This window comes from Pithys albifrons, chromosome 22, assembly GCF_047495875.1.
Source record: "Pithys albifrons albifrons isolate INPA30051 chromosome 22, PitAlb_v1, whole genome shotgun sequence".
Taxonomy (NCBI): Eukaryota; Metazoa; Chordata; class Aves; order Passeriformes; family Thamnophilidae; genus Pithys; species Pithys albifrons.
In genome coordinates this window covers 7232628-7513493 of record NC_092479.1, presented here as the reverse complement: position 1 = coordinate 7513493, position 280866 = coordinate 7232628, and the positions used below count along the sequence as shown (strand labels likewise).

Below are 280866 nucleotides of genomic sequence, written 5' to 3'. Positions count from 1 at the left end.
ATTTATGGAGCCAGGTGTTGGATGCACCCTGGAATGGCTCTGGAGATGCCAACTGTGCTGGGCATTGCCCAGATCTCCTCCTACCTCTGCACAAGCTAATCCTGACCTGGGAAAGAGAGAGTGCCTGGGAAATACTTCACCCTAAGTACTTAGGTAATTACCTAATTACCTGAGAGTAGGTTAATTAACCTGGGTGGAAGGCCACACCTGACTGTGCTGGTCCTGGTCCCTCTGTGATGTGTGGATGGACAAGCTCCTGTGGGGCTGGCTGGGATATTTCTATTCAAATGTGCTCTGAGATCCCCTTAATGTAGCAGGACCTCATGAATGCTGAATTAATGAACTTTCACAGTGATTTCATGGCTATTTAATGATCTCTTTGTCATGGGTGCAGAGCTGAGGCACAGAGCAATTAGGGACTCTCAAGGTCACCCAGGAGTTCTCTGGGAGAGCTGGAGGGTGAAGCCTGGCAGAGATTCCTCTGTTGGAGAGCTGGGACAGGAGCATCAGCTTGGAAGCCTCATCCCAAGAGTGACTTCTGCACAGAGTTTTTGGGGGGTGTGTGGGTTGATGAGCTCTCAGGAACTGTGGGTTCATTGAGAGGCTTTTAGATGAGCCCTCACTGTGGCTCTGCAGCTCTGCTCAAGTGCAGGAGTGAGATTAAAGGTGAAGTTTCAGCCCAGAGCTCATCCTCAGGCAGGACAGAAAATAGAACCAAGTGAGGTCTCTGGGTTTTTCCCCAGCCTGGAGATGCTCTGTTGGCCAGAATGTCATTCCTGATTTGGTTTGTGCTGTTCTCTCATCCTCTCTCATTAACCCCTTGTGGCTCCTGCCCAGAGCTCTGCCCTGCAGCCCCTGGGGCTGTTGGCACAATCCTTCTGCCTCTCTGAGCAGGCAGCCCCAATATGTGCATCTCTGCTCTCCTCTCCAGGCTCTCCTCTGGCCTTCCCTGCTCCTTGGGCTTTACATTTTAACTATTTTGTGGCTCTCCTTTCTCACAACACCCAAGTCTGTGCCACCTCTCCCCTGCCTACACCAAATCCTCCTCCTGCCCTCTGTGACTGGGCACTGGGTGGGAAAGGGCTGGAATGTGCTGCTGCCCACACAGGAATTTCTAGGTCCAGGCTTCATGGCAATTAGGGAATAAGCTCTGGAATGCTCCCAAGCTCTGCTGTAGGCCAGTCTTATGTCCACTGAAGCTGCAGGAATTGCATCCCCTGGGAAGGAGGGCAGGAGACCTGCTGGTAGTGGGGTTTGGATAAATGGGAATGTAAAGGGAGGGAGATCCTTCTCTATCCCGTAGTTATTTGTGGTGAGAGGAACAGCATTTTGGAAGGTGTTGCAAACACACCAAGTGGCCCAGGAGGTTTGTGGAGCTCTGCCCCGTGATTACTCCTCCCCAAGATGTCCATAAGGGGCACTGCAGGGCAAGGAATGGGGACACCACCCTGTCCCAGAGCCAGGGTTTGGATTCAGAGCACACCACGGGCTATAAACAGCAACCCCAAATAATCATGAAGTACCCTCTGCACTTCTGGTTTCCATAGCATGGGAGGATCAGGGATGGAACTCACCTGGCTGGGAACGAATTAGATACTAAATGTCTGTCATGTGCCTTGTTTTCTGTTATTCTTGTCTCTCTTAAGACTTCAAAAGTCACATGAGTGTGGGACAAAAATGCACCAATAATTCTGAGGTAAAAGCTGAAAAGCACAAGGCAAAGGAAAGGATGTGTCTGGATGAATGAGAGGTGTGGTGTGTATTTCTCTGAGTGTTAGACCATTTTCTTTGGGAGCCTTGGCTGCAAGGCTTGTCTGAAAGAAAGTTGAAATGATGTCTCTCTTGCAGGACTGGCCTCCAAAGAGTTAATCTGTGCAAAGGAGGAGACCTGAGGGGAGGAAGGGGCTGCTCTGATTTTCTCTTCCCTGGATTCCAGCCATTCTGCAGGGGCTTTGGCTCAGCAAGTCCTCCAGTCCTCCCTCCTTGCCCCTTCCTCCCTCCAGGCCTTTCCTGGCTGTTGAAGTCTCTGTTCCTGGGCTCTCCCCACTGGAAGCCCCACTCTGGAGCAGCAGGAAATCTCTTGGTGCAGCTTGGCCAACTCCACCTTCTCAGGAGGAGGGAGTCAAGCCTGGGTTATCACCTGCTTGTGGTCTCATCTATCACCTTGAATTGTGTTGCAGGGTGAAATTACTCATCCAAACCTAATGTTAAATTTAATCAGGTCTGGAGCAAAGAGGATTAATGGGCTGTGCAGGCACATGCACAAGTCTGGCAGAGGGGCTGGACCCAGGCAAAGTTGGAAAAGCTTCCTGGGAATGATGAAGCCAATCACAAGGGAGGGTGGGGAAGGCTGCAGGAATCCTCTGCAGGGAAACACTGGGCTGTGGGACCAGCTCTTCCTTGGGGAAAGTGGAGATGCCTCCCAGGAACTCATCTGTGCCATGTGAGAGTTTATCCAAAGGGGAGGAGTCTCTGCTGTGCTAAGGGCCTTGTGTGGATGGGTTTGGAAGAGGAAGGCTTTTAGTAAATGAATATATAAGCCATAAAGCCACTTGGTGAAGGCCAACAGCCCCTGTGTTGTGCCTGGACAAACAGTGCAAGGCTGTGTAAGGGCAGAGCCTTGGAGGATGAACTGGGAGGGAATGCTCAGGGATTGCTGAAGTCAGATGTCCAAACCCAGGCCAAAGCAGCTCCTAAAGACTCTCTTTGAGTGCCTGCTGTGGGATGCAGGGCACTTTGCAGGACTGGCACGGGGCTGGGAGCTGGGAATTGTGGCTCCTGTGCCCTGCTGGGCTCCCTGCAGTGTCCTGGGACAGGCTCAGGGGGGTCAGTGCAGCTCCATGTCTTGTGCTGAGCTGGACTGGGACAGTGGGATGGAACAATTGGCAGAAGGCAGGCCCTTGGCAGGGCCATGGGGACAGCTCTGAATTGGTCCTGGTGCTGTGATGGGGACACTGAGGCACAGAGGGACTGTGGGTGCCAGGGCTGTGCCCTCCCATGGGCTCCCTCCCACTCAAACCCTTATTTCCTTATCACCTGACAGTGTTTCTCAAAACCAACAGCCTCATAAAGCTTCTCATCATCTACTGCAGATGCTGAGGAGCCCATTGATTACCTTCATGGGGGGGAAAAAAAACCAAACTGAACCCCCAACCTGCCCCTAACCCACCACATAAAACCTCTCTAATAAATAAAGCAAATGTGTCTGAGGGCGTGGGTAGTTCATCCCCAAAGTAAACAGGGTATTTCTCTCCCTCTCTCGGGTTTGGCTAAAAAAAGCAAATAAACCACAGAGGAAACACGTCATGGTGCAAACCATAACCAGATGGTGAGGGTGAGAGCGTGGGAGGGAGGGGAGGGGAGGGGAGAGGAGGGTTCTCTGAACGGAACGTGTGTGTGGAGGAAGGAAACACCAGAGCCAGGAGGTTCTCACAGAGACCTTTGGCTTGTGTGACCCCTTGGGCTGCCCCAGCCTGGCTGAGAGTCCTCCCTGGGGGAGTAATGGGGAAAGTCTGTGATTGAAATCGAGATTTCTGGGGGCTGTGAGTGGAAAATAAAACAGGGCAGGACTCCCCAGAACCAGCAGCAGCCTGAAAACACCTCACTGAGCTCCTTCCTTCTGTTCCACTGTCCCCTGCTTTTGGCTCCATCACGTGATTCTTTCTCTTCTCTCTCTCTTGTCACCTCTTTGCTGAGGTTCCCAGAGTTCCATTCCTGTCCCTTCTCTCCCTGCACCTTTCCCTCACCTCTCCTTTGCAGTGGGTGAGGAGGACAAGGAATGGTTTCTGCCCCATGGTGGTTTGTCAGGTGGTTTGCAGTGGTGAAACAAGCAGAGCATTCATGCTGGACATTCCTTAGTATGTTAATCCCCTCTTGCAAGGCAGTCAGAGCTCTGGTGAGACTCTCTGGTCTTCATTGCTGGTGCTGAGGCCTGCAAGGAATGGGGAAGCTCCACCATGGCCACAAAGCAGCTGCAGATGTGGTGGAACCCATAGGCATGTTGGGTGAAAGGGCTCCTCTTCCTGCCCCGTTGGTTTGGCTCAGTCTTGTCAATGTGTTGCAGGTGGTTTTTTGGCACAGGGAATCAAGCAAAAACCACAAGTCTGAAAGACACTGTGGATAAGAGGTAAAAAATTAGAAAGCTGTTTCGGCTCTGGTGTCTTGGGCATCCATGTGCTCACATCCTTGAATCTCTGAACTGGGGCCAATCACCATGAGCTACTTGTGGAGCTGATCCTGTGGCTCCTGGCCTGGAATCCCTCAGAAATCCATATCCTTAGTGGGAATTCCTCTCCAAATCCAGACTGTATGGCTTAGGCTAATTGCTGGCCAAGGTTAGCACAAAGCATTGACATGACGTGGTGTCCACAGCAACTTGTTCCATAGTCATTACCTCAAGTGAACTTTCATTTCTTTAATGGATAAGTTGGATTTTCCTTCATTGGAGCATTTGGTATTGTTAGGAAGTGCTTCTTGGTATCCTGGTTCAATATTCCTCCTGCTGAATTTGCCCACCTTTACACTGTCCCTGAAAGGTGTGGGGGGAGTTGGGTGCCGAGTTCAGCCCCGTGTCCTGCCCCATGGGAGGGGTGTTTGTGGCTCAGTGCAGCTGGGACAGCTGCTGGCACTGCAAGGAGCCCAGGGCTAGAGAGCCCATCAGCCCTCCCATCCCTCCCTCTCAGTCAGGGGTGGGGCAGGAGAGGGGCTGGGAATTGTGGAAGGCAGTTCTGATGGAATCCATCTCCCTTTCCTGGCCCTCTGCGTGGAACCAATCCCATCAAAACAGAGCTGCAGATGGTCTCACCCCTGGAGCCAATGCCTATGTCAAGAGCCTCAGAAATGTGAGACCACACCACCAGTGAAGTTCAAACAGCCCTCAATATCTGCTGTCAACACTGAGGAGATTCCCCCACCCTCCTCTTCCTTTTTTTTGTAGTTGGTGATGCCTTTCTTGCTTTGTTTCCTTTTATTTTGTTTCTGTATGATTTGTTGTCTGTCTTTAGGCTTTCTTAGGGGCCTAGAGAAAGACTGATGGAAAAACAATCAGCCCTACTTGGATGGCTTTGCTGAAGGATAGAGATCCTGTTTGGAGATCACAGCTGGAGGGCTGTTTTCTAGGTGTATATATATATATATATGTCTCTTTATCTCTCTGCCCTTCCCTCCTGTGTTCTCTCACCTCCCCCAGCATTAACTCCTCAGAGTTTCAGTGAAGTGTTGGATAATGTGCACAGTGGGACCCCAGCCAAGCCCTGTGGATCTCATCCAACATCTGCCTTGTCCCAACAGATCCATCATTCCCCTCGTGGCCCCTGCCCTGCTCTGCCCTCTGTGCCCAGGCACCCAACCCCTCCTGCCCTCCCCAGGCTCTCCCTCCCCCTGGGCAGCACAATCTCCCTGTTAATGGTCCTCCAGCACCCACCTTGCCCTTCTGGCACTGCCATCTCTGCTGTGGCCTCAGCACAGTGGCTGCACTTGTTCCATTCTGGGAGGAACTGGGGGTGGTCCAGCTCTTGGTGCCTCTTTTGTGAAGGGAAAGCTGGACTGGGTGTTTCCCCAGTGCCCTGGAGTGCCCAGGATGGGCAGTGAGCACACACAGCTGAGTAGACCTCTCACTCTTTTCAGCTCTTTCCTTCTGGTTTCTGAAGTAATAAATGGCAGGGATCAAAATAAATCAGTGTATGTAGGGAAGAATCCAGGGCATTTGGACATGCAACAATTCACTGAATATTCAGAAAGAAAGAGAATTAATCAGATCAGCAAGCAACTATGAATCTAAAGGAAATATAGCCATGATTAAATTCCTGATGCTGCAGCAACATGGAGTTTAATCACTGGAGATTTTGAAAAGCTTGTGTATGTTTTGAGACATTTTTATTCTTTCAGTCATGTCTTTTGAGATAAAAAGTAATGAGCTAATTAAAATGTACCCAAGCATGGCTGTGAGTAATAAGATGAGAGTATGGACATTAAAAAATCCAAACAAACATACATTAAATTCTTTGGTCTAGTTCAGGGTGTGCAGTCATGTTCCAACTTTGTGAACGTTGGTGATGTCAGTGGGAACAGAGGATTCATTAAATGCTTGAACATTCCATTCATTCATAGGTCAGACAGGATTTAGTCACACTGGAAAGGCCTATTTTGCACTTGTGGTGGTCCAAAGCTTGTGTGGCAAGAAGAGGGGAGTCAGTGCTGTAAATGATGAGGAAATGAAGTCCTGCTCTGGCCAGAGCTCCAGAGTCCATGGAGCAGGGACAGTTTCAGAGACAGGTGGCAAGTCCAACAGTCATGGCAGTGAGGATGAACTGTATTATCTGCCCACTTGCAGGGAGGGGCTGCAGACACTTCTTTAGTGGTGCTTTCTGACCTGGGATGGAGAAGGGATGTTGAAGTTATTCTTTAACCTGCTGGGTTTGGGGGACACATGGATGGAGCAGTTACTGATCTTCAGGTGGGGCTTTTAGGCAGTGTCAGTGCAACTGGGCCAGAGGGATGAAACTGGGGCAGATCTGGACCTTTGCTAGAACAGTTGTGGTCTCCTCTACAGCTGCAGGTTCTGGGAATGCACAAGAGCCAAAGGCTACTCAGCACCACTTGCAGCAGCATTAAGAGAATCAGTGGACCTGTTTACAGTCAGGCCAAATGCCCAAGGCAGGAAGAAAGAACTTGCTGTAGCAACACAAGTGCTCTGAGAGGTGGTGTGAGGTGTCCCACCCTCAGTGTGGTGCTGCTGCTGCTGCAGGGTGGGTGCCCCAGGAGCTCCAGCACTCTTACTTTTCTGCCCCCAAAGCCTTGTTTCCATTTCCTGCATGGTGCTGCTCCTCCCTTGCCCTCTCAAACACCCTCTCCCCAGCTAAATCTGCTTTTTGACACAGGATGTGCCCTGGGGAGGATCTGAAAGGCTGAGGGTGCTGAAGGGGTGTCCCCCTTCCCACACACACACCCTGGGGAGCTGCTCCTGCTGCTCTTGAAAAGAAATGCCTGGTGGTTAAAGAGGTGCCAGTAAACACTCAGTGAGAGGTAGATAATTTCCATAATATAGACAGGCCTCAAGTACAGACATCCCTGGGGCTTGGTCTGCAGCACAGGAATCCCCTCTCACAGCATGGAGAGCTGTGCCAGTCCTGGTTCAGGTTTGCTCAGTGTAGTTTTGGCCCTTGCCTGCTCTAAGGCTGCTGAATGTGCTTTAAACCACATATGTCTGAACTCATATTGAACCTGTCAGAGAAAAGGTGTTTTTCCAGTGTGGAATAGGGATGGGGACAAGTGGCCATGCAGGGAGCTGATGTCACCCTTGTGCTCCTCAGTAAAGGAACTGCACCCTTCCATTGCTGGTAACTTCTGTCCCTTGGAAAACTCTGCTCCAGCTCAACATCTGCTTTTCCAAATGTCTCCACAATGCTAATTTTTTTCCAAGTGCTTTTCCAGTTCAGTTGGCTGCCTTGCTCCTGGGGGCCAAGTGACTTTCCCCCACAGGTCAAGCAGCAAGTGAGCACTTTGATCCTTGTCCCAGCAGATGAGCTCAGTCTGAGGCACTTCTGCTGCCAGGGGTGAGATCTGCACTTCAGGCTTTGCAGTCAGGGTGTTTGCAGGATCCCAGATCTCCCTGTGCCAGAGGCTGAAGGGACTGTGGTGAAAAGTTTGGCTGTTTGCTTCAAATCTGACCTGATCTCAGGTCTGAAAGCAGAAAGGCTTATTCTGTACGTGTATTGAAGGTGTGATCTGCTGCCTGTTCCATCACTCCATTCTTCTCCCTCCAGGAAAGTTTAGACTCTGCCTCACTCCAGCCTTGCATTTCAGCTGCCCTGCTGGGCCTCCTGGCTTTGACAGGAGCTGCTGCATGCTCCATTCCTCATGGAATTTGCAACCCTTATCAATAGATGTGTTTCAGCTCAAGCAGCATTTGGAGCAGAACAGCAGGTGGATCCTTTGGAACAGCAAGGACTAGTTCTGCTGGCTGGTTCCTGCTGCAGGATAAGCACAACCACGTGCAGGCTGACAGGGCTGAGTGGGTGTTTGTGCTGTGGGAGTGGGTGGGAAAGGTTGGCTGGCACCACCCAAACTGGTGCCCTCCAGCTGCCCTGGTGTGGAGGGCACTGCTGATATCTCAGAGCCAGGCAGTGCAGGTGTCCTCTGTCTCCTCCTTTCTCTTCCTCCCTGGAAACTTTGCCTCCATTAAGAGGGGTGAGTGAAAAGAAGAAAGTACTGCCTGGCCACCTGCCAAGAACATCTTAATGCCTAAAACCTCCTTCTGCAGGCAGAAAGGCTTGGATGGAGCCTGAAGTGTTCCAGCTATTGCTATTCCTCCTCTTGCAGCCCTTTGCAGCCTCCAGCAAGGGGAGCTGAGAAGCTGCTCCCTTCCCTTCCTCCCTCCCAATGCATCAGGCTGTCCCCCAGGGGAGAGGCAGCAGCTCTGAGCAGCTCACAGGGCTGACTCCACCCTGGCACTCTGCTGGGAGAGCCCTTGGGTGGGATCCTGCACTCCTGATGTGCTCAACAGCTGGGGCAGGGGCACCTTTCACATCCACACTTTGTTCCCAGGCCTCTTCCTCTCTCCCTTGTGCCTCAGGAAGGCCACACTTCCCCCTATTGCTTCCCACTTCTTCCATCTTAGGAGTGTTCCCTCTCAGGAGAATTCCCCCTCAGCCCCAGTTTTCAGAACTCTTATCATTCTCTTATTTTTTTTTCTCCCCATGGATCAATGGGGAGTTCCAGGACTCCTGTTCAACACTAGATTGCCTTTTTCAACAGGCTTTTGGTTCATGTCAGTTTGGGAGCCTGTGGAAGGTCCTGTGGGGAGAATTCTTCTCCTCAGGCTGTGTTTTTCCACACTTAATTCTAGGCTCAAGCCTTGTGTTCCTCTCTCAAGGTTTGCATCGAGGACAGGACCTCTGGCAGGGAAGGAAAGTGGTGGCAGACCCTCTTTCTGGCTCTCTGCAAGGTCTCAAACCCATCTAAGTTGCCTCTGTGGTGCCAAGAAAGGAGGCAGATGCTGATAAACTCCTATCTGAAAGTTTTATTTGTCGTGGCTTCACTGGGGTGAAATAGAGTTTTTCCTCCTTCCTCAGCTGCTCTCAGGGAAAGGAGAGAGATGTTGAAGGTGTGAGATCTGCATAGCAGGTGAATCCTGAGAGTTAAGGGCTGTCTCGAGGACACAAGTAGTAAATAACTTCAAAGATCATGTTAGAAAATAACACAGAAAATTGAAGCTCAAAAGAAACCCTTTAGGAGCAGCACCATCTCCCCTTTGGATCAGGAAGTTAAAGCAGCACTTTTAAATTCCTGTGTTTAGTGTTCCTGGCATTCATCTGGCAAAGGCTCTTGGCCTCTGGTCTTGGCTTTGGCATTCACTTTAATAACTTCCCCTCCTGATTACCCTTGTTATCAATACCTGCCTGCACATGAGAGTTCACATCACCCCTCCTTGCAGGCCACTCCTTGAGATCTGGCCCAAAATCAGTTTCTGTCAGGTCCTTCCTGGCAGTGAGAGGGTGGCAGATTCCCTGTTTGCTCTGGTGGGTGAAGAGTCACCAGGAAACGGAGGAGCAGAGAAGTGAAACCACTCGAGGTTCACACAACAAACCAGTGCCAGCTGGAGAAGCAGCCCAGGGTGCCCAGCTCGCCCTCACCCGCCCCGTGGCACGCAGGAGGTGCCAGGAAGGGGCCCTGGTTTGCAGATCCTACCCATCCTTCTCCTGCAGCCCAGCCACGTTTCCACCACACACAGCACAGCTTGGGAAGAGTGCCAGTCATTCCTGCAAACCCCCTGAGGGCAATGCCCAGACCTGGGGAGAAAAAAAAAACCCAACTTGGGAGATTTGCACGGGTTTTTTTGCTCCTCCCCTTCCTTTCCCTGCCTTCAAGCTTTGGTTGAAAAGAACATTTCCAGAAGGGCTTTTCTGCTCCCCCAGTGCAGAGGCACAGGGGGGTTGGCTCTGGAGCCTGTGCTGGCCAAGGGATGTGCCAGTGGGGCTGGGAGGGCACACGGAGCAGTGGGCAGAGAGGGGGCAGAGCTGCTGCCATGAGGCTTTTTTTTGGCACTTCTTGCCAACATAATCCAAATAACTCACTGACACCTCATAAAATAAAAGGCAGAATCCAAAAGCCTCCAGCAGTTTGTCTGGATCCCATTCCTTGAAGCTGAGCTGAGAATGCAAGAGGGGGTTTTATTTTGGGGGTTTTTGTTAATTTTTCTAGAATGAAGAATACCATCAGTGGGGCAGAAGGGGCAGCTCATTTCTGATAGAGATGCAAGTCAAGTGTTCCTGGAGCTGCTGCCTGATGGGGACCAAAGTTAATCTTTGGGGTCTTCTTTTTCTTGCTTTCTTCCTTTCTCTCACCCTTTTCCTTTCTGTTTAATTTAGTCTTTGCTCACCACAGACAGGTGGGGTTTATCTCCTCCTTCTCTGCCCTAAAAAGATGTGTATCCTTTCCCCATTAGTCCTGATATGCCCTTCCCTTTGCTCTGCTCCCATTTTCTTTGCTGTAAATCTCCAAAGGGCTGGACAAGGAATGTGGGAACCATCAGCAGCTCTTTACAATGTGCCAGGAATGACCAGAGATGATGGATCCAAAGGTGCTGAAAAATAAAGGAAAGCATAAAGGCAAGAAATTCCCCAGGAGGCAGAGGCAATCCAGTGCATTCATCAACTCTTTTGCATCTCCTGCATATGCAAATTTTAACAGTGAAAGGGACTGTTCCTGTGGTCAATTAAAATGTAAAAATTAATGAATTCAGTGGTGGGGATGCAAAGCTGGGCTGGCCCCTTGGAGGCTCCAAGTAACAATGATTGTGAAATGATCAGCTGAAAGTGTTGGTTTGTCTAAAAGAGTTCACAGAAATATCTTGATTTTTGATATAATTTGAAGAAAGGCAGTGAAACAAATACCCTCAGGCCCCTCCACTTGAGGTTTGTCCTTTGGAATTTCCCCCAAATCCCCAGAGCTCCCCAGGCAGCATCCAAGGCCATGGCCAGAGCTGCCCTGAGCACACCCAGGAGCCTGAGAGGGTGGTGGAAATTGGGCTGGAGGATGGATTGAAGCTCCTTCCAACTCTTCCACTAAATCTTCATTGTCATTCCCACAAAAGGAGCACGGGAGAGGCAGGAATATTAATGTGACTCAGCAAGGCCTGTGGACACTGAACTCAGTTCTTGTTCTTCAGCTGCAGAATATCCACTGTATGATTTATATTCATGTTTAATGCTGGGTTTTTTACTGTCATGCATATTTAATCAGCATCTAACAAATGACTAAATCCCAAGGCTTGTGCCACTGCAGCTATGAAAATATGCAATAACCCAATGCCTTTACCTTTGTTTCAGACTTGGCTAATGACAGGGAGAGAAGAATCCTGCCCTTCAAACCCAGGTAAATGGCTGAAGTCTTTGGGTCTGTGCAAATGCTCTTCAAGGCAGAGGTTGTCCAGCTTTGTTAATGGTTAAATTATGTCTTAGAAACTGTTATTTCTGATTCTATCAGGATTTACAGATTAAAAACCCTCATCTTTAAAAAAAAAACAACTAAAATTGATAGACAAAGGTAACAAATAAAAGACAAAGATGTTGTATGATAGGAAGGCAAAGGAATGAGCTCCATCTGCCTTCCTTGCAACCCCCAATTATTTAAAGAGGCAAAGCAAGTGGGAGAATTGAGGGTGCTGATCACTCACAAGATCCACCTCTCTTTGAATCATTACAGTGTGTAACATCCTTGAGTGAAACAGAGTTCTCTCCAAACCTGTAATTTCCAAGTAATCACCGAGTTCTGAGTGTTGTCCTGTCACTCCCAGCAGTGGGGAGGAGGCAGCAGAGAGGCTCAATTAACAGCCAGGCCAGAGTATTTCCATCAATGGCATGTTCAGAAGCTGCAGCCTCAGTGAACCCCCAGGAATCCCTGTCTGTGTCACTGGCAGCAGAGTGAACAGGTAGCAAAGAAGGGGGAAAAGCTGAGCACAAACAATTAGAGCCACCATGCAAGAGGTTTAATACAGTAATTTGCAGGTTGGGCTGGAAAAACATCAATGCTCAATTCTCTGTATTGAGCTATTCTGTGTAAATTATTATTAACAATATAATTGCTCAGCTCAGGTGCTGGTGGCAAGAGATTTCAGATGACAAATATGCCTCCAGCATAACTCAATTCTCTTCACTGGTGTTTGACCAAGGACAAATTCACTTGTTTATATCTGGGAAAGATTTTGGTGGAAACAGCCTGGACACCAAAACATGAATTTCATCCATCTGAGCAGAGCTCTGACTGCTCTGCCTGTATGGGAGGTGGAGGTGGATGTTCCTGCTGTGGGTCCTGCCCCTTTAAGCTCAGTGCTAAATTTCATTGGCAGTGGAAGGAGATCCAACCAAATATTTTCTTTGGGTTTGGTTCTCTTTTCATTAATGTTTTATGTAAAACTGATGTAAGCAAGAAAAGAATTAGGCATTTTATTTAATTAATTATTTCGTAAAATAGGGTTTGAATTATTATGGAATTATGCAGCAGGCATGCTGATTTCTCATAACAAGCTGGGATATCTCAAATGAATGTCTTAAACTTTTTTTTTTAATGCAGTCTTTTATTTCTGCATTCTTTACAGCAGGAGCAGGAGATAATGGGGCTGGAATGTCCTTCGTGATTGTTCATGTTAGTTCTCTGTGTCAAGCAGGATAAAACTCCAACTAATCCTCCCATAAATTTAGATATTCCTAATCCTTCAGTATTCCCACTTTTCTCCAGGCATTACTCATGTAATCAGTCCTGTGCCAAAAAAAGAATATTAAAGAAAAAGTTGGGACTCTAAGCAGCTATTAGAAAAATGAAAAATAAGTACAAGCTGCCCAGTATTGCTCAAGTTCAGATGGTTTTAACAGCTCTTCCCCTAACGTGGCCCTGCAGCCCCTTGGCACAGGGAAATGAGTGTTTGGGAGTGCAGGGACCTATCCTGGGGCTCTCTCTGCCCTCAGTGCCCTCAGGGTAGTTGGTGCTGTGCCCCCTCTCCTTGCAGTGCCCAGTCTGGGTTCCACCTGCTCTTTGTGCCTGGGGGGAATTGGGCAATTCCCCCAGCGATGCCCAGGGAGCTGCCTGGCACTTGGAGTGTGGCTGAGCTGATCCTCTCAGGATCTGACACAAAAGTGGTTCCACTGGCACAAATCTGCTGCAAGCAGGACCATCCTGGGGCTCTCCAGGGGACATTTCCCACTTTCCAGGGTGGACATGTGGACTTACCTCAAGCAGAGGAGCCTCAACAGGCTCCCTCTTTGTCCTTGCTCCTAATTTTTCTTTAATTTGCCCATTATCTAACAGTGAAGTTCAGAATTCTATTCCATAATTCCCTCCATAAATGCAAATGGAGGTGGGCATTAAACCAAGCCATAGTTAAGCATTTTAGAGAGATTTTTCCTCTTGCCACTGACAATCCCTTCTAAATTGGCAATAATATATGGATTTTGCTATCCATAGGCAGGCAGCTTTGCTGGGATCTATCATGATTGAGAATGATAATTTTATTAATTGCTGACTTCATTCAGAACAAATGAGCTCCTACCCAGAGGAACTTTGCAGCAAAGGTGTGTCTGATAAAGAATATTGAATTAGGCTGAGAAGTGAGTCCATAAGCTCCAACTTCCTGTGCTGTTTCCATACAACTTCTCCAGAAACTCCCTCAATAACCAATCATAATGATTACCTAATTAACTGTAAGGCACAGTTGCAATTTTCATGCAGGACCTTAAAAAACTCTTTGGCAGGTGCATTTTGCAGCTGTAGAACTGCAGCACAGGGGGATGAGCAGCTCAGACAAAGTGGGAATTGCAAAGGGGAGCCCAGGGCAGTGTGTGGCAAACAGGGATTCAATCCCTGCTGTTTGCAGAGCTGTGCAGGGCATTCTTTTTGTGGCTGGTTGTGCCACACAGTTCCCACAGTGCCCACCCCCTCCCCACAGTGTGCCCTTGGTCTGCCTGGCTCTTTTCTGTGCCCCACAGCCCTGGGCAGGGTCTTTCAGGCCTATCTTTGAGGCAGGTACTGCCAGAATCTTAGATCTGGCTGCAGGGCCTTCATTTTTTTCTGCTGAGCAAGAGGGTTGAGCTCTCAGCAGCCTCCCAGGACAACCTGACAGCTGAAAATCTGCCAGGTCAGGAAGGGGCTGAGCACGATGTGCAGCTCTGGCAAATGCCCAGCTCACACCCCAGCCATGAATGCAGGCAACGTGTGGGGAATCTCGTGAACCATTTACAAGATTAGGAGGAAATATTTACTGCTGGACTTCTTCTAGACCATTCTGCTTTTTTTTTTTTTTTTTAAAAAGGCATTTGGAAGCAGCTTCTGACAAGACAGATACATTTGCTGTGGGTTTTGCCTCCCCCCCATTGGTTCTGGCAGGAGGATGGAGAGCTGTGGTCAGTGGCACTGCTGAAGGACGTGTGGGCTGAGAGAGCAACTTTGCTGCAGCAAATATTGCAGCATTTCCAGCAGGGCCCAAACCAGTCACATGTTTGCAGTGGCACTGCAGGTCAGGCACCAAGTTTTGCCAATTTGCCCAGTCTGAGCAGGAGCAGAAATCCAGGTGGCAAAGGTGACTGACTGAGTATCTGCCTGCCCAGTTTAATTGAATTGTCTGCTTATGTCTGGGTTTCTGTCCTTGCTGGGTTGCCTTTGCATCCAGTTCTGCCAGGTTGGCCCTTTCCCAAAGACATCACATTCACACAGAAAAACAAAGGCATTTTGCAGTGCTAGAGCTCTTCATTCCCTGGAAAGTCCTAGAACTTCATGAGTAAAAACCAGGGACTCTCCAGGAGACATTAGGACATTAGCAAGGCCATATGTCTCCAAAATAATCTGGGGCAAGAAAGCAGAAAATATAATCAGACTAACCCACAAGAGCAGAAATTTGAGAATCCACTGGGGAAATAAGAGAGATTGGGGCTCTGCTCAGGGAGACATCAGTGAACAACTGAAAACATCCTGCAAGTGTGTGTGTGTCTGGCAACAACAGGGGAAGCAAAAGGCAAATATTTCTGGAGTGCTTTATTAGGTAGAATTCCTTGGGTCATCCATGGAGAAGGGTGGGAAGAGCTGGAGAATTAAAGAATAAATGGACATGGAACCCATTTTACAAGGAAGGAGCACCCTGTAGAGGGACTGTGCAAATGCTCCCAGTTTCTGGGAGAGCCTTAAAGTGAGAGCTTTCTTAGGGGGTTAAATCTCATGGCTGTGTTTGGAGCACCTGTTGGAGCCTCTGTGTGTTGGATGTAAAAAGTTTTTAATGTGCAGCAAACCCAGAAATTCTCCCTCCGTGTGTGCACGAGATACTGTGATTAAAAATACTCCCACAGAGAGAAAAATAAAAACAGCCCAGGAACTCCTTGATGAAAGATATTTATGTCCTAAGTTGTAAAAGTAGCCAAGCTCCCCAAAGAAACAGCAGTAACAGAATTTAGCTGCTGGAACCCAAAGACACATCGTTCTGATTTAATAATTAAAATGGAGTTAATTGAGGCTTTTACTGAAGTGAGACAGGATAAAAGAACCCTGGCAGTGTGGGCACTGTGATTCTCTCAGAGCAAGTTCATTCTGGTCCTCCTCACTCCCTCTGCCCCCTTTCCTTTCCCCAAAAATGAGTGGGGACTGTGGTGGTGCTTCTGCTCTTCTGTCCCCAAACCAGGGGACAGGGAAGGTGCTCCTGGAACCCTCTGGGGATGGGGAATTGGGCAGCCTAAGAGGAGCAGGTCTGTTGGGTGGAGCTTTCCTCCTTCCCTCTCCTGGGCCACTGTTTGACAGGGATTTTCCATATATGCCCTGAGCTGGGAATGGCTGAGCTGTGCAGCAGTTGCAGGGAATGCCTTCAAAAGGCAGAAAACAGAGGGAGGCACAGGGAGAAGCTGCTCTGTGTTATCTTTAAGAAAGTAAATAATGACATGGGTTTATGGCTTACAATTTAGTGCTTTAAAAATTGAGTCACACAGAAAGTACCCAGAACAAAATGGCTTTTAACCCCTTGGAGTGTGTGCAATGTGAATAAACACCACCAAACACCACCCAGGTTTGTTGGGGAAAAGGGCCAAACTTTGGTGTCAGGGTTGTTGGTTCCTACAGAAGGGAATGAGCAGAGAACCCTTCAGATCAGGGCATGGCTGCTGGTGTTTAGATCCTCTGGAAGAAGGGCTGGTGTGGCTTTCATGAATCCTTTCTTGCATTAATCCCAGTTTTGGTGAGGGGAGGGGAAGCAGGGGCACTGCTGGGACTCAGGACTGAACTGCAGTTTGGTTCAATAAACCTTCAGCACACACAGAATCAAATCCCTGCACAAACATCAAAGGAGTTTTCCTTTCTTCCTCACCCCCAGCCTGTTATTCAAGTGGTTCATTAGGGAGGTCCCACAGTGGTGGCCAAAATGACTCCAGCAATGCTGACCCAGAGCTCAGTTCTCCCTCACTTCCCATCTTCAGCTGCCACTTTGTGTTTCCCAGCCAAAGTCTCTGGGATTTGCATCCCTTGCCCTTTCCAGTCTCACTCCTCCCCTCCTCTATCACTTTGCAAAGAAAGGAGTGCCTTGGCCATGCCATGCCATTCCTGTCGAGGAATTGCAGCTGGAAATGGGATTTTATTGGAAATATGGGAGAACCTCTGCCCATTTTCCCATTCAGCCACTGCTCTTCAGCACCTGCCTCTGAGGTGGAAGTTTTAATTTAAGTTTTCCCTTTATTATTTTAGGTGCACTGAACACAGGGAGGGAAAACTCCTGCCTGGAGCACAAGAGAACAGAGCAAAGCTCCTCTGCATTGCTGATGTTCCATGGGATCCCATCATGAGGAAGGTAGGCAGCACTTCCTTCTCACTTGGGAATCTTTGCAAATGGAATGCTGGAACGTTGGGTCTTTTCCTCTCCAAATGAGTGGGGTGACATAAAAGATTGCTGAGCTTGCAGAAGGTGCTTTTTCACCACCTCTAAGCCCTGAAAACCCCCTAGAATGGAACTCCAATGTCTTGTGCTGTCCAGTTGGCTCCAGACCTCCCAGAGTTTCCATGCTGGAGGCTGTTCCAGCCACCTTAAACCTTGACCAACTCTCCTTGTTTCTGAATGTACATTTTACAAAATGAAGTGTATCACAAACCCACTACAAAGCAAGCACTGTGTGCACACCCAGGAATCTGCTGCACTCCCACCCTGTGCTCCACAGGGACTGGCAGCAGTGGGGGATGCTGCCAGGGATGGAGCTGGCACTGGGATCTGCAGGACACAGGGCACACACATTCTGCTCCTGGAATGGGCACTGTGGATAAAACTACACAGCCAGTTAATGTACCATCTGAAAACTACTTCTATACCCTGAAGAGATTAGTGCCTGTCATTTGGGCTTTTACTTTGGAGCCTCATAGCTGGAGATTTAATCCCTTATTCAGAGAAGTAATTATTGCTCATATAAATAGGTCTGGTGGAGTCAGAGAGCTGAGCTCCCCGAGGGGAGGGACAGTCACTTTTCCCAACCCAGCTCTCCCCAGTGTTGGGCAATGAGTGTGGTCTCAGTGCACACAGGAGGGGTGGAGGACATCACACTTTCCCAATGGAAATGTGTGGAACCCTTCAGGTTTGGGTGCTGAGTGGGGACATGGCCATTCCAGGGCTCCAGCTGGATGGGATACATCCCTCTGCATCAGCCCCTGGCCAGGGATGGCAGGACATGGTCCTCCCTGAAATCAGTATTCTTCCCTGGTTTGGAGGCCTGCTTTGGAGTTGGGGTCCCCAAATCCCAAGGTAGTTGTCCCAAAACCACCTGACAGGGTTTTGATGGAGGATGTGGAGCTGCAGCTTTGCCCACCGAGTAGAAACGTGCAATAACACAATTTTTAACTGCTAAAGAAATACATTAGATGTGATTTCTGTGGTCTGAAAGAAGCAAGATCTGCAGGAATTTCTAATGTGTTGTTTCTCCCCCGCCTCTACCAGCTGGAGCTGGGGCTGAGGCTGGGGCTGAGGGGGCTCCTGCAGCTCTCACACCCTTCTCTCCACGAGAATTCCTGGCACTGGTGCTGGGGTTGTCGTGCCAGGCCAGGAATGTGCAGCAACAGAGCTGTGATTTCTTCCTTCCTCCCACCTCCACGTGGGGAAACTCCATCAGCCATCGAGTGAAAACATTGGAGCACACAGCACCTCTCTGGGGGTGGAAAAAGTGGTGCTGGGCACTTGGAGAGAGAGGAAGGACCATGAAGAACAAAATCTGAATGTAATGACAGAATGTAATTCTTCCTGAGGCTCCCAAGAACAGGGAATTCATGTGCCTGCTGCAAGGGAGCTCTTGAGGTACCTCCCTGGGTATTGAAAAGGGATACTTGTTTTCATCTGGGTGCAAGTGCAGGGGGAGTTCAAAGAAAAGAAAGGTGTGTGGGATGAGGATCTGGTTGTGATCATTGTTTCCAAAGAAGCCACTTTAAGGGGAAAAAAAATCCCCCAACAACATGCCCCTGTGGGATGTTATTTATGAGCATCCCATCGTAGCCAGAATCTGTCACAGATCAGAACCACAGTGCCCACACTGAGCTCCTGCTCCTCCAAGCCCCTTCAATCCTTGAGATTGCCTTTTCACTTCTGGTTTTAATGTTGCTTTCTTTTTGTGGATGCTGGTTTGATTTTTTAGTATTGTCACTCCCTCTGGAGTTTTATTGATTCTGCATTTGGGTGAGATTTTGAGCTGCAGTTGGTGGTGCTTTAGTTTTGTTCCCATTTAAGGTAATAGCTGGTCTAATTCTGTCCACACCTTCTGTAGGAATGGAGTTATACCCATACTGGTGGCTTTGAAAACTCATTTGGAAGTGTGTGCCAACCCCTTTTAGAAACACAGAAATGAGGAGAAAAGCTTTGGTCCAGTGATGCAGTTCTGAAACTGTCCATTGTATGACCTCAGGCAGCTCATTTCATTTCTCTGTACCACATTTTATCTTCCAAAGAAAACAGGGATAAGCTACAAAAACCTGTTTATCTCTTGCAATAGGTCAGGAAATGTATAATAAGCTTTTGGTCCTGGTAAAATACACAATTCATGTTTCCTTTTTCATGTTATTGACACTGTTATGGTGCTATTTGGAATTAGTGAAGCAGAGTTTAACAAACTCTTGATCCTGGCACGTGGGAGGTTCTAATGTGGCTCAAATTCAGAGTTTCTCTTCCATTTGCTTAGGCAGATGAATTGAGTCTCGTTGGGCACAAACCCCAGAGAGGTCACCTGTGGCTTTATATGAAAACTGGTCCATAAACCAAATAAATGGCAGCCCCAGCTGGAGTTGGGGCTTTGGAGTCAAAGAGCACTGGCAAATGAGCCCTGCTTAGGGAGATTATTGAAATGAATCCCATTCTCACATCCACACATGTGATCTCTGTGTGCTCACCTGTACCTGCACCTGGCTGGGTGTTAGGGAGGTAGAACTCTAATGGAGTAGCCACATAAAGCTGTAGGAGAAAAATGAACATAAACAACAAGCAAAGTATTTCCCTATCTGATGAGAAAGGGAAAATAAATTTGAAAACAAAAAATAAAGAAAGAAAAAGGACAGAAAAACCACACCCATACATTCTAGGAGCAGAATTCTGTCAGCTGGACTGGAGACACACACAGGGACATTCTGGCCCCCAAGATTTCCTCAGGACTGTGGTTCTGTTCCCCTGGAACATCGGATGGGATGAGGAGAGCAGATCCCAGATGAAGTGTCTCCTCCTGAGGTCCCACAGACCTTAGGGGGGGTCCAGTGGGCACATGAGAGAAACAGCCAGAATTGTGCTGTGCAGAGGGGGAGGATTTAATTCAGGCTTTGAAATACCTAAAAAGGGGATTAATATTTATAATTGGAAAAAAATCTCCTGTCTCCTCGAAAATCCTTTTCCTCCATGTAGGAGAGAGGAGACTGGGACTGAGCAGAGAGGGGGAGGTGAGAGCACACTGTAACCCAGTGAATTAGTCTTAACTATAGCAAAAACAGCACTTGTGTAAATGAGGCCCCCGAGGGCCAATAACTGAGCAGTAAAATGTTACAGGAGGGAAGTAAGTCAGGGCTATAAACCTGGGAAGGCAGGAGTGGGGAGCAGGATCTGAGGCATAAAAGAGGCGAGATTAAAGGATGACAGATGAGGGCTGGGGAGGAGGAAAGAATCCTCCCCAGCCTGAGCATCCTGTGGCCTGAAAACAGCCTGGTGCCCCTGAGTGCTGCCAAGGTACCAGGCAGGGACTGAAACACCCACCCAGGACCTGGGAGGAGAGGAGAAGGGTGAGCGATGGGTGATAAATAAAATAAGGAAATATAATCAAATCAACATTGAGTGTATTTGATTTAGGAGGACACCAATGAATAGAGAAGGGGAGAAAAGCAGCAGGGTGAGAGTTGCTGCAGGATAGGACTGAGGCTTGAGTGAGATATAGTGCAAGCCCTAAATTATCATCATCATTATTTTTTGGCTGGGCTGTGCTGTGACATCAATACCAATTTACACTCTGGGTGAGTAGCACTTACTACCTTCTTGTCTTCATAAATTGTGCATTGTCCTTATTTATTTGCTTCCCTGTCCCCTTCCTCTCTTCCTGCATTGCCTCTCTCCTTCTTTATAAGCACGATGGGGATGGTGCATCCTTGCCATGTCCTTGATGAGCCTGACATTTAACCCCACTGATGGATCCCCAGCTCCACTCTCTTTGGAGCCAGGGCTGGGAATGTTCACCTTGTTTTCTTTCTTGTGAGGAGGATGGGGTGTACAAAAGGTTGGCACTGCTCTTGACAGACCTGTCAGCAATTGGCTCTTCTATCATCCTGCAGGTGGTATTTCATGATACTTCCTGCTCTTCATGTCCAGCCATGTTGGCTGTTCTGAGTCACAGCCTTCTTCTTGATATTGTGCAGTTTGTGGGTAAAGATTGTGGTTTTCATACACCCTTTCTCCCCAAATTTAGAAAACCACCTCATGCTGTGAAGCCCCACAGAAGTGCTGCTGTGGCAACACAAGTTTCTTCCAAACTACAATGCCCAGGGAATTGGGGCTCTTATTCCCTGTCTTACAGAGTAGAGGGTGAGCTTTTTAGGTTCTCCTGATCAGTGGGATAAAGGAGGGTAGAACAGCAACAAGGGAACACAGAATGCACTGGTTTCCACCAATGGTTGATGCTAAACCACTGGATTTACTCTGAAACAGCCAAGTTCTGCATGCTCTACGGCCCTGACTTTGCAACTGGGTCAGTAATGACATGAATTAGACAAAGTGAATGTGTTCCAAGTTCCTTCTCCAGTTCCATTTGAAACTCTGATGGAAATTCAACTGGGAAAAGCCTGGTTTGAAATAAGAATTCTTTTTCAGATGCTTAAAATCCCAGGTCTGTGCTGAGGACACACCACCTCTTTGCTCTGGAGGCCAAAGGGTTCTGCTAATCCCAGGTCCAAGAGCCCAACTTCTCCTCCTGCCCTCACCATGACCCCAGCGTGGTGTGGAGCAGCCACTCCTCCCAAAGGTCAGACATAACTCATGTGGTGTCTTGCTGTGTCATTCACCACGAGTGGCTGAGCTGATCAGATGAATGGGGAAGGGTCAGTCTGAGCCCTCACCCCAGGGACAAACCCGTGGGGCCACCACTGGCACTTTATGCAGGGTCTGTGCAGAGCCCTCCAGGCTTCTGCCTCAAGAATGAACAGCTCATCCCTGAAAAGAACTTAGTCTTTTCCTCAGTTTTTTTTTCCTCCCCCTGACTCCAGGAGAAGGGATGAGAAGCATTTGCAATTGTGCAAAAATTATGAGCACAAAGGATAATCCATCTAATTGATAAGTAGCCTTAAATATTGTTTTGCCAGGGCTTATAATGTGGCACTGAAATTGCTGAAACTTGGCATTCAAAACCCATCTGGAGAGCAACTCTCTTCTTTCCATCTCTCTTTTTCAAAAGATTATTTTCTCCCATCATCTTGGATCTCTTCTGCTCTGCACTATCTCCCCCCTCCCAACCTGCACTCCCAAAGTTGTAATTCCTGGTGGAGTTTCTCAGGGAGCAATTGCTCCTCAGGGCTCTGAGCTCTGCCATTGTTTCCTCCCAGAGGGAGCTGCATCCCAGCATTTTTCTGGAAGTAAAAAAAAGAATAGTTTCTCAGGATTTTCTTGCCTGAAACAAATGCACAAATGGTGCAAAGGCTTGACCAGGGGTTTCTGCAGTGCTGTGTTCTTTGTACCCATGACCTACATGTTACTTAAATCATGTCTGACAAGGACCCACAAAAATGTCTTTAAGACAATTAATTTCCATTTTAGATCAGAAAATAACCCTGTTTACTTAAGGGGTTTACTCACTGTCTATACCAGGGTAATTGAAGCCATATAGCTGCACTAAGCCCTGCCAGAGTAAAGGCTGTGTCATGATGGTGCAGCTGCATCCTGTGAAGGGTTGTACTGATAGGACTGAATTCTTCTCTCCTCTCTCTCCCAAATATGATGTGGGTATGATAAAAAAGCTTTGGAAGGCCACACCTGAGTTAAAGGTGTTGCCACCTAATTCCCACCTCCTGATTTTCAATATTTCTGAGCTGGCACAGCAAGTGCTGGAAAGGAGGAGGGTTGGGCTCCTGGGCTGGGAGCACTCTGGTTACACACCAGAGGGCTGAGCTTTGGGGAATCCTTCCCTGCTGCACTGGGGCCACCTCTGGGGCAGTTGTGGGATGGACTGAGCAGGTGACTTTCACTCTGAGGTGTGAAGTCTGTCACCCCTTCTCAGGCAAAGTGAGATCTGTCCGGGCTCTTGCTGCTTCCTGCCTTCTATGACTAAAATCCTCCACGCTTTATCTCACTGTCATTTCTATTCACCTGTTTTGGCATCCTGTCCCAGGCCAACAGGTTCTTGCACTGGGATGTGCTCAGGTCAAATTCCCTCACACTCTGCTGCAAAGTTTCCCTGCCTTGGGTCTGCAGCATCAATACAAAAGCCCCTTTCTCATGTTTCTATAATGCCAAAACAGCTTAAATTTTAATAATAAAATACTGCAGGTATTCACTGCACAATATGGATTAGGCCCCGGTTAGCTGCTTAGGAGAAGCAAACATAATTTAAATGGCAGATAGTTTTGTCATTTGAAAATTAGCTACTCTGTATCTGAAATAACTCCCTTTTTTGTGGGTGTTGGCATGGAAACAAGTACAGCCTGCAAGTCCTTCTCCAGACACCTCTGTAACTCCAGCAGAAGTCAATGGGAACCTGTGGAAAGGCTCTGCAGCTCAGAAATCAGATGTCAAATAGCTCACTTTTATCCTCAAAAAGTATCTAATTTTGAAAATTAACTTCATTCTGAAGAGAGTCTTTCCTGAAGTGTGACTTGGAACAGTTTGAAATCAGGATGTGTATTGAGAGGTTGAGTATTTTGGGCATAACAGCTCCTTCCACCCCGTGTAATTCCAATGTCTGGCTTAACAACAAGGTCCAACACTGTCCTGCATCAGAGAGGACACAATTCCTTGTCACTTGGGGTCATCTGCCTTTATGCTGAATATTCCTTGGGACATTGTGCTTCTTTTCCCAGTCCTTGTAATATCAAGTAGAAGAGGACTTGGATAACCCTGGTAAGTTTTGTTCCATTTTTGGATCAGTGTTAAGCTGAGTCTAGGCAGGTATTTTGTAGATTTGCTGCTATGTTTAGTTTTTTAGGCAATGCAAATTCAAGATTGGAAAAAAAGTCTTCTCAATATATGACTGGATGAAATGGGGCACAAAACAGCATCATTTTGTGAGGAGAAGTGATGGCATTGCACTGAAATGTCATGGCTTGAGATACAATCTGTCTTTCCCATCCCAAAATGATTTCCAGGAAGGCAAAATTGAAAGTGGAACCATGATGATAAATGAGTGAGATTTTTAACTGTCTTGTTGAAATACAGAAGGGCCTTCCTCTTACATAGGAAATATTTTTAACTGTTTGAAAATGAAGCCAGAAGGAGGGAAACCTGTCAGGTCAGACAAGGTGGTGATTAAAACATGCTCCTGGTCCTAATGGAGTTTTTAACTAACTGGCTTTTGTGGGATTGCATCAGACCTGCTGATCAAGGGAAATGCTGACAGAGGGAAAAAGGAACCTGCACAGGGGAAACAACTTCCATCATCTTCCTTGCTTTCCCAGGAAACAACTGATCTCTGTGTGAGGGAACTGGAGGATAAAATGCTTGCCCCAGTTCCATCTCCTGTGCAGTGGGGGCCCATCTCTCCTGATGGAAGCAGAGACATGGGCAGAGGACACCAGGGCTTTGGGGGATAAACAGGGGGGGAAACTGAATCTGAAACTACCTGCTTGGTGCCCAAACCTGTCTCCTTGAAAGGCTTTGCCAGGTGTGGAGAATCATCTGGCAGATGTGGTTTGAAGGGATCAGATTCCAGTAGTGACTTCATCCTTTTCCCACATCACCAGTGCCTGGAGAGTCTTTGCTGCTCCAAGGGAGCAGAGATTCTCCCAGCACGTCCCTGGAGTATGGCAGCTGATGATTTAGAAGACTTTTCCTAATACCTGTGCCTGTGTGTCCAGGGGTCAAAACAGGAATGTGAAAAGCTCAGGATGGAAGTTTTCATTGCTGAAATATTCAGAAAAGCACCGATACCGATGTGGCAAATGCCAGCAATGGTGCACTGCCCTGTGCTGGCACCGTTTGAGCACCGTACGGGGCACCAACACATCTGATGGCCCAGGGGTGACACTGTCCCGTTGTTGTCTGAGCATCCCCGTGGGCACGGGCGCCCAAAGTCCAGCGCCGTGAGCTCTGCGGGGGTTTGGGTGCCGGCGCTGGGTTTGCAGGGCAACTTCAGGTTTGATTTTGGCTCTCTCTGAGGGTGTTGCACAGCCCGTCCGTGCCGGGCACACACGCTCCGTGGGCCTGGCTCTCCTCCCGGTCCCTGCCGTGCTTTTCCATCCTGGAACGCTGTTCCTCCGCGGGTGGGCTGAGCAGCTGCGGGAACTTTCCCTCGGTGCGCCTTTCCCAGCGAACCCGCCTCTCCGCATCGCAGCGCCGCCTCCGAGGGGCTCCCGGCGGCGCAGCCGGGCTGGGTTTGTTTTTTTTTTTGTCGGCAGGGCCATTCCTTTCCAGGCTATCGCCCTTTTAATCCTCCCCCTCGTCCTCCGCATCGCTGCCATCGCCGCCGCCGAGCCGCGGGGATGCGGGGGCGGCGGGCGGGACGCGCCCCGGGGGCGGCAGCGCTAATTGGGACGTGGCGGCGGCTCTGCCGCGTCTCGGCTGCGCTGCCGGGGCCGCTCCGACCGCGGCGGCGGCTGCAGAGCCCTCGGGGGGGCCGAGCGGCGCCAGCCCGGGCACGGCCCGCGGGGCTCCGACCCTGCCATGCCACGCCGTGCCATCCCCGCCCCGCCCGCATCCCGCCGGGATGGCTCCGGGATGCCGCCGAGAGCCGCCGCTTGTGGTGATGCAGGAGAGCAGCAAAACCCTCCCCTAATTCCCGTCCCCATTGTTGAGTAATTGTGCGCCGTGAAGCCGTTGCCAGAGATGGCGCTGGGATTAGGGGAAAACCTCTCGCCCGTGCTGTTTTGATTTCATAGGAGAGATAATCGGATTACTCGCAAAGGCGCTCAGATGTAGGGCCGTACACGGGCAGTACAATCCAGTATTGTTTTGTTTTGCCTCCATGTGGATTCACACACCGTACCAAATACACACCTGGAAATGTTTTGCATCTATAGCGTGTATTTTTTGGTTATTCCTCCCCCCTTTTGTTTATTTTTTAAAATGATGTGCAGTCACCACAGAGTTAAAAGAGAGCCTTTGCCGGGGGTTCCAGGTCTGCAGGAAGGACATGCATGACATTATTTGGTTGGAAGGTTCAGTTTTCATGCTTTATGGACCTTCTGTGAGGTCAATTAAAAACTGAACTGTGTAAATTTTTATATATATTCATGTGTGTGTGTGTGTGTGCAATAATCCACAACCCAAGAATGTGCATTATTCTTCCTGGTTGTACTGCTGAGAATTTGCACTGTAGGTCCCAAGGAGAAAAATTAAAGAAGTTGTTTCCTGTGAAAAGTTTAGGGAAGGTGGATCAGTGCATTGCTTGGTATCAGCAACTCCTATCTATGGCTCCCCTGGAACTTTTTAGGCATAAATGTGAGGGGTTTGGTGTCAGTAAAGTGTATCTTCCAGAGGAACTGGGAGTATAGTCTGTGCTGGGTTTGAAGACAGGGCTGGCATTAGGTCTGGCTATTAAAGTAAGAGGGAGATGCAGGTTTGGGATGAACGAAATATGAAAGAGGGAGGAGAGTCAGAAGGATGAGCCACTGGATATTTCTATTATTAATGCTCTTTTTTCACCAGAGCTATGGATGCTTATCTTCCCAGTAAAGGAGGTCGTGTCAGGTGCCCAGATTGAAGGACCCAAGTTTGAAAATTTCCACCTTCCTGTTTTCAAGATCCCAACAGCTCATGGGAGATCTGGAAATAGAACCCAGGAGTTCCAACCCCTGAGCCTCCTGCCTCAGGCAGGAGGGAAGGGAACCAGGGAGCCATAATTTAGGGAAAAAGAAGTACCATAATGAAGATGGTGCAGGAGCCAACTTAGATGCCTGGAAGGGAGAAGCACAGAGCTAGAACTGGAAAGATGAAGGACCTCATTGAACCTGAAGTGCCTCATTAGGTGCAGTGCAGCTTGTCCTTGTGCAGTGGTGGGTTTTTCAGGAGGGATGTGCAAAGCTGAGAGTGGGGAGGGTGGCAGAAATGATGGAAAACACTCCCCCTTCCAGAAACACTGAAGTAAAATATAAGGAAGAGAATTGATTTATTTGATGCTTAGTTAGTAGGCAACATTTTTCCACATACAAGTTGAGGGGAATAAGCTGATTTCCCCAAATCTTTGTGCACAGAATTATAAGGCAGGAAATATCCATTGGGTTGAACACTGTGAGGTAAAAACAAAAGCCCAACAGATAGATGAAATTGATTTGGAAATTCAAGCAGGTATTGAAATATTCAAGAATATTGAGTAGCAAAATGTTTTTATGAAGTTCTTGGTACTTTGGAGTACTGGTCCTAAAGCATGAGTTTGTTTGTTTGGGTTTATTTATGTGTTACTGCCATGCCCATCAGAAATCATACGAATATTTGCCTGTGCTTGGTGCTTCCCCACAGTACTACCAGGAAGCTGAGACAGGACTGTTTGCCAAGTGTTTCATGAGCTTCAGGTGATGGTTGGTACTGCTGTGCAAAGAAGCATCATAAATTAAACCCACAGCATCCTGCACACAGGGAAAAAAAGAGAAAGGGATGTGGGGAAGGACATCTGCTGGGAGTGCTGATCTCTCAGGAAGAGAGTGGCTGAGGAACTCCTGCCAGAGCTGCTGCTACAGTGTGGAGATTGCAAGATGTGAAAATAGGAAGTGTAATGTTCCTTTCAAAGGGTCTCAGCCACGTGTGCTGCTTAATTTATCTTCCTGACTGCTCCTACCCCGATAGCATTTGGCCTTGCAGGGCCATTTCTCTGTTATTATTCAGATTAAGCTGGCAAGGCTTGAGCGAGTGATGCAAACCGGATTTCCAGGGGCTTGTTTGAGAGTGGTTTGCAACCAGGATACAAGCAGGAGTTGTCAGCCTGCTTTTAACCTTTAACTACACCGAAGTCCAGGGCCATGTTGGCTGTCAAGTAATTCTTTGAGGTGTCTGTCTGCTGCTTTTAAATCCACGGAAAACGCTGCTGTACAAGTCCCCCTGTACCCTCCCCTCAAGGTCCTGTCATTGCTTCACCAGAAATCTAAAACACTTCTGCAGTTTGGCTTTATCCTTTCTGTTTTCAGCCAAATGTCCCCATGAGGAGTGGGATGAAGGAACTGGGAGGGCATGGAAATGTCACCAGGTTGGGGGGTTCTCCAAGAGGCAGCGTGGAGAGTGTCTGACAAACCCTGCCTGTGGCATGCTGCCAGCTTATTTTACAGAAAGCACGGCCTTGGCAGGTGTTGATGGCAGCCAAACAAATTTGAAATAGGTTGTGATAAAGGGAGTTCTCTTGGGAAGTGGCAAAAGGAGTGATAAATATCTTAAAACTGTTGGATCACAGGAAGAGTGAAGATGTGCTTGTTGGAGCACTCAGGAACTGTCCTCCACTGCACCAAATGCTGTAAGACACCAGGGGCCTGGGTAAAGCCCAAGATTTTAGTAAAGGGGTTTTTTTTAATATTTTTTTCTCTCCAGGGATAGAAATTTGCCTCTACCAAGGACTTGCAATAAATTTCCTGTGATTTTGGGTCCCTGTCCTGAAGGGACAGTCAGCCTTTCTTCTAAATGCAGTGAAATCACCAGTGACATGCCCAGCACGGTGCCATCAATCCCCCTGGCACTGACAACACCCCCTCAGTGTGTGCTATGCCCGCCCAGGACCCTGGTTATAAATCCTCTTGGAATGGAAGACCATGTTCCCTGTAACAGGAGTGCCCTGGGCACATCACATGGTTCTAGTTCAGGAATCTGGGAGGGAATTCTGGGCTTTGGGCTTTGTCTGAGACCAGAGGAGTGACTGGAGTTGAGAGAGCAAGGCAATGTGGATCCAAGCCTGCTGTGAATGGTGCTGCACAGAGAACCTCTCTCAGCTGGTGGGTTCTTCTCCTTCCATGGAGAGAAGGCAAAGCTACTCCTGCACCTCTTCCTTCATGTCTCTGTAGAAGCTCATGGTTTGCACAGCCCTTGACAAGTACATTTGCAGCTGCCAGATGTGCACCCAAATCTGTCAGTGCTTCTTCTGAAATTTAGCAGATGTTGGTGCAAATGTTCCTGGGGCACAACTGGAAGAGACACATTGAATGGAGAAGACCATGAGGCTGACATATGGAAAGGTCCCAGAGTTTTGGTGTGGTTTATGTGCTCACTGCTGCATTTAACAACACAATTAGCATCATTAAAGAGCATTTCAGTGCTGTGTGTCAGGCAAACAAGAAGGGTGTTTTGATGGCTTTTAAATGAGTTTTGATTCTTAATGTATTTCCCTCACTGAACTTCAAATAATTTGGAAATGGGAGTGAAGCATCCGTTGTACAGGGAGCATTGAGGTGTTTTTGTAGAGAAAGGCCAGGCCTTTCCTCAGCCACAGCCAAGACTCAAACTTCTTACTCTGGAGATACAACCATCTTGTGGACACCCCAGTTCTGTGCCAGGACTTCCCTCCCCTCCTTTCAAGGCTGTTATGAATTCCAGTTTCCTTTTATCCTCTCACTGAGATCCACACATGCAATTTGCTTCCAAACAGCCCCGTGACAGGAGCTGGCAGGATGGTGGAGGCCTGTCCCTTCCTTGCTCTGGGTGTTGCCTGTCCCTTCCATGCTCTGGGTGTTGCCTGTCCCTTCCTTGCTCTGGGTGTTGCCTGTCCCTTCCTTGCTCTGGGTGTTGCCTGTCCCTTCCTTGCTCTGGGTGTTGTCTGTCCCTTCCTTGCTCTGGGTGTTGCCTGTCCCTTCCTTGCTCTGGGTGTTGCCTGTCCCTTCCTTGCTCTGGGTGTTGCCTGTCCCTTCCTTGCTCTGGGTGTTGCCTGTCCCTTCCTTGCTCTGGGTGTTGCCAGAGAACAGTGTTCTCACTAGAAACGTCTCTGGCAAGTGTCGGAGGACCTGCCTGTCACCAGCAGTGGCTCCACAGAGCCCCAATACAGGGCCCACCTTGCCCAGGTGGGCAGGAGGGCTGGCAGAGAGGCAGTGCAGGAACAAATAGTGGAATTAAAGATGGAATAGCCATCTCTGCTGCCTCTTGTGCAGCATAAAATAAGGCTGAGAGCGAGGGGCTGGCTCCTGGCGATGGAGCTGTGGCAGCATGAAAAATGAGGAGGAGTGCGATAAGAAACTAATAATTTATGTTCCAAGCACAGCCTCACACCAGTGTGGAGGGAAATTCATGCCAATAACTCCCACTAACTCAGAACGGCACGCAATCTTTTATTGCACAAATTATTAACGACCAGAAAATAAATGACTCTGTAATCAGATTGGTGCTGCTGGCGCTTTTCGTTTCTTCTTTTATTTGTATAAATCCTGAAGCCAGTCCCCCCCTGAAGCTGAGGCAATGGGAACTTGTGCTGGCCCAGTGCCCTGCCTGACAACAAGAACAGATTAAACAAGGATGAAACAGGAACGTCCTGGTATCTCCTTGCCTATCAGAGATGGGTTTACTCAACAAACATTTTCTGGCCCCTTCAGCAGTAACAGCTCTGTAGGTGCACAGGGCTCTCTGATTTGGGACTCCAGTGCATAATGATTGGAATAGTCAAACAGCAGCACAAGTAACAGCACCCCAGCACCTCCTCTTGGTCCTGTCCCTTTTCAGGTTCCTTTTTCCATGTCCTTCCTTTGTCCTTGGGCTGCTGCTCTTCCATTCCACACACTCCTGCTCTGGGTTTTCAGCATTTGTGTTTCATACTCAGAATTGCCAGGCACTTTCAGCAGTTACTGAAGTGAACAGGGATTGTGGGTTCTCAGACCTTCTTAAACCAGGCCAGGGTGAATTGGCCCTTGCACTTGCATGAGGAGCTGCTTTATTTAGAGAGTCCATATGGAAACAAAGCATGGAACATTTTCCCTACCACCAGATGATTGCATCCTGTGATATTTTTTGAATTTAAACCTTTATTGTGATGATGAAGAAACTGATGAAGAATGAAACATCTTTAAGAGGAAAGATGATGACTTTTGAGTTTGCTGCAGGTTCCCTTCTGGTTATGTGGTGCTTTGTGTACTCTGGTGGGTGACAGTGCTCCTGTGCCAGGTGGGAGCAGTGAGGAGCTTTGTTGTGATGCCAAAGCAAGATGAGGAATTGGATTGAGTTAGAACTAGATGATCTTTAAGGTCCCCTCCAACCCAAATCATTCTGTGATTTGGGCTTGAACTGGTAGCTTTGAATCAGGATCTGAGTGTCACTTCAAAGTTGCCACAATAACACCCTGAACCTAATCTTGGTCTGGCTTGGTCTGGGAGATACTTTGGAACCTGAAGTTTGCAGGACTTGCTCCATCCAGCCTGGTGGCCAAACTAGCCCTGTTTTGAAGGAGAAGCCTGGGAAGAGCGTGGCTGTTGGGCCCTGGATGCAAAGGCAGCTGGGAGGCCCATGTGGACCATTTCTGCAGGTTTGCTCTGATTCAGGTGACCTCCACAAGCCAACCTGTCCTGCCTTAAGCTCATTTAAGCCCCGTGTTTAAGGTTTGTAGGGTGATGTTTCTTCAATAAACAGGAACTGAAGGCAAGGGAGTTGCTCTGGACGTGATTAGAAGCTGCTGGTCTGCCTTCAGTCCATGTATTTTTCGTTTGGTGGGGGAGACCCACATGTGAGGCTCAGACTTTTCTCCCCTCCCATTCCCCCTCCCTGTTTTGATTATGTGAACCATATGATAAGGAAGAAAAGTGTTTCTATTGTTAATTCAGCCCATTCGTTATCAGTGGCACCATCTCCCTGATGGCTTCATCTGAATGGGGAGGAGGGGGAGAATTGCTTTGCCTCTCTCTGTGTTTATGGTGAGGGGGTGTTGGCAAAGGCACCACAGCCAGGCTGCAATAATGAATAATGTGCAGATTGTTCCCGGGGACTGCAAGGGTTTTATTAACACAGGTTTTCTTAGACTGAATGCCCAATCACCACAGAACCATGAAACTCAAATTGCCTTACAGCTCTCTCATGAACATAGTTTTAATCTCATTGACCTGTCGTTATACTACAACACATAAATTCAGATTTGGAGATCTTATGTCCAATCATAAATTGGGCTGGCAGACTTCCGATCCACAGAATAAAACTGTCTCCTGTGAGGTGGGTTTTTTATTCATCAGTGCTGCTCCAGCAGACGGGGTGGAGGTACAGTCAGCTCTCCCTAATAAAGTATTCTTTAAAAAAATGGAGGGAAATAAGAAACCCAGCATGAAATCACAGGAGAGACAAGAAAAAAAAAAGTAAGGTGACATTTAAATAACATTAATGTTAGCCATAAACTTAGAGTGTGGAAACCTGTGAATTAAGGGGTGTTGGGTTCTGCCAACTTAATGGAGAAATGATAGAGATGGCAGAGCTTGTGCAGTGCTGTGCAGACAGACAGCCAGCTCTGGCCACAGCTCTGTGTGTGCAGCAGGGGCAGGCACACACCTGACCCCAGCAGAGAATTCCTCTTTCCTTAAGTCCTTTTGTTCTTTCACTTAAATGAACAAACCAGAGGAAATTTGCTTGTTCTCACTGTGTTTTGTTTGGGTTCAGCTGTGAGTGAGGGATGGGAAGTCCCAGTGTGTCAGTGGGAATTTGGGTGGGAGGGGAGGCTTTGCTGCACTGAGAGCAGGTGCAAGTTCTCAGGCAGAAGAGTTTCCAAAGTTTACAACCAGTAACTCCTGCTGAGGATGTTCAGGTGGTGCAGGAGGCCCACCTGGGAGTGCTGGCACTGCACATGGGCAATTCCTGCTGTCCTCAGCAGAGATGGGTCACCCTAAATGCTGGGAACAGAGCAGGGAAGTTTTGTATGCAGAGATGTCCACCCTGTCCTCTGTGTGGCTTCACCTTGGGGACACATTGCTGCTGAAAGCAATCCCAACCTGAAGACAAAGAGCAGCTAAAATTCTGCATTCCTCAAAATGTGGAGATCTTTTCTAGAAGAATCTGTGATGGAAGTGGCTCATTTAATGAGCCTCACAAGGTTTTCAGTGTCTGTGGAGTGTTGGGAGGTGAGAGCAACATGAGCACCTGAAGAGTTACTGCATTAATCCATCAGGCAGCTGCACCTCCCTCGACTTGAGCAGGCAGGCAGTGCCCTCTGCTTAGCCCCTGCCATGGTTCTCTTGCTCTCAGAGAGGCCAAGCAGGACAGCAAACTCTGGTTTTGGGCAAAGGTGCCACTTCTGGCTTTCCTTCAGGTGCAGCCACTGGCTCTGGCTCAGTCCCACTCAGCACTCCCACCTCGTACCTGTAACAATTTAGCCACAGCCATTGGAGGAAATAAAGCACTTTAGACTCTTTCCCCACAGGGTTTTCTGTCCTTACAGTAATTTTTTGAAGGCCTCTGTTTTCACAGCACTGGGATAGATGGACCCCTAAAATGTACAGCCAATTACAGAGCAGAATTTATTGGACTTTATCCTACGTGGTTGGGGGTGGGAGAGAAAGAGCCAGCTCTGGAAGGAAACCCATAGCAACTGGAAACAGGAGCACGAGGATTAGAAGTCCCCATAAATATACCTGACTGTGCCATCTCTTTTAATTAAATGCAAGTCATGAAACTCGGGCAGGGAGTGTGTTGGTGACAGGGAGCAGCAGAGCTCAGAGGCAGCGAGGAAGAGGAAGGGGGGACTGGTTTGCGTGGCCTGGGGCTGAGAGGGGGCAGAGCCAGGAGGGTTAAAGCTACAGGGCTGATTTAGAGCCAGCCCTTCACAGCAAGGCAGAGGCAACTCTACACTCAGTTATTAATGTTTCCTGTTGCATCTCCTCATCTTCGTGGGCCTAATTGTAATTTATCCAGCACTCTGCACTTTTCTGCTGTGCTTCCCTCTCCCAGCCTAGAGAGTGGGAAAAGGGAAAATGCTGATGCTAACAAGGAAAGAGGGGGCAGAGGAAAGGTCTGGCCCCTCTGAGCTTTGCTCAGGGCTGTGCAGCTCTGAATTGTGGTGCTCTCTGGGCCTTTTGCTGTGATTCACTCAGCTTCTGAGGCTTCCTCCCTCCAAATGATGTGCCACAATTTGGCTTCTGTGATCAGCAGTGCTCCGTTTCTCTCCAGATATGTGTGGCCCAGAGGGGCCATGTGTGAGAGCCCAGGATGAGGGACTGTGTTAATTCAGTCCTCCTGTAAACAGGCTCCTCATTTTCTCCCATTTTCCAGGTTGTTTTTCCCTCCCAGCTCTGCTCACCATCAGTGATCTCCCTCCCTGTGCTCCCTCAGTGCTCCTGTGGGGCTCCTGTGGGGCTCCTGGTGCAGGAAATACAGCCCCTGGTTCAGCACTATCCATCTAACATCTTCTGACTGCCTTTAATCATCACATTTGCCATTTAATTGGGAAGGCAGGCACACTTTGCATATTAATACAGCACAGCATTAAAGTCAGGGCTGTTCCACCAGGGCTGGGAACCTGCTGGGTGCCTTTGGCAGCTCTGCCACTGGGTTGGCTTTTGCCTTCCTGGTGGAATTCCATTAACAACAACAACAACAACAACAAATTCCTCCCTCCAAAAGGATGTCTCAGGTGTGGATTGTCTCAGTTTAAAGAACTGCTCTGCTGTTGTGCCTCTGTGTGTTGTGTCTTCATGGAACTGTGACCTGTCCTTTAACAGAATTCCCATTCCCTTTAACAGAATTCCCATTCCCAGTGCCTGCTGCCCCTGGGCTGTGCCAGCACTGGGGCTGCCTCACTGGGCCCACTTGCTTGGAACACTCACACATATGCAGAGCCATGCAAGTCCTTTATTTTTCCTTAAGAGCTTGCCTGAATTCACCTGCCCTTTGCTTCTACTCCAGTCTGCTTTTCAGGATCCTGATGACAAAAAGGTGCTTGTTAGATCACCCCACCAGTTTGCAAGTATTGTTGTCCTGTTTTGGAACCACTTCTGGGATTTCCAGACAGAATTTTGGAAGGAGAACAGTGACTGGTGTTCTAGTTATAAAAATTAGTTGGATTTTTTTTCCATAGCTCTCAAAAAAACAGCTCAAAAAGGACAAAATAGAGCCAGACCTGGCTTTGCTGCAAGTATTTTCCTTCCTGATCTGTCACTGCTCCTGCAGCATGTCAGGAGTCCTCGTCAGTCCTGTTTTTCTGGTCTAGTAAGAGCTATGTCATTGTGTCTCTGCCTTGACCTACAGTTCCCTGTAGACTTCATAATTATGGCCTTCTTCAAAACAGACATCACTTACTGTGCCAGGAATTGTCACAGTGTGGAGAAGTAGATCAAAATCCATTAGGGAACAAGGGGTGGTTAGATTAATTTCCACCTGAAATTTCAATTAAGCTTTTCAGTGCAGAATTAGTGTGTAAGCCAAGCCTAGAGATGATGACTCTGGGGTTTGAATTTTAGAATTAGTCTGGTAGAGAGAAATAGAGTTTTTTCTTGAGTTCCAGAGCCTGTGGCACTGCTGCAGAAGCTGAGCAGGGCTGTGCATGGCCATAAATATCAGATGTGGAAAGCCACAAATATATAGAGGTTCTCCTCATGTTAATGTGTCTGATGTGCTTCAAAGCTGGAGATCCCACTGGAAACAAGTTAAAAAAAAACCCTCCAAATTCATTGTTGCTTCATCAGCTGGAGACCTGGCCCTCTCTGTGCCTGAGTGTGCACTGAGCCAGTCCCCAAGACAATTTTGCTGTCCTTGTGTCTAGTGGGTGTCTGGCTCTGTGAAGCTTCCAAGGGGAGTTGGGTGTGATGGGGCTCAGGGTTTGTGGATGTGCTGGACCCTCCTCAGAATTTCTGCCTGAGAGTTTGAAGAGCCATTTCCTGCAGAGGAGCTGTGGTTTGCTCTGGAGAGGGACCTCTGGCCAGCCTTCAGCATCCCTGCTGTTCCAGACTAAACTGGTGCTGAAGTGTCTGAACCAGCTCTGAAAGGAGAGGCAGAATGTCCCCAACTCCTGGCACCTGCAGGACACATTTCCAAACCTGTCCTTCCCCACTGGCAGTGTGTGGATGGAATTAGCCCCACACACACACTCAGTGTGCACAGAGATCTGTGCAAACTCTGTGTGTGCATCCACTCAGATCCTGGGGAGCCTTGGCAGTCTCCAGAGAACACACTGTCATGGCACTTTTTTGTGCCACCCTTATTTCACACACCCCCCTCTCAGTGGTTCACTTCAGCTCTGGATCTATTTTCTTTTATTATCCTGGCAGGAGACGAGCTTCATTAGGGGAGTGGAGTCTCTAACAAGGATGGGGAATGGCAACAACAGAAGGATGTAGCAATATAAAGTTATGTCAAAAAACCTTTACAAGAAAAACGGCTGACATTAGAACAGGGGGCATTAAAAATTCAACATGGTTGGGAGGGGGGGCAGGACTGAGGAGAGGGAAACAAATAAATACCCAGGCTTTAAACTAATAAATCCTTTTATTTGGGAAATGCATCAAACCCTGCATGCTATTAGAACTGGTTTTATTTCTATTACTGTTAATAACAATGATAAATACATTTTTTCTTGGATCTCAGTGTGGACTATCAGCAATTTAAATACACATTGAACTGGTGAAGAAATCTTTCCCTTGTGCTGTTTCTGCTGCTGATATTCACTGACTGGGAACTCTGTTTCTTCACACCCAAAATGGAACTGGCTGACTCAGCCAGCAGGTCATTTTGGATGGATCTTGACCAGTAGCCCCAGTTTAGTCAGCTCTGTAAAGTTATACCAACCCCCCCGTGTCCTTTGGCTTATCAGACACACTGGCAAGCGAGTTATCCCTGGGGCTTTCTCTTCTGGAGAATCAGTTGACCCAAACACACAAAACCCACCCAATTTCAGACTAATCTGCTGGTGATAAATGAATCAATTTGTGCAAGGAGCTGAGCAGTCCAAATGCACCTGTAAGGAGGAGGCCATGGAAGGGAAGTTGGGTTGCTGGGCTGTTTGAGCACTGGGAAATCGACTCCTCAGTCTGCTCTGAGCATCTCCAGCCCTGAAGATCTCAATCACATATTTATTTCCCTCCTTCTCTGCAAATTGGCAAACACATCTGTATAGAGTAAAAGTGGAACACTAATCGAGGTCTGCAATTAGCAGAATTGGAAATTAGAGCTCCCACTTCTATCTCCTGCCTCATTAGAGAGGAGCAGACCTGTGTGATTGGCAGCAAATGTCCCTGTTCTCATCACCTGAGTGGTGACACCCCAAAGGCAGGACAGTGGTGGGGTAAGTTTGCAGTTTTGCTCCCCTAACTCTGAGACTTGAGGAGAGGCCCAAAGTCCTCCAGCCTGACTAGTCTAGTCCTTCTCACCTACAGGAAATCCACATTAAAATTGTGATTACTCTCACCCAGTGCAGATAAACCTGCAGGTGAAGAACCTCTGGTGTTGCTGCTCAGGGAGTGCTGGAGTGTAACCTTTGGGTTGCAGCCCTGTGTTTGGGTTTCCTGTAGTGGGGGCTTTGGCTTCCCAGCTTCCCCTTTGGGTCAGGTTTCTCCCAGTTTTTACAGGGCTCATTCATACTGTTGCAATTACAGAATTTTACAGACTCCCACCAAGCCAGTTCTACCCACCTCTGGTTTTAAATTAAGTTAAAAAAAGACACAGCAATGCACAGAGGTTACAGGTGGTTCTGGGGAGTGCCAGGGCCTGGCAGGGTGTGGGACAAAGGGATTCCACCTGGCTGGGCACAGTTTGGCTTTGTTACTTTTGTGCAGGCTGCATGAAAAAATGGGGTGAAAAAAGCCCTCCCAAATGAATGAATCAGGTGGTAGAACCATCTGCATAACCTCTCCTAAACTCAGCTTCAGGTTAGACAGCTCCCACAAAACAAAGGAGATAAACTTAGGAACCTCTTTCTCTGACATTTTCAGCTTTATTGAAGTAGAAGCAGAAGCAGCAGAGCCATGTTTAATAAATCCTGGGATTTGAGAAGTAAATCAAACTCTGCATGGCATTAAAACAAGTTAAAATGCCCAGTGCTACTGCCTGTTGTTCTTGTGCCTTTCTGAATAGCTCCAACAATCTGCCTGCTGCTTCAGACTGGCCAGGAAAGGAGGCTCCTCCCTGATCTAAACTCCTTCACCTCCCACTCTGTGCCTTTACCAGTTCATCCTTCCTTCCCTGGTTCTACCCCAGCAGAGAGCCATTTGTGCTTCTTTTATGTATAAGTACATTGGGTTTCCATGAAGAATGGGACATTCTGCTGGACACTGAGGGGGTTTTTCCTGCCTGTTTTCTTGCAACAACTTCTGTGTGTTCCTTGAAGTCATTTTTTCTCACCATTTGTGCTTCCCTTCTCCAGTTCTCTTTCCTCAGCAGCACCAGGTTGGATTATTTAGAGCTATCCAGGTGGCAGATTTTTGAGTTCCTTTTATTAGAACTGCTCAGGAAGGGGAAGTTACAGCAAATCTGCAGTTTCTTGCAGCCTTCACCACACCTTCCTTAAAGAGCCAGGCAGATGAGGATCTCTGCCACTCTCTTCATTGCTGTGTGGAGTATAGGCAGAGTTATTCTGCTGTTTGGAAGCTCCAGGAAAGGCAAAAGGGCAGTTGTGTGTTGGAGTTGGTGTAGTTCCTCCTCCTTGATCTGTTCAGGTGACATAATTCCACCCAAATTCCACCCAAAGCAGAGGGAGAGCTTTGTGTCCAGCCAGACACAGGAGCTGGGGGGCTTTCAACTCCCACTCCAGGGGCAGTTTGTGACCTCTGAGCAGTAAAATCCCTGCCCATGTTTATTCCCTGGCCTTCCCTGTGCAGCAGGGCAGGGATGGAGGGACAGGAGGTGGTGCAAGGAGGTTGGGATCAATGTGTTGACAGTAACAACCAGCTTTTCTATCTGTGTTTGTTCAGCTGTGTGTATATATTTGTGTGCAGGCTCCCTCACACAATTCTCCTCTTAATATTATTCATCCTTATTACGTATCATTATTCTTTATTATGATTTATATGCCATGCCATGGCTTTATTATGATTTATGCCCCTGTCCCCAAAAGAGCTTAGGGAAGGCATCACACAGCAGAGAGACAGCAGCCCTGTGCAGGGGAAGAAACATGGCTTGCTCCCTAAGCAGCAGCTCTAATTTTTCTTCTAAGCTATAAAGAACCTCATTCCTGGGCTTCCATAAAAGAATTTGGTTTTAGTTGTACCAAGTCTACGAGTCCAGCTTTTATCCAAACTCATGGTCCCCAATTCCTTTGCTGCTGAGTGTGAATAATGCCCAGCAGTGTCTATGGGAGTTCCTTGTTGTTGTCCCTTCCTCCTCCTGCTTATTTTTCTAGAGCTTGATTTTCATCTTGCCTATTAAAAGAGATTCATTTAATGATTGCCCTTGAAGGAGGCTGATCTTTGTTCTGTTTGGGGAGGAACTTCCTGGGCTGCTTTACAACCACAGCTTCACTCAGTGTTACTCTTAAAACCAGTCACAACTGAGGGGCATTTCCACAGCTCAAAACATCCCAAGAGGCAGCATTAAATTTGGGTTCACGTGTGTGAGTAACAAGGATCAAGTGAAAATGCTTTCTGAGCTGGCTGTGATGTTTCAGTGTTCACCTGAAGGAACCTTATCCTGTAAGTGACAGGTTTGGAGCAAAAAGATGCTGGTTTGTTGGTTGTGTCACTTTGTTGAAAGACCTGAAGAAGTGAAGTGTCCATGTCTCCAGAACCCTGGAAATTTTCTTTGCTCTTTAGTAAGAGGATAATTCAGCTCCCCAAGCCAAAAAACTGGAAGAAGGAACCTGCTCTGCAGGCTGTTTAGAATCTTCAAAGAAATGTAAAGGAGACTGGAGCTGTCTCAGAATGAGACCTTCAGGACTAAGTATCTGGGGAGCCACAGCAGGTGACAGAGAGAAAAGAGGGGAGATACAGGACCATATGAATAAGGAACTCATGGCCTTTCCTTAAGCAAACGTTGCTGTTTCCTTTGAGGTGACTGTGATTGGCCTTGTTATGCCCCTTGTTTGCTTTCTCTGTTGATTCCTCTCCACTCTGTGATGTCGTGTGGGCTCAGCCCCCCAGAAATCCCCTCCTCTGCCACAGCCACACTCCCTAAACCTCCTGCTCTCTTGCCCCTCACCCATCACTGTGCTTCCAGGGCTTTCCCCTGAATGCACATGGGAGGTGGCAAAGCTGGCAGCAAACAGGGATTTCCCGGAGCTGATGTTGCTCATGGCAAGGAGGGGCAGATTTGGTGTGTTCTGGGAAACCCATGACAACCCTAAAGACAACACTGCCCCACCCTGCCACTCCCTGACTGGCCAGGGTTTAGGGGACGGGGATGGAGACAGCGAGGCATAATCTCTGTTGGGAAAATGAGTCTAAGGCAGAGTCAGGGAAAGCCTGGGAGAGCCATTCTGGGGCTGGGAATCCAGCAGTGAGAGGTGCAAAGTGTGTTTGATGATGTTTCAATAGGCAGCTCCCTTTGCTGCAGGGGCTGTGCATTGTAACGGGGCAGAAACCACCTTTGCTGGGTGTTCAGCTCTGTGTGCAGCCTGGTGAGGTTTGTGGAGCCCCTGTGGTGGAACAGTGCCAGTGAGGAGGCAAGTGAACCAAACCCTTCAAATACAACCACCTCCCCTGTGGCAGAGCAAAGGAAACAAACTCTGGGCTTGGGTTTCTGCGCTGAGTTTGGGTTTTTTGATCTGGCATCCACTTTGGATGCCAGAGGTTTCTGGAGCTGGCCTGGAGTGACTCTGGTGCTATTTGAAACACTGGCAAAGCTCACGTGGAATTCAGTAATGCAGGAAAAGTGCAGAGTCTTGGAGTGCATCAGCAGCTGTTTGGGACAGGGACTGTCTCTTGTCCTTTGTGCAGTGCCTTGTGCAGTCTGGTCCTGGGTCTGGGGTGGAACAGCAACAAAAATGATTAATAACATTTTGTGAGTTGATCTGGGCTTAGACAAGCACACACGTGTGCCCCATGAGCAAGTGTCAGAATTAGGGAGCAGCAAATATTTAATCACAATAAATAGACACATTGTCTCCCCCTTTCCTGAGGAGCTGGTCAAGCATCCGGCTATTTTATTTATTTATTAAATATCACTGGAGATAGTTGAGCAGCAGGGGAGTGCTGCTCTGTCTCCCGAATGATGATTGCCGTCAGGCTGGAGAAATCAGTCATTTCTGGCAAGAAAAAACCCCTGTTTGGTGGGTTAATGATGCAGGGTAAATACTGACAGTGGCCAGTGGTCTGAGCACACAAGACATGACCTGAGGGAATCATGGATTCTGGGGGGGCTGTTGCTGCTGCTTCTCTGTAATGTGATTGCTGCTTTGTAATGGCTTCAACTTCTTCTCCTTTCCCCCCTTTATCATTATTGACCAAGGAGCACCAGTAAGGCTAGAGAATAAATAGTTCCCTGATGGTTAACAACGGGCTCTCCACCAATTGGAATTCAAGCTGTGCTCCCTGTTATATTCTTTATAATCACACTTTATTGCATAGAGCGGAAAATAAAGCATCTATCTCTCCATTCCCCCCCTACTCACCTCACACACACACTTTTCCTCTTCGCTGCCCCTGGGAAATTGGGTGCTGCCTTTTCTTGGAGCAGTTGAGAGGAGGGTGGATCTGCACCAGCGGGGCAGGGTGTCCCCGCGGCCGGGGGAGCTCCGCTCAGCGGGAGGAGCGGGTGCAGGAGCCCCTCCAGTCCGGGACGGCTGCGGGAGTGACACTCACAGTCAGTCGCTACAGAGGTCCCAGGGTACGGGCAGTGACATCCTCCCCAACCCGGGGTAGGGCAGTGACATCGTCCCCATGCCGGGGTAGGGGTTGTGACATCCCTCCATCCTGGGGTATGGGCAGTGACATCCCCCCCATGCCGGGGTAGGGTCAGTGACATCCCCCCCATCCCGGGGTAGGGCAGTGACATCCCCCCCATGCCGGGGTAGGGCAGTGACATCCCCCCCATCCCGGGGTAGGGCAGTGACATCCCCCCCATGCCGGGGTAGGGCAGTGACATCCCCCCCATCCCGGGGTAGGGCAGTGACATCCCCCCCATGCCGGCGTAGGGGCTGTGACATCCCTCCATCCTGGGGTAGGGCAGTGACATCCCCCCCATCCCCGGGCGAGCCCGGCCGCGCGGAGCCACCGCATCCCGACGGCGGAGGAGCCTCGGGATGCTCAATCCGTGTGTGGTGCCGGGGCCCGCGGGCTCCCCCCGCCCTGCCCTGCCCTGCCCTGCCCTCCCTCTCTCCCCTCCATCCCTCCCTCCCCTCCATCCCTCCATCCCCTCCGCTCCGCTGCGCTCCGGCGGCCCCGCCCGGCCCCGCGGCCGCCCCCGCTGCCGCCACCCCCGGCGGCGCGGCTGGGACGGGACAAGACGGGGCGGGCGGCGGGGCCCGCCTGGCTCCTGCCGCCCCCCGCCTGGGGCCGGCCCGGGGCTGGCTCCAAGGCTCCCGGGGGCGGGAGGTGATGATTTTCCAGTGGGTATTTGTCTCAGGTCAGAGTCTGCGCCGCCCGCCGGGCTCCGCGCCGCGCTCCCCGGGTTATTTATTACCTCTCTCTCCCCGGCGGCAGCGCTGCGGCTCCGGGGCCGCTGCCAGCAACCCGCGGCGGCGGCGGCGGCGGAGCGGGGACCCGGCCGGGGGGTTCCCGAGCAGCGACGGGCCGGCCGGCAGCGCTGCGTGTGCCTTGTCCCTGTGCCCCGGCCCTGTGCCCCGATCAGTGCCCGCTCGCTGCCCTCCCGCTGTCCGGCCGGGACTGGAGGCTCCCGGAGCGGGGCAAAGGCTTTGCTGAAGGCTGATGTTATAAAGCACGCTGGAGCTGAGTTAGAGGAAAGGGAGTCTAATGTATCTGTAGTTGTGATGTGATTTGGTGGAGGCGGGAGGCACCAGTACAGCAGAGCACACAGACAGTGAGCATCACTTAGCTCAAACTCCTGGTACCCTAAATGTGCTCGCCCCATCCTTACTGACGAGCTCAGAACTCAAGCACTGGGGAGAATTTGGTTTTACTGACTTCTTGGTGGCTGCAGCTGATGCCTTCCCTGCACTCCATGAGCGCTGCAGCCTCTCAGGCTCTGTAGTTTGGCAGAGCTGCTCTGGAAGGTGGATTGCAAAAGGCTGGGGCTGGAGCTCCCCTCAGCTCTAGGTCATACCTGCAGGTCAGATGGTAGGAATGAGAGTTTGCCTGGGAAAGCCTTTGGAGAGCTCTGGGGTGTGTGCTTGTCCCCTCGTGCTGGAGTAGAGCCCAGCCTGGGCTGGGGAGTGGGGTCAGAGCTGTGGCCTCCTGCCAACCACCCTGGTTCTGATCAGAGTTACTGAAAATCCACAGGACAACACAGTTACAAGATTCACTGTTATTGTATTTTTGTTGAGTCACTGTATATAAAGTTGGGGTTTTAAGATGAAATCGAATGCAGTCCCTGGGCTGCCCTTATCTGTTGTTACGGGCTGTGTTATGTTCCTAGGATACCTTTAATCTACGGATTTCCTAGTGCTTTCCAGACCTTCATTAACATTTCTCCCTTGTTTCAGCCTCTTTGCTTCCTTGCATGCAGATTTCTTGTGTGCCCACTCAGTTTGTTCCCTTTGGTAGTAGCCAGTGTGACCATGGATTGTGCCTCTGGAATAGTGGCATAAACCTGCTCTAAGTGTTGGGACAGGAACAGGCATCAGGGAAAGGCCTGATGGGTTGGTTGACTTGTCAGAAGAAAATGCCCTGATTTGTGGGAATTGCTGTGGCATGTGGGGAAAATGGCCTTGCTCCTGTTTGTGATGGGGATTCCAGGCTAAGCTTTGCCTTCTACCCGTTCTGGACTGGTCTGTCCCTTGGATGGAGGAGAGTTGCTGATTGCTGATCCTCCTGGCAAGAACAGGCACTCAAACCCAATCCACTGAGGCAACTCCAGGGTCCCCCCAAGTGACAGACAAACAACCCACATTTGTTCTGCAAGGACAAACAACTCATCATTCAATCTTGCTCCTGCCAGCTCGATCCCCATGTTTGTTAAGGTGCCTTTGAGACTTCAAACTTCTCTGCTGCTTGCAGGGTATGTTAACCAGGTCAAAAAAAGTGGGAACTAGCAAGCAAATGTTCTCCTCACAGTTGATAACACCTCTCTCATCCTGGTCAGAACTCCTTGGACACAGGGGAAAAACAGAAGCAAAGGAAATACTAGTTATTATTTAGCTGTATTTCCCTCTTAGTGTCCCCCTGCTTATTTGCATGTCTGGGATCCCCAGAGCTCCTGAAATCTTGTTTCTCTCCCCCTCATCCCTACTAAAATCTTCCAGGAAGTGTCAGGGCAACTGTTGGTACAGGCAGGTGAGGAGAGACACACGTGGAGGGGAACTCAGTACTCTGGAGGCAAAGGGGACTGGCTGCACATGCAGGAGGGGAGCCAGGGAAAATGCTAACGAGGGAGAGGTGGTTGGGAGCACTCAGAGCTGCTAATTATCCCACGCTCCAGCTTGTTCTCATGAGAGCTGGGAAACTCTCTCTTTGATCCTCCTGCATTTCATCTTATAATTGGATGGGGGTTCCAGATGTTGCTGCTGAGCATTTTAGGGAGCTGATGGAAAGATGTGTCTTGAGTCAAGGGCCTTGGACAATCCCATTCACCTTCCTGTCCCTGGTGAGTTACTGCTAAGATTTATTTGTCTTGTCTCCCGAATGGCCTGTTCTTTACCATGTACATCCTTAAGGTTTCCTCTCTTTGCTCAAGTTTCATGGAGATCAGAGCTGAATGTTTATTTCCTTCTGCTCTGAGGAGGTTTGAATTGGATTATGTTTGTGTCTCATTGCTGCAGTTCTGTATGACTATTCCAATAAATAGATTTACTGATTTAGTAGCATTTAGTGCCAGCTACTGCAGCAGCAGCAAGTCTGAAGCCCAAAGAACATCAATGGAAAGGGAACTTTGAATCTGCCATTGCAAATACACAAGTTGAAAGCCTGATTCTGGCAGGTGGATCTTTTCACCAGAGTAAATCCAACCTAAGCAATCCAACTTGAGATGTAAAGATGTTATTTTGGCAAGAAGTTGTTTATTAACAGAGCGAGGTATTAGCAGAAATCAGCTGGGGAGGATATTTCCTGGATCTTGTGTGAGGAAACCAATCCAGTCCTGAAACACCTGGTCTCACAGGAGCTCTGGTTGCAAACTCTCACTGCACTGCAGGTTTCCTTAGTATTTCCAGAGGAATTTCCCTGATGGCACAGCACGAGGAGAATGGAGAATGACAGCACTGAGCAAGAAGGTCTGTCTGCTTTAAAATGTAACAAAAGTGCCAGTGTAGTTGCAGTACTGCAGGTCTGCCAGTATGGCCTCTGTTATTACTCCAAATAATGATGCCTTTCCCCAGCTGATAATGCAAATAAGATCAGAAAAGTTGTGCTCTCAGAAAAGCTTCCCAAGTGGGGGTTATAGCTTTACAACCTTGGAGGTAAAGGTTCTCAATTCAGACAAACCCTGCTCCTCTAAAAGTCTGGGGAATGTCACAGCATTGGGCATTAGTGCCAGTAAAGGGCCAGCATGTTTTCCATAATCAGCTATAATCTGAAATAACAGTGCCCATAGCGACACATATCCATGGCATGTGCCAGCTACTCCCTCTGACAGCCTTTTCAGAATCTCCTTAGGAATTAAAACACCCAGTTACACACTTACCCTGAAGGCTGATAGCTCCAGATGGAAGGAAAAGCTGTGTCCCCTTCCAGGACTGCTGACAGAGAGCAGAGTGGGAACCACCACCCCCAGCTCCTCAGGAGATAGAACAAAAGCACAGAAAGGGAGAGAGAGTCTTTGTTCTCTGTAAAAGGTTGTGTTTCCTTCTGAGGTAAAGGTTAAAATGCACAGGAGAATCCTCAGCAAGGGGTACCAAAGCTGATGCCTCTGAAGTGCTGATATCCCCAGGACAACCCTCAGCCCTGAGCCAAGAGTGTGGAATTACAGTTCAGAAGGAGACTGATGGAATCTGAAACTGGTTCCCAGTGCACAGTCTGTGAAAGCACCACAGGCACCACTCCTGGACTCCCTGGACAGGAGCTCTGCCTCACAAAGAGTATGACAGAAAGCAAATATTGAGGAATTTCAAACATGGAAGGCTGAAAGTTAAGCAGACACATTGCTGTGCTAATCTCCATAACCAAGGACAGGTTCTCTGTTGCTTCTGGGACTGAAATTTGGGGCTGGTTCTATGGGGTTTTTTTGGAGGAAGGGAAGAGAAAGAACGGGAGGCTCAGCCCAGAATCATGTGGATATAATATCCCTAAACAAGTCTGTTTTCCTGGGCTTGCACTGCTTCCTGAACCTCTCAAATTTGACACTAATAGGGTCACATTAACTTTATAAAGAGAGAAATAAATGGCTCAATTTGCATGGCTGTATTTCAAGAATCAAATGATAAATCTGATTAAGTATAAAATGCCACAGGTGTCATTGCCAATGTGTATGTTTATGTGTACATGTGTACAAACACACGAAATGCAACATGTTTGTGGTGATCTGAAGGTTAATCCAGACTGGGATTTGTTTTCCATATTCACTCAGCAAGAATTGAGACAATCTTTGGAGTTCTAACAAAAATACTGAATACATTGGAACAATAAGCATCATTCTTGCAGTCAAATACAGCAAATTCCCTGGTGAGTTATGCTGGGTCTGCTCTCTTGGGTATCAGTAGGAGAGAGGGGGAGAATCTTGTACTCAATAATTCATGGGTCCATAAAGATTTTTTTTTAAGCAAGCAATAATTATTTGGAAATCAGGGCTAATTAAAAGCAATACCATCCTTATACATGCATTCAGTTACTTTGTTAGGACAATTTAATGTTTGTTTCCCATGCTGCTCCCATGAGCATCCCAATCAGTGTTTTGCTGTAATTGTGATTAGTGGCCATACCACTCCTTAAAAACTGGGTTGAACTAGACTTGAGGGTCCTCTGGATATTTACAAAGGATTAGACTTTGTTGTTTTGGGGTCAGTGCAGCTTTAAGCCACTGCAGTGGTTTCTGGCTGATGGCAGCACTGCTCCTGGGTGCAGAGCACGTGGGGGGAATGTCTGTGTGCTTGATGCACTTAAAAGGGAAGACAGGAACTTAAAAAAAAATCTCTCTCCTCCACTGCTCATCCTCAGCAATTGGCCCCAACTTCCTTCCAGGTCTTTCCTGGTTAGTCAGAAATGAGCTGTGTGTTGGAACCCGGGTTTTGCCCCTTCAGCTGTTGGCACATCTGTTGGTGTGCTGGGCTGAGCTGGGAGCTCCACATGGCTGCAATGGCAGAGCCTCAAACTGCTCCCATAAAGCCAAACTCTCCAGCAGCATCTCCTGCCCACTGATGTGCACAGAACCTCAGTTGGATATTTTAATTCTTCCCGTCTTTCTCGGGGCACAAACCAAAGAAAAAATAGCTCTCTTGTTTACCCAGATCCTGTTTTCTGAGGGCACAGCTCTGTGTGTGACAATGGCTGACCCTCAGTGCCAGGCTGTCACCACTGCTGTGGCAGTTGCTGCAGGGCTGGAGCTGTTCCCATGGTTTTATCCCCAGCTATGGATAACTCTGGGCTACACACAGCACATGAAAGGAGCAGTGCAGTGCTCAAAATGCCTTTTTGTCCTTTTCTCTTGCTTTAAACTCTGTGACAGAGTGCACAGGAGGTGTCCAGGTGTGTGCTGACAACTCATCCATGTGCATGTGTGTGCCCTGAGTGTGAACAGGGAGGGGAAATTGCTTGTGCTGTGTCTGGATACAGAGTAGTTTTGGATAAGGCAAGGAAGATGTATCACAAACAAAACCCTTCTCTCCTGCTGTGAACAAAATAGTTATTTGTAAGTATTTGTCAAAGAGTTTAGATGAACAATTTTAGGCATCAGGCATTAAAATTACTTGTGAACTGCTTGCTCTGGCATTTCTGCATTTGCCACTTGTGGTGTGTTATGGTTCACAATTACCTGGTTTTGCTCAGTGATTGAGTTATTGAACTTGAGAAAAGCAGAGCTCTGGAAATCTATAGTATGAGATGAAATGACTGAGGAGCACCTGAGGGGTTGTGCTTCCCAGCTCTGTCTTACAGAGATGTTTGCTCTGGTTTGTGAGTGAAGGACCTGAATCTGAAGGCACTTCCATTGCTGCAGTCACAGAGTAAAGCAAAATAGGCAGAAGAAGAAGTGCCTGACTCCACATGTAGAAAAGTTCAAGCCTAGAAATCTGACAAACAAATAAAACTCAGAGGTAAATAGTTGCAGCAGCAGCTTCTCTGTCCACAGGCACATTGCACTGGCTATGAAGGAGCAGAAAAGCTGCTCTTCTCCAAGAAACTCAAATCACCACGAGAAGATAAAACTATGTAAATTACTGTTTACACATTTTTTGAAATTCCCTTTGTTTTGTTTTTGTTGTCTCTTTCTTACCTCTTATCTAAGTTTCTGTTGCAGTGTAGTCATGGCAACAAGTTTACATGAATGAGTCTGTTTTTATAGGAATGGAAGACTTAAAAGAAAACTAAACCAAACCCAAACAAGCCTTGCCTTCATGTGGTCCTGCCCCAGCTGTTCCTCAGAATGATGGAGGCACGAGGGAGGAGCGAGTAGAAAGTTGTTCCTGTTCATGTCCATGAGTTCACTGCTCATGCCTGGACTGTAGGGATGTCCTTGGGAATGTCTGATTCAAATATGATATACATGTAGAAGGGATCATGTAAGAGTTTGGGTCACTGTGATGCTGAAGGTGTGAGGCCTTCCTGGACTGGCACTGACCATGAAATCACTGCTGGGAAAGCACAGCGAGAACAGGGAAAGCAGCAAGAACTTCAGTGAGAATCCCCTGCAGAAACACAGGTCCATGTTGGTGCAGCTCCCATGGGATGAGCAGCAAGAACTTCAGTGAGAATTCCCTGCAGGAACACAGGTCCATGTTGGTGCAGCTCCCATGGAATGAACAGCAAGAACTTCAGTGAGAATCCCCTGCAGAAACACAGGTCCATGTTGGTGCAGCTCCCATGGAATGAACAGCAAGAACTTCAGTGAGAATTCCCTGCAGAAACACAGGTCCATGTTGGTGCAGCTCCCATGGGATGTCTCCTCAGGGCTCGAGTGTATTTACTAACATTGAGCTACAGCAGGTGGACATTGATTGTGTCTGAAACTGCAGTACAGACACAGCCCTGAGTAGGGCCTGTCTATACATAAAGCTTCTCATTGCTATAATAATTGCTAAGGAAAATTCCTGCTGGAATTTGCCCAGCCTCCCAGTGGGGTGCAGGGGTGCCAGTGCAGAGGTGTTGTGTGTTAATCTCAGCATTACCAGGGCATTGTCTACACTAGACCAGTTTCTAGAAAGGAGGAGAATTAGAACAATATGAAACCTCTCTGCAGAGATATCAGTGATTTCAAGACTTTAGAACACATTGGCTCTAACCTGTCTAAACCAGCTCAGGTGGTGTGCACTCCAGCACATCCTAAATTGGTCAAGGCAGGTTCTACCTAGTCTTTAATTTGACCTTCCTAGCCTGTGTTGAGCAGTCACACCTTGATTGCACTCCAGACTCTTGTGACACTTCACTTCCAAGGGTTTGGTTAACAAGGTTCCTCTGTCTCACCTCAGAAAGGTGCTCTGTGGACACATTTGTGTAAACCTGTGAGTTCAGGGAGACACCCACGGCTTACCTTGTTCAGTGGCACTGTTTGATGTTAGGAGGGGACACCTCACGTTATCTGCCTTTCAATGGTCACTAATTTTTCATTGTTGTAACCCAGCAATAGATTCCAGCCACAGATCTATTCTTGGATACTTTCTCAGTGTGTCTGTTTGTTACTATGATTGTAGGAGGAAAGGCAGGCAGGAAGTTGGGGAAGTGGAGTAGGAAGGAGTGTTGGGACCCAGCCAAGCTTTAGATGAATACAATCTGACCATCATTTCAGCATCTCTTCATACAGGGAGTTTTTCTTAGCAGTGGGGCAGAGTAGCACAAAGGCTTTAGGAAAAAGGAGAGCCTGGAGGATGCTTTCTTCTGCATTACAACTCTGATATCTCACTTCTTTCACTACAGTTACAGACTAGCAATAAATAACCTGAGGAGAGATGACCAGACAAGGGAGAAAGATGCATTTTTAATTGCAGTACACCCAAAGAAGTGTAGTTAATGCAGAGAGAAGGACAGGGGAGCTGCCCAGTGACTGGAGCTGCAAAGAAGGCAGCCCTTGCCTTGGCAGTGAAGTGTCAGAGAACAGTTACTTTAACAGCTTTGATACTGAAGGCTTATTCCATTGGTGATTTCTGTGATTTTTTTTTTACATCATGGAGGCATCACTTGAGTGTAACTAAACTTGTTTTCCAAAACGTTTGAAGAGAAGGGCAATCTTGTGCTGTGTTATGGCAGATGAGACACTGAAGATTGGTCAGTAAAAAGCTGCCATTGGTTTTGGAAATAGGTTTGTGGCCTTTTAATTTAAACTACTTCTTGTAGAGAGTGTGTGTAGCAGCATACAAAGGTCTCTGAGCCACAGGCCAGGTGACAGCACAGCTTAACCCCTGCACCAGCTCAGAGAGAACAGTGTGTTCCCTGCATGGGAAGTTATTCATTATTTAGGAGAATGGAGCAGCTACTTTAGAATTGGAGTCCATGTCTCCCAAATAAAACTTCCTTCACTCCTCCCCAAGGGACATTTAGTTCCTCTGTTTTTTGAGTTCTGATCTTAGACTGGTCACACAGCTGTACAGGCAACTGGCAGGGAAGGTGATTTGGAAGAGGCATTTTGTGAAAATGGTTTGATAAGGAGAAGGTTTCCTAAGCCCCCACTGACTGTCCCAGGCCACTCTCCTGGAAGCAGACAAATAAAATGCCTGCATTAGGCAGAGATGCACTTCACAGCTCTGGTTTGTGTGTAAGCCCAAGCTACCATGGCACTGCCTTCTAGAAAAGCAGAAACCCCCTCAGTTCCACGATGCTCTGTTTGCCCTGCAATAAAAGGCAGTGTTTGCCATCAGTGGATTAACGAGGGTACAGCCCAGCAGTTTCCCAGAAAGCATTTTCTCAGAGGCAAAGCCCTTTCCCCAGTGCCCTCCTTCCCAACCCTCCTCCCCTGAACACCCACCTGTGCCCTCCCTGCTGTTGCTCTTGCTGCTGGGCTGTCAAAATCTCTCTCCTAATGAAGCAGTCTGGCCTCAGGCTACTATTACCTCCAATCCCAGTCCTGCTGAGCGTGACTCCGGCAGCAGGGCTGGGGACTGGAGGCAGAGAGCACAGAGCTGGCCTGCACCTGGCAAGGAATAAAAGACAAAGAGCAGTGAATCCTGGCTGTCAGACAGCCCTGATGTCCCCTGAGACTGTGGGAGAGGCTGAGGAAGGTGGGTGTGGATGGCTCAGGAGGGGGTGGTGTGGCTCTTTGGTCTCCTTGCCTGTGTTTTATAGGCACAGTGACTTGGTAGGGAGAGGACTGTTGCTTTTCCTCACTAGTGTGATAGTGCCAGGGAATTCTGTGGAAAAATAGGGAAGTGGGGAGAGGAGCTGTTAACTTGCAGTCTTAAAAGGCTGAACACCCCAACTTCTTTGGGGGGGAAACAACACCATTCACTGGATACTACCCCAATTGTTGAAAGACCTGGTTTATTATCTGAAGTCTTCCAGTGTGCAGGACAGAACTTTGCTTTGGACTGTGAGAAACTCATTCTCCAGACCTGCTGTGACAAGGTCAGCAGGGCCAGAGCTGAAGGTGCAGCTGTGCTGGCAGAATGTTGGACCTTCATTTAGCTTAGTCCAGGCAGAGGCACAGTGATGCCAGAGATGGCACATGTGGCATCTGTGCCTGATTCCTGCAAAGACAGAAGCTCTGGATCAGCTTGTGAACTCAGGCTGGTCTTTCACAGGTACCTGGGTGTCTCCTCCCAGCCACAACCTGTCTTTCCTGTAAAGGGGCAGGGCCTGCATCTGCAATGAGTTTTTAAAACACTTGGCTCAAAGGACCTTTGATCTCAGTTAGAAACTCCGAGGTTTACTGAAACACATATAAATTACAAGTTACATTTAGGAAGTTTTCCCTTCTTTTATGGGTTGAATAGTGGAGGATTATTATAAGTAATTTGCCCATGAAAATGGTGACAGAATAGAGAGGAAAATCTTTCTCTCTTAAGTTTAAGACCTGTGCTTGAAGCATTATCTCAACCTGGAAAACACTTTACAGCACAGGTAACTCTTTGCAGTTATTGACACATTTGACCTGAGAAAAATAAAAGATCCACATTTTGTTTCAACCCAACATGATGTATTCCAGAGGTGGAGAACCAAACGCTGGAAAATGATCACTGGTTACTGTGTTTACTGTGCTGGTGCCTCTGTGAGCAAATTGAGATTCATGTTTTCACTTTGCTGGGTGCTGTGGAAACACACAACAAGAAAACACAGTGATGAAAACCTGCTCCAGTCCCTCAGTGTGGAATCTGCAAAGCATACCTGGCTCTCCCTCCAAGCACCTGTGCATGGATTTGCTTACTGCTCTCTGATCTGCTCTCCAGTGGTGAATCTGTTTACACTAATCCCCAAAACTCTACTATTAAGAGACTGGAGCTGAACAACTTCAGGCTTCTGCTGCTGAACTCACACATCCAGACAGAGCTCTTGCTCTTTATTACAGGGAGGACTAGTTAGGCTTGTGAGAGGCTCATGGGGTCAGTCTGAATCTGTGCCTCATGAACCCCCTCCAAACTTCACAGAGTTCTGCCAGAACCCCTGTGTGTGAGAAGGGTGTTCCTGCAGGATGAAGGGCATCCTTGTCCTGCTCTCCTGTGGCCACTCCTGGAGGGAGCATGGAGACTTGCCTTTGGAGAAGGCTGTGGCCAAGCTCTCTCTACACTTGGAGGTGAAGATGCCATTAGGAATGGAGGTGAAGAACAGTAACTCTTGTGGCTGTAAAAAAAAAAAAAGGAAGGCTTTGAGAAAAAATACCCACTCCCCTGTAAAAAGTGAAAAGAAATCAGGCCCATGAAGCCAAGTTACAAAGAAGATGGAGTCAAGGGAACCCTGAAGTAGATCTCAAGGCTTTGCAGAGTCCAGTACAATTTTAGGTGTGCCAGACTTGAAGGTTTCTGGGCATGTAAGAGTGAGAAGTTCTCATCTGACCTTCATCCAGAATCCTCTTACTTTAACAGAGAATATCTGTGTCTCCCAGAGCCTCTTCCAAGCATTTTCCTTGGTTCATTAGGTGATAATAGAAAGTGATTTTTCCCCTGTAATCTTGAGCAATCAGAAGCATTAAGAATAAGAGCCTAAGCCTGAAAGCCTAAATGAGAGGGTTTGATGGGTATGTGTATCTGCCTCCTTCACTACAGCAAGAAGCAAGGATGGATCCCAGAGTCTGCATTTCTTGAGAATAAATAGGCAAGAAACAAGGATTGGTCAAGTAGTGCCCAGAGAAAACTGAGGTTTGGGGTTTAGATTCCATTCCCAGATCTGTCACAGCCCAGAGAGGCAGTTTCTCTGCCTTCACTGGTAAGAAGCAGTAACTTTGTCCCACAAATGGTCCACTTGTGGACTTTTTGGACAAAGAGTGGCTTACGTGTTATCTGAGAGCTGGAGGGGGCACAGAAAATTACCCAGGTGGTTCTTCTGGTCTGTAAGTGCTTGGAGATCATCTGGGAAATGGTGCCTGAATAGGCAGGGGCAGCTACTGCTCCAGAACTACCCTGCCAACTGTGCCAATGGCTGGTTGGCACAAAGCAAATCCATTTCTCGCTGTCTGGAAGGCAAATTCAACTGGCCACCACCTCCCCCTGTAAGAATGTGTCATGAGACACAGCTTGGGACAAAGCTGAGAACTTCTGTTGTTCTGGGAACTCTGAGGCAGAGCTCACACAGAACTCTGTTTTGCCATCTGGTAAGACTTGCAGGCCATATTTCTTGTCCTGCCTTTAAAGGGATAATTTATTTTCATTTCCCTTCTAGGTAGGATTCTCCCTGTCCAGTCGATCCTACTTAGGTGGGGAGCTCCATCTTGTCACTGTGACAAATCTCCATAACAACCACACAACTTAATTTTGGGCCTCGGCGTCCTCTCGGGGCAGTTTCACATGGACCTTGTGCCACGTCCGCCACAGCTTGTGATGGAAACCAAACTTACACCGTGTCTCCTAAGCCTTTCTCCATCCCTCCATGGGAAAGAGAAGGCTGCAGCCTGGCTTCCCAAGGTACAGCCGGTCCCACCGGGCGGGCGAGCGGCGGTTAGTCCTGCATGGGAGGGCACCCGGGAGTGCGGAGGGACGGGCAGCACCCGGGAGGGTGTCCGTGTCCCCTCCGAGGCCAGGGGAGCCCCGGGTGGCCCCGGGCTGGCGGCAGCCGGCGCTGGTTCTGCCGTCCGTCGCTCACCCCCTTGGCTGCCGCCGGCGCGGCGCTTCCAAGCGCCTCTGCTGTTTAAATGGGCCAAGTTAGAGAAGCGGCGGCGGCGGCGGCGAAGGGAAATCTTGTTTGGTCAGAGTCTCCGAACTGTGCGGTGACTTCTGAGCACAGATCAATACGTGTCTGTCCCGGCTCGGGGAGGGGGGGCCCGCCCCGGCAGCGCAGCCCAGCGCGGCGTTTGGGGCTGGGGGCAGCGACGCGAGGAGCGCAGAGCTGGCGGGGATGGCACTGGAGATGTCTGTGTGGCTGTGCGTGTGTAGATATATATATATATGTGTGTGTGTGTGTGTATATACAGCGAGATACGGAATGTAACCCCGCGTTTCTTAAAATTTCGTGCAGGAGTGGAAATTAAATAACCAACTCGCGGGGCTCATCATAAAAGGCTTCGGTGGGAGCGGGGCGAGTGTGCACCGCGCAGGTGAAGGTGGGCGGCCCCGGGGAAAGTTCGCCGCCGCCGCCCGGGTGTCTGGAGCCCCGCGGGCAGCGCCGGCACCGGCCGGGGCTCCGTCCTCCCGGCGGGCGCCGGCGGGGCGGGGAGGGGTCGCGGAGCGGCGGCGGGGGCGCAGCGTTTAATTTTAATTATTGCATATAAATAAATAAACCAGGTGTCAGTTTAAAGGAAGCGGCGGAGGGGAGGGTGAAAGGGGGGTTGGCTGGGCGGCGGGGAACCCTCCAGCCTGGTGAGAAGGTGGGTCGATCTAGGGGAATCAATAAGCTTTTTTTTTTTTTTTAAACCAAAATAATGTCTACGGCAGCAGAGACCTCTCCGAGATGTCAGGTATTAGTCCGGAGGGGCAGATCTGCGAGCCACACGGCAGCTCCCGGGTCTACGGTACATTAGCCTCTCCGTGGGAGAGGGATCCCAGACAGCTCTGCTGGGGAGCCAGCCCAGGAGATTTGTTAGCGGGCTGCTCCGGGGGATACCAGCCACCTCCGGCACCCGAGCGCCAAAGGTGCTTGTGTTGCTGCTGCTGCTGCTGCTGGCGCATTTCATCCAAACTCCAGCCAGAGCGGGGGCAAGTTGAACCGGAGACATTAGAGCCACTGTGCTTTGGAGAGACGAGGGCGCACGGGGAGCGCGGCAGCACCATGCCTGCTATCAAGAAGGAGCGACTTGACAGGGAAGAGATGGCCCTGGCAGCTTTTAACCAGCCCATGGAAACCTTACCTGACTATCTCGCCCCTCTGGCCGCCGCTGCCATTCCGGTGGTCACCCCGCACCCGCCGGCTTACGACCAGATCTTTGCCCACCGCGCGTACCTGGGTTTCCACGAGACCCACCACCCCCACCCGCACCACCCGCACCACCCCCACCACCTCCCCGAGGACCTGATGCTGGAGAGGTTTTCCTCCATCCCGGATTTCCAGCCCTTCTTTGACAACGGAGAGCCTTGCATCGAGGTGGAGTGCGGGGAGAACAAGGCGCTGCTCTACATCAATAAGTTGTGCCAGGGGAGCAAAGGACCCTCTATCCGGTACCGGGGAGAGTGGCTCACCCCCAACGAGTTCCAGTTTGTCAGCGGCAGGGAGACGGCCAAGGACTGGAAGCGCAGCATCAGGCACAAAGGTAAAGGCACCGCTCGGCGTGTGCGGGGTCCCCGCGCCGCTCCGCTCTTCCTCAGCATCCTCTCGCCCCCGTGGTCGGGGAGCGGGATCCAAGGGCGAGCTTACCGCCTATTAGCGTTGGCACGGTGCGAGCCGAGCCCTGATCCCCTGCGGCCGTGTCCCCCGCCCCCGCGCACCCCCGGCCCCGCTGTGCCCCATCCCCGCGCCCCGGTACCGGCCAAGTTTTCCGAACGATTTGTGAATAGTTGTGTGTTTTTTTAGGGGTGGTGGTGAGGTGGGGAAGGAAGGTTGAGGGTCGAGTTTGGGGGGGCCTCCTGTCTGCTGGAGAGAACTTTCGTTTCGCGCGGGCGGAGGTTTGAACACCAGGCGGATGGCGGGGTGCGGGCTCGGCGGTTCGCCCCGCGGGGGTGGTCGCCCGCCCCTGCGAGCCCCCGGCGGTGACGGCGGCGGTGTCGGGCAGAGCCGGCGCCGCGGGGAGCGGCAGCGCAGCCCGGCCAGGCACCGGCGGGGCGGCGGGCGGGGCGGAGGGGGTGTTCCCCTCGCAGCTGGGTGGTGCGGGACCTCCGCGGCGCCGGCGGCTGCTGACGGGCGCCTGCCCTGCCTCCCTCCCCTCCCCGCCCGCCCGCCCGAGCCGGCGCCGCAGTCCGGGCACCGCGGCGGAGCTGCTGGTGCGGGCGGCAGGTGGAGAGCGGGGCCCCGGCGGAGGAGCGGCGGGCCCGGGGGGGAGCAGCGGGGACGGGTGGGGGCAGCGGAGCCGCTGCGGCACATAATGAGCTGAGAGAGCTGGAGGTGTCAGCCCTGGGGGCTGAGAAGCGATTAGGAGGTGACTGACACCTCGCCTGGGTTATTGATCGCCACAGCGCAGGGGCATCGCTTCGGGGCCGCCGCGCTAATTGCCGGTGCTCTGCGCATCGCTCCCGCTTCTTTTATTACTGGGGCTCCTGCTGCCTTCGGGAAAGCTCAATTCCTCTGGGGTGAGTCAGGAGGAGCGAGGCGCAGTGCACGGAGGAGCAGCGGGGAGGCGCCGCGGGGGCTGCCCCGCTCGCCCGGCCGTGCCCCGGCTGGTGCGGGGGCGTGGGCAGAGCGGAGCCTGCGGGGGTTCGGCTCTGCCGGGGCTTCTCCTGCCGCGGCTCCGCCGGGCTGCGGGGGCTCCTCCTGCCTCGCCTCTCCTGGCTGCGGGAGCGCTGGCACCAAGGCCAGGCAGCGGCTGCGCCGGGGCTTCTCTCCGCGGGTACCTGCGGGGGAGAAAGTTGGCTGAAGGGGCAGGCGGGGGTGGGTGCTGTAGACAGGCAAGGGGAGGGGTGTTTATAGAGAAGGAGACGCGTGCACATCCCCCCCTCCTCCCCCCGGCCATTTCCCCTCTTTCCCTTAATACTTTCCTTTTACAAACGTGCTGATCCTTCTTCTTCTTCTTCTGCTTTTTCTTCTCTCCTCTGCATATAGGGAAAAGTTTGAAGACTCTTATGTCCAAAGGAATCTTACAGGTACATCCTCCAATCTGTGATTGCCCTGGGTGTCGAATTTCGTCTCCAGTGGTAAGATTATTGTTAAACTATGTGCTTTGGTTAAGACATCTTCCCTCTCCTCTGCCTCCTTTCCTTAAAAACAAAAATCCCTTTGCTTCTGTGATCATGTAACCATGATCTCTGAGGGGCATCGAGTCTGCCAGAGCCCGCCTTGCACTGGGAGGGTTCCTGCTGTCTGGGTAGAGGCGAGCAGGAGAGGAGCTTGGAAGCAGAGCAGATGGGAAGAGTAGTGTTCGACCTAAAGGAAGCAGCACACAGTGTGATTTTTTTGGTTTTCAGGGGGAGCTGTTTATATGCAAAGGCAAATCATTCAGGAGCCTCTTCCTTATTCCCACCCCTTCATTTCTGTGCATTGTGCTGAGGTGTAAAAATGGCTAAATAAAGAGAAAGGGAATTGTAATTGCACCCACGTGTTAGAACAGCCACAGTTTACAAACCATCAGTGAATTTGGTTAGATGAGCGTCCCGAGGAACAAGCTCATCTTAAATGCTTACAACTTGAACAACATTCATGCCACAGATCAGTTACAGCTTTTACAGATCTTCTTTCTGTATTTTGCTGTCTTGCCTTTATTCCAAGGCTTTCAAAATCTCTCATCAACATTTTCATGGAAAAGATGTTGATGCTATAAATAAAAAGCTACTGAAATAGTAAAGTAAGGCTTTAAAACAGTTCATCGTGTATAAAATTTACCATGAAGTACAATAACATCCAACTGGGATGACAAAGCTGTTGGTTTGGGGAACTAAAGCAGGTCTGGGTCTGAAAGAACAACCATGACTTTAAACATTGCCAGTAGCACTGTGGAAACAGAAAGCTGGAAATTTATGTACTTTTATGCACTGAAATCAACCTTTTTTTTATTATTGCTTCTTTGGGATCAAGTGGACCATCTGTGTCCACATGCAGTGTCTTTATGATTGAGCACAACAGATAGAATTGTGAGTTTGTATCATTCCTGTGTAGTGTCTGTGTGCATGCTTGGTTATATCCACATTCCCATGGGAAGGGCTCAGAACAATAATCAGAATTACATAAATCAATGTGAAGATGTCTTGCCTCTGTGTTGTGAGCAGCAGTGCATGCCCATCGACTCACGAGTACCAGTTGTGTTGCAGCATTGCTGTGGTGTTTTAAACCAGATAGACTGAAACTTGGCTCTTCCAAGTTCCCCCTGAGTTTATGGGGCAAGGTGTGATGTGATGTGATCCCCTTCTTCCAGGTTTGGGTTCTGCATGTGCTTTAGTTACCAGTTGTGCTGATCAGAGCCAACAATCTGCAGACCAAAGGGATGTGCTACAGTTACGATGGTGTTGAGAAGTGTCTGGCCAGGTGACACCGTCTACTGGTCACTTTTTGAGTACCAAGTTGTATTAATTGGTAGCCCAAAGGACACACCATGTTTTTGTAGCAGCAGCATTTTTAATAGTTGTGGAGGGATATGTGAATTTCCAGATGGGAAGGCAGCTCTGCATGAAACAAGTATCTGGTGGACTTGGAGAGCTGAATTTGAGAGGTTCAGATAGAAGAAAAAAGAGGTTGGTATAGTTTTGGGAAAGGAGAATAAATCTTTCTGGACTTGCCTCCCACTGTTTCCCCAGCTGGAAGGGGGGTTTGATGTCAGAATTTGCACAGGAAGGCCAAACCCCAGTGAGGATGTACATCAGAACTCTTTGTCAGTGTTCACTGCACTTTCTGTGCTGTAATTAGAACACATCTGACTAAAGGACCATTCCACATTGAACCTGAAATCTTTGGTAGTGCCTTGTCGTAGCTATGTGTACTACACACCCAAAACAGTCACACAAGGAGGAGGATTAAAAACCGGGCACAGTTTATCTTTCCCCATTTAGTGATCACCCATTCAAGCACCACCGAGATCAAAGGGCTGATTCTCCTCAGATGTAGAAATTCTTTGTATTTTACTGTGTCGGTCAGTAGAGACTTGCAATGCCTGGTCCTTGTGCTACTGTGTTATCCCCTGGAGATGCGGAGATGGGGAGCTGCTCCTGCCTGCAGCTGGTTCCGCTGATCCGAAATCAGTGCTTGGACAGCGGGAATAGACCAGGAGAACTCAAGCACTGTCTTTGGAAGGGGGGCAAGCCCAGCTGCTTGTAGGCGTCTGCAGCTCTCCCCATCTGCTCACCGCAAAGGAAGCGCCCCAAGCGCTCAGCCCGGCTCTTCCTTTGGGAAAAGTGCCACCCAGCGTATCCTAGAGCATCCCCCGCCACTCGGTCCAGCTGGGCGGGAACGCCGGGGCTTTAATTACAGCATCGATGGCTCAGAGCCCTGGGTCAGTTTGGGGGCCGGGATCCGGAAAGGAAACCGCCTCGTGCCCCAGCGCAGCCGGGCACATCCTCCCGCGGGGGTTGAGCTGCTCACCCGCAGCGCGGGGTCTCCGCAGGGCAGGCGGGCCGGGGTGAACCCCCCCGTGCGGGGCTGGCGCCGCGTCCCCCCCCGACCGCGGGGCGGGCGGTGCCGGCGGTGCCGGGGGAGCGGCGCCCGCCCCCCGCCGCCCCGTCGCAGCTCGTTTGCTGCAGCTGCAGCCAGACAGAGACAGGGGCCGGCGCCGGCCCCGCTCCGCCACCGACCGCCGGTTTCCTGCGAGGCTCGGGCCGCGCGGGGGGAGCGGAGCAGCCGCGTCGCGCCGGCAGCGCTGGCGCCTCCTTCCCCCGGGCCGCGGCCGCCCCCGCCTAGGCATCCATCCATCCATCCATCCATCCATCCATCCATCCATCCATCCATCCATCCGCGGGGAAAAGGCGGGGGGGATGCGGGCAGGGTCGCTTCGGGGCGCGCCGAGTCACGGGGGATGCGGAGGGCACCCCCCTGCGAGCTGGGAGGATGGGCAGGGATGGGGGAAACGGTGTTTGCCCCTGTGGTTTGTGCCCCGGCCTTTAAACAGAGGTTTTTAAGATCTGGAGGGGAGGAATGGCACAGGTCTGGGGCCATTCCTGCAAGCGTTTGCAAAGTAAGTTGTCAGATGTGAACTAGGGGTCTTCCCCCCCAGATTTGAACTTGGCAGTTCTGGGCAGGCACAGTTTGCCTTGTTTGGAGCTCTGGATGGATTCCAGTCTATTCTGGCGAAACCCATTCCCAGAGGGTTCCTTCTGCCCCATCGAAGTTCCCCTCTGTGCTCCAAATACCACTTGTGCATTCTCTCCATCTCTGCTTTCAACCCACAGACAGGGCTGCCCTTGAAAATGGCTTTTATGGCCCCAGCAAGAGGGGAACAGCTCTAAACTTTATTGCTAAATGAAAATAACTTAGATTTGCAAAGTCCAGCATTGCATATCCAGGATAGCAGCAGAAAGGCATTCCTTGTGATACCCTTGATTGTTTCCCCTGTCAGACAGAGCATCACCCTTACTGGGTTTCCATGCTGGTGGTGCTGCCTCTAAAAGTCTGGGTAGGACCAGATATTTGCTGCTCCTCATCCTCTTTTCCCATCTTTTCTTGGACAGGAATTCATTTGAAGAAGCAAATTTGAGAGGTAGCCCATGTTGGGTTTGGGGCACAGGTTAAGGCAAGGGCAGATTCCCCAAAGCTGCTGTGAATGGCCCTACTCAAACCAGTATCAAAAAAGTATCACAGAACATATTTGGGTTTTGCCCCATCTCCTTCATCCCATGCTGAGACCCGTGGTGGTTGTGCATAACTTGATCACTGACAATGGTAATTCATTTGCTTATTGGGGCTGTGTTTTGCTCCTAGTTTGATTTATATGTGATTTCTTGTTATTTGCTTCTTTTTGCTCTTTGTCATCATGGTTGTTGTTTTTGTTTGATGCCCCGAGGTTAAGGCCTTAGTCCAAGACTTTGTCAGGGATGGAAAAAGTAACTGTTTACTTCTAAAACTGAATGCCAATAAACAGCAAATTCTCTCTTATTTAACATTCTCCTGTTCCCTGTTTTGGGGTGCAGGGGTGGAGGACAATTCTGTGTCACCCCCAAAGAGTGGCTTTGTGTCACTTGTGCTGTTGGGCTCTGGCTGCAGCTCCACTCCCTGCCCTTGCCCAGTGGTGCCCTCCTGGCTGCTCCACAGGTTGCCTGGAGGGCCAGGAGCAGAGGAGCAAAGAAGGCACATCCTTGGGCTACTGAGCAGCCCCTGTGCAGTGGGATCCAAATTCAGAGGCTGGCCCAGGAGCAGAATCTGCCACACTGGCTCTGAGTCCTTCAAGAGAACTTTCCTCTGAGCAGAGGACTTTTCCTGCTGGAGAATTGAGTTGGCTGCCCGTAGAGGCAGGATTAACTCTGAAATTTCACTGTTAATGGAATAGATTAGATTTAGGTTCGTATTTGAGCTGCTGTGGGCTTGAAGATTGGAGCTGGAGAACTCTGGGCTTTATATGAACGGGACTGTTTTCATAACTTTGCCTTTGTGTCCCCAGGGGCTGACTTATGACTGTGGAAAAAGCCCCTCTGTAAAGCAGACTTATAAACCTCTTTATCCCCCAAGGTCTTTGGCACAGTCTGTTGATTTTTATTTGTGGTTTCATGCTGATTTGGCTTGTTGCTTTTAATCCAGCACATTTTAGTTTAGGTTAGTGTTTGCTGGAGGTTTTTCAGTTGGTTGGGCTTTTTTTGTTTGTGAGTTTTTTGGTTCTGTTTTGTTTTTTTTAATGGACTTGGCTTGGGTGATTTTTAGTGTGTGTGTGTGTGTTGCACTGAAGTCTTGTAAATTCAGCTTCAATTCTGAACAAAAGTTCCTTCAAAATCTGTCAGAATTCACCATTATGGAGAAACTGGAGATAAGGGATGTCGTGGTATTATATGGGGTGAGGGACTCACACATCCCATCCAGTGCTGGGCAGGGATGCTGAGTTTGAGTCCACAGCCTCAGCTTGCAGGACTTTGTCATCTGAGGACAGAGGGAAATGTGTGTCAGCTTCTTTTTTCACACAAGAGTCCTTAAAATCAGCTGCTTTTGGGTCATAGGGTGCTTCACCAAAAGGGCATTTGCAGGGGAAAACTGACAGCTTGAAAGGGGAATCAGTGTGGCTGTCAAGGGGTTCCCAGAGATGTTCTACATTGGAAATCACTCCTCATGGTCCTGAAACTCTGCCCCTGAACAGGGCAGGCAGCAGTTCTGTGCTGCCCACTCAGGGCTTTGGAGGATATGGGAGGTGCACCAGTAAAAGGACTGGACTGGTTATTGTTTTCCACAGAGGCAAAACAAAGCCAGATCAATGGCACCAAGAGTGCCAGCACAATACTGAAGGATTTCATTTTGTGGGTTATTAAATACCCTCTGGAAAGGAAAATATTAATTGGATTGCAGCCTTGTGAGTGAAGAGCAGAGATGTATAAGCAGCTGTGGCTTAGGAAAATAATTTTATCTTCCAATGGGCTTTAAGGAGTTCCACGTGGGGGAGGTTTGCCCTGGTGCAAGAGCTGTGGTGAAGATTCCTGCTGTCCCAGTGAGCAGTGATGAGACACTGGAGGCAAAAGGTCTTGTGTGATGGGAAGGGCAGAGGAGGGTCCATGTGTGAGCTCAGTGTTTGTGAGTAACAGGCCAATCTAACCCTGCCTGGAAGAGAAAGAATATTCGTGCTGAGGTTGGTGTGTGTGGCAGATTCTGCTTGGAGTGAGCAAATTCCCTCAGGGATTCTGTAAAAGCTGGAGAAGTAGGTTTCCTTACCCCATAGACATTTGCATGGTGTTGATTCCCTGGAAGTTTAATTTCTGGCACTGAGCAGTCCTGTTCTTTGGTTGGCTCTGCTGTAGGAAGGGGCAGTTTCTGAGCCCTCAGCCCTTCCAGGAGTGAGTTTGACACACAAAATCAGCAACCAGAACTCCTGTCCTTGTGATTGGTGCCCCATCAGATCTAGAAAACCTCCTGCTCTGAGGAAAAGAAAGGGAAGCATGGGAAGAAAGATGGACAAATAAATATATGGGAGCAGGGAAAGCAACATCATCTTGTTAGTGCTGTGTCAAGGGCAGTGGAAAGGTGACATAGGATAAGTAATTTTGCTGTCAAAATTATTTAGAGATGTCATTAAACTGCTTAGGGCTGTCTCTGCTGCTTCAGGGCACAGACACCTGGTTTTAATTTGCAGTGCTCTGTGTCCAGACTTGCTGGCCTCACTCAAAGGGAGCAGTCCTGATGTGGAGCCTGGTGGCAAATGCCTTCAGTGAGCAGGGATCTCAGTGGCAAGAGGGACTAAAGATCACAATTAACTCCCTCATAAACTTTGTTAATTTAAAACTATCAACCAGTTTCAGTCTGTAGGGATGAGGAACTTTTCAGATGACTTGCTCTGATTGACTTATGGGAGAATAGAGAAGCAGTTTCCTGTTGGAAACCTGCTGGAGGTGTCCAAGGCCAGGTTGGATGGGGTTTGGAGCCACCTGGGATAGTGGGAGGTGTCCCTGCCCATGGCAGGGGGTGGAACAAGATGTGCTTCAAGGTCCCTTCCATCCCCAACCATTCTGCAATTCTGAGATTGGCCCTCAACTTTGGAAAAAAGATCCACTCTGGTTTTATTTATGTATTGCGTGGCCAAAATACTGTGCTTGCAAAATCACATTGTTTTGTCTATATTTTTTCTTTTTCTATCAATCATGTTTGTTTGTTTTTGTGGGGTTTGTTTGTTTGTTTTTCCTTCCCCCCCTTCCTTCTGCATTGTCTTACCCTGTTTCTCTTATGCCCAGTTTATTTCCATTATCTGGAAAACATGTTGCTACACAGCAGAGTCTTGTTTGGCATCTGTGCCCTCTTCCCTCCCTCCTCTGTTTGGAAATGCATCTTCTTCTCTTGTTCAGCTGAAGAATCACCATTTTCACCATTTCAGGGCTTTTTTTCCTGTTAGGACCTGCTCACCTTCCTCACTTCTTGCAGATGTCACTGAAGAACTCATTATAGGTCCCAAAGTTGTGTTTTCCAGCTGAGGGCAAGGAAAGACTCTCCTGAAGAGTTAGTTAATGTTGCAGGAATCCTGTGCAGGTTTGTAAATAAACCAGACTATCTCCAGCACCTCTGCTTTGCTCTCACACTGCTCCTGAGTGAAGGTAAATCTGCCCACACCACCTGCACTGCTGCACAACTGCATTTCCTCTCTTATTTTTGGCTCTGTTACTTCAGTAAAACCAGTGAGAACAGGGAGGGAATTACACATTCCCTGGGTCATAAATATAATCTGATAAGGGACTTTCTTGTAATGTGTCTGAGGATGAGGAAGGACGGATGGAGGGAATTCTCAGGCACTGAAAGGTTCTTTCTCATTTGTTTTGCCTCAACTCCCTGTGGAAATTGTAGCTTTTACTTTATTTTGCACATGTACACAAAGAAATACCATCAAGCCCAAAGAACTGGTCCTGTTCTTTGATTACCTGTACAAAAATATTCCTGCACATCAAGTCTGTCACTTTAAGATGTTGAGATTGCTTCAATCAGGATGTAAACCAGGCTCTTTAATCTTGTATATCTTCAGCTGGAAAGAAACTTCCAGCAGCACTGACAGCCAGCTGGGTCACTGGAGGCAGAGTCTCCTCAGAGTAACACCTACAGACATCAGCCAAGGCTGTTATCCCCAGGAGAATTCCAGAGAACTGGGAAGCAGGAAAGCTGGAGAGATTTTGGTGATAGAAGAGACACTCAACAGCCTTTTGGTCTAGAAAGTACAGAATCTGAAGTGAGACAGGAACAAAATTTTGTTTGCTTGCAACTGGTTCCCAGTTCAGTGCTGGGGTTGGTTCAGGGAATTCAAAAAGCATCTCTGGGATTTTAAATGACTTCAGTTACCTTGGACCTGTTAATCACCACAGTGTCTTAGTGTGGGAGTTTTGCTTGAGAAAGCAGAGTCTTCTGCCAGTGGAGCTCCCTGTGTGTGAGTCTCTCCCCAGGAGTTTGTGTTTCTCACAGAGCCTCTGGGGCAGAGCCAGGTCAGAGCTGGGAGCAGGTTCCCCCCCACCCAGTGGTGGCTGCTCTTCTGCCTCTCTGTGCCCATCAAACTGCAAAAACTCCCTTGTAACCCCATCCTTCCTTTTTATCCGGAGATGGATGTGATAGGTGGTCCTGGGCTCTGTGGAAGCTGCTTTTGCTGTGTTGCCAGGGCAACCAGAGATGGCCCCTGAAGACAGGAAAGGGCAAGCATTCCTTTCTGCTCCAGTCTGGAGCATCAGTGATTGAATGAGATTAGATAGAATTAGATAATCCTGAAATTCGCAGTGATTTGACGCCAGACCTTTATTAAATAAGTAAAAGTACCAGCCCTTATAGTAAAAATGAATTCTTTTAGATCAATAACTTTTCCCACTGTTCACCACAGCTGTGATTCTTGAGATCTGTTTTTCTGTGACATGGGGTGAGCCACACAGAGCTACTTTTTTCATTTTTTATTTTTCTTTTCCCAGAGGGGACTATGATATCAATTCCTCTTTTATTTCCCCCTTGTGTTTCACCCACTTAACCCTAAAGTAAACTTAGAAAGGAAGGCACTGCAAGGGTCTTCAGTGATGGTTCAATGCACTGGAGTTTACAATAGGAGGGTCACTTAAACATTGTACACCATTAGTCTTAAGTATTATAAGTCAGTTAAAGAACAAAAGTGAGTTGAATGTTATGAATGGCTGGGTAGTTTTCTGTTCCTTATGTATTCCATGCCTAAAACTGCTGGGACCTCATCCATGCCTGGCATGTTCCTGCTTAGCTGCAGTAGAATTGATAACATCATGCTCAGCTCTAAAGTAAATTTGGATTAAAATAAGCATGGCAGTGTGAATGCAGGATGGGCTTTGATCCCAATCAGGCAAGATTTACATCAGTTTAACTCTGTTGACTTCTTTTTCATCTCTAGACTGGCACAGCTTGTGTCAAAATCCAGTTGTGCACCAGCAGAGCATGGAGGGTGGGGGGTGTTCTGTCCCTCAAGCAGTTTTGTTCCTTATCAAGCTACAGAGGATGGGACTGATTTATTTTGTTACAGATATTATTTTTGGTGGTGGTGATGCTGCCCCAAACACCCCTGCTGAGGGATCTGTAGGCATAACGTGGTCTCAAAGCAGACAAGGAGCAGCATGGCTACTCTTCATCAGGATGCCTTTAATTCTGAATTAAAACTTAATAATCTGTTTTTTTAATCCCCAAATTAACAATGTGATTCTGTAAAATATTTTTGGCTTGAAATTCATGAGCTGGTCATCCATGAGCTGTGGATCTGGACTTGTTTGGATCAGCAGTGTGGATGGATCTGGTTTTTTGAAGTCTGGCCTTGCTGTGATGGATTTCTCAGAACTAAGTCCAGTAGGGGTAATTCTGTGAGGCTGGTGAGCATTTCTGGCCCCTGGTGTGTGCAGAGGGCAAAAATCAGCCTTGCTTTGGGGGGATTTAGTTCTCCCTTTGATGTCTTTGCTATTGTCTCTAAATCACTATAGAATCTGGAAAAAAAAGTGTGTTTAAAGGGTATTTGAAATGATGTGCTCTGGAAGTTCCTGTGCTTTTCCTTTAGCAATGTCATGCTGAAAAACTTCATCTTCAGAGTCGTTTTGGTGTTGTGGTGGGACTCCTCTAACACTCTGGACTGCTCTTCATACCAAGCTCTGGAAACAAGAGCAAAAACTAATTTCCTCCCCATATCACAGGGAAATACTGACATGCAGCAAAGTAAGAGAGAGGGAAGGACAGAGGAGGCTGGAAAATGTTGGTGTGTGAGTCCTGTTCTTAAGACCAAGCTCTGAACTGATCTGTAATGTGTGTAACTCCACTCTCACTAGCAGGATAACAGGACATGTTGTTGGCAGAGTCTTTTTAGAGTCATAGAATCATGGAATGGTTTGGGTTGGAAGGGACCTTAAAGCCCATCTCATTCCAATCCCCTGCCATGGGCAGGGACACCTTCCCTGAGAGCCAGTCAGGGGATGTGGGATACACAAGGCCTGAGTTCTCACTTGGCAGTGCTCTCATTTCTCATTCCAGAAGTTGTGTGGTGTAAGATCAAATACCTTGCAGAAATCTGAGCACATGATGCTGGCACAATTGTCTCAGCAAAAAAGATGTATTAGTTTAACATCTTTTCCATTAACAAGCTTTAATTTGCATAAATTATATCACCCTTGGTTAATTTATTATTACTCGTCCAGCTCCTCTATTTCATTATTTCTCCTGGGGGTTATAAAATTACTTGGATTATTCTGGTTATGCTTTTTAAAATACAGTCACAGTGCTGTGTTTTCCTATTTACCTCATATTTCCTCATTGTTCTGAGGCTCATTAAAAAGCTGAGTGAAGACTCTGGAGAACGTCCCAGGATAACTATTCCGAAAGTCTTTGAGAGCAAGTTATCTAAATCTGCTGATTTAAATCTCTATCACTTTAGAAGTTTATGTTTGGAAACCTCCTGATTCACTGCTGGATTGGAAAGTATTTCACATCTGTGTCAGAGCTGGCTTTTTCTCCCAGTGCAGAAAGAAAATACTTACTGAAATTCTTATTTTTTTCCAGCATTTCTGATGGTTCTACCATTCCCATCTAATAATGGGCTGAAACCATCATTATCTCCTGTCCTTAATCAGCCAGTTTACAAACCAGTGTGGAGTTCTGCAGTGAATGAAGGCATTATTAAAATTACACGTGCAATTATTGAAGATTAAAATCCTCTAATGGGTGGGGAAGGACCTTCCCCACATACAAAGGCCCTTCACCACATACTGTGCTGATGAAATACCCAACTGTCTCAAAGGCTGTTACTCCTCAGTATTTGCTTTATGTCTCCAGAGGGATTTCTGCCTTTTTGCCTCCTGCTCAGTGTTGGTTTATCAGCAGCCTGGTGTGAGATCAGCTGGAGGTGCATTAGGGCTGTGTGGAGGGGATGGTGCTTCTCTCCATCCTCTCTGTGTGGGATTTGCTCCTTGCCAGCCTGAGCTTGTGGCTTTGGGTAATGAATAGAATAGATGTGCTGGGCTTCAAACCAGCGACCTCTGTGGCTTCCTGGTGAGGGCCAAGCCTTTCCCCCACCTCAGTGCTGCTCAGTTTGCTCTCCTGTCTCCCTGCCTTGGTTTCCTCTGATCCTTCAGTCAGATCTTCCAGTGTGATGCCAGATCAGGGAGCGAGGTGGGATTTGGGTTACACAAAGGTGTGATCACGTGTGTTCCATCAGAGCTGAGTCTCCTTAAACCATCACATCTCCCTTCCTTCGGTGTGTCCTCCAAATGAGCTTGGAAGGATGTCAGCACAGGGTTGTGTGTGCATGTGATACATCTGGAACTCTCAGCCTCGCTGCCTGCCAGAAGGACTATTAGGAGATACCTCTTGTCCACCTCCCTCTCCACTCCTGTGTTCATGTGCACAGAGACCCTCCCCAGCTCTGGCTGGCACTGAGATGCTGTGCTGTTAGCCCTGCCTGGCACGAAACATCTTGAGATCCTACGAGCTGTGAAACTTGACATATGCTGAGGCAGTAACAGGAAGAGACTCTTCCCTCAAAGCTTCCCTGGAATGTTCTGACAAGATTTAATCTGTCGGGGTCTGCTGTGGCATTCAGACTGATCCCAGTAGGCCAACGGGTTAGAATCAATAATATCCTTGATCAGCAAATAATTCTCCCTTGATCAGAGAGTCCTGGTAATTAGAGCTGAAAAAGATGCGTGGCATCACCCAGGCTGCTCCTCAGAGCACTCACAAACACACTGGCTCTGCAGTGTGTGTTTCTTGGGGCTTTTTTCCCTGCTCTTGCAGTGCAGTGTTGGGTGGGCTGGGCTTTGGAGAAGGGCTGTGTTGGTAATGCCAGAGAGGCACCAACTGTGAGTGCTGCATTATTGTTCCTAAATATGAAATCCCCTGTTTTAAAAATAGATTTTCCCTTCATATGAAATCCCCTCTTTCAAAAATAGAAGAGATGAGGGAGAAGAGCATGAGGAGAGGTAATGACCCCTTGTAATCATCCAAGAGAACTGGAAGTGGAGTTCCCTCTGTGTCACAGTCCCTGAGACTCCATCACCTTTCAGTAGATTATCCTCAGCCCTCTCTTGTGTCAGCCCCAGGAGCACCTTCTCTACTTCCTGGCCAGGAGGGATTCCTGGGGAGCAGAAGGGATTCCTGGGGAGCAGAAGGGATGCTCAGTGTCCACAGATCACTCAGCCTTTGCCTGTGAGCAAGGACTGACCAAAAAGAGAGGCCCTGCAGTGGCAGCTCTTTGGTGTGATTTGTGGGGCTGCTCAGAGGGACTGAGTCAGGATGAACCCACCGGAACAGCTCAGCGGGAAGGAGAAGGTGCAGAAGGAAAAGACTTCCTTTTATTCAGCTTTTGCATGGCAGTTCAGGGCATTTTTTGTTTTGTGGCATAAATTAGAGCATCTTAGGGCTGGCTGAAGGCTGAAATGTGTGGGGAGTGGGCTGGATGGGGAAGGCAAAGCACAGGCTGAGTGTGTTACACACCAGTTGTGTCAGGCGTGGGGAGAAGGACCTGTAGCTGTCACATGCAAAAAGCTCATCAGATCTTTGAAACAGAGGAAATAAAGCTGGGTTTGAGTTTTTTGTGCCTGTGTGAACCCATCAAACACCATGGTGGCTGCTTGCCTACAAACAGATTAGGTTTTTATTGCTTTTGCCACCTCTGTGATGCTGTAAGGCCCAGCTGTACTATATATATAGGCCAATAAATCTGGTTTATATCAGTGTGAACTTTGATACATTTTATTAATATCACACTCGTGGTTTGGGTATTTAAAGATGCATGGCACATACAAAACTATTATTTAGCTTACGCTTATTTAATTGTTTTAGATTTATAGAACACCTGTCATTGGCTTGTAAGGGCAATGAAATTAATTAAAAATACAGTCAGAAATTCAAAACTGCCCTTCTGGCCCATCTCAGTTATCCCTCTCTCTTCAGCTCATGGATTATCCACTCTGTGTGTTAGTCATTCCAGACAGAAAACTGGGTGAGGAAAAACCTCAGGAGCCTCAGCTGAAGACTCTTCAGTGAATCCTTCCTGGGTTAACAGTGCAGAGAATTGCACCAAAGTTTATCTGGGAAGAAGGAGGAGAGGAAAAGGTGAGGGATCAGGGGTTGGAGGTTCAGCAGCTCAAATGGCCCCAAATCTTTGCTCAGAGTTCTCCCTCTTTATGAGCTGTAGTAGTGGGACTTCTTACAGGGAGTTCTGAAGAGACCTTTCCTCCTTCTTGCTGTGTACTAAAAGCCATAAAAGAGAGGGTGTGGGAGTTAATGCTGTGTTAATCCCACTGGGATACCCAGGAGGTTTGGAAGGGAATGTGCATTAGCAGGTCTCAGCTTTCCCTTTTACTGTCAACAAAGAACTGTCAAGAACAGTCCAAGGACCTGCTGGGGACTTGCAGGGCAGGGACAGCTGATGCAGAGTGTGTTGGTGGCTCCTGGTTTCTCCTGCCCTCTCTCTCCTGACCGTGGGTATCACCAGAATTACAGAAACAACATTGTATTGGTTATTAATTTTTGGCACTTCTGACTGACACACCCCCTGGGACTTCGCAGCCCTGAACTTGGGTGGGGATAAGACAGGGAGAAGAGAATCCCCTCCTTTCTTACCCACTCCCTGGGAAATGCAGGGAAGGCACTGGGTTTTACCTGCTCCCTTCCTGTGCCTTCTGGACATGCTGACACAGGTGTGTCTGTAGAAATGTGTGAGGACATGTGTGTGCTGAGGGCACCTAAATACAGCAGTGCTGCCTGTTCATGGAACCTGGCTGTGCCTCCTCCCCCTGCCTGTGTCAAATCAGGGATATCACACACCTCCATGACTAATTCCCTGTGGAGGGCCCCTAAAGAGAGTTAGAAAACAAATCCTCTGTCACTGTGGGGCACAAAACGTGATGTCTTTTTTTTGGTCCAAATTGGGTTAGTGAGAGGAGAAGCTCCTGTGGATGGACTTACCCTGAACTGGAGGCAGGAATTCCTGGAGTGGGAATGGAACAGAGTTGTGGACAGGACTGGAACTGGTGGGTTCTGTGATGGGAACGTGCCCAGGGTGGGATTTCACTGTCACTTTTCAGGACTCCTCAAATGCAGATGCTCTCTGGGAAAACAGCTGCTTAGCAGAGCCCAAGAGGATCACGAGGCTGCGTCTCGTGGAGCTGCAGGGGGGGAATTAGGACTGGCAGAGTGGAATTGGTACAGCTTGGAGTTGGCTGGGATTTTTATCTTAACAGGCCCAGAAAATCACCAAGTAAATAGTAACTCAGGACCTTAAATTTGCTCCCTCTGAGTACCCGAGTGCATCTGTTCAAGAAGGAAGAGTGCCACCTATTGAGTCACACATTGCCCCTCCTGCAGGAGGCCCAGGCAGGTACAGCAGGACCTGTACTCAGCCAGGTGAAGTGCCATCCAGGTACTTTCCAAGCCCAGCTCAGCATCATTCCCTGATGGGAAAGAGCCACAGCCTTGGGTGTTTTACTCATTTTAGTTTACACACTAAAAACTCTGTGGGTTTTAGTTAGATTTTTACAGATATTCAGTGTTTTAATGTTGATTGAAAAAGTTGCCATCAGCAAACAATACAGACCCTTTTCTGGAGCAAGTTCTTTGTTTAAAAAACCTGAAGAAAACCTGCAAAACTGACAGTTGGTTTTGGCAAGTTGTGTCAGTGCAGCTTCATGTACAGTAGATGGGTGATTTGGTGGCATTGGACGAAAGAAACTTCTCCACTTGCTTCAGATCAAGTGTTGGTGAGTGAGCAGGTTTGGTTTGTTGTGTCACTGGCTTGAAGTCTCTGTCCATGGTTTTAGTGTTGCTGGAAGCTGTGTAAGGCCACACTGTCTCTGTCAGCAACTTGGCAGCACTTTCCCACCTTGGGGAAATGCTTCAGTGCCTGAAAGGGGAGATGCCATTCCCAGATAAAATGTTTCACCTTTAAAAACTTCCACCTCATTTTACTCCAGTTAATTTTTGTTCCGGTTTTCATTCCCATGAGAGATAATTTTTTTTCACCTTCTCAGAAAACTCTTCCCTTTGGTATTTATTTTTTTATTTTCCTTCCAGCTTCTTATTTTTCATTCTTTTGATGAATTATTTACCTCTCTTGTATTTTTTTATATTCTCTTTGTGTTTACCTTCAAAACATACAACTCCCAGCACTCCCTACTTCATTCAGTACTCATTGCAAAGCCACTGTTTTTGTTGGTTATTTATTTCCCAGTGTTATTTTTATATACAAATGTATTGTAAATTGTGTGGTATCATCTTGTGTTGCTCCCAGTGTGCTGAACCAGCTGGTTGAATAGTTGGGTGAGTAGTTGTGGCTCATCCTCTGGTTTTGTTAGAACAGCTTAAGGGAGCCCAGTGTGTGCAGAGCACTTGGGGGCTGGGCAGGCAGGGGTTGCTTGGGGTCAGGACAGAGATGCAAACAGCAGTGTCAGATCTGCCCATGGTTGCTCACAGGTAGATCCCAGCTGGATTTCTTTTCCAGGAGTGCACTGGTTATTGAGTGGTGGGAGCCCTGGATTTGGAGACAGGACTGTTCTGTCCCAGTCTCAGATCCTTTATCATTTTACCATGTGATGATGAGAAGGTTGTCCCACCATACTTGCCTTTGGTCTCACTTGTCTAGAGGATGATAGAGAATAGGAATCATAGCAAGGGCCCTGTGCCTCTTCAGGCCTTGGATTGAAAGGTGATGGACAACTGCAAAGTGCTGTTAGTGATACCCCAGAGCTGGACTGAGGTGTTTGCTCACCCTGTCAGTCGAGTGAGAGGAATGGGTTTCACAGTGGGATTGCAGGGACTGCACCTGGTGAAGCTGATAATCAATTCCTCTTTGTTGTCCTTGTCAGAGGAGGGGTGATGCCCACAGCAGCTCATCTGTCTGACACCCCTTTTCTGTATACAAAGAACTTGGAATTTCACTGTCCTGGCTCTGCATCACTGTCCTGGCTCTCAGGGCTCAATCAGCACATGCCATCTGGTTCCTGAGTAGCACTGGGGTGTGAGATGAGAGCAGCTTGGATCTCCTAGCACTGATTTCCCTGTTGAGATGGTTTTCCAAGTGTGTTCTGGTGGGACTGAAGAGCAGTTAACTGTGGAGTCCATCAAATCCCACCACAGAGTGAAACACCTGCACAGTAAATGAACAGGCTGTGGGAGATGCCTCCTCTGCTGGAGTCTGGGTGAGGGTGAGGGTCCCCTCAGGGCTGCCACAGCTCCTCCTGGGGCTCCCAGCTGGGCAGCATCTTGATGGACTGAGGGCATGACAGTCCTTAGCAGTGCCAAGGGGAAGGGAGGGACATCCCCCCTCCTGGAGTCAGGGAATCCAGGCAGGAATTTGGCATGCCTTTAGCCTCATGCCTTTAGCCTCATGCCTGATCCTCTCAGCCTCTCCTGCCCTTTATTAATTCCACTCTGTGCTGCAGCTGAAGAGCACGTATTAAAACTCCAAGGAGGCCTGTCTAGTAGTTTGTTCAAAATCAGTTAATTTTTTATTGGATTCGAAGTCAGACTTCATGGGCCAGACCCACCCCTGAGGACTGGGGATGGGGAATCTCAGGCAGTCAGGACTTATTCCAGGTTATTGACTTTCTCTTCCTTGTCCACCCTCACTCAGAAGCACCTCAGAAGCCTCCCTGTGTCTGCCTTTCCTCAGTGCCAAGGCTGAGGCCTCTGTCCCTCGCAGCTCAGCCATCAAGAGGTATTAAATTAAACATACACACACATCACAGCCCTCGGGCTATTTACCCCCTCCCTGCACACAAATAAGCCTTTGTGGCCTCAGCAGAATAACTTAACTTGGACCCTGCTCTAGCCCAATTCATTTCCACACCTGCGGGAGTGACCTTCAAAACTTGCTCCAGGCTCTGTCTCAAAAGTCATTTTCTCATTAGTGGAAATGAAATGTATTGTGGAGCTGTTGCTGTGGCTCTGCATCCTTGGGGAGGCGAGGGCAGAACAACACTGCACTCCCTGCCCATGAATCACACCAGGCCCCCTCGCTCCCAGCTGCTTTTCTGCAAACCCTTCCCTGATTCCTCCTCCCCTTCCCATCCCAATAACAAAAATAAGATTAAAGAAAGGCCTTGCAGACTGTCCCCAAATTGTGATGAGCAGAAGATGCTGTTTCAAATGCTTTGGGCACCTGGGTGGCTGCAGCCCCCTGCCAGCCCTACCTGAGGCACCAGCTCTGCCCTCTGTGCCCCTCATTTCTTCATCTGCATTTGCTTGGCCTTGGGGCTGATCCCAGGACTGAATATCTTCTAAAAAATACAATTTATTCCCATAGTAAACAGGTTGTAGAATTCATTGGTTTAGCACCAGTGTTTACCTCCAGCTGCCATCTCTGTCTGTAGTAAAGGAGAAAAAAAACCCCAAACCCTCCTGTTGTGCTTTGAGTCCTTGCCATCCATCACCCAGGGGTCACAGTAACTGCAGCTCATATGCTCAGGTCTCAAAACCTGGAGGAAATCAGTCTTTGTTACATGTGAAATAAAGCAGTCTATGGGGAAAATAACCATAAATGTTCATTATTTGTACAGGAAAATCAATTTGTAGGCCAATTGACCAAATAAAGTAATACAATTTGCTGGGAAATCCCCCAGGTGTGGCAGGCAAATGGGGGAGCAGGGCTGGGAGCAGCAGTTTGCATGGGGAATGTGGTGGGCTGAGGGCAGGAGGGATGTGGGAAGGGAGACAAGGCTTAAAAATCCGAATAAAACACAGCAAAGGAGACCTTGAGCTGTGCAGCCCTCAGAGGAAAGGTCCTGGTGGAAGGAGGAGAAGGGGAAATGGTCTCTCTGTTGGTTCTCCATCAGCACAGAGTGTGTCACACCCAGCAGGGGCTGTTGGGAGGTGGCAGCAGGAGCAGAGGGACAGACACAGCTGTTCTTGTGCCCCCTGCTTTTGTCATTACCCAGCAAATGTTGGGCAGGTCGTTTCCACTGTGCTCTGTGTGGGGAGTAAAATCAGATGATCCCCCCAGAGTGACTTCAGGAAGGTGCTGTGAGTGCCCTGTGAGGGGTGAATGCCACCTGAGTCTGGTGACGGGCACTCTGTGCCTGCACAGCCCTTTGTCACCCCTGCACGGGGACACTGCTCAGGTTAAAGAAGTGAGGGATCAATTTGTCAGTCAGACTCTTCCAATTCCCTGAGCCTCGTGCTCTGGACTTGCCTTGTGGGGTGTGCACACAGCTGGGTTTCACTTGAAGGATGAGTTTATGGCTCCAGCACCTGAAGGTGTTGCTCAGGTATTGCAGTCCAGCTCCTGTGATTGTTGAAAAGAGTCCACAGAGCTGCTTTTCCACACTGGATGTAAATAGATTTTCCCTTTGGCTTTGGAAATGCATCAGGCGGCTCCTGGCTCTGCTGGGGCCTCTCTGTGTGACTTTTAGTTCATCATCTTACAAATCTCCACCATGCTGTGAAATGGACCTACTGCTCCTCACCAGCCTTCCAGATGTGTTAAATCCTTTAAATAACAAAAGTTTATAAACACATTGTGCTTTCCAAACAGAAACTATTGTGTAATGGCAGTGCCACTGTAGCAGATGAAAATTGGCTGAGACTCCACTGGTTTTTGGCTCTCTGTGATAGGGAAGGGCTCCAGTGTGGTTGTGGCTTCCCCCCTGTGCATGCACAGCAGGTGTCAGAGGGTTGGATTTGTTAAAAGGGGCCTTCCAAACCTGGAGTGTCACCTTGAACACATTCTGCTCAGCCAAACTCTGCCCATCGTGCCACATCTGTGACTGGCGTGTTTTGCTTTGGTATAAACAGTTTATGAGGTCTCCTTAAACACCAGGGTTTTTTTTTTGCAAAGTCTTAATTAATACTGGTGGTTTTCTTGTTTGCTTTGGATTTTCAGGCTTTGCTGTTGGGAGGGCTGAGTCATTGCAGGGAAGCTTTGTGGGCAGACCTGGCTGGGGCTCACTCATGGAGTGGCAGCTCTTTGCTCAGATTTGTGCTGGGATCACACTTGGGACACCACAGGATGGGGATCTTTCTATATTTTCCCCAACCTGATTGTTCTCTGTGCAGGTGTTAAGGCTGTTGAAGAGGTGTGTCTGCCATGCAGGGAGGATGTGCTGGGTGGTCCTGTCCCCAGGGCAGCTGTGGCTGGTGTTTGGCACCAGCTTCTCTGGGGAATACTGGGCTGGAATGCCAAGCTCTGGTTACTCATCCCCGCTGTGTGGAGCAGCTGCTGTTTCTCTGCTCTTGGCAGTTTGGTTCTTCAGTTTTGAGGGAAACTGAAGGGAAGTGAACTGGTTTGAAGCTGAGAAACATTGCCCTTTGGTTATTTGCCATCTTGTTCTGCCTGTGATGAGAGTGGCCCAGCTGTGGGATGGACAGGAGGTGACCCTGGAGTCGGTCCAACATCAGGATGGTCAGGTGAGCATGGCTGGGTTGGGGCCTGACACTCTGCAAGTTCCACTCATGGCCACTCAGGCTTCAGAGTCATCAGTGATCAATATTTCAGTTCCTTTCAGTATTTGCCCAGCTTTTAGGATGGTGTTGGACCTGATGTTCCAGCAGGACCAGCTGTATCTCTCAATAACTACAGCAAACAGCAACATCTTCTTCCATAAGGACAATTAAAGAAAAGGAGGGACTAATGCAACAAATCCAGGTCCATCTGTCCCATGAGATGAAGATAATAATTAGTGAATTTTCTTTGTCAAACCCACTCAGCTGTTCAGATAAAGCCTACTTGGTTTCTGTTACACCAGCAACATGCATTTTGGGAGAAACTTAACTTTGCTGTTTGATCTGGTGAAAGTTTCTCTTTATGACAGTGAAGACTTACCAAAAAAAAAAAAGAAAAAGAAGCTCATAACAGAATTCAGGGCAGAAACTGCACCCTGCCCACTGAAGAGCTGCAGTGGCTGATCCTCCTTCTTGTGGGACTTGAACAAAGCCTGAGTCCATCTCCTGTTGGCTGAACAGTCTCTGAGCCACTCGTGGAAATCTGAGGGATCCCAAGTGTGTGTCTCCAGAGCAGGGTAGGAGTACAAAGCCCATCAGATTCCTCTTGATGAAGTGCTGCAGACTGGCCGGGAAAGGCTGTGTTCTCTTGGACCTCATGTAGTGAAACCTTGGAATGAAACATTAACACCTGGGGGAATGATGGACCATTATTTTGTTCTCTTGTTTTTCTGCTCTTCGAAAAGTACAGCAGTGAGGTGAGGGCAGAGAAGGGGAAATCTGAAAGCATCTGTGCCCTTTTGCTCCTTGTCTCTTCACCAGACAGGAGGAGCAGGAAAGGAAAGGAAAAAAGAGAAAAATATGTAAGTTTTGCCTTTGTTTAGGAGATGACAACATTGTACCACATCCTCAGCTGGTGTAAGTTGACTTTTGCTCCATTAATACTGACTTACATTGCCTGAGGACCTGCCTTCACATCTCTGCATCCTTCTTTGCAACCTCAGACTGAAAGGGGCAAAGCCATTTGATGTGGAAACACAGAAAACAAAGTCTAGGCCACTTCTCAGCCTTCTTCCAAAGAGTTTTTGAAAACAGGTAGCTCCAAAGGACTGATAGATTTTCTACCTTAAACTTATCTCCCTTTTAAAGACTGGAGATTCCAGTTGGCTTTTCCAGAAAAGCAAAGCTCTCACTCTATTAACAAATTATCCTTTAGGCTTTATAATTCACTGAGAGATAATAAATGGGAAATGTTCCCTTCTGTTCACAGATCTTGTTCATCTGTTTCTTTAGGGCTTCAGAAAATAATGTTGTTAATATTGATGGGGAGAGCTGTGGCTTTGCTTCTGGGGAACTTTTTTTGGTTTAAAACATGCATATTTTCTCCAATTTTAGCATTACCTCCTGCTCTGCTTCTCTGCACAGCCTCAGACTTGATGTGTCATTCACTGCCCCAAAGAGCTTCCAGTATAAACAGGACAAACCACATAAACAGGCCAGAGAAACAGGTACAAGGGAGATGTGCTGGTGATGGCTTTTTATAGCAGAGACTGAGCATGATGAGGTCAAGTGAGTTGTCTGGGATTACACAGGGAAGTTGTGGTTAAGGGTAATTTTCTTCTCTGGTAAACTTGAACTTTCTCTCACAAGATAAAATTCCCTAAAAATCAACCTGGGTTCTCTGTGCTGGAATTGAGAGCTTTTCTACAAACCAGTTGATGACAACTCAAAACCATTAATGAGGAATCGTCACATGTAGCCCTTGAGAGGCTGCTGAGGGACAGTTATCCCCAAAATCTGCCCTGCCCTGATGGCAGCTCTTAGACCTGCCTGGCTTTGCCCAGTTGCCTCCTGAGATTCCTCCTCTGGTCATTGCCAGACCTGGAAACCACTCCATGAGACTCTGATGAAGAGTGTGACACAGTCCCCAAAACTGGGAAGAATGTTTGTGGTCTGTTCTGCCTTTTTTTTCTGCCTGTCCTTTCCTGCTCCCTCTGTACTTTGGCCCATCACAACTTGCAGTGTAACACTGATGGCCCTGGAAGGAGCTGCTAAATAAGAAACCTGTCAGTGGTCAGGTGAAAGGGCTGGATGGGGCTGGCAGGGAGGCAGGAAAATGCTGCAGAAAGCTGCTGGCTGTTGTTTTATTCATCTGTTCATTACTGAACAGCAGAGCAGGAGGTGGGATGAGAGCCTGGACACCTTCTCCTGTCTGTGACCTCTGTTTTGATGGAGCTGCTGGTAAGCTCAGGGCAGCAGAGCTGTGCCTGGGCTGGATTTGCTACCGAAACACTCGGCCCTGGTAGCACATTGGGCTGGAAGAGCTAATGAAGGCCCAGGGGAGAGGGGAGGATTATCTTGGAAGGCAACTTGACCCTTTCTTAGGTGTTTACACTAATCACAGCTGAAGGTAAATGCAAACTCTGTCAGTTATTCTGCAGGGGGATGTGTGGTCTCCGTTGCTGTGTAATTTCCCTAATTAAAGCCATTTGCCTGGGTTTATTATTTGGAAAAGCAAAAGAAAAATATTGCAGGCTCTCTGAACCTCCCCCTTTCCTTTTCCCTATCTTTATTATCAATAAAAAGAGAGAGAAAATGCTGTCTGGACTTGAGGATTTCCTTCACATATGGAAAAGATTTAGAATTCTCCGGCTCCCAGCACTGGCAGCACACAACCCTCCCCTCTTACCTCCTCCCAGCATTCCCTGTCTGCTCCCTGTATTTCCCAGCTTTACGTATGCAGAAGGAATGCATGGGCTGCTTTTTTCTGCAGGTTTTTTTCCCCCCTTTTTATCCAATAATTATTATTTTTGAGAGTTGAATCACAGGCACGTGAATCATCTTGCAAACAGCTTTGATATTTTTATGTGTGTGCAGATTCTTGGTGTATTTGCATTTCTGTGCCTTTTTTTGTTTTTTGTTTGTTTTGTTTTTTTTTTCCTGGTACTGACTTGGATGCTGGAGAAGTGGTGACCTCAGGGACTGCACCTGCTCATCTGCTTGGGGCAATTCCCAATGGGATCAGACATCCAGAGTTTGGCTGGCAGTTAACATGGAATGGCAAAAGCTTTGCTTTCATGTGCATTATTTTTTTTTCCTGTGAAGCTTTTTGCCTTGCAGCTCTCAGAGCAGAGGCCTTTCCATTGCTGGGATCAATTAAATGCTCCCCAGGGACTCTCTCGGGGAGGAATCTTCCCTTCTCTGGCTGACTCTGAATGTCACACCAGGGCGTTCAGCTGTTTTGACCTTGTTGCAGCAGCTCCCAGGGCAGGAAACCTTTGCTAACCCTCCCTTCCTGTCTCTCCCCCAAGTCCCAAACTCTCTGCCCGTCATTCCATCTGCGAGCTCTCCCAGGGCTCTTGTGCAACAGTTTGGATTTTGGTGTTCTTGGCTGGGAGAGGAGGCTCCAGGGGAGCCACCAGGGCCTTGGATGGGTGGGGGCAGAGGGATTTGATGTTGTAACTCTGCTGACCTTGTTGAGCCACACAGAGCGGAATTTCCCCCTGCTCTCTGGGAGGGAGGAAATACCCCACTGGTTTCTTTTCCATCTTCCTGATGGTCCTTTCCTTCCATGCCAGAGCCACTGGGCTTCCAGGCTTCTCCCCTCTGGGTAACCTGCTGCTCTCCCCGGGTTGTTGTTGATTTTTTTTAAACTTCAGTTGAATCTCTGAACTTGGATAGTGGGTAACTTTAAATAGTGTGCTGGTACCCATCTGATTTTTCCTGGGGAAAGGAAATATGCCTGCCTATAATTTTTAAAAACAAAGCAACCCCCCAGCCAGACAATACTTTGAGAGGCAATGAAAGCAATTAATGGTGTCAAAAAGCCCTGGGAGGGTGAGGTGGTGAGTGAGGAGGGCTGGGCTGACGCAGGAGCGAGCGGGTGGGAGCTGAATTGTCTGGGGATGGAGTTATTGACTCCAACTCCAGCTGTGCTTCGTTAGCTGGAATCATAACCCACAAAATTACTCTTGAACAATGTATGAAGGGGAAGGGAGTCCTCATACACGAGGCAGTTCTGGAGTGCTCTCAGTGCTCGCCCTTCCAAAGGCTTTGCAGAACTGCAGGAACGTTTTACTTTCTAGTTACACTAATTAAAGAGGGTAAGGGCTATTCTGTTCTCCACTCTCTATCCAAGAATTGGGGGAAATCCTCGAGTTGTGAAAGGAGGGTGCAAGCCTGGAGATGTTTCCCCTGAGCTGAGTCAGTGTCTGTCCTGAAGGCAAAGACTTTTGGCTCCTTTCAGGCACTGAAGTGGTTGTTGGGGAGGCAGCCTGGGATAGTGGAAGGTGACCCTGCCCATGGCAGGGAACTGGAACTGGATGAGCTTTAAGATTCCTTCCAACTCAAACCACTCCATGGTTCACAGTGAGCATCCCATGACTGTGTGGGGTCAGAGCAATGGCACTGCCACATACACTTGAGCTTTTCTAATGTGAGGTTATGAGGTTTACATCAAGTATCTGTGAATCCTGATGTACCTCCCCATCTCTGGTGATGCCACTGCAGCCTCTGGGTGTGTTCTTGGACACAACACTACTAAGGGCAGACTTTACTACTTCTTATCCCTTACCACTGGTGGTTGATAACCCTGAATTGGAGTAACTGTAGGTATCTCAACACACTGTTCACCTCTGCAGGTACATTCTTGTTCTGTAATCTCTCTGTACAATTGAAAAAGAACTTCAGCAAAAGCCAGTCACAGGAAAGATTCCTCTGTGTGTTCTGGAGTGGTTCTTGTTTGCAGCTTGGACCAGAGCCCTTCCCAGTCAATGGAAAGACAATTGATTGCAGCAGGTTCTGGGCCAGGCTTCTGGCTACCTTTGTGCTTAATTTAAAAGTAATGTGTATCTACTGGTGAATGCCTCTAAACAGATTAAGAAAGTGCAATTGATTCAAAACCGACTATAGATGACTATAAAAGGCAAAATTGATTGGCTCAGTCTATTTTAATTTTCTGGGAACGGGGAAAATACATACATACATACATACATACATACATACATACATACATACAGAAAGAAAGAAAGAAAGAAAGAAAGAAAGAAAGAAAGAAAGCGCCCCAACCCTGATGCAGAACGTGACAAAAATGCATTACTGGGGCTGGGATTCTGGGGTTTACAGGGACACTGGACCCACTGTGGTTCTGGTGCCAGTGCTGTCCTACAAAACAGTGCTGTTCAGCTGTGACCAAATTCTCCTCCTCCATTCACGTTCATTTATTTGTCTTTCAAGGGAAGATGCTCTCTGTGTGTTTGGTTATATCTATGTAGGTACATCTATAATATTTGTATATTGCATATATATGTGTGTGTATATGCAGCAGCTTTAGGTGTGAGGATGCAGTTTAAGGCAAAGGAGGAGCATCCTGAGGAGCAGGGGAAGGAGGGCCCTGTGCTCTGGCCTGGGGCTGTTTCTGGAGGGTTAGTGCCCCCCTGTTTGCTGCACTCTCACTCTGCTTAGGGCTGACGAGTCCCTGGGCAGTCACTGAGACCTGATAACTGCTTGAAGGTGCCATAATGGCCATGAAATGATTTTTAGTGTCTGATCTGTGCCGTTCTCTTTAGCCTGTGAAGTCACAGCAGAGAGTGAATTGCAATTATTTTGCCGTGGCAGTTTGAACACCTTCCTTTCCCCATCTGTTTAATTGTGAGATAAATTGTGGCTTCTGAGAAGTACATGAAGCTTTGGCTGATGAAGCTCATGCTGGTACCGAGTCCCAGCTTTCCAGCCTCACAGAAACCTGGTGCAAATACTGCCCTCCTTGCTTTTCCTTTGCATCCCCTCACTGCTCCCCTTCTCTCCTCTCCTCCCTCTTGTCCCTCTGGCACCGACTCAGCTCATGTTCCTGAGATGACTTTGGGCAGAGGATGAACTTCATGCTCATTCTCTGTGTGCCCTGGAGCAGGAGAGGGACAGGCAGGGGTGGTGATGCACCTTGTACAGGAGAAGTGTGTGAGGGTTGGAGACACACAGTGTGTGCAGTGCATGTCTCTTGCCTTGTGTACAGCTTTTCCCATTTCTGTGTCCTTTTGGCCCCCTGCTCTCCTCTCCTTTGGGTGTCTGCTGTGCACAGACAGCTGCCTGCTTGGCTTGGACAGCACTGGCTCAGGCAATTCTCCCTTTACAGTTAGAAGTGCTCTGGATTATCTGGATCAAGACTTCCCTGAGCTACTGGCAAAGGTTTAATTCAACTTACTCCACTCTTAATGTGCAGCATTTTGTAGGAAATGCTGGAGGGAGATTGGTGCCTTTTTCTGCTGCCATCTCCCTCCTCTTGGCATGGATGAGACACAAGCTAGGAATGAAGAGGTGGGAGAGGCTGGAAGGACATGACTTGATTAGAACTGGAAGAATTAGATATAGATGTGCCTTTGCTGAAAAGTCTGTTGCAAAGTGAGCTGGGCCTTTGCCCACCCACCCTGTCAGAGGGAGCCCTGCAGGGACTAACCCTCAGGGCAGCTGTTTGAGAGGAGCTCCTTGGGTTTGAGCTTCCTAACCAAGTTCTTGTTCTCTTCTCCTCTTGCCCTTTCCCTTTCCAACTGATTGCAGAACCGGGGCCGCCTGGCAGAGAAGAGGACAATCCCTTTACCTCCCACCAGGATCCCGAAGAAAGAGCTGACCTCAATTTTCTCACACAGTGACGACAGCGAAGAGAGCGACAAGAGCAATGGTCAGCACCCTGAAGTAAAGCAGGAGGAGGATCTCCACATCAGTATCATGAAAAGAAGGTACTTTCCTGCCAGGGAGTGCAGAATTGCAGGAGCAAAGGCACAGAAAACTGGGCAGGGGGTGAGCAGCCCTTGTGAGCCAACACTGTCCAGGCTGCCCAATGGAGGCACCTCCAGGGCCTGAAATTAGAGTGTAAATGTCATATTACAGCTCAGAAAGAGTAGTTGGGTCTTTTTTTTCTCTTGACCCACCCGTTTGGGGTGATTTGGGCTCTGTGTGGCCTTGCCACTTGTTTGCCCCAGAGGCATTTGCATTTGCAGACTGTAAGTTGTGTTTCACTCTCTGTTCAGCATTCTGTGTCTTTGTAGCCAAAGAATTGCCTGAGAAAAAAAAGTTGTCTGAAAGTACACAGAGGTGCATGGGTCCAAAATCCTGCCTTTTGATTTCAGTTGTCCCCAAATTTAGATATAATATAAAGTGGAGAATTTAATATTGAGGAACAGAGTTTGGGAAGGAGGTCACAGCAGTGTGTGGTGTTGCCTGTTCTGGAGTACAAGTGTGAAAGAGCATCCTGAGAGCCTCTGTAGTGTGGTGGTAGAAGTGATAGAGCTGCAGGAGGAAAGAGTAACTCAGGTGAGGGCTCACCTCAGTACTTACACATTTTGATCCTGTTTTTCCCAGAATCACACACATTTGTCCTGGAATTGTGCAGCATTAGAGGAGGAGAAGGGATTGTTTTGAGTTACGTTCTGGTAACTGTCACTTGGGCTCTCATGTGTGGTCTCAGTGCCCAGAATATTCAGCTGCAAAATTCTGGGCTCTCTCATCCCCCTGAAAAACCAGGAAGTTTAGAAAAGCTGTAACTACAGGAAAATAGATACCTAAAGGCACTGTGCCTGAGCCTCCCATGCATATCATTGCCACTCATCTTGATTGTCATCTTCCTGTGATGCATAAAATCACTCAGATTCTGAGACAAGCCCTATAAAAACAGAGCAGTGGGAACTTGAAGGCATGTAATTGCTTTTCTTGTGTTTTATGTGATTCTTGCCTTGGAGTAGATAAGCTGTTTCCCCCTGACTTTCCAACAGATGCTGGTACATTCAGCAACTCAAGAGTTTGGAAATAAGGAGACAAACCAGCAACCAGCTCCTCCCATAAAACCCTGCTGTAATTAAAGTCTGGGTTTATCATTGCAGCTGTCCCCCAGCCGTGTTCCAGGGTTATCTCTCAGAAAGGGAAGGGTGTTTGGGGAATGCATCTGTGCTGTGTGTGTGCACAGGAGCCACTGAGGAGAGGAAACCCTCCTCCTAATCAGTTTTGGTAAACTGCCCTTCTTCTCCTGCCCCCTTTAATTATGCTTTTAATGCTGCAAAATTATAGTGCTAGATTGTCTCATTAAAAGGGAGAACAACATGATAACTGTATAATTGATATGCTGGGCCCCCCAAATATAAAGTGCTCTTATCTTAAATCTTTAATTACTGTAATTGCTTTGCCTTGTTTATTAGGAAATGAAGAAAAAATACTTAGTAGTTATTAGGCAGTGGGTCCCCCAGCTTGACATTGTTGTGCTCTCCAGTAGTTCTCAATCAGTTTGTCTGGAGGTCTCTGTTTAAGCTTTGTCTTGTTTCCTTAGAGGAGGACGGGATTCTTACCAGGTAGATTAGACTCTAATTGCTTTTGTACAGTTGTTCTCCTTTTTGTTTTCCTGGGAGCTTTGATACAGTGTGTGTGTGGGAAAAGCTGGAATAGCTGGAGCAAACAGGGCAGGCAGCAACCCTGAGGAGAGCAGAAATAAGAGAAAAAAGAAATTCAGTGCTTGGTGCCCAGGCAGGGAGCATCTAAAGCTCCAATCCCCCAGCATTTCCAAGCATTTTGTGCCTTGGAAATGGGTCCCCCAGCCCTTCTGTCCCCAGGTTGGGGAGGACTGGCCATTTCCAGCTGTTCTAGAGCCATGAATGGGAAGCAGCCTGACCCCACTCCTGCTCAGCCCTGCTGGAGGGAGCAGCCTCTGGCTCTGATCCCAGTGTCACTGGCAGCCAGGGCTGGGCTGGAAGGTGGGATTGGGCTGGCATGGGGCTGGCATGGGGCTGGCTCTGAGACAGCAGCACCAGAAAGGCAAGACAGCTCAGACATGACAGCTGGGCCCGGCAGAGACAGTGCCCCATCTGCTTTCTGCTTTAACTCACCTGTTGTGTCCTCTCTGATGGGGATGGATTGGGCTGAGGGTTTATTGTCCCCCACTGAGAAGAAGATACAGGTTAAACTGTGAGAGGAAAACAAGGTCAGGGCCTGAGCAAACCTGTGTTTTCCTTTTTGGCAGTCCTGGCTGGCCCCCCCTGCACACCTGTGTGCACCTGCCATGATAAACACCTGCATTGCTGCTTTGGACACTGTTGCCTTCTCTGCTTCCTCCTATTCCCAGTTTCATTTGTGTTGACTGTTTCCTTGCACTGCAAGCACAAGGGAATGCTTTCTGTTACTTTGAGGTCTGAAAAAAGGACTCTTTTTTCAGGGGATTAGAGTGGGAGTTGGGAGCTTGGTTTCTTGGCTGGTCCCTCACCTTTGCCTTTGACACCAATTTCCTCTGTGATCTGCCCGTGGTGGGAGCCTCGAGAGGAGATCTGGGGCAGAGGAAACCTGCCTTGTCATGTTCCTGAAATCCTAGAAAGGAGCAGAGAGCTGGAGCTGCCACTGAAGTCAGTGCATTCAGGGGATGCCAAGTGATTCCCAAGCAGGTCCTTGCAGAACTGTGTCACTGTGTGAGCACTCAGCTCTGAGGTTATTGGGACAATGGTGCAGAGGCAAAGCCTTTTTTCTTCCTGTCAGATCTCAGCTTCCTGAAAATCCTGCTCTCTTACAAGGCTGCCTGCATGCAGCAGTTGTGTTGCCTTGACTCCCAGGGTTTGGTTTAGCTGTCCTGACTCTTGGTGAGGGTACTTGTCTGGCTGGGAGCATCATTTTCCTTTGGGGAAAAAGAATGGTATAAATATTGGTAATTTATGTACCAGTGCCACCTGTACAGTTATTTTAGTCAAAATAACACTGGCACAACTTGACTGGTACAAGGACTATGTAGAGCAGAATTCAGATAGAAACTTTGTCTTCATTAAGCCCTTTTGGTTTCTCACAGATAGTTAATTAAGCTGAACTGAAAGTCAGGCCACTCTCTGGGTTACCCCTGTCTGGGTTATCCAAAAAGAAATGCAGAGAAGTGGTAGAGTCACCATCCCTGGAAGTGTTCAAAAAATGTGTGGATGTGGCACTTGGGGACGTGGTTTAGTGGTGAACACTGTGCTGGGTTAAAGGCTGGACTTGATAACAGAGGCCTTTTCCAGCATTAATGATTCCATGATTCTAAGTTAGACACTACAAATTCCGTTGCTCTGCAAGAGTTTGGAGAGCATGAACTTCCTTACACTCAGAGGAAGATTCCAACCAACACTGATAAATGCATTACCTCAGCCCAGGAGGTTTCTCACCCTGAGGTGCAGTTTGCCTTCAAGGATATTATGTTATCCCTAGAAACAACAAGGAGATGAAAGCCAGTGTAGCCAGAGAATAAGGTGCAGATTTAACAGTTAGATCCTCACATGGTGTTGGATTTAAGCCCAGCATTGTCTTGTGGGTGCATGAATTTAATTTCTAATTTTAAAGATTGGCCTCTTTCATCAGTATGGGAGGGGAGGGAAAGAGGAGAAATGCAATCACAGCATCTGAGATTTAACAGGGTGGGTGAGGAACAGCTCTGTCCAAGTCCTCAGCAAACTGTGGTGGTGTGGCTAAGAAAAGTAATGCTGAAACACCTGTTAAAATAGTGAAAGTTTCTGACCTGACCTGTCTCTGAAGGAGCCCTTGTGGGGCTTGTCAGGGAACATGCACAGTGGGCTGAGGGATGGACAGGGTAGGTGCAAATGGATCTGTATGGCAAAAATGCCTTTCAAATTTTTTATTAAAAAATAAAAGGATTGGGAGCAAAAGTAGTAGCAGATTGTACAAAGAGAGCACACAACGGGCTGGGTTCTTTGCCAAATAATGAGCTGAGATAAAAGCCATTTTTAGGAGAAATAACAAAAGCTGTCCTGTAACAGGGTGTCTGTGCAATGAAAAGCAGATTTCTGGAGAACCTCATCCTGCCCTTAAAGTCCTTCATCCTGGTTTTAGGTCACTCCTCCCCTACTTTTCTGGCTGTGTCAGCAGGATGGCCCCAGTGTCTTACCCCTGGCATGGGATTAGAGTTCTTGCAAACCAGAGAAGAGCTTTTGGAGGGAAGGTGCTTACTCAAGGAGTGGTGGGGCACTGTCTCCTTGCCCCTGTGCACACAGGACCATGGATGGAGCCCCCCCAGGGCAGGCTGCCCTCCCCTCCACAGCCCCACTCACCTCTCTGAACAGCTTTCCAGCCTTCCCTGTGCTCAGCACCCATTTTCTATTAGGGAAATTACTGCCCTCCCTGCAGCCTTAATGGGTGGCACTGTCAGCCTTGCCACTGCCTGCCTTCCTAAGTGGAGAGCTATTTCCCACATCCCATAAGGCTGCTGCTCTTTGACTCCCTAATTGATTGAAGATGAGGCCCGAGCACCCCCCATTACATTTGTCACATCACCTGCCTGTGATTCAGAGCCCCAGGGTCCCAGTGCCTGCCCAGAGGATGAGCACAGAGCTGCCTTTGCCTTCCTTCTCGTGCTTGGCCTCTTCCCCCAGTGCTGCCCACGTGGGATGGGAGCTGTGTGCCAGCCCTGCTGCCTTTGGAGCTCCTTTGGTGGCAGGATGTGCCACACCACACTGCTCCTTGCCTGGGCTCTGGGCTGAGCTGACAGGGCTCCTCCAGGCATGCACAACTGGAGAGAGACATGACAGAGCAGGCTCTGGGCTCCTGCAGGACTCAGCTCTCAGATTAGACTCGACAGCCCTTCTCCTAATTGCCAGGGCTCAAGAAGAGGGAGGCAGGGCCCCTCTTGTGGCTGGAGACACATTTTGCTGCTTTATGACACTTCTCCTTCACAGCTTTCACTGGTTATTTTCTATCAGTCCCTTCTTCCTTCCTTCCTCTTCAGCCCTTTATTTTCTCTTCTCCCTTCTCTTTCCTCCCTCCTTCCCCCTTTTCTCTGAACCATGCACTGCTTAATAACAGCCACTGTATTCAATAAATGTATTAAAGATCCCTCTGGGCAGTGAGGGCTGGACTTGGTCCAGAGTGCCAGGAAGGATGTCATTGTCCTAATGAGAACATGGATTTGAGGGGGAAGAGAGAGAGCAAATGGCTCCTCACTTGTCAGGGATGCTGCAGGATAAAATATAAAGAACAGCAAGAAATCCCTCTTTGCTCAGGAAGGAGATACAAGATCTGCAAGAAAGGTGAAGTGTAAGAGTGAAAGGAAATGAAACCTTGACCCACAAGTGCTCTTGACTGCTCTCCATATCTGTGTGTATCTGACCCTCAGCATCAATTCCATGGTGAATAACCCAGATGCCCCAAATCCAGGTCTCAGTCCTGCTGAAATCACAAGGCCCTTCTTCCAGCCATCATGGGTGAGGTTTTCTGAGCCCCTGCTCATTGCCTGCATCAGCTTCTTAATGTTGGCTGCCTGGAAATAGCCTGACATGGATATGGGGGGGTCTTTGGAAGCTGAGACAGTGATAATTGTGCAGAGTAGGGAGGAGAGAGGAGCCAGCTCTGGCCATCCAGCCCAGCATCCAGCAGAGTGGCACCTGCAGGTACATTCTCCCCCCTTTTCTTTTCTGGTATTAATTTGTAAGGGACTGTCTCCTGCTCACCACTCTTCATACAAGCCAAGGACAGGCTTGTGTAGCTGATACTTTGCAAATTATTAGTAATTTGATTTCAACTGGATGAATAATCTGTTAAAACAAGATGTACATTAGCCCAGAAATGTAATTGCTGATAACGGCACCGCGGTGTGGAGTGAGCGCTCGGTTCTGCTCCCTGTCCCTCCCTCCTCCCCTCCAAAAAAAGATAATGAGAATGTAATTTCATTCTCACCTATTCATTTGTCTAAATATGAGTGTTTAATTAACCATCTCGGCAGATGGATGTTTCAGCCTCTGTGTGGATCTGAGCCATTCCTTTGGGATGAGGTTTTCCCTCCCCCCTGCTTGGATCTGTCTCATGAAGTTCTCTTAGACTTTGAAGCTGGGCTGGGCTGAGTCTCACCATGAGATGCCTTCACCTGACACTTGGGATCTCTGCAGGAGCTGCACAGACCAGAAGTTACATCTTTATAGAAGGCTGAGATCATTTCACTTCCCAGCCTTGTGCTTTATGTTGCCTTCAGAGCCCCATGGAGTGGCTTACCTTAAATCCAGGTTTTCTGAAATCAACTTTTTTCATCAAGAATGGAATCGTGGTGTTTTAATCAGACAAACATAGTATTTAATCTACATAGAGCTCAGAGCCAAACCTTTTTGGTTTCTTTGAGGGCACTGAAGAATGTTTTATGGACAGGGAACCGGGAGGAGCACAAGGTTTCTTTTCAGCCTTGCAGTCTGATTTCCAGCTGGTCCCACAGAGTTCACTGCTGGGCAGTGTTTGGAGCTCTCCCCACTTCCACTGAGCAGCTGCCAGGACCTGATTTGCACAGAGCAAGGTGTTGAGCTGGAATTAAAGGGGGTTTAGGAAGGTTTTGTGGATGTAGGAGATCTTGTGTTCCAGGGAGCAGTGCAAAATCAGCCTTAGCACCAGTTCCACTCTCCTGTGAGCAGGACAGACCCTTTTGGGCCTTTTTTTGCCTGATTTGAATTTGCCTAATACACTGGATTCACATCAGCTTACCTGGAAAGTCCAAGTATGTCCCAGAGCTTGGCCAGACTTCAGTTCATGGAAATTTTACTCCATACCCCACTTTGTCCTGTCCTTTCCTGAAAGTTTTCAAACATTTTCTGAACTTTAACTTTGAAGAACTCTGTTACTGTTGTCATCCTCCATACATCAACTGCTGTAAGCTCAGGAGCTGAGAAGAGCCTGTTCCATTTCTCTTTGCAAATAAAGCGTTGGGAGGGTAGAAAACTGGGATAGATTTTCTAAACTGGTATAAATGAGGAAGAAGAGTAGGAAAAACAAGGTACATGTGGCAGTACTGAGTTCTGAGAATGGCTTTATTAGTGGACATTAATATCTCTGAAAGCAACTACTCACCCCTAAAAGGATAACCAGATTCCCTTTGTGAGCCAGGCTTGCAGGAAGAGCACAAAAGCTGTGCCATCACAGAAGTAAAACGTGAAGCAGCAGCAGCAGCATGTCTTGGATGGGGAATTATTTCCATGCTAAGAGTCGTTCTCAGTTAATTTTGGGGCTGGACAGGGGCACCCCTTCAGGAAAGCACTTAAACAGCTACTCAAACCTGAGTGAAGTCCCATCACCTTCCCTGGTTATGGTGAAGTGTTCCCTGGCCCCATTCACACCCTGTTCAGCTCAGGGGAAGGGCTCTGTCTCACCTCAGCAGGTTTGGGGGAGCCTCCTGCAGCTCAGGGGAAGGGCTCTGTCTCACCTCAGCAGGTTTGGGTGAGGCTCCTGCAGCTCAGGGGAAGGGCTCTGTCACCTCTCCAGGTTTGGGTGAGGCTCCTGCAGCTCAGGGGAAGGGCTCTGTCACCTCAGCAGGTTTGGGTGAGGGTCCTGCAGCTCAGGGGAAGGGCTGTCACCTCAGCAGGTTTAGGGGAACCTCCCGCAGCTCAGGGGAAGGGCTGTCACCTCAGCAGGTTTGGGTGAGGGTCCTGCAGCTCAGGGGAAGGGCTCTGCCACCTCTCCAGGTTTGGGTGAGGGTCCTGCAGCTCAGGGGAAGGGCTCTGTCACCTCAGCAGGTTTGGGTGAGGGTCCTGCAGCTCAGGGGAAGGGCTCTCTCTCACCTCAGCAGGTTTGGGTGAGGCTCCTGCAGCTCAGGGGAAGGGCTCTGTCACCTCAGCAGGTTTGGGTGAGGGTCCTGCAGCTCAAGGGAAGGGCTCTCTCTCACCTCAGCAGGTTTGGGTGAGGCTCCTGCAGCTCAGGGGAAGGGCTCTGTCACCTCTCCAGGTTTGGGTGAGGCTCCTGCAGCTCAGGGGAAGGGCTCTGTCACCTCAGCAGGTTTGGGTGAGGCTCCTGCAGCTCAGGGGAAGGGCTGTCACCTCTGCAGGTTTGGGTGAGGCTCCTGCAGCTCAGGGAAGGGCTCTGTCACCTCAGCAGGTTTGGGTGAGGCTCCTGCAGCTCAGGGAAGGGCTCTGTCACCTCAGCAGGTTTGGGTGAGGCTCCTGCAGCTCAGGGAAGGGCTCTGTCACCTCAGCAGGTTTAGGGGAGGCTCCTGCAGCCACTCACTGCTGCTTTTCCTCCTGGGAGCAGAGGCAGGACTTGTGCAGGGCTACACAAAATGTGGATCTCTGCAGCCCTTTGGGGACCTACATCTGCAGGGGCTGGTTTGTGTGCCCAGCCAGGCTCCAGCACGTTCCCTGGCAGGCTCTGGGCACTGCGGGAGCGGCTCTGGGCGAGGATATGGACTCGCTTCTCAGCTGGGCTCATGTGGCTGAGGGTTGTCATCAATCACTGACTGTGACGTGGAGACACAGTGGTGGGCACAGCCCTCCCCTGAGCTCCCTGGGTTTGGGAGGAGGCACCAGACCACAGAAGGTCAAACCTCTGCCTTTTCCCTCTGGGTTGATGTCGATGCTGTCTGGTAGCAAAGGGGAGAAAAAAAATCCATCAAAACCCCAACCCCCTTGGCTGCTCTGTCTTAATTTAGGATATTGTTCATCCAGAATGTGCTTTGCCTGCTTGTCAGCAGGCAGAGTGACAGAGGATGGGAAATTAATTTCCGAGGTGGGAAATTGCTAATAATTTATTTACAGCTGGGGTGGGCGTGGAGGAGGGGACACAGTACAGACAGATTTGGGGTTTTTTTGTAAAATGTCAATGCTGAGCTTGTTCTGCATCCCCTGAACGTGGCCTGGGAGTCGAGACAAGGTCCTGCAGTCCCTACACCTCTTGCCAGCAGCGAGGGGAAGGTCTGTCAGTGCTGTACAGCCCCCGGGGGTCCTGCCAGGGGTGGGCAGGGCAGGTGGGCTCCTCTGGGCACCCCCAGCCTGGGAGGGGGCAGGAGCTGGCTCTGAGCTGGCCATGGGTGGGTTGTCATGGGGAGCAGATTAAGTGGCAGGAGATGCAGCAGTTCAACCTGTGCCATTGACCTCTCTGTTTGTTTGTTTGTTTGTTTGTTGACAGGATACACACCCACTGGGATTTAAACATCTCCTTCCGAGAGACCTCTTGCAGGTACCATTTTGGGGCACCCTCTTTGTATGGTAGGCCAAGAGTTTATGATCTGTTACTGGCATATGGATGCTGTGAGATGTAAATGAACATTTCTGTCAGTGCTGTGGGGTTTGTTCTTCCTCCTTTTGCTCCTCATTCTCCCCTTATCACATTCCCTCTCTTTTGTTTTTATTTTGGGGAAAGTTGAGGGGGGGAACAGTCTCTTTTATGTTGAAAGAGAGAATTCATTAGACTTGTAAAGAAAGCCCATTATTCCTTTTGATATGTTTACTCTGGTCCTAAGAAGGTGGAAATTCATAAATTGAAGAGAACCAGTTGCAAACATAAATATTCCTTTGTGACCTCTGGGTCAGTTGATATCCTGAGCATGGTGCATTATCTTTCTGTGTTGCCATCAGTCACCAACATCTCTAATCCTTCAGAAATGCAGCTGCAGAAATTTGCACTGGCAAAAAAAAAGAAAACTGGAAATTTTGAAATGGTTCTTTTATACTGAATTGGCAGGTCAGAGTGGAGCAGTTGAACCTGTTCTCTGGAACCAGAAAAATGAACCTGTGCAGCTGTGAAACTTCTTGGGGAGCAGAGAACAGAAGGAGGTGGGAGGGTGCAGGACAATCCAGAGGCTGGTTCTGTGTGTGCTTCACACTCTTGGGGGTGCTGAGCTGCCCAGTGGATCTGCTGGAAAAGAACAGCCCACTGATAACTTGGTGTTTTGCTAAAAGTAGCTTTGGATGCTTTGTGTAAACTTCTTGTTCAGTAAGGTCAGAAAATACCACTGCTATTAGTAGGACAGTTTATAGCCCAGCCTGTGCTCCTGGAGAGACAAGTCCATCTCTTTAACTGAGCCCTGGATGTGAATTAAGCCTTGGCATCCCCACCAGGCCCAGTGAAGGCTGTGGGAGAGAAAGGTGGGAAATCCATCTGGATCAGACTCCCTGAGGGAACAGGAGGGCAGATGTATTGACTGGTGTTAAACTAAGCACAGGCTTTGCCCCTGAAGCACAAACCTCCATAATTCTTAAAATTTACAACGTTAAGAGTACAAAACCCACCCTCTCAGTGAGTTCCCAGGGCCAGGCCAGCAGGGACAGCTCACCCAGCACTCAGAAAAGCAGCCCAGACTGGGGAATGGAGCCTTTAGAATAAAATCCCTGGTTTGGAGCTATGAGCTTTTGGGACTCTAAAATACAAAAGGATGGATTCCTTCCAGGCAGACCCTTTCATGATGAATTTCAGCCCTTAGCAGAGTTTTATGGCTGAGTTATAAACTCCTAAAAGGCAGGTTTGGAATGAAAGTGCTGACAACAGCCTTAATTAATGGCCACGTGAGCAATGATTCTGCACAATGGCAACTGAGGGTGCCAACACCTTTGGAAATTAGAATCTCTATCTTAAAAAAAATAATTCTGAATTAGCAGAGGATAAAATAATGGTCTGATTTTTTATGTCAAGTGCACTTCTTGGGCTTCCTCAACTTAACTGTTTGTTCTCTTCAGTTTAACTCTCTCCTGCAAGAAACATCAGTAATTCCTCTTGGGAACAGAAGTTTGGTTTTTTCAGATCAAATGGTTAGTCCAGCAGTCAAAAACTCTGCCCATCCAGCTAGTTTGGAAGGAAAAAAAGCTGTGTTAGGCTGGGTGGCAAAGGAAGTAGTTTGTGTTTCTAAGTCAGTGTGGAAAAAGGGTTTTATGTGCTTAAGTGACCTAAATTGCCTCACAGCCCTGTGAAACATCTGGCGTGTCTAAAATCCATCATGGGATGGCAAGAGGGTTTAGTTGCCCCTTGTTCTCAGTGACCTGCATGGTCCAGCACAGGGGAGTTACCTGGGTCATCCCAATCCTGTGCCAGGGCATCCCAGTCCTGTGCCAGGGCATCATTCCAGTGCAGGAGGACACACAGTGCCTTAAACCAGGCAGGGCTCAGAGCTGCCACCTTCATTCACTGCCTCTTTGTCCTAACTTTGTCTTTGATCTTCCTTTCAAGTTGTCAGAGGATACCTGGATTCCTTGGATTAGCCACTTTAGAATTGCTGTGTGCATTGCCCTGGACAAAAAGATACTTAACTGGGGACAAATCACTCTATACACAAAGAGCCAAAGGCTCTGGGTAGGGGAATTGTCCTGAAAAGGGAGATTGGGATCTCTCTGTGTCTTGCCAGGTGCTTTGCTCCCTTCCCTTTTAAGCTTTGAAGTCAGTGCAGGTTTGAGTTTGTATTTACAGCTCATTTTCCTTCAAAATTTCCTGTTTGAGGTAGAATTGCTGTGTATGGACATAACTGTTCCTGGAATAATTTGCTGAAATATGTTAAAGTTGGTCAGTGAAAGTTGGTCAGTGACTGATGCACTTCTTTCAAGACAAGCCTGTCCAATTTTGAAATGGCAAACCCAGGGTTAAAACCTGATCTCTGCCACGAGATGCCTCCTCTCAGCACCACAGGCAGGATTACCTTGCTGAGGGTGAGGCATCCCATGAAAATAAACCAGGGAATAAAAAGGAGTTTTGGGGAGTAAAAGGATTGTTTTGCTGTTTGTTGCTACTTGATGTCTTGAGGGAGCTGCAGGGAGGTGGGAGGCAGCAGATGAGAGGCCATGTGTGTCAATACACGTTGTGATGCATCTCAGGATGGAATAAATGCTTTACCCACCTGAGAATTTCAAGGCTCTGCCAGTTCAATTAAGCCCTCCCTGTTTCCAAGGAAGTCAAGGGTTGTTTCTGCTGCCCTTCTTGTTAAAGATGGTGTGTAATTTGGTTAGAGCTGCATTGCAAAGACAAAGGAGGAGAGCAGAGAACTGAGGAGACATCGAGATGTTCAGCACCTGCTTTGGTTGCACAGTGAGCAAAGCTCTGACAAAATATCCACAGGAACGTTTCTGTCTTCAGAGTCCTGCACTGGTGCAGGTGTGAAACAGTGACAAAGCAAAGAGACTGGAGCCTGCAGAAGGGTCTCTTCACTGCCACATGACCAAAAAAAGCTCCTTGAGGGCACATTCCTGGGCCTGCCAGGGGATAATTTTATCCTGGTATATGCCATATGAAGGTTCCATACAGAGATGGAAGGAAAACAAAAGGATCATTTGCCCAGAGCAAATAAAATGCATTCAACATCCCCAGTTTAAACAAGAGATTACAGTGGTGTGTGCTCAGCCTCCCTGGGTGGACACAACTGTGCTGGGATGGATTTTAGACAGGCAGCCATTTGGTCAAGTCTGGGGATCCCTGTGAATGTGTATATGAATGTTTAAATCTGACTCTAACATTGGGTTTGGGCCTTTCCACGTTGATTTAATCCAGGCATAAACAGTTACTCAGCCAGAACTGGGTTTGAAACATCAGAACTGCTTAAACTGCAGTGTTGGATGTGCAGGTTTGGCTGGTGTGGTGCAGTGCACACCTCTTAAATAACTGTATTTAAAGAGGAATGAAGCAGGTTAGGCAAGAACTAAAAGAAAAATGAAACAAATCAGGCTGAGTGGAAAAAAGAGATGAAAAAATACTTGGGAAATGGGCTGGGAGAAGCAAACCAAAGGGAAATTCAGTGGTTTAGCTCATTCCTTTGGAAAAATACACAGGGAGAGAAAAGGAAAGCAGGAGAGAATTGAAAAGTAGATGGTGCTGAAGGTGTCAAGGCTGATCCTGAGTCAGCAGAAAGCATTGCTGTGTGACACAGGTAACATTATCATGTGCCAGAGCATCCTCCTGCCCTGCCCTTTAAGGATTGATACAGGATGGTTCTGGGCTGGCTGTTTATTTATTTATTTATTTTCCCTGGTAAGCTCTTACCTTTTAACCTGAGAGACCTGAAATAGGTACTCAAAGGTCAGGAGAAGTTTTTCAGCAGCTGGAAGCTGGATGTGACCCTGTAACCCCCTGCAGCATCTGCTGCTGACAGAGCTGCTGCTTGTCAGATCAGAGCCTTTAAGCTGCAGCCCAAAACCCAGACAGTGGCAGAGAATGAGTGTCTTAAACAGGGCCCTGCTTTGCCTTTCTGTGTCAGTCACTATTCCTGCCTTGTAGGCCCAGCTGGAAAAGCTGCTGGGGAGCTGAACCAGGGAGGTTGTGCCCTGATTTAAGTCAGGGCAGAGGAGACTGGTGAGATACCAATTGCATGTAGACCTGCAGAGCTGTTCCACAACTCATGGTGACTTTGGAGGACAATTCTCAAGCTGATTCTTGACTCTCTGCTGGTGGAAACTTAAAAAGTTCCCAGTGAGATACCACAGAATGTATTAACCATGACTTGCATTGACTTTGGGAGGACATCTATTCAACATGAGGCTGAATTCAGCCCTTCCAGGTTATTTCTGCTGTGGTTTTGGGACACAGACTGCTGAGGGAAGTATTTTAATTCTCATCTTGGCAGAATATCCCAAGAGCTCTCACCTTTGTAACTGCTGGAGCTGTGAACCAGGACGAGCTTCCTGAAGGCAAAGCCAACAAACACAAGGGAGGCCTTGGCTAAATCCATTGTTGGCAGTCCAGGCATGGCTGTGTGGAGACAATATATTGGAAGGAAAAGTCTTTCCAGATGGGTGGACTCAGTTTGTTCATCAAACAGTGACATACCTGTTTGATTTTAGACAATGGATGCCCAGCAGGTAAATGGATGTGCACTTTTGATTAACTGGGAAAAGAGAAGTAAAGTAAATCCACCCCAAATCCACACAGTGGAGAGACATTCACAGGAATGTTCTGTGTCAATGAAGAGCAGCTGGGAAGGTTCAGCCAAGCAGTGAAGCCTCCAGGTGTTCTGTGCTCCACAGAGGCTGCTGGCAGGATGTTCTTCAAGCTCCATGGCAGTGGGTGAGTTGGGCCTGGGATTTTTAAGGAATCATCCAGGGCAGAGAGACCTGAGTGGCTTTTGCTTCTCCCTTTCTTGTAGGAATAAGGCCAAACAAGGAGAAAATTAGTACCTATTGGAGTGCAGAGGAGTATTATTTAATCTGATTTAATTATTTCATCATCATTTCATTAGCAGTACTTTTTGCTCTTGCATTTGTTCCCAGAGAGATTTATTTGGCTATAGGGATGGATTAGGGAAAGGAGACCATCTATGGACTAGCAGAGATTCAAAGAGTAAAGGGAAATAGCTGATAAACTGTTCTAGCTTTCATTTTAAAGCTGGAAGGATATAATTATATTTCAAATAAAGCTGAGAAAAGCTATTAGATACCTACAAAAAAAGAGGAAAAGTTTATTCAAGAATAATTCTGTTCATGTTTATCCTCAGTGTGTTGTATCTGCCATAGGAGGGGGGGTATGATGGACCTTTTGTAAGGCAGCCTAAAGGATTCTGGATAAATTGAGCATTTAAAGACATCTTAAGGCCTTTGTATATTGTTGAGACACACATAGGCTTGGATGCAGATTTGGAAAGAATTCTTGATACATTTTAGCTCTTACAGTGATCACAGACAGATTCACATCCATCTGCTTTTACATCAAAACACTTCAAGGGCATGTTTCTGGAAAAGGAGATTTTCTGACCTCCCTCCTCACACCCTTCTGTGAGACTGAAACAATTCAAATGTGCCTGTCCTTAAAGCCTTGGCTGTGAGTGATCCCTGTACATCATCACTCCCCACTGTTCATTGTCTAAACTCCTGCCCTCTCACCCAATTGAAGCTGCTCATCCGAGTATTTTAATATTTCATCAGCTCAAAGCAGGAGGCTTAATGAATTGAGAAAATGAGGGGAATTTGGGCTATTTAAAGAGCCCCTGTGTCCAGCAGGCACAGCAGCTGCGTGGCAGCCACACATTCTTTTTATGGGCCCAGCAAAACATTTCTGTTTGTTCCTGAGGAACACTGGAAAGCAGCATCCAGACAACTCCCAAACTTGGGGGTATCTCCCTTCCCCATCTCCAGCATGACTGTGGTGTAATTCCATCTCAGTTTTATTTATGGGCTTGCAGAGAGCTGAGTGACAAAGCAGGATTACAGTAAAAACATCTTTATACTTATTTCCACCTTATTTTGGAGTTGCCAGCGCCAGTGATCATTTTTATGAACTGTCATGAGCATTAATGAAATTTTATGGGCATTTTGCTTGGGACATTGCAGGATGATTAATTTGTTTTTTCAAGATCAGTCTGCAGGGAGATTTAGGGCTGTGTTGCTCATGACTGGGGTTGGGGTTTTCAGGCCTCTCAGCTGCCTCCAATTGGGAAAACTTACTTAGCCCTCCTTCTTTTCCCTTTTTTTCCTTTTTTGCCTGTGTCTGATGGGTGACATCTCATCAGAAGGTGGAGATACCTGAGAGGCAGAGGTGGATGCTGCTAAATTGTTGTCTGTTAAGGTCTCTCTTAGACTGATGTCTAAGAAGGATAGAGAGAGATCAAGAGGTTTTTTTAAGTTTTAAAAGTTACCCAAAAGACCGAGCAATGAAAATTATATCCAAAGGTGACCAAGGAGTGAGAGGCAGCTGTGCCTTGAGCTTTGCCTGCTGGAAATCAGGCTTCTGTCTTCTCTCTGGAGCACAGAATTCCCACTGGGAGCAGCTTATTCTTGTCAGCAGAGGTGTGTGGGAGTTGCCATCAGCTCCAGCAGGTCCCAGGCTGGATTCCTGAGTACCAGGGACACTCTGGGATGTGAAAAGCTGTTGGACACATTGCTGGGTACAGACCTCAGTCACCAGGTAGACTCTGGGTTTTGCAGCAAAAAGAGAAGTTAGAGATGAGTTTGGGAGGTAAGGAGAGGGAGAAGGTGGGTTTCCTCCCAGCAGTTCATGCAGTGGCAGCTCAAGGGCTGCCCAGCTTATGCCAGAGAGCCCATGGAGTGTGGGAAGTGGGATGGGGAGAGGCAGCAAGGCATGGAGAGGTGTGGAGGAAGGAGAGGAGGCAGCACCTCTGCTGCTCAGAGCTGCACATCCTTATCCTGCCCTACATCCAGCTTTGTGCCCGGGGTTTATCTGCCCACCTCTGCTGGAAGCCTGACCCTGGCTGGCAGCAGGGCACTCTGCCTGTTGTGTAACAGGGAAACAAACCCTGCTGCTCCCCCTCACACCCCTGCCCCTTCTTCATCAGTCACCTGATCAGAGCCCTCAAATCCTTGACCCCAATCCCCCTGTGCTCAGCTTTAGGTCTTATCCTGCTCTGGCTCTTTGTCCATGGGCACCCTTCGAGGGCAGGTATTGGCTGGGGCTGTGATTAGGGACATGCTGGGGCTGTTCTGAGCTGTGTGCAAGGGGATGAGCAGCAGTGAGGGGAGGAGGGGACGAGCCCTGGGTGGGTGTGAGCTGCCAGCTTTCCCTCATCCACATCCCCTCTCTGTTTCTGCTGACTCAGTGACCCGGGGTTTACTGCTGGCAGTGGCACAGACAGTGACCTTGCCTGTCTGCTCAAGGACCTCTGGCACTCAAAGGCCATGCCAGGGCAAAGCAAACATGCTGAGGAGAAAGTTATTCTGCAGAATTTCTTATCCCAAGATGACTCTTGGCTCTGCTGGGTTGGAGCATGGTTAATCCTGCACCCATTTGGTGCTGTGTATGAGGCAGGGAGGCAGAGCTTGTGAAATGTTCTTTATTCATAGGAAAGGTTACATCCTAGTAAGGAAGAAGCTGAAGGGATTCATCAGCTCTTGGGAATAAACATTATTTTATTCCCAGAGCACTCACTTCAGGGTTTGGGGGTGGAGGGTCTCTGTTTGCTCCCTGGTGGGCAGAGACAAAAGTCACACTTTTTTTCCCCACTCTGAGCTGCCACTGTTAACTGGGAGCACGATGGGGTGATTTTCTGACAGGTTCTGTGCAGGGAGGTCAGACCAGGGAGATGTAACTGTCCCTTCTTGGGCTTAAAAATCAATGAATCTCTGATTAAATGGCCCACGGAGGTTGGACATTGCAGGTTAAGGGAAAAGGAGTGTTATTGGTGGCATTTTATGTGGCAGCTGCATCAGGTATTGCTATTGCAGCAGCCTCTCAGGTCCTTTAACAACCCCCAGATTTACCTGCAAATAGCAGGGAAACAGAAGGTATTTTTTTATCAGGGGCTGGACTGGAGTGCATGTGTTTCCTTGGAAATGGTTATTAATTTTAAAAAAATGGTAACCAAAAAATATGAGAGCTTTTGAGTGCTCATTTTGCACCAGTCCTGACATCCCATAGTTGTGCTGTTACATAAGGTTGTTTCTCAGAGCCATAATGATGCAACAGTATTTATAGCCCAATCTGGGTTTTCCCTTTAATGGCTTCCATAAAAAGCTCATTATTCCCTTTGCACGGTCCCTGACTGATTTACATGCCCGTCCTGTCCCTGGGCATGTGCTCCACTTTGGGCAGCCCTGAGCAGCACACGCTGCCTGTTGGTGCTAAATCATGGACTGCTTTAGGTTGGAAAAGCCCTCCAAGAACATCAAGTCCAACCCTTAACCTGGCACTGCCAAGGCCACCACTGAAGTGTGTCCTGAGGTGCCACATCTCCCTGTCTCCTCGGTCCCTTCAGGGATGGCGACTCTGCCACTGCCCTGGGCAGCCTGTTCCAGTCCTTTATGACCTGTTCAGGGACGGAATGTTTCCTCATATCCAAGCTAAACTTCCCCCCTGCAGCTTGAGGCCATTTCCTCCACCACCAGTGGCTTTGGCTGTGCCGTTGGTCTGATCCTTACACCAGACTGGCCATCCTGTGGTTGTGAGGAGAGAGGAGGTCAACAGAGAAGAAAAAATCACTTGTGTTTCCACAGGTTCTGGTGATTTTATCACCTCTTTGGAGCTGGTTGTCATTCCTGGTGTGTCAGCCTGGCCAGGCAAGGGTGGGGGCATGTGGTACATAGAAGGAAGTCACTGCAGAGAAAACGGTCTGACCCTGTTCCCTGAGCTGGAGATACCACTGGAATTCACCTTTGAGCTGGAACTGTGTCCAGTCAGGCTGAGAATGAGGAAGGAAGAGAAATCCCACATGTGTTCCTTGGAGTGACATGGTTGGTGTGGAGGTTGCACAGGCACACACCTGATCTCCTGCCCTGGCCTGATCAATGCCCTCCTGTCTTTTCCCCTGCAAGCCCTGACATTCCTCCTTTCACATATTGGATTTTTTTTTCTTTATTGTAGGGAGGGGCAGAGGGTCGGGACAGTTTTATAGCAACTGTATTGATCTGTAAAATTTAATATAATCCCTGCACTTACTGTGTGATCGTTAAGGGGATGGAGAGCTGGTGAAACATATTTAAAAAGAAATATTTTTCAGTTTTATTTCCTCCCATGTTACTTTCTGAGTCTCTCTTCTCTTCCAAACCTGCTATCAATCTCCTGCTTTGCATCCCTTCGAAGATTTTTGACTGGATTGTCTCAACTTGCCTTTGATTTGATTCATTATTAGAAAGACACTTACTCAGTCTGGTCCAGTGCTAGATTCCTTCATCATTTCCTCAGCTGTCTTGCAGTCTCTGGCTCTGTGCAATTTGGAGTCTGCTGGGAATATCACTCCCTCTGTTTTTATCTCAGCTATATCTGGAGCTGCTGTTGCTGGAGGACCAGGTGGCCTCTGGGTGTCTGAAACCTCCCACTCCCACCGTGCCTGGTGCATCCCCATGTGTGTGGAGAGCAGCAGCACCAAGCTGTTTGACTGACATTCCAGTGAAGTCTGGGCAGGAAACTGGAGCAGAAAAATGACAGCTTGAGCTCCAAACTTATGCTAAATATCCTGATGCTGGAGCAGCCTTTTTTGGGTGCTGCTGAGTGGGGCTGCACTGCAGGTGAAATAACCTCCTCTGCAGAGTGACCTGTGCTGCTTTCTGCCTGATACCAAGCACAGGAATGTTACTGCGTGGGATCTTGCAGCTCAGAGCATGGGGAAGAGCAAACCCTGTGTGCCAGGAGGATGGAAAATCTCTGAGAGGCAGCCAGGGCTTCTTGGGGCTCACTCTGTGAGGAGGACGGGGCATGGCATGTGGAGTGAGGTTACTGTTCTACTGCCTCCTTATTTTGGAGAGAGAGAGCTGCAGCAAACTGAAAGGCAGCCACTATTGAAAATGATTTAAATTTTGACCAAATTGTCTCCTTTCCCCCTCCCTCCCTCTCTTTGCAGTCACTTTGAGCAGTGCCTTGCAAGAGCCACCAGAGCCTGCGGGCGCCTGGCGGCCTCTGCGAGATGCAGGGACTCTGACACTGATTTATATTTTGGTTAATTGTCTCCATCCATTAGTCTCCTCATCCTTCTCCTTGTTAAAGATGCAGTTGCTGCTAATGTCTGTAAATGAAACACATTTAAAGGCATTGCTCCCAGTCTGGATCTGGCATAACAGTCCCTGGGAGATGCCACCTCCTGAGGGTCTCAAGGTGGCCCAAAGGGACAGAGTGGCCTGGCCATCTGTCAGCCTCTGCTCACCCTCACTCAAAGGCCTGGTGTCAGAGGGGCCAAGAGTCTGACGTGTCTGCCCCATTTGTCTAATCCCCTCCAGGAGTCACTGCACCCCAGTGTGCTGGCAGGGCTGGCTCCAGAACTGAGCCTTCAGCAGCTCTAAGGGACTGGTTTGCTGAGATTGGGAAGAGGGAACTGGGGTGAGGGTCCAGCATGAGAAACAAGGGACAAGACAGGCCCAGAAGGAGTCTTGGAGCAACAGCTGCTGGCTTCAAACACTGCCAGTTGGAGGCTTACGGTGCTCAGGAAAGATGATTGTTCCCAGAAGTCAATCACAGGATTGCTGCATGTCTGGCTACCACAGCGGCCCTGCAAGGGCTGGCTCCTAATTCATTTATCCCTCCCAAGGGATGGCCCCAATTAGCAAATGTGACAGTTCAGTGGCAGTGCCTGTGATGGACTTCTCCTTGTTCAGGCCCAGGTTGGGGCTCATTAGCTGGGCTGGCTGGCAGGGCTGGCACAGCCTGGGCCAGCAGGGATGGCTCGGCTGCTGGGGCTGCTCTGCAGGTGCTTCTCTGCGGCTCCTTGGATGAGTCAGTGCATTGCTGTGGCATCATGGCCCAGACAGACACCTTCTGGTGTGGTTCTGTCCCCTGAGAGCCTGTTCCTGTCAGCAGCTCAGCCATGGAATGGCCACGGGTGGACCATTACGCTGCCATAATGGAGCAGCTCATCAGAGCAGAGCTTTGGGGAGACACAGGCCCAGTGAGTTCCATTAAACACAGACAGGGCAGCAATCAGGGCATTCGTGGAGAACATTAGCAGTGAGGGTTTTTCCCTTCCAGCAGTAATTTTTGCAGCCATTAGTTAGGACTCCTCATCACTGCTTTGCAGAACGAGCTCCGAGTATCAGAGCGTTGGGATGTGATGGGGAATTTTAGTCTCTGAGCTTTGCTCTGTATCTGAGCTGCAGTTATCCATGTTGTCCTGCCTGTACTCCCAGAGTTCTGCACCAGTGTTTGTTGGGTTGTGGTGTGAGGTATTTGAATGAGAAAGACCTTTTTTGTTGTTTCCCAGACCTAGCATGGGTCCTGCCTCCTACGCTGAACTCCCCTGCAGTGTCCCTTTGTTGCCAGTGGAACAGGTCAAGTTCTCAGTGTTTTCAGGAATCCCCTCCAAAGGTCAGGTGGCCATTTTGTTAGAGAACAGCTCTTATTTCATGTTACATCCAGTTAAAGGGGCCATTTGGACTTGGCCTTTACAGCTTTGTGGTTGGTGCTTGCAACATCCATGCCCTGAGCTGTGGTGCTCAGTGAACTGCTCTGTGGCTTAGGCAAAACCCTTATCACAGCTTTCCTGCATTCCTGGTAAATGGGTCTGTTGCTCCTGTGCCCTCTCTCTTCATTAGGATTTGAAAATTGCCCAAGCCATAATAATATCCAGCCACTTCTTGAACTGTTGCTTTTGGCAGCAGGACAGAGCCTTGTGGTGGGCTGGGAATCCTGTTGGATGGAAGCAGCTTGCAAGGGTTTAGGACATTGTTCTCAGTGGATAAAAGGGCATGGAAAAGGTGGGATGATACAAATGGCACGTTTGGTGGGATGGTTCCTTCTCCACTGCTACGTGCAACACAATAACAGACAAGCACTTGCACATCACCACTGGCAGCTTTACTCCCTCTTGAAGTGCCTTCCTTCCAAATTTTGCTGTTCTGGATTGAGGTTAATTGTGTTGGATTTAAAGTTTCAGACTCAAAAATCCTGTAGTGCTGCAAGATCTTTTCCAAAAACTTTTCCTACCAAAACAGCAGGATTGCCTGAGAAAGATCTTGTGATCAGAACTTTGATCATCCAGAGCCAGATACAGAAGAAAAGTCTTAGGAGACAGTCAGAAACACGGAGTCACTTCCCTCATGGAAAGGAAATCTGGATGTGGCCAACCCTCCATGTGCCCTCTGGAATCCTGACAGCGAGTTCTCATTTTCTACCCTTCATTTTACTACAAGAGCAAAACGTGATGCTGTGGGGAGGAACTGCCCAGCCAGCCAACATCAGAGCATGTTCCCCTGCAGCTTGGAGTCACACCTGTATTCCTGCAGGTCCCCAAACCCCAAGGAGAGCGTTGCCATGGCGACCTGCAGCCCTCCAGAAGACTATTTGTCTCCTCCTTGACCTTTCAGGAGATCTGTATCTTGCTCGAGCCCCCTTCTCTAATCCGGTTTTTAAAATATAATATTATGCCACTGGAAGGGATCAGACCTTTAATCTGATTGTGTTGCATGTGGCAGTGCATGGCTGGGGCTGCTGCCTTGGGGCACCCTGCAGGGCTCAGGGCAGTGTGGCTGTCCTGCTGGGGCTGCAGGTGAGCTCCAGGGGGAATCACTGCCCTTGGCACACAGATGGGCATCCTCTGCGTGGGAAGGACCAGCCCTCTCCAATCTCCTTGATGTGGCTCCTTCCATGGGGGGTCATGCAGGAGTGGGGCTTTTGTGGTACTTTGTTGGTATCCCCAAAGTGTGTGTTCTGGATCTTGACTTGAGGTCCTGCAAGCTGGATGTTCTGCCTGTTGTATTCCCTCCATGTCTGCCAGGTGGGCTTTGAGAAGTGCTGGCAGGGCCTCCTTCATAGGATGCAGCCACAAAAGTCTGCAGCCAACAGTTAGGACTGAGGAATAACAAAATAAGGGAATGGTCTAGTTTGGAAGGGACCTTAAAGGCTACCTTATTCCAACTCCCTGCCATGGGCAGGAACACCTTCCACTATCACAGGTTGCTCCAAGCCCTGTCCAACTTGGCCTTGAACACTTCCAGGGATGGGGCAGCCATAGTTTCTGTGGCCAACTTGTGTCAGAACCTCACATGGCTGGGGCTTGTGATGAGCTTCTCATCCACCAACACCAAGTCCTTCTCCTCAGGACTGCTCCCAGTCCAGTCTCCACCCAGCCTGTGTTGGTGCTTAGGACTGAGGAATTGGGGACCAGTTAGAGCGAATTGGAACAGGGAGCCAGCACTGGCACTGATGGGACACAGGTGCTGCCTGTTCCACACAGCTGCAGGTGTTTGCTGGGTGTCTGGGTTGCTCTGGGAGGAGCACAGGGCTCAGGGTGCAGTCTGCCTGCAGGAGGACAACTTTGCAGGTTGCTGTTTTCCCTGGAGAAACGTGCTAGGCTGTTCCTAGGATTTTTATGGAAAAGGAAGGAGGTGGGTGTTGGCCTTTTGTGGGTTCTAGAGCTGGTTGTGGTGATGGTTTGGCTGAGCTGCTCCCTCAGGGTGAGGGGAAGGGAGAGCCTGAGCAGGACTGAGTTGTGAGGGGTTTGGTCAGTCTGGAGTTATAACTGATGTTTCTCAACTTCTGGTGTCCTAAAGCCTGTGGTAGTGCAATGGCTTTTGTCCTGCTGGGCCAGGACAAAGTTCTAGGGCTGAGAAAGCAGCTGCAGTGGTGCAGTTGGGGTACTGAATGTGCAGAAAAAGGTGCTTTCTGAAAACTGGTGTTATCTGGACAGAACTCTCCTTCCCAGGTACATCACTGACAACTGGTGGAATACTGGAAGAACTGAAGCTCCATTAAAAGTTAAACTTTTGCTCCCTTTATTAAACAGCATTGGGATGAAAGCAGTTAGTTGGACTTTGCTCTGTGGAGGTTCAGGAGGGTCTCTTGTTAAAATTCCCTGTGTTTATTTACTCTGTTGTGCAGTCCTGGGTGAGGAGGAAGAGGAGGAGGAGGCAGAGCTGTCAGCTGCAGAACCAAACTTTGGTGTTTTATTCTGTTATTCCAGCATGGTGATAGAAAGTCCTGTGTGTTTTAGCAGAGCCTCCTGTAAGTGTGCCCCTTGTTAGAGGTCACACAGTGCCTGCAGTCTGATTACAGCTGTGTGGAGCTGCTCTGCTGGGCCAGCTTGGCCCCCAGTGTTTTAAAAACTGCTTAAATCCTTCACCTATGCAGAAATATCTCAATTTTTCATAAAAATGTGCAGACCATTCATTCTCTTTTCTCCTGCTAAGGCTGAGCCCCAGCCCTGTGCTACCTCCTGTTGTGCCAGGGGTACAGTGAGCCCAGAACACAAAGGCAGGCTCTGCTGCAAACCTCCAGTGCACCAAGGCAAAAGGAACAACTCCTGGGGACAGTTTGATGTGTTAAAAGCTGTCTCAGCCTATTTCCTTTATCTTGAGACTTTCTTCCCTTTCCTCTCAATGTCACCTTGCTGCTCAGTTTTCCTTCTGCAAAGGCATTCCAGCGAAGTCGTGTTTTCCTGGGATTCTGCCTAATTGTGTGGGTAGAGTGAGTGGAGTTCAAAGCCTGTCACTGTGCCTGGGAGCCCTGTGGTACCTGCTCCTGTGTGGAGTCATGACTTGCTAATGCACCTTTGCACACTGGGATGATTTTAATTTTAAGGCCATGGAAAATCTCGTAAAACCACAAGATTTTTGGGCAATTAAAAACACCACTTCTGGTGTGGTAACGTTTCCTTGCACGTGATTTTGTTTTTATTGGATATATCACAATGTTCTGAGTTTTGGAGAATCCAGTGCTTGTTAAGGAGCTGCTTTTCCCCACGAGGAGAGGGAGTTGCATTTTAGTGGTGGATCAAACAATTCCTTCTGGTGGCCACACACTGTTTACAGTGCGTTGGGCTCGATTGGGATGCAAGACACTGTGCAAATGCAAAGATGTAATTATCCCATTTTTCTCTTCCCCCTGCTGCCTCTCTCCCCCTGCACTCCTGGCTCCTCTCCCCGCCCTTTCCTCAGAGTTGTGCTGATGGCAGCGTTTATCTGCATTTGTCCTCTGTCCCTGACATCCAGTTATTGATTGGCATGATTAAAAAGAACTGATAATCACTTCACATTAATCCCATAAATGACTTAAGACACCAAAATATTTGCATAATGCATCTTAAAAGGTGGCAGCTAAAAGAGGATAAGCCCCAAAACTGCTTGGCACAGGAGAAATGGGCTTCCCACTCACCTGTGGGCTTGCTTAAGTAATTAGCCTTGTGCTTGCATAAGGAGGAATCTGAACTGGTTTAGCGGAGGAGGATGCACTGGGTGCTCAGAGGCTTTGGGAGCTGAGCATCCCATCCCTCCTGGCAGCCGAGCCCGGGGCGGGGGGAGCCGCGGGATGTGGCAGCGCTGCCGGAGCTGCAGCCTGTGAAAATCTGGAGCCAGACGCCCGCTGAAAGTACCTCTGTCTAAAGACTTTCTGTCATAAACTTATCTGATTAGCAGAGAGCTAGACGACAGATTAGCCCCTGCTCTGCAGCCCCAGCCCCGGGCTCCGGGAGCGTCTCGGGAGCAGATCCAGGAGCTCCTGGGGCTGGAGCTGGAGGTGGGGGCGCAGCAGGTGGGCAGGAGGTGGGGGGATAAGAGAGGGATATTTAAAGGAAGATCAGTGCTAGGTAATTCTGCAGATAATGCACCCTCCGTGCTGCCCTGCTGCTCGCAGGTGAGGACACTGTGCCACCAGTGCGTTGGTGTCATGTGCTGTGTGTCACAGCAGCACAGAGTGGGTGCACTTGGCATGTGAGTAGAGCCTGGGAGGGAGCTGTGGCTGGGGGAGGGAGGGCAATATTGCTAATACGGGGAATTTTTTGTAAGTGTCTCTGGTTCTTCTGGCTGTCGCCTTCCATTCAGAGAGAGTGGGGAGGAAGAAAAATAGCCACCTTTAGGCTGGGATAAGCACCTTGTGCTGGAAGGCTTTGGGGTTTAACACACTGCAAACAAACAAAAGGGAGACGTTCCAGCATTGCCAGTTAGTGTCGTGTTTTACCTTGTTCTTCTCCTCACTGTTTGTATATCATTTATTCAGAAATACTTTGCAAGTGGATAGCAGTTTGTAGGCAAAAGCATTTGCCACTGAACTGCAGTGTCTGCTACAGTGAATGTTTTTGTGTTCTCCCTCTCCATAGAAGGAAAAGAAATAGAAAAAAGACTAAAGTCGCCTACTTAGCAGCAATCTGATGCAAGGATAACAGGCAAAATAATGCTGAATTGCTCTAACACATTGTCTTTTCCCAGAAGGAAGAGCATTGTTTCAGATCTGTTAGAGGGAAGAGTTGAAAATTAGTTTTGTAAATAAATCTGTACCCTCAGCTCTGAGTAATGCTGATGTTCGGGCTCATGGTGGGTTTCTCTCTAAAGAGAAAAACTATTATTCAATCAAATCAAATAGTCTTTTGTTCCAACAGTGATGGAATGGAAAAACTTAGTTTTTTGAGAATAGAAGGGTGGCAACTGATAGAAAACTATCAGTTATTTCAGTTCAAGTTTCCTATTAATTCTGGAACAGACCTGCCAATTCCTGCACTTTCAGTTTTTCCATCTTAGATGTAAGTTCTGGCCCACGCAAGTTATATCTGGCAAAACTGGAATGAGGAGCTCTGGCAGCTGCAGAGTCCTTTATGGGAAATGAGAGTGCTGGCTGGGAAGGACTTTGCACTCCCCAAAACTAGAGGAGGTTACCAAGAGACCTGGTGGGTAGGAGGGGGAGCCTTTCTTGGAGCACAGCAGTGTCAGGGGCAGACAAAGGGCTGCACACACACACAGAGATGCTCACACACACACACACAGAGAAATCAATTATGTGGTGGCAAATGGGATTCCCTTAACTTGGTGCTTTTCTGCTCTGTTGCAGCCGTGATAACGACCTCTCCACTATCATCTCCAACCTGCACCAGAGCCGCCAGCTCGTTATGCCAGAGAGCCAGAGCCGCTGTGAATTCAAGAGGAACAGCATCGACGTGGGCCTGGGGGCAGCAGGTAAGGAGCTGGGGCAGGTCCTGCTGCTTGGGCTGCCCTCACTTCCCTCCTCTCCCCTTCACTCCCTCCTTCGTTTTCGTGTTACCCTTTGTGAGCTGTGTGAAGGCTTTTAATATTCTGGCTGAAGATTAAGATGGAAAGGATTTTGTGGTGGTGGTAAAGTCCTTTTGAGATCCCAGCCCTGTGTGTTGTTCTCCAATCTAGTGGTCTGTGCTAAAGTACTGGCAAAGGAGTGAAATGTCCCCAGGGTTAGTGCCAAGTGAAGCAGAAAGGCCTTGCAGAGAGCATGATTTGATTTGTAATTTCATTAATCAGAGGCTCCTCGTGCTGCTGCTGTGCCTGCCAACTCCTCTGGGATGGGATTGTTTGGTTTTGTGGTGCTACCTGGCTGGTTTGGGTAGTTCAGTTGGTTTCAGCTTACATGGAGACACCAAAAATGCTCCTCTTGGATCCTGCCCTGTGCCTGTTGGGATGTCAGTGAGGGAGTGTGGGCAAGGATGCTCTGGTGGCAGCTGTGCACCAGTCAGCAAGTGAAGCTCTGTGATAATCTGGGGATCTGTTGATTGCAGAACCTGCAATTTGCCCAAGACCCTAAATAAATGTTGAGGGAACTGGGATTTATGTTAGTTTTTAGGTTGAATTCTTTTTATACTGAGTGATCCCTGTCCCTCCCATCAGGGTTGGATCTGTATGTGTGTTGTTGTTGGCCTTTCCTGAAAATCTGTCTGCTTGTGGATTTGTTCATATTTTTTGTTAGCCATTCTGTTGATTGTGTAAATTAACCCCAAATCTGAAGGGAACACCATATCTAACACCCTTTGAGAATGTCTTTGGAGGGTCCTCAGGAGCACAATAGGTACCTGGTTTGCCTTTTGCATGAGGTTGAACCCTTTCCAGAAAGGTTCCTCCTGCCTGCAGTGGAATTGTCCTGATGTGACTACTCAGGTGAAGTGTTCAGTGCCACAGGTGTGTTGTGCTGAGCTGGGGGATTTGTGATCTGTCTGTAAAGCAGCCATGGGCAGCTCCCAGTCTTTGCTTTCACAGCTGAATCTCAATATTCTTATCATTAACAGACTTCCACAGCCCTTTTCTTACACAGCTCCAAGAGCCAAGTTGGCCAGAGATATATTTTTCTCTATGACTTTGTTTGAGTCTCAGCTGCCCCTGGATGTCAGAGTGGGTTTTAATATTGTTTGCTTTACAGAGGAACTGCTGGGCTTGATCAGTGTTGCTGGAATTCTTTAAGATCCACAGCATTCCAGAAACCCAAAGGGGGATTCTCATTCCCATCAGTAGAAAAGATGAGATGTAGGAGTCCTCATTCTGATTTGTTAGAGTTGATGTTTGAGGTTCTCTGGTTAGTTTCTTAACCTTAGAAACAGTAAGAAGTGGCTTCAAATTGTGCCAGGGAAGGCTTAGATTTGATAGTATGAAAAATTTCTTCATAGAAAGGGTTGGAAAGCATTGGAACAGGCTGCCCAGGGCAGTGGTGGAGCCACCATCCCTGGGAGTGTTCAAAAAACATGTGGATGTGGCACCCAGGGATGTGGTTTAGTGGTGAACATGGTGGTGGTGGGTTGATGGTTGGATTGGTGATCTTAGAGGACTTTGCCAACCTTAATGGTTCTATGAAATAGTCAAGGAATGTTTGAGCAGTGAAAGAGAAGAGGCTCATGCACACAAGAGGCCACCAACCAAGTCACAAAGCTCTTCAGGACAGGATGAATTTGGTGTGTCTAACAAGAGTTGATCTGCAAAGGAGCAGCATGGAGGGGATGGTGGGGGGATGTCACATCTCAGGAACAGTTTAACTCTGATTTTCCCCTCTCTCTGGAGCCAGCCCTCTCTCCAGACTGGTTTGATGAAGGGAAGACTCATTTGCCAAGGTCTGTGCAGAAGCTGCCAGCTCTGACTGCAGAACATGTGCCCAGCTGGTCCCTGTGTCACCTCCCAGACACAGGTCAAGGGAACAGAAACAGAATGTGCTGGGATTTGTAGCTGGTGCTGGTTGTTGGTTTGTGTCTTGGTTCTCTTTGTTTTTGCTGGCAGGGAGAAACAACCAATTGCTCCATATAGAATTTGAAGAGAGTGTTGGGTTAGTCTGAAAGACTGGTGGTTGTTTAAACCACTTAGTTGCAACAATAAGAGGAAAAGAGCCTTGCCCCCAGTTGTTGTCTGCTGTTTGCACTGTGTGCCCTCGAGAACAATACTGTGTGTTTGTGTTATGAGAGTCTTTCCCCTCCAAAAGGCATCTGGAGATAAACAATGCTGAATAAATGATGTTAATGCCATTATGTTCCTGCATCACTCACCTCCATGAGCTGCAGTGCTCTCAAAGGCAGTTGGGAGCTGCTGCTAAAATGGTTTCTGTTGCTGCCTTATGGTTGGGAGTTGGGCACGTGGTCCCAGTCAGGAGAGAGCTGGAGGCTCCAGAGGCTGTTCTGAAGCTCCAGCTGCACATCCCCTGTGTGAGAGGTGAGTGTGTGCTGCTGGAACAGGGTTCACCAGGGTCTGTTCCTTCTTGGCTCTGGCTGAGGTTGAGCAGAGGACTGAGAACAAGAGCAGCACAAATGGAAGAGATCTGCTTGTTGCAGGGCTCGTGGGGGTAGCAAGAGAGGTGAAGCTGGTAGGGTTGGCTGGTTTATGATTAATTCTGTGAGGGAATTCCCTGATTTATAGTTAAAACCAGGATTAGAGGCAGTGCTGTAGTTTTGAACAGCATGGACTGGAAAATGAAAAGTATTACCGGATCTTTAATGGCCTTTGAAATGGAGAAAGGGGCTGAAATTAATGAAAAATAATTGTGTATAGTTAGTTCTGAGGCTTTATGACTTCTGGGAGATAAAAGAAACTAGAGCCAGGGTTCAGGCTGAAGCTGGGCTGATGTTCAGATCACAAGGGGCTGAAAAGACTGACTGGAACAAATAAGACCTTTGGTTGGAAGAGCAGCACTGATTAATATCCTTGGAAGGCTTATGGATAACTTTTAAGTGAAAACAGGTCAATTTATGTCAATGGTGATGGTTATATTTGGGAAAAGAGAGACTGAAGAGGTTAGTTTGGGACAGCAGAAGCTGAAAGAAAATAAATAACTGTGTCCTGAAGGACTCAGATGGAGTTTGGCTCTGCCTAGAGCAGGATTTAGTAACCCTCTTGGGTTGTGCAATAACCCACAGTGGTGGGCACGAGGTGTTTGGAACAATAAACCCAATACTGAACCTCTAAAGGAAATGCCAGTGCAAAATTCTATAAGAAAAGGCAAAAACCTGCTCCAGGTGGTGGTTCTCAGGGAGAACCTGGAGCCCTGGGCTGGCAGGGGTGGCTGAGCCTTTTGCAAGGCCAGCAGAAGTTGGTGGCCAGACCTGTGTGCTGATAAAATCTAATTGCCCTATTGATTGGCTTTGGAGCCACTGTCAGTGGGGAATGATTGAGATATTTGTGTGTGTGGTGTGTGTGGGCTCTGTGTTTCTGCTCCAGCTCCACTGGGGACCCTCAGGTGTTGCAGGGATCTCTTAATCATGGAGCAAACCTGCCTGTGCTGGGCCTGCAGCACCACAGATCCATCACAATTACCACTGAGGCACTGGGATTCCTCAGGTCCCAGGGGATCCTGGGGTTTGGGAAGAGCTGCCCTGTTTGTAACTCAGAATTCTTAATTAGACAGGGAGATCCATCTCACTGGTTGGGATTTTACCCATCTGGACCCTCTCACACTATTCTTCCTTCTCATCTGGGTTGACTGGTGGCAGTGTCATGTCCTCAGACTTTGAAGAATAGTTGTATTTCTGCTTTCTCTGCCTCTCTCTGTGCCTGGGAGTGGAGGGGCTTGTACCTGCAAAACAGAGAGCTCTGGTCTTCACAGTCCATGCATAAATGCCTGTCCTCCAAATGGTTGTGCAGATGTCAAGGGTTTGTTGCTTCCAGCACAGATTGAAAGAGCAGTAAGTTCTTGTGGAGGACCAGAGAGTGGAGTGTCAGGACAAGGCACTTGCCTCTCTGACATCTCTGATGCTCTTCATTGGAAGTCTGGGTTAGGTGTCTGCATTGGGCTTCCAACCAGCTGCTGCCTTTAATCTCCTCTCACTTCCCTTGCCAGTATTGGACCTTTTTTATAATTTATTTACTTATTCTTGAAACCTGGGACTAGCTAACCCAGCTGCTGGGAGGTGAGGTTGGGTTTTGGGCAGAGAGACACTCCCTTTCCAGAGAAGAGAGGTGAGCAGACACTTGGGTACTGCCAGTCTGCAGGACTGCAGTTGTGGGGAACATCTGTAGAACCCACCTGGAAAAATAAGCTTTGGTGATTCCCAGAACATGAAAGGTCTCTCCTCATCTGACCCTGCAGATTGATTTTCTGCTCTGTCCTTCTCTTGTGGTGGTGCTCTGCTGTTGGGAAATGCTGGAGATGCTTTCCTTGATGCTAATTAAATTGCAGTCACAATGGGAATAAGTGATGTGCCAAGTGGAGGGAGAGAGGAGAGGTACATCTGATGGAGTCTGTGCTTCCTCAGGAACAGACAAGAGGCAGCTGCAGTGGGGAGATTGGGTAAGAGGCTTAGGAACATCTGGAAAGGTGGGGAAGTGTCTTCCAGTGCCTCAGGGGGAAGGAAGGGGAGGGCAGGGCAGGCAGGAGCCCAATGAGAGTGTGAAAGTCGCTTCCAGAAGGATCAGATAAAGGTGAGGCAGCAGCCAGGGCACAGCACTGGCACTGCAGAGGGTTTACCTTGAGAGCAGATGATGGCACAAGGAGCTTTAATCTTAATTGAGAGAGAGACACACACACACACACAAGGATGAGCAGAGCCAGGGCTGCCTGACAAAGGCACAGCAGCAAAGCTGACGGTTTGCACATCAAACAGGGATTTAGAAGCCTTCTAAGCAGCTCGTGGTGTGGCTGTAAACAAGTCCAATCCCCTCTATCCAGTTTGGCTAATGCAGTCTGCCAGGGGGTGGGGGAGGATGGAGGAGCCTCCTGGGGCTCTGTGGCTCACAGAGACAGCACAGGTGCCTTCCCCCCCTGTGTGTGTGCAGTGCACATTGCTTTAGGGTTTGAACAAGCAGGTTTTGCAGTAGTGTCCTGGTCCCAAGGCTCTGAAGTAATTCCTCTCCTGCAAAAAAAACCCCTGTTAATTTCTGCTCTTTCTCTCCTCAAATACCCCTCTGTTCTGCAGTGCCAGATTTCATGACTTTCCAGTTGCAGTAGGACTATTTGCATGGATAGAAGTGGAGGAATCAGGCTCACTGATGCTAGAGGAAGGTGGGTAGATCTTCCCTGTCTTCCTTCTGCCCCTTGTGACTAGAGGGAGTTGCCTTGATGTCAATATTGTCTGAGAGGGCACATAGTGGAGCTGTGGCAGAGCATCAGATCTCACTCCAAACAGTGAGCAAATCACTGTGGTTCTGCAAATAATATTTGGGACTGCTCATGGATTCCAGACCCCTTCCCCAGTGATTAGAAGCTTCCTTGACTGTGGTGTGAGGAGCAGCAGAAGGTCAGCTTTCCACTGGTGCAGAGCTCCCAGACAGGTTGGACTTTTCCTTGGGCTTATTGGTTCAACATTAAGGAAGTGACAAACCCTGAGAGCCTTTGGCCTCAGAGCAGTGTTGTCCTCACTGTTAACCTGCAGTGATTCCCATGGAAATCCCAGATGGTGGGGGGAACAGGATACTTGTGTCACTTGAGGAGTCCCACTTCAGGAGTCCTGCTCTGTTTTGGAGGCCAGGTGTACCTGATGCTTTTGCAGTCCTGAAAAGTCAGTTTTCATCCCCATGTCTCTCAAACATCATGAAAGACATTTCTCTCCTCTCTCTGTGAGGTGACTTGTTCTGTATTAACCCTCCTGTCTCGTCTTTCCACTTGATGCTCTGGTGACTAAGTGAGGGAGAAGGAGAAATTTTAGGAGTGAAGTCTAAAGAGATTCACATTTAGGAGCTGGAAATTTTTATTGACAGGGCTGTGCTTGCAGCTCACAGAATGGATCTGGTTGTCTCACTTATCCCTAAATTCTGAGTGCCTGCCATGGAGGCCTTCCCAGTGACCTCACTTGGCTCTGCACTGAGACCCAGAGCTTTCATCTGCAAAGGAGGAGTTAATATTGGGGATGAAAAAGGACTGGGCTCAAGGATGTTGCAGCTAATGGTTGGAGACAGACTCGCAGGGAACGGCTGTTCTCGGAGCGTGTGATAATGAGCTGGGATGCAGACATGTTTTCATTTGACTAAGCCAAACAACAGAAAAAAAATAGCAGCAGCCTTTATTGGACTGCTGCCTTAAATTGAGCAGAAAATCAGCACCAAATGGGCATCCAGGAGCTGCAAGCCCAGGCACTGTTGTTTACGTATTTTACCATGAAGGACAATTGTTTACCTGGCAACATGAGGGTTGAGGCTCTGTCAGTGCCCTTCATCTTCCTGGCTTGGAGCTGGAGCATTGTCCTCTTTTTGTGCTCTATTTAAGTTCATTTTTATTTCTCCTGAAGCCTTGCAGGAGTGGAAGGTCACCAATGCCCTTTTGTAATAGAAACAGAGATCTTGGGAGATGAAGGGAGAAATGGGAAAACCCAACATGGAAGTGTTTCCTTCTGCTGTGCCCTGCAGCTGCACTGGCAGTGGAGGTTGGTGTGAATGTCAAGGTTTTATTCTTGGCTTTGCCACTGTGGAGGAAGAAGGAGCTGAGGCAGTTTAGTGCCCTGTTCTTGGAGTTCAGTAAACTTGGGGTTGTTAAAGTTGGAAGAATTCTGTCTAAGACATCTCTCTCTAGGATCATTGATCTCTAGGATGGCTCTGCAAGCACCTTTGGAAAGGTTACTGGGGCATTTTCAAAGTGTTTCTCCCTCAGTTTTAGGAAGGGGGTGCCACAGCTAGAGTGGGCTCACCATGGCAGCTTGAGTGTCCTGGTACCCTCTGTGCCTGGGGAGAACAGTCTGGACAAGGAGTCTGGCACTCCCTGGAGTTGGATCCACCAACTCATGGCCAGTGCATGTTGCAGCTTTGAAACTGAAATAAACACTGACTCCTCCTGCATTTCCTTGCAGCTCTGGGAAGAGCAAGATTATCCTGCTTCCAAAAATAACCTCTTCCCACCCCCTGCCTCCACCTCCTTTGCCAGGTGCCTCAGAGGCAGCGAGTAAGGAGCTGCAAACAGATCACTGCTGCTGTGACATCTCCCTGATGTTATATATAGAGATCCAGCGTGGGTTGTCACAAGTGCCTTGTCCACTCTCACTGCTGGGTGGCAGAGCTGGCAGGTCAGACCCTGCCACCAGCCAAGCTGATGCTTCAGAGCCAGGGTTTGGCACTGCTCCAGCCCCAGTGTGTGTGTGTATCTGTGTCACCAGGTCTGGGTGCTGTGCCTCAGTCCTGCAGGGCCTGGCTCCTGCTCCTGCTGCACAGGGGGATGGCACCATGCCCCAGGAACCCCTCAGAGCTGTGTGACTGCAAAGCTCTTGATGGGATGCAGGAGCAGGCACTGAGCTCCTGCTCTGCTCCCTGTTTCTTCCAAGCAGTAAGTGGCTCACAGGTTGGGAGATGGTCCTGGCAAAGGGAAAGGGGTGCAGGGACCTGTGAGTGGGAGAGCTGTGTCAGAGGAGACATGTGGAAATGCTGACCCAGCCTTTTGGATGGATGGACTTGAGAGAAGTCCACTAGAAAAGAAGACCTGCCCATGAGCACTGGGCATTTACAGCCCCAGGGCAGGCAAACCTGCCAGGCAGTGTGTGACCCTGTGACAGCCTTTGCTTGATGCTCTGCCAGCTCAGTCCCTGTTCCAGCCCTGCTCCAGCACATGTGCCCTCTGGCAAAGCTGGACTGCCTGGCCTGATCCAGGGGAAATGGGAAAGAAGATGACAACTATTACTATAATTTGTGAAAGGTCATGTATTGGTTTGGATTTTTTGCCTCCTCCTGTCCCTGCATGTAGGAGTAAGCCCAGGTTTCCCCACAGGGGCACAAGTCCTTTCCCTTTCCTGAGCATCTTTGATGACTTTCTGTGGTTATTGACCTCTTCAGTGCAAATCAAGGAGATGGGTGGGATTCTCAAGGGTTAAGTTGGGTGTGTATCTCTGTGGGGAACTGGAATCTGTCCTGATGATGCCCTCTCCCCACATACAGCTTGTGATTTCAGACCTGGTCAGAGTCAGCAGTGTCAATGCTTTATGTCAGACATGAACAGACTTGGGAAGAGTTGTCCAAGGATGGAGGTTTGGGCACTGGAAAGATTTTACTAATGATTTGCTGTGAGCAAGCAGAGGGTCAGCTGCCTATTTCATTAATTTTTCATCTCTGCACAATCTTTTTGTTGCCAGTTCCTTTTTTTCCCCTTGCCCTTCTCCCCTTTTCCTGCTCTTTTCCCTCCTCCTCATATTTCTTTGGATCTCACACCCTTTCCCCCCCACTTCCTTTTCCATTCCTAATCTCCATCTCACAGACACATCCTTCTTCCTTTCCATTTCTCTTCCTCTTTTATTTCCCTTGTCCTGGTCCCTGCTCTCCCTTCCCCACCCTCCCTCCATCTCCAGCTCCTCGGGAAGAAGACAATTTGAAGGCTTTCCGCTCTGCTCTCAGCTGAGAGGCTCCTTCCCTCAAGCCAATCAATGGCAGCCTTTCAGCCCCACTGGGGCTTGGCAAACATTAGATCAATAAGTTATTAGCACCATTCTGTCAGCTGTAATGTGGAGATTGATCGGGGCCGGGGCTCCTGCTTGCTGCCTGGCACTTCCCCAGCCTGATAAAGATGACAGATTAAGGGAATAAGAAAAAGGAATTAAGGAGTCTGGCTGTCAAAGCTGTCACGGGCTGGAGGAGCTGTTTTTTTCAGGGGCTGAATGAGTGCAATTGGACATTTAAATGGTGCTAAGGGGGTGTACAGCACCACCAGCAGCTCTGTTGGAAATCACTGTCCTCAGCCTTGGCTGCTCTGAAGAAATGCTGGGAGGCTTGTGGAAGGAGCAGCCAGGGAGGTGGAATAGCTGGGCTGGGGCTTGGAGGGAATACCAGGCTTCTGGCACAGGCCACGTGCAGGTGGAACATCCAGGAGCCTGTGGGGAAATGGGAATGCTGTCCCTGCCATGTGGCGTGGTTGGGTGATGGGTGGCATTCCCCAGGACTCAGGGAGGTATCTGTGTCAGAGGAATGGTGCCAGTTTTCATGGCTCTTTATCACAGACATGTAAACTGAGCCCCAACAATCTTTGCCCAAGAGGTTTGTGGTCGTAGAATCACAGAATGGGTTGGGTTGGAAGGGATCTGAAAGATCATCTCACTCTACCCCCTGCCACAGGTAGGACACATTCCACTAGACCAGGTTGCTCCAACCTCTGTCCAGCCTGGCCTTGAACACTTTCAGGGATAGGAAGTTCTCAAGGTCTTGGGGCAACCTGATCCTTACTGGAACTGTGCTTAGGTCTTCTGATTTATCAAGCTTTCCCCTTCTCATGTCTCATCTACAAGAAGATGCTCCTTTCTACAGCAAGAAAATCAGTCTCCAAAAGGCCTGGACTTCCAGCCCACACTCCCATCCTCATTCTTTAAATCTTTTCTGGAAGAAAGTGGGGATTCACAAGTTTGTGACTGCTAAAAAGCCTCTCTGCAGCATATAAAATTAATTCAGATTTCTCTCTTAAGTGCAGTATATCCTTTCCATGAGCGTTTTTCATACTATGAATATTTACCACCTTTCTGAGGCTTGGTGCAGGCTGTAAAAATGAATTTTGTAAGAACCTGGGAGACAGGGGGATGTTGGTGCACCTTCTCTAATAAACAGCCTCATTACAGACAGGCAGGAGGATGACTCCAGCATCACCTGTACCTTCCTCACTCTTTGGGGACTGAAATATTGGACAGTCTTTTCAGGTGCTTTGCTCCAGCAAGGCAAATGGAGTGAGCATGAGGAGGTGGGAAGGAGCAGGATAGTGTGGATGGTAGGAGGAAAGGCAGATGGCCTTGGCAGTGGTTAGAGCTGAGGAAGGGGATGCAGGCTGCTTCCCATGCCAAGGAGAGGATGGTTGGTGTGTTAGACATTGGGAATTCTTCCACTCAGCTCCCTCTTTCGTGTGTGCTGTGGTCAACTTGTATTTAGGAAGGGGTTAATGACACCTTTGGAGTGTCCCTGGGTAATGCATTGAGATCAGCAAGAGATGCTCACTCACTTCTGCCTCTTGGAGTCCTTCTCTGCTGCTGAAAGGAGCGACTGCACAACCAGTCTGCCAAAGTTCTCTCAAAGTGAGCAGGAAAGAGGAAAACCTTCAATTACTCAATATTGCATCCTCCTTGCTTTGTATTAAGAGCCCATTCGTGTGTCCCATTCCTCCCCCTCCTTTGCTTCCTGTTTTTCTTCCTGTTTCCAAGGTGCTCTTGTGACAGGGAACTTGAAGTGTGATGCTTAAGGAATGTTTGCAGGCACCCTGGTCTGGGCTAAGGACAGTCCTGAGCCAGGAGGGCCCCCCTTGCCCTGCTGTTTGTGCTGCAAGCTGCCACAGCAGCCAGCAGAAGGATCCTCCTGTGCTGGAGCACTTGCAATCTAAATCTCAATGACATCCAGCAAATAGATAAAGATGTGGAGACATAAAGGAGCAACGAGATAACCCAGTGCAGTAACTAAGGCTTGAAGCCTGCTGCCTGCCATGTCCCTAAACCCATTAAGCTGGGAGGAGGAGGATGCCTTTATTCTGCAGCTGGTTTGACGTGCCCTTTGCAGACATCCAGCGCTATTCCCTCCTTCCATGCTAGAGCTGTCCCTGCCCCATGAGCTGGCATGCCACTTGTATTGTTCTAGGATTCCCAAATCCCAGAAGCCCACTCACTGCTTCCCTTCCCCCAGCTTCCCCAATATTTTTTTTCCCATTCTTGTTGCCCTCAGTTAAATTATGGCCCGTTATTCCCATGACCTTGTGCTTCACTCTGCCTTTGTTCCATCGATTCCCGCTGGCAAGGGCCGGTGCCGATTCCACACTCCGTGAGCAGGGACTGCCTTTGTTGGGAGCAGCTCTGGGCCTGCTGAGACCCTGCAAGCTGGGGCAGCTCCTTACAAAGGCAAGCCCATGGCTGTGGAAGTGAGTCTCCAGGGTCCCCACAAACCTGTCACAGTCGGCACAGGGACAGGCTGAGCAGCTCTGGAGTTGTGTGAGCAGAGCAGCTCCTCTGGTGGGAGCCTGTTTGTGCCAATGGGAAGGGGAGAACTGAATACATGGAGATGCTGCCAGGACATTTCAGGCTGGTCAGTGGGGATTGCCATCTTTGGGGTTTAATTTTGATGGGGGAGTTAAGAGGAAGGGAGGATGTGTTGTTCCTCTTAAAATAATGTGAAAGGAGGTGGAAAAAGGACTCTGGTCTTGTTAAATGTTGGTTATCTGAGCCTGGGTGATTTCACATTTAAGTTGGCTCAATTCTGTGTTTATTCAGGACTTCTGGGTCCAAGAAGCTTTCAGAGCAAACCCAGTGCTGTGGATAAGGAGCGTGAGATAGGTCTTGATCTCTTCCCATTGTGCTGGAGCATGAACACAGTGAAGAAAAATTGGTGCAGTCCCTCAGTTATAATTGGGACTCTCTGTAGCCCCCCAGTTTAGCATCATTGGAGGGGCAAAATTTTTTGTGGCCACCTCATTCATTTCCCTTCTCCTGTTGAACCCCTGTGCTCAGTCACTGTTCTCACCATGTGTGCCCTTAGTGCATCTCCTCTGCTGCAGGTTCCCATGTAAAGAGTGGAGATGAAGACCCCCTGTCTTTGGGGAAACCTGGAGATACATTTTCTAATCTTCCCAGACTTAGGCTCCCAAGTCCTCTCTTCAAAGCTGATAAGTAGGCTTGGGATTCTTAGATGTGTTGGTGAAGATGACTCTTAAGCCACCCAGCTCTGCTGAGTGCTGGGAGGCTGAGGATTAGAGGCAGTGCAGAAGACAAAATAAACCCCACATAACGTGGCTTCCAAAAAAGCTCATGGTGCCAAGCCATTGGGTGATCCCTGTGTATGGGGACAGAAGTGCTGTTCTCCTCCTGCTCAACTGCTTCCCAGGCCTGTCTCTGTTCATGTTTCACTGTAGGAGTGCAGCAGGTGAGTGCTAAAAGAGAGGGGAAACTCCACTTTGATTTCTAGATCTCTGGGGAAAGTATTTGACTGTTTTCCCAAAAACCTCCCTCTGGATCACTTTCTGTACTGCCTTGCCAGGCCAGCAGGAGCCTTGGAGGTAATGTGGGATCTGGGGACCTGTGTGTGAGCCCTGGGTTGGGGGGTTTTGTGGTCAGGGCTGTGTTGCAGTGGTGGCAGGGAGTGATCAGTATGCCTGGGGCTTCCCCCAGCCTCCCTTCCTTGTGTTATTGCCTGGCCCTGCTTCATAACATCACAGTTCTACTGATAATGTCTTTCATTTTCAGCTTTAATATTAAAAACTGCCCTGATTTGGCTTCCTTTCAACCAAAATGCTTTGTAGGAGGCAGAAGAGAGGAGGCAAAACCAGGAATTTGGGGAATAAAACAACCACAGCCCCCCCTCCCCCCCCCCCCCCAGTCATCCCTCCCCATCCTTTAAGGTGAAGTGCTGCCTTTTGCAGGTGCCTGGGCTGAGCAAACAGCTGTCCTGGGGCTTTGTGGTCGATGAGTAGCAACCTACTAAATGCACAACCTGTCTCTGTGAGGGTGGTGAGACATCCAGAAGCTGCATTGCCAGCTCATTTGCAAAACAGATTTGGTGCTGCTGCTGCTGCAAAGTCAGGGGGAGATGGACTGTGGCTGCTCCATCCCAATGTCCTGGTTCTTTGTGTGAGCGCAGGGAAGGGTTAGATGAGTGGCATGTGGAGATAAAGGATGAATTTCGAGTGTAGGGTCCTGTAAAAGGGCACGTGTTTGGCAGGTGTCAGTGGTGTGGCAAAGCTGTGCACGTGGGTTGAGCTGTAAAGAGGAAGGGATTGATGCTGTAACAGACACGGCTCTGGTGAGGTTGTACCCTGGAAACTGGGGGTTAACTAAATAATTAGTGAAACTGGGACCTGCCTCTTCCCTGCTTTGCAGCTAAGAAAGCAAAGATGGGGTATGACTTATTACAGCACTGGGCTGGAACTCAGATTGTTGTTCTTGTGTTCTTCTACTGACTTGGTAAATTTGGGGTGGGTTCCTGGATCTTCTGCCTCCATAATGGTTACTGATGAGAATTATTCTCCTTTCCTTGCTTACTGTGTATCTCAGTGATTTAGTACCCACGCTTCTGGGGCCAGAGGCATCTCTGCCACAGTGCAGGGTTTAGCCTAAAATGAAAAAGAAAAAAGAGAAATGTGTTTCATGCTGTGATGTAACTGAGTGCCAGAAAAACTGCTGGGGGGCAGCCCAGATACAGACTTGATGTGTGGGGTTTGGTGCTTTGGTGAACCTGAGATGCTGGAAGGATCATCCTGGGGATTAAAACACTAACGTGGCATCTCTTTGGAGGACCAAGCAAGGGGCAGGACACCTGGAACCTGCTGCTGGCAGGATGTCACACCTGCCTGTGTGCCCAGAGGTGGGGGTTCTGCAGGCTGGGGAGGGCACAGGTCCGAGGCAGTTGGTGCTATTTCAGAGCTCCTGCATGATCTTGGTCTTCCCCTGCACCAGTGCAGCTGGCTGGGAGGGAGATGGGGCTTGCAGGCTGTCCTGCTGACGTGTGTGGGAATGGTGGGAATAGCAGGGCACGGCGCGAGCCGGAGCGAGCGTCTGCTGGCAGATGGGCCCGGGGGTGGGAGTGGAACAGCGGGAGAGAAGCAGTGCTAGGGGGGTAATGAGGTGTCTTGGCAGAGCTGTGAAACCAGGGAATCTTCACTGCTCACATTCCAACTGCTGTCACATGGAACCGGTGCTTCTGTCACCAGTTCTTTTCCATGGAGTCTCTTCCTGCCTTAAGCCCTTGTTGGGCTTTGCTGCCTTCTGCCCAGGGCTGGGAGGGGCGAGCAGAGCTGCAGGACTTTTGTTGTTCCAAAGCCACAAATCCTGGATGAGAACACTTCTGAGGAGGATATATGAGCTTGGCCTCCAGCACTGAGGGCTTGCAGCATCAGACTAATGTTTCCAGGAAAGTCAGAATGAAGAATGAAGTGTTTCCTGGGGAGGGAGCTGGTGACCCTGTTTGTGCTCTGTGGCCAGGTACTTCCTACCTCTGGTGCTGGCTTGGCAGGCTGAGGCTGTCTGTGGCTTTGCAGTTGGGTAAAGGGGAAACTGAGGTAGGAGGATTGATAAAATTGAAGTGGTATGGAAAGGCTGACTCAACACCTGGGTTGTGAAGTGCTGAGAGAACTTCAGTGCCGTCACTGCCTGACTCTGGCCTTGCCCATCTGCTTTCCAGTTGCCACTGTTCTGTTGTGTTTCCTTTGCTTTTGGTCCTGGATGCTCTCAAGCCTCTGCAGTCGTCTCCAAATGCCAGTTTTGTTAATGGGCTGGGTGACAGGGGTCATGGCAAGATGGGATTGGAGGCAGCTTTTGCTCTTTAAAAGCTTGAAATGCCACTTGGAACTTTGCAGAGCTCCTGGATTGCTCCTTGGATAGAGGAGGGCTGGCAGGACTGCCCTGGGCACAGTGAGTGGCTGCTCCCTGCACTCAGCTGTGGCAGCCACAGACCTGTGCTCTGGATCTCTTGATAAATGCAGTGCCAAGGCAGGAACCTGGGCTGCTCTGCTGAATTCCGAGTGATGGGGAGTGATTCTGAGTGCCAGGGACAGTTGCTTGGCTGGAAATGTCCCCTGGAACAGAAATAATGTTGTTGTTGTTATAAATAGGACCGAGGGGGTTTGTAACCTTCCTTAACCCACACATTTTGGGCAGATTGCAGCAGCTTTGCATGTGTGTGGACTCCCAGGCAGATACAACCTATTCTCACTCGAATATGGTGCTTGTTTGTGAGATATTTGTTTCTTTTGAGATGCTGCATCTTTAACAAGCCCTTGATAGATGAGAATTTGATGCTTGCAGTGACAAACAGGCTCTTCCTTCCTGCCCATATGCACCATCATGCTTTCAGTTTCCCCAGCGTTATTATGGGAGGATATTGATTTTAAATCTGTTCGGGGATGCTGTAATTGTATATTAGATATTTGCTGTTGGATTGTAGGGCTGCAGTAATGCAAAAGGCTTGAGTGTTTCCGTACAATCCAGAGGGGGAAGATTACTAAGGACCTTGAGGTTTTGAAGGAGGAGGGGGGGAGGGAGGGGGAGAGACTGAGAGAGAGAGAGGAGAGAGAGAGAGAGATACTGTGGTAGGAAGATTCAGAGATCTGTTGTGCTTTTTTTTTTTGTGTTGTTTTTTTCCTCCCCTTCCTCTCCCCCAGTTGCTTTGCATCAGGGCATGAAAGGAGTGGAAACATCGGGGGGACAAAAGGCACCAGAACAAATGATGAAACTCAGTAAGGAAATCAACTGGATTCAGAATTTATAGCTTTAAAACGTTGCATTGATCAGTGTGTGAATAGTCATTATGTGCTTTTGGGCTGCGTGATTAGGAAAGCAGATCAAGGCTCTCAAGATGATGGTTTTTCTTACTTTCATTTTTTTCCCTCTGCTTATAATACATGTGTGTGTGTGAGAGAGAGAAGCAAAATACCAAAGTCTCTCTGGTCGCTTCTGCAAAGAGGAAAGTACAACCTTCTCTGATACTCAGGTTTCTCATCTCTCTTCTAGATGAAATTTTAGGCAAGAGAAGAGTATGTTCTCCCAACAGCAGCAGTGAGTGTCCTTTAGAAAGCAAGAAAGCCAGAAGTGAGTCCCCAAAGGGTAAGTGCTGCTTCTCCCTCCCCCATCCCCTTCCCCTTTCTTCTCCTTTCTTAAGAGTGGAACTTAATTGAAATTAAGGAGGGAGGGAGGGAGGGAGGGTTGCAGGAGGCTGTGGTGGGAGCTGTGTCTGGCACTGAGGGTGCATGAAGGAGGCGACCAGGGCTCTGTGCTTTCTTCATCTCCTCGGGGGGAGGTTTGTGGTGCGGGGAAGGGGCTGCCTCTTAATTAGAATAATTGCTTTATGATTAAAAAAAGCAAGCTGCAGCCCCTGAGGTGGATTTTAGGGGTGTTTCCACTTTTCAGGCAGAATGTCTTGATTACATGTTTAATATAAAGAGATACACACAGGCTTATCGTGCTGGCATCTGTTCCTTTAAAGGGAAAAAAGAAGCCTGTCAGAGAGAAAAGGGCTGCCTAGTTCTCTCTCATGCATTTATGGCACTGTTCCTATAGAGATGGAATCTGCAGAAGGTTTCTCTACTTAGGGGATTTATTTTTATTTTTAATCTCTTGGTTTGTCTTACGGTTCTTTCCCGTAAATGTGATTTTTAAACTTTCTTTACGACTGGCAAAGTGGAATGGGTAATGGAGCCTGCAGTTAATGAGTTTGTCTCCAGGTTGAGTAAATGAGGTTTTGCAGGCCGTTTACTTAAAGGCTTTGTTGTTAAGTTCAAACTAATTAGCTGTCAGTATTACCCATCTCGATCACTGTGCTTAACCTGCACTGTTGGCCACTTAAAAAAATAAAAGCAGATCCTGATCCAGGGGTTTGGAGTCCAGCTGAGACTCTTCAGGGTGTATATTCTCAATAAACCATCCAGGGAATCTCAGAGGGGACTTTTTGCTGCAGTTTGTCCTGAAGCCTTTTTAAACTACATACTTGATATTATGCTTTATAAAGATTTATTTTAGGGACCTGTACTGCATCCTGATTACACAGAAATGTTCTGTATATTGTTTCTCCTTGACTCCTTGTCCCCAAATTATGATGTGAAGGCAGCATACTCTGAGAGGATGTTGGATGCTGGTATGACTTAATAGAATATTGCCAACACTACCTGAGAACATACTAAATCTTCTCTTTCATGTAACCCTCTCCTGCCTGTTAACTCTTTTATACCAGTAGAAGTGCCTTAGATTTTACTGGGAACTCTTCCTACTGCTACTCTTTATCTGTTTTCCTTGTTTTGTTTTCATCTGCCCTCTTCCTGTTATCCTTGCAATGTTTCCAGTAGGTGTGCAGGTAAATTCCAGCAGGATGCTTCTATAGATTCTGAAACATCCTTGTTATATCAGACATGAGACTCCTGTAACACACTTGACACTTTGCTGTTTCTGCTGAGTTTGTATCCTTTGTAATTCCAAGACAGCTCATGCTTAGGAACTGAATGCAGGTAAACAGCAACCTGTGTGGCCTGGCTGAGAATGGGCTAAACTTCAGTCAAGCCATCTGAAACCAAACTATTGCATTTGGATTCATCCTGATAAAGTGGCTGAACTGGAACAAATGGATGTTTTTGCCATGGGAGCAACAGGGTCAAATGATCTCAGTCCATTTCTTTCCTCTGACCTTCCCACCAGGTTTGGTGACTGGAGTGGGCTGAGGGCAGTGTGAGAGGCAGGTAAGGAACCTTTGGCTTCACAGGATGCACTTGGGATCTAAATCCTGCTCCTCAGCTCCCAGTGACTCAGGGATTCCACCAAATCATTGACACAGGGGTTCCCAGGAAGTTCTGAGTAAAGCAAAGTTTTGTTTTCTCCTCCCACTTTTCTCAGAAATCCTTCCCTGCCCTTTGAAAGAGAAGAGACAGAGTGGAAATTTGGAGCTGTGCTTTTTACTGATCTCCCATGTTACCTGTGTTTTATTAGATCCTTGGGGAGTCCCTGTTCCCCCAGTGCTGTGCAGGAATTTAATCCTGGGCTGTGCTGATGCTGGAACCATTGGAATAGTGAGGGGCCAAGACTTCTGTGCTTTGGGGTTTGTTACCTGTCCACCCCCTGGTATGACAAGGGGGCCAAAGGAGGGGCTACAGTCAGTATTTCTCTCACTGGAAACAGGAGGATCCTTATTGTGTGACAACCCATTTTCAAATGGGCTGGACCCTAATGGTCAGTTACCTGGGATTTGGGAACTGCTGCTGTGGAGTAGAGTGTGAGGTTGGGCTGCAGCCCCAAGCTTGGCTGGGACCCAAAGTGTGCAGTCTGTGATTTATGAGTGGGAAGGGAAGCAAGGACTGGTTGGAGTTTTTGGAGCCTGTGCAGCCTCACACTGTCCTGCAGTAGGAGCTGGCTCTGCAGTGTGTCCTCCTTCTCCTCCAGCCTGGTGGTCCTGTGCCTTCTGCAGGTGCTGCTCCTCCACATCCCGCATCCCTTGTGGTGGTGATGGCTCCAGGCATGACTTTGCTCCTCTCCATCACAGGCTGCCCTGGAAGCAGCTCTTGCTCTCCATCACACTGCCCTGGAAGCAGCTCTTGCTCGGGGCTCAGCTGCCTTGTCTCAGGAACAGCCTTTTGAAGAGCAGGAGTGACCCCATGGCACAGCTCGTGCTGCCGTGGCCGCGCCTGACAAGGCGAGGAGAACAGAGGCAGCCAAGGAAATCACTCCTGCTCTCCAACTGAGCGAAAAAACACCTGTAGGGCTGGAAACCCTTCCAGCTGGGAGCAGCCACCTTCCCTTCCCCCTCCCCAGAGCTCGCAGTGTGCGCACCAGAGATCAAAAGGGAGCCCTATCTCGGTGGAAACGGGGCCGTGCCGCTGTCAAACAGAGCAGAACGTTCTCGCGTCTAATATGGAAATGGGAGCGTGTCAGAGGCTGGGAGTGAGGGCTGTGCTGGCAGGTCACAGAGGAGGCTTTCTGCTCTTCCCCAGGAGACAATTCCCCAAGATAAACCCTGGCTCCTGCAGCAACAGGGTGTCTGGAGATGTGCTGCCCCCAGTACCTCGAGACACGAAATAAAACCGAGGGATTGCGAAAGGGGAGAAATCAGCAGAGTGTTTTCATTCCTGTTTGGACTGCTGAAAAATAAATCTGGTTGAGGCCTCATGGTTTGGGAAGATTGGAAACTGGGCTGGCTGAAGTGCTGGAAAACACACGTAGGGAACAATATTGTGCTCACCCCCTGGGGTGGGTGATGAGCTCATACGCTGCTCCTTCTGCCGTTCTCTTCTCTTTGCTATTGTAGATCATTTAAAACAAAAAATCTTGCTGCATCTTTGGTTAATGAACTAGACCAGAACTGGAGCTGGACTGCAGCTGAGCAATTCAGATCCAGCCTCTGTCAGTTTGTCCCTCTCCTTTGGGGGGGAACATCCATGTGTTGATGGCTTTGGCAGCTGTCCAAGTGTGCCAAGGGAAGAAACAAGGTTTGGCCCCATTCTTGCTAAAAACGTCACTGTGCCAACCCAGGCTGCTGAATATGGTGGGAGTGGGCACAGACCGTCCCTGCCTTGGCAAGAGAAGACCCTAAAGCTGCTGACCAAGACCTGTCCTTGAGTTTGGAGTGAGATGTTTGTAGCAGGTTCCTTGAGCTTTGCCTGGGGTTGAATAAAGGGAATCTTGGCCTGTCTGTCATGGGTTTGCTGTAGCAGAGGAGAGGGGATGGATAGGCTGGGTGCTCCTGTTCTGTCTGGAACTGCTTGGAGAGGACGAGCCTTACAGAATTCTGTGGAATGGTGGTTCAGCAGTGCCACGTCCTTCAGGCTGCACAACCCCCCGTGTCCTCCAAGAGCGTGATGTCCTTGTGGCTGTGCCATCCTGCAGTGGTGGGAGAGGTGGGCTCCCCTTGGCCTGGGTGACCAGGAGGGGCTGGTGGGAGAGCAGGAGAGCCCAGCAGATGCTGCCTTGGCTCTGCCTCGTGGTGCCCCTGCCAGAGTCCATTTCACACCTGGCGGCTGGAGGAGATTTGGCGAGATCAGTCTCCCGCATTACCCCTGGTAATGACAAAAGCAGACAGCAAAGCTTCAGCAAAGCTGGAATTACTGCTGGCTGAGTCATGTGAAATCTTCCAAGTTTTAAGTGTGGAAATCCAGCCTTTCCCTGGGCTCCTCCTCCCTCTTAGCCTCCCCTTGCCACCCCCATTCTCCCTCCCCTCCTTGCACCTGAAATCTGCTCTGTGGCTGATCCGATAGAGTTTATGGTAATTAAGTGTTATTAAATCCCCTCCCCCTCCCTTTTTTTCCCTCTAATGACACAGCTGTGGGGGGAAGGAAAAAAAAAAAATCGGTGTTTTTCTAAATCGGGTCTGTGGCATGTGGCTTTGCTCCTTAGACCTTTGGTTAAGAGCATCAGGAGGGAACTGAAACCTTGTGCTTCTGCATCCCTGGGGGAGGTGGTAGGAGTGGTGAGAGAGCAGAGGAGGATGTGGGAATGTGGCCCACGGAGTGACTTAGAGGGAAGGGGACCTGGAAGGGAATTCTCTCCTCCACTCCTCCACTTCTACTACAGGTGTCTTGCAGGTTTGAGTGCTGGGGGTGGGAGGGAGAAGGTGTGGCACTGGCTGTTGTGCAGTGCATCCTCTTGTTTTGGAGTCTGGCTTCTAGAGGGTGATCCACACAGACCAGAGTGGGAACCCAGCTCCTCACCCCAACTAGCTGGAAGCAGGCTCTGAACCTGGGATTGCACAGACACCCAGTGCAGATGTGTGATGGTGGGGTAAAGGTCCATGATTGCAGATCCAGCCACAAATTGCTGTGCTGATTGAGAGTCCTGGCTGTGCTGGAAGGCTCACCTGAGCTGGAGGGCGCTGTGATCATTTCCCTTTTGCAGAGGAAGATTGCCTTGGGAGCCAGTGATGCAACCCTTTTGTATTGTGAAACTTTGTGCAGCTCAGACTCTTTTCTGTTATTATTATTTACTATCATTATTATCATCATCATGATTATTGTTTCTGTTGGTTTTATTGTTATTATTGTTATTCCCTCCTGTGTTTTGGGGAGAGGATGGCTCCCCTACAAGTGAAGGTTGCCATCTACCAAAACCTGAGTCCTGTGTGCTTGGCTGTGCCATGAGTTTGGTGCCAGACAGCACGTGCCACCAGTGGCCTCTTGTTCTGGCCAAGGCAGAAGTGGCCCAGTCCCTGAGCTGCTGTGGCAGGGCCACGTTTTACAGCCAGTCTGTCTCTTGGGCTGTTTTTGTCTGCCACAGACTCTTTTCTGATAGGCAGCTTAGGGGCCTTTCTCTCACCTGGGAGAGATGCACAGTTCTTTTCCCAGCAGGATGTCCAGTGCCTGTGTACCCATCACAATGCTGACCCTGGTGTGAAGTGAGTGGCATGTGCTCAGAGCCACCACCTTGAATTTGGAGCGAGTCTGGCAGCAGAATCACCTGCCACGGTCCCTGAGGGACTCTGGCAGTGAAATGAGGTGGATGAAGGAGCACGAATCTGGGGCACACGGTAGGGTGGTCTTGTCACTCACTGAGCACAGTGGTGGTCTTGTGACTGCAGCATGGGGGGAGCCCATCCTGCTCTCTCCCTTCCCCTCTGCCTGCTCAGATTGTTACTGGGAGTTCCTCTCTGAGTAATGAAAAGGCTTTGCCTGTGGGGAAGATCCAAGATAAAATAGTGTTGGAGTAGCCAAGGCAGAGAGCGGTAATTACTCTGATTTGTGCTTACAGTAAACAGAAAGCCTCTGTGGTTTTCTCTCCCTGCCTGTCAGACTGGGATCCCTCCTGCCCCAGGGAGCAGGCAGGGCCTTCCTCAAAGCACCTCCCTCCTGGGCTCTGCAGTCATTCCGGGAAGATGCAGAGGGAGGCAGCCTGGGTGTGATTTTAATGGCCTCAGGGTGCTCAGCCACACGTACAGATGTGGAACAACCTGCTCCTGAGACTTGCCTCTGATTGCTGGGCAGGTGGATGTCATTGCTGGCAGCATCACCTGCGCTGGGTGATGAGCATCTCTCACCTTACTGTGTCCTCGTGGGTGTTCAGAAAGGTGGGGGGAAAGAGGTGCATGTCTGGCCAGGTTGGAGCAGAAAAAAGAACTCATGTCCCCTGAGATGAAATGGTGAGAACTTGGTGAACTCTTCCATCCTCTCTGTCCCCTTTGCCACCTTGGGGGTACAGAGTTTGCTGGTAATGTTGTTACTACAGTGCAATGCTTGGTGCTTTAGGAGAAAGAAAAAAAACCCTTGACGAGTTTTTTGGGTGCTCTGGACTTTTCTGTGTACAAGTGGTGCCCATATCTGGAGATACAGCAGCTTGTAGGTATGTTTTAACCACATGCAGTGGTACATCTTGGGCACAAGGACAGCTGATTTGGCAGCTTGGTACATCAGGCTCAGTAGGTACGTTAGAGAGTTGTGGGAAATGGTGCTAATATCCCTTTACCCTCTTTTGCTTTCCTTTGCACTGTCTCTACACTTGTGTGATTTTCCACTGTATTTCTCTCTGGAAAAAAAAAAAAAACCCAACAAATTTTGTGCTCTGCAGAAAACTCCCACACGCCCCTGCTCGAGGACTCGGTGACTCAGATGACCCCGGAGGAGCACTACAGACGCATGATGTCAGCACTGAATGAACACGGCACCTTTGAAGAGCAGCAGCAGCAACGTCTCTACCAGCTGGCCAACAGCATGGCAGTGCCCAGCCACGGAGGTACAGGATCTGCAGATGGGAGAAGGGCTTGTGTTGCCATTTGGGATGTCTGTACATGTTCCTAACCCCTGTGTGCACCTGAGGGGGATTGATGGGCTGCAGTGCTGTGTGTTTATCTTTCAGTGAACAAAAGTGGTGCTAAAGAGTGTCCTACAGACTCTTTTTCCCACCATCTCTATGAGGGCATCTCCCCTTGACTGTCTATAAATACTGATTTCTTCTGTAGCTCTCTGTGGGGATAGGGTTTTCTTTACTGGAATAGATTAGCATCAGAATCACTACTGTGTGTTGTGCAGTGGTGGTGAGAGGGGTCCTTCCTTTAGTTTGAGGGTTTGTGTCAATCTGAATATTCAGAATCTCTGGTGTAAGACTTATTTGGGTCACAGTGTGGAGTAAGGGGAATGAGCATTGACATAACACAGCAGGAGTGTGAGATGCAGACAATGCCAGACACTCCTACCATTTAGTGATGGAAATGGCAAGAGGATGTTGCTGCCTTCTCCTGGGGCAGGCGTGGTGTGCAGAGGGGATAAGGGCCCTGCAGTCCTGGGATCTGATGGGTCCTGTGTGAATTGAAGGCTCGCTGGCAGGTTTTCCCTGGGCTGTGGAAGGAGCTGGCTGAATCCAGCGTGTCCTGCACTGTGCCTAAAGGGGGCACCAGGCAATTACAGGATCTACCTTGGATTCACTTGGCAGAGGGTGCAGGATCCACGAGCATCCTTCCACAGGTTTCTCTGCCCACCTCACCTTTCCTGGGGTGAGCAGAACTCCCTGGTACTGGCTCAGCTTGACCCTGAGTTAAGCCGTGCCTTGCACAGAGTCCTCTGCTGCAGGAGCCAGGGGTGAGGGAAATACCTTGGCTCTCTGGATCAGGCAAAGCCAGGGAGATGAAGGAGGTGATGCTATTCCAGTCCTGGAAGCAGCACTCAAAAGCAATGCTATGTAGGGATCTGTCCCTCTGCTGCTCCCTGCCCAAGGTGTGCAGGGCTCGCACGTACCTGCCTGGATGAGGCAGGGAAGGAGCACAAGCAGCATCAGCAAATCATCCAGTGAGAGCTGGAGGAGAATCTCTGGTCTCCAGTGTAAATCCCCAGGGCTCCTTGTTAGGTTAATGAAGAGGCTGTCTTCTTTTCCACTCTGTTTGATTTGATTGGCTTCTCTGGGGGCAGGAAGGCAATGCTGTGCAGCAAGGATTTGCTTATCAGCAAAGGCACGGCACAAACCTGTGCTGAGGCACAGCCTGGTGACTGTGGCACATGCTCTGTGTGTGGTGTTGAGCTGTCCCAGGCATTTTCAGAGCTGCAGGGCTCTTGCAAACACCATACCTGGATACAGGGGGCTGGAGTTTCACACGTACACGTGTGGAACACACGCAGGGAGGAGAGGACAGTGTGTAACATGGTTCACAAAAGGGTGACAACTTGCAGACATGCACATGTTGAATATTCAGCTGTGACATTCGGGTCTGTGTAGGCCATGCTGAATACAGCAGAGCGTGTACACAGCTCAAAACATGTTGTGTGCACCAATGTCGTGACAGTCACGATAGACCACCCAGCCTGGCACTGGATGGCTGCTGGACCCATGGCCGTGTCCCTCCCCACCAGTGTGTGCTGCAGAACAGTTGGCATCACCCCCTTCTCCCCCATGTAACGAGCAGAGTAGCTCATTACATTAAGAGCCTGACGTATTTTTATGATTATGATTAAATTGTCTCAGCACCATTTGTTAGGTGAGGGGTCACGCTGGGGATTTTGGTGGGCAGGGGGAGAAGCGGCGCCTGCACAGACAGACTCGCTCGTGTAACATTGACAAGACAAAACTTGGTGTATTTTTGGATTGTTTCCACACCACAGGGCTCTGGTTGGACTATAAATTATTAGTGCCAGTACAAAGCGCAGTTTATCTGCGGGCTCACATGGAGGCACCAATAACATTAATAATTTAAAAAATGTTAATAATTTAGAAATCTTTTTTTTTTAATTGCTTTTCGGCCCCCCCTCCTCCGCCCCTGTTCTCCCAGTGGCATTCATCCCACATTCTGAATTCAGTCTGTCTCTGTGCCTGGAACCTCCATCCGCCAGCGTCCCACTGTCAATCAATCTGATTTCCCAACTGTCAGAGTGCAGGATTGTAAATAACAGCTCCTCGGTGGGGAGGGGGCCTGGGCGAGGGGTGGGGGAGCAGGGGAGGGGAGGAGGGGGGAAAGCAGCCAGGAGAGGGGGTGTGTGCAGGGGGTTGTTGCGGTCATTCAGGATCAATGCAGCTCCTGGAACTGGCTGCACGCCAGACTTCTAAATTACAGGCACTGTGGCAATAAGGAGTGACCCGGGTTTTTCAGATAATTAATTTATAAACATTTCAAGGTGCACTGTCCCCGGCTCGGCGCATTCTCTGGGCTTTTTTATGTGATCTGATGGGGTTTGGTGTTTCGTTGTTTTTCACATGTTTCTGCAGTTTTGGGGTTGTATGTCATTTTAATTTTTGTCCCCTCAGCTGGGGACAGGGATTGTGTGTGCATGAGTGTGGCTGGAAACTCAGACACCAGTGCCCTCCTTACTGCCAGCAAAACCAGCAGCTGTGTGTTTCCACCCCACCATGGGGCTTCAGCCCTGACCATCACCAAAATGTTTGATGATGGGACTGGTGAAGCTCAAGCTGGGCTGGGCACATCTTGGTGCTGATAGGGATGTGGGTAGCTGGGATTTCTGGAAGGGAAGGAAAACAGGATGGTGGTAAAAAGGAAGGCAAGGAGGTGGGAAGTGTACTGTTAGCAGGGTCATGTAGTGCTCTTAGGGTAATAACCTGGTGTTACAAATCCATTGTGGGAAGAGGATGGATATGCTGCTGGATGTGGAGAGTTCTGCAATCTGGGTATGCAAGGTGATCCTGCCCAGGGAGTGTTCACTGAGATAACTCTTGCTCTGCTCCTCTCCCCAGCTGTGTTTTGGTTTCCTTTTGCAGCCTGGTACACAGTGAGCATGTGAGGGAGGTTTCCTCTAAGTGTGCTTTTGTGTGGTATGAGTTTCCTGTGCACTGTTTGAAGAGCAGCAGAGGTTTTAGTGTGGGATGTAAGTTGTGTATAGGGGTTTTTTTATATAGATTCAGGGAGTAAGGGACTCCTGATGCTTAACTGGGAGAGAAGGGCACTCTGGAAAAACCTCTGTCAGTGCAACTGGTATGAATGTCCATGTCACAAGACCTTGCTGTTCCCTGAGAAGGCCAGTGCAGCAGCACATCAGCTGTACCTGCATCACCTGCCCTTCCTTGGGGCTCCCCTTTAGCCTGTGCCTGAGGTGATTCTGGCCATGCCTGCACTGTCCATCCATCACACAGCACCTGTGTGGGCAGCTTGTCTGCCCTGACACCCGCCCTGGAGAGACTGTACAAATGTCTAACCTGTCACTGGGCAGGTGTCACAGGTGGAGTGACACAGGTCACTGGTTCTGCAGTGGTACCAGGGCAGTGCAGGTTTAATGAGGGGTGCATTTCTGACCTGCACCTGATGCCTGATGGAGGTGTTGTGCCTTAGGGCTGGGAGGGGCCACTCCTGTACCCCATCCTCATCTGCTCCGTTGCCTGGCTCTTCTCTTTCCTACAGCAGAGCTGTGCCAGGCAGGTACAGACCTGCAGGGCCAGCCCTCACCCCTTGCCCAGGTGAGGCTACAGCATTCCCCCAGGGGGTGTGTGTCCATGGACTGCGGGAGGGTCACCATGCTTGGGAAAACAGCTCTAGGTGCTCACATTGCTGCAGCCCCACTATAAGACTGTACCTGGGAGCTGAGAGGGGTGTTCACCAGGCAGCTGAACGAAGGGGTGAGGTGTGGATTAAGGGGCTCCCCAGGGCAGTAGCCCCCCATCCACTGTGCTCTGTGGCAGCCAGAGGTGCTGGGCTGTGGATTCGGGGGTGCTGCTGCCCCGATGGGGGTCTCAGGCACAGAGCATTGCCTGCGGCAAACGCTGCAGCCCCCGAGGGAGCCCCGATAACCTCGGCGGAGCTCTGCGGGGACTGCGAGGGGCGGAGTGGGCTCGGCGGCGAGTCGGGTCCTGCTGGGCAGGTGCCACCGCGGCTCCGCTCGCGCCCGCGGAGAGAGAACAGTGCAGCTGTTTGGGAAGAGCCTCAATCCCCTTTTTTCTCCCCTCGCATCCATCCATCCCTCCTTCTCTCCCTTTTTCCCCTCCTTCCCTCCCTCCTTCCCTCCGGCAGGAAAGCAATTAAACAGCAAATCCACCCCCCTCTCCTCCTTCCCGTAGTTGCACAATTTCCTCCGCTGCCAAACTCCCTCGGCGGCGGAGGCGGATCCCGCCCCGAGCCCGAGCCCGAGCCCGCTCCGCCGTGTGAGTACCGGGGCAGCCCGGGCGGCCTCTTCCCGAGCCCCGGCAGCCACGGGCACGGGCGGCTGGGGCGCAGCTGTCGCCCGAGGGGCTGCGGGCACGGCCGGGAGCAGCCCTGGGGCAGCGCTGTCGCCCGCGGGGAGCCCGGAGCATCCCCGGAGCGGCGGGGACGGGCGGGCGGGCGGTTCTGCTCGTCCATCTGCGGGGCCGGGACGGGGTGTGGGGATGTGGTGGGGGTCGATGCCGGGCAAGCAGCTCATCCCTTCCTCCCTCCATGCCAGATCTCCTCCGGGCGCGGCAAGAGGTGGCAGCGGCGGCGGCGGCGCGGAACCCCGGCGCGATGGAAGCGCACATCCCCTCGGCCAGCAACTCTTCCAGCCAGCGGAGGAAGCAGGGCCTCCCCCAGCACAGGGACACCCACTTCCCCGAGAGGTACCGCGGGGACGGCCCGGCCGCGGGTCACCCCCCGCCCCGGGGCGGGGTTTGGTGCGGGGCGCGGGGGCTTCGCACCGGTGGCACCCTCGGGGTCGGGCTGGGAAGGCTGGCACGGGTGCCCTGGGGTTGTGGGAGGGGAGGGAGTGCCCGGGTCAAGCACTGGAACTGGCTGCCCTGGGAAGTGGTAGAGTCACCATCCCTGGAAATGTTCAAAACACTTGTGGATGCAGCGCTTGGGGAGATGGTTTAGTGGCGAACTCGGCAGTGGCAGGTTAATACTTGGACTCAGTTATCTTAGAGGGCTTTTCCAACCTTAATGATTCTGTTACTCTGTGGGTGAGGGTGGCAGTGCCCAGAGGTTGGGCAGAGTTGGTTTGCCCAGGTGGGGTGTTGTGCAGGTGCAGAAGTGGTGGGGATGCTCCTGCCCCACGTCAGGGTGTCTGTATGGAAAGGGGGACGATCTGTGCTTGTGCACGTGTGCAACCACATCCAGGTGACACCTGTCGGGCTGGAATGATCCCAATTCTGCCTTGGATCTCCAGAGCACATCCCACTCTAACCTGTTCTTTGGCACAGAGCAAGTTAAGGTGTTTAACTTTGCATTTTGCAGCATCCCCAGATAAGGAGAGAGAACAAACACTCTAGGAAGGAATAGAAAAGAGAAGTTTTCTTTTTTAAGGAACAGAGGCACAGCTTGCCTTTACCACTGCTAGGAGTGCTGGAAAGCTGATATTCCCTGCGCCCTCCCTCCCCCCCAGGAAATTCTAGCTCATTTATCTTGCTCTGTGCCATAAGCCATTCCCTCTGCAATCAAGAACTTCAGAGGGAAATTAAATTAAAGCTGTGTGCGTTTCTGACAGGGGTGGCAGAGGCGGGAAAGGACCATGGGGATGCAAAGGCTTTGGATATCATGGGACAAGCCGTGAAACACTCTGGTATTTAGACTTTTTTTGGCTTCCACGTTGGAGTGGGTGCAGAGCAGGCTGCAGTATCAGTTCTACAGCATGTGTATATGTGTTGAATCCAGAGTCTTTCTCCCTCATTTATAGCCTTGGAGATTCTGTCTGTCCTTCCTCCTGTCCGAGCACTGCCTTTGCGATGTGCAGGGGCTGGACAGACCTGGTAAATCTTTCTCCTGCAGGGTGTACTTTGGCTAACCCACCTCATAAAATGCAGCCTGATCCATGTGGATTGCAGGCAGACCTGGGAGGAATGCAGAGATCCGATGGGTTTCAGCCATCAGGAAAACTTCTCCAGCGCTGTGTGGGCTGGAGAGGTGCCAGGCCAGCCGGAGGCCTGGCTGCAAAGGCACGTAGGAAAGGGTGGAGGCTTCTTAGGGGAGGTGCTGCTCTCAGGAGGGGCAAACTGAAAATGGATTAGATATGGATCAGACCCAGAGGGATTTGCCACTGCCAGACAGGTGCTGTTGGTAATGGAGCTGGGCTAGGCCAGGAAATGTTGCATGGTTTGGGAAGGGGGGAGAGACGTTGCTCAGTAGGTCGAGGGGTAGAGACTTGAAGGCAAGGAGTTGACTGTTGGAACAAAACGTTGCTTTTCATCTTGATTCAGTTCTCCAAGTAGCCCTGTGAAGAGTTGCATTGGTGGAGAGTGAAATGCTGGTGAGATGAGGGGAAGGAAGGAACAGACAGGGGCACAACCTGCCTTTGATGTTGAGAGAAATACCTGTGGGACCTTGGAAGAGATGTGCAGGAGTCACTCAGTGTCTCAGTTTCCCTTCTGGCTCAGTGACAGTGGTTCTTATTTGAAAGCAGATTGTATTTTAACACTTGGGAAGGCCTTTGAATGGCTCAGTTTCAAGAGCAGTATAATGTGATAAGTTGTGTGTGGCAAGATTATCTGCACCCACTTGTAGCAGTCTGGATGCAGCTCTGAGCAACCTGGTCTAGTAGAGGGTGTGTCCCATGGCAAGGTAATCAGAACTAAATTATTTTTAAGGTCCCTTCCAGCCCAAACCTCTCTGTGATTTAGTTCACAGGGTCGTTATTTCTCCCCAGAGGTCTGCAGTCACCTGAGTGTCACTGAGGGTCCACTATCCCTCTGCTCCCACTCAGAAGTGACCTGGTTGGAGCTGTCCTGTGCAAACTGTTCTTGCTTCAGGTGGGCACTGACAGAGGATGAGGCAGTGGAGGAAGTTGCCTCACATTGGTAGGCAAAGTGTAGGTAGATTTGCAGTGTCTCCTTTGCCAGGAGCAGAAGTAATAACACGTGCTGCAGGGGGATGTGAACTGTTTGGCATGGTGTTAAAATTCCATTTCAGTTTCCTATCAGGAGATCTGTGGGGATCAGGTCAGCTCTCAGGTGCAGCAACATTGTGGGCAAGAATAATTAGTCACCTCAGCCATTATGTCTGGCAAAGCAAAGTGGGGAAACCCACTCTGATGACCCAGTTTTATTTACCAGGGCAGTGCTGATGTTTTTGCAAAGACAGGAATGCAGAGATCTTGCCTGATAGTGAGAACTATAGAGAGAGTTTTTAAGTTTCCAGGTGTGAGGATGGGTCTGAAACAGGGAACACTTGGGAAGATGGGGATGTTCTGACATTGATCACATTACTATTATCTATTTTTGCTGGTCATAAAGAGGCTGGAAGGTTTAATGACACTAAGGACAAGGCAGGCAGGTGACTTGTGGCATGCACACACAGACAAATGGATATGGCTTTTCTTGGACCAGGCTCCAAACAGTGGTCCCTTCACCTCTTTGCTCCAGCTTCTTCATCTGATGGAAAAAATTGGTAAAACTGAGGCATCTTGCCAAAAGTAGACTCAAGCCACAGGCTGGAGAAGCCATTTGGTTTCATGGTTTTGGTCTCCTAGATCCTTTCTACATTGATTCAGACTTGGATTAGGGAGTGCCAGGGCCTGGTGGTTTGTTTGAAAAGATTGTTGAGTTCAGCATTATAAAAAGACTTGGAAGAGGAAAGGGTACAACTAAAAGGTGCCACTGTAACTACTCCAGCCTGGAGTACTTCCCATCTCCAAACTGCTACATCTTCTGCAAAAAACAGCAGATGTCTGTGCCCTGCAGAGTTTCTTGGATCCTACTCCTTGGATCCTTTCTCCAAGATTTGTTGGCAGTGGACTTGGTTTTGCTGGGGTCGTTTAGCCTGGCATGTTCCTACCCAAAGTGCTCCTCTCTGTGCTTCTCTCAGAGCAGGCTGGTGTGTGTGGAGCCTGGGGAACACTTGTATTCTCCCTCTTTAAGGAGAATTTTTCATGCCCAGCAAACAGAGGGAATTGGCCAGGAAGGAGCTCGGGCAAGGCTGGATGAGCTGCTGAACATTTGATTAGTGGGGGTGAAGCTTGTTGGCTCAGTATGATGCATCAGTTCTGTGTTAGTTGTTCAGAGCTTGTTCTCCTGCTTGCAGTGTGGGGTCTGGGGAGGGACCTGCCCCTCCCTCAGGAGGGGAGAAGGCAGAGCATGGTCAGGGAAAGGGAAGGTGCTGGGCAGGTCCTTGGTACAAGCCCTCAGCTGGCACTGGGGCTGTGTGTAAAGCATTAGGCACACAGCTCATCCCCCAGGACCACAGGCAATTAGGATGGGAAGGCAGGAGGAATGCCAAGGAACTAGAAATACTGCCTGCCTGAGATGCCATCAGCATCCTCAGCTCCAGGGTCCTGGGAAGCTGAGCCCTTTGGCTGGAGTGTTCTGGGAGTGGGAGCCACAGAGTCTCAGAGAGGCTCTCAGTGCCCTTCTCTTGCAGAGCTGACAGACATTGTGCATCAGCCAGAGGCTTTCTCTGAGCAGAGATGTGCCCAAAATACCCAGCAAGGATTTTTGGATTCAGTTCTTTCCATCTGCTGTTGCTACGATTTGTTCTTTCACCACCTAATTCCTCCCCCCTGTTTTTTGGAGGCTTTCCTTTTCACTCCTGGCTCTTTGGGCACATTCTCCTGTGCTCTCTGGCCACTGTCTCTCTCCTACTCTTACCCAGCCCAGCCTCTCATCCCCCTCTCTGCTCTGAATGCTCTGATTTTCTGATTTTTGCACTGGGAAGATCCTCACCAGATCCCAGCTGGCTGAATGTTACGCAGAGCAAAGGCCAAAGAGCTTGACCTGTTCTAAATAACTTGTTTTTAGCACCAGTTTGGATTTTGAGGGGGCCATTTTCCTGTCAGCACAAACCAGTCTGTCTCTGTGTCCAGGCCTCATTTCTGCCCTAGAAGGGCAGCTCCAGTACATGTCTTTTCCTGCCTGGAAATCCCAAACACCATTTTTAGAAAGCCCTTTCACTTTATTTATTTTCCCTTCCTGGCACAGTGTCTGGGGATGGCAGAGCAGTGAGGAGCTGTGAGCTGCCTGCCTATTACCTTGGGTTTAAAGTGTCTCTTCCTATCAAATGCAGAGCAGAAGAAGGCAGAGCTTTCATGCATTCTTTTTTTTCCCCCCTTCTTCCATCCGTTCTAAATTTATTTCCATGCCTTGCCGGTTTCAATCTGCATTTCCTGACCCTCTCACATCTCCAGTCACAGCCTGTGCTCTGAGCCTTCCCTTGGAGCTTGGCTTGAGTCAGGGGGGAGTGTTGCTCTGGGCTTGGGAGGATATGATGGGGTTAAAGTGAAAGGCCTGGTTTTAACAGTATAATGTGTAACCCCATAATGACTTTAAATATTGATTATTTGAAGGCCATTAGTGCTTATTGTTAAAGAAAAGTCGATACTTTTTAAGCCTTGTGAACCATTTGTCTCCTGTTAAAGGACATATCAAATTTAGCAGCATGCAGTGCAAATCCCCTAATACCCTGCTCACAAGCCTCCAGCTGGCATATTAGGGGGGAAAAAAGAAAAGGGGATGGGGGGAGGAATATGCACTAACACAGAATTGCTCTCTGCAAGGTAAGGACAAGGCTTATCAGATGTAATTGCCAGGGGCTAAATTCAGGTTCTCAGGGTATGGGGCTGTAATTCTGCCCTTTGAGCAGTGGAGGAAGAGGAGGAAGGAATTTAATGGGGGGTTGAAGGCTGACACATACCTGGGAAGGGATGCAAGGATTAGTGTTTTGGTGCACATCTGTCTAAAGGCACAGCAGCCTTTGTTAAAGTCTCTGGGGCTTTTTACTCCGGGGTTGCCAGCTCTTTTCCAAGCTTGCTTGAAAGCAATTGGCTGTATCTGTCCCAGGCAGCCTGGGAGGGTTTCCCAGCTCAGGACCAGGACACACCCTGGTGGTGCTGCCTCCCTCCTGTGCCAGGTTTCCATGCCAAATCCCAGGCAGATGGGCTGGAAGGGAGCAGTGGCAGGTTCCAACAGGTTCTGTGTCCAGAAGGCTGGGTCTGTGGGGTGGCAGAAAGCACCTGTCCGTGGTCATGCAGGTGAGATGTTGCTCAGGGCTCTGCAGCAGGAGCTCTGGACCATCAGGATACCTGCAGGGAGAAGAGTCTTCTATTCTCTAAATATTTATGAGCTTGCCTGCTTGCTTTCTAAGTTCTCTACTGCTGGAGATTGATGCTGAGTGTCAGAGGGGAGTAGCAGGAGAGGTGCAGTGACCCTGTGGTGTCTGGCCATCTGCAGCCTCCCTTCTCTGACTTCAGGCCAGACTCCAGGGCTGTGGCAGTGGCAGGGCTGGGACCTTGGGCTGCTCCTGTTCCCACCAGCAGCTTTGCCCTGTGTGTGTGTGTGTTTGGTGGAGAGCTCCAGGGCTGCTGAGAGAACAGCACTGGGGTCTCTGTGTGCCTGGTACAGCATGTGTAAATGTGCCTCCCTGAGTGTTCCAAACCTTTGGATTCATCCCCGGTGTGTGTTGGTGTGTGTGGAACAGGAGCAGCACCTGACCTCTGGCCTCTGAAGAGTCACCCCTGCTGTGTTTCCTCCAGCTCCTCTTGCAGCCACCACGGGCTGCTGTGCTCAGCTGTGTGCCTGGTAGTGGGGTTGGACCAGGAGCAGTGGCTTTGTGCCTTTGCTGCATCCCCTTCCCCAGCTTTGTGCCTTTGCTGCATCCCCTTCCCCAGCTTTGTGCCTTTGCTGCATCCCCTGCCCCAGCCAGGCACCTCTCACTGGCCAGCCCAAAGCAGGAGTTGATGCCAGGCCCCAGAAGGCAGGGAAGCTCTGAGGAGAGGATGGAGGGAATGAACTGCAGAGTCTCCAGCAGATTTGAATTCCTTAGGGATCTGAGTTATGCCCCGTAGCACAACATTAAAGCACAAAAATAACCTCTGATAAACACTGGGCTGCCACCGAAGGAAGAACCTTTTATCTTCCACAGTGCCCAGTCCTCATCCCCATCAAACACTCTGCTTCCTGGGCACGGATTGTCTCTTCTTTGTTTTTAGCATCTCCTTTGAGCTCTCCATGGGCCACCTGCCCCCGGGGCTTCAGGACCTCCTGCAGCATCCCCTTTTCTGCATATTTACAAGGCGAGGCCGCTCGCTGGGGCCACGGAATGGTTAAAAGCGACTTGATTTCCTAAATTGCTTCTTATAAAACGACCAGCACGTCTGCCAGGCTCGTCTCCCCATGATTACAGCTAATTACGATCGAGCGGACACCTCGGAGCCCCCGTCATGCCGCTTTAATTGTCCGTTATTCATCTGCAGGCTGTCCGGGGTGGCAAAGCACTTGGCAGCCCAGCGACCGAGGCCTCGGCTAATTGTGAGGCCTCGGGGATTAGGGCAGGTGATTACACACTTCATGGTGTAATTACATAAGCATCGCTTGGCTGCTGCCCCGGCTCGGAGCCGAAGGTCACGCGCTGCGTTACCTGAGATTAATTGGAGCTGCCAGCGGAGTGCGAGGTGCTGGCGGAGCGGTTATACGATTAGCATTAACATTTCAACAGCGACGGATCGATCCGTGGCTCTCCTCCAGACACAGCGAGCTGTGCAATTAGTTTAGAGGAGAGCTAGGGGAGGGAAGGAGGAGGGAAGGAGAGCCAGAGCCAGCCAGGGGATGGGAGATGGGGAGGGGAAGGCAGAGACGGGGCAGATGGGCAAGGGGTAGGTCGGGAGAAGGAGGAATTTTGGAGGGGGATCTCAGCCACGGAGCAGCATTTTGTTTTGTAGTGTCTGTTGCATAGAATGAAGATAAAACTACACTGGGAAGGTCTCTCCTTACCAGCCTCATCCCCAAGGAGTCCTTGTTTGGCTTTTGGTGGTGTTAATCCCCCCTCAGCTGCGTGGGACAGCTGGATCCTCCTGTTATCCCCCTCCTCATGTGTCATCCCCCCACTGAAATGGGGAGTGTGGTTGTGCGTGTGGTCTGTTTGTTGCAAGTCACAGGCACCTTCTGGCTCCCTTCCTCTTGCCCTCCAGTCTCTCCCGAAGCAGATTTTACAGGGAGATACTGTAAAATGAAAATAAACGGCACAGCACTTGGCTTTGCCTCTAGATGCCCTGGTGAAGGTAATAATGTTGTAAGTGGCCATCAAAAGGAATTAAGAGACGTGCAGCCGGAAAGCAGATTTGCTTGCAGGCTCCCAGGGCAGATTTGACTAATGGAAGAGACCTTGGCTCTTATTCTCTTCCTGCCTTTTTTTCTTTTTTTTTTTGCCTTCCCCCCTGCTGCAAGCAAGTGCTACCTGCTTTGCTTCCAGGCATTGTCCCCTTCCCACCACTCAAACCTGCCTCTTCCAGCTTACCTACCACCTGCTCTGTCCTTTCTGGCCAGCACCACCCATCCCTTTTCCGGCAGGACTCCTGCTCAGATCCCTCTCCCCATCTCTTCTGCCTGTGTTTTCTCCTGTCTCACTTCCAGATTTTCTCTCTAGAATTAAAGATAAGCCCTTGTCCCAGCTAGGACAGCGATTTTTTGCAAGGCATGGCAGTGTTTCCTACAACTCTTTCCAGAAGCCCTCTCCAGCTCCTGAAACACAGAATACCCTTTCAGCTGTAGTTAGATGAGGTAGAAACCCAAGCTTGATAAGGGGAGAGGCAGATGCAGCATCTATAGCTGTGCCTTTCCTAGTCCTAGACAGGCAAAATCCTTGTGGACAGCCCAGCTGAAAGGCCACAGAAGCAAAGGTGGGAAGTACATGGGACCTGTGGAGTCCTGGCTGCTTTCTTCCCCTTTTGGTTCTGCTTATTTTGGGTTTTTTTCTATCCATTTTAGAAGTTCTGCATGTTGAGTGAATATCCCTTTATCAAAAGAGCCTTTGGTTCATAATGCAGGTCATCTGCAGCCAGGATGTTCTTCCTGAGCCAGGGCCTTTTGGGTGGAGCCTCCAGGTTTTCAACTTGAATTTATTTTCTGGTTTCTGCAGGGAGATATCCCACCCACCACCTCTGCTTTCACCCCAGAACGCTCCCCATATTGCCCTGGGGCCCCACTTGAGACCTCCCTTCCTTGGGGTGCCTTCAGCGCTGTGCCAGACGCCAGGTGAGTGCACAGGTAACGCTTGTGGGCAGCCAGGGCAGGTGGGCAGAGCAAAGGTGTGGGCTGAGACAAACTGTTCTTCACCCAAACAGCCCAGAAATGTTTTCTGTGTCTCCCTATGACTCTTGTGCCAACTTCATCCTGGTGTTGCCAGCAGCAGGACCAGTTGCCTTGGGTGTTCTTTCCTTTGGTCCCCGCCAGCCTCTGTGGTCCTGTTTCAACCCATGGGAATGAGGGAGTAGATGGGCTCTAGAGCAGAAAGCAGCACTTAGTTGCCCTTTATTTCCTAAGTTAGTCCTCTGGAGAGGTGGCCCTCAGGTAGCCAAGAATCAGTGCTGAGATTAATAACCCCACAGTGCTGTTCTCCCTGTCCTCAGGTTACGGGTTCCTACAGCCAGCCCAAGCGGAGATGTTTGCACGGCAGCAGGAGATGCTACGGAAGCAAAACCTGGCCAGGTAAGAGGGGAGAGGGCTGGATTTTTCTTTCCCTTTCCTAGCAGTGGGCAGAGCAATGTGGGGTGACCCCTGCACAGGTGATAGGGTGGTGTCCAAGGGAGACCAGTGAAAATTGGGTGGGTTTGGAGGGAACACTTTGCTCCTGCACACTATGGAGCAGCGAGGCTGGGGGGTAGTTCCTCGCAGAGGCACTGCCAACATTCCCTCTGCCTCTCCCCATCCAGGTTGGAGATGTCAGCCGAGATCATCCGCCAGAAGGAGCTGGAGAACCTCCACCGCCAGAGGCTGCTGGCCGGCGACCCCCTGAGCCTGCACCCGGCGCTGCCCCCGGACCACCCGGCACTGCGCAACGTGCACGACATCCCGGAGGGGCACCCGCTGCGCGAGGAGCTGTCCCGGCGCAATGCCATGCTGGTGCTGCGGCACAACAACACCCCGCTGCTGTCCCTGAACCCCGGCGTGCCCGGTGGCAGCGCCTCCACACCGCCCAAAGAGCAGCCCCGGCGGGGCAGCCGCAAAACCGCACAGCACCGCGCCGAGCCGCCGGGCATCGGCGAGGCCAAGGAGGCGGCAGAGCCGCGGGCACGGGATGGCGCCCCAGACTGTAACGACGAGGAGATGAAGGACTCAGAGAGTGACGCGGATGTGAGCGATGAGAAGCCAGAAAGCCTGAAGGCCGAGGGTGGCGGCTCGGCCGCGGAGCTCAAGGAGTGCAAGGAGGCAGCCAAGGCGTGCGAGGGGGCCAAGGAGATGAGCGAGGCGGGCGCTGCCCAAAATGCCCCCTGCAGCTCCTCGAGCGCCGAGTCCCCCAGTCACCTGCTCGGCCCAGGCATCAACAAAGGCGAGGTGAAGTACCTCCCACCAGCCTCCATCCCACCACCTCAGCCGCTGCCCTTCGGGTTCCCGTACACCATGAGCCCCTACTTCCATGCAGGTGAGCACACAAGGCTCTGTTGCAGTGATGTGTTTTGCAGAGCTACAAGTGGGGCTCTTCCTCTTCCCCCCACTCCGTGGTATGGTGGTTGTTGCTTTCTCAATTTTTCATCGTTTTTTTCAAAAGGAAGAATTTCTTCATGTTAAACATTGGAATGGGATGCCCAGGGTGGTGGGGGAGTCTCCATCCCTGGAGGTGTCCAAGGGATGACTGGATATGGCACTCAGTGCTCTGGGTTGGTTGACAAGGTGGAGATCTGTCACAGATTGTGCTCAGTGGTCTGGGAGGTCTTCTCCAACCTCAGTGATTCTGTGGTTGTCTGCAGGGAACCAACCACCTTCTTTTAATGAGTATAATGGACTCAATTTGCAGTGAAGCAAGTCAAGGGCCATAAAGAAGGGCCAGCAGGGACAGAGTGAGCCCGGAGCACATGGAAAGGGAAATCCCCAAAATGATGGACTTAGGGATCTTGTAATTGCTTGGGCCTCCTTTGGCAGCTTGGGCAGACACCAGTAAATTATAGAGAGCTTCAGGAAGAGGCAGCAACAGTTACTAATGGCTGCAGGGTACTGTCAGAGTGGCCATTGCTGTGCCCCTTTCCCAGGGCAGAAGTGTATGGGGTGTATTACTCAGTGTCAGAGGCACTGGGATAGCTGGGTTGGTGCCTGTTGGGTGGGACAGGCAGGCAGGAAGGTCACTGCCAGCTGTGTGGTCCCCAGTGGCACAGTCCCTCGGCCAGCAAAGACACAGCTGGAACAGGGTTGTACAGAGTGGGGTGTCAAACCCCAGTAGGTGGGCAGGACAGGGTGGCAGCCCCACCAGCCTAGCCAGGAGCCAAAATCTGCCTCAGCTAATTACTTGGCTGAGCAATTAGCAGTAGGTAGGACCTCCTGCCTCCCAGAGGAGGGAGAAGGGGGGAACATGGCATGTGGGTCGCCAAGGCTGCCTGTTCTCTATGCAAAGAGCAGCAGTGGCTGTGAATGTGGCTGCCCATCACTCATTAGAGCTGCCTTCCAACCAGGAAGGAGGAAGCGATTTTTCTGTGACAGGCAGGTGGCCAAGATGATAAATATTCCTGCTGCCTTGGGCTGCTGAGGCTTCCTCGCAGGAGCCTTTTTCTCCCTGCCATTAAAAGGGGAAAGGCACAGCTCCGTGGTGCTCGTGGCTTGTGTGAGGCTCTGCAGGGAGGCCTGGGATGTGCATGGCTTTCCTCCCTCCCCCAGCAATGTGTGAGTTACTGTAATAGGCCATTTATTATTATCACTTCGAATTTATATCACGATTGTGTCTTGGGGCCCTGGCACAGATCAGGGCTGTGTTTCACTGCCCGGTTTGCAGGCACTCCTGATTTGTGGAGCCTGTTCCAAGGCTGTAGGTCTTTTCCTGAGGGCTCTTTGGCTTCTGGCTGGCTTCACACAGGGCTGAGGCTGTTAATCCTGCGTGCCTGCAGCGTTTGGGCCCCGTTGTGCTCAGCACTGCACAGCTCCATAGCAAAATCTCTCACCTGAAAAGCCTTGGGAAGACAGGGAGTGCTGTTCGATGCAGCACAACGGGTCGATGGGGGAGCTGCGAGTTCAGCAACTGAAATATTGAGGGTTGCATCGACCCAAGCACTGCAGCCGTCCTGGGGTGGGCTGGGGTAACGTGTGTCGGTGGGAAAACGTGTTATTACTGTGGCCCTTAAGGAGCACAGGCCACCTGGGGACAGACAGACAGAACTGAGTCGACCTCTCCCCTGGTGCCAGACAATTCCTGTAACCCAGTTTTGCACAAAGACTGCTCTTTAGACCTGGAGGGATGTGATGTTGTGCCCTACACTGGAGACTGGAATTGTAAAGTAGCCACCTAAGCAAGGCAGGTAACGTGGCAGGCCAAGAGGAAGAGCCAGAGGAAGGAGAGGGGAGGGGAGAAGCATCCAGCTGAAAATGACCCCTGAGTTTGAGGCAGTTCCTCTGGTCTTCCAGCAAAGGGAGGCTCCTCTGGAGGCAGAGAGCTGTTCTGTGCCCCTACTGGAGAGCGTATCGATGAGGCAGCCGGAGCAGGGTCGATTCCCTGAGCTGCCTTCTGGGGATCTGGCGGCTGCTCGATGACCTCATCTCATCAAGGTTTCAGCAGCCTTGCTCCCCTCCTCCTCCTCCTCCCACCACCCTCCTCCAGCCCCGTCCTTTGGAAAAGGTGAAGGATGGAGTGTGCAGGCGGCTAAAATCCTTCTATTGATCTGTAGTCTGGAGAGCAATTAACGCAAGCCTTGCCGTGCTGCTCCATGACCCGAGCCCTCTCCGGCGGGAGGGAAGGAGGGGGTGCAGGCACAGGGAGAGGGGTTAGACAGTGGCAGCAGAACTGATTAAATCCATAGGTGGGCTCGCTTCCAAGGGGGTTTGCTTTGTGTCTCCCAGCTGGCACCTGAATTGTCTCCTGTGATGCCAGGAGCACAAACTGGGATGTGTCTGTGCAGCAGGGATGGTCCCGCTGCAGCCCGGCTGGTGGATCTGCAGCAAAGCTTTCCCTTACTGGGATGGCCAGAAGGTTTGCTCCCCATGACCCCCTCCAGCCTTTGGCTTCTGTTTCTGAAGCAGCTGGATATCAGGAGGAGGGAGGGAAATTATAAATGGATTGCAGCATGGGTGGTGAGAGCTTTTACGTGGACACCTGTCCACACGACACTGGCCTGGGACGATGGATTCTTTTCAGTCCCCACACGCTGGGCCCCATCTGGTGAAATGCTCCATAATCCATTACCTGCCTCTTGGACCATCATTTATCATGGAGCGAGACAGAGGAGGCCTGGCAGGGAATGGATGCTGCCCTTTATGCCTCCTCGCAGTCCTGCAGCATCCAGTGACATGTCATTATTATAATCGAAGGTGCGTCCCTTCCAGCCACTTGGCACCTATTTGTTATCATTGTGTGAGCTGCCAGAGCAGGGGCAGTGGGTGCAGCCACCCACAGGGATGGAACAGACGGTGCTCTCCGTGCCTGGCACACCATGGTTGGGCAGAGCCATGCTGGGAGCAGCAAAGAGTGTCGTGGGAGCCTGGAGCTGAGGCTGAAGGGGGGGACACCTGTGCCTGTGGGAAGGAAAGGATGGAAAGGAGGTGGGAAAGGTCTGGTGGTTGCCCACAGTGAGTGCCCTGAGAGTCCTGGGGTGGTACAAAGTGCTGGCAAGGAGGGCTGCAAAGATGTGGCTGAGTCCCTGAGGCATGGGGGGGGAGAGAGAGGGATGGATAGAGCTGGAAGAGGCAGCAGCTGTCACAAAATCCCAGGCTGGGTAAGGTTGGAGGGACCCACTGGAGCTCAGCTGGTCCAACCTCCCTGTCCAAGCAGCATGTCCTAAGAGTTTGTTATTCTGGATTGTGTCAAGAGCCTGGGGGAGCTCCTGCCTCTCCTGTCTCTCCAGCCAAGACATCCTGGCACTGGAGCTGGCACTGGAGCTGGCACTCCTGTTTGCACAGACTGTGTGTGCAGGGAGAGGCACAGACTCACCCTAAGTTTTGGGAGCTGTGGCTGGTCCTTTCTGTGAGGCTGCTGGTGCTGGGGCAGTTGTGCTCTGTGCACATGGATGGTCCAGAGCTATGCCGGGGATGGGGGGGCTGTGGTTTTGGATGAAGCAGACACTGCTGTCACCTCCCCGAGAGGTGCTGGTGCTGCTCTGGGAACAGTGTGGAGGGTGAGGCTGGGAAGGGAAGCAGGAAACTGGGAGCGGAAACGGAGTGGAAATGATGACATAGTGTCTGCCTGCTCCTTGGGCAGACTGCTGTTGTTGTGAGGGCATCTTATTGGCATGATAACTTCCTCTGTGGATCCCAAGCTTTTCCTGTTCCCTTGGATGTGCTGGAGTGGCTCCCTCTGCACCTCTGTCTGTATCTTTTCCCTCTGACTGGTATATTACCCCAGGAATTGGCTACTCCTTGTCCTCTGGGGCTGTGCTCCCCACTGTGATTTTGTTGGATCCTGCTTTTCCTTGTCATTCTGTGGGGATGGACTGTCCCACCTGCTCTGAGCAGGCCTGCAGGTGTTACAGCCACAGCCCTCACCAAATCCAGCAGGGAAAAACCTTAAGCCCATAGGACAGATAATTTTGTCATGAGAGTTCCCTGGGAGAGAGTTTTTTCTGGTAATGTCCTTATTCATGCCTTGAAATGGAACAGTTCATACCCCTCATAAACTCTTTCTCTGCCTGATAATCCTGGATGTTCATATCCCTGTAACTGTCCCTGTGGTCTCTTGGTCTAAATATCACAGTAGTGAGTTCCACAGGTTAATAAGGTTTTTCTCCACCTGCTCCAACTCCAGAGTTTTCTGGAGTTTAGTTCCTTCATTACTTGTCTGTGCTTTCCCTTGTACACCCACAGCAGATGTGAGTTACTTTGCTGGTGTTTCTCTGCCCATTTTCATTCCTGTGCCTCTGCAGCTCCTCTCCCTGCACACACCCCCCATGCTGTCAGACACTGGTGATGCTGGGGGGGCTCCCCCACCCCCTTGGAGCCCATCACCTTCCTCGGTGCTGACAGGGCTGGGACCTGAACCGCTGTTGCGTTTCGGAGCGTTGACACCTCGGGCTGTGCTGTCTGTGCCCTGTCACGGGGGTGGCAGGGTCAGCCCGTCACCCGTCACACGCCTGGCCGAGAGAGATGCCCAGCAGATCCCGAGCCTGAGGCAGAGTCAGCCCTTGGATATTTCAGGCTGGGCTGGATTAGAAACGAACACTTGGAAAGAGCAAGAGTTCCCCAGTGGCTCCCACTCCACCAGGGAGAGGTGCTGGGGCTTGTTGGCATTCAGAGCACGTCGGCAGGAGAAGAGCTGGGGGAGAGGAGCCCACGGGGCAGGCAGAGTTTTCCTCTTTGTAGTGCCTGTAGAGAAACACTCCTTCAGGGTTTTTTTCCCCCTCTCTTCCCTCCCCCTATTTTTTTCCTCTGCAGCTGAAGAACATTAAACACATGAAATGCATTAGCTCAGATTTTTCCTTCCCCCCTGTCCCCCTCCCTAAGCTGGGGACCTCCAGGAGGAAGAGGCCTATGAATTGACCCTGCCCAGTGCTTTAATTGACAGGTCATTAAAGATGAATGTGTGGCTAGAGAAAAATATTCAGATTGCAGGCTAGTTGTTGTTCGTGTGGGATTTTAATGATTTATGTTTCTTTCTCCTCCCTCCTTCCTACTCCCCCCTCGACTCCAAACAATCCAGGCACCATGGGAGGTCTATTTCTGGATGGTGAGGAGAGCCCTGCGCTGGAAGACATCAGCAAATGGACAGTGGAGGATGTTTGCAGCTTCGTGTCCAACTTGTCTGGCTGCACCGAGTACACTCAGGTAAATCTGAACAGCCTCAGGAATGTCCCTGGAGGAACATCCTCCCTGTGAGCCCCGTTCTCTCCCTCCCTTCTCTGCCTGTTTTACTTGCACTGCCCCTCCTATAGAAGGTGCATCTCAGAGCTCTGCAGGGCTTGAAGCTTTTTGGGTTTTTTCCCCAGTATATTGCTAACTCTGCTGCTGGTGAAGACCCTGAGAAGGTGTTTGATGAGTCTTGTAGATGGACAGAAATAAGGAGGGAATTCAGTGGAAGAGGATGGGATTAGGGGCAAGGTTAGGAGTGAACACCTGAGCTCATCATGGTTAGTGGCTTTGTGTTGCTTGTGTCTCACTTCCAGCTCCTTGCAGAAGCTGCAGATGTTCCATGGTGACTTTGTGTGGGGTGGGTACCAGGGGGTCCCTAAATTGGAGTGGGCAGCCCGTGGTGCCAACCAGCCTGGCAGAAGGTGTTGTGTTTCTATTCTTTTGCTGCCCCCAGCACATTGTGGGGACACAGTGGGGTTGGGGGGGACCCTGTGCCTGCACAGGCATCAAAATAACCTCAATGGTGACTGATAGTTCATGACAGTTGAGTTGGAACCTCAATCATTAGTGGGGCTCCACAAGTTGGGAGGTGCAATATAAAACCCAACCCTCTGTGTTCTTGCCTTCACATCTGCCTGAGGCCACAATCAATGTGCCATCGAGGGATACTCCTCAGTGCAGGGATACTTGAGCTGTCTGGGGCAGCCTGGTAAGAGGATGTGTAAGGGAAGGACTGGAAGTGGCAGAGGTAGGGAGGCAAAGGGCCAGAGTTCAGGACAATCCAGCCTTTCAGTAGGGAGACATCTGAGGCTGAGAACAGATCTGGGAAGGGAGGAGGGAGAGCAGGAGCTGTGCTGTGACATCCAGGCTGGCTGAAATGGGATTTCTAACCTGTTGCCCCTCTCTTTGACCTGTGCTGTGTCTCTGTGTGCATTAGTGAAGTGCCTTTTCCCAGAGCTGAGCCTGTCCCCAGGCATTTTGGGAAAGGTGAAGCAATTCCCTGTAGGTTATGTTGATTTAGTCCAGTGCCATGGGGAAAAGTGCACCCCCAGAGGGATGGGGAAGCAGCAGAACCCAGGAATCAACCCCACACCTCCCTCTCCTTGCTCAGGTGATGGATAATGTGCTTTCAGTCTAAAGTCTGTCCTTCCCTGCCCCCAAACCAGGATGTTAATCCCATCACAACATGCTTTGTGAAAACCAGTCCTGCTTTGGAGCAAACAGCTGTGCTGGGGATTGAGGAAAGGTAATGTTTGTTATGGAGATGGGGGACAAGGTAACCTTCCCAAGTGGAATGACAGGGATTTGGGTAGTGCTTAGGACTGGATCAGGGCCAGGGATGTGTGGCAGGGAGAAAGGTCAGGTTCTGATTGTGGCAGAAGGAGGCAAAGGATTCTGGATAAAAAGAGATGGATGGATCATGGATGTTTATGGGAGCATCTGTGCATGCAGAGGGGAGTTCAGGAACTGGGTTTAGTGAGGATGAGGGTGGGTTCATGAGTGTGCATGTGTGGGCTGCAGTGTGTGTTGATGAGAGCTCAAGCAAGAGGCTCTAAAAAGAAAACCAGCTTCTCACATTGCCTGTTACCCCCAGCCCAGAGGAGTGCCCTTGCACTGGTGGCATTGCAGTTTATCTGCATTCCTGTGCTGGGGAAGGACAATCAGAGGTGCCTGGAAGCTTCTGAATCAGACCAGTAGGAAATGTGCAGAAATCTTTACAACCCCTTGCAGCAGGAGGATCATCCATTTACACCTTCCATGCCACCTGGTGCACCAGAGGGGAAGGAATCAATAGCTGAGGTTCAGCAATCCTCCCAGTGCAGCCCAAGTAGAATATTTGATGGTGATGGGACCTGCTGCAAACAGCCCCTGGCAGGGCCTGGCTGTGTTGCACTGTGTGGGGGTTTGTGGCTCTGAGGAATGATGTGTTTTATGCCATGGTTGGGTGTTTAACAGATTTTTTACTATGTGAACATGCCCGTGTTCAGGGGTGACCCAGCCCCGTGGCCCTGAACTGCAGAGCTGTCTCTGTTCCCTGCTCCAAACCCGCAGCTGCTGGGGAGGTCTGGCACTGCTCTGCAGGCTGCTCCTGCCAGGAAAACCCTGCAAGCTTTGGTGGAATGCTGTGCATTTAGAAATAAGTTTCAGGCAAGCAAAACAACTTGGGCAAAAACAAAAGTTGCCATGACCTGGAGAGTATTCAGCTTTGTCTCTGCAAAGCTGTGTCTGTGGGACACCCAAAGGGGATGTTTTTCCCAAGTTCAGGCTTTTTGTGGAGTGTTTTAGTGCTGAGCGAGGAGGATTTTGGCTTCTGGCCATGTTGGCTGCAGAGGAGGGAAAAGAAATTGGTGTAGTAAGTTTTGCTGGGTCAAAGAGCAGCAACATGTGCTGCAGCCCTGAGCAGCTTTGCTGGAGGAGCCCAGCAATAAAAAAAACCCACTTGGCTCCCCAACAGCCCCTGCCAGTCTGCAAAGGGATGGCTCCAGGCTGGGGTTTGCTGCTGGAAAAGAATCCACTGGGGTGAATTTAACCCCCTTTCCCATAGGGATTAGTAACAGTGTGTGTGAGCCATTGCAGGGAGAGAGGGTGAGGATCAGCCCCACAGCTCATTTGGAGGAGCATCAGCTGTGAGCTGGGGTGGGAAAAACGCTGAGGAGGTTGGGGGGCAATGAGGGAAGGCAGGGGGGGTAGCAAGGAAAACAGGGAGCTGAGTGACACCTCCCAGAGCCACGGGGAGCTGGTGGCTCCATTACCAAAGGGTGTCCATTAACTGTGGAAATGGAGCCTGTTGGTGCAAATAAACACCCCGAGGAGGTTGGTGGGAGTGTCACCTGCACTGTGTGTGAAGAATGGAGCAATAAGACCACACAGCCAGACCATAACCCTGCTAGCAGGGCACATATTAGGTGGAAAACTCTTGCGTGACCCTGTCACTTGGAATAGATAGAGGCAAACCAAAGGGCTTTTTTTTCCCCCTCCTTAATAATGTGTTAAGATGGTGCAGTTGTGCATGGCTGGGTGTATTAATGTGTTGATATTATGTGTTGATATTGTTTTCTACGACTGTACCAGCCCTGCTGCCATTTGTGTGTGCACATCACCAGGTCTTGCTTCCCTCAGCTAATGAGGTGAGGGAGAAGAGCCCTGTGATAGTTAATGGTACTGTCTGAAGGCCAGGTCACCCTGTGGGATCCTGCCATGCTCAGTGGTCCTGCTGGGCTCCCTCCAGCAGCACTGTGGCACTGCAATATTTATTAGCATTGGGTAAAAAACAAGGGCTGAGTGTTATAACAGACCAGTGAGGAGGGATCATCCTCCCTGATCCCAGTGGGTGTTCTGGGAGCAGGATGGGCTGCACTCTGCAGGCTGCTCATGTGTTGTAGGGATGGTGCTGATACCTGACAGGCAAAGGAGGAGACAGAGAACAGTACAGAAGTGGCTGCACATGAATCCATTTCTGTCTATTTTGGCTGGAGACTGGGAATTAGCAGCTTTGAGAAGGAAAGGCATGAGCAAGCAATCCCTCCGTTTTCCATGGCATTTGCCTCACTGAAGACTGCAAATACTTTTTGGAGTCTATTGGGTCAACTTTGTCCCAATATCCATACAAGTGTGAGTGACATTGGATTTGCCAAGATGTAATATTTTCTCCTGCTTTCTGCCCTTTTTTGGAGTTGGGCATGTCATTCTTCTCAAATCTGCTACCAAACAAACACCAGGCTTACTGAGAGAGCTGCACTTAGGACAGTTGGTTTGGCTGCTAAATCTGGGATGAAAAACTTCACACCCCATCCCAACATTGAGAAAAAAAGGGAAAAAAGTATTGTTTTATGTAAACTATCCCAACCAGCCCTAATTCCCATGCCCGTGTGTGTCTCCTCTTAATTCATTGGCTTCTGACTGTGGATACAGGACTGTAAATACCTCTGGTGTATAAATAAGGGCCAACCTCACCACTGAGGCTCTTTGAGTTCACCTTTTCCCCAGTGCCCTTCTGTGCAAGTGCAGGAAAAGTCCATCAGGTGTGTCAGTAGCATTTCTGAGCCTGGACCTGTGTTGTGGTTCCCTGCAGGTATTCCGAGAGCAGGCCATTGATGGGGAGACCCTGCCCCTCCTGACAGAAGAGCACTTACTGAACAACATGGGGCTGAAACTTGGACCTGCCCTGAAGATAAGGTCACAGGTAGGAAAAATCTCCTCTGTAGCAGCACATAGTGTGATTTAAAGTTGTGTCTAACCAGAATGGGGCTGTCAAGAGATGTGGTTTATTGAATATAATTTATTAAGCCTCTGCTGTCCTACAGTTACTTTGCTGTTTTCCTGCCTCCCTCACAGCCAGCCATGGTGATTCCATTCCTGTTGCTGCCACTTCCCCTCAGTGGGACTCAAATATAGGAGAACATCTCCCCTGGCTTCATTTTTTTCCATGTAATGGTCAGAAAATCACTTCTGACACATGTGAAGCAGAGGCTGTGCTGTGCATTCCCCAGGGAGCTGTGTCAGGGAAGGGGCTGTGACTGTCATGTGCACGTCCAGGGCCTGCAGGGACAGTCACAGTTCTGGCACAGGTCCCCAAACCCACAGGCTCTACATTGGTTAGATTATGTTAAAACAATAAGAGCAACTTTACTACTTTCCCTCCAGCCCTCCCTGTTTATGAGGGGGCTAATAAAAAGGTTCTGTGGGCAATTGTTCCCTGTGGGTCAATTCAGTAGGAAATAAAACTCTTGTGTTTCTTAAAAAACAAGAGAATGTCAAATAGCTCACAGACATTCCAAGATTGGGTTTGTGGGGTGGAATATGAGATATGGGCTGGAACTAGAAAAACCCACTTCCATTTAATCAATAGTGTTTAAAGTTCTATAATAAGGCTCTGCTGGGGGGGTAAGTGGGGAGCACTGATGCTGCTCACTGAATAATATGGCAGTTGTCTGGGTTGAACACCAGCCTGTGTTTTTGTTTAAGCTCAAATGTGAACCAGCTGTGGAGGTGCTGGAAGGCTGTGGGGCCTTTGGCCCTTGCTGGGAGGCAAGAACTGCTGCAGGAGAGCTGGCTGGGGCTGCAGGAGGGAGAGGTGCAGGCTCAGAGCTGCCTGGGCAGGGAACAGCAGCCTCTCTGCAGCAGGGTTTTTGTTCTCGGTGTTATCCAGCCCAGCCTTTGCCCTTCTAGGAGCAATTCTGCTCTTCTAAAGTGGACATGGTGTGCTGTGCCATCAGCAGCAGAGCAGAGTTCTATCAGACTGTCCACCCTGTTAATGAAAGGACTGAAGGAGTTGGAATCAGTCAGCACTCCTTACCTGGGGGTGTCCCAGCCCACCTGCAGCCTGGAAAATGTGGATTCAGGGGCAGATCTTGTGCCACACACCACATTGCCCAGTAAGACAGCTGGAGAGCACAGGACAGAGTTCTGTAGAAGAGGTGAAAACTTGCCCTGATTTGTCTTCTAGGTGGATTGGGAATGGTAGTGGTTCATTCCAGTGATGTAACCATGGACTCCCAGAATGGTTTGGGTTGGAAAAGACCTTAAAGCTCATCTCCTTCCACACCCTGCCATTGGCAGGGCCACCTTCCACTAGACCAGGTTGCTCAGAGCCTTGAACACATCCAGGGATGGAGCATCCACAGCTTCTCTGAGCAACCTACCTCTTCTATCTACAGGTCCCTTTGGATACAAACCCTGGCCTCCTGCAGGAAAACAAACCTGAAAACACGCATGAAAATCTGCAGGATTCTCTAGACGTTTACGAACATTTTACCTATTTGCACCTTCCTGCCTTTAACCCACACCCCCCTTTTTTCCTCTCATTTCTTACAGGTGGCCAAGAGAGTGGGCAGAGTGCTGTACATGGCAGGTTTCCCCATGGCTTTCCCTCTGCAGCCCCCCGGGCTGCGGCCCCCGGAGCGGGACGTGCCCCCGGCCGAGCTCCGACCGGCGTCCACGGGCAGCGTGGCCTCGCCCTTCGGGAGCAGCATCCCCTCTGCCAGCCGGGGCTCCCCAAAGCAGGAAAACGGGAACCCCTCCCTCCTCCCCGGGCTCAACGACACCACAAAACCTCCGTCCTAACTGTGGACACCTCCAGCTGCTTCTGGGACTTGGAATCCAGTGGGACAAGCCGAAGGGTTAACGCCAGAGCCTCCTGCCAGCGGAAGGAGATGCAGGAGTGAGGGAGGAAAGGGAGGTTTCAGTTTTTCTTTTTTAGATGAATTTGCTTTTTTTTTGGTTTGTTTGGGAAAATTAAAAAACACACAGAAGATTTAAAAACTGTAAAAAAAGAAGGGAAGGAAAAGAAAATGATCCAAAGATGTCCTGAGACAACGCAAGTGAAGAGAAGGATTCTGGAGGATGGCTGCAGCATTCCTGTTCCCTTTCTCACCCCTTCATGCTCCTCAGAGATGGATGGAGAGCCCTGGACAGGGAATGAACACTGTTCTTTGCCTCATCCTGGCTGTCAGGATCTCCTGGGTGTGACCCCAAGCAGGGAAGGGGAAGGGGCTCTGCTCCTTCCAATGGTACTCAGCACCCCTGAGCAAAAAAACCCATAAGAAAAATAATCACACCAACCACCTTCCCAGATGTCTCCTCCTCCCTGGAAACTGTGCACAGTTCCTCATTCAGGTGTCTATGCATCTCTAGCAACTATGAAAACAATACCAAAGACAGACAAAAAGGAAAAGAAAAAAAAAAGGAATAAAAAGGCAAGTTCCCGTCCATGTTTACTTCCGTGCAGATGGTACGGCACCGGCGGCTCCGTGCTGGCCCCTGCCCTGGCACGGGGTTCTGTCAGCACACAGCAGAATGGACTCTGCCTGTGCTCCAGCCCTGCAGAAGTGGGTTTTTTTTCCATTAGATGTTTTGTTTTAAAGAGCAGAAGAAAAAAGTGTGTGCTTTGGTGGGATGAAGGGTCACAGCCTCACTCCAGAGTGGCCGCTCCCTCCTCATGTGTCCAACAGACTCATTTATACATCTGGGGTGGGGGTTTTGTGTTCCTGGGGTTGGTTTTTCTTCTTAAAGCCTTGTTACAGAGGTGGATGTAGTTGCACATTCTGGCCTGCTGTGGACCATGAGACACATCCCTGAGCGTTCCAGAGGAGGGGAGGGATGCTGGGGGGGGGGTCAGGCTAAAAACAATGGGCAGAGTTTTTACTACTGTGAATGAGCTGGGAACTCCTGGGGGTGACCTCCTGTGACTTGTACAGTTGTGAACAACAATCACATGTGGTACTTTTCTCTCTCTCTCCCCTGCCCCCTTTTTTTTTTTTTTGGTTTTGTTTAAACGTTGCACGTGCTACCGTTTTTCTTACAAAATAGCTTGGTGGTACATTAGCTTCTTTATATTGTAAAAAAAGGAAAAAAAGTCATTATCCATCACATCACGATACAAATGCTTTCCAGCAATCAATTTAAATAAAAAAGAAAAACACTTAATTTACAAATGGTACCTGGCTTTAACCAAGAAGTGTCTCTCTCCTTTCTTTCACTGTATGTACAGTGGGGCCACGTGTTGTACTGTGGGTATTGGTAACTCCTGGTGCATCAGGGAGCCACATTTCTGGGCTAATAACCAATCCAAGGGTTGGTTCATAGCTGGCAGAAGGCAGCCAGCCCCCTCTGGCCCCCTTACAGTGGGCTATAAATAATGACAATAATAATGATGTTAATAATAAGCCTCAAATTACTAATTTCTGAGGTTAACCTTCCTGAAGAGAGGAAGTATCTGGGGGCAGGTCTAGTAACTCCTGTAACTGAAGAAGCATTCCCTACTCCTCCTATTCCTGCTGCTAAACTCCAAAAGACAGAACAAACTCTGAATGAAGCCAACACCCCACAACACTGTGCTACACTTACAGCCAGCTTGACTGAGCTGATAAAGACTTCCAGTGAAGCTACAAAGCTCTGAAACACACTGTGCAATTCTTAAGACCTTCTTGGCAACAGGATAAGGGCCCCAGAGCAAGACATGGGGTGACAGGAGTGATTGGTGGAGCAGAGAGGAGCAACCTTCCCCAAAAAATCTGTACTTCCCTTGCTCAGCTCACTTAGCAGGAGCTGAAACTGAACCCTGTGCTATTTAAAGCAGATTTTTAATGAGGGCTTTTTATTACCTCTGCTGAGCAGTTTTACTGGCCTTGACATGACCACAGTTTTATTGTTACCAAAAACATAACTGGTAGAAAAAGCTGAGAGTCCAAGTTGTGCCTCTGCTGCGTCACTGAGCGAGTCCTCGGTGGCACCCAGGGCTGGCTCCCACCCACCGTGTTCCTGGCTCTTACCACCTGCTCCAGGTGCTGCAGGCTCAGGGAATGCAGTCTGTGAGGGATCTGTACAGAAGGGAGGCTGTGAGGGAGCTCAGTCATCATCAGAGAAGGCCAGGTCCTCCACGATGTCCTCCTCGCCCTGGGCAAGCTGTTCCAGGTCAGAGCGTGACATCCCCTGGGGGCAGCTCCTCTGCTTCCGTGGCCCTTGGGAATCCTGAGTGTCCTCCTCGCCTTCCTCTGTGGGTGATAAAAGACAGAGAGGTGTAAATCTGCTTTACTGGAGCAAGCATGAGGGGAGTCAAGGCAACTCATGACTAATTAATCCCAGACACTCATTAATTTATTGGCACCTCTGCAGCTCCCGGAGCGCTGCAGGGTGCGGGCACAGCACTGGCTCAGAGGGACCTGAGCCCAAACTCTTACACCTGAGGGAAAAACATAAGGGAAAAACTGGAGGGCACCAGAACCCCCCAAACCTTCATCCCTCCCAGCTCAGGTCAGTCTTCCTCACTGGAGATGTCAGGCTGGGCTTTGAAAGGTGACAGGAAGGAGCTGTCACAGGTACCAGCAAACCTTTGACTTGCTAAACTATTCCCCAAAGAGTGGGGAGCACAGGTGGGAAATGGTTTTTAGGGCCTAAGCAGTGGCACAAAAACCATCAGAGAAGCCCCACAGCAGCCCCTGGCAGGGCCAGAGTGTCCCTGCTCCATCAGCTGAGGGGCTTGGCAGGCAGAGGCATGACCATGCTGATTGTGGTTGGGGCTGAGCAGGGGATGGAAGGGGAAGATGCTCCCTCCTGAGCTGCACAAAGCCTGGCTTGGCATCCAGCACAGCTCTGGTGACAGAGCTGGCAGCCTTGTCGTTTAAAGAAAGCTGCTGTTCTGGTCTCTTAAGGGCACACTGATCTGGCAGCTTCTCACCCCAACACCCACCAATTCCAGCTAACGGGCAGGAGTGACCAGGACTAAACCCAGAGGCTGGTCAGTGGTTCTGTGTACACTGTCCAGTGCAGAAACCCCAATAAATGCAGAATTTGGACATGGTCTCCTACCAGTCCTATCCAGGGGGGACCTGCTGAGAGCAGCAAGTAAAGGGCTACCCAGTGCAGCACCCCATGGCCCAGGCAGTGCTCAGATGAAGGGGGATGTGCACCCTGCACACCCCACGTGTGTGTGACCTCTAGGGAGCCTCCAAGCAAGTTCTCTGATCTCCAGGCTTCTGTACCCCTTTGGGGTGGGCTGTACTTGGAGTTTGTTTGAGCCTCACTGCAGGAGGCCCCTGAAAAGAGATGAAAAGGACTGGGGGCTTTCTAGAGTGAGGCCTGAAGAGACCTTAACCCTTTCTCTTCTTGGTGTAACTCAAAACTGCCAGGTCTCCCCACCCAGGGGGTGTGTCTGTGTGTGAAGTCCCTCCTGACACCCTCAGCTCACGCAGCAAAGGAATCTTCACTCACCAGTGCTGTCAGTAATTCCCCTCCCCTTTGCCCAGTGCTCTACTCACCATCTGACTCACTGTCTCCTTCAAAGTCTTCCTCATCATCCTCAATTTCGTAATTTCCTTCTTCATCATCGTCATCCTCACCATACTCCTTGCTGCTCTCCTCTGAGCTGTCATCTGATCCCTGCTTGGCTTTGGCTTTACCTGCAAATATTTTTACTATGTAAATGGAAAAGTGAGGAGCAGCACAAGTGCAGGCAGTACATTCAAAGGGCAAAGAACTCAGAAGGGCCAGACACACACTAAAGGGGATATTTCTCCACATTTCTCACACATATCTCTGCAAAAGCCACATCCCCCTTTGCACCAGAGGCCCAGAGAAGGATGGATTTAATTTCAAAGGTACCTGCCAGAGGCCAGGACACAGAGCAGGGTTTTACTGCTAAAGCCCAGAATTTGCTGCTACCTGGTATTTATGGAACACAAGTGGCACAAGAGCCAAGTTTTCCTCATGGATCTGTCTGCCCTGTTCAGAGGGACAGGAAAGCTGGACAGAGGAGTACAATGAGAAGAAATGAGACTGCTGAAAGGAGAGGGAACAAATCCCACAGCTGAGACCAGAGAAGGGCTGGTTCTGAGATACAGTGCCTGTGTTATCCTCCCCTCCACATTCCATGGTTAGTGGAACTGAACACAGACTGGTTCAGAGCACCCTTGTAAACTTCTCTTAGCTTTATTCCCCTGTTAGTCACAACAAAAATGGCTAGAACAGGTACTGCTGCTGAGCCCAGCTCTGTGCTGCAGGTTGCCTGCCCTGCTGAAGAATCTATTTATTCACACTTCAAACTCTGCTTGGAACCTGCCTGCACATCTTTCTCCCTCTGTGGTCCCTGGGCCACACCATGGTGGCTATTTTTTGTCCCATCCTCCCTGTCCAGCAGCTGACCTGTGTTACTCACTGAACTGGATACAGAGCCATCAATAAGCTGGCTGCCAGCATTCCCAGCTCCCTGTCACCACCCTGTCTGCTCTGCTCTCACCCATCTGTCAGCTCTGCCAGCACAGCTCCCCCTGAGGGATGGGAAGCCACATCCCACAGCTGGAGCTCCCAGGCACTGAGAGCCCTTGCTCCACAGGAGATGGATTGCAGTGCTGTCCACTGCACCACATCACAGTGATGGGCACCTGAGCAGCTCAGGAAACAACCCAGGGCATGCTCTCATCCATCAAACACCAGCCAAAGCACCAACAGATCCAGCAACCAGCTCAGCTCAGAGGATACAGGAAACCAGGTGTGGGCAGGAATTGGCCCTCAGGTAATTTTACCAGCTATAACACAGGAATTTACTGAACTTCTCCAGTCTCCTGTTCAGCCCCTGCCTCTCCTCAGAGGCCCCAGCACAGCCTTCACACAGAAATCCCCAATTCCATCTCCTGAGGCACAAGTGCTTCAGTGAGAGCCCCGGGGACAGTGCTCAGAGTGCTGTAGGGAGCCAGTTCTGTGCCCCTGTTCCTCAACCCCTCCAGCCAACAGCAGGAATGTTCCCACTGAGAAAGGGCCACAATTCTTCTGGTAGGAAATGAAAATGCCTGACCACTCCCTCCATGCCCCTGGCCCCCACCAGTCTGGCATTAAATTGATGTAATATGATTATGTGAGGGCTAAATGAAGAAACCTGTTCAAGTTCATTAGGGCTCAGCAACACCTAATGTGTACAGATCAGTCATTACCACCATGCCTGGGGAGATGCTCCCTCCTCGCCTTTAATTGCCTCATGACCAGGCAGCCCAGCACCTCTCCCTAAGCCATTAATGATTTCCAGCCTTCCCTTTCCTCCCAGACGTCCAGCTGGTAAACGAGAGGAATGCAGGTACCTCCCCAACCCCCCCCAGCAACACACAGACTGATCAATCCGTGCTCTTTCCTCCCCAGCTCCTGGTTCTTTCCCGCTCAGGTGGTTCCCAAAATGTGCAAACTGGTTTCTCTGCCCTCTTCAGCCCTTGCAGAGATCCCAGTCAGGGAGTCTCTCCTGCCTGCCAAATGCTTTCCCATTCCAGAGGGCAGCTTGTGCTCATGTGATGGAAGTGTCTGCATCCACCACCTTTCCTGCTCCCTTGGGGAGGATGCCAAGGGGGTGTGTGATCCTGCTGAAATGAGCAGGCAGCTTTCAGCTCCACCTGCACAAGGGAAGGGGAACCTCCCCTAGATCCACAACATTAGAAAACAATTGCAGATGTATCCCTTTCCTTCCCTTTCCCACACACCTGCTGCACACATCAATATACTGCTGACATTTATTCCAGGTGTGGCAGCACCACAGCCAAGGTGAGACCAAAAATAACCCACCACAAAGAGGCAACAGGCAGCATCACCTTAGAAGGACCATGGTGCTGGGATCCTGATCAGTGAGCAGGAGGCTTAGAGATCCCCACAACACACCAGTGCCACAGTTACTTCCACAGCACCAACTTGTCCTAGATCAGGTCTCTCTCCCTGTCTCTTTTCAAGGTCAGCATCACTGGGCAATCTCAACTGCACTCCATGTCTTCCAGCTAAACTTGTTTTCTTCTCCCAAAGGTCCATCCAGGGTAGTCTTGCCTCCCTGCCTAGATTTCTACTATGAGATGCTCAACATGTCTGTCTCTTAAAAGTAGTCTGAGGCCAATTCAAGATGAAACAAAGTCCTACCATTGTCACAGACTCTCCTTTTGCCTCATTAGAAGAGAGGAGATTGTTCTGCCTTTACAGGTACAGAAGTAACTACACAGGCCACAGCAGCTGCAGGGCCTCCCAAACTCCCTTGCATCTGGAGGCCACCCAGGAAAACAATGGCCACCAACACAGGGAACTGCAGCACTGGCTTTCCCTGACAGTCACTGAAAGCAGAGCCTGGCTGGGAACATCTCACACCCCACACAGAGCAAGAACAAGAGCTCATTGTATGTGTCTCCCAAGACACAGGCGCTTTTCCAGCCCCCCTGTTCCCTGTCCCACTGTGCAGTCACACCACTGCCAGAGGGGACTTCACCCTGTGCCACAGCTCCTCTGCCTCCACATCCATATGGGGCTGAGCACAGTTGCTCCTGAGATGGAATATGCCTGCAGGGCTGCTCCCTTCCTCCAGAAAACACCCTGCTAAGAACAAAGGCTACTGAGAGATGGCTGACCCAGGAATGTTGGAAAGCCAGGCCTAGCACTGACACTGCAGTGCTCAGACTAGACAGACAGCACAGCTGTGGGACCTAAACCGAGCAAGGAGAGCCCTTGGATATCACGTGGAACACAGTCCTCATGTGCACTCTGTCACAGTGAATGTCAGCCCTTTAGAGCTGCCAGAGCCTCATGCACAGATGTCACAGCACACGCCCAACATGTGGATTGCAAATCCTTCTCACTTTTGCTCCCCTCCCATTCTTTGCCAGATCACCTACAAAAAATCCACTGACATCAACCCCAAGCTGTCAAACTTTGCTAAACTTTTCTTCTTCCTGTGCCACAGCTGCCTGTGAGGGAGATGATGTGCTTTGGTTCTGTGGAAAGTTTCATGGTTTATCCTCACACCTTACACTGCACAAGTCACCCTATTGTATGAATGACAAGGCCTTTAGAAAACCTGTGATATCCCAAACATTCCAAATTGCAAAAAGAACATCCAAGTTCTCAAACTCTGTGGTGAGCTTCTCAGGCAGGTTCCACAATTTACTGTGGCCCTCTCGTGGCCACAGCCAGAGGGTGACATCACCCACGTTCTCCCAAGTTTTCTCAGCTTGCCAAGAATACTTGAACTGTCAAGTCATCATAAAATAAATAAATCAGAAGTGTGTGCAAGGAGAGGACCAAAGATCCTCGTGCTTGTAGCCAACCCCTACAATGCACAGAACCTGCACAGGATCTGTGTCCAGCCAAACATCTCCCAGTTTTTGGGCTCTCATGTTGAGGTCAGTGCATGTGACAAAAGAAAGGTGCCAAGGGGATGAGAGAGAATTCATGCACAGAAAGACTGGTGTAAGACTAAGGCTTTAAAATGAGCTGGATTGACAAAGTAGGAGAGGGAGAGAAACATAAAAGCCTCCCAAACACCTTCTGTCTTTCGCTAAGAACATCATCCTCCTGTTCTCTCCCTCCCTACCAGTGTATCTTTTGACCCCAGCATATGGAATTCTGGACAGGAGAAGGCATGTCCAGCCCCAGCCCTGTACCTTTTACAGAGAATCCACTGTTCTTCTCCTCAGAGTCACTGTCCATCTCAAAGAGGTCCTTGAATTCCTTCTTATCTTCCTCCTTTCTTTCATCGTGCTTCTTGCGCTTGATTTCTGGGAAGTTCAAGTCTTCAAGCTGGAAAACACCAAAACCAACAGTAAGGACAAACCTTAACTTGTACTTTTAAACATAAAATGCTGTGTTTAAACACAGGAACTTGGCTTTGCCCAGCCTGCCAAGACCAGCTGGGTCTGTCTGCTGCCAACTAGGGGGGCCACAGATTTGTGAGTTGGTCACAAAGGTGACTGACACATACAAAGCACTGCTGATCTATTGATCTTTACCTAATAAACCACTCATGCTAATGGACCACCTACTGCTGGTACCTTAGCAGGGATAAAAATGCAAGATATCCATGACAAAGTGGCTATAGGATCTCTGGACTGAAAGCCACACAAGCCCAGTGAGCTCAGGCAGCACAATCAAGACAGACTGTGCTGGTCATCTCTGAATGAAGAGTTCCTCCAACACCAAAAGCCCTGACAGCTACACCAAGGCTCTCATTTTGGGTGCAGATTTCAGCACGGTTAGATGGAGAGAGCTGGGGATGCTCAAGGTCTGTCTGCACCCCCATCACTCGCCCTCATGGAGATCAATGGGCCAAGAGCCTCCTGCTGCAGCCAGCCAATATCAATGCCATTAAGTACTTGCAACTGACACCACCTCACTGCTCTTTACACCTCTCCGGAGGGGGATTAGGGGGAGGATTTACTTGCAAGGGCTCAGGCCAGCAGGGCAAAGATAATCAGAATGCAAATTAAATCCCAAGTGCTCTGGGAACATCAGCTGCCCGCTGCCCTGCCTGGCTGCACACCCCCTGGGATGCACTCAGGCATTAGCACGCATTAGCTTGCTTGGAAACATTCACCCTGCGAGTAATAACTCATTTGCTCCCTCCCACCCGTCAGACCACCCCTCAGCACACCCCTCTCCGACCACTTCAGCCCTCCCGTGAGCTTCTCCCTACGGGAACAGCAGGGAAGGGCAGCCTGGGTGGGAAAGGAGCTCTCAGCAGAGAGAGAAAGAGGATGGGGAGGAGAGGCAAGGGAGATGGAGATGTGCATTTGCTCCCGCAGCCAATTCCAGCAATTTCTCCCAGCCTGTTTCACGGTTATGGTCCCCAGCTGGGCAATATTGATTCTGGGAGCTGAGCACTTACAAGCAATAACGTGCAGCACTGGGATGGAAAGTCAGAAGCTGGTCAGAGAAGGGGAGAGGGGAGCAAATCACCGACCACCATTTGCAGGGGCCTAATTTTGTATTATCTTCCCACCTGCTCTTTTTTTTCCACTGAGAGAGGCCTCTGCTCCCAGCAGCCCTGCTGGGCTGTCTGTGCTGGGAGGTTGTGTGAGGGGAACAGCACAGCACTGGCTTTCCAAACTGCAGTCATTTCATGCCAGAGAAGAGACTTGGGAAGCAAAATGCACCAAGGGCAGAGATCCAGAGGCACTGCCAACCAGGTGCCCTCAGCTGACCTAGTGACAGATTGCCACCATCCTCCTTCCCAGGGTGGTTATAGAATCACAGGATGGTTTGGGTTGGAAGGGACCTGAAAGATCTGATTCCAGGTCCCTGCCACAGGCAGGGACACCTTCCACTATCTCAGGTTGTTCCAAGCCCTGTCCAACCTGGCCTTGGACACTTATAGGGATGGAGAGTCGACAAGCCCAGAAATCCCCCTCACAGGGCAGGAGGGTGAAAACATTTCCATTTCCCCATTATTTCTGGTGGACATGACGGGCTCATGTGCTGGCAGCATGTTCAGCAGAGAGCAGAGGCTGTGAGTTGGGGCTCCTTGATATTTTCACACTGCCTAGGGAAGTTCTCATTTCCACAGGCAGCCTGCAATTTTGGGTGACATCAGCACTGGCTGAGCTCAGTCTGAGCATATTAAAAAGGACTGGTGTGGAATGATGCTGAGTTGTGCCACCTCCAGCTTTTAGACTGCCATCCAGATGGGCACCTCAAAAATAAAGGCACCAAACCCACTACTTGCCCTGGAGTGACCACAAACCAAAGGAATGAGACTTGTGCTGAGCCACAGCTCACAGATATGGGCCATGTTCATCACACAGAAGCAGTGATTAGGTAATTTGGGGGCCAGTCTTTTAATCCCCAGCTAGAGGGTTACTATGTACTGAGTCTCACGAAGCTGATTAGCCCACATCCCATTAAAAACCATTGAGAAAAGCAAATGGAATGGGCAGACAGGGTCAGTGTTGTTATATAAGGTGGGCTGCAGCTCAGAGAGCAGCTGAGAGCCAGCCTGATTTTTTTTCTGTTATTTTTCCCCCCAATGGCTGCTAATGGGACATGGATTTTCCCAGCCCTAATGGGCCTCATGGTGTTCACTCTCCTGCTGGGGCTCACAATGCTGCATCATTAAACTACCAGTCCCCACCGAGGCACACAACAGCCCCATTCACCAAGCAAAGATGCCATGCAGCCATGGGCCTTTCCAAGAGCTAACTGTAAATTCTGCCTCTCTCTACAGTCTATCAGGTCAGCCCACTTTCTGCAAGCGAAAACTGGTCCCTGTCACCATCTTTCACGCTTTCCCTGGTTTCTTGAGCCTTGCTATAGGAAAGTAATGCCCTTCTCCACTTCAGCTGGTCCTGGCCACCCCAAGGAGCTGCAGCTCCCCTCCTCCCCTTAATATATGTCTGTGCTGAGGGCTGATCTCCCCTCTCCTTGTGAAAGCTGATTCACTATCAGGAAGGTGTCTAATCACACCAGCAGGGCCAGTTTTGGGCAAGAGATTAGCCCCACTCACAGCCATCTCTTCTTGCTGTTTCTTAGCCCTCCCTCCCAATTTCCTTTCTGCAAAGGCCACATTCTTTGCACAGCACACAGCGTGCTTTTTGTTCCCTCTGCATGGCTGCCTCAGGGAATTTCAGCCTCCTGCCCTTCTCTCAGGCTGCTACACAGTGCTGAGCATTTGTAGGATCTCCCAGGTCTCTTGCCATGCCCTGGGACTCGTCTCAGAGCCAATCATCCTCATGTCCCATCGATTATTTTAATTGTTCCCCAGCATACACTGGAGACACCAATTATATCTATTTCCTGCTGCCTGGCCAGGAGCCTGGCTCAGCCACTTTCATTGCATTAGCATCGAGACAGCTTTCCTTTGGACTCCTAATGCAGCTCCCACTCCCTCCTCCTGCATCCTGGAGTGGCCAAGGAGCCTTCCCTTGGGCAGGAGATGTGGGAAATGGCAGTCTGGGCACTCCTGTCCAGACAGCAAGCCCCACCTCACAACCAGCCACCCCACCACGGGTGCTGCCATCCTGCTGCCAGGACTTGGCTCTTGTCTTCCCATGGCACAGATGATGCCCAGTAAATCAGGGATTTAGTACTTACCCTTTCTTTGCCGCTGATTTCCAGTTGTATCTCCTTCTCCCTCAGCTTCTTCCAGTGAGTGTAATACTTGCTCAGAGGTGTCCCCTCCTCTTTGACCTCCTTCTCCCATTGTTCCTGGGGACAGAGGGGGCACAAATTTAAAGCAGTTTTCCAATATCCCTGGTAAATGCAGGGAGTCAAGAGCACAAGGTTGAGACCCTTTCCAAAAACAACATTCTCCCAGCTTAGGGGTAGAAATTGGCCATCACAACTATGAATGCAAGGAGGACTAAGTGTGAATTCAGCCACAGTTATTTAAGCAACTACTGGTCGAGACTGACAACTCTCCTTAGGAAAAGCAATACCAGAGCACTGCAGGGAAACCAGAAGCCAAAAGTTGAAATGGACAGGTAAGGCCAATGCAACAACTTAATAACATGATACCAAAGCACAGGACACCAATGGTACTGAAGGACATCATAAAGTCCTCACAAAGGAGCATCTATGGTGGTTTGTATGATGCTTTCTCTTATGGAAGATCAAATCGTGTCAGCATGGGGTCTGAAATGTGAGTTCCCAGATTCCTATTTCTTGCCTGCCTGATTATCAGAGTTGCTGAGAACTCCCAGGAGGTTCCTCTAAAATGAGCTCAGTGCCCCCTGGGATCCACTGTTACTGCCTTGGCCTTGAACATTCACTTCTGCTCTGGCTGTAGTGAGTAGATGCTGACACAGAAGTCAAGTCAGATGATGCAGCCACTGTAATGGAAAGGGAGTTACTTCAACTGAAACTTGAAGGTAGGAATAAAAAAGTGACAGATCAGAGGATCTACCAGGACAAAATCCTTCAAGAGAGGCATCTCATGACCTGCTCAGTCCTCGGTTTTAATTCAGGAAAGCATCACAGCAGCACTTACAAGCCCTAAGTATCAAAGATGCCCGATTGCCTGTTCCCCTTGTTCCACAGCCAAGCGTTTATTTTTGAAACAAACATTCCCCTGCAGCATCTTGGACTCATCCCAGCCTGGAAAGAGCAGAGCACCAAGAAGTGTAGAGCCCATTTCCACTGTGCAAGCAGAGAGAATAAGGAGGTACAAATACCATAAATGGTGGGAAGCAAATTAGACGGTCAAAAATTCTTTCATACTTCAATCATTTGGCATGTCAGTCCTGAAAGGGAGTGCTGGTATCTCATATTAAATCCATTCTTAACCTGACAACATTCCTTTACCTAAAAACCCCCACAGAACTGTACCTGTTACCTGGATCACCACAGAGCCCAGAGGCTTTGCACTACCCCGCAGTAAAAAATCAACCTAATCTAAGCAGAAAGACATGACATATAGTAAGGAGGAACTGAAACAGGCAGAGGAAGGAAGGGAATGAGCAACAGGAATAAAACAGCAGAGATCCAAAAAGAGTATTCTGAATCTAGGGCTGAGAAAACTCCAGAGCTGTGTATGGGCAGCTGTACATATACAATGCTCTTGTTTGAGGATGAGAACAAAAAGCCAGACCATCTTCATTCACAGCAGAAAACACAGCAGCAGCTCAAATATTCTTCAGTAGATCTCAAATCAACTGCTCCTGGGGAGCTGAGCCCCAAAATTAGGGAGCTGTGGGGTGGAGGCTGCAGCCTGTGAGCCAAGGTACAGGGAGAAGCTATTTTAAAGAGCAGGACTGTGCATGGACAGCAGCACAGAGCTCGCAGCTCACACCAGTAACCACGGAGTCTGTCTGTACTCTAAAGGGAAACACATCAGTCTATGCCAGGTCCTGATTTGGCCCATCACTAGGAGGGAAGTGGAGATGATCTGTGGTCTCTGCTGCTGCTACCAGGAGCTGAGCTTGGCAATTAAACAGTGACCAGCTCCAACAGCACAGAATCCATTTATGCATCCTACAACAGGCACTGTCAATACTGCACCGAGCCAAACACGCCCTTTCTGGGAATCACAGTCCCAGACTCTCAAACCCCCCAGGACTGTTTGTAGCATGTCTCCAGGGCTGGATGGAGCCTGTCTGCTCCCCAGCAGCACAGCTGATGTGCTGCCGCCAGCCCACAGACACAGCACGGCTTCCCTGGCCAGGCACAGCCCACCCCCATGGCCAGAGCAGTAATTCCCAAGCAGTACCAAGTCACCCCATTAATAGACCAGGCTCAGATCGTGCTGCCACTTGTAATCAGGTAATTTGTTGATGCTGCTTAGTATGGACAGCTTCTGAGAAAGGCTCTTCTTACAGAGGGGAAAAGTCTATTTGTTCTGCCTGATACAGCTCTTTTGGTTTCCAAGTGTGCTGGAACCCAGAGATAAAAAAAGACTATTAAAACAACTGCATTTTTCTAGTCAGAACACCTCAATGGGAATTTTGAGAGAGGGGTTGCCATCCCACCCTCTTTAACCATCTGGAATTTTCTTTCTGTTGCAGCTTTTGCATCACTGTGCAACACCCAGCATGGACCAAGCCCACATATATACCTGCACAATAACAAAGATCATCATCCACACTCCACAGAAATCTGATATATGAGATGGGGACGAATGCAGAAGATCTGGAAATCCCATGGAAATGAGGCAAAGCTTTCCAGCAGCTCCCTCCCTCACCTTCCCTTTCATGCAGCCTGAGGGGCTGCACTGCTCACCAAATGAGGGGTCCCCAGCTCAGCACAGGGGTCTGGTGTGGATGAAGCCACAGAGCCCAGCACACACTGCAGGTCCTTCTCCTTCCCTGTATCTTCCCCTGCCAATCCAGGGCTCCCACCAGTGCAGAGAACCAAAGATGCACATCAAACATCTGGATCCAACTTCAGCTGTGGGCTCCACCTTTTTTATCTCCCCTCATAAAGACCTTAATTATTATGGTAATCTATTAGCATTGTGCTCTTAAAAAAGCACTGGCTCTTCATTCTAAACAACAACAATAAAAACGTAAAGTTGTCAATCTCAAAATAATATGGAAGAAGTCAAGCTGAACCCATCTGGTGTGAATGTCCCTCCATACCACAGTTCCTGGGATGTAAAGAGGGATCCTTCCACAGTCCCTCCATGTTAAGTTAAACATTACACCCCCACAGCACTCAGTTCAATCCCCAGGCCATCTTTTCTTTAAAATTATATCATACAGTCCCTCAGGTAATATCCCCCTTTCCAAAGCACACCCACCACTCTGTAATTCCCCATGACAGCTGCATTTTGGCACACTGCCCAAAGAATTAGCCTAGAATTTGGGCTTCCACAGTGGAGCAGGGACAAATGCATGGGAAAACCAGAGAGCATTTGCTTTCAATTGCTCCTGCTGGCAAGGGGGACATGCACATATCTCCCCTTCCCTCACCGCCCTCCTTCCCTTCCCTTCCCTGGCAGTGTTTGCTCAGGAGAAGTGCCAATGCCCCACAGAGCTTGGAAAGAACCCAGACTTTGAGGGACACTCCAGATCATTTTGGGAAGCCCAGTCTCTACGGGAGCTTTGGCCCTTCTTGGGAATCCACACCATCTGCTTGCAAAGGTGGCAGGGGAAAACTGGGCTCTGGGCACCAAAGATAAGCCATTATGGTTTTTCCACCCCACAGAAGTGCTGAGTGGGCTGTTCCCTCTGCTCCCAGGAGCACTGATCTCCCTTCTCTCCCAGGACAACACCACAGTGCAAGAATGCAGTTTGCACAGGCAATCCAGGCATCCTCCCTGAGCAGCACTTCACACTTTGTTCTAGACCCTGAAATGGCAGAACAGCAGTTTTCAAACACGCTTGGCAAATTGGTGTCCTTCCCTCAACCAACCTCCTTTACTCAAGGCAGGTGCTTCTTGCTGCCCCTCCAGAGCCAGTCCCACCTGATTCACACTGCTGAGCCATCCAGACATCCCTGGGAAACCAGGTGCACCAACCAGGCAGCAAGATGTTAAAATAATCATTTGGTTCTTACACAAGGCTGCTGGGAAAAGCAGACAGTGGTAGAGTTGTTGGAAACCCTGTTTTTGTTCAGCTAAAGACCTTCCCCAGCTCATCCATTTCATGGAGAGCCTGGGAGGTTGAAATCTCTGCAGTGGGTGGGTGGTCACAGCACTGCCCACAAAAATACAAACCAACAAACCCCAAACTGCCTCACTCCAGACAGGAAGCAAACCAGTCCAACCCAGACTGGCAGTTACAGAACCAAAGAGTGCTTAGTCATGTCAAACACAGTTCCACCAACCCCTTAATTCCAGAATAGCATTGCTGTGTCCTGGCACTGATATGCCAGGATTTCAATGGCTAATTTTCCTGCAGTCTCTGCCCCTTAGTGTCTGCAGACAAATTAGTCTGCACTACACTGCTGCTCTGTGCTCAGCTCCATGCCAACGGGTGGAGCTTCCAACCATGCAGAACTCTGGACTTTCCAATAAACCATGTGGCCACAGAGACTACTCTGACCCATCAATTACCCTGCAGACAGATATGTTTTCACCTCTCTCCTGCCAGGCAAGGAAGGGCCAGTCTCCCCACTTCCTCTCACAGAGAAGATACCCACAGCTCACCTATTATCAAGCTTGCAAAGGTGGCAGAATCCTCCTATCCCTCTGGGCACAAACTGGCATCTTCCCAATCAGGAATGGGATGATGAAAGAAAACTTCCCAGCAAAGCAAGACACTTCCATGTGTGTGTTTTACAAATAACAGAAGGATACAATTTATGGGTTGTGTTTTCCATGAGGCTCTTGGCTGCAGAGCCCTGCCGAGCTCAGTTGTTTGTGAACATCTGCTCCACCTCACACGCTCCCAGTTTCCAGGATCTCCTCCTCCTCCTTCTCCCTGCTGCCACCCGCTCAGCCCAGCATCTGGAGCCTGGCTGTCTTTCCAGGAAGGCCAAATGGAAGCAGCAGGACTCACCACAGCCTCCCTGCTGGCCACGCCGAAGGCGGCTCTCTGGCGCTTGCTGGAGATGTAGGCAGAGTTTTCCTGCAGTTTCTCCAGGAGCTGCCGGATGGGCTTGCAGTAGTTGGCAACCTTGCACTCCTTCAGGAAAGATTTCAGCTGGGAGGAAAAGGAGAGGAAGAATGAAAGCAATGTCAGAGTTTCCATAAACAGCAGAAAAGCATTTCCCACCCTCACATGACAGCATGAGGCATCTTTTCCCTTCAGTTCATCCCATATTGGAGGATATCACCCATATCAGGTCTGGGGGTCCTGCCCCCCTGGGCTGAGAGGATGCAAAGAGCTGCAGGGACAGGCCAGATGTTTGTATGTTATCCAGAGCAGAGGCCTTACTCAAAAACAGCTCTTTGCACCCTTTTATCGCTCCTTCTGAAAAAGAGGGATCAGTGCAGTTTGAGCAGCCAGCAGGAAAAAAAATCGCTGCTCTTGGGGCTTCAACTTCCAGCTGTAGTTACAATAGCTTTATCTCCTGCTCAGCCAAATAGTAAGGAGGACTGTGGACCAGATGTACAAAGACTAGGAATAACAGTGGATCCCTCTGGATGCTAGATGGCCAGAGGCACAGGGAAGTCAGGACTGGAATGGGGAAAGCTGTCTGTGGGGAACATCAGTGGATATTGGGATGGGAATATCAAACACAATGGGCTGTGGGTGAGACTGATGGCTGGGATTGAAGGTAGAGTTTGAACAGGGACTTAAAATTGGGATGGGGGTGTCTGTGGACTGGGAGTAAGGGCCCTTAGCATGGTTTGGTAGGAACACTTGGTGCTGCTCCAGCAGCAGAGCTGTGGGTCAGGACAGAGTCAGCAGAGTGAGATTTGCTCCATGTCTGAGTGCACCAACCCAGCTCCAACTGGCACCACTGACTTTTCAAGGGTTCAAACTCACACACCCACCATATAAAAAAATTACAAAATAACTCTCCAACACCACTGCCCTGCTCTGACACCTCCACACTAAAAGCTGAGGCAGCAGTGGACGCTCTTGATGACAGAATGAACGATACGGGTGTCCAGATTGACTCATGCCTTGAATTCCAGTTTACTACTCTGTCTGCTTACAGTTTTCACCAACTCCAAGACAAGCCTCTGGAGTGCTGTCCAAATTCTGCAGGCCAAGCTCTTTGCTATAGCCACATATAAATATACACACACTCTACACAGACACTTGATTTAGAGAACGAGATCCAATAAGGCAAAAGAAAATGGTTAACCACAATGGAACCTCCATCCCAGCAGGGGCCTGCAGATGCTATCATGACAGAGATAAAGGGTTCCCAGTCAGCAAATACGTTACTGCCTTCCCTACTCCTGGCTTCAAATGTTCTGCCTCAAAATAGAACTGTGGGAAGGAAGATGTCTCCCTCCTGTCAGCCTTGGCTTGATCTTACATGCCAAGTGGGGAGGTATTAAATGTTAATCAAGAGGTGACAGCCACACCCAGCCCCTCTCTGCCAGAGCACTGCTCTCCTGATGACTATAGTGCTGCAGGATCTGCTGTCTGTGACACATATGGAGGATCTCTCCCATTAACCAGCAGCAGGGGCTTCCCTTGTCCCTTTATCCCCAGCACACACCCACCTGCCATCATACAACCAAACTCAGAAAAATGGGAATTCAAACGAAGACCTTCCCTGCTTTCCACAAAGCACACAGCCCATCACACCAGTACAAAGAAACCATCAGCAAAACTATTCTTCTGCTGATGAAGCCTGTCCTACCCTCACCCCCCTTTCTAAAATATTTATTTTTTATAGGTGCTGCATATTTATCTCCACTGAGAGATGCATTTGTCATTCGATTTATCTCACTTGATCCCCACAGCTGCAGCCCCAGATCCATTTCATCCGCTGCCACGTACATTATCATTTTTCTTCTGTTGCAGAAGTGTCACCAGAAATCCTGCAAAATCTCAGGCTCTATCAGTGCAGTCTGGTGCTGTGTGTTCGCCCTCACAGCCCTGTGCTTCATTTCTGCTTCCCCCCTCCTCTCTCCCACCCTTGCAATCCCTCACAGTCCCACCACTATCTGCCACAGATATTAATGAAACATAATGAGATCTCAGTCCTGTGTTAAGAGGCAGGGAACACAACCAGGGAGGTAAAAGATAAAGGACAGAGAGAGAAAAAGGGTCTGTGTATGCCTTTTCCCACTCTGCCAAATATAACAGTCATATCTTTCCAGAATAAAAGCAATCAAGAGCACAAATGTGTGTGGATGTGTGTCATTAAGATCTCACATCCCAGCTAAGCAGCTCTGTGATTAGTGGGATTGATTCTGTCCAACTGGCAGCCTGAAACACCAAAGGTTTACACCAGCAGAGACCACAGCAAAACCCGAGCTCCTCTTACTGTAAGTGATGCAAGGAACTAGAAATGATCTGAAGCAACTGGGCATGTCCTGCAGGGAACCCAAATCATACCCAAAACCTAGCTCAGAAAAAGCAGAGGGAATATTGGACAGGGGACAAAGCAAGCAGCAACAGGAGTGGCTGTTGGAAAGGCAACCCAGCACCTCCTGCCCTTCTGTCTCACTGCAAGCCAAGCCTGCATCATGCAATCTCCTGCCTCCACCAGCACTGCCCACTCCTTGTCAGTGCCAGTCTTTCCCTACCTCTAACCTCCCACCTCTGCTATCTGATGTCTGTTAGGACTTTAGAGGAGGGAGGAGGCTCTTTCAAGCATCCAGAGGCTCTGCACTGAGCTCCTCAGCAGCCCATGGAGGCAGTGACCACCATGGGGTCGCGCCTGGGGCAAGAACAGCAGCTTTGAACTGCCTCCGGTCCCCACTGGCTCTCCTTTCCTTTGATCTGCCCGAGGTGCTTCCTGCCTTCCAGGCAAGGAGGTTGGGAAGCTGGGTTTGAAGGAAGTTCAGCCCAGCTTCTCCCAGAGCCGCTGACCAGAGGAGGAGGAAGGCAGCCCTGGCCAGTTGGAACGCAGCCCCCGCGCCACAGCGCTGAGAGAAGCGTGAGCTCACCAGGGAGGGAGAATCGGGACAGATGGAGTTTTACAGCAAACTGGAGCTGCTCCAGGAGAAAAGCCTCTCCCCACATGCCTTCCCGAAGACTCTGAGATTTTGGGAAGCTAACCTCAAGCACCCCAGCCCAGCAGACGCCACGAGGCCGCAGTTAGTGGCAGCCAAAGAGGAACCCGATAGCATCAATCCTCTGCAGAAATGCAGGCTGGTCCCAGGGTGTGTTTGGAAGCCACGGGGCGCTCGGTGCCAGAGGGGCCGTCAGCCGGTTCTCATTCCAGCCAGAACATCGGCTCCGACAGCTCCGACACTCCCAACAGCTGCTGGCTGAGAGGAGAGGGCCTTGCTGGCTGCCAAAAAAGTGAGGAGCACACACAGCCAGCGAGCACAGGAGCTGCTCTGATGCACAGAGAGGGCCTGTCAGCTCACATTAGCCAAGGCAGCCCCTGCCAGCCAGCACTGGGCTGTGCCAGGCTGGGGGACCCGGCCAAGAGCTGTGTGCCTGACAGATGCCAGGCTGTTGCACACATGGAGATCTGCCTCCCAAGCAGCCTGAGGGGCACAACCACTGCTCCCACATCAACCAGAGGCATCACAGCAACAAGGTGTGCAGGCACACAGAGGCTTGTGGCAGGCACCAAACAAGCAGGGGTTCATGTCCCCGTGACAGCAGCCCTCTGCCAAACCTGCCTGACACCTGCCACTCGTGAGTTAAAATAGAGAGGGCTGGGAGGAAGGGAGGGAACATGTTCCAACATGTTTACACTGAACAGAGCTGTCTGCAGCTCCCTCATGAGGGTCAGCAGTGATCCCTGCTCTGTGTGACCAATCACAGGACCCAAGGGAGCAGCTGGACCTGTGTCAGGGGAGATTTAGGTTGGATCTCAAGAATAGGTTTTTTCCCCAAAGGGTGGTGGGCACTGAACAGGCTTCCCAGGGCAGCAGCCACAGCCTCAAAGCTCCCAGAGCTCCAGGAGGGTTTGGACAACTCCTCAGGGACAGAGTGGGATCGCTGGGGTGTTGTGATTGTTGCAGGGCCCGGGGTTGGACTTTGATTATCCTTGTGGGTCCCTTCCAACTCACAACGTTCTATGACTCAATAATAATCCTACTCTTCAAAGCAGAGAGGTCACAGCTCATTCGAACCTGGAGTCACTCAGCCAGCAAGGCATTAGGGAAGGATAATGCACAATACAAGGGCACTGCACTACTGGGCAGTTTTATGGTGGACAATAAGGTATAAAACCAAGGAAGTGGCTAGGAAGAGCACCCTGCAGTGTGGAATGCCAGGGGAGAGACAAACGAGACTGCTTGGCAGCACTGCTGAGAGGTGCAGAAAGGAGGAGGGATGGAGACAAGAACTGCACCCTGTTGTGTGAAGGGACCTGGGCAGAAAGTGCCCCAGTTGCTGGAAAGGCTGAGAAAGGAGGGAAGATTGCCATCTTGTGGAGAGCACCTCAGGGAGACTGAAGGCAAGGAAAAGCTTGGGCTCAGAGCACAGAACACTGCTCTGAGACCACGCAGCAATTCAGACAGCTCTGAATCACCAAGAACTCACCTGCACTCACTAGTCAAAACCACATTTCCACAGCAGTTATGCAGCCTCTGCTCCACTTTGGCTCCCAACCCAGTGGCAAACTCCATAGTCACTTTAACCTACCTGCAAGCCTCTTAATTAAAAATGTGATGCCTCTGTTCCTTCCCAAGAATTCCCCAAAATACAAATAAAAATTAAAACTAAGAAAAGATAAACAGCTCTCCCCTCATTTTGATGACCATCTTGTATTCACCATAAGGTTAAATGACTATCACACTCTCACATTCATAGGATGACCAAGAGTGTTTCCCACCTTACCTGAATGACAGTGGGGAGAACCAACTCTGGGAACCCAATGCTGTGGGCTTGGCAATGGAGATACTCAAGCATCAGGTCATAGAGCTGGTCAATAAGTCCATCCTAAGCAGGAGAAACAGAAATAAATATATTTGATGGGAACTAAACCCTGCATTGCCCAGATTGGGAAAAGGGTCTCCAGACTTATGGGAGAGGGACACAAAGGACATTGCTGGGCACCTCTGTTGGTCATAGAAAAGATGGACCCTGCTGGCTGCTGAGGCTCCACTTACTCGGAAGGCCTTCTCCTGCAGGTTGGCATTGGAAAGCTTCAAGATCACAGCAAAGTTTATGGGCTTGGAACTCATCCGCCCTGGCTTCTTGTTGAAATCCACTTGCTGAAAAACCTGGAAGAGAAAAAAATGACTCTAAAGATGATCACACCACAAAACAAATACCAAATGACTCAATTAAGACCAAGCAGATGGTGGCAGAGCCGAGAAGACAAACCAGAAATCCTGATTCCTGCTTGCCTGCTCTGATCAGTGTCCCACAGCTTTCCTAAATTTCCTAGCAAGAGACAGTTAGGGAACAAACACCAACCACACTTGGAGCTTTAGGGGTCTGAGTGTGAAAGATGACACAGAAGTGTGAGGTAAAAGGAAACAAACAAGCAACAGCACAAGAAACTGGATGTTTGTTCCTCAGCCCCACATTTCTAATAATCAGAAGGATCGTATCTCAAAGCTTGATCAGATTTTGGAGCTGTGCCTTAAGGTAAGAAGATTTTCAACAGCAAGACAAAACATTGCTTACACCAAAATCATTACCCTTCCACTGCCACAGAAAAAACTGTCCCAGAAAGCAGAGACACAAACATTTCTTGCCCCAGTTACAGCTGAGCAGCCTTTGAATCCAAGCATATTACTCTCCATGGACACATTCTATTTTATAGCACAGAACTTGGAGAAAAAACAGCCCCCTCCCAAACTGTGAGAAAAGACCCTGTGCCCTGCCCATCAAAACTATGCCACAAGCTCCAGGACACAGCTGGATGCCCAGCAGGCTTATAAATGTGATGTCCAAAGGCAGACCTGCACCTTTGCTTTTGTGTTTTCCCAGAGCTTGTTTAATGATAATGGTTGGGGAGGGGAAGTTTTCTGGAACAGAAAGTCATAATAAAAAGCAGAAAACAGAGAGGAAGCTCACATATGTGTGTGACTGTTCCTCCAGGGTGGCATCTCAAGCTTAGTTTTAATTAAGAGCCACTATTGCCTTAAAACTTCTACAAACTGTTATCAAGAGCAACAACTACAAAAGCATTTTCTTGAATTCTTTTTGGGGCAGTTTCCCAACTTCACTGGGGGAATGGTAACATGAATCAGGGTAGAGTCAGGATCTGCACTGGTCCCTGCTGTCCTGGGCAGACACTGGGGTAGACAGTTCCAATATCCTCTGAAGGTGTGATCCAGGAAGGGGTAAAATGGTTATAAAATGAGCAGCAATATAAACATGCCCTTTCCCAGGCTGTCAGAGGCAGAGGGAAAGATGGTAACAAGTTAAAAACCCAGATTCCCAGAGATCCCCATCAGGGGATTACAAGTTGCTGTCAAGGGAGGTGTTCATTGGCAATAGGAACTAATTTTAAATAAAAACCAATAATCAGTAACATTTGCATATCTGATGTTAATCATCCAGGGGATGTCCACCCACACTTCTGAGCATCCCAAGAGCAGCTGACAGCTCCTCTCCCTGTGGCCAACACTTTTAAATTGCACTCCTGAGCAGGAAATAATTTCTATTCCCTCTATGCAGCAGCAACACATCCATCATCAGACCCCAAGCAGCCCAGAAATGTGGGGATGCAGCACATGATTGCTCGAGGGTGAGGTGAGAAGGAAAGGGAGGGTGTTCAGGTCACACCGGTGCCCCTGGGCCAGAAAAGCATGGAGACGACTATTGATTTTTTTACATTTTATTTGTCAATCCAGGTTATTTGGAAGGGAGGGACAAGCTTGGTGGCTTGTGAAAACAAAGAGCCCTTGCCTAGGGAATCGATGCTATAAACCTCGTTATGCACAGTTATTTCTTTGGCCAAAACAGGAGTATTGATCCCCGAGGTCAGACACATTAAAGCCAGAGGCATCAGGCTCGGTGGGATCCCAACATGCCTCCAGGCAAGCAGGGAGGTGCAGCCAGAGGCTCTGGGACTCACCCAGGACGTGCTGGGGAGCTGGTCAGGACATGTGGGGAAGGGGAGAAAATGTGGTTCCCATCTTAAAGGCTGTGCAGAATGGATCAGCCAAGAGGCAGACTGAGGGAGGACATGACTGATGTCTAGGAATCCTGTGGCAGGGTTGGGAAGGTGATAATGAGGGACTAGAGGGCCACAAAAAGTCACAAACCAACAGTCTGGCTTAAGTGATAACCACTGGCAGACAGAGGAAAGGACAGGGCAATGCAGGCAGGAAGGAGAAGGATTTTTGGCACTCCCAGGCTCACAGATGATTTCCATGTGGGCAGTGGGAAGGCATGTTGGGATACACAGTTTACACTGCCAGAGTGCAAACCAGAACCAACTCTGCACCACAGCAATCCCACTATATCCCCACTCCTTTTCCTTCTCTAAGGCTCTAGAAAAAACCTCCTAGCATCTGCTTTGATCACCCCAAAGGTGGCAAGAAGAAGGGAAAGGCTGACAGCTGCAGGGAGATTTGAGAGTTTAACATCATGCCTGTCACCTTTGGTTACAGAAGTTGAGGCACACACTTCCCCTGCCCCCTTCTCTCCCTCGTCACCACACCTGGACAAGCAGAGCCCAGCAGTGCCTCACAAACACACCCAGCAGGATGGGATGTGGTTGAGGGCTGGTGGAAGCTGGGAGGAAGCTCAGAGTGCAGAGTGGAAACATCTGGCTGGGGCCTGACACTCAGATTAGAGACGAGGTGTTGGGGCCAGAACATAAAAATGAGGGGAAAAGGTTTTATCTTTACAGCAGTAAAAAGCAGAGAGAGAATCCTCACCCCACGCTCCAGGACACCAGAGGGGAGATGCCTCTATGAGAAAATCTGGTTGGCAGAGTTTCAAACATGAACAAGAGGAAGGAAGCAGGGAATGGCAAAGCCACACAGGTCAGGGCCAGGGGGTGGGAGGAGGTTTATAAACATTGCTGCCTTCCGCAGGCTGAGGATGTGGTTTGCAAGGGACGTTTACAACAACCCAAAGCCACAAAGGCCTTTGCTTCAACAAAACTTGATTAGGAATGAGCCTGGCTGACTCAGGGCTCTTATTATAGAAGTCTCCCTTCCTCCCTCCTCCTCAGTGTCCAGTCTCATGCTGACCTCCTGGGGCTCCTGCATTCCTCATCCTGCCTCACTCATGCTTTTTCAGTGAAATTTGGCTGCAAATCCTCTGTATTGCCCTCTCACAGCAGCAAAGGTAGAAAGATTGATGTGGAGAGATGTCAAGTGTCTGATATGTGGGAAAACTGGATGGTCCCTTAATAGTAGTATTTCTCCAAACATACTGAATTTTGCCAGGTTATGCTTCCATTTCCCTTTGTCTGCAGTTAGAAAGGACTCCTCCTTTTGCGAAGACATGAACACATCAGCAGGATCAAGAAATATCAGACTGGAGAGTTACTGTAACCAGCTGAGCCTCTGAGTATCTTCTTTGGCAACCTTTTCCCACTCCAGCTGCATTAGTGAAACCATCAAGGAATGTATTTTTGCACCCAGCTGATCTCAGGTACAGCTCACAGGCCAATAAAAGTTTAATTCTATTTGCTCACCAAACAATACATTGCCTGATGCTGTTTGTGAGGGATTTTAGGGGAGTAAGCAAAGTGGGAAATCTCAGGAGCTGTTGGTGGTTGTAGTGAGCATGTTTATTAGGTAGAAGGTATCAGCAGGAACCAAACTAACCTCCAGGATAAATGGCAACACTGGGATGAAGGTTCTGGTGTTCTCAGACAACAGTGTAAGGGCACGGATGCAGTGCATGCGCAGAGGGTAGAAACGGTTTGTTGGTACCAGCCTAAAGAGGGGGAAAAAAGAAATTATATTAGGCCAAGTTTGTACAGGAACTGCACCTGCAGCCTTCAGTGGTACTCAAGAGCCTTTCCTACTCTGCTAAAGAAAGACAGCCTCAGAATTGCACAGCAACTGCTGGAGCTATCCCACAGTGGGAAATAAAATTCACACGTTAAGGCTGTAACACTAACACAAAAATTCCTCCAACCAAAGCACAGGTTTCCAGCTCCTGCTGTGAGAAAGTGCTACAAGAGCTTTGAAGATGAAGTTTATCACTGATGCTGCTTAGTCAGGTTCAACACTGCTGGATTCATGCTCCCAGCACAGGGAGGTGTACAAGAAAAAGTGGCAGAACCAGCAGTAAAGTGACCACCTAAAGCAGCAAGTTCGACCAAGGAAAGAGCTCCCCCAGCACAGCAAAGGAGGAAGATGTTTCCCATCTCAGGCTTTGCACACACAGAGTTCATGTTGTCTATTGAACAGCAAACCTCTCAGTGTGGAATGCCACTGGGCCAGGAGCTGGACTAGCAGTGACCAGCACATGGGAATGAGTGACCTCCCACAGCTCTTTCCAATCCTCCTGAGCTATTCCCACCTCCTTCAGAGAGGCAACATGTACATTTGAACAGTCAGGAATTAGCATGGAGGAGGAAGAAGAGGTCAGACTATCTTTACCCACATTTCAAATAATTACACACTCAGTTGAGCCAACTCCCTGTCAGGCTGGGATTGAGAAGGACCAGCTTCCCCAGCACCATGTAAGGCAGGAGTAGAGGGGAGAATGGAGAGCAACCCCTAAAACACACCAGACCTCACTGCTGTACCACTCCAGAAGCCTCTCACTCTGAATGACCTGCACTTGAAGACATGGATGCCTAGAGCATTAACAGGAATTTTGTTTTAGTTTTTTAAAACACAGTTCACAGATGACAGGCTCAAGCTGATAAATGAACCCCTCCCCTCCCCAAAGGGCTTGCCGAGCAATCCAGGAGAGCACCAAAAAAAAAAAAAAAGGAAAATGCTTGCCCAGGCACCATAAATCACCTGCATCTCCCCCTCCTCCAAATAGTGAAATAATTATCATTGGATCCATTACAGAAATAAATCTACTTTGCACCCCTGATCTGGCACCACTGGAGATGACGAAAGCCATTCTCAGGAATTAATTGATCGAGGAATAAACCTGTTAAGTGTATGGATTTACTGTAAACCAAGACCATTAATTTTAGAGTGCGTGGCAACGCAACAATCTGCTCAACATCCCAGTGGCTGGATGCACAGAGAATACAAAACACAGCTGGGTCCCAGCTCTGCTGAGGGAGGTCCAACTGCCTCGTCACTCCAGGAGGATCAAACTGACTCACATTCCATCTCAGTGGAGAGTGCCTCTAATGTCTTTCCATCACTGTCTCTTGGGATGTCTCCTGTACTTCTCCCACACAGCCAGGACACAGACTGTGAGGTTGGAACAGCCTAAAGTCTTCTCAAGGCTTATTTTCATTTGCTACAGCTTATTCTGTTACAGAATCCTGAGTGACTACAGTTTTCCTCTGGCTAGAAGGGCCAGAGAAAGCTTCTTTCAACATCAGCCTCTGCCCCACCAGGGCAGGACACCAAGGGAAGTTGCTCAAGGCTGTGCTTGATTCCCTATGAAGAAAGTTGTAAATGCTTCCTTCCCTATGTGTACTGAGAGGCTGGAATTTAACAGGCAAGAAAAATCCTCATTTAACTACACACAAGGGAAGAACTTCATTTTTATAGCTTAGGCTGAGAGCAAGGTAGAAATCCACACAGACATGACCAAAAAAAAAAAAAAGATTTATGGGAAAGGATACCAGGACAGGAGTTTCTGCTTAAAAAAACAACCAAGAATTTGGACAGATGCAAGCACATGGGTCAGAAGGAGGAGCTCACAGACTATAGAGGCACATAAAAGGCCAGGGTGGGATGTGTAGTGTTCAGGTCCCAGGGACAGACAGACAAACCCAGTGGACACTGTCCTTGTGCTGGGGCCAAGCGCCACCTCCTGGTACAAAGGACAGTGGGGAAGGAACTCTCCTCCCATCCCTCCATATAAATCACTACACCACAGCAGGAGCAGGAGAGAACGAAGGTATTCCAGATGTTACACAGCATCATTCCTACATCTTCTAAACTAATTCCTTTTTATATCCCAGGCACTGGCTTGGCTCAGAAGTAAACCAGGGTGGGATCTACTTTTCTTTCCCAACCACAAAATCATAGAATGGTTTGGCTTGGAAGGGACCTTAAAAGCTCCTCCAGTCCCACTCCCTGCCATGGACAGGGACACCTTCCACCACACCAGGTTGCTCCAAGCCCCATCCAACCTGGCCTTGGACACTTCCAGGGACTGGGCAGCCACAGCTTCTCTGGGCAACCTCTGCCAGGGGCTGCCCACCCTCAAAGGGAAGAATTTTTTACTAATCTCTAATCTAAACCTCCTGACAGTTTGAAGCCATTCCCCTTTGTCCTATCACTCCATGCTCTTGTACAGTGTCTCCCTCCATCTTTCATGTAGGTTCCCTTCAGGTATGGAAAGCCACAATTAGGTCACCCCAAGGCTATAAAGCCTCGTCACACAGAACTTTTTGCTCATTCCAAGCAGCCATCACTGATTCTAACAAAATTGCTGCACTTGCTGAGACTCACCCAATTCACCTTCCTTGGCCTCAGATACCTGATTTATCTGCCTAGACAGGTAGAAAACTGCCCAAATTCATCCCCAGGACAACCAGAGCTCCACAGGGGCAGTGGGAAGCAGCCTGTGCCCGGGGGATGGGAGGAGGGATGTTTGCACACTCTAACGATCGTTTAAATCTGCTTATCTTCACCACCACTTGGGAGTTTCTCAAGACCAGGCGGGTGGTGTTTTAAAGCTGAGAATCTGGTTAACAGAGCTAACAGGATTTTGGAGATCACCAGAGATTCTGAAATTCCCTCAATGCTCATTATTAACAGCCATTTCAAAGCACAAAAATTTCCTGTATAAACTGAGAAAGAAATTCTCAGCAGACATACTAAAAATAACAGCTGAGTCCTAGTTCTTCAAATTCAACAAATATGCACCAAAAATGCATCTTCTAACTGTGTTTACAGACCTGGAGGTGAGGTCTTGATTCTGCAGTGAGATCCTCAAGAAAGTCAGAACAGTTTTCTTGCCACTATGTACAACTGGGAGGATAATTGTCCAGGCTATTCACACTGACATGCCTCTTATACACAGAATTTAGTCTAGGAAAGAATAACCTCCACAGCAACTTCCTCACCACCTAAACATGCTCACAACACATCCTTGGTTGAAATAATTCAGTCAAAACCAGCTCTGACTCAGTTCCTTACAATGCAAGGTTAAGCCCAAATCACATCCCTTGGCAATTCCTCTGCATCAAGGAATGGACAGAAATACAGCAAAAAGAAGAAAAAAATCTACTTACTTTATACAGCCAATGATGACCTGTGTCAAAGGATAGATCAGTGGCTCCATGACCTCACTGGGATAGATTGTGCTGAGAACACGACACCAGAAATACAGGCAGTGGATATACTGCCAGTTATAAACAGACTGGAAGTTCTCCTGCAGAAATCAGGAAAACAAAAGGCACAAACTTGAAAATGTGGCATTTGAGAGGAGCTCACACTGGTTTATCTGAGGACTCATTCCATCCAGGACACTGCACTGCTCAGGGAGGAGTAACTAACATTGTACTGTCACTCTGAGGGCAGTGGCTGAGCCACCAACCAGCAAGTTCAGATGCTGAATTGGCAATGTTAGGATTTGGTACAAGTCAGTGCCTGAAGGACATAACGTGAATAAAACCCATCTGGGTGTTGCTCAAGTGTGGCTCCTTCGAGGAGGATGATTTCATGACCCAGCTCCCAGCAGATGGGGGATGTGGCCAAGCACAGGAAACATTTAGCTGTTCACTGTCAAATCAAGGACCAAACAATCATCCCAGCACTCCCTCCCTGCTTTTGAAAGCAGGACAGCTTCATTTCTTTTCAACTGGGTGAAAATAACAGGCAGCAGAGCTGAGAACAAACCTTCAGCTTTGTTTTTCAGCCAGTCCTTATGGTTACCAGGAAAAAACAAAGCAACAGGCCAGGAGTGTGCCTGACAGCAATGACACCCTGTCCCAGCATTCCAGGCTGGCTCAGTGGTATGGCTAAGAATGAGTCACTTTGTCCCACTCCCAAGAGATTGTTTCAATGAATATTTGGGCAAGCCCCCACTCTCCCTGACATGTGCTGAAGCAGTGCCAGATTAAATAAAAGCCCAGAATACAGCAGGAGTCCTTAAAGGACACACTTTCCAAAGAGTTCTGCAGGCCCACATATTCCCCAAAACTGCATGAAAAGCATAGGAGATAAAACTCAACAAGGTGCCTCAGCTCCCATTTGTGTTTGCTTCAGACTTTCAGGGCCCAGGTCATCTCTTTTGAATGGTAAGGAAGATGCACAAGTCCTGAAACAAGAACAAAAGCCCTCAACTGCAGCCACTGGACCAAACCTTGCAGAAGGGACTTAAGCCAAGCCACAGCTGGACATGGTAAGAGCTCTGCCAGCTCTCACCAGGTCACTGAGATGTACCAAAAAGCTCTTCTCAGCTTCTCTTACACAAGAACAGACAAGCAATCTGCTCCCATAATCACCTTCCACAACCATCCCCTGCTCCATTCAAATAGGCTTATTGCTTGGATTTGTACATTTTGGTTGTGCTGTTCATATTTAAAGTTCCACAACCCTCCCCAGCTGTGAAATCAAGTGGATTTAGTTCTTGTCTGGACCAGAACTAAGGGTGTAAGAAGCCAGTGCAATCCAATTAGGGGATATGCAGTCCAGACTTCATTTATCTCTGCTTATTTATCCCCATGTCTGAACAGCCAGGAGATTTAGCTGGTCACCAATCCTGCAATGTTTGGGGGCAGCTGAACAATTAATCTATTGGGGTCTGTTTTGCTAAACATGAATAAAGCCAGATTAGCAATCTGACTTAGATTTCTGAGGTCAGACTGGAGGTGGCTGAAACCAGGGCTGCTCCCAAAAGGTCTGAGCTGCTTTGTTCAATTAAGTCCTTTAGATAGCACGGACTTTACTGGAGAGATGCACACACCAGGGTGGTTCCTAATCTTCTTTACCTTGAGGTTTTGTGACAGGGGCTGCAAACAGCAACTTCAGAGTGGAAAAAAGGTGCCCAAGACAGAAGACAGAAAGTTTATCATGAACTCTTGCAAGTGGGAAAAGTGACTCCCACCCTGCAGTTCACAGAATCATGAAATGGTTTGGGTTGGAAGGGACCTTAAAGATCTTCCAGGTACAATCTCCCTGTGATGGGCAGGTACACGTTCCACTAGACCAGGCTGATCAAAGCCCCATCCAACCTGGCCTTTAACACCTCCAACGATGGGGCAGCCACAGCTTCTCTGGGCAACCTGTGCCAGGGCCTCAGCAACCTCACAGGGAAGAATTTCTTCCATATATTTAACCAAGATTTCTCCTCTTCCAATTTAAAGCCATTTCCCCTTGTCCCGTCCTTGCAGAAGACCCTCTCCATCTCCTCTTCCAATTTAAAGCCATTTCCCCTTGTCCCGTCCTTGCAGAAGACCCTCTCCATCTCCTCTTCCAATTTAAAGCCATTTCCCCTTGTCCCGTCCTTGCAGAAGACCCTCTCCATCTCCTCTTCCAATTTAAAGCCATTTCCCCTTGTCCTGTCCTTGCAGAAGACCCTCTCCATCTCCTCTTCCAATTTAAAGCCATTTCCCCTTGTCCTGTCCTTGCAGAAGACCCTCTCCATCTCCTCTTCCAATTTAAAGCCATTTCCCCTTGTCCTGTCCTTGCAGAAGACCCTCTCCATCTCCTCTTCCAATTTAAAGCCATTTCCCCTTGTCCTGTCCTTGCAGAAGACCCTCTCCATCTTTCTAGTAGCTCCTTTAGGTACTGGAAGGCCACATTTAGGTCACCTCAAAGCCTTCTCTTTTCTCCCCTTTCTTGCTGAAATTCTACCACAGGCACCCCTGCATCTCCAGCCCCCTTGGCAGGTTATTAAACAGGTCAGACACAAGTCAGGCACTTTAGAGACACTACCAAAAGCCTGAAGGGGTGGCTGTCATTTCCTCTCTCCACACATTTCCTGTAGGAGGACACACTCCTCCCACACTCGAGGGGTACCCACCTTCTTCTTCACGGTCATGGCGCTGCGCAGGTGGATGGCGAGCTGGCGGATGTAGATGAAGGCGTGTTGGTAGGAGGTGTGTGTGTCCAGGGCATACATCTCTGTCAGAGTGCGCTGCATGAAGTTGATCATGGGCAGGACGTTGGGAGAGGTGAACCTGGAGTTCTTCACAAAGGCAATGTACATTTGCTGTGTGGGGAAGAGGACAAGATACGACCATGTAAAACACGGCAAAAAAACGTTCTTGCGCTAACCCAGCTCCACCCAGGGATGTCCAAACCAGGGGTGAAGTGTTCCTTTTATCACACAAGTCACTTCAAAGAAACGTGCAAAAGTAATAATCCAGTCTGCTCCTCCTTTAGGAGGAGACAGGAAAGAGTCTGTTTAGAACAGAGCTCAGAGATGTCCCTACCACTGTCTGTCTGCAAGAAGAAAACCTCCCCAACCAGGTATGCCCCAATGAAGAAATGTGCAAAAGTAATAATCCAGCCCACTCCTTTATTAGGTGAGACAGGAAGGAGTCTGTTTAGCACAGAGACTGGACATGCCCCAACCACTGCCTAAACACTTTGTTTTCTTTGGAAGAACACACTCAGAATGGTCTGAGCCATCCATGGTTATGGTTGGGCACAGTTCCCTTGCTTAGGTGCAACAGTTCCCGAAAACACTTGGGAACCTCAGCTGAGAAGATCAGAGCAGCTCAGTTGCATGTCAGCACTTCAGGAAAGCCCTTAAGAATTTGGAAGACGAGTATTCACCCAGTAGATGGATCAGTACTACAGATATTTCCTGCTCAGTCTGTGGCTCCAGCAGGAAAGGCACCAGGATATCACTCAGAATTTCTCCCCTGTTTAGTTTTCTGGACATAACCAGCATCATGTCCAGCACTTGCCCTACCTAATAAGCTGCAACTCAATGTTTTAAGGTATGTGCATATAACATGAGAAGGAAAAGCTGCAGATTACAGCCAGCACCAGGCTTACCTTGAGCAAGGGACTCAGGTACACCTCCTTCTTGTAGCGGCAGATCTTGTTCAGCACAAGGAAGGCCAGGACTCTCACTGTTTCTTCACCTGTGCTCCACAAAGTAATTGTTTGCTGGGACAAAATAGAAAGATACAGGTAAGTGAAGGGACAAAGAGCTCCTTTCCTTCCTGGTTACAGACAGGCTTGAACTTCCCTCTTGCACAGCAAAAAAGCAGCTAGGAGGAAGATGGCAGCAGCACTGGCAGCCACTCTGTCCTTACACTCCAGCTGTGAGACCACACAAAAGGTAAGGTTGATGTTTCCATCACAAATAAAGGAAACTGTCTAAAACCAGCACCTCTGAAAAATACATGCACTTATTTGTGTGCCTAAATATTTATTTGAACTTCTGAGCACAGGTATCAGCCTTGGATGTGACTCAATCTCCCACAGACTCACTTGGCCATGGCTGGCCCTGTCAGGAAGCATCTAATACAGCAGGACCACAGTCATGGCTGATGTCTCCAGAAACCAGTCACCTTGTCTGAACTAATGAACTCCACAGCACATCAGAAAGATTTCAGCTGCAGGGCTGAAAAAGCCTACCCAGAAATCCCCACAGGGGCACTGAGCAGCCTCCTACACCTCCAGATATGAGGTATCCCAGCCTCCCACCCCTGTTCACCAGTCATCTTTTATCATCAAAGGGTTTCCAGCCTCATTTAAATGCTGCCTTGCAGTTTTTCATTTAAAATGTCACCCCGTTGCCCTCTTCATCTCTTCCACGCCTCCTTTGTTGTTCTTAATGCTCAGCAGTTGTGACTAAGTTTCTGTAAAAATATTCCACCCCCAGCTCTGGAGAGTGAAATGGTATCACAGCCGTTCCCACCGCCTGGCACACAGGCAGCAATTACTCCATCTGTGAGGAGGCAGCAAACAGCTTCCCAAAACACCTCCCTGCCACTTGCATGGGGATTAGCAGCAGCTACACAGAGCCACCTCCCACTCACCTCAGTGTAGAGTCACCTCATGGCACCTGGGAGACCTGTGAGAGAAGCAGGAATCCCCTCCAGAACCAAAAGCAAAGCAAGGGAATAGTATGAGACTAAACTGCCATGGGATCTGGCCCAAATACCACAAAAGGCTTGTCTGAAGGGGGAAAGAAAGTACCTCAGATCCAACTGACACATCAGAGCACATCCCCTTACCTTGAGAAGGGCACGGCACTGCTTTGGGAAGGATAAATAATAAGGCACTGTGGAGTTGACATGCTGAAGCACTGCTGCACCAACTGAGGCTTCTGTTAAACAGGACAGGAGCTGCCAAGGGAAAACAGAAACAATCCCATTTAGCATGAAGTCCTCATCACCTCTTTCTTTACCATCTGTATTTTGCTGCTTCCAAGTGTTTCTGTGTTACCAAAGCACTGGAAGACCAGGATTTCCTAGGAAGGAGCTCAAACAAACCCACAACAGCTGCATCAGGAAAGATGCAGACACAAGGTGAGTTAAATAACTGCCCTGAAACTACATCATCCTGGCATGTGTGACCTTGGGCTACTGGACTTGGGTAAGTAATGGCAGCTGAACTCATCACATAAAACATCCTTTGTGTAGACTGTAAAATCTAAGTTTATATACAGTTTAGGACTACTTACAGAGAGCACAACATCAACACCTCTGTCATCTCACTAGGAATGGTCAAAGACACCAGACTGAAAAAGGTTTGGAAACAAACCATCTGAGCTATCTGATAACATACTGGATTACTGCAGGATTTCTTAATAGGAAGCTAAAATACTACTTGCTATCAAGAGTTTATCTCAAGGAAAAGGTTAGCAAACCATAAGAAACAGCTATCTTTGTATTTCCAGATTGCTCAGCCCAGTTCTCTGGAGCCAAACACAGGGATGTTGTAGTTTCTAATCTGAAGACAACACAAGCTCCAAGTCACTTTGAGAGAGGGCACTGCATCAGGCAGAACCTGCAATCCCAGCTCCTGGAAGCACAGGCATTTTATCTACTTTTAATTTGCTTCCTCCTCACTCTGCCTGCACTGCAAAGACTCTGGACTGAGCAGGTCTCCTTTGCAAAGCCTCTCACACACCAAAAGGAAAGGAAAGATACTGGTCACAAACTACTGTGCCAGGAGAACCACTGTAGGGAAGGCTGGCATTGAGGGCTCTCAGAGCCAGCATAGGAGCAGGGACTGCACTGCCAGATTTTCCTGCTCCACTGCAATCCTCTGCTGCTGGCAGGAGGCACCACCACTTGAGAGAAAAAAAAGCTCTATTGATCAAAATGCTCTTTCTGCTAAGTCATTCTCCAGTTTACAGCTAGGAGACACCAGCACTGGTTTTCTCTCCTTGTATCCTCTTCCCCCAGCTTCAGAAGAGTGAGTATTTCCACACTGTTTAGTATTCTAAATTTAGAGATGCATGATGAAGCAATCTTAAAAAAAAATATCTGGGGGCAGCAGCTTCCCTCAGAAATAATCCATGAAATGCATCTGAAACACCAGACATGAGCAATTTTGGGCATATCCCAGTGGGATGGGACATTATCACAATTATTTATGTCCTGTGTGAGGTTATCAACATAACACCTACTTAGTATTTACCTCAAGAACTGGCAAGATCATAATGCCATAATTTGAATTAACAATGCAGGAGCACAGCACTGCAAGCTACTTTAAAGCCTATTAAATATTAATTTGTCAGACAAATTAAGGCAGAAACAACTCCCAGAATGTTCATCCAATCCTTCATTACTGGCTACCTATTTTGATCCAGCCATCCCTACAGACCACCAAATTGTTACTTAGACCAAATATTTCCACAAGACAAGGAACTGGATGGACACACAAATCTCAGACAGGCAAAAGCCCATCTGGCTCATTCCAAGATATCCTGAACACCAGTCCAGCAATGCACAGTCTGACCCCAGTTACACAGTGAGATGACATTTCTTACTTGTATGGTACAGCCAAGGTACACTTTTATGTCCAGTCGCAGTTTGCCCCAGAGTGGGCTGGTGGAAGGGAGAACCATCCTGGAAATGAGCAACAGTTGAGTTTACTTTCTAAAAATCCACCAAATAAATAAGATTTCAGCAGCAAAACAAGCAGCAAGTTTGATTCCTTGATATTGCCAGTAACAACTGCTTGGAAATCATTAACTGAGAGAGGTAACAATTCTGTCACAGGTGAAGAGAAATATTCTACTCTGTAAATGCTGACTGGAGCACAGCAAGAGAAAATTCCATCCAAAGAGCTTCCAAGCTTTCTCTGACCTGCAGTTCTCAAATCCCCTCAAACTTACTTCAGTTTCTTCTTTGGGGCCCTGGGAAGCAGCAGGTCCTGCAGGTAGTGGAACAGGTCCCGGATACAGAAGGACACAAGGGCATTGAACACTGGATAAAACAAAAGTCAGCAAAGCACTTGTGAATGGTTTTCCATATACTTCTGGTTTCTCAGCTAATGTGAAAAGAGCTCCCCAAGCAAGTGAAGGCAGTAATTTTCATAGCAGAACTGTGTTTCCTCCAGCTCCTTGGAAACACTGGTTTGCCTTATCCCAGAATTTTTTATCTCAAGAGCAAGACTGTTCCTGACAGCTTTGGGCACAGGGGCCACCTCTCTAGGCAAACAGCACCAACACTGACACACTGGGACACGATCCCACTGCAGACTCACCACCAGGAAGATAAGCTACTTAAGTGAAATAAAGCCTGTGAAAGGGTAAGTTAACTCCTGCCACTGCTTATCTCCACTCTCTTCAAAGAGCTGAACTCCGCTACAAAATTATTTCCCTTCTCCCACAGAAGTGAAGCAAACAACTCACCTGCAGTATCAGTGACTTGGAACTTGCTGGGATCACCACCACTGTCTCCTTTGGTGGTTGCCACAGCTGCTTTATAGGCTTGAGTGATTTCATGGAAAAGTCTTGGTGTTAGATTTCTCTGGGGAAAGAAGAAAAGGGATTGCTGAGGAGAAAAAGCAAGAAGTCTTCTGAAACTTTGAAGCACCCAACAGGGACAGGAGTATTGGAATTCTTTTTGTGTTTGCTGGCAAAAAATCCATCCTCTAACATGAAGGAAAAGCATCAGGACAGTGTTAATAAATGGCAGTGGCCTTCACCCACTCTAAAATTGGCTTTTAATTGGTTGGGGGGGATCGAGAAGCCATGAACCAGCTGCAAGCAATTAATCAATCTGAGCTTCCCTCCCCTTAGTCAGAAGCAGAAGCCATTCACTACTACTCAAAATGTGACTAAAAAAAGCTTTTGGAACTTCCAAATACACAGATCAAAGATCAACTTGTGATTTGTTAATAACACATGTGGAACAGTGTTTAAAGAAGAACACTCAAGACCTTGTATTCCAACTCCCCTCCTCACCTGGGCAGCTCTTTTCCAGTCTTCAACCATTTTCAGGCTCACAGAAATGAAAGAAACTTTCTTCCTTTTGACTTTTTCTTGCTCTTCTTCTTCATCATCATCATCTTCATCACTTGCTTCCTAGAGAAGTCACATCAAGACTGAGAAAAGGTTTAAGGCCCCACCTCTTTTGCTGAGCAGATACAGAAGAGGAAAGAAGGTTGCCCTGATTTTAATCATTATCAGCACTTCGTGTAAAGCAATAATGAAATTAGAGGTTTTCCAAATTAAAAAAAAAGCTACTGAAGCTTTGCAGTTTTGCTACATAAATACAATGTCTAACAATGTAAAACATCAAGGAGAAACAAACATCACTTGAGGCAAAATTCTTATTGGAAAAGGTGATAGAAATACAAAAGCAAAAAGAAAATGCACTCTAAGGTTCTGCTTTGATAGTCTTAAACTTACACTCAGTTCATTCCCCCAGCTGATTTATGGATTACAAGCCTTTACACCTGTGAATGACCTCAAAGGCTTCACCTGAAAGTAATTGAGTTAATTGACTCCAGCCCTCCAGAAGATGCCCAGGTACCTCCAGTGCATCAGGGGGTCTGTGCAAGGGCTCCTCCTCCTCAGAACTGTCTGAAGCATCAAAATCCAGCAACGTGCGATCGTTTTCCTCCAAGAACTTGTAGAATTCAGGATCTCTGTCCTTCAGTCGGGAGAGCTGATCTTTGTGTTCAGATGCCTTTCCTTTCTTCCTGGGGGATGAGGATTAACGTTAATTAACATTTATTCACTGCTCCAACTTCTGCCAATGCTGCAAGAAAAACAAGCTGGTCACTGAAGGCACAGCTGAGGCTGATTCCAGTGGTGATGAATTATTAGGGCTGTGCCCCAGTTCTGGACCTCATTCAGTGCCTGCTCTGGAGCACTTGCAAAAGGTTATTTTCATTAAGCACTGAGAAATACTGACAGCAAATATCAGGTTGTATTGAGGCACTGAGCAGAGATCATGAAAACACTTTGAAAAACCAAAATAAACCTGTTTCTCAGTTGGTCAGAATTACTCTCACAAGCTTTTATGAAAAACACTGAAAGCTGAACCACCAGAAAAACCTGATAATGAAAGCTCACTGAAATATATTGCACTAAAGAATGTTTTCTAATAACAATTATCAGTGCCTATGAACTATTTCATCATTTTCTATCTTGCAGACAGTCCAATGTCTTTCAGTAAGAATAAATACAACAAACTGAGCAAAAAAACCAAACAAGTTTTGCCTGACTTGGATACTTCCTGTAAAAGACTGAAAGCACAGAGGGGCTTTTCTCCACTGCACTTACTGAACTGACACAAGCACGATAAAAAACCAACTGTCTTGTACAGCTCTGCCCCAGCTATGGCTCATTTTACAGCACGTGCTGCAATGAATCACAGAATCACTGAGGCTGGAACAGTCCTGCCAGCCCATGGAGCCCACCCTGTGCCCAATGCCCACCTTGGCAAAGCCCTCCCAGCCCACCCAGTGCCCGATGCCCACCTTGGCAAAGCCCTGCCAGCCCATGGAGCCCACCCTGTGCCCGATGCCCACCTTGGCAAAGCCCTCCCAGCCCACCCAGTGCCCGATGCCCACCTTGGCAAAGCCCTCCCAGCCCCTGGAACCCACCCAGTGCCCGATGCCCACCTTGGCAAAGCCCTCCCAGCCCATGGAGCCCACCCAGTGCCCGATGCCCACCTTGGCAAAGCCCTCCCAGCCCATGGAGCCCACCCAGTGCCCGATGCCCACCTTGGCACAGCCCTCCCAGCCCCTGGAGCCCACCCTGTGCCTGATGCCCACCTTGGCAAAGCCCTGTCAGCCCATGGAGCCCACCCAGTGCCCGATGCCCACCTTGGCAAAGCCCTCCCAGCCCCTGGAGCCCACCCAGTGCCCGATGCCCACCTTGGCACAGCCCTCCCAGCCCCTGGAGCCCACCCAGTGCCCGATGCCCACCTTGGCAAAGCCCTCCCAGCCCACCCTGTGCCCGATGCCCACCTTGGCAAAGCCCTCCCAGCCCATGGAGCCCACCCAGTGCCCGATGCCCACCTTGGCACAGCCCTCCCAGCCCCTGGAGCCCACCCTGTGCCTGATGCCCACCTTGGCAAAGCCCTGCCAGCCCATGGAGCCCACCCAGTGCCCGATGCCCACCTTGGCAAAGCCCTGCCAGCCCATGGAGCCCACCCAGTGCCCGATGCCCACCTTGGCAAAGCCCTCCCAGCCCATGGAGCCCACCCAGTGCCCGATGCCCACCTTGGCAAAGCCCTCCCAACCCACGGAGCCCACCCTGTGCCCGATGCCCACCTTGACACAGCCCTGCCAGCCCATGGAGCCCACCCTGTGCCCGATGCCCACCTTGGCAAAGCCCTCTCAGCCCACCCTGTGCCCGATGCCCACCTTGGCAAAGCCCTGCCAGCCCATGGAGCCCACCCAGTGCCCGATGCCCACCTTGGCAAAGCCCTCCCAGCTCACCCTGTGCCCGATGCCCACCTTGGCAAAGCCCTCCCAGCCCATGGAGCCCACCCTGTGCCCGATGCCCACCTTGGCAAAGCCCTCCCAGCCCACCCTGTGCCCGATGCCCACCTTGGCAAAGCCCTCCCAGCCCACCCTGTGCCCGATGCCCACCTTGGCACAGCCCTGCCAGCCCCTGGAGCCCACCCAGTGCCCGATGTCCACCTTGTCCTCCAGCCCAGAGCACTGAATGCCATGTCAGTCCTTCCCTGGACACCTCCAGGGGTGGGGACTACAAATCTCCCTGGGCAGCCCCTTCCAATCCCTGACCACCCTTTCCAGGAACACATGCCTCCTGATGTCCAACCTGAACCTCCCCTAATGCACCTTGAGAATGTTTCCTCTCCTGTGTCCCTGTTCCCTGGAGCAGAGCCCGACCTCCTCCAGCTCCCCCATCCTGTCAGGGAGTTGCAAAGAGCCAGAAGGTCTCCCCTGAGCCCCCTTTTCTCCAGGCTGAGCCCCCCCAGCTCCCTCCCAGTATATTCCCATCCCTCACACGCCGGGCCGTTCCTGCAGCTCCTTCCTCGCCTTCCCGCTCGGCCGTCGCCGCCTCGCAGCCCCTTTGGGGGGCTTCTCATCCTCCTCCCAGCCGCCGTCAGGCTCCGACTCCGATCCGCCAGCGAGCACCTCGTCCAGGCTCAGCTCCGCCAGGCTCCTGGGGGGGAGAAGGAGGAAAAGAGTGAGAGGGGAAGCTCAGTGCGGGAGTCAAGAACCGCACCAGGGGTGAGGAGCCGCACTCAGGACGGAGATGCCAGAGCCCGGCGGTGCCCCCGGTACGATCCACCCGCCCGGGGCCGCGGACAGGGCCGCACTCACCTCCTGCCGGGGGCCGCCATTGCTGCCTCCGCCACGCGGCCGCCGCTTCCGCTCCCGGCGTGCCCGCGCCGCGCAGGCCACGCCCACTTCGCGCAAAGCCACGCCCCCTTCAACCCTGGCCACGCCCCCTCCATCCCACCGGGAGTGGATCGGGAATGTCGTGCCCAACGGGAGCAGGGATGGGGCTGTTCCGCCGTGGTGAGGCCACGCCGCGAGTGCTGCACCCAGTGCTGGGCTCGTCACTTCACTGAGGGGCTGGAGCGTGTCCAGAAAAGGGAACGGAGCTGGGAAAGGGCTGGAGCAGCAGGAGCGGCTGAGAAAAGGAGGCTCAGGGGGGACCCTACAATTCCCTGACAGGAGTGGGGAGCCGGGGGGGGTCGGGCTCTGCTCCAGGGAACAGGGACAGAGGAGAGGAAACATTCTCAAGCTGCACCAGGGGAGGTTCAGGTTGGACATCAGGAGGAATTTCCTCATGGAAAGGGCGGTCAGACATTGGAAGGGGCTGCCCAGGGGGGTTTGGAGTCCCCACCCCTGGAGATGTTCCAAAAACATGTGGATGTGGCACTTCAGTGGTGAACTTTCCTGGGTTAATGGTTGGACTTGATGGCCCTGGAGGGTTTTCCAACCTTAGTGATTCCATAAATCAGATTTTAACTCTTTACTCAGAACAATAAAGTTAATGGTGTTTCTAAACTTTGGTGGTGGTGTCCAGGGAAGGACTGGACGTGGCACTGAGTGCTCTGGGCTGGGGGACAAGGTGGGGATGATCCGTCACAGCTTTGACCCGACGACCCCAGGGAATTCTTTTCCAACCCCAACAATTCCAAGGCATCCCGGTCAGGCCACGCCCCAAGCCTTGACCCCGCCCCCTCCCGTGGCGCGCCATCCCGCGGGGCGGGGCCTGCTCCCTTCGCCACGCCCATTCTCTGACAAACCACGCCCTCTCCTCGCTTGGCCCCGCCCCGTGCCGCCGTGGCCCCGCCCCTCGCCCCCCGGTCCGCGGGGCCGCAGCGGGGCCGGTGCCGCGCGGTGCGACCGCCCGTGCCAGACCCGGGCACACGTGCGGGGCCGTGCGGGGCCAGGCCGGGCCGTGCCGCGGGGTTATTCCGGGTGACGGAGGAAGCCACAGCCGCGGGGCCGCCCCGGCTCGAGGAGGGGCCACCCCCGGCGCCGCCGCGCACCTGCCCGCCCCCGGCCCGCCCCGTTCCCCCGCCGCGGGGCCGGAGGTAGCGGTGCGGGTGTAGCATCGCCCCGCAGCATCCCCCGGGCTGGGCCGTGGCTGCACCGGAGCCGTGAGTACCTCCGGGGCACGGCCCTGCCACCACCTCTCCTTCTCTCGCTTCTTCTCTCTGTCCCTCTCCTTCTTCCTCTTCCTTTCCCTCTCCCTCTCCCTCTCTTTCTCCCTCTCCTTTTTCCTCTCTCTCCCCTTTTCCTTCTTCTCTCTCTCCTTTCGCTTCCTTTTCCTTCCCTCTTCTTTTTCCTCTCCCTTTTCCTCTCCTTTTCTCTCTTCTTCTCTTTCTTCCTCTCCTTCCCCTCCCTCTCCCCGGCAGGGCCAGGGCACTCAGACCTCACGCGAGAAGGGGCAGCCGGAGGGGTTCCCGGGGAGGTGGGGGACTGGCAGCAGGGGGGGACCCCCGGAGGAGCTCCCCCTCCATCCCTCCCCACCGCTGCTCCCGCGCATCCCTCCTCCGAGGGCAAGTTTACTGTCTGGGTACCACGCAGCGCATCTCTGGGGGGGGCCCACCCTTTCCAAAGGTTTGGCACAACCGGTGCCGCTTGCAAAACATTTCCAAAGGTTTGGAACAGCCGCTGCCGTCTCCAGCCTCTGCACCGCGGTATCCCCGTGGCCGAGGCCAGCAGCATCCCTGTGCTGAGCATGCCCTCCTTCCCCGTCCTCTGCCAAGTCCTGGAGAGATCCCGTTGGCAAAGGGGAAAGCTGCAGCTCCAGAGCCTGGGGAGCAGCCGCAGAGAGGGGTCTGGCCTGGCTGTGGTTTTCCTTGCCCTCGGTGGAAGCACACGGGTATCAGTGGTGGTGGTGGGAGGGGAGCTGAAGGACACGGGGAGAAATGTTGCCTCGGGTTTTCTGGAAACTTGGGAGGGGGGGGAAGTGGGACGCAGCTTTTTTGTGGCCTCTGCAGTGACTGTCAGGGCAAGAGGGCTCTCCTTGAGCTACAGCATCGCTGCTGCTGGAGCTGGTCCTGAGAGCAGCAGGCCAGGCAGGCAGCTGGTTTGGTTCTGCTGGCTGAGCAAATGCTTCCCTCTCCAGGGAATGACAGCCCTGGGATCTTCACTTCCCCATGGCATGGGAGGAACACGGTGGTCGGGCATCTGTCTCTGCCCTGGCCACCGACCAGGCTTTTGTGCCAGGCTCGGGCTGCAGGAGCAGTGGCCTTGCTTTGATGGGGTCTCTGTCTCCTTTGACTTCAATGTTTGCTGTCCCACAGCACTGTCTGGGGGGGCTCTCCATTGCTGGAGACCACCAGGAGGGAGGTTAGTTCTGGAGTGATTCAGCAACATGTGGATGTTTGGGTGTTTTTGATGTGATAGTCTGGCCTTTTGCACCAGGAGGTGTTGGTTTGTTATGGGTTCATTGTTTTGTGGCTCACTAACACTTCACTGTGTAATGGCCTTTTGGTTATGATCCCTACAGCTAAACAAACATCCCTCTGAAATCTCTTCCCTCTGCACCCCAAGTTTCTCTGCCAACCCGTGAACATCTGCTGGAAATCCTTTATTCAGCATAGCAGTGAGTAAGACTCAGGGATGTTTGGTGTAGAGATCTGAGTTTCCTTCCTGAGCACTGACTGATTAATGAATCACAGCAAATAGCATCTAATTCAGAGCACGCCAGGAGCTGGCAGGCATAAGAGGCACCTGCTCTCTTGGCTTGATAGCCCAGGATCCAAGTGGAGTTGCTCCATAGCATCTTGGGTAGTTGGGCTGGTCCCTGATATTTCCTGTCAGCTGAGGTCAGCTTGGTGGGGGTGGCAGTGGAACCTCTTTGTTCTGCCAGCAAAGACAGTGGCCATCTGCCTTTGCTCCCTCAGCATCAGTCTGGGTCTCTGTAGATGGAATGGCATGTGCAAATCAAGGCAGGAGTGCTCTGAAGGCTGGAGATGTGCTGGGGAGACTGTTCAGGATTCTGGGCTTGCTTTGCTGCGTTTCAGGCTCAGCAGCTCAAAAAAATACTGAAGTCCCAGTGCTTCTGGATTTTCTCAGGTGCTGGAGCCCTGCCTCCAAACCCTTAGGCAAACTGAGCTTACGAGGCTTGAGAGGCTTCATCTCTTCTGCCTGGCCTGCTAGAACTGGCTGCAAACCATCTCTAAAGGATGTGAGCCCTCAGGGGCAGGAATTCGAGCTCCTTCAGCTGAAATTCCCAGGGTCTTGGCAGGCCCCCAGTGTACCAGCAAGCTCAAGGCCATTATGTCACATGCTCCTCATAGCACAGTTTTTGTGTATGTGGTCTATGCTGTTGCTTGCCAGAAGATATGAGGGAATTCTCTTGTTTTCTGTCTTGAAAAGAGGCTCCCACTGCTCCACAGTGTGAAGCTCAGAGCTTATTCAGAGCAGGAGATGTGGATCTGGCCTGGTATGTCTATGCTGCCAGCCCACGCTACAGCAGAGGCTGGCAGGAGTCTTTGTAAACCACCCAGGAATGTGGTGTGGGTCCTGTGGAAGGGGTGAGCCAGGGTGCAGCTGGTGATCTCCTCTAGTAACCTCCTGGCTTGGAGAGTCACTCATGGGCAGCACTTCCCAAGACTCCATCAGCAGAAGTATTCTGTGTGTCATCTGTCTGTAAAAGATCTGTTTGCATGTTTGCAGCCAGCAGTTCTGAGTGCTTTTTCCTCCTTTCCCTACTTCTGGAGCCATGAGAACATGCTGCCCCTTGTCATGGAGTCAACCTGCCCTTAAGAAGCCAAGTGGTGCCTCTTGCTGGGTCTCCCCAGATTCATCCCTGTTGTCTGAGCAGTAGTGCCCTGCTCTGAACTGCCCCACTGCCACCTTGAGCCACCATCACCTTGCACAGCAGACAGGTAAAGGGCACAGCCCCTCTTTGAACAGCTCCTGGCCAAGGATGCTGCAGAGAGGGAGGTCCTGGACAAGTGTAGGAGCCAGGAATATGGAGGTGCTCTGATACAGGCTGCCTCCAGTGACCTGAGTGCTCTCATCTTGTGTTTAGCTGTCAGAAAAATGAGCTGGGAACAGAGATGACTGTCATGGGGAAGGCCAGAGGGACAGCAGGAATACCACAGGGATGGGCAGTGCAGCTGATCCGGTAACTGTCACTGCTGCCTGGACAGGGGACTTGCTTTATGCCTCTGTTTGGAGGTTTGGCACTGCTGGTGCCATAAAATAGCTCTGGATGCGACAGTAGCTCCTCTCCAGTGCCTGCTGGGGGACACTGGGAAGGGGGAATTAGGACATGACCCACATTTCCAGTCCTTGAGAGAGTCAAAGGGCTCATTTCACTGAGATCTTGGTGTGCTTTGTGCTGAACTGTAGAAACTGCTGTCTGACCCCAGTGCAGCTGCAGAACTGCACATTTTGCTGAGCATCTCAAAGCATGAATCAGTTTCCATTTCTTGTTCCTCCCTAACCTGGGAATTCAGCAGTCCCAAACCTATTTGAGTCCTGACCCGCACAGCCAATTACTTGAAAATGGCCCAAACGTTAGCACAGATGCCTCTGAATCCCTCAGCCATGGAGTCCTGCTTGGAGCAGCAAAATAAAGCAGAAAGCTGAAGATGTCTGCAAGAGGAGCTGCTGCCTGTGGGAAGTGAGGGAGAAGGTTGTGTACCCAGGTGGGCACCAAGCAGGCTGAATGCCCTTCATCTACCTCAGGTATGAGAATGTCCCAGTGCATTGAAGCTCTGTCTCATGGTCCCTCCTTTCACAGTTAAAGCACGTCTGAGAATCAGCTGGGGGGACTTGAGAGCAACTTTGAGCTGAACTTCCAAACAAAACTTCCTCAGGAGTAATGGGGAGCGAGGCTTTAATTAGAAAAGACCTCCAGCCTTCTGTGTGCACCAGAGGCCGATTGATTACAACCCACTGAGTTGTTGAAAGACACTGACTAGGTCAATGTGCTGAATGCCCTTCTTGCCTGGAGCCAGCACTGTCTCTGTGCTGTAGAGCTGGCAACTGTGTGCAGCTTTTCCCTGTCCTCCCCACCCCCTTTGCCGAGGCTCCACATCCTCTCTGGCAGCTTGTCACTTCTCTGCAGATGTCTAGACAGGAGGATTCAGTGCGTGTCAGTTATGCCTAATTCATTAAAAAAAAAAAACCAACCAAACCCTACTGAGAGCTGGGGATTCTCAGTCCTGCAGACTCAGCGCTGTCTGCGGTGCCCCGGTGCTGCCTTGAGGCTGGCTCAGAGCAGATTAATTCCATGGATCCGCAGGAGCAGCCAGTGCCTCGGCTCCCATCCGCAGCAGGGGGGTTGGAGAATGGATGGCAGGGCTGGCAGAGGGAACAGCAGAGAGGAGAGGATGTGGGGAGATGTGTTAGGGGCTGGTTGTGTGTTCCTGACCTCTCCTTGCTCCTCACCCCCCATTTGTGTTCTCAGTGTGCCCATCGGGAGCTGGCAGAGGGGTTCAAGGTGTCTGAGCTCTCAGTCTGGGCTGAACCTGCCAGCTTCCCAGCTCCAGTGTCCCTCCTGAAGGCAGAGCTGGTGCCAGCAATGACAGCTCCCTTTTCCACATTATGTCACTCTTCCCATCGATGTTTTCAGTCCTGACCCCTGTACAGGTTCAGCCCTTACAGGAGCCATGAGGACTTGCAGTTCAGAGCATCTCGTTCCCTGCTCCTGAACCAGCTTCCTCCCTCTGCTTCCTCCCAATTGCTGACTCTTCTCGACTGAACATGCAATGAACCTTGTGTTAAATAGACTGAATGTGAGCTGCTGCACACTGTCAGTGTCTGCCTGGATTCCCTGGATGCAGGCAGAGTGGTACAGGGGCTGAGAAGGGACTGAACCCCAAAGCATTGCAGTGAGCAGATTTTTCTGTCTGTATCAGAGACACTAATGTGATGTCTCCTGGTGGGGACAATTTCCTGGATTTAGTGCCTGCTTTGCATCTGAGTCCTGGGCCTGTACAACTAGATGATTCCCAATCCTCTTTGTTTGTGTTTATTGTGGGGAAGGGAGCAGAAAAGGTAGGAACACAATAGATTTTGTAATAGGCAGTGCCAGGACCTCTGAAAGAGGAAGAATTTGGGGTATCCAAGTTTGAGGTTCAAATCCAGTGTATATCTGCTGAAGCCTGTGAAAACAAACCTGGCATCTGATTATTGATGCAAAAATGCTATAATTGTCTGATATTTTAAGGCTTCTGTTTAGTGGGCTTCAGAGCCATAGAAGGGTTCCACAAAAAGGGTGGCTCAGCCAAATTTGGGGTCTCCACAAAGCAATAAAAGGAAGGTGAGATGTGCAGTGGACTCAGCTGCATCTCTGGATGCTGGCACGAGCTCTGTTAATGGTCTTACAGCACAACAGCCTCTGTTGTTACTGCCAGCTCAGCTGTTTGTGTCCCTTGGCTGTGGAAGGGAAGGAAGAGTCTGCAGGAACACGGGAGCACATTGTCTTGCCAGCTCTGCTCCCAGGAGGGAAGTTGTGCCCACCCCCACAGCTGGGCAGGGGTTTGCTGGTGCCCCATTGGGCTACCCCCGTCTGGTCCTGCCTTTGATGGTGTTACACGTTTCACATCCTTGGGGAATGCTGGAAGCTACTCACTGGAAAATGGCCTGTGAATCCTCTCAGGAGGGTTAAAAAGGAGAATTCTCATTCCTGGTGCAGCAGAGAGGAAGATGCACTTGGAAGAAGTGATTCCTCTCTGTGAGTACACTGTGATCCCCTCCTTCCCCAGGGATCCATGCTGTTGCTCCATCCCTGGGTGAGTTCTGTGCTGTTGGGGGGGAACTGCTTTGGCTCCAGCACTGGGAACAGAGATGTGAAGCTCAGTCTGGAGATCTGGAAGATACGGAGATCCAGGCACAACAGAACAGCACTGCTGGCAGTCCCTGCTAACCTGGGACAGAGCCAGAGGACGTCTGCAGGCAAAAACAGGGACTCTGTGCCTGGGAAATGGACCCCCAGTGCCAAGGAATGGAGGGACCACTCCCCTGAAAGGGAAATTGGCAGCATGGTGCCACCTGAAAGACCTGATGTGTGCTGCCCTGTTAGTGCTGTAACACACTGGGGTCAAGGTGAGTGCCAGTGAGGGGTTCATGTCTTAGCCAAAGGTCTCATGGCAGCACTTCTGTGCAAGATGCAGTGATGTGCACACAAAACAGGGCTTTGATTTACCAGAGAAGAGGTACTGGGATGTCAGCACAGGGATAGGGCACACATGGAGGTGATGGATTTAAGCAGGATTGCATGTCAGGCCTTAGGGCATGTCATGCCTTGGAGAAGGGGGTGTCCCCTCATCCCCAGTGTAGCCTCATCCCCAACATCTGAGCAGCTGCACAGGATGTGTCCTTGCGGTCTCCCAGCTCGCCTGCCAGACACAAAATCCCCATCCAGGCTGTCAACAAAAAGCCATTCTCCAGGGCCTTCCTGGGGAAAGGGCAGGCTCAGAACTTCTCCCTGGAGGATACTCTGTTCCCTGTTTATTGCTCAGCACACTTCTTTTCACTCCCAGCAAAATATGGGGGGTTTTGTGCAGAGAGAACAGACCTCCCTTTGGGCAGGGATCATTTGCATTAATTAACAGAGCTGTTATGCATGGCCACGCTCTGTTGCATAGAAGCCAAACAAACGCCTTCTTTTTTTTTCCCTTTTTTTTTGCCATAACCCAAGAGTTATTACAAGTCAGGCCCCGCATCCGCTCCGGCCGAGGCGTGACACGTGCATTCCTGCTGCTGTGTGCTCCACAAATGTGGGCTTGTGTTTCCTTCCCCTGCTGCAGCTCTGGACACTGCTTCACTGTCTCCTGTGGTCCAGGCACTGTTCCCCATTAATTACATCTTAGCAGTGCTCGTAGGCCTTCATTTCCTGGGAATGGAGCTTTAACAAGGAAATAAGGAATATTTAGTGCTGCCAGCGAGGTGGAGAGTTCAGCACGGGGAGCAGCAGGAGCAGCAGTGGAGTGTTCCTTTCCTTTTTTCCCACTGGTTATATTCTGATCCTTTAAAGCAAAAGAGCTCTGATGGGAACAAGTTGTTGTGGAGCAGAGGGAACAGTGGGGACTGAAGGGGTTGTACCCACTTCAAACCTTTGACCAGCCCTGTGCTAGGATTTCAGGAGGGTGATCCTGTCCCAAGAGGTCTGGTGGGTGGGTGAGTGGCTCTTCAGGGTGGGATTGTAGTGTGGCTGTAGCCAAAACCCATCAAGCAGAGCTGGTTCAGGCTGTCTGTGGGACTGTCCTCTGGTGTGGGGATGCTCATGTAGCCCAGGGGTGCAGGGGTGGCATCTCCTTCTGGCCCAGCTCCCTGTTCAGTCACATCATAGGCCAGGGGGCCTGTGAGGGGGTGTAGCTCAGCATGGCACCTCAGTGAGGGTCATGCCAGCCCTTGCTGGTGACAGCAGGGAGGTGTATGTGGAGAGGAGACTGAGCAGTCACTTGTTTCTTGGCTATGGGAATCATTGCAAGGGAAGATAATGTCACCCCTTGTCATTCTGCATTTGTACTTGCCCAGAGTCATGCAGTGACTCAGTGGCAGGGCTGGGAAAGGAGCCCAGCACTTCCGACTCTTTGGAAATGTATTTGACTCCTGCCATGCCAGTGCTTCGGCCGCAACCACCTTCACCCTACTGTGTCCTTTCTGTCCCTCCCCTGACCATTGAGCCCAGTTTTGTGCTCCCTCAGGGTGGCAAACCTTTCCTCACAGGTCTCCCAGAGCACAAGGAGAAGCAATCCTGTCTTTTCCCAGCTCTTCTGCCCTGTTCTTGCGTTGTCCCCCCACTGCTGTGGAGCTGGGAACTCCTGTCCCTCACTCCCAGCACCCAGCAGGGATGAGGCGAGTGCTTCAGAGCTGGAACATGACTTAAATACTGATGGGGACAAGTATGCTGAGCAGTGTGTTACACAGAGAAACCAGCTCAAGCAGATGAGGAAAATCCTTGAGCTTGCAGCTTAGGGATGAGAATAAATGTGGGAAAGCACCATTTGCTCTCTGCCCTAAACCAGCTCTGAGAAAGGACCTCGGGAGCTCAGGCAGAGATGTTAATGATTAAAAACCTCCTTTGTGAGGGCATCTCTCACCCAGCAGTGTCCATGCATGGGAAATAGGAGAGAGAGGGTGTCTTGGGGATGCTGCAGCTTGCCCTTCCCATTGGAGAAGGCCAGTTATCTCATGGGTCCTTCTTTGCTGCCAAGGGCTCCATGGCATCCTGCTCTCACTGCTGGGAAACATCAACAGGCATTGCCTTTGTTGTGTGCCCCTGAGTCTTCCCTGCCGACAGCCAAATGAGGAATCTCCTATCACCCAGGATGATGCAAATAGAAGAGGGCATCGCAGGCTCCCCTGCGCTCAGAAAACATGTTTATTCATCTTTTTTCCTCCCCCAGACTCTAGTACGTGATACAACTGCTACTTCAAAAGGACTAGCTGGCTGCCTTGGTGGCTGAGCAGGCACAGAGGGGTGGGTTTCTATTTTGGGGCTCGGCTCAGTGTAGGTGTGAGGGGAGGCGGAGGGGATTCTCCAGCCGCAGGGATGCGGGGGCAGGCGCACGCGTGCAGCACACGCGGCCTCATTCTGCATTCAGGCTGCCTTTTCCTCCTGCTCCCGCCCCCTCCTTCCTCCTGCTGCTCAGTCATTCCCTCCTCACTCCCCCACCTTTTGGGTTCTGCTGGCACAGGGAGAGTCGAACGCCTTCCAAAACAGCGTGAGCAGCCTGGATGAAAACAGTGTGGGGGAGAAACATCTCAGCACAAATAAATACCCTTATTCCTTGATTAGGCAATTTTTGTTTTTATAGAATCATAGAATGGCCTGGGCTGGAAGGGACCTTAAAGATCAACCAGTTCCACCCCCCTGCCATGGGCAGGGGCACCTTCCACTAGACCAGGTTGCTCCAACCTGGCCTTGGACACTTCCAGGGATGGGGCAACCACAGCTTCTCTGGGAAATCTTGCCAGGAAATTCCCACCCTCACAGGGAAGAATTTTTTCCTAATTTCTTATTTAATCTTACTCTCTATCAGTTTGAAGCCCTTCTCCCTTGTCCTGTCACACCATGCTCTTGGAAATAGTCTCTCTCCATCTTTCTTGTAGGCCCCTTCAAGTACTAGAAAACCACAATTAACTCACCCCGAAACCTTCTGTTTTCTTTCCTTCCTTGCTGGAATTCTAACACAGGCAACTATGACAGGATCCCTGGAGCTCCAACCTGAATTTCCCCTCTTTCAGTTTGAACCCAAATGAGCAGGATGGCATTTCCCTGGCAGGGACTGCTTAGAGCTGCTCTTGCACAGGCTCTTTGAGCAGTGATGGGGTCCATGGGGATTGCCTGGGGCTCAACCTGTTCTGCCTGGCTAACACTTTGGTTTTTCCTCCATGCCAGGGCCGGTGAGAAGGGTAAACCCCCCCAGCTCCCCACTGCAGCCATGGAAGGGGGTGTGCAGCTCCTCAACCGCGATGGGCACAGCATCTCCCACAACTCCAAGCGCCACTATCACGATGCCTTCGTGTGCATGAACCGCATGAGGCAGCGGGGGCTGCTCTGCGACATCGTGCTCCATGTGGGCACCAAGGAGATCAAGGCCCACAAGGTGGTGCTGGCGTCGTGCAGCCCGTACTTCCACGCCATGTTCACAAGCAAGTAGAGTCCTCTCTTCCCCGTGGACAGGCTCTCCCTGCCCTCCAAACCCTCTCCTTCCTTCAAAGCCCTTCACTTTCTGCCCTGCTCCCTGTTCTCACAACCCTATGGAGTTGTGGTGCTTGTGTATCATTTCTGTGAGGAATTGCAGTAATATTCCTCTTTTGACTCCATGCCCTGAATCCCTGTGCCCATAACTCCTGCCACATGTATGTTGATGCCACTCATGCAGACCTGGACCCCATTCCTTGGAACACACCACTGCTCCTCCTTGCTAAAAGAGGGACGGAAAACCTTCCCCGGCTGTGGTGTGGAGGTGGATGAGGCTTGTTCCACGCATGGTTAGATCCTCCTGCAGGGAAACAGTCCTGCTGTGGGAATTTTGTTCATTTTTGTGTCTGTGTTGCCCCAGATGAGATGAGTGAGAGCCGCCAGACCCACGTGACACTGCATGACATTGACCCCCAGGCCCTGGAGCAGCTCGTGCAATACGCCTACACAGCTGAGATCGTGGTGGGAGAGGGGAATGTGCAGGTAGGAGCTTTCCCCCAAAATCTCTCTGCTCCACAAAGCTGTTCTGTATGAGACTTGCCTCCTGAGGACTCTTCTCTCCTTCTGCTCAGCACTGCCAGCTGCTTTTCTGTGGTGGCAGCTGGATCTAGCAGTGGTCAGGGAGTTCACCTGCTTCCTCATCCCCAGAGGTGCTGGGAATGGCTCCTTCAAGCACCATGCAATGCCCAGGTCTATTCCTGAGCACCTGCCATTCTCCTGGCCCTGTGGGGTATTACAGGTGTCCTTCTCAGCTCTTCTTTTCCTTAGTCCTGTTGAAAACAAGGAATGCGCTGTCCTTCCCCGCACTTGTGTGCCTGAAGGTGCTCAGTAATCCTGTTCTGCTCATGACTTGCAGTGAGACAAGGGTGAAAATGGTTTCCTGGCCCTGGAAACTCTCTTTTCCCCCCCTTCTTTTCCACTGCCAGACACTTCTTCCTGCTGCCAGCCTGCTTCAGCTCAATGGTGTGCGGGATGCTTGCTGCAAGTTCCTGCTCAGCCAGCTCGACCCATCCAACTGCCTGGGGATCCGGGGCTTTGCTGACACCCACTCCTGCAGTGACCTCCTCAAATCTGCTCACAAGTACGTCCTCCAACACTTCGTGGAGGTGTCCAAGACAGAGGAGTTCATGCTGCTGCCTCTTAAACAGGTGAGGCTCTTGATGGGAGTATGAAGGTTTGGGTGCAGCAAAGCTTTTTGTGCTCTGTCCTGGAAGGCACAGTCTGTGTGCCAAAAGCCCAAGGAGTCTGCACTAAGAGGACAGGGTTTGGCAGGGTAACATGCTCACATTCTGTGCTTTGGTTCTCTGTTCAATGGAGAGACAATATGTGGGAAGATTGCTGTCAGCAAACTTAATCCCATGGGAATTAAGGATGGGAGGGTAGGATGGAGGATAATTTTGGTCACTGGTGCTTGCCATGTGAGCTCTGAGCACACTGCCCTCTCTCTGGGAGCACAGTCCAAGGAATAAGTAAGTCCTCCCTGTCCTGGTCACGTAGCTGTGATGTTTAATTCAGAGCTCAGCTAATGTTTCCTGCTGTTTATCATGTGGTGCCAGGATGGCCCCTGGCTCCTCTGCTGTGCCCTGGCCAGGAAGCATCACCAGTCCTTGTTCTGCATCACCTGACCCTGTGTGGTCCCTCAGCAGGATCCAGACACCTCCTTCCACCCCTTCTTGGGGCAGTGAGGTGTGTGGCAGGGCAGGGAAGGTGTATCTCCACCTGCTCTGGCTCTGTGTCCTTGGCAAGTGAAGCGAGTGCTCTGGGAACAGCCAGGGCACCTGAGTCTGTCCCATGAAATATTGAAGGGGCCTGTGCAAGCAGAGTCATCTGCCTGATCTCACTGATGTTGATTGGAAGTGTCAGGAACTGCAGCAGCTTCAGCCACAGAAGGGGGGGATGAGCCAGGGAGGATGACTGAGGGCAGAGCTGTCTCCACACCAGCTGCACCTGCTGCTTTGGGGGACCCAGGGCTGTACACCCCTCAGCAATCAACATCTACAGGAGGCAGGGCTCTGCCTCTGGCAGTGCTGCTCCCCTGGGCCAGTTACTTGGAGGTGTGAATGTCTTCTCTCCTCCCAGTCCATACCAACCAACACTGTCCTTCCCTCCCGGCTCTGCAGGTGCTGGACCTCATTTCTAGTGACAGCCTCAATGTGCCATCAGAGGAGGAGGTGTACCGGGCTGTGCTCAGCTGGGTCAAACATGATGTGGACAGCAGGAGACAGCACGTCCCCAGGGTGAGTCTGCTGGGAAGGTGACCTGGATCTACACAACAGCTCTGAGTGCCTGAGCTGGGTAGGGACAGGCTGGAGGAAGCTGCAGGGGGCCAGAGGGCAGGGACAGCAGGTCCTTGTCATGCCACTTCCAGTCTAGGTTTGAAAGGATCTTAAAGATCATCTCTTTCTACCCCCTGCCATGGGCAGGGAGACCTTCCACTAGCCCAAGTTGCTCCAATCCCCATCCAACCTGGCCTTGAACACTTCTAGGGATGGGGCAGCCACAGCTTCTCTGGGAAACCTGTGCCAGGGCCTAAGCATCCTCTAAGAATTTCTTCCCAATACCCAAACTAAGTCTCTCCTCTTTCAGTTTAACTCTGTTCCCCCTTGCCCCATCACCAGCTGCCTGTGTCCCAAAAGCCTCCTCTCCCCTCAGCTCATGAAGTGTGTCCGGCTGCCCCTGCTGAGCCGAGACTTCCTCATGAGCAACGTGGACACGGAGCTGCTGGTGCGGCACCACTCAGAGTGCAAGGACCTGCTGATCGAAGCCCTCAAGTACCACCTCATGCCAGAGCAGAGGGGGGTCCTGAGCAACAGCCGGACGAGGCCGCGGCGCTGCGAGGGGGCCAGCACGGTGCTCTTCGCTGTGGGTAAGGCACTGCCACCCCTGTCACCCACACCCCAACCCCATCCCAGGGCCCCATGGACTGTGTTTGCTCTGTTTGCCCTCCCACAGGTGGAGGGAGCCTGTTTGCCATCCACGGGGACTGCGAAGCCTATGACACACGGACGGACAGGTGGCACATGGTGGCCTCCATGTCAACACGCAGGGCCAGAGTGGGCGTCGCGGCCATTGGGAACAAGCTCTACGCTGTGGGAGGGTAAGGAGGGCACGGGAGATAGCAAGGGTATGAGCAGAACCTGTGGTGAGAGCAGCCCTGGGAGCAGGAATGGCCAGCAGAGCCTCTTGGAGTCGACCTCTGGATGCACCATCCGGGATCTCTTGGCTGGCAACTGAAACTTCCTTCCCTGCTCTGCAGTTCAGAGCAGTGAGTTCACCAGCTCTTGTTTTGGTGGTGGCTGTGTCCTGGACTGCCACAGTTCCCCCCATTTCTCTCAGAATCACAGAATGGTTTGGGTTGGAAGGAACCTTAAAGATCATGCCACCCCCTAGACCAGGTTGCTCCAAGCTCCATCCAACCAGGCCTTGGACATTTCCAGGGATGGGGCAGCCACAGCTTTTCTGAGCAGCTTGTTGTTCTCCCTTTCTCTCCCTACAGCTATGATGGGACCTCTGACTTAGCCACAGTGGAGTCCTATGATCCTGTCACCAATTCCTGGCAACCTGAGGTGTCCATGGGCACCAGGAGGAGCTGCCTTGGTGTAGCAGCACTTCATGGACTTCTCTATGCTGCTGGGGGGTACGATGGGGCCTCGTGCCTGAACAGGTAGGGGATTCCTTGCTACAGGCTCCTCCACTGCTCGTGCATGCAATGTCCTTGGTGCTGGGAGCCTGGGAGCCCTGCTCCTGACCTGTGGACTGGCCCCACAGTACATGTGTTCCACTCTAGTGGGGAAAAACCACTTTGTAGCCCTCTGTCACAACAGAATGCAGCCTTTGTCAGTTCTTCCCTCCGTTCTCCCTGTCTATTCCCAAGCCTCCTTGGGAGCTGCCCCTGAGGGCCTGTGTCAAAGAGCTTTGACCTGGGCTTTTCCAGTGTCACACCTTATGTTCCTGTGTCCCTGCCTGCTGCAGTGCAGAGAGGTACGACCCTCTGACAGGCACCTGGACTTCCATCGCTGCCATGAGCACCAGGAGACGCTACGTCCGGGTGGCAACTCTAGGTGGGTGATGGGACAAGGACTTCACGGTCTTCTGTGCAGACTCTCTTGCATTTCTGGTGGTTCCTTTTGATATTCTATTCTAGTTCCTGTCCCCTTTCCCTAGATTCCCTAGCTGTGGCCCAGCCATCCCTCTGCCATGTCCTGAAATGCTCCCTGCCTCTGCCCTTCTCCTCCGTCTCCGGAGTAACTGGGTTTCATCACACTCTGGAGGCAACTCCTGTGGGGACCCACAACTTGTTGCTTTGTGCCTCTCCTACTTTGTGGCAAGGGGATGGCTGTGGATGATCCTCTATCCCTAGAAGGAAAGGGACAACCTTATTAGTCCTTCAATATGATAACAGAATAGTTGTTTCACTGATGATCCAAGTCCCACTCTCACCCAGGCAGGTGCTGGATCTCCCTGGGGATGCTTCCCACCTTCCCAAGAACTGCCACATGGTGTCCCAGTGTCCCTGTGCCTCTCCCCTACCCTGTTCTCTGGTTTCAGCCCTCGGTGCTGACTCAGAGCTCCCCTGCCCTCCATCACCAGCTCATACTGTGCCTGCCACAGCCTATACTGGCATTCCCTGCTCCAGCCTCCACAGCTAAAAATAACCCATCGCTTCAGCAGAGAGCACTTGCAGCTCCTGTAATGAGGAGGTCAAGAAGCAGCAGGCAAAGGAGCTCTCTGGGAGGCTTGGAGCGTGGCAGAGAAACTGCCTGATGAATATTTCACAACACTCCATGCTGGAAGGGGAGGGGAGCTGGGGGAGCCCTGCTGAGAAGCCTGGCTGCCTGAGGCACGGAAGGCTCAGCTCATACCTGTGTGGGCACCTCTAGGGTGGTACCTGTAATGCTGTGGGACCTGTGCTGGGACAGGGACCATGTCTTTTGCTAATTTCCAGTGTCTGTGTGACTGTCTTTGCAGAAGGCAACCTCTATGCTGTTGGGGGATATGACAGCTCATCCCACTTAGCCACGGTAGAGAAATATGAGCCCCAGGTAAATACAAGTGAGATTTTGACAACCCTTTTCCTTCTCCCCTCTTTCTGGGGTGCCTGAAAGCACTTAAGCCACTGTGCATGACTGTGTCATGGAGTGGGTATCAGCCCCCTTCCCCAGCTCTTCCATAGACACAGAGCATCCAGGGTGCAATCCTGAGCAAAATGAGCCAAAGCTGTTCCGTGGAGGCTCTGAGGTATCACTGTGAGATTTCAGCCACCAGAACATTCTCCATCCTGCTGCCTGTAGGCCAGCTCGAGTTCTGTAGGAAGAACAGTTCTGGTACATGCCCTGAGCTGTTCCCAGCTTCCAGCTGAGGTCCTGCACTGTGCACATCCAGTGTGGTTAACAGGGAGTGTGGCAGGCTGGGGATATATGTTGTGCCTGGGGACTTTACAGCTCTGTTTGAACAAGGTAAATTGCTGCAAAAAGATCAAAGAGAAGGTCCTGGAGTTTTTTCATGAGCTGTACAGTTGTACAGATTTGAAATAGATACAGCTTAAGCCCCATGGCCAGGCTGGGATTCAGCTGTGACATGACTGGTGGCCTGGCATAAGGATCTCTGTGCCCCTGGGATGGCAGGACTCCTGCCAGCTGCCACTGTCCTTTCCTGAGCCAGTCAGCAGAGATTTCTCTGCTGCTCTTACTGCGGGAGAGTGGAAGGGAAAGCAGTGGGTTCTGCCCAAAAGTCCTTTTGGAGGAGGACCGTTATGCCAGGAGCTGTGTGGTTAGAGCAGGACTAATAATACCACAGGACTGGTTTGGCAGGGATATGTGGAAAAATGCCTTGTACACCTGGCTGATGAACAAACACTGCCTGTTCCCAGATCAACACCTGGACACCCATCGCCAACATGCTGAGCCGCCGGAGCAGCGCCGGGGTGGCCGTGCTGGAGGGGATGCTCTACGTGGCTGGGGGCAATGATGGGACCAGCTGCCTTAACTCTGTGGAGCGCTACAACCCCAAAACCAACACGTGGGAAAGCGTGGCCCCCATGAACATCCGTAGGTAAGGAGCTGTGCCCCACTCTGGAGCTGCTGCAGCAGGACTGGGGGACCCGTCCCGCCATGCATCCCTTGGCACTGCAAACCATAAAACACAGCCCATGCCTCCCAGGGTTTGGCTGATGTTGTGACTGGCTGCACATGGGCAGCCATGCTCCTGCTGGGCTGAGAGGGGCTGGAGTGTGTCCCAGGGGGGCAGAGCAGGGATGTTCTGCAGAGGGATTTATTCTCAGCAGTCTGTGTGGCTGTAAAGGTTCCACTGGCTGAGGCCATGCAGATGTTGCTGTGCTGTAGGAGGATTTAGGGCTTGGAAGCCCAAGGATTTTGGGCTCCTAGGGTTTGTCATTTAGAGGTGGCACTTCTCCAGTGGGATGAGAGCATCAGAGTGATGAGGAAGATCTGAGGGATGAGAGTATCAGAGTGAAGGGGAAGATCTGAGCCTCTGTGCCGCACTCTGACTGTTTGAACTCCAATAGTTCATTTTCTCTGAGCGATTGTGGGGCTGGGCACTCCTTTTGTGGGGTGGCAGAGCTCTAGTCAGCTAATCTGAGGTGCCGAGCTCCTCTACACCCCATATACATACACCCTATTCCAGCCTCACCCCCACTGTGGTCTCTGCATGGTCCTTTCAGAAGCACCCACGACCTGGTGGCCATGGATGGGTGGCTGTACGCCGTGGGTGGCAACGATGGCAGCTCCAGCCTCAACTCCATCGAGAAGTACAACCCCCGCACCAACAAGTGGGTGGCGGCGTCCTGCATGTTCACCCGCCGGAGCAGCGTGGGGGTGGCTGTGCTGGAACTCCTCAACTTCCCTCCGCCCTCCTCGCCCACCCTCTCGGTGTCTTCGACGAGCCTTTGACAAAGAATCAGGACGTACCTTACCTCAAGGGGACAGGGGTGCCTGGCAGGGCTCTAGGCCAGCCTGGCCGGCCCCGAGGGGCAGCCGGTCGCTGTAGGAGGACAGCGAAGGTCCTGGTTGCTGCCTGCAGCCCCAGCACGCCTGTGGGCCCCGGGGCTGTCCCCACTCTTGGTGCACACATCGGATCAGCACGACCACAGCAGTTAGAAATGTGCTTCCTGGACGAGCACCCTCCGCCGCAGGGCGAGGAGAGGGGTGCTCTCCACTCCGTTCAGACTCATCCCACCGCTCACCCAAAGGGCTCATATCTCCTTTGGGGACGGGAAACTGTAAACCATTGCTGCTTCTTTGGATTCACGGGATCCAGCCGGTGCCACACGCGAGCACAGCCAGCCTTGGAGGTTTCCAGGAGCCCTGGGAGGTGGCCGAGGTGGGCAGCGTTCCTGCCAAGGACACAGCGAATGTGCAACCACCGCTCCTCTGAATGTCACTGTAGCCAAACTCTTTACCAAGCCTATCGTGCACTGTTAAAGACTCTGAGGCCACTGTATGGTTCTCAATGGTGTCTAATTGATGCCTTAAAATACACAAAATGGAAGAAGCTCAGCTAAAAGGGACAGTGCCTGGAGGAGGTGAGGTTCGGAGACAAAACTGGACGTAGCATCCTGAACCCTCCAGTGTTTCATGCTCAGCTGGCCCCACCTCATCCCCTGAGATCCCAGCTGACCATTGCTCTGGGAGTCCCCAGCCAGGCAGATGGGTTGAGTGACCGTGTTGGCATCCATGCCATTGCTGCCCCAGGCTCGAGGGACTGTGTGGCTGCCCTCTCTCTGCACATGGTCCTGGTTCAGACTGGGAACGGATCGGCCTGTTTGCTGTTCCCCTCTCTGCAAAGCAGATTCTGGGTTTATGGAAAGGTATCAGTTCTTTAAAAAGAACAGTCCAGCCTTCTAAATGAGGAGGATTGCCTGGCATTACCTTTTTTGAGTATTAATTTTTTGCCTTTTTTATTTGAATGCTGATATTTTAATTTTGAATGACTTCATATCCCTTTGGTTTTTTACGCTACCCTGGTATTCCCCATCCCATCTGCCTCTAAGGCAGCAGAAGGGATGCAATTATTTTTCTCATTTGTTGAGGAGACAATGCCTGTGTCCTGGAAGATGTTCTCTATGGGTGTGTGGGGTGTGTGCATGTGTGAGATACCGAATGTGCAGCGAAAGCAGCACGGAAGGGACCATTTGCAATTAGCAACTCCCTGGCAATTAAGCAATGACTTTAATTAACTAAAGGTTGAATAAATTAGTACTGTAAGTCACAGGCCTATCCCAGACCTGCCTATGCCATGGAGCCTCTGGGGTGATGTTTTCAGTGTGTGTGCTGTGTGTATGAGGCACGAGCTCAGACATAGATCAGGTGTTCTCCACATTACAGAGGAATGACTCAACCACTGGTACCTCAATATTGTTCAAATGTAGCATTGGAAATACAGTCTAACTGTTTGGAACTAATTCTTTTATCCCTTTTTTCCCTCTGCTCCTCATTTCTCATTCACAGAGTTCAGATTTCACATGTGGTGGGGTTTGTTGGCCTGAATTTTCAAGTGGTGAGAAATTTCTTCTTTTTGGGGGGGGGGGGTAAAAGGAGAGTTTGAGATGAGACAGGGACTCCCCAACTTAGGACAATTGTTTTGAGGGTCTGATTTCTCCTGGAAAGGTGCCTGCATATCTTACAAGCCCACTGACATGCTTTACAAGCCCACTCACAGTGCCTCATGTTGGACACCTGAAATTACCAGCAGCTTATGAAAATCTGAGTTGCTTCCCTCCCCAGCCTCTCCCCAAGGACAGTCTGAGCTTCAGGCTGAGGAGGCCTTTTTGGCCTTTATAACAGACTCTAAATCTTCTTTTTGTCCCTCTCTCACTTGTCCAGATTGTCACAGCTCAGCAGCTCTCCTGTTCCTCTGTACTGCAGAGGACCCTGTGAGTGTCCAGGCTCTGTGCAGGTTGTCTCTTGGTCAGCATGGGCTGCCCTAGAAGGTCAGATGACTCTGCTTTGTTCAAAAAAATGATAAAATTAGTGAAGTCTGTTCTGTTTAGTGCATGTGCCTACACCTGAGGGAGGTCTCAACACTTTCCATCCCATTCCTAGAATCAACATCAGGATTTTACTCTTCTGCTGGGCTTGTATCAACTGCCCCTGGCTCCAAGGTCTTCTTTGAAGGAGGATCAGCCCAAAAGCCCCACAGTTGTGTCAGAGGTGGAAGGTGCTCATTCTGGGCTTGGCCTGACGTGCCAAGATCCTGCTGAGAACTCAGCAGGAGTCAGGAATGGCAAAAGGAGAGCAGAGGCTGCTGGAGGGAGCATGGCATGACAAAAAGGGGCAGGGAGGGGAAAAAGGGCTGATTTCAAACAAGGAATGAGTTGTTACAGCAGTTGCTCAGCATCTGGCCCAGCTGTGGCTGCTGTAGCGTGAAGGGGGCTGGTGCCTTGGGAGCAAAGCCAGAGGGGAAGCGAGAAATGGAGCAGCTGAGGAGAATTTTTGTGCCATGTGCCCTTGGCCTCCATGCACTGAAAATGGGGTGTGATGCTGTGCTGCCTCCTGAGGGTCAGGGAAAGGGGCAATGTGACTCCTGTCCCCCCTGGTTGTGTCCTGAGCTATATCCCACTGAGCCTGTTCAGCAAAAACCTGGGGAGGAGGAAGCCTTTGGTGTGTCTGATGTACTAACTATGCAGGTGCTCACTGCTTTCCTGTGCAAGAGAGAGAAGGGATGAAAGGGCAAAATAATTCCCCAGCAGCTTGCAGGGGCTCTGGAGCACCCCGACCCACACTGTGTGGACACGAGGTGTCAGCATCTGCCCTGGGACATGCCAGGGTGGAATCGCTTCTGGTGCTGCACGTCCCTTGCTGAGGAGGAGGAGGAGGAGACCTCAGAGGGGATGTGTGTCTGTGTCTGTCTGTCTGTGTAGTACCCTGTCAGAGGGGAGGAGAACCGTCAACTCTGTGTGTGGCTTCTCAGCCAGTTTTAGTTTGTGGTGTCTCACCCAAAACGTTTATTTGTGTGATTTCCCATGTGAGCTTTTCCCAGCAGAGGGGCATCCCTGAGGAGGGGGCTCCAGGCTGTGTGTGTTGATGTGTTTTGCCCAGGGCCCCCAGTGTTGGTCTGCAGTGAGACAGCAAGGCCAGGCAAGAGCCGCTGCCCTGACATGTGGGCAGAGGTTCCCTTGGCTTTACTGCTGGGCAGACCTGGTCCAATCCATGTCAAACCGTCGTCACTTTGATTTCTCTGTAAGTTATCTGACTTACTTATGTGGAACTCTGTTTCTCTGAATTTTTTGCACTACATGGGACTGGGGAGGGGATATAAGCAATAGAAGCCAACATGTACAATAAAGCCGTTTTCTTGAATACTGGACCCTGCCTCTTGCATCCTTCCTTCCCACTTCTCTGGCTCACTCCTGGGGAGGCAGGAGCTGCTCTATGCATTGCCCTGGGCAGAGGAGGGGAAGTATCCACTGGGAAAAGCCCAAGTGAAGGCATAGAGGCTCCAGAGGCAGGGTGATTTACATCTCTCCCTGCCCCCTAAATTCCAGTTTGGTCTCCCTAGGACTCCCAGTGCTGTTGACAGCTTTCCCTGCAGTGGAAATGAAAACCAGATGAGGAACATCCTCCTGCAGCTCACCCAGGGGGCAGGTGTTGCCCAGGGGCTGGCCAGCCCCTCTCTGCTTCCCAACTGCTGCCAATCCCTGCTTCCCAGGGGGAATGCTGAGCCCATTTCATGGTAGGGGGAGTGCAGGGGGTGAAAAGAGCAATGAGAACTGCCTGGCAGCATCCCATGGGGCCCAGGAGGGAACTTTCCCATGTGTGTGCCGTGGTTCAGCCGTGATGCCGCGCGGTCGGAATGCCTGGCTCGGCTGCAGCCCTGCCGTGTCCTCTTTCCTCCTGCTCTCTAGGCTCTTTGCTTCTGTTTTGGGCTTCTATAAATAACTACCATGTTCCAAAAGTCTTTCTGAAGTCTGGAGGCTGCTTCCCTCCAGTTCAGGCTCTCCTGGAAGCAGAGCCAGTGTGCCCTCAAGCTTGTGTGCCCAGCAGGCAAAGAGGGGACTGTCCTTAGCCACTGGTCACACCTGGCCCTGCCATCTGTGAGGATGTCACTGGTGAGCAAAGGGATGTACATTTGCAGGACCTACAATAGTTCTGTCACTATTCTGAGCTGCAAGGTTTTATTTAGAACAAACATGCTGGAGAAATGGCACGTTTCTGGTCACACTCTGACCGTGTTAGCCACGGATCTTAGGAGATATCACACTTTTCCTGAATAAAACACAGTTGTTGCTGTTTGCTGTAATTTCTGATCTCTGCCAGGAGGTGCTGTGCTGTCAGTTGTTTCCCAGCTGTGCAGAGAGAACAGAGTTCACAGAATCACCCTGCCATAAAAATCAGGGCATTTCTGATCGGGGCTCTCTGGAGGGGTGTCCCATTTCTGTGCTTGGCCATGAAGGGTTAATGTATTATATGACAGAAAGGGGAGGGGGGAAAAGAAGCTGTTTGTAAAGGTCAGAGATGGGGAAGCCTTGGAGAAATTTTATGGCACATCCGTTATCAGCTGCTCTCTCTGTGCAATCACCTCTTTGGGGAATATGTTGATTTTGTTACTGCAAGGTAAGATGCAAACAGAGAGAGTCTAACACACCCAATATGTCCATAAGACCTCACACTGCCAATCCCAGTTTGATTCAAACATTATCTAGGAAAACATCCTCTCCTGGTTTTAAAAATCCCCTGTTGAAGAAACTCTGGGAGTTGTTCTGTTAAGAAATAACCTCTCCTGTTAAAATACACACCTTGTTTTCACCTTCAGCTCATCCATTTTCACTTTCTCTGCATCTCTCCTTGTTCTCTTCACCAGCTGGTTGTCACAGGTGTGTTCCCCATGCAGGTGCTTCCAACATCACCACATCCCTGCAGCCTCTCTGCTGCCAGAGCAAGATGGAGCTGCTGGACTGTCACTGGAAGGAGGGAGGAGGCAAAACCTGCTCCCTGCCCTCTTCCCAGAGGCCTCACTGTCACTGCACACAGTCACTGTTGACTCTCCCTGGCTGACCAGGCTGTAATAGATTTATGGATTTACAGTCTTTGTAGTGTTTCAGAGTCTTCCTAAAATAGTGTGTAGATATGTCACATCACGTGCTTTACAGTCATTTCTTAGGTCACTATTGTTTATATTTTTCAAATGTGCCATCAAACAGATTAGTTTGACAAGATCTAATTTCCATAACCCCGTGTTGATTTGTATGAATTATATTCTTCTCCTGTAATCCTTAAAGTTAATCCAATTCCCTAACAACTGTTACATCATTTTGCCAGGAATCAGCATCAACTGGCAAACCCATAATTACTGGGCTGGTTGTTTTACCCATGGAAATACTGATATCCCTGTTAACTTGAGCAATTTCTTTGCAAATTCCATGGTCCTGCAACAGCCACCCAAGACCTTTGTGTTCAGGTTTTTAAAAGTCTTTGACATGAATTCTCTGGATTTTCTGATCCAGAGCATCAAAGTTTTGTGTTTACTTTTTAACAGCTGCCTGACCACGGAATGAAAAGGGGTTTGTCATTTCCCATGTTTTTTTCAACCCATTGCACAGAAATATTTACCTTTCGTTTTGTCATTAACTGCTAATTATTATTATTTATATTTCCATACAACAGGGAATTATATCATAAAATTTTAGTTTGCCTCCTTTTAAAGAATTTTTTCTGTAAATATCCCTTTAGTTTTGCTGGTCATGCATCTCCTTTTGCTCTTGGCTTCCTTTATCAATTTTCCCTAACTCCCAGATTTCAATGAGATTTCCCCTGTTTATTTGCTGTGTTTTCACACTGCTTATCTATTTTTATACCTTTAATCCCACTGGTCCTTTTTCATGAACGACCGTTCCCAGCGCAGCCTTTTGAACCCTTAGGCAACAACCTTAAAGATTTTTGTTAATGCTTAAACCATAACCCCCAATATTATCTTATTTTCATCTGGCTGGGCTGAACGGCGATCAGATTCCATTTGGGAAAAGGCTGCAGATGGATTTATCAGTGGCTCCAGCTTCGTGCTGTTGGCCGGTAAGGAATGTCCGTGCGCTGCACCGCTGGGTTATAATTCGTGGTTAATTCCTCGTCCCAGGGAACATGTACCTGGCTCGCCCCTCCCAGCGAGCGGGGCGGGAGCAGGAGTGGGAGCCCCAGGCCGGGAGTTGAGCCCCGCTCAGCCCACACCCACTCGAGTCACAGCGGGCGGAAGGGAAGGGAGGGAACTCCGGCGTGACACGATCCCATCCGCAAACCTCCAGCTCCCCACGGCTGCGGGCAATTCCCAGCATGGGGAACATCGCGTGTGTCCCGCAGGCACCTGGAGGCTTCAGGAGCTCCTTCCGAAGGAAGCCTTCGCTGAAGAAAGAGTGAGTTACCCCTGTTTTTTACTTTGGGGTGGTTTTCCAGTGGGGCTGGGTCCCCTCCGGGCTGTGTCCCATGGGATGTGCCATGTGGATCTGGGCTGGCAGCTGAGCCCCGCTCGGAGAACTCGGCAGTTATTTCATATTTCAGCCCAATGTCGGTGGTTTCATGGGGTGCTGGGCAGTGCCAGACGGGATCAGCTCGCCCCAAGTGCCTGGGATGGAATTCTGTGCCGGCAGGGAATCCCAGCCCTCTGGAGAAACACCAGCCCCCAGGAGAAACACCATTTATTTAATTTTGTTTTCATAATTAAACTCCACTCTGTGGGACAGGCAGGGCAAGGTGCAGAACACCTGATACTCCTTGTTTTAGCTTGGGATTTTCTTTATTCACAACACCCAGAACTGCAGTGTTTGTTGTGAAAAAATAACTTTCACAATAACTTCCCATAGAGAGGAAGCCCCAAATCGCAGCACTCTGACATACAATTTGACCTGTGTTTGTAAACCTAAAGGAGAAACAACCAAAAGTGTCCATGGAATCCTTTGGGCATTTGGGTGCTGGGCCAGCGAGGGCAGTGCTCAGGTACCACAGCCATGGGTGCCTGTCCCAAAATAGAGCTTTCCAGGGAATGCACAGCAGGCTTCCCTGCTTTTCCACTGCCTGTGCTCCCATCAGCTCAGCCTGCCAATACCCACACATGCACAGAGCAGATCCCTCCCCACCCCGAACACTCCAGGCTGCAGAAGAGCTCTACAGGGAACCAGGGTGATGATTCCTGGTGAACCTGCCAGCCCTGTCTGTGTCAGATTCAGTGTATGTGCTGGGCTGTGAGGTAGAGCCCCTAAACTCTGCAGGCTGAGAGTTTCTAATCAAAGGAGACACCAAACTGCCCCCTTGGTCTCCTGTGCTGCCATAAATTAGGAGCAAACCTTCAGGAGTCTGTGGGGTAAAAGAGAGGGGGTTATTTGGGGAATTTGGACGCTGGAGGGCTGACATCCCACCTGTGGTGGGGCAGCCAAGCCCCAGAGCACCTCCTGTCCCTGCTGACTCTCAGCTTCCCACGCTCACAGCTTCCCACGGAGATAAGGCTGGTTTCTGCTGAAATAGATGCTGCAATCTGAGAGAGCAACTTCTGGGAAGTCCCAGCAAAGCAGTCCCAGTGCTTCTTAACAGCACCAGTAACGGCGTGTTAGGAGAACTGGGGCCCTGGCTGGGAGTGGAAGGAAAGAGGGAGGAAAACCACAAAGGCAGAAATCAAACCTCTTTTTGAATATCTGCTGGTGTATCTGTACATATGCATCTCCACTCCAGGGGTTTTGGAATAGTTGTCAGGGCTGGATTTGGTCTTCATGTTTTGCAATGGAACATCTGGTCCCTCTGCTGATTTGGAGACACAGATGAGCCAAACTGATCATTTGGTTCTGCAAAGACCTGTAAAAAAGCAAAGAAACAGCAACAAGTGTAGCACAACCCCCTTTTCAATTCTCCCAGGCTGTTTCCCAGCCCTTTGCTGGGCTGGGATGATTAGAAAGCCCATGACAAATTGCTTGCTTGGTTTTCTGGCTTCCTTATTTCTGGGCAGAATTCACTGTGCGTCAGCCTGGATCTGTGTTTCCATGTGTGTTTTGGTTTTTTTTTTTCCTCCCCTCTATAGACAAAATGGCAAGAAAAAACTGCCCAGCTTTTTTGGTATAGAAGGAGGGCAGGAGAGCGATACGACCACAGACAAAATCCTGCAGTATATTCCAGCACCGGCAAGTACAAACACACCCAAACCCCCTCCCCACAGCTCCAAGAGTTTATTCCCACCCACCCCAAGGACAGCTCTTAAAAGGGATGATGGGTCTGGATCTGGGGACAGCAGCAGGTCTGTCTCAAGGAGATGGAACCCAGGAAGGGATGAGCCCCATGCCCTTCACAGCAGCAGAATTACCTGCCCCAGGGTCCCCATGCAGGTGTGGAGGGGACCTGCCACCAGCCAAAAGGTGTGATGGGGTGGAGGGGTCGTGCTGGGAGCCAAGCAGGGATGCCTCACACCCCCTTTTGCTCTTGGTTCTTTTGTTTCTGGGTTGCCTGCGAAGGAATGGGAGAATTAGAGCGAGCATTCGAAGGTGGGATGATTCATTCCAGGCCGAATTAGCAATGAGCCCTGGGAAGGTAATCAGGAAGGGCAGGTCTGTCTCGGGCTCATATCAGCCTTGTGGCCATATGGATCGTTTCCAGCCGTGCTCAGGGAAAGCAGAGGTGAAATGATGAACCCTGGTGTGTTTTGTCGGTCCCTTTGGGTGGGACAGGGGTGTGGACAGAGTTTGGGAGCCCTTTGGGCTGTGCTGGGCAGGCATCTCTCCCAGTGCATGGCAAATAGGCTGGGGGGATGCAGGGAAGGGGAACTGAGGCAAGGACTCAGTGTTAGGCAGAGGTAATTCCAGAGAAGGCACAGTTCCCTGTGGTTATCAGCTGGCATCCAGAAGGGTCAGACAGCAGAAACCAGGTCCCAGATGGATCCTGGATGCTTCCCCTGGGGTAACAGGATGAGCTGTCATGTTAGCATGACAGGAAAAGGAATCCTGCAAGAGGACACAAGAAAGGTCACCAAGAGCTTATTCATTTGGGAGTGTAGGATCTCTCCAGGGAAGGAAGGAGGGTGGAGCAGTTTTTTAGCTGTTACCCTCACCTGGGGGCATCTGGGATGCAAACTCTCTGCTCAGCCACAAGCTTCTTGTGTGGCCTGGAGAAAGCCTTGGCTTAGACCCTTTTCCACTCCTGTGTTTTGAGGAGAACCAGGTGCTGTGGGGCCAGGTTAGACAGGAGCCACAAGCACAGGACTCTGATGCAATCTCAGAGGAGATGGGATCACCAAACCTCTGGTCATGGCAGGCAGTTTGCGACCTGGGCAGGTGACATCCCCTAAAACCAGCCCTCTCTGGACCTGGCACATACACCCAGCACCTTTTGCTCCCACCAACCTCTGCCCTGATTCCCACACTTCCCAGTCATGGCTCCTGTGGAGCCTCAGCAAAAGCAAGTGGGGGAGGATGTGGCAGAAGAGCTGCACTTCTCATTTGCTTCTTTTATCATTAAACAGCAGCTTTCAGAGCCCCGGGGCACCAGCCTTGCAAGGCTGAGCTCTTCCTGCTGCCTGGGCTGGTGATTCAGCTGGGAGTCACTGGGGTCTGCAGGAGCTGAGGCAGGTTAATTAGTAACTTGCTCTACCTGTAGGATGAGGCGTCTGAGACTGGGGGGGGAGAGAACATGTCAGGGCACTTGCAGTGCCAGAGACCCGCTGCCTCACCAAACCCTGGGAGAAACCAGGTTTCCAAGGATTTGCACTGCCTGGAACCCAGTGGGACCACTGAGCTAACGGGAATGAGGCTGGTCAGGATGGGGCTGGGGGAGGAGGGTGGTGGCCCCCAGCACAGCCCAGCCAGGGGAGTGAGCAGCTGTCTGGAGAGGATTCCACAGGAAGGATAAATCCATTTTTTTTGTCTGCACACTGAGGCATCCCCATGGTTTTGGGGGGTGCCTGTGACATGGGAGCCTGCAGCTGGAAGGGCAGCAGTAGATTCCAGGGATGTGATCCCGTTTTGTCCATGGTCTTGGAGTTGCTCCCAAGTTTAGCCACTAAATCCATTTGTCTTCTCAGCCTCACTGCAAATCCTCACAAGATGGGGTCGTTAGATCCTTGTTTGGGAGAGGGAATATTCCATTTATCTTATTTCTTGCCACATGAACAGTGACCCTGGAAACTCTCCCTCCTGACCGCAGGAGGATCCCTCTGGAAGCTGACAGGTTGGCTGAGCTCTTTGCAGCATCCCCAGCTCCCAGGCTGCTTTTGCTTCTTGGTGCCTTATTTATTCCTGGCAAGTTTGGCTGCCACGTTCCAGGCAGCAGGATTGCCCAAGCAGCTGGTAGCTGGTGCTGTTCCTTATCTCTGTTCCCATAATTTCATTACCTTGTCCTCTCCCCACTCCCTGTTTCTGGCTGCCCTTTTCCCAGCGGTGTTTTGTTATTGCTGCCCCAGCTATCAGCTGCTTTTTGCCCTGACAGCAGCTCATGGCACAAATATAATCTTTTCCTACACTGGGCTGCCTCTGTGAGACCTTCAATGGGCAGCCAGGGGATTCCCTGGGTTCTGTTGGGAAAGCTGGAGGGAGGCTCTGAGCAGAGAAAGGGTTAAGTTGTGTCCTAAAAAGAGCAACCTAAAGGAAGGAGCCCCAAGCTTTGCAGGTGAAAGGGCCCCATTACTGGTTCTGCAGCCCCCTGTGCCTGGAGCACTGGCCCTGCCATGGCTGGCAGAGGGGTGAACCTCATGCCAGAGGGCTGAGTCACAGAGGCCCCAGCAAGACAGATCTATCTGGTGAGCTCTGCTGCTTCCTCATCCATCACGGGCACACGCAGCTGTCTCCTTGGCACGGGGAGCTGGGAACGGGCACACGCTACTGCTGGGAGCCCCGGGGTGATGGGCTGTCTCTGATCCCGCCGAGCCCCGGCAGCCCTCGCCCTGCTCATCCCTGGAAATGCTCCTTTGGAGCCCTGGGCAGCCCCGTGGAAACACTACAAACCTTCCCTCTCATGTCTACCCTTCCCTTTTGCTTGGGAATCAATACCTGGAGTCTGTGATGTGTTTAATGAAGCTGATAGTTAAGACTCATATGCAAGTGGGGTGTAGACCTGGAGGGAAGCAGTGGATGGGATACAGCTCTTCCCTGCTCCCCAAGGAAATGAACCAACCCCCAGAAATAAGAGCATTATTCCCAGAAAAACTGCAGAAAGAGCTTTTCACCCCTGGGATTCAGGCAGTATCCAGGCAGTGTGACAGCAGCTCCAGGCTGTGAGCAGTGCCATGCCATAGGGGTGTGAGGTCTTGCTGCTGCACAGAAGGAAGAATTCCTGTACCAAATAGGAAAGCAGGGAAGCCCCCAGCCCTGAGTGCTGTCTCCTCTCCTCAGTCCTGGCTCTCCTGCAGTGCTTTCTGGCTTCCCGTAGCTTTTCCAAGGTTTTTGCACTGGCACTGAGCAGCTTCACAACTCAAAGCCTCACAGCTGCTTTTATGGCTAAGGAGTTCTGCCCCAAAATTGTCTGGCTCCTGAAACAACAAACTCCACCTAGAGAATCTGAGGGTTCTGAGATGGGAAGGCTGAGGAACCAGGTGGAACTAGAGCAAAGAAAAGCTTTCCACTAACTAGTGGAAGGCACACACTGTGTTTGGTTATCCCCCATCAGTTCTTGTTCCAGCAGATTTCATTAGGGTGGTAAGAGGTTTGTCTGTGAAGTTGGGATACCCTAAAAGTAGAATATGCCTCTGCCCCCACTCTTTCCCAACCCAGAAACCTCACCTTTAGGTCAGTATCTCCTCCCAGCAGTAACTGAACCCCAGCTTCACACTGGCATGGAGACCCAACAACAAATAGCCCATCCTGGGCACCTGCCCAGGGCGCTTTGCTGAGGAATCCCTTCTGGGAATCTCTTCCAGACATCACCTCCCAGTTCCTCTGATTTGTTTTCCCTGTATCCTTGGTACAGATTTTTCAGAACCAGGAAAACCAGAAAGAAAACTTGGACCAGAGGTTCCCCAGCCTGTTCAAGAAGGGACGAAGGAAAATGATTGTCAGGAATCTGGGAAAAATAATCTACTACTCCAAGGTCAAGTTTAAGTTCCAGCACTGCCAGGTAAAACTGAGGCACCTGTTTGTGAGTGTTCCTCTACCCAGGTATGGCATGACCCTGCAGGACTGGGAAGGAAAGTGTAATTCTGGGAAATGTGACTCAGAGGCTTTCTCGGGCTACTGCGTGGCCCTGGGATGTGCTGGCATGTGGTGCACAGGTATCAGCTTGTGCACCTGCTCCCATCCACTGCTGGGCTGGCAGCAGATCCACAGCAGGGATGTGATGGTGGCCCTTGGATAAACTTTTCTGTGCTTGGATCAGCCTGAGATGAGAGGGAGATTGGGAGAGAAGGTGTCCTGAGATAACCCCCTCAACCCTGTCTCTTGTGCAGGAGGTCAATGACTGTTTCTTGGAGCTGTTCCAGTCCTACCTGTACTTCCAGTCTGTGGGCTCCAATGGACTCACATACCAGGTAGGGCATCACCTGGACATGCCAGGGCAGTTGGGTGGTATGGTCAAGCTGGGGACACTGGGCAGGGGGGATTGGGCCAAGGGGCTCTGCTTCTGGGGCTCCAGTGGCCTCCTCTAAGACATGTCCCTTCCTGTGGATGCCAAGATGCTGGGAGAAGAGGGCATTTTTTCCTAAGGCCTGTACCCAGGGAACCTCACTTTCACCTGGGTCCTTGGTCTTGTCTGTGGGCAGAGATAAAGGACCCCACAGAGGTGGGAGAGAGGCTTGTGCAGGGCTGGCACAGGACCAGGGATGGGAGGTGTTCAGGCTACCTGGAGTTGCCTTTGTGAGCACCAAGCACAGGGAGCTGAGCCTTGGCAGGGACCTACAGGGGCTCCTACAGCTCAAAATCCCACTGGTTTTGGTGCCTGTGGTAGTCCTGGCCCTGCTTTCTGGACCAAGAGGATTGTTTTTCATCTGCAGCCTGGACTTAATAATCTGAGAGGACTTCTTCAACATTAATTAATCTGTGGGAGAAGGTGGAAAGAAAAAACTGAGGGCAGCATTGGGGAGCTCTCCTGGCAAACTGCTCATCAGTCTTTTAACCTGATGTTGCTGGTGAATTACAAACAATAGACTGTTCTGCACATGCAGCCAAAAAATCACAACTATAAAACAAGAAGCCCTGAATGTGCTATCCCTCCACAGGAGTGAGTAACTAAAACTGAGCATGGCTGTTTAGGAGATGATTATAAAATGATTAATTGTCTTCCAGGTGACTTTAGGCTGATGCAATACATCAGTACAATGTCTCGAGTCACCCACTAAGTCAGCCTTCAACTGAAAATTCACATGTCAAGGGACAAACAATATTACAGAATCTCCTGTCTACTTTATAAACAGCTCCTTAGTTTATTAATTCTAGAGGAATTAAAAAGGAATTAATGTGCCAGTACTGGCCCCAAGACATTACAGCCATTAGCATCTTTTATGGAGCTTGTCTAGAAAGCCCAAAACAGGGAGTACAAACTTATCACCTGTTCTGTAGTGGGAATCTGAAGATCCAGAGTCTAGGAACCAGACAGCTCCATTTTTCTTCATGGTCAGTTCCATCCTCTGGGTTTCTTGGGTTCAGCCACCATTGTTGTGCTGAGGTTTCTCCTAAAATGGAAAGATTTGGGATATAAAGAAGGAGTTCTGTCAGCATGGCAGAGGATTGCTGCAGTACTGATCCCACTGCCCCCAGAATAACAGTGTGTTCTCCTTCTGCAGGGCCTGCTGCCTTTGAAGGAGCTGAATGTGTGTGAGATTGAGGCAGGGCAGGGCCCTGGGCACCAGGGGCACGCTTTCCGCATTGCAGGTGGGTGCCTCTTGTTTGCTTTGCACAGAGGGCAGGGGTGTATGAATCAGGCTGTCTCTGCTCTCTGTCCCACCCTGATCTAGTCCAGGGAACAATCACGTTGTGCAAAGAGGTTGCAGGGCCCTGAAGCTCTTCCTTCCTCCCAGAATTCACACCTTTCTATTAAACACCTTGGCAGTGATGCCCAGGAAAGGGGTTGGATAGGGAGGGCAGAGGAAGGATGGTCCTGTGTTCCAGCCAGTTAGTACTGTGGGGACAGTTCCCACCTCTGCCCACTTATTTGAATGAAAAACTGGAATAAAACTCCTTCTCCCATCTCTCCATGTAAACCCCAAGGACAGGGAGTGACTCCAAGCAGACAGGGCACTGTAGGGCTCAGTTCAGTGCCCAGACATGAGTTACTTCTACAGTAACACCAGTCTGGTGCTGTCAGGACCTGATACCACTCCAGCAACACTTCCCTCACCAGCCTGCACAAGATTTTTAAACTTTTCTCAGAGTGGTCTTGCTTTATAAAAGATTTCCTGGCATGACAACCTGTCTGCAGCTTGGATAGAGGCTTCTTTGGACTCAGTCATTGCTGAATTACAGAGCTGCAAGCCCCCAAGAGTACAGTTAAAGCATGAAGTTCACAGGAGTAATTAAATACCCCAGTAATGATACAGAACCAATAAAGCTCATTTGTGTCCTAGACCCACTGACTATTTACTCTGGTGTCCTCTGTTAGAGGACAAAACATGACATAAATGATAAAAAGGATCTGGCACAAATGACCTTTTAATTTTAAGGGCTCTCCAACCCTTTTTGAGAGTCTGTAAAATGAAGGAAAACTTCTCCCAGGCATAACCTGTCAGAGGTATCTGCTCTGGGGTGGGGGGACTTGTTCTGCTTGTATGAAAACATGCAGGAGTGTGGCTGGGTGGAAAATTGCCTCAAGCTTTGTTGGGTTTCTGTCCTGCTTGGGGGAAGAACAAGCCCAAACCTTTCAGACAGAGTGCTGTGTATATTCAGTGACATGAAGAAACTGGGGAGACAGTGATATTTAGGATTGCTGGGAGAGCAGTGGAACAGCTTTATTTTCCTGTTAGAGGGGGAAGAGTCAAGGCATGGAGGGAATAGGAGCCTTCTTGTGTCCTCACATAAGGTCAGGGTGGAAATCTTTCCATCTCATGACTCTGAGACACAACAGACATGCATCCATTCTCTTGTGAAATCCTGTAGCATCAGTAGTTCCCCATAACTGCACTGTCAGGGGTAGTTCAGTTCATTGGAAGCTGTTGCAGCATCCCTGGGACTGTGGAGATGGAGCAGACAAGCCTGGCAGCATTCAGGGTGTCCTTGGTGCACAAGCACAGAGAGGTGAACTATGTCTGATTGTCACCTGGGTTTTATGGTCCCTTCCTTGTCCAACTTGTGATGCTGATGGAGTTACTGTGCACCTTGAGTTACCTCTGCATCCCCTGAAGGTGTTGCAGCCCTTTAGTGTCTCCAGTCAGATTTGCATGGAATAAACTGCTCCTGCTCTGGGAAGGAAGTTCCTTGCTTCCAGTGCTCCTCTGAAAGCATTAACAAGGAAGGAGGAAGGAGAAGGCAGAAGGAAAGAGCACGAGGGCTGGCACAGGTTGCTCAGCACGGCTGGGTCATGGTCCTGCCATGAACGTGCCCCTGGGGCCAAGGGCAATGGCAGGAGCTGAATTGGCAGCAGCCACTTGAGGCTCTGCTCAAAGCCTCCTGGCAGCTCCTGCAGCAGCTTCAGGCCTGTTCCAGGCTTCAGGCTTGGCCAGGAGTGTCTTCTCTCATTTTCTCTTCCTCTGGGGCCCTGTTTAGATGTGGCAAAGGGAGGAGCCCTCAGGGTATGTCTGCAAGGCTGGCTTTAGGGGAGGTGGCAGAGCCAGCAGTGCCATGCTAAGGGTCATGCCCTACCAGCACAATTCCTGCTGTTTGTGTAAGGGCCTGGATGCCCAGGGAAGTATCCAGAGTTGCCAGAATATCTAGAGAGCACTAACACCCTCTTGGCTTCTCTACAAAAAGCAGGGAATCCCTTTATCTTCATTGCAAAGACAGGGAAACCAAGGGAAGAAAGAGGAGGCAGAACTCCAGAGCCATAGACACTTGGATGCCCAAAAAATGCTTGACACCAAATGACTTTAATGGATATGGAGTCACTCAGGGAGTTTCTGCTCCAACTTCCCCACCTCTGCTTTGTTTATTAGTGCATTTCCTGAAAGGCAGAAGTGTTTCAAGGTCTTAATTAATTGTTGTTTATAAATAGTGCGGGAATTAGGGTACTAAAGAAGGGCAAAGTACCGTGTTTATCTGGTGCACGAGCTTATCTGAATACTTCCAAGTCCCGCAGAGCCAGACCCTACTGAGCTTGCAGGAGGCAAGGTTTAATAGGAGATCCCTAGTAAATTATTAATCATAGCATACGTACTGCATCCTGTCAGAAATGGTTATTACCATCACCAGGTTATGTCTGTAGTGAGTAGCAGAGGGTGTGTAGACTGTTTTGCTCGTGCTATTAAATGAAGGAGGACTGGAAACATTAAAATCAACAAGATATAAAGCTGTTCCTCCCTTCAAGAGTATGTCTGAGGTCAGCTCAGCTTGTCTGGCACAGATTATGTTTGGTGAGGCAATAAATAAACCATGTCAGAAAGCTACTGGTGTTCCACGTATTGAGAGGCAAAGTGAAACTAAGAGATAGCATGAAACTTTCTGTTGTGATAGTCTCTGCCCACACAGATGCTTTTCACAAGCTGCTGGGAGGGTTAAACCTGAAGTCTGGCTATTGAGTTCAAGCTTGACTTTTGTGCTGCCTTCCATTTTTGTTCTTGGCCTGGTTTTGGGTTAAAAAGGATCTGGTGGTCAGAGCTTGATATGTCTGAGAAGGTGCTGGAGCAGTCCCAGCAGTCTGACGTGAGAAAACATGCCAATAAAATGGCAGGAAGGACTGGATCATGATGTCAACAGAGCAGTGGTCTCACCACCACCCCGTGGTGTGATGTGCAGGGTGTAACATTGCTGATCATTTATGCATGCTGCAATCTGTGCCCTTATCTGCCCAGCTCATCCTGTGTCTCACATGACCAGGTCCTCTGCTGAATCCCCTTATCATATTCTGCCCTACTGAGTCAGAACTGAAGCAGTGGCTTTATCACCTGGAGAAGCAGATCCAGCTGAATGGAGGAAGTCTTGGATTACCTTTCCTTTCTCAGGTGAGTGTCTCACGACCGTGCCCTGTGCTGAAGCCTCAGAGCTGGGAAGCTGGGATGGTTTCATTTTGCAGCTTGTCTTTAGTCTGGTTTCCTGTACCAGAAGGGTGCAAAAAGAAAGGTTTCCAAGAGGTGTTTGATAGCCATTGGCAGGGGGGTTGTGCTGAAAGGAAGACCTGCCACCCACAGGTGCCACCACCACAGCCTCTGAAGGGTCAGAGGTTTGGATCTGGCTCAGAGAAACTCTCACACATTTGGGTGCTTGTGCAATTGCCCGGAGATTACAAAACATCTGGAGGAGGAGATTGAAACCTAGAAAACAGGACTAGATTCAAGAGACTTTCTCTTCCAGTCTCTGCAGGGTGTTTTAATTCCCTCCCTGTCTCCATCTCCCACTTCTCAAACAGGGAGATCTCCCTTTGAAAGGCAATTTCCAGGTGATGCTTGGTACTAAGACTGACTATTCAGTCCCAGCTGGAAAACTGGCCCCTGCACAGATTTATTTATTCCTTCCTGCCTCTGCCACACTTAAAAAGTGCCCCGAGATGGGCCATGCACTGGTTAAACTGTGGGGGGAACATGTCTACCTGCTGCTCAGTTTGCTGCTGTCCCCAGAACGGCTGGAAGCAGAGCTCCATGGGGAAGGAGGAGCTGCAGTGGTCTGTGCAGAACATGCCTGTCCAGGAATGGAGAGGGACCCAGCGGGAATCCCTGGGCAATGTCCTCTGTGTCTCCAAAGTGAAGCTTCAGCATCTGCCATTCCAGGTAGGATATGACCCTGGAGAGGAACCTCCTGCCTTCACAGCTCAGGAAAGGGGTGGATGGAGTGACTAGTGCAGGTTCCTGCGTGCCTGATGCCACTGACCCAACGGGTCCCAAGGGTCATCTTACCCACATGTAAAGGGTAAAAGGTTTCTTAGTGCTCCTGTGGCCCAGCAGTGGTGCTTGGGGACACCACAGGCACACAAGCACATGCACAAGCACAGGGCTGACAGATGGAGCTGGCAGGAATATCCCAGTGCAGGGAAGCAGCTTGGCTCTTTCCGAAGAAATCTCCCAATGCAGGGAAGCAGCTTGGCCCTTTCCAGAGCCCTTGCCCCAGGCTGCTGTCAGAGAGACAAAGCAAAGGGCCCTCCAGATCTGATCCCAGCCTGGCTCTTCACAGGCTGTTCACATCCCTCTCCCTCTTTGCTTTCCAAGGAGCAGCATGACCGGCTGTTGGTGCTTTACCCCTCCACACTGGTGATAGTTTCTGAAGAGTGTAATGGCCTCTGTTTTAAGGTAAGTTCATTTTGGACCAGCTTCCTGCTCTCTCACCCATCCACAGCAGCTCTTTCAGCTCTTCTTTGCCTTGTTGCTCCCCTCCACCTGCGTTCCCTTGTGCTCCTCTTGTTGGCAAGGGCTTTCCCTCCACGCTCTGCTCCTGTGCCAGCTGGCAGGTGAGCAGGCTGAGGGATGTTGCAAGGTATCTTCCCATGAGAAACACCTTGCCCTCCTACAAGCCCAGGGGGAAAGGAGCTGGCTGCCAAAGATTCCGAGTCTCTGGGAGGAGGGAGGCTGGCATGTTCCAGTGTGGTGGTGCTGGCAGAGAGCCCGGTTCGCCTGCTCAAGACAGGAGCTGGAACAGCCCCAGAGAGAGCCCCTGAGGGGCTTTGCTTCCCAGGCTCTGTGCCATGGGACCACTTGGAAGCTGGGAGCATCCAGGCAGCACATCTGATGCTCATGGAGGAGGGCACAGGCAGGGAGGAGAGGCTGCTGCTGGTGCAGTGTTTGCTGCTCTTCCCTTGTGTGGAGCAGAGCCCTGAGCAATGTCTGGCCATGGCAGTGGAAAGGACAACAGGGACATGGAGGTCTGAGTGTCCCAGGGCATGTGAGACCAGTTTCTCTAGTCTAATGTGTCTTGTGGGAGCGTCAGCACAGACAGGCAGTGGCACTGTGCAGTTTGAGTGCCCCTTAAACCGACTGCCAACATCCATTGTGGCACTTGGTGACAGGGTTTAGTGGTGAACAAAGCAGTGCTGGGTTAATGACTGGACTTGATGACCCTAGAAGGCTTCTCTAACCTTCACAATCCTGTGATTCTGTGATCTTGGACATCATTGTGATGGCTAATTAGCAGCCTTGTGCTTTCTGGTCCTGTTTTCTCTGTGCTGGAACAAATGTGCCCAAAAGAGCAGTGAACTGTGTGTGAACCTGCGAGTGCGGCAGCCCCGGCACACGGCGGGGCAGAGCTGGGCTGCTCCTCCACACCAGCAGCATCCCTCTTAGTCACTGAGAGAGCAGCCAGTGACAAGGGAGCCCTGCAGGGATGGAGGGCTTGTGAAATTCAGCGTGAACTCACTGGGGTCCTCCTTGTGGTTCCATATCATGCAGCCATGCAGGACGCTTTTAATTCAAGGGCTACCCATGGGAAGATCTGTATTGGCATCTCTGGGGAGGAGATGGCTGTGCCTCAGTGGGAAGGGGTGTGACCAGTCACAGCTCTCCCCATCCTCAGTGCAACAGTGGAGGGTGTTTTCCAGCAGCTGGTGGCTTGTGGGACACACCTCAGGCAGAGCTTGTTTTCGGGAACATGTTGTTTGCAGCTCCTGGGAATGGGGCACCCAGTAAAAGGGCCCTGGGCTGGGCTCTCTGATTAGCTCATCTCTTTTGAAACCTTAAACCAGCTTTGTCTGCCCCTGTCCATGCAATGTTCCCTCTTCCCACGGTGCAGGAGCTCTGGTCCCGGGGCTCTGCACAGCCGGGTGCAGGCAGGAGGTGATTCACCAGCCTGTGACACTGCACTGGGAACCTGATTTTCCACAGGCATGTCTGGGCACAGGAGCCTTCTCCCAGGGCTTCTGCAAATTAACTTCCCTTCCCTGCAAGCAGATGCTGAGCCCTACAATTTGTGTGTGAGGGAATAGCCTGGCCCTTTTGTTCTTGAGCTTCATACAAACCACAGGAGCTGCCGCTGCCAAGTGTTTGTGTGTGGGACAGGGAAGGGGAAGGCAGGGGCCGAGCCTGCCAGGATGGGGCTCACCCAAATCCACAGGCTCTGGCTCACTGCTGGTGGGAAAAGGCCCTGGGCGAGGGGTAAACCAGCAAGGGGGTTGCTGCTCGAGGGGCAGGTTCACCCCATGCCCAGGGAAGGCTGGAGGGCTCTCTGCAGCCCACATGTGTGGTTTGTGGGATGCTGCTGCACTTCCTGAGCTGGGACTCTACCCAGAGGGTGTTTCAGGATCCCCGTGGACAGAGAGCTGTTGTTTAGGGGAGAATGGAGCAGCAGGCACCTGGGGAAGGCCTGTGCAGTCATCCTCGGTGGCAGGAGCTTGCTGGGAAGTGCTGGAGAGCTGAGGAGCAGCACCTGCGTCAGCTGAAATGTCAAACTCCAGCAGCAAAGGAGTCAGGGAGCAGTGCATGAGCTTTCCCTCCCTCCCAAGGTCAGCCTTCCCGAGCTGCTCAGCCCATAAATCACTGCTGGGGCAGGAGGAATGCCACAGGAGCCTGTGTGTGCCCACAGGCTACTGCAGAGGCAGCTGCCACACAAACCACGGACACCCCGTGTGCTCCGCAATTCCCTCATGGCAAAGTTGTCACGTCGGCTGCATTCCCAGAGCCTTTCCAGCTGGCACAGCTTGGAAGTGAGGGCGTGAGGAGGAGTTTCTGCTAGACACCTTGTTTTGCAGCCCCTAAGCTTAGGCAAATGAATCCTGATGGATTGCACCTTTGGCAAAATGCTTCATTCCTGCTTTTTGTGCATTTCCTCCACTCCTGGGCATAGAGGAGAGTGGCATGGGGTGGGTACCTTTGTTCCCTGAGCACTACCCAGGCCCTGTGTTTGCCATCCTGCTCAGGAGCTCCATCCAGGGCTGTTGCCACCAGCTGCCCCTGCCCAGTGCTCTGTGCCCACAGGCAGAGTTAGGGTGACATCCAGGTGAGGGGAACAGGAACAAAAATATCATATATTCATTGTTTTTGCTCTGCTCAGAGCATGAGGGAGAGGAGAAATAAAGGGATGAGCTCATCTGTGTGATGTTTCCAGTGCGGAATCTGTTTCAGTGGCTCTCCCAGGGCTGTCCCTGCCTCATTTCTGCAAGGAAAATTCACCTGGGGGAACCCCAAAGAGAGAGGAGTGCTGCATCCAAATTCAGTGCTGACAAGCCCTCGACCCTTGTGCCCTGTCGCCCATCACAGAGAATTAAGCTGTCAATGGTGACACTTAAAAGACAAGGGACACTGGGTGATGGCAGAGGGGACAGTGGTGGATGTGCACTTAGGGCCAATAGCACATGGAGTGTTCTAACTCCAGATTTTCCAGGGACAGGCTGCTTTAGCTCCCAGCTGACAGGAACAGGCTGTGAGGTGCCTGCCCAGGGCAGACCCTGCTCCTGTCTCAGGAGTGGCAGTTCACAACTGTGCCTTGTAACATGAGAGCTCACGTTTCACCAGCTGGCATTTGCAGGGCTCAGCCCTGTCTTTGTAAGGCTTTGCAGGGAATGGATTGTGGACATTCCTCCTTGCAAGGCTGGAAGTCCCAAGTTAGCAACTAAAACCTCATTCAGGTCCATATTTGCAAAGTTTTCCAGAGAAGTCAGAAATTTCAGCCGTTAAACTGCTGAAAATAGAAGGAGAAGGGAAGGAGTGTTTTTCCAAGCTCAGATCTCAGGAGGGACTTTGTAAGAACAAAGCTTACAGATTGTGTCCAGCAGTCACACTGGCTCCAAAGGCTTCTTTCCTGCAGTGAGGCTGGTGGTGGGAGAGAGTTGGAAGCAGGGAGGGACCAGGCTGGGACAAGTGCTGGAGGCAGAGCTCTCCAACAAGGCTGTGCCTCACACATGTGAGAGTACAGAGGCCTCCAAATTCTCATCCACCTTAGCAGAAGCTTGGGTGCCTCTTGTGTCCTGCAGACCTGGCCTAGGGGATTGAGGCTCTGAGGGAAAAAAGGGAATTGCCAGCATGGCCAAGTTGCCCCTTCTCCCCACGCCACAGGAATTGCAGTCAGGCTCCTGCCAGCCTCACTCCATCCTCACTTCCCTCCTCGTGCTCCCAGAAAAACTGTGCACAATGCTCCCAAAGCCTCTTGGCTTCCCTGATGGGAAAGCCCCTGTGGAAGTGGAGTTTCACTGCCAGGTGCCTGCAGAGGCTCCAGCCCCAAAGTGGGCAGGGGCAGTGGGGTTGTCCTTCCCACTGTGCCCATGTGCCCTGTGGCATGGACTGGGAGCTCTGCTCAGCTTTGTTGTCCTAAGCCAGCTTCTCTCTCCATCAGGGCGAGCTGCCACTCAATGCCATCCAGGTGCTTTTTGAAGAGAATGAGAAAACCTCCTTTTTAATCGAAGGTGGGTGTCCCCACGCCAAGGGGTGTGCTGGCAGCAGCCATGGGGCTCCTGGGGGTTGGGCTGGCTTCTCTGAGCTGCCCTGGCACCTTCTCAGCTGTGTCTGCTCCTGTCAGAGCCAGGCTTTGTGAACTGCACTGCCTGGAAATCTGGGCCCCTCCATGCCCTGGCTGTGCTGCAGGGCCTGGCTGTGCTGGTGGAAGAGGCTGGGAGACAGCACCAGGAGTGCACAGTGTGCCCCTCATTTAGACCTGGGCTGGCACTGCCCTGTCCTACATCCAGCCTGGTGCAAACAGCACCAAAGGCAGAGCCATCCCATCGTCCCTGCACCAGCACCTCCAGATCCTGGGAGAATGTGGGGAGGGATGGAGCAAGAGGGTTCCCACAGGCTTCTCAAGGAAGCAACACGGAGCCAGTCAAGCCCAGTAAGAGCAGAGGGTGCTGTTTTCCCAGGCCGGCTGATCAACTCCATCCGGGTGACCTGCCGCAGTTACGAGGATTACCAGGAGTGGCTCTACTGCCTCAAAACAGCCCAGTTTCGAAACGCCGACTCCTCCCTCTCCGGATCCGAGAGTTTCTCAGGATCAAAGCCACCACACCCCAGCCAGGTAACAGACACGTGGGAATCAGTGACTGTCCTATCTCTGGCCACGTGCAAGCACTCCTGTGACACAGCAGACTTTGTCTTCAGGTGCCCTGCTTGAAGGCTGCCAGCATGTTGCTGAGACCTGGAAGTTATTTGAAGCCCTGTGTGACATTATATAGGCAAATATTATATTGAATTCCTCCAAAAGCAGAGGCCTGGACACAGACTGTGGCAGTGGTGTGCAGTGAGGAATTGGCACAAGGGCATTAACAGGGTCTTGGACTCGATGATCCTTGTGGGTCCCTTCCAACTCAGGATATTCTGTGATTCCTGCAAGAAAGAGGAGATCCTCACTGCCAGCTCTGTATCCAGGATGGGGAACAAGACATGAGCACCCTTTTCCTGCAGTGAACCTCCCTTGTTCACCCTGGTCACCTCAGCTGGACCCATCCACCCTAGAGACAGAACATCCCACACACTGTGCACGGCCACAGGGCAACTGCTGGCCATGGGGACACAGCTCAGATCCCAGGGGCACCAAGGGCTGTGCTGGGCTGGCAATGCTTGGGCTGGGGAGGGCTGTGCCTGTGGCCATTCCTACATGATGTTCTTCTCCCCATCCAGTTCGCCAGCAGCGGGAGAGGGTCCCTCTCCTCTGACGGCCGCACGAACTCCTGGGCGTCGGGGGGCAGAGTGGCCACGCTGACACACGTGTCCCAGACCAGTGGCTCTCTGCCTGATGGACAGTCCTTCGTGCTGATGCCTGAGGGCCGCCTGCTCGAAGACCCCCTCTCCCCGGGCTATTCCCAGCCTCTCCATGTAAGTGAGCCCCCCAAAAGCCCAGGGAGCATGTGGGATGGACACTGCCTTTGAGCAGAGCGGGCTGGCATGGTCAGTGGTGGCTGTGTGCTGGAGCAAATCCACACCTGGAGCTGTGTTTGTCCTGCCTCAGCCTTTGCTGATAAGGGAAAAGGCTGCCGAGGTGTCCCATCCCACTTCTCTGCTCTGCTTAAGGACTGTTGGACAGATTGCAAAAGGGCAGATGGAGTGGGTTCAAAGGCCAGGAAATGGCAAAATGAAAGTTGCAGGTGGGTGGGGCTGATGGGCTAGGCAGGATTCTGCTCTGACCCTGCACAGCATTTGGGTGTCCAGGTTGTAAGAGCATGTGGGGCAGGGAGCCAGTGTAGGACCATCCTGATCCCTGAGTGCAGGGCAATGCCATGTTCCTGGGGGTACCCTGAGGAGAGCCAGTTCCAGGGTCTGTCTTCTCCTTTCAGTGCCTGGCACAGGCCAACTGGCCAAGCACAGGGCTGCCCACACAGGACCTGCGGAGGGGAGGCAGCGCCAGGAAATCCAAGGGCAAATGTGGGCCATGCAACCAGCAGCTGCCCAGCCAGGACTCGGAGAGGAGCATCTGCAGCCTCATTCCCGAAAATCCCAACGGTGAACTCCCGTCCCCGGAGTACAATGAGCCGTACTCAGCACACAACTCACAGCATCACCCCACAGCTCCCCCGTCACACCGGGACCTCAGCAGTGTAAGGGGGATGGATATGGGGGGGATGGATCCTTTTTCCTGAGAAGGAAGTTCACCTTTTTCTTGCAGTGCCACTGGCAGGGATAGGTGTTCTGGCAGGTGCTCTTGGGCAGGTGTGAAATCCATTTCCATTGGAAAATGGCCCGTGGGAGGTGAGGTTAAACATGGCAAGTGGAGCCCTGACATGCTGGGCACTAATTTCTGAGTCAACATGACTGCCAGTGCTCTGTGAGTAGGAGTGTTATTGCCTCACAGGACACAGCCTCTTCTTCCAAGGGTTTTCCAGCATGTGTCCATCAGTGGTTTCGTGTGTGATGCCGTGTTTCCCTCCTCTCAATGAGTGTTCATCAAGGAATTCCCCTTGTTAGCACAGACAACACAGTCAGGAGCCAGTCCCATCATCCCACAGGGATAAGCAGCGTTTGGGACTAGTTACAGGCAGATTCCTCACTCCAGTCCCTCCTGGGGATGAACTGCAAATAGAGACCAGCACGCCATGTTCCTGTTTCCATTCTGCCTTGTAGCTCAGCAGATGGAGCTTGGTGACAAGTCTGCCCTCAACAGCTTCCAGCTCCCTGGAGAAGCCAGCCATGTCCTGCTCCCACTTGTACACTGATCCCCATACACCAGCTCCCCCAGTGTTCCCAGTGGGGCAGGCTTTAGCTTCCTGAAAGAGGTACCTGCTCTTGCTGCTGGTTCCAGCTGGCCCTGACTCAGCACACAGGCTTTTGGCTCCAGAAATTGTGCCTCGGGCCATTTCTTTTCCTGCCGTCTGCCTGAGCCTGAGCAGGATGTGGAAACTCCAGACCTGCATTTCGAGGTGGGGCAGGGCATAGCATAGTTCCCAGTTTTTTCAAGCCAGGGCAGAGTCAGAAGGGAACAGGTTTCCCCTGTCTTATCACTGGATGCCAGTGTCACAACAATAATCCCAGGAAGAGCCAGAAACCACAAAACAAAGGCAGAGACTGAGATGTGCTCCAGTCTACAGAAACTACAGATGAGTCAGACACAGAGACCGCTTTATCCACCCAAAAAAATCCCAGCTGTGATAACTGAGTGCCTGTTAAAGGCTACAGTTCGAGTTTTGCACATTTCTTGGGAAAAGGCTGTTTCTGAGTCTATGGCTGGCATTTTCCATGCTGGTGATGACCTCCCTTTCCTTGGAGGGTCTTTCCTGACTGTTCCCTGTCCTTTTGCATCCCCTGGGTTGCCAGTAGGTTTCATCCTACTGCCTCCACACCTGCCCAACTTGCACTGTGTCTGTGGGTCATTGTGAGGGACCCGTGGCCATTCTTCCTTTCCCATCTAAGGCCTTCAGGATTGGGGTGTAGCAGAATTTCTGAGGAGGGCAGAAAGCCTTGGTTTGCTAAGTGTGTTCACAGCAGGGCTGGTTTAGCAGGTGGGGAGCAGCAGGTCAGGGTTCCCAGCTCTCCATAGCAGGTATCCAATGCGGAGTTTGCTTTGCTCTAGTTCCTGCAGTGCCACAGACAGATGGGTCCAGCACAGGTGAATGGATGCCCAGCAATCCCTGTACCCCAGCACCTTTCTCTGGAGAAATGGAACTGCCAGCCCCTGCCCAGTGGTCACTGCAGAGAGGTGCCCACAGCTCCCATCTACAGCACCCCTGGCACCTCACACCGGCTCCAGCTGCGGGCACCTGCTGAAGCTTCTTACCTGGAAGAGGTGAGATTGTAAATGCAGTCCTGGAGCCCCACACTGAATGCAGGGGAACACGTGGGGTACAGAGGTCCCAACTTGACTGGAGTCTCACTGCAGGGCTCTTTGCTCTGTGATAGGGATCATCCTGGGGAGCAGGGAGTGGGGAACCACAGAGGGCTGATTCCCTGGTGTGCAGTATCCCAGGACTACAGTGTGATGTCATCCTCATCACTGTGTATCTTTCTTTCCAGATCTCTTCTCTGCGAGAGGAACATCTGGGCCCTCCACTGCACCCACCAGGTGAGATTTTGGGGGTTGCTGGGGTGCTGAACCCTCCCTGCCTCGCTGATGTGTGTCTCCATCAGCATTGTTCAAAGCAGGGCTGATGCTCTTTATCCCTCCTGCTTCCTGTGTGGGACCAGTCCTGTGACCTTGCCCTGTGCCTGTGTCTGTCTGGTGGAGACTCCTGTCTTGGTCTCACTGACTCCCAGCTCACCTCTCACATGTGGGGACCTGTGGCTTGTTCCATGGCACACTTTGCCCTCATCTAGTTGCATCTGGGCTGTGATTTTACTCACCCTCATTCTGACCCCTTCTACTGGCAAAGGAGAAGGTGACCTCTGGGCTGCTACTGAGCTCTGTGACCCCTTTGGTCTGTTCTCCTGCAGATGGGAACGTTGGAACATACGACCTACCAGATTCCAGCTGCCGCGACTCCGCAGCCTTCCACGACTACGCCGAGCTCCAGAGCTTCCACAGTGACTTCAGCTATGACAACCTGTGGGAAGCTGAGGAGAAGGAGCCAGGCACCCCACACACCTCCCCATCTCCTGTCCAGCAGATTTACCAAGTCTAAGGGATGGTCTCCACAGCCAGGAACAGAAAGGCCCCCGGGCTCTTTCCTCGCTGGGCTTCCCTCCAGGGTGAGGAGCCCACGGCACACAAAGCAAAGGGAAGAGCCCTGCCCTGCTAAAGGCTGATTCTCATGTCCTGGCAGGCCCAGGGTTTGAATTTCTCCCCTAAATCTGGGGATGGAGGCAAAGCACAGCAGCAACAACCTCTGTGGACATAGAGCAGCAGTGTGTGTGCCATTCCAAGCAGAGTGCTCAGGGAGCCCTGGCTAGGGAACAGCATTCCCTCCTGAAAATCAAAGGATGAACAAAAAGGGTCTGGCTCCCTCAGATAAAAGGGACTGGGTGTTCAGAGGGAGCAGTCACTGAAAGCCCAAAGAAAAGGGTTGCTTGGTGGCTGGGTTGGTTTGATTTCTTTTCCCCAGAGCCCTCAGGCTGGTCCCTCTGAGGATCCACTGATCCCTGAGAACAGATGTTAAGCCAAACCTTCCTCCACTGAGCTTTGACGTCTGCAAGGATGCATGAAACATGCCCCATCTTGGTATGCAAGGTTGGTAGCAATAGCTGTGCTCATAGGATTGTCTTCCTGCAAGATCAGAGTTATTGGACAAGAAATGGAGAAAAACCTCACCAGATCTGAGCAGAATGAGACTTTCTTTCCAAGTTATACAAAAAAACTTCCTGCCAGTGCTGGCTCCAAACCATGGTGGTGTCCTGCAACATGACAAGCCTGACACCTTGTCAGGTGGAGTCTAGAAAAGTGCTGCCAGCAAACATGCCAAGTGACTTGTGTTCACCAAGGTCTTCCCTGGAAAGGATGCTCCAGGGATTCCTCCTAGGGAATACCTTCTTTCCTGCCACCTCTCTGCACATGTCTGGGCTCACACTGAGTGCTGCCTGTGACTGTCCAGGCAGGGAGGGAGAAAAATTCACCACAAGCCAAACTCCAGCACAGCCACAACCCTCTGGTGGTCAGAGCAATGCCAGGGTGGGCTGTCATCTCCCTCTTCACCCCTCTGCAGCCACAGCAGGACCAGGGCACAAACAACAGGGGACAGAGTCTCAGAGCTATTATTTCCCAGCCTCTTAGGCCAGATCCTTTAGCACATAGAAGGTCAGCAGCAAATCCAAATGTTTTTACCTGAGGCTCCAAATTCTTAACCTTTGTTCCCCAAAGAGGCTGCAAACCAAACACTGTAACAAAACCTCTATTTTTGTTCTTTCACTGGTGCAAAACAATCTGGGAACTCTTTGTACTTGAATATCAGCATACTACATTGTATTTTAATTTTTTTCACGTATCCAACAAAGTTTACATGTAAAGTTTGAGTGGATTCTATGTATTTAATGTGTAAATGTGGCTGAGTTATGGACCTATTTAATTTTCTAGCTGTGGATGGTGTTCAGTACTGTAGAATGGGCAGCTGTCTGCACATTCATGAGTGTGTTGGTTTGGGCCTTGTAGGTGTTATTGTTTTGTTTCAGGTTTGCTCTTTTGGGAAGATTTGTATCCAATAACCACCAAATTATCTATTTATTCAGAACTGTGCTAGGGAACATCAAAAGCACATGTATGCTGGGAGGTCTCCATGCTTTTGAGCTCCTAGAACACGTTGACTTTGAACATGGTCATCATCATCTTTATAATTGTGTTTCAACAGAATATCTGCAATGTATCAAAAGGGAAGATCCCCTTCCTCCTGGTATTAAAGTTCTCTTGTGGATTTCTGTGAGATTGGACAATTTCAATACACATTTCCCCAGAATAATTTCCTTCTCTCTCTCTTTGCCACCACCTGGTTTAATGAAGGTGATTTTTAGCCCATCGCTGCTGTCCTTTCCAAAGGCCTTCCTCCCCTGAGACCTTGGGGCCCTGTGTCCAGGAGGATTCCAGAGAACTGACTGTCTCTAGTTTGGGTCAGGCACCTGCAAACATCTAATCCTTGAGCAAAGTCTCCCCAGTGTTTTGTCAGGCAACAAAACCTTGGTGGAGATTTAATGCCAAAGCTCATCGGACTTTGCTTCAGCCCCATGTCCTGGAAAGGTGCTCTGTAAAATCAGTCACAGATTCATAGAATGACTGAACAGTTTGGGTTGAAAGAGACCTTAAAGCCCATCTTGTTCCACCCCTTGCCATGGGCAGGGACACTTTCCTTTCTCAGCAGACTCAGGATTTAAAAACAGAGGGTTTACTCAGAGCAGCACTTGATGTCTCTGTGCAGGTGGAACTGAAGTGGAAACTGGTACCTGTAGCACACAAAACACTTCTTATTTCCTGAAAAATGGATTCATCCTTCATCCTGGCTGCAGCAGAAATGTGATGGAGACCAGGCTGTCCACAAAAGGCAGGTCCAGTGCTCTGGAGCTGCCAGCAAGGCTGTGCCTGTCCCGCTGTCAGCTTGGTCACAGGATAGCTGTGTCTTTATTCACAGAGGCAGATGAAAGGCATGAGATGACACTGGCTGCCAATAATTCACTCTCTGACAAATGATCTCTCCACCCCCCTCACTCCCTCCAAGTGTTAAAAGCCCTGAATCAGGTGTCCAGCCCTCTTTTCCATAGCTGGAAAACCAGAGCAGTTTTTGACACAGTGTGGGCTGCTGGATTTCTCTCTGCTTTCTTAATTCCAAGGCACAATTTCAACCCTTTTTTTCTCAAAGAAGAAACAGCGAAGAGATGTTTAAAAAAATAAATAAAATGGAGCTTGTAACCTGCTGCTCTGGCTTTGGGAATTGGGAGAAAAAGTCCCTGTAAGTGAACACAAGGTGTAGCAAGTGAGCCCGTTGCCCATTTTTTAATTGTCTTTACAAAGACACTCGAGGTTTGGGAATTCCTTGGGGAGCAGTTTGTATGAACGTGTCTCTTCCTGTTGGCTGCTTGAGAAACCACAGCTGAGGTGTGGGAAGGACCTGCTGGGCAAACCTGCTCCCCTGATCCTGCCAGGAGCACCCCTGAGGATGTGCAGGATCTGCTCTGGTCTGTGATGAGCAACTCCCTCACTGCCCTGTGGGTGGGAGAATCCACCAAAATATGTCGGGCTCTCAGGGCTGGCCAACCGACCCGGGCAACTGGTGCTTCTGTCAATGCCAGATAAGAGCGGGGTCACTGCTCACCCTGCTCTGCCTGCACCCCCCGTGCCTGGCACAGCACCAAACCCCCCAAAATCTCTCTGAATTTCAGGGAAAAGCCAGTCACAGCTCAGAAACAGCCACAGGAATGTCTGTGGGAAGCTTCACTCTGGTTTTATGACAGAAGCAAAAAAAAATCAGAGTGAAGGAGCTGCCCTGACTGGGAAGAGGGGGAGAGGCATCTGCTTCCAGTGGGCACTGATATCCAGGCCAGATGAAACAGCAAGTCAGTCCTTTGGGGTGCACCTGCCTGACTTTTTCATCTGCTTGGCAAGAGAGGGTGTCAGATGAGGGAGCTACGTGCGAGGCAGAGCAGCGGGTGGGATGGCACAGGTCCCACCTCCAGCCCTCTCTGGAGGAGGCAGAGCAGGCTCACAGCAGGGAGGATGCACCCAAAGGTCGCTGCCATCTATTGTGGTGGCTGCTGCTGTTGCAAAAAAGATGGTGAGGTCCTGGCTGCTCCCTCTGGGGTGAGATACAGGCACAGTGACCTCACTGTGGAGGGAGAGGAGAGAGCTTAAACCAAGCATTAAAATTGCAGGCAAGCCCAGGCTGGTTTCCTTGAGGGGCACTGCTGCTTGACTGAGCACAGCACACGCTCCTCTGCTGATCTGATACCAACAAGATCTTTCAATAATTCCTTTCACTTCTGCACTCAGCTGAAAACATCCATCTCCTGAAATATTTATCTCACCCACTTCTTCCTGTACAGATCAAAAGGAGTGTGAAATGCACCTGCAACCTGCTGGATCACCTGGCACCTCTGGTAAGTTTTAGCAGACACAGGTGCCAGATCATATTGACATCTCCCAGTCCAAGCTGTGAAGGATCAGACACCAATTATCACAGGCAGGCAAAGGGTGACAGACACCTCATGTTACCTGCAGCTCACCAGGACTGCTCAACTCTCCTGGGAAGAAACATCACGAGTTCCTGAGCACTAGGAGAGAGGCACTGGGAGAGTGGGATAAATTCATATCCTTTGCAGTGGGAAAACATGCAGTTGGGGCTGGTAAGCTTTTCCCTGTTTGAGCAGGTCAAGGACAGCCAGGAGTTACTTTTCCCACCTCAGGGACCATGTTTGGCTGTGCATGGTTCATCTCTGCACTGGGGCACTGGGAACAGGAGGTTCCCAAAGCCAGGGCATCACTTAGTAAAGATCCAGCTGACACAGGAAGAGGCAGACTCCATCCCAGCACAGAGCTCTATCCCATTCAGACCCCTCCTGGTGCAGCTCATGGCATCAAAAATATCTTCAACATTATGGTTTCTGGCCAGAAACCCTCCCAGTTCCAGTGAGATCTTCAAGCCAACTTTGCAATCACTGAGACAGACACAAACCACTTAGTGGCTCAGTATTAAATTCAGTGATTTCTAACACAACCCTTTATTATCTGCCAGTTTTGCACCTGGCAGTACTGTAGAAGGCCAGGAGGGAAATGAGCTGCACCTGCACCTGCACAGTGAAGGGAAAACATTCTTTCCTCCAGATCTCTGTGACAAGGCTCGAAAACACAAAATCTGAGAAATTCAAGCAGCAAGAAGTGACTGCTCAGGATTTAGCTCTGTCCTTACCCTGGGGACTTCACTCTGTGTGAGATATGTCAGGAAGAGACAGAGCCCCTGAGACCTGTCAGGGTCCTGAGCTGGCAGTGCCAGAGATCCCTTCCCTTCGCCAAACCTGCCTGCTGCCCTCCTCTGGCCTTTTCTGCAGTGCTCAGCTCCCTGTGAGAGTCTCCCAGGAAAGCCCAGCACAATGGAATTGCCTGGTTCCTCCAGCTGTTCCCACCTGCCACGCTCAGGCTGCTGTTCCCACCTGCCATGGAGAACAGGGGGAGAGCTTAATGGATTATGGCTGGATAAACAGTAAACCTGAGCATATGGAATGTTTCAGCCTCCCCTGTGCTCCTGCTTGGTACAGGGAGCAGGTCTGCTGGGAATTTCTGAGGAGGCAGGGCCAGGTGTTCCTGGATGCAGCCCAGACTGGAGAGGGGGATCAGAGAGCACGGAGGTGATGAGGGTCGATGGACCGAATGCAGGAGCTGCTGCTGGGCACTGACTTGTGCTCACTGATCTGTTCAGAGGGCCCTGAGGAGATGTCTGAAGAGAAGCTGAGAGCTTCTGAGGCAGGAGGGCTCTCTGGATGAGGCTGTCAGTGACATGTGACAGCCAAGATGTGCCTCAGAGGGGCAGGCATGGGGACTGAGCCAAAGAAGAGGAGACACAGCCCATCTCCCTGCATGCTCTGTCCTACAGGGCTCCAAAAACCAGCCCATCAACTCCTACAGTTTTGTATCAACAGACACATAATGGATTGATTTCTCAATCTTTAAAACTCAGTACCCATCCAACAGTTTCCCACACCAACAATGTAGACAGAGGAATGTACACAAAGGTAGTAAATGAGATAGAACTTTATTAGAAGCTTCCAGCATTATTTTATCTGTTCTTCTCCTCCACAAAACTCCTCTTACTGGATATACAGCTGCTATAGTCCATATAGAGCCTGTATATCTCTCTCACTACTTACAGTTACATATCTCACTGTACAATTGCACAATGTGCTCTCTTATCAGCAATAATACATGGTCAGTCCATCCCTGCACACATTAAAATTGCATGGCACTCTGCATTACAAGGAAAGAGCTAAACCTCTCCTCTCTGGTTTCATGAGACAAACATCACCACACCATTCCTATAACGCTCACAGGCAGATCCACACTGGTATGCTGGGCTGATTTCCCTTAGTACCTTTGTGGATCTGGCCCCTGAGTGCTTACCCTCATATTTGTGCTGTTACCAGAGTTGAGAGAGAAGAAAAACCCTCATGAATAATGCCCTTGAGTGATGAGGAAGGCACTGGAGACAGGAGAACCTGAACTGCTTCCTTTACTTTTTTCACCCCACTTTTCCTTGTGCCCTCCCCAGCCCCACAGGTTACACACTCAGCCATGGCACCCCCTCACCCCACATCTCCCTCAGCCCCTTTACCCCTCTAGGATGGGAGGCAGAAGAGGGAACAAGTCATATATCCAGAACCTTTGTTTGGTGATCAGCATGGCCAAACATGCACATACTTCTTCCTCCTCTCCAACATGCTCCTGTCCTTGTCAGGGCTCTTTCCTGAGACTTCTCTGAGCTCAGCCACTTTCTCTGCTGCCCTTTCCATCCTGTGCATCTCCTGTAGGACCCTTCCTGGCTGCCCCTTCCCCTGGCTACGGTTGCATGACCCTCATCCATTCTCTGCCTATGGGATTGGGATGTGTCCTTGCAGCAGGTGCTCCTGACCCACAGGGACAGGCACCACATCTGTGGCTCTGGCTCAGCAGAGCTGTGGTGGCCACATGCAACAGAAACCTTATCTCAGCCTCCTGCACTGCTGCATTGAACTGTGACTTCTTGGAGTGAAATCCAAAAGGATGAGTCCTCCTGCAGTGAGCCAAACCAGTCACAGGAGACCTGGGCTTTGCCAAGTGAGCAGCTCCCTCCACCCCCCTTTAGCTGCTGCCCAGCCAGCACATGCTTAGCAAAGCCCCATGTTTTTACAGACAGCTCTTCCCAAAGCTGTCTCCACTCTTCCTTCACAGATATCCCAGTTCCTTCATATGAATGAAGCACTTTCCTGGCTTTTTTTTGCTCTCACCTCCCTCCACCACGTCAGTGCCTTCCTCTGCCACCAGGTGACTTCAGCAGGGAGGAGGAAAAAGCAGTGCCCTGGAACAGACACTGACTACTCCTAAGGAGTGTCCTAGGAGTGTGCAAGGAAAGACCAGAGCCAGCCCATGCTCTTCTCCAGTACAGGTACCAATGCCTACCGTATCAGAAATTCCTGTCACTGGAAGGATCCTGCTTCCTGTGACGTCCTGTCCCGTGTAGGGATGGGTCCAGAGAAGTCTTGGTGCTGGAATCCAGGCTTCTCACACTGTCCAAGAACAAAGTCACCAGTCTCTGCCTCCACTGTGCCCACCTGTCCTCAGGAAGCACCTTTGGTGTGAGCTGAGTCTAAGTCCGGGGCTGTCCTTCTCTGACCTGCCTCCGGAAGTAGCGGATGGCAGAAAGTGTGCCAAAACTTGCCAGGAACACTGGAAAAGAGCCCAACACATTTCCACAGTGAGTCAGGGTGCTTCTTCCAAACCTAAAGGTCCTTTTCCAGACTTGTAGATCACAAGCTGCTTGGCTCACCCTTCTCAGTGGGACACAGAGGGGTCACTCCCCTTCCTTTCCCAGTCCCCTCCACCAGGAATATGCCAAGAAAAATATGATTTTGTGGATTATCTGTGGATTTCCTGATCTCAGCCAAAAGCAGAAAATACCCAAAACACTGAACCAAAAAATGTAGAGATACAACAAATAACTAATGGGGATTACACACATAATCAAGCTCTTCTCTGTATGTCTAGCCAATATTTCTAGCTTGGCTTATAGGAGAGGTTAAATTCCCAAGCCAAACTGTGAATCCAAGCCATGTCTTTGGAGTTCTCAGTTCAAATTCAGATTTTGATTTATGTGTTAGAAGGACATAAACAGGGAAATTCAACTTGAACTTAAAAATGCCTAAAGAGAATGGCTAATCCAGGATGTGGAGCTGCCTCCCATCTCCCCTCCTCACCAGAGTTATGTGATCCCAAGGGCACAAGGACCCATATCCCGCTTTTCTCACCTCCCTGAGGCCACGTCCACCATCCAATACTCAGAAGACAAGGAGGAGCAGGCCAAAAGCTCCTTGTGATGATGGCACTGAGCAACCTTAGGTAATGAGCTATTCTCAGCCCAGGGTGTCAGCTTCCTGTGTGACCTTAGTGGGGAACATTCCTCCCCCTGGACAAGCAGCAGGAAGCCTTGTTCCCAGCATCCCACTCCATGGAAGGGGCTCTCAGCTGCTGCATCCAGGGTAGGAATGAGGAATGCTGCTCTCACTGTCTCATTCCCTGCTTGTCCAGTGTGCTCAGCAAATTAGTGATTCTCGAGCTTCCTCTCTTCCCACCAGCTATCCAAATGGTGTGGCTGGAGAGGAGAGGACCCAACAGAGCTCCATTTACTTGCAGAACTCAGAGTACCAGGATAATACTTCAGCTAAGCTGTATTTAGAAAGAAGATTATATCTTCATAGCACATTAGAAAAAGACATGCATTTGTTCTAACTGAGATGAGGGGACCTAAACCTGCACACTCAAGTTCCTGATCCAGCTGCTAATCCGCATGGATCCTAAGGAAGCTTCTCTTTTCCTGACAAACTGGTCCTGGTCCCTGTCCAGCAGCAGGGCCAAGGCAGGGGACAGACTCTTCCTACAGCTCAGCTCCTGTCAGCAGCCACTTTGTGTGGGGAAAGGACAATGTAAACGAGGAGGAATCAGGACTGCCACTCTGTGAGAGAGGGAAGGTATTAAAAGGCCCCTTCTGAAAAGCAGGAAAATGGCTGCATTTCCCCCCAGGCAGCAGTGGGTATATTACTATCCTTGCCTCGCTCCCTGCCATGTTCCAGGAAGTCATTCCCACCCTCTCCCACCAGGCTGGGCACTGCACGTACTGGTCTTCCAGGCATCCGGAGCCTGCAGGTCAGATGTCTTCACTGCCCAGGACGCAAAGGCACAGAAGACGAGGCACATGTCTTTGTTGGTCAGCACTCGTGGATCCTCTGCTGTCCCTGCCAGAAGAGGAGCACGAGGTTTGGGGGTTTATGCCACCTCCTCTGCCACTGCTCTGGTCCCTCTGGGACATGAGCCCCTTGTGCTCTCAATCAGTCACAACTTTGCCACACGTTTTCCCTCCCAGAAGACATTTTTGCACCATTTGTCAAGCCAAAGTGTCTGTTTAGGACTCAGTTATGATTTCTAAGGTGAGTGGTGCATTTTTATCCCCTCTCAGTTTTATTCTTTGTTAATAGCCTGAGGCAAGTGTTTGTTAATGCCACCCAAGGACCTCTGCCTGCTTCACCTCCCTGTGTATCTTCCCAGCACAGTGTGGTGGCTGGAAGTGGGTCTGGGGAGTAAATTTAGGAGAAAGTGATTCCTGGGGCCACTGGCAGGTCCCTCTTTGCAAGGTCCCCTTCCAGCTGGACAGTGTCCCAAGGCACACACTGCTCTAGGACAACAACTATTCCCCTGAGCAGCATCTCACTGATCCCACCCCACTCCCACCTCCTGCTAAGTCCAGGGATGGAGACATCCCTCAGTGCTCTGAATTTCCTTCCCCTGCTGAAGTTCCAGCCTGGAAGAACTTGCAGATGTGCTGTAAGAGTGGGTTATTTTTACTCCCATGTTTGTTTGATCAGGCTTTTAATTAAAACTGACTTACTAATTATCTGACCATGGCAGAGGGGCTTTTCTCTGTGCAAACCAACTGGAAGCTCTATTTTGAGGTGCCCTTTGGGATGACTCAGTCATTGTTTGGGTTTAATATTAACTATGAGGCACTGTGGCTCTAAGCATCACATAAGCTTTAAGATAAATACACTGACTGTCCCTGTGGGTCAGACTTCTCTCCCTTTATTCCTGTTTCTCTTACCTGCCTCCAGGAACAGCCAATGTTCAGGTGACCTCTGAGGTCTCTGGAGGGTGTTTTTCAATCTAGAGTGTGTTTTAGAGTCCCAGATTCCCTGTCCATGGCTGCAGCAGTGCTGGGAGTCAGCCTGCAGGACCTGGCCAGCAGCACTCCCTTGGCACAGGGACAGTGGGAGCATCCCAAGGGAGAGCCTGTGTGACACATTGTGGGACACATCCCTACAGGGGATAATTTCCTTTACCTCTCAGTGCAAGAGCCATGTCCTCACCCTCTGGCCACACCTGGCCTCTTCCCAGGGGAGCCAGCGGGACAAGGGCAAGCTTCTCTCCGGATCCTCTCCTCACCAGAGCCTGGGAGGGTGGGCCTTGGCCTCTGACGAGGTGTATTCGCCTTTGCAGGAGGGACTTCAAAGCCCCCACAGCTTTCTTCACCTCAGAGGCTGGAGTGATTGAGAAAATCCCTCTCCAGCCCATCCTGTTCGTAGGTCTCTCTGGAAAGATGTGTTCATACACCTCAGGGACTGAGATAATCACAGTGTCCTTGACTGGTGCTGAGCTGGGATCCTCATTTTGCAGCTCAGTGTGGTCCAAGCTGCTGAACTTCTTTCTTTTCCTATCTTTACTCTTGACTTTTTTCCTGTTTCCTTCTGGTTCATTGAAAAAGTACTCATACAGTTCAGGCCAGGATATTTCCCTTTGCAAGGGGGATCTCCGTCCCTCCACTGAGGGCGATCTCCGTCCCTCCATTTCTTCTTCTTCCTCTTGGGAATCACAGAACAAGTAGTCATATATCTCAGGCCAAGTCACATCCAGGGTGTTTGGCCTTGCAGAAGCCCCATCTGCAAAGGATGGGGGGCTCAGCTTCCTGGGCATCTCAGGGGTAGGCTCCCAAGGGATCTCAGCTGCAGGAACCCTGGGGTTCCCACCTGCAGGTTTCCTAGGGATCTCAATTGCAGGCTCCAAAGGAATCTCTATTGCAGGAACCATGGGGATCCCAGGCTTCCTAGGGATCACAGGGGCAAGCTCCAAAGGAATCTCTATGGCAGGAACCAGGGGGATCCCAGCTGAAGGCTTCCTGAGGATCTCGGTTGCAGGCTCCCAAGGGATTTCAATTGCAGGAACCATGGGCATCTCTGAGGGCTTTCTTGGGATCTCAGCTGCAGGATTCCTGGAGATCTCAGCTGCAGGCTTCCTGGGAATCTCAGCTGTGGGAATCCCAGGGATCTCAGCTGCAGGAACCCCAGGGATCTCAACTGCAGGAACTCCAGGGTTCTCAGCTGCAGAATCTCCACAAGCTCCCTCAGCAGCATCTCCTCCAAAAGCTGCCACACTCTTGGACTGGAGAGGCTTCCCTGGCATCTCCTGGCATGCCTCTCCTGAGGTAGCCATGGCTCCATTTTCAGGGATCACTGGTGCGCCGTCACGTACGCCCAAGCCACCAGCCTGCCCTGCCTTTGAGTGCTTGGTGGCCTTTGTCTTGCCTGGGGACTGTGCCCCTGACTCCTTCCCCTTCTGCTTCAGGGGAGCAACCCCGGCTGGATCAGCCTCCCCCATGCCAGGACCAGGCACTGGCCGCTTGTTCTCCACTGCCTCCTCACTGCCCAGCCTCACCAGAGCTGCCTTGGCTGCCTTCTCCTTCCCTTTGCTCTTCCGAGAGGACATTGGTGAGCTCGGCGGTGCCTTCCCGGGTGCCACAGCCCCCTGTGCCGCAGCCCCCGCGGGCTCCCTGTCCCCGTCGGCAGCGCTGGCCCCGCGTTGCTTGCGGCTCTTCTTCTGCTGTGCCGGCACCTTGGGCCTCACAACAGTTGGGGATGAAGCCGGGGAGCCCAGCTCGGTGCCCGCTCTCTCCCCGCTCACCTCCTCCTGTGCAGTCCCCAGGGATGGGCTTGGGGGGTCACACGGGGGTCCCCGCAGCCTGGGCTCCAAGTGGGAAGCACTGGGATGCCTTTTCCTGGCCGAGCCCTCTGGAGAAGCAGGTGGTGCTGCTGAACTGCCCCGCACCGCAGCCTCCAGTGGTGCCACCACCGTGCTGCCATGAGGTTGTCCCCCTCCTGTGTCCCCTCCCTGCTCAGGGGCACCTGGAGTGCTGGGTGGCTCCATGGCCTGTCTGCCTCTGGCTGCTCCTTTCTCCAATGCTGATGCCGGTGCTGCTGCTTCACCCGCTGTGTCCTGCCCTGGGTTGCCCTGGGCTGTGCCACCAGCTGGGCTGGCAGGGGGACGGGGGGGCGGCCTCCTCTGTGCGCTGGGCATGGCAGGGAGGGACAGACAGCCAAGCTTGTCACTCTCACACAGGAACCTTCCGACCGAGCCCAGCTCTGCTTCGTCCTCGCTGCCCGAGAGGAGCTCCGGCAGGGAGAGGTGCCCACCAGCGTGCCAGCGAAGGGGGGTGTCTCTAGGAAGCCCACGTGGGGCAGAGCTCCCTGTGCCAGGCTCTGGCTCACTGCCCACCCTGGCTGGGACCAGCCCGTCGGTGCTGGCGTGGCTGTCCCCTTGCTCAATGTCACTGAGGCACTGCTCCTCAGCCGTGGCCAGGGAGGCCGGCGCTAGGTTGCACTCCTCTGAAGCCAAGAAGAACTCAGCCCATTCCCTGTCGTTCAGCTGGATGCTGTACTCGAAGTTATCCATGCCTGCAGCAGGACAGGAAAGGGAAGGGGGATGAAGGGATCAGGGCATGATGAGGTGGCACCAGTGTCAGCAGACATAGGCAAGGCGTGTGCCCCTAATCCTTTCCCCACAGGTTCCTTCCAAGCAATCTGCATTTACTCATCCACAGTCATCCTCACTCATTTCCAGCTGGAAATTCCAGCTCCTGGTAGACTCAGCAGGATGGCTGTGCTGGACCATAACCCAGCCAGCAGTGAGAGAGACCACTACTGTCCCCCTCCGGTCCCTTCTGCCTCTGCTCCGAGAACAGCTGCACAGATGATTTGGAATTCTCTCCACAGCTGCACAGAAGGTTTGGGATTCTCTCCACAGCAGCACATCAGTATCACACCTCACACACTCCTTTTCTACTCCTTTTGCCCACAACCCATTTTAAAAGCTGTGGGGTTTTCAGTTCTTGAGCATTCCTGCTGCTGCAGCATCATGCATGAGAGGAGCAGGAAGCACACTCCAAACAGGACATTCCAGCAAGCCATGGCAGCCCCTTCCATAGCTGTGGCTCTGGGGAGGGAGGTGCAACAGAGCCCAAAACAGTGGGGATCCAGCAGCACGAGAAGCAGAGAGATCACAAAGCTGAATCCTACCTGTACCCCAACCTAAGCTGGGGATGGAGCCATTCAAAGAGCCACGCAGGCAAATCCTCCCAGCACAACATGATGCCGTCCCCTTGACGGGGGCAGAGAGCTCGGCTCCAGCACAGACCCATTCAGGGGCTAAAAATAGACCCCCCCTCCCTCCCCAGTGTGTCACTTGAGATCGGAGTGTGATGAGTTCAAAGAGGGCAGGCCCATATATAGAAGCTGGTGGGGGAGATCTCAAGGTGCCAACCAATGTGAGTCTGTCCCACAGCCACATTTGGGGTCTCTGTGACCACTCCTGATGCCCACTGCTTCCTTCTGCCCTCAACCTGGGATTGCTCTATGGGATGGCCAACAGAGAAGGGGCAAAGGCCACGGAGTCCAGATCTTTTAGGACATCATGGAGTGGGACACCTGGATGGCAATGACTATTCTTTTTCCCACACACCCACCTCTTGCCTCAGTCATCATCTAGGGCGACAAAAACACGCCTCAGGGCATGGTTCACATATTGAGAGCACTCCTAGAGCACTTATCACCAGCCTACTGCAGATTTACATCAAAAGATCACAGCCAGCTCATGGTCTTGTGATAAACCTTGCACAGTGCATGGCAGGCGTCCCACACTACCCAGGGACACCTGGTCCACGTGCTGGAGGGAGCCTTGGGCTGCAGGCTCTTGGTGAGCCTGGTATGAGGGAGTTACTGGCCAAGGGTGGCCTGGTAGGTCAGCAATCAGAGCCAGAAATAGCCCTCGGCTCCCACGAGCCCCGGAGCTGCCTCCCACCACATGCCCTCCCTGTCCCAGGGGCCAGAAATAGCTGCCCTGAAGTAGCTGCTGCAGGACAGTGCTGTGAGTGTGAGCCCCAGGCCAGCTCCATGACTTGGTGCCTCAAGGGGTGCCAGCACTGCCAGGAGGCTCTGGTCACTTCTTCTGTCACCAGGATGCTGCAGCCCCCCAACTGGAGATGGCCAGTGGTGTAGGTGCTGTGGGAGCTGAGAGGGACCCACATCCTTCTCATCCACTTTGGGAGTCCTATAGGTGTTACAGGAGCCAAGAGGGACCCGCACTCTCTGCATCCACCTTGGTGGTCCTATAGAGGCTATGGGAGCCAAGAAAGACCCATGTGCTCTGTATCCACCTTGGGGGTCCTGTGGATGCTGTGGGTGCTGAGAGGGACCCACACTCTGCATCCACCTTGGGGGTCCTGTGGATGCTGTGGGTGCTGAGAGGGACCCACATGCTCTGCAACCACCTCAGGGGTCTTGCAGATGCTGTGGGTGCTGAGGGACCCACATGCTCTGCAACCATCTTGGGGGTCCTGTGGATGTTGTGGGTGCTGAGAGGGACCCACATGCTCTGCAACCACCTCAGGGGTCTTGCAGATGCTGTGGGTGCTGAGAGGGACCCATATGCTCTGCATCCACCACGGGGGCCCTCAGCAGGGCTGGGGTGCTGGCCATGCCCACTGCACATTCCAGGGAGCCAGGGGCCAACACCTGGCTCCAGCCCCGGGCGCTGGAGGGCCGCTGGTTCTGCTGCCCTGTCCTGCCAGCCCTGCCAGCCCCAGCCATCCCGCGGGATGGAAGCTCCCCATCGTGGCTGCCGCCTCACACTGCACAGCCTGGGAGCGAGCCAGGAGGGTCCAGCCCATCAGCAGCTGGACTGGACGGGTAAATACAGACCAGGACACGCTTCCCTTCTCCCTGCTGCAGACTGACGCACTCAGTGAGCTTGTCCAGCCGAGAAAATATGGAAGGAAAGAGGTCTGCTGCCTTCCCATCCTATCTCATTTCTGATCTGGCTACACCCTTCTCCCCCTCGCACAACTCGCAGATGCAGAAGGGAAACCAACTGGCTTCCTTTCCTTGGCTGCAGTCGACTTCCTTCCCTTTGAGCCCGGCAGCCAGGGTTAGTCAGAGAAACCTTTAAACTCAGCCTCGCAAACCGCAGCAGAGAACATAAAAGGGGCAGAGGCAGCGAGACGGAACCGGCCGCCAGCAGCGGGCTGCGTTATCAGCGCCACATGGCAAAGGCAGCGCTGGGGCAGCGCACGGCAAAGCCCACAGGAACTGCACACACCCCAGCGCGTCCCACCCCGGCCCCGCAGACACAAACAAGTCCCAGCGCAGGAGACATCCCAGTATTTGTTTAGCTGTCCAGGGTGAAGTGCACACGCTGTCCTTGGGGGAATTGCACATCTGTTGCCACTTCCCTGCCTTCCTCTGGAGGAGCTGTAAAAGCCCAGCGTGGCTTTCAAGGGCATGACACCCTGCCCTGAGTCTCAGGGTGGCAGAGGGGCATCATGCCACCTGCCAAGGACATCCAGCCGTAGCAGCCTGGAGAGCCCAGCTCCGATTTCCTTCTGGCACGTGGTGTCTCTCTGGGATACCTGGCTCCAGCTCTCCAGAGGAGGTGATGCCAGATGCTGGGATGGTGCAGGGCTGCTCCAGCACCATCCAGTGGAGGGCACCTGCCGTGGGCAGAGCCACGAGGGCACAGCCTCCCAGTACCTCCCAGCACCTCCAGGACTGACGCTGTGGTATTAAGGACAATATATAAATAACTAATGTCAAAGTGTAATTAGAGAAGGGCTTGAAATAAAGCAGCAGATGAGGCCCCTCTCTGCCTGATGGCATAGGACACAGTGTGGGAGAAAGAGCCAGGATCAAGGGCATGGAAAAGGGGTCAAGGAGGAAAACCAGGAGTGCCATGGAGGGTGCTTCCTTTGAGTTAAAGACCCTTTCTCTGGCTTCAAGCAACACATTTGTTACTCCAAGTGTAAAGGGATTTCAACTTCTGGGAAAGGAGCTTTCAGAGCTATATAGAATAATACTCTAAGATAACCAATTTCCTATCCAGGAAACTCCATTTGGGAAAATTCTACCTTCACACAGCTTTTAAAACCAGCACTAAAATATCACGAGTATGGGGGTTTGGCTGAATTCACTGTGAGAGAAGACAGACAGCACAGAGAAATGTGGGTTTGATTAGCAAGATGTCCTCCCTGCCCTGATCTACACCCATCACATGCTGTGTGTTAGGGGAGGAACAGAGATGAGCTTGTAGGAAAAGCAATGGAAAAAATAAAAACATAATGGAAAAAGAAATCCATCCACAGCTTCAGGAGCAAGACAACACTGGCCCTTGCTGCTTCCCACTGCCCGGGACAGGCGGCTCTATTTGTGGTTATTTTCTCATGGCTTCTTCCGTTTTGGCTGGATCATCCTTCAGCCTCGGTCACTGATAGCACATGGCCTTGTCTGCCCACCCCTGGCTGGGCTCTGGACTCTGGTCCTCTGCTCTCACAGCACCAGCCTGTTCCATCTTGTGATCTTCCCCTGATGGGATGCATTTCTTCCCTTCCATAAATTCCTGTGAGGTACAAACTGTCCCATGGATAGCTCAGTCCTTGGATCAGTGAATGCTGAGCTGCTCAGGTACAGCTCTGACCTTGCACCCTCACTGCCATGAGACCTCCCTTGGGATGGGGAGGGAGCAAACAGAGAATTCAGGGCTACCCCAGGGAAAGCCTGGGAGGAACAGCTCCTCCATGCTGAGGAAGGGGTTAACTCTGCATTGAAACTCGAAGTGCAACAAAGCTGTAACCACCAGTCTGGTTTTGCTGGTTTGGGGGCAGGTGAGCAGGAATTATCACCCCCAAACCATAAGAGCTCTGCATTGTTTTTGCCTAAACCCTTTAACTATTTTGGTGGATTTTTTTTTGCCCGAAACTTACTCCCCAGGCTCTCTTAAAATTCAAGCCCATGCTTCCCGAGCCGCCAGCAGGGGCTCACGCAAAGGTCAGCCTCTGCTGACTTGAAACTCAGCCTGCACTTGCCTGAAACTCTGCCAAGCTCTTCCAAAAGCTTGTATCCTGGCCGGAGTTTCGGGTTGCTAATCCAAGTCTCACTGGGTTTCAGATTTCTCTGCAAGCTTTGGCTTTGCTCTACACAAGAATAGCTTCAGGCTACATCCACGCTGCTGGCTGGACCCTTCCAGCTGGGGCAGGGGTGGCAGTGCCAGGGGCAGGGGTGGCAGTTCCAGCCAACTCCAAGGCCAGGAAAGCAGGGTAAGCAGGGCAGACAGCTGCCTCAGGGGCACATAGATGGGCTCAGTCTCCATGACACGGGATGAACCATCCCTGGGGGACAGGTTCTGCAACTCCCCAGCTTTGCCTCTCTCTGGGCACTGCCAGCCAGGATGGCCAAGGGTCTGTGGGACACTGTCCCCTGCCCCAGTGCTGTGCCAAGCCACAGAACCCATCAGGAAGAGCTGCAACCACAGGGGCTGCAGAGAAGTTGAGCAGAGAAACTGTGTCTGCCCCATTCCCATAAAAAGTTCAAGGCCAGGTTGGACAGGGTTTGGAGCAACCTGGTCTCCTGGAAGGTGCCCCTGCCCATGGTAGGGGGTTGGAACTGGATGATCTTTAAGGTCTCTTTCAACCTAAACCATTCCATGATTCCATGACTCTGTGACTGTAGCTGCAGTTGGTCACTGCCAGAGGACAGGCAAGACCTAAATCACCATGAAACTCATCAGGGCAAAGTTACCCCAACACTTTGTTTTAACCCAAAGAATAACACAGTGACACAAGTCCAGTGCATGGTCTAGGTGGCTGTGGTGCTCCTGGCTTGGGGACAGCAGCTGTAAGGCCAGGTGACAGCTGTCATGTCACAGCCACCTCACTTTTCATGTTGCTCACTGATGTGAGACAAGCTCTCTGCAAGTCATATCCATGGAGAGAGAGAGATTTTATCTATTTTTCTTTCCTACAAGTCCTGAATAGAGGCTGCTGGGCTGAAGTTCCAACTCACAGGAATCAGTTTCACCACTGAAACCAACAGGATCAGTATTTTACCTGTGGACTCATTTTTCCTGCCATTTCCACTAGATGTCACTTACAGCCACAAAGTTAGCAGTTTCCCTAGATTTTTAACCTCCTCTGTGGAGGTTAAAATTCTATGGAGCAGGTCTGTGGTAATCCTAAAAATGAGTCTTAGGTGTCCAGGACATTAAGGCTCTGATGGTAGTAGAGCAGTCAGGACTGCAGGCTGTAGGGGAGAGGGGGTAGGGGAAGCTGCCATCTCCTGAGCGTGCCATCCAGCTGGTGTGGTGCCTCTAGGGGAAGGGAAAATCCATGTTCCATAAGGCAGGAAGAGCAGGGTCTTTGCTAACGCTGACTTGAGCATGTTGGGAGTCTCTACAGCAAAGCTGTCGTGCCTTGTGCTGCAACATTAGATGTTCAGTGATCCACGCAGGTAGGTCACCAGCTGCCACGTGTGGGTGTCCAAATCTCTGAGCCAGCAGCAGCCCAATCTCTGCAGTCACCAAACATCCCAAGCACTTTGGGGTAAGGTCTGTTCTGCCTTTGCACATTGTTGAAAACATGAGGTATTTTGGGCGATCCCAGCTGGGGATGTGGAGGTTCTGAGACCACGTGGCAAAAGCACAAAGAAAAACTCAGAACCACAGAATATCCTGAGCTGGAAGGGACTCAGGAGGATCACCCAGTCTAATTCCTGACCCTGCACAGGACACTCCAGCAGTCCCACCCTATCCCTGAGAATGTTGTTCAAACACTCTTGGAGCTGTGGCAGCCTTGGGCTTGTGCCCACTGCCCTGGGGAGCCTGTTCATTGCCCAATCACACTCTGGGGAAAGAACCTTTTCCTGAGATCCAACCTAACCCTCCCTGACACAACTTCATGCTGTTCCTGTCACTGGTCACCAGAGAGGTGAATGCCTGCCCTCAAGAGGAAGCTGCAGGCTGCACTGAGGTCTCACAGGAGCATGAGCTGGTGTTCTGGGCCACCTCTTTGGTGTCCTTCCTCTTGTGCACCCAACAAGGTGAGAGGGAGAGAAGCTCCCTTGGGATGCAGCAGTGGAGGGGAAGGGAGTGGTGGCTGACACTGGCCCTCAGGAGCAAGAGTGGATTCCAGGATGAGACAAGGAAAGGGAGAAGGACCTCAGGCTTCCTGACAGTGTCATCTTGGGGAAGCTCTTCCCTCCCTGTTCTGGCTGTGGGCCTGGAAAGGGCAACGGTAGCTGGACCGGCAGCCACAGATCCACTTTCTGTCCAAGTCACTGATTAATTATGTTTTGGGTTGAAAGGGCCTCTCCTCCCACCCCAGCCCCAAACACAAGCTGTTCCACATCTGCAAGACCCTGTCAGCCCTCAAGGTCCTGAGTTCCTCACCCCTGTGCTGCCCACCCCCTTCCAAAGAGATCCTATTCCCAGCTGAACGGGGCATCGCCCTGTGTTATTCTAACTCGCAGCACATCGGCCACTGCACTGATCCCAGCCCACCCACTGTCAGCAGCTTCAAAGAGCAGAGGAGGGTCAGGTTGCAAGCACAACAGACACCGGTAGCTCCTCGCACACGCTGCTCCACTCACCCTCTCCCAGGGCGGGAGAGTCCCAGCTCCGGGAGTGTTCCAGTCTGGCTTGAATTAAATCAGCCTGGGAGAGCTGATGGCATTAACCCTCTGAAGTCCGAGGCTGGAAAATGGGAATCCCCCCAAACACTTGTTTGTTATGGAAAGCTGCACTCCCCTCTGCCCATGGAAAAGGCTTTCCAAGCCCCCACGGACATGGTGACACTGTGCCAGCTGTGGAGGAGTGAGCTGTGCCAAGGGCATTGCACTGTGCAGGCTCATCCCCAAACCCTGAGGAGTCCAAATGCCACTGTCAAAAAAGCTCAAGCTGTCTGCAAGCTGAAGACTCCCAAGAACTTGACTACATCATTCACCTGATTTTGAAACCCCTTGCCTTTGGTCACCTGGGAATTAAAAGCCTCAGTCTGAATAGCTCCTTCATTAATGTGTTTTCACAAATTGAATACAAAAGCCCACAGAGAATCTTGGCCAGGAGAGTCACCCCCAATGGTCCTATCTCCTCAGGTTGAAGGTTTTTATAAAGGTTTATGAGACAAAACTAGGATTAGAGCTGGTACCACAAGAACAATTCTGGATTACCCATTCCAGTGCCAGGGCAGTGTGTGTGCTTGGGATTCTCCCAACAGCCAGGGCAGAGCAGCAAATGTAAACCCTGAGCTGGGACAAATCACAGAATCATGGAATGGTTTGGGTTGGAAGAGACCTTAAAGATCATCTCATTCCAACTCCCCTGCCATGGGCAGGGACACCTTCCACTATCCCAAGTTGCTCCAAGCCTTGTCCAATCTGGTCTTGGACACTTCCAGGGGTGGGGCAGCCACAGCTTCTCTGGGAATCCTGTGCCAGGAGCTCCCCACCCTCACAGGGCAGAATTTCTTCCTAAATTCTTCCTCTTCCCTTTGCAGATGAACGGATGGGATCTCTCTGTTGGTGCCCCACAGCCCCTTCTCCAGATCCCCACCTTTCCATGGGCCAAGAGCCCCCATGGGCACCGTGGGCAGGGGCAGGAGCCCCAGCTGAGCTAATCAGCTCCACGTGGGGCAGCCAGAGGTAATTGCCCAGGCAGGAGCCTGGAGCCAGGGGCGGCCGAGGGGCTGCTGGAAGCAAGTCAGGCAGCAGCTGACTGTTCATGCACCTTTTTTATTCCTCCCCCAGGGGACAGAGGCTTAGAAAATCCCGGCATGGGACCAAGGCTCCCCTGTTCTGGCATCTTAACAAGAAGCAGCTGCTTGAGGCAGAGTGAGGAATCGCACAAGGAAAAGGCCCCATTGCATTAATTAAAGGTCACAGGGCCATTCCAGAGGCTTCCCAATTACCTCTGGAAGAGTGTCGCTAATGTGAGATAATGATGTCATACAGCCACTAATGAGGCAGGTTATCCAAACCCCAGGCCCCCCGTGGCTCTGTCCCCAGGATGGGCGAGGATGGGCCAGAGGGAAAATGGCCACTCTGGCCACTCTTCCCCCTCCCACTCCCCTCCACCTCCTTCCTTCCAGCTCCTCATGGCTGGATAATGGAGCTGGGAGAAGCAGGATGAGAGGCCACAGCCCTCTTTGAGGGTTCGTGCTGAGGAGCAGCTCCAGCAAGGCCCCTTCTCCTCCTGGGCGGTGAATTGCTCCTCAGAAGTGATGTCAACAGGATATTGTTTGGCACTGACCCCGCTCCCTTAGTGCTCAGGCCAAATCCAGCCCCATTAGTGCTCCTTAATTGAATGTAACTTGGAGATGGAAATCTGCCTCCTGCTATGGAGAGTTCCATGTGCTCCCAGAGCAGGGGGATCTCCAGGAAACAGGGTGGATCAGCACTGGATGGGGAGAAAGGCCATGGGCTCTTCTCTCAGCATCTTTCATGGCAGGAGTCAAAGTGCCCCTGGGGCTCTGTCTGGGCAGGGGACACACAATCCTGGTGGGATGGTCCCCTCCTGGGAGTAGCCACGTCCTCTCCTCCTCTCCAACCCACACTCTGGGGTGCTGTGATGCCAAGAGCTGCTACGTCTGGTAAAACTTTGACTAAAGCAGCCACCCAGGTGTCTTGGGTCAATATTGGTTTTGGGGACAGATGGAAAAGTGTTGAAATGTTCAGTTCCACCCAACCTCCACTGCGCTGCTTCTCCAACCTCAATGCCCAGGCAGTCCAGCAGTGTAAACTCCTCTTTGTCTTAGCTCAGGCACCAGGCAGGAGGGGCAGAGACAGAACCCAGGACAGAGATTAAAATCAGCCCACAAATGGGAAAAAGCCACAGGGTCCCAGTTCTCTGAATAGGAACAGGAAGGGGGACAGAGAGCCAGAGAAGTGCCCAAAATAAAATTAACAGCGTGTACATCTGGAGCTGAGAGAGGTGTCCACCCAGAACTTCAAACTGGGAACGAGGACAGCTCACAGGGGCCAAACCCTGGGCTGAAATTCATGATGAAGGGCTGAATTTCCTGGGAGCAATTCATTGGTCTCAGCCTCTCCCTTAGAGAGAGAGGACATGGCAAAAAAAGCAGCTCCAAAGCCTGAGAGGGCCACACTGCCACTCTTGGCAACTCTGTGGTCCTCAGAGAACACAGTACAAATCCAAATCCACCTCCCAGACCCTGGAGCAGGGTGCAGGGGTAAGCCTGGGTGAAGGGATCAGCTGCTGGATCAAGCAGCTGTTAGATCCAGCCTTGTGGCGCCAGGACACTTCTGAAGTAAAGCAGGACCTTCCCCAGCATCCCCCAGCCTGCAGGAATGCCAGAGGCTCTTTTCTATCCATGCAATATTCACCTTGATAACACCCAACCTCTGCCCTGTGGCTGAATGGATGTGGCTACACAGGGAATCATGGAGAAGCTGCACAGCTGGATGAACCTCGGCCTCAGCTGCAGCTGGCTGTGACATCCACACCATGGAATAGCACTGCCCCAGTCCCTGAGAATATTCCCCAGGGTTCTGCAAGACAGGTGAGGTCTCTGGTGATCACACTTCTGCAAAATTGATGCTCCAGAGACACAAGAGTGCAATCCAGCACCTGCCTGGCTGCTTCCTCGTGAATGCTGACGGATCCAGGGTGGAACTCACCCCTCCAGAGGTGATCACAGGTTATCAGCAGCTTCTCCTTGGCCTCTCCCTGTGGTTTCCTGCTGTTTGCTCAGGTAGTTTCTGCAGCAGCACTGATTTGTTTCCTGCACGAGGCACTGTCCCAAGCCTTCTCTTTCTTCAGGTTCTGAATTTGCCTTTCCAGATAATCTCTTTTTCAATGCAAGGTGCTTATTTCCAACTGACCCAACGGCAGGAAAGCACAAGAGGCAGCACAAAGGAAAGATCAGGAGCTTGCAAAGAAGAGCCATTGCCCTGGACAACCTGCAGAGCTGCTGGAAACTGTCTGGAAGGGACAGAACAGGAGAGAAAGAGGCAGGAGAAGCAATTCCTGCTATACCTGGGGCTCAGGAGATGGGAAGTCTCTACTACCTCCATGTGGCTTTACCCAAGATCTCAGCAAAGCCCTCACAGACTCACATCAAGAAGCTGCCTCTGCAAATGGAGTTTCCTGTGGTTAAACTGCAGTGACCCCATCTCCAGAAGAGCTGCTAAGCCATTCCCTCCCTGTCCCTCGCTCAAACTGGATCCAAACCCCTGAACACACACATAAAACAAGCACTCTTTGGGAGCAAGGGCTGCCAGCTGCAATTTATCAGGCAGTGGGAACAGACAGCACATGACTGGAGTGAGAGCACTTGCAGGGGGAGGCAGAGGTGGAGGGAGCAGGAATCTCTGAGTTCTCCCAGGAAGGCAGAGCTGAGAAGCACCAGGGTTATTAATTATCTGCAGCTTTCATCCCTCCCACATTCTGCAAGAAGAAAAAGTTGTCAGGGCAAAAGGAACATGGGCGGGAGGGAGGAAAGAGATGAAAACACTCCAAGGCAGGAACAGGAGGAGCAGAGGGTAAGCTGGGCTCTGGCTTTGCCAGGGAGAGGGTGCCAGGGCCAGGAGGACACAGTGTGTGCTGATAAGGAGCTTTGTTGCCCATCGGGATCCTCTGAATTCCCCACACATGCCTCAGCGGCCAAGGGGTGGGGTATTTTCCGTTTGCCAGCACGATTACATCTGTTGGAGGAATTCTGCTCCCATGGCTCCCCCAGGCTGGGTGGGATTTTTCCATGCACTTACAGATCAGGCTAAATCAACAAAATTTCCAAGCGCAGCCCTAACCTGCAGCAAAGGAAGAGACTGGGAAGGGCTGGAGCACTAAACCCTGACCTTTGCTAATCCACAGGCAATAACTCCAGGCGAGAAGTATGCTGCAGGCAATGGCAGACTTTGCTCTCCCCATGGGCAGCATTTTTAACCTTCATAGCAGACGGGCTTTCCTGTCAGCTCACAGGCAGCAGCTGTGGGGCAGGGAGCTGTCAGCCACCCTGTGAGCGATGGGCTGCTCACAGGACAATCCCAGCAGTGTCTGCTGGGAAGGCCACAGGGCTGGGACCTTCAGGAAAGCTGTGATGTGCTGCTGGCCTCTCAGGAGGCCTCACTCGAAGCACAGCACCTCCCTTTGCTTATTTCTTCATTTCTAAAAATGAGGATAATGAGGCTGAGACCTTGGAGATGTTGCTATAAAAAACAATCACTGTGTAGCAACTGGAGGCGTTACAGCCGACTGGGAAGGTGCTCCTGGTTCCAACCAAAATATGGATGTTCTGAGCAAATTCCTTGACTCATCTGTCAGCATCAGGACCCTTACTAGTGAGCCAGAGCCCTGGTTTTGGTTGAAGGTTTGTGGTCCCTCCTCAGCCATGATGCAAATAGAGGCTGTCCCCAAGCACCAGTTTTATGCAAAAACAGGCCTGTTGCAGCATACAAAATATGTCCCAGCTCAAAGAAATACACAGATAGTGGCAAAGATGACTAACACCTGCATGCAAATCCATCCTCAGCCCTCTTCCCTTCTTGCCCAGTCCCCACCACAGGGTAGCCACTGGGCCATGGCCAGGCAGAAGCAGAACTTTCTGCTTTCCATTGGGGACTCTGCTGTCCAGATCCATGATCTGTCAGTGCTGGCACATTCTCCTGTGGCAGGGAAGGAGCGTAGAGATGTTTACATCATAAACAAGAGGCAGATGGAGTGATCTGATGATGTCCTAGGGCTCACTCCAGCAGGACACACGCAGTTCCCAGCTCTGTGCTGCCTAATGACAAAATCAAAAGCTTTCTCCCAGCTGGGAGCAGGGATGCAGGATTCCCACTGGACACTCTGCAAGTTAAGATCCCTGCCTCAAATACTTAGGAAAGTAAGAAGACAATCCATGACAGATGAACAGATGTGCCCTGTCATGGGGCTCCAGGGCACAGCAAGATCCAGCCTGGTTTTAACCGTGCCCTGAGACTGTCATGTTCTAATTGGCACCCTGGTTCCTGCTTCCTCCATGTAGGGACAAAGATGGTGACTCAGGGAAGAAAATGACTCATACAGAGTCTGGACCAGATCTATGCTGATAGAATTGCTTCCTCAATGCCACTTTTTGCAGGCAAGGACCTGGCCTTCAGCTTTTCAAACCAACTGACTCCTTTGTCCTACCAGGAGCCCGACTATAAATCTGGGGAACGGTTGTTTTCCTTTGGAACCTGCAACCGACTTCTCTTTAAGCAGAAAATAAACACTGAGCCTGTCGCCTCTGAGTTATGGGGGAGTTTAGAGGCTGCAAGTGTGAAAAAGTTAATTGCCTGACACTCCAGTTAATCACCCTGAGCCTACCATGGCCAAGTGCTCTGGTTGCTTTGCTGGGCTCAGCAAAGTGAGTGGTGCCCCACTGAGAGTCGTGCCAGGGCCACCCCTCGAGGGGTGGCTTGTGTCAGACCTGTCACCATCTCAAGGGCTCAGTGCTGCCAAGAGGTGCCACTGGAGGACGGTGCCCTGTGCCTGCCTCTGCTCCCTCAAGCACATGCTCCCTGGACTTTGCTTGCTCAACCACCTGGATTTTGCAATCCCACCCCTGCCAACCCTCAGCCCCAGCTTGGAGGCTTTTATGCTCATGGGGATCTGCACAAATGGGGATGTGGAGGGGAGAAAAAACATTTGATGGCTTTCTTTCAACCCTCTTGGACATGAGCAAAGCACAACCAAGTGATGCCTGCCAGGAACCCCGAGGGCTGACACGGTGCTGGTGATGGGTGAGCACAGGTAGATCCCATCCATAAAGTGAAAAATGAGGACATGTGGAGCACGGGTGGATCCCATCCATAAAGTAAAAAACAGGGACATATGGAGCACAGGTTGTTCCCATCCATAAGGTAAATAAGAATATATGGAGCACAGAGAGTTCCCATATATAAAGTGGAAAAAAAAAGGACGTACAGAGCACAGGGAGCTCCCACCCATAAACTATAAAACAAGCACTTGACAGCAGCGCGTTGCCCCACGTGGATTCCCCCTTCCCAGAGGACATTTTCCAGGCGGCCCCTGCGTGCCCTCCCAGCTCTCAGGGCCCTGGAGACAGGCACGGCAGAGTTTTTGGCCTGATTTCCTCCAGCGATTTCTGCCGAGCAGCGTCTCTGACAGAGCCAGGGCTGGGGCGGCGCTGGTGCTTGTTCCTGGTTCTGGTTCATGTTAAGCGGAGGGCTAATGGGATCCATGTGACTCGGCGCTGCTCCTCTGAGGAACAGCTTCTTAGCTGACAGGAACACATCTGTCAGGAGCCTGCCTGCAGTTTGTAACTCCCGGGGAGGCCGGCTGTGAGTGCCAGGCGCGGGGAGCCAGCAGAGATGCCTCCGGAGCATCATCCGGCTCAGCCCGCTCCCCAGGAGAAGGTGCGTCACCGGGAGCTGCGGCGCTCTCCGCTTGCCCTCGGTGGGATTAGCGGCTCCCTGAGGAGCTGCTGGGGTTCAGATTCAGGAGCACATCCTTCTTGTGAAGCTGCCCTCAGCAGCGCGTGTGCGCACACGTGAGGAGGGGAGGGCAGCACGCAGTGCAGCTCCGCTGCTCGCTGTTTGGGGAGCCCGAGGAGGGCAGGCAGGCAGGGCGCGCTGCTGCCAGGCTCCAGAGAGACACCGGCTGCCTTCTCATCGTGCCACAAAGCGCCTTTTGTGCCGTGCTGCGCCGAGCCAGGCGCTGCCCCGAGCGGGCTCAGGGCTGGGGGAAAGGAGGGGCAGCCCCGCCAGCAGCTCCAGCAGCTTCGGCGGGGCCGCTCGGCAGGAGAGACATTTACCTGAGCTGGTGTTGGCACAGCAGTGCCCGACCCCAGCAGATACAGTGCCAACAGCCTCTTGGCTCCCCCAGAGGCCTGAGAGCAGCAGATGAGCTGCTCTCACAGATGGAGTCAGTCAGGCTTTGCCTCTCACAGAGAAGGAAAACAGTCCAGTCCAGTCTTCCCCAAGGACTCTGGGATTTCCCTAGGTTAGATTAGGGGATGAAGTCACTCAGACCTTCTTCTCCTGGGAGGTCTGGTCACTTAGTCACTGACACTCATCACTTCAGGTTCAGTTTTGCTGGGCCTCTGCTCCTCAGTGCTGACATAAGGATAAATCTTACTTTTGTTGCCCAGTTTGTCCAGCTGGGTGGTGGGGACTCACCCCTGTAGCAGTGCTTGGGCAGCATCTGGCACACCAGGGCTTTTATCCATCAGTGCCAGGAGGAAATGTAATCAGCAGTGGCAGTGGGGAGGAAGAGATTTAATTCCAGACCTGGTATGGTGGGAGCTCCTTAGTACCACCATAAAGCTTCAGGAGCAAAATGCTGTGGAACCCTGAAGTCCCACCTCCCTCAAAGCTCAGCACCTATTTTTTTTTTCATCAACAAGTCCAACCAGGAGCAAGTCAGTCATGTCCATGGACACTGCCAGGAGGAAGAGGAGAACTTTGAAAGCAAAGTTTGCATCAGTTCTATGAGAAGGAGGATGGCACATTGGCTTACTGACAGTGTGTACATACATCTCCTCTCGAGCTGGTTTAGTTGTACCTGTTCCACTTTCCCAGAATGGAAAAAATAAACTTTTTTTTGTACCTGATGCAAGCCACCATTCCAGATAGGCTCATTCCAGTTCTGCCTGATGTGATTTAGGGGTGGACTTCACAGTGCTGGGTGAATGGTTGGACTCAATGACCTCAGAGGTCTTTTCCAACCTTAACAATTCTATGATTCTGTGATCCCTGCCCAGTAACAGCCCAGTTAGAGAGGCTGTAAGAGCCTTCTGCACTGGTTTAGCCAAGCTCACTCTACATCACCTTCCCTCTGAAGTGATGCAGTCTTGCATGGAGATAAGCACGGATGCCTGGGGCCTCCCCAGTCAGTAACTGCAAAGCAACAAGGAGGAGACAAGAAAATGTCTGGGATGGAGCATCTTTCCCACCAAGCTGCGAACTCCCCTTGACAAAGCCATGGCATTAGAAAGGCATTGTTCTGTTCCCTCCCCTCCTCCCTGTCTGGCACTCTTTCCCAGGCAGCCCAGCACTGCTGGGTTACTTGTGAATGTTTATCCCCCTCCCAGGCCGAGTGTGAAACACTAATTGCTGTTGACACATGCCAGGCTGGGATATTTAGCTCCCCCCATCCCAACATACACACGTTGGGTGCTGAAAACTCCCCTGGAAGTGGCGATGCTAAGTGTAAAGTCCGACCCTGCCCTCACCCACTCACACCTCATGGGCAAGAGTCTGACATGGTCTCCTCTGCCCCTCTTCAAAATGCGAAGCTGGGCTTTTCTCTGGGCTTTTTGCACAGAAAAGTTGTGGATGCCCCATCCCTGGAAGTGTTCAAGGCCAGGTATGAATAGGGCTTGGAGAACCTGGTCTAATGGGTGGCATCCCTGCCCCTCTCAAAGCTTCAAGTGCAGGAGGAAGAATCTACACCCCCCTCTCTGTTGCTTCCCAGCTCTGCGCTCCATCCATGAACAAAAAGCCTTTCAGAGCCCTTTAAAGAGGAGCCAAGGGCAGCAGTTGGTGTCTGGAGGCAACACCCACAGCGTCAGGGTGGCCGGGCTGCTGCCTGTGCTGGATGCATTGTGTCCTTGAGAGACACTGTCCCTGCTGATGGAGAGCTCAGTCCCAGGAGAGGATCCTTCCTCTGGAGCAGCCCCAAGGGATGTGAAGGGGTGATGGATATTCCCCGTCTCCCCAAGGTGCTGCCCTCCCTCCTGTCACCGAAACGGTTAAGTGCTTGCAGATGAAAGGCATCCTGGGGATAGGAGAAGTGTTATAAACAAATAAATAAAATCCCTGTGTGGAGAGAGAAAGGGGAGGGGAAGGGGCTCCCGGGGAACGAGGCAGCCTCGTAAAATGATGACGCATGCGGCAGGAGAAGTGGAAGGATGCCAGGGGATCTGGAAAACAGGTTCTCTGGAAATACACCCTCTTGCAGATTCCTTCTGACATAGGCAGGGGCAGGAGGTGGAGGCGGAGGGGCCCTGGCTGATGATGAGTGCCCTCCACCCCTTCAGCTACCCCCATCTCTGGTGTGGAGCATCTCGAGAAAGTCTCAGGCTCCCTGTGCTGCTCAGAGCCTGACTGGCATTCCTGGTATTCCTCCTGCCGCAGGTCGAGGGGCTGGACTGCAGGAGAGTGCAAAACACTTCAAACAGCAGCACAGCGGTGAGCAAAACAGCCAAACAGCCCTTCTCCACACGGGTGGACAAAGCCAAGCCCCTTCCCACCCAGCTGTGCCCTCAGTGCTGAGGTGTGAATCCCCAAGTGCCTGATTAAACCTTACAACAATGAGGATAATGACTCCAACTTCCTTCCCACCATTGTCTCCCCTCCCAGGAGTGGGGAAATCTTCACTGAAATGCCTCCATAGGAGGTTTTTCTTTATGAGGCTGCTGCTTTGTTTTTCAGGAGTATCTCCCAGCCCACTGAAGATCCCGAAGTCTGGGGGGGAGCAAGAACCAGAGCAGGGAGGATGTCGGGACATGGGCACTGCTGATCCCAGCTGGGACACAGTTACCTACCCTGGCAGTGTAAAGTTTATCTGGATGAAACATGGATGTGCAGAACTCTGTGTGCAGACAAATCTGGTGTGTCCATCTGTTCTGCCCCAAAATTCACACTGAAAATGTCTAGTAATTTGAAATTTGTCCTATCAGGCAAGAGAATAAGAGAGGTCATTGAATTGCTGTGGCACGTTCTAAGCTTTATCCTGTCAGTTTTTGTGTGGCTGTGTGTTTTTTAGGTGGAGCTGACCTGGGGTTCATCTGCTGCAGGGCCCAGCAACTAAAAATGGGAGAATCAGGCTGCAAAAAGAGCACATGTAACCTGCTGCCAGCAGATACCTGGGAGCAGAGGTTTCTCCCTGAGCCTTGTGAATCACCTCTCGTCTCTTCCTCTGCATACAGGGAGTCTGTCTGAAGGGCTGAAAGACAAGAGCAAGTCCTGGAGCTTTCTGTGTTACCAGGCACCAGCTGAGCCTTGGCAACTGCCTGCCCATCAGCTCTGTCCCTGCGGCAAGCACAGCCCAGCTCAGTTGCCAGCTGAGCTAAACTGAATTAACCTGCCTGTGCTGCTGAATAAGAGCACGCACACGTCAGTCACCTTGGCTCAGCCGAGCGGGGGATTTGTCTTGCGGTGGTAATTTGAGTGTGGATCCGAGCCCTCTCCTGTCTGGGAGACATCAAGCAGCAGAAAAGCAGAATTAAGATGCTGACAGCGTGTGTAGGGCTTTCCTCTTGCAGGCTCCCAAGGTGCCCAGAGGATTGCTGTATACACAGGGTAAGCACTCGGGTGATGTGCCAGCTGGTGCAGAAATGCAGCAGCTCAGGGGCTGACAGGAATCATGGAATCATGGCATGGTTTGGGTTCAAAGAGACCTTTGAGATTATCTTGTTCCAAGCCACTGCCATGGGCAGGGACATCTTCCACCAGACCAGGTTGCTCCAAGCCCAATCCAACCTGGTCTTAGACACTTCCAAGGATGGGGCAGCCACAGCTTCTCTGTGCCAGGGCCTTACCACCCTCACAGGGAAGAATTTCTTCCCAATATCCAGTCTAAACCTTGACACCATTCCCTCTTTGTCCTGTCACTACATACCCTTGCAAACAGTTCCTCTCCAGCTGCACCAGTTACATCTGTGACACGCACCAGTTACATCCCTTTGGAAGCAGAGGAGGAACTGACTGGCCAGGGACAGAGTTGCTCTGAGTCCTCTGAGTTCCTGAGGCAGCCTCAGTGGTGCAAATTCCATGGGAAGGCCAGAAGAGCTGGGACTTACATCTTGGAGGTAGAACTGGTTTTGCAGTTTAGTCCCTGGAGATGTGGGGTTAATCCCGAGCTCTGATGCTGACTCACTGTGTGCCCCTGGGCAAGTCCCTGAGCTCCTCACATGTCAGTAAAATGAGAGGAATAATCATTTATATGTCTGCTTTGTTCCAGCTTTTTGGACCAGGAACTTCTCCTTGCTCTGTATGTGCAATGCCCAGGCACGATGGGGGCCTGGTTTTGGATGGGTGCCTGTAATCCAAATAAAGGCTGGAGTGAACTCCCAAAGCTCTTCCCATGTGGTCCTGAGAGTCTTGAGCCCAAGAGGCTTCATACTCTGAAAGAAGGATGACATGGATGAGGGGTGGGGTGGTTATTCATCGTTATTTAATGAGGACATTAAACCACAGCGTTCAGCCGTGGCCTCTGCATTCGATGAGTCTTTGGGGAGTAATTGTGCTGAGAAGAGCTTGCTCTAGGGAGGGACATTTGATATATTAACTTTGGCAATACTCGCCAACCGTGTCATGCCAATAAGGCTATTGAGATTGAAAAAAGAGCTGAAGTGGAAAGGTGGGTGAGAGTAGAGAGTCCTGGAGACAATTGGCAGAGACAGGGCAGGGGGAAGGTATGGGTGATACCTCACTCCATCCAGATGACACCACTTTAGGAGCTAAGGAAAACTGACAGCCAAAAAAAAAAAGTCTTCTCTGTCTTGCAGCACCAGTGCCCTGAAAAGTCCTTCAGAGAACCACAAATGAGCTGTAAAATGCCTTCGTGTTGGAAGGGGTGGAATCAGCATCCCTGAGCTCTGCCTCACTGTCCTGCTTGTGAGGCATAACTGAGTGACTCAAGGGTTGGATGCAGGCTGAGGAGAGCACCCCAAGTCATTCCTGCCTGGGATCTGGGGGGTTTGGGACAGCACTGGAGGACAGTCAACATCCCCCCATGGGAATGCTCCCATTTTTCTGCTCACACTGGCAGAACAGAAACAAGTTGCTGTTTAACCCCTGGGGAAGCATTGGCAACGTTTCTCAACTCACTGCAAAGAGTCTGTTTCTTGGTACCCTTCTCCTGGCACCAGAGCAAGCTGTCCGGATGGGCAGGCACCCATCTGCCCTCCTCCTGGGATTATTTTCATCACAAATTAGAAATGGCTTAGCCAACCCCATCCATATCCCCCTTAGAGAGTGGTAGCCTGTCCTCGCTGTTGATCTTGGCTGCCCTGGGAGTCACAGTATTTTTCCAGCTGTACTTTGGGATTTGCTCTTTCTGTCCTTCTTTCTTTCTTTCTTTTTCTTTTTTTTTCCCCCCCAAGCCAGATTCATATCAAGTTGTATTATTCTGTATGGAAAGTGTAAACACCGTCCTGGATGCCAAAGGCAACACCACACACAGACACACACACAATCACACGGAAATCAGGCAGAGGCATCATGTGGCAGGGCAGGCACCGAGAGCCCAGGGCTGGAATGGGAAAGGCATCTCAGCTTCCCTCTTCTCCGGACACGAACTCCCTGACACGGAAACTGCTGCCACGGAGCAAGGACGTGGCCACAGAGGATGAGTGGTGGCCACAGAGGCTGACTCCTGCCTCTCCCTTCTTCCTCTGCCCACTTCCCCATCCGGTGCTGATCACCGGAGGGGATCTGGGCCCAGCTCAGGAGTGCACTGGGGTTGTTGACTCTGAGGCATAAGGAGGAACAGAACAGTGCAGGGTGCTTGTGATTAACCATTGCATTCCTGGATGGTTTTCTTCTGAGATGTCAGTCTGTGTGGTCACAGTGGCCATCTGGGATTCAGCAACAAACAATACAAGGGCCTGTCTCCATTCCAACCTCTATTCAGTCACTCCGTGATAATGTTTCCTTTAAGAAATTCCAGAAAATACCATGGTACTTTTGCCTTCCCTCTCATACACTGACCTAGCTCAGTCATCTGTGCTCACTCAGAGCCCTGGCCCTTAGCCTGCCACCAGAGCAGGAAAGAGGGACTGGTTAAGCACTGGTACAGGCTCCCCAGGGAAGTGGTGGGATCTCCATCCATGGCATAGGACACGGCTCAGGTCCCCGCATCCCATCCACCTCTGCTGCCTTCCCCCAGTGAACCCTCTGAGGACCAGTCTCAAGGCACACTGATTACAGGGAATTAGCACTGCTTGCTAATTGGAGCACCCAGCCCTTGGGTGGATGTCTTGGAGACCAGGTCACCTCTATTACCCCATCCTCCTGTTTTTGCCTCGGGACTCAGGGGCTGATGAGCCACATGCATTTTCAATCAGTCTCCTCTGTCAGCTGGAGGTGTCCTGGATCTGAACTTCACCCCAAGTCCACAGGCACCAAGCAGCCCTTGGATTAGACCCTTGAGGCATGAAGCAAAATTCTCAAGCTGTCCACCAGGACAGATATTGGGAAGAAATTTTTCCCTGTGAGGGTAGTGGGGCCCTGGCACAGGTTGCCCAGAGAAGCTGTGGCTTCCTCATCCCTGGAGTGTCCAAGGCCAGATTGGATGGGGCTTGGAGCAGTCTGGTCTAGTGGAAAGTGCCCCTGCCCATGGCAGGGGTTGGAACGAGATGATCTTTAAGGTCCCTTCCAAACTAAAGCATTCAGTGATTCTGTGAAAATCCAGAGATCCTTGTTGCACAGCTGAGATGTCTCTGCAGGCAGATGCTCCTCATTTTGCTTTGCAAGGCCATCTAAGGAGGAGCAGGAGGGGAAAAGGAAGAAGTGTGGCTGCAGGATGCCCTCTGTGAGCCCTTTATTGCTCCAGGTAGAATTATGTGTGGGGATGTGTGTGTGTTCTGCAGCATTTTGCAGGCTCACCCTTGGAGGAATGAGAGGTCTCAGCCAAGTTTGTTTCCAGTGGATTTACAGAGTGGTCAGAGCATTTAAAACCACCAAAACACCCCCAACAATGCTCCTGGCCCCTGTTACAGCCTCTCTGTGGCTCTCTGAGATTACAGCACTCTCACCCTGGGACAGACAGTTCCCTTTGGCACCTCCTGCTCTGACCCAGGCAGCACAAGGACATCTTTGTCATGAGGAAACCACCCGGCCACCCGCCCGGGCTCATCAGCTGTGACAGTCGCTGCTCTCCCACGCAGAGCTGCCACTGCCCTGGCTCCCAGCCTGCCTACGTGCCCCCGCCTCGCTCTGCACTGCAACCACCCTGGGAGCGGGCGGATTTCGCTCCCTCCCCACGGGGTTAAGCAACTTCTCCGGGGCAGACTGCTGCTGATAAGAGACAGGGCACAAAATGTGTGTAAGGGCCTCTGGCTGCCTCGCCTCGCCTCCCCTGGGGCAGTGCCTTTCTTCCCCCGCCCGTGCTGGTGGGTGCAATTCATTAACCTGGGCGTCCTGACCCATGGAGGGGTGGAGAATTCCCACGGCTCCCGCAGGTGAGGCCATCCGTGCCGGCGTGGCAGGGCTGGAGCGCACGGACACAGGTGCACCCAGCGAGGAGCCCGGCCATGTCCGCCCCGTGCTTTGTGCCCGGGAGGACAATTCCCCTTGTGTTAGGGCTGCCTGGCTGCCGGGAAGAAAGGAGCTTTGTTCAGCAGATACTCACAAAAAAAAAATGGGAATGCTTAGTGCTGTTTCCTCTCTGAGAGCCAGGGTGCTCCAGGAGCCGGGTAAAGCCACAGTGCCAGATCCCTTGACAAGACAAGGGGAAATGGCCCCAGGTTGCACCAGGGGAGGTTTAGGGTGGATATTAGGAAAAATTTCTTCCTTGAAAGAGTGGTTAAAAACTGGAATGGGCTGCCCAGAGGAGTGGTGAAGTCACCATGCCTGGAAATGCTAAAAAAATGAGTTGACCTGGCTCTTTGCAGTGTGGCTTAGTGGGCTTGGTTGGTGGTACTCTGTTGAAGTTTGGACTTGATGATCTTGGGAGGTCTTTCCAACTTTAATATTGCTACGATTCCATGGTCTGAGTTGAGACTGAGCCACTTCCACATGGATAAACGTGGATGCAGTGTGGCACCAGGACGCTTCTCCTGCTGCTGTCACCACTCGGTGTAGCTGGAAATGCCAGTCTGGCTCTTGGGTCATAACCCCACCGAGGGACCCACAGATCTGGTCACATTCCAGGGGCCAGCAGCAGGTCTTAGCCTAGGGCCACGCTTCCACTGGGACTGGATGTCACTGGCAGCTTCAGGTTTCCTCCCATTAGTAATATCACTAATTGCTCAGTGACCTGCTCCTGAGAGCTGGAGGCGGCTACAGCAGCAGCCGATACCTGGAGTATCAACAGCCTTTGTGGGTTTGGCAGCCAGGTAGACTTCAGGGCGAGATTAGCAGAGAGAGGGCAACCAGGTCCTGTCACCAAACATCAAACAACAGGGGCCTTCCAGCACCCGGGATGTTTACAGTAATTATCAGCTTTTTCTCGGGAAGAGGGCACTTACACCCCGGTGCCTTTTATTCCTTGTATCCCCCAGATAAGCATCTCCATGTGGATACAGGAAAACACAACACATACACACATGCACAGAGTTCATACGCTGGTGACACACATTTCTGGGTGACACAAGCTCTGTTGATGTCCACACACGTGTGTTATGCAAATTCTTATCCCAAATTCTTGTCAGGGTGGAAAGGAGTGTAAGAAGAAAGAGCTTAAACAGGAGCTTTGCTTTGTTAAATCTGAAAGCACTTAAGGAAATATTGAAATGTCACCTTAAAGAAGGCTGATTTCCAGAACTGTGGAGCTGGCAGGGGGGAAACTGTTTTGTTAATGTAGAAACTGAATTTTTTATTTTGTCTGACTTCAAATGCTTTCCTCTAACATCTGAGATACGATGAGCAAAGAGAGTCTGACTTCCTGAGGGTGTCAAACCCCTTATATTTCTATTTGGAAAATCTCAGCTGCCATCCTCACCCCAATGAGCTGCCTTGCACTGTAAATAGCATTTACAGAATCATTGTTTTTATGTTGAACTTGAATAATTGGGGGAAATGAAGATTTCAGCAGTTTCTGTTCAGCTCAGAGCTCTCTCTGTGCTCCAGGAAGGAAGAGCACAGAGTTCTTGCACAACAGGTTGTTTCCCAGGTGCTGCAAAGGTTTTCCCAGTTGTGTTGCTGCCCAGGTTCATATTGTCTCTAATGTGAGACTGGATTGGTTTGCTTTGGATTGTCTAGCCCTCAACGAGCTAATGCTCATTATTCTTCACCTGTCAAATCAAACCAGTGTATGAAGCATATCCCTTCCCCTTCCAGTGGGAAGAGATAGAGAAGGACTGAAGGTAATTACTAAGATTGCCAGAAAGGTCATGCAAAAGTGACAGCATATAAAACCCATTTACACCATTCAAGACCCTGGTGCTGATTGGCTTTTGGTCTATTTCTAAAAATCTTTAGCAAGGGATTTTCTATCACTTCCTCCTAAGAAAGTTGCTCATAGACAAGGAGATCTCAGTGCCAGAAGATTCTTCTGTCCTTTACTAGTGATGCTTCCATGCTTAATTTGAAATGGTTTCAGGAAAACTGTTACCATGAGGAATTAGGCAAGGACTTTGCCAACCTCAAGTGAGCAGAAGGGTGATGGAAAATACACAGCACACTGGAGAGTCCGGAGTGCTGAGCAAGGAGTTAAATTGCACAGAAATAATCAGCAAACAAGTGGATAATGGTGGGTTTGGTTGGTGTGTCTGCCCTCCTTCCTCTCCACTGTTAAGTATTCCACCTGCAGCTCCAGCCATAAAGTCATTCCCGGGGCCAGCAAGGAGCACTTGTAAAATCAACAGGGCTTATCAGACCCAAACTTTGGTAAATACTCGGACAATCACTCCCCTTGTGCTTTCATCCCCAGAGTGTGTTAGAAGCCAATGGGTTCGATAATGTACCAGTAAAGATGAAGTCTCTGGACAGCACAAGCCTCCCAGTGCCTGTCCCTGCCATCAGCCTGGTGTGTGGGGCCGACCTGTGGGTTCTGGTGCTGTTGTGTGGGTCTGACCCATGGTGGGGGTGCCCCAAACAGCCTCCTGCACCCTCTCAGGGCTGAGACACCACAGGTGCCACCCCACAGAGGAAAGGAGTTGGTCAGAGAAGGAGGGAGGTGCTGGTGGGTGCCTTGAAATAAACAATGGAGTGTCACAGTCAGGTGTGCATGACATGGGAGTGACTTTGAATTATGGGAGACCTCTATCACCTTAGCTGTGGAGAGTGAGGTGACCTGTGCTAGCACCCAGAGCTGGGCAGAGTGGGGAACTTGGCTTACAGAGCAGAAGAATTGCTCTTGAGAGGCTGCTGCCTTCCACCATGCTCCCAGGTTCAATCCCTGCACACAGTCTGCATTTGGCTGTGCAGTTTTCCACATATCCTGTACCAAAGTTACTCCAGAACCAAACCATCTGCACTCACTCCTCGGCACTATTAGCAGTGCTCATGCTATGAGGGGATGGAGAGAATGGAAACATCTGGGAGAGGATGGATTGAGTCGACAGAGCCTGGAAAACGAGTAAGGTGATGTGGAACAGATGCTGGAAAGGCTGTGGATCCAGCAGAGCCTTCAGAAGGCCAGAGGGGTTCGTGCCAGCACACATGTGTATGACAGCTTTGTGGCTTCTCCCAGAGCAGTGCGGAGAGAACCGGATCTATTCCATACCTGCCACCCATGGAGGAGCTGCCCTCCTGGAGACAGCTGTGCCAGGCAGGAATTCGGGAGCAGGGGCTGTTCTGCCAAGGGCAGACATTTCTCAGAGCAGCTCATGGCATTGCTGGAGAAGAAAGGGAGCTCTGTGGTCGAGCAGCCGCTGCACGTGTGCGCTCAGCCGGCCCCTGGAACGCTCCAGGACACAGCTGGGGGCTCTCCTCAGGAAAACTCTGGGGCTAAAAGGATCGAGCTCCATCCTGGCTGCTCTGCCTGAGGATACACAGAGCAGCTGGACAGAGTGCCTTGTGCCTGGGCAGCAGCCATCTGATCTAGGACCTGACTGGATTGGCGTCAGCAGCAGAGCTCCGTGTTCCAGAGCCACCAGCTGGGCTGTTTGCAGGGCTCCAGACAGGGTTGCATAACATGGTGAGGCTTGGCTTGGGCTCCAGGGAGGAAGAATGAGGACAAAGGAGAGGACTCTGACCTCCTGCCACTTCCCCTGCTGGGAGTGGGATGCTTATGGAGGGGGGACATACACTTTGTAGATCCCACTCAGAGATTCAGTGTCCCTGCTACTCTCTCAACTTCGCAGCTCCCAGAGCCAGGTCTGTGCTACTCACTGTTTTAGCTGTATTTACTCTGCAGACCTAAGACAGCCTTTCTCATTCTATCCAAAACCTTCCCTTCTCTGTGGAATCTTTATGCCCCTTCTCAAACTTACACGTGGGTTTGGAACACATCCAGTGTAACACTGGAGAGCACCTCTGCATCTTCCAAGTGCCTTCAGAGTTGGCATCCCTGGCTCCCTGTTCCCCTGCAGGCTGTAGTGAGTGGAGTTGAAATACATCACAGGCTCCTATAGGATTGCCCAGCAGGTAGAATCCTGCCTCCTTTGCCCTTTTATTGGGATCAGAGGCACCTCACTGAACTAACACCAAAGAACTGAGGGTGACAGAGGATGCCCCATCGGAGAGAGGCAAAGAGGATGAACAACTGCAAAGACAGCAGTACTTTTGAGATGATGGAGAGCCTCCTCCCCCTGAGCAAACCAGTGCTGGAGGGCTCTTACAGGCCAGGCAGGATCAAGTCAGGACAAAATGTGCTTCTCTAATTGCAGGTGAAACCACGGCTGCTGCAAAGGATCGATACTGGCAGTCAGAGGAGGCAGGTTAAGGCTAAAACCTGACTGCTCCTGTCTAAAAGCAAAGAGCCAGCTGGGGGATAACATGTAATTGCAATCCTGAAGGCACCAAACAGCAGGGCCAGGGAAGCTCTGCTACACCAGGGCTTGTATTGTCAGAGGAACAGCTTCTGTTGTATCCAGCAAGCCCAAATGTTAGAGCCAAGTGCAAGCCAGAGAGAGGCAGCAATCCAGACACTCCAATTTGCTCTCTGTTACAAATTACACCCACCCAAACGAGGCAGGGCCTCTGCTCTTTGAAAATCTATCCCCAAGTGTTTATTATAGAAACCAGTTGCCCTCTTTGTTGACAGCCAAATTGCAAAGGGCTGTTGGAACAGTAAGGGCCGTGCAGAGCTGAAACACCCGCAAAACTCCCTCCCTGCACCAGGCAACACGAAGCTCTCATTAGGTCCTGCTGGGATTTGAACCCAGTGCTTGGGAAAGTCTGGCTGTTCAGGGTGTGAGGCTCAAACCAGCCCCCTCCAGCACTGTGGAGCACTCTCACTGTGGAGAAAACACCCTGTGTTAATACAGGCAGTGAGCTGCCAAGTTCCCAAACGTTTGCAGTGCCAGAAAGAACACA

The 280866-nt window shown here is 50.5% G+C and overlaps 5 protein-coding genes and 2 long non-coding RNA genes across 15 annotated transcripts; 3 read left to right on the top strand and 4 right to left on the bottom strand.

Annotated features, from left to right (window-relative positions):
• Positions 1-39827: 39827 nt before the first annotated feature.
• On the bottom strand, positions 39828-42129 carry LOC139682014 (uncharacterized). Its single transcript, XR_011699583.1, has 3 exons — positions 42074-42129; positions 41064-41234; positions 39828-40414 (listed from the first exon to the last, which is right to left on the bottom strand). It is a non-coding gene; the product is annotated as an uncharacterized lncRNA (long non-coding RNA).
• Positions 42130-51146: 9017 nt separating this feature from the next.
• Positions 51147-55617, bottom strand: LOC139681827 (uncharacterized). Of its 2 annotated transcripts, none has more exons than XR_011699565.1 (3): positions 55237-55617; positions 52332-52419; positions 51147-51329 (listed from the first exon to the last, which is right to left on the bottom strand). It is a non-coding gene; the product is annotated as an uncharacterized lncRNA (long non-coding RNA). The 2 variants fall into 2 exon arrangements; XR_011699566.1 differs by lacking the exon at positions 51147-51329 and adding an exon at positions 51459-51889.
• Positions 54581-158927, top strand: SAMD11 (sterile alpha motif domain containing 11). Of its 8 annotated transcripts, none has more exons than XM_071575519.1 (14): positions 54581-55474; positions 56917-56957; positions 82867-83045; positions 92191-92241; positions 109162-109286; positions 124913-125005; positions 131432-131596; positions 136213-136363; positions 144579-144694; positions 145048-145147; positions 145372-146081; positions 151266-151390; positions 155487-155597; positions 157229-158927. In XM_071575519.1, exons 1-14 carry the CDS (start codon positions 54679-54681, stop codon positions 157475-157477), a joined length of 3012 nt encoding a protein of 1003 aa, XP_071431620.1. In that variant the 5' UTR covers positions 54581-54678; the 3' UTR covers positions 157478-158927. The 8 variants fall into 8 exon arrangements, with proteins under 8 accessions (XP_071431620.1, XP_071431618.1, XP_071431621.1 ...); XM_071575517.1 differs by having other exon boundaries at positions 56917-57008; XM_071575518.1 differs by having other exon boundaries at positions 54582-55474; positions 56917-57008; positions 145069-145147; positions 157229-158926.
• Positions 158928-159522: 595 nt separating this feature from the next.
• Positions 159523-197391, bottom strand: NOC2L (NOC2 like nucleolar associated transcriptional repressor). Its single transcript, XM_071575525.1, has 19 exons — positions 197346-197391; positions 197026-197184; positions 194573-194741; positions 194002-194121; positions 193447-193564; positions 192928-193018; positions 192580-192658; positions 190817-190927; positions 189627-189740; positions 188644-188832; positions 185909-186048; positions 182346-182457; positions 178716-178829; positions 178444-178545; positions 173572-173715; positions 168728-168841; positions 165307-165442; positions 161170-161310; positions 159523-159906 (listed from the first exon to the last, which is right to left on the bottom strand). The coding sequence occupies exons 1-19, from the start codon at positions 197363-197365 to the stop codon at positions 159761-159763; spliced, it is 2319 nt and encodes a 772-aa protein (XP_071431626.1). The 5' UTR covers positions 197366-197391; the 3' UTR covers positions 159523-159760.
• A 978-nt stretch (positions 197392-198369) lies between these two features.
• On the top strand, positions 198370-218481 carry KLHL17 (kelch like family member 17). Its single transcript, XM_071575829.1, has 12 exons — positions 198370-198637; positions 207853-208106; positions 208520-208641; positions 209085-209306; positions 210279-210395; positions 210811-211024; positions 211111-211255; positions 211655-211822; positions 212131-212219; positions 213127-213200; positions 214028-214209; positions 214838-218481. The coding sequence occupies exons 2-12, from the start codon at positions 207896-207898 to the stop codon at positions 215064-215066; spliced, it is 1773 nt and encodes a 590-aa protein (XP_071431930.1). The 5' UTR covers positions 198370-198637; positions 207853-207895; the 3' UTR covers positions 215067-218481.
• A 2853-nt stretch (positions 218482-221334) lies between these two features.
• PLEKHN1 (pleckstrin homology domain containing N1) lies at positions 221335-243821 on the top strand. Its single transcript, XM_071575677.1, has 15 exons — positions 221335-221518; positions 223171-223270; positions 227040-227186; positions 227515-227595; positions 228847-228934; positions 232028-232152; positions 232765-232914; positions 233350-233430; positions 237398-237467; positions 237918-238072; positions 238675-238869; positions 239328-239588; positions 241058-241270; positions 241498-241546; positions 241915-243821. The coding sequence occupies exons 1-15, from the start codon at positions 221439-221441 to the stop codon at positions 242100-242102; spliced, it is 1983 nt and encodes a 660-aa protein (XP_071431778.1). The 5' UTR covers positions 221335-221438; the 3' UTR covers positions 242103-243821.
• Positions 243822-249227: 5406 nt separating this feature from the next.
• PERM1 (PPARGC1 and ESRR induced regulator, muscle 1) lies at positions 249228-254350 on the bottom strand. Its single transcript, XM_071575937.1, has 4 exons — positions 253022-254350; positions 251968-252622; positions 250753-250869; positions 249228-249307 (listed from the first exon to the last, which is right to left on the bottom strand). The coding sequence occupies exons 1-4, from the start codon at positions 254348-254350 to the stop codon at positions 249228-249230; spliced, it is 2181 nt and encodes a 726-aa protein (XP_071432038.1).
• Positions 254351-280866: the final 26516 nt, after the last annotated feature.

Excerpts from the sequence above, each read along its gene's own strand:
- PLEKHN1 (XM_071575677.1), top strand. The coding sequence starts at position 221,439 with ATGGGGAACATCGCGTGTGTCCCGCAGGCACCTGGAGGCTTCAGGAGC. Across the intron at positions 223,271-227,039 it reads TGCAGTATATTCCAGCACCG|ATTTTTCAGAACCAGGAAAA; the intron begins GCAAGTACAAAC and ends TCCTTGGTACAG. Across the intron at positions 241,547-241,914 it reads CCCTCCACTGCACCCACCAG|ATGGGAACGTTGGAACATAC; the intron begins GTGAGATTTTGG and ends GTTCTCCTGCAG.
- KLHL17 (XM_071575829.1), top strand. The coding sequence starts at position 207,896 with ATGGAAGGGGGTGTGCAGCTCCTCAACCGCGATGGGCACAGCATCTCC. Across the intron at positions 210,396-210,810 it reads GGAGACAGCACGTCCCCAGG|CTCATGAAGTGTGTCCGGCT; the intron begins GTGAGTCTGCTG and ends CTCTCCCCTCAG. Across the intron at positions 211,823-212,130 it reads GGGGCCTCGTGCCTGAACAG|TGCAGAGAGGTACGACCCTC; the intron begins GTAGGGGATTCC and ends TGCCTGCTGCAG.
- NOC2L (XM_071575525.1), bottom strand. The coding sequence starts at position 197,365 with ATGGCGGCCCCCGGCAGGAG. Across the intron at positions 182,458-185,908 it reads GTCATCATTGGCTGTATAAA|GCTGGTACCAACAAACCGTT; the intron begins GTAAGTAGATTT and ends CCCCCTCTTTAG. Across the intron at positions 159,907-161,169 it reads AGGAGACAGTGAGTCAGATG|AGGAAGGCGAGGAGGACACT; the intron begins GTGAGTAGAGCA and ends TATCACCCACAG.
- PERM1 (XM_071575937.1), bottom strand. The coding sequence starts at position 254,350 with ATGGATAACTTCGAGTACAGCATCCAGCTGAACGACAGGGAATGGGCT. Across the intron at positions 252,623-253,021 it reads GAGGAGATGCTGCTGAGGGA|ATCCCTTGGGAGCCTACCCC; the intron begins GCTTGTGGAGAT and ends CCTGCAGCTGAG. Across the intron at positions 250,870-251,967 it reads CATGGCTCTTGCACTGAGAG|GGACAGCAGAGGATCCACGA; the intron begins GTAAAGGAAATT and ends CTCTTCTGGCAG.
- SAMD11 (XM_071575517.1), top strand. The coding sequence starts at position 54,679 with ATGTCAGGTATTAGTCCGGAGGGGCAGATCTGCGAGCCACACGGCAGC. Across the intron at positions 92,242-109,161 it reads TTCCGAGAGACCTCTTGCAG|CCGTGATAACGACCTCTCCA; the intron begins GTACCATTTTGG and ends GCTCTGTTGCAG. Across the intron at positions 155,598-157,228 it reads CCCTGAAGATAAGGTCACAG|GTGGCCAAGAGAGTGGGCAG; the intron begins GTAGGAAAAATC and ends CATTTCTTACAG.